The sequence below is a fragment of the Taudactylus pleione genome, unplaced genomic scaffold (assembly GCF_031769625.1).
Source record: "Taudactylus pleione unplaced genomic scaffold, aTauple2 ptg000012l, whole genome shotgun sequence".
NCBI classification, from domain to species: domain Eukaryota; kingdom Metazoa; phylum Chordata; class Amphibia; order Anura; family Myobatrachidae; genus Taudactylus; species Taudactylus pleione.
Genome location: NW_028284415.1, coordinates 1,079,416 through 1,367,773, shown reverse-complemented (window position 1 = coordinate 1,367,773; position 288,358 = coordinate 1,079,416). Strand labels below are relative to the sequence as shown.

At 44.5% G+C, this 288,358-nt stretch overlaps 2 protein-coding genes across 9 annotated transcripts; one reads left to right on the top strand and one right to left on the bottom strand.

Moving 5' to 3' along the window:
* The first annotated feature begins 10,645 nt into the window (after positions 1 to 10,645).
* On the top strand, positions 10,646 to 69,868 carry CACNG1 (calcium voltage-gated channel auxiliary subunit gamma 1). Its single transcript, XM_088468542.1, has 4 exons — positions 10,646 to 10,996; positions 64,144 to 64,218; positions 66,280 to 66,417; positions 68,667 to 69,868. Exons 1-4 carry the CDS (start codon positions 10,756 to 10,758, stop codon positions 68,891 to 68,893), a joined length of 681 nt encoding a protein of 226 aa, XP_088324668.1. The 5' UTR covers positions 10,646 to 10,755; the 3' UTR covers positions 68,894 to 69,868.
* Positions 69,869 to 103,006: 33,138 nt separating this feature from the next.
* On the bottom strand, positions 103,007 to 276,914 carry HELZ (helicase with zinc finger). Of its 8 annotated transcripts, none has more exons than XM_088468535.1 (34): positions 276,739 to 276,914; positions 273,729 to 273,853; positions 270,157 to 270,194; positions 269,579 to 269,718; positions 249,933 to 250,160; positions 233,117 to 233,153; positions 228,029 to 228,153; positions 226,186 to 226,242; positions 225,903 to 225,954; positions 224,752 to 224,827; positions 199,101 to 199,299; positions 197,487 to 197,594; positions 196,088 to 196,385; positions 186,421 to 186,688; positions 179,459 to 179,792; positions 177,433 to 177,563; positions 169,324 to 169,503; positions 168,843 to 168,947; positions 168,424 to 168,602; positions 163,393 to 163,511; positions 155,906 to 156,051; positions 149,636 to 149,783; positions 144,991 to 145,174; positions 143,966 to 144,194; positions 140,216 to 140,420; positions 140,064 to 140,112; positions 135,500 to 135,684; positions 124,952 to 125,156; positions 124,096 to 124,172; positions 122,728 to 123,295; positions 120,660 to 120,879; positions 119,306 to 119,819; positions 106,835 to 107,087; positions 103,007 to 105,739 (listed from the first exon to the last, which is right to left on the bottom strand). In XM_088468535.1, exons 5-34 carry the CDS (start codon positions 250,140 to 250,142, stop codon positions 105,399 to 105,401), a joined length of 5,802 nt encoding a protein of 1,933 aa, XP_088324661.1. In that variant the 5' UTR covers positions 250,143 to 250,160; positions 269,579 to 269,718; positions 270,157 to 270,194; positions 273,729 to 273,853; positions 276,739 to 276,914; the 3' UTR covers positions 103,007 to 105,398. The 8 variants fall into 8 exon arrangements, with proteins under 8 accessions (XP_088324661.1, XP_088324662.1, XP_088324663.1 ...); XM_088468536.1 differs by lacking the exon at positions 276,739 to 276,914 and adding an exon at positions 276,493 to 276,695; XM_088468537.1 differs by lacking the exon at positions 270,157 to 270,194.
* Between the last annotated feature and the right edge of the window lie 11,444 nt (positions 276,915 to 288,358).

The following is a 288,358-nucleotide window of genomic DNA, read 5'->3' as shown; positions in this document are numbered from 1 at the left end:
GCTATTTTGCGAGCACACAATTTCCGACCGCAATGATTGGTTTGTGCATGCGTATTACAACCCATACGCATGCGCAGTTGTGCGAACATCGCTCGGAGTGAACGAGCGGCCGCTTATGAGCGGCTCTGAATCAGACCCACATTTCCCTAAAATAGTGGGTTCTACCCCGATTCCATCGATCATTTGATTTAAGGATGTACTATATCCATATCACTATTAGCAATTATGTCAGTCACGATTTTTAATGTCTTTCTCTCTTCTCCTATTAACACACTTATTTAGGGGTCATTGGATATAATAGGCTTTAGACAATCAGAGATAGACTGCAAGTGATGTACTGAGGGGCCAGTCAAATTAGCTACTGGCGCTAATGCATACATTTAAATGACATAAGAGCAACTATGTGCTTCACTACATCACTATTCTACAATGTAACCCCGCTTTCTACACAGATTGATCCACTACCTGTAGATCCTACAATTATACATATATAGATTCCATTATTCCACTTAATGAAGTCTAATATCCAAAGTTAAGGTACTCCAGAATCCTGGCTGATATGAACACGCTGTTATTGCACCAGGACATGGGCCTGACTGACTGACTGACAGTCCATTCAGCCTATGGGCACTCAAGGCTTACCTATCCCTCAGGCACACCTCACCTCTGATTAACCAATCGGATATGAGGTATGCCTAGAGTGCATGGACTTAAACAAATCAGAGACACAGGCAAACTATCCATTCCGCCCAGAGGAAGACCCCATGTGGGACACACATCCCCATTGAGCAAGGAACCGGATACTGCATCCAGTGAACACCTGATCAAACAGCGCCTGACGAGCATCTAATGAGCGGCTGCTTCTGCCGAGGGACACCGAAGGAAGGGACGACGCGACTGTAACATGCCGGCGAGGGGAAGAGCGGACTCTGCCGAGTTCCTGGGAAGTGAGTCCACAGTGGAGTTAGGGAGTACGGCGTCTGGTACTTAGCACCACAACCGTTTCTCCCCCTCCATCTGCACACCCAGTTGTGGACCGACGGGACGTGCCGCAGGCTGCCTAGCAACGGCGGGTAGGCTCCGGACGCGTTCCGTAGTCACACGGGCTTGGCAATATACCTCCACACACTCAGGCAGTTCTCCGTACTACTTACCCCGGGAACACCCAAGCCACCATCGGCAATCCACTACCTATCAGCAGCCCTTTCTACAATATAAGGGCCTGATTCAGAGCTGAACGCTCTGACCAGAGCACTCGCTCTGAATCAGGGCCCTCCTACCTTTTTTTGGAGCGTCATCATGGACGCTCGCATAGCTGTGGGTTACCACCCACAGCTATAGCGAGCGTCCATGATGATGGCCAAGACCATCGCGACCATCGGGCTTGTGACAGAGACCCTGCGGTAGGGTCTCGCTGCCGCAAGCCCTGGAGTGATTTTGGCTCTATCAGAGCCAAAATCACTCCCACTGACATCACTAGTGATGTCAGTGGGGCCGGCTTGAGATGGTAGGCGTTCCCATGGGAACGCCTCCGTCTGGCAGGCACGCCCCCAGCACGCCCACCAAAGGGGGCGTGCTGTCAATCAACATCGACAGCACGCCCCCTTTGTTGTGAGACCCGGAGCGATGGAGAGCCCATCGCTCGCCGGGTCTTGTGCATGCGCACGACGGAGCTCCCTCCATCGTGCGCATGCGCAGTGGGGGAACATCGACCCGCTTGCGAGCGTACTGCCGCTCATGAGCGGGTCTGAATGACCCCCTAAGTGCGGGACGTCGCACCAACACTAACTTTTTCACGAGACTTGCCATTCTTCAGTGCGAGCTCCATGGTCTCCGGTTCTTGTTTTCACTCACATAATCAACTCTTACCATCGATTTATTGACTTTGTTTTTTTCTTGTTTTAATCTGTGGATTTTTTCTACAGTTTTTTCCTTTCCTCTTTTTCAGTAAAGTTAGCTACTGAACATTGCCATTAATACTGCATATATTTTGGACTCTGACTGCCATTGACACATTCAGTGGACGGTCACCATTTTAAGCCTATTATCACCTATTTTTGTTTAATTAAAGCTCTATATTACCATATTCAGCTTGAGTTCATCACTCTTACACACACTCACAATTAACACACACCATCTCGATAAGGGTTTTGAGCGCATTTTGATCTGTGATTATAGATTAGACGTTCGCTGATAATAAATAGGCCCTTTAATAATTTAAAGATACCTGGAGTAATCTTTAGGCACTGCTGAGGTTCACCTAAATTAGCAATTTTTTGTGATTGTGTATGCGTCTAAAGCTTTAAAAAGTTGCACGGCACACACGTCCCACACTGTCTGCGTATAGAGTTGCAGGTGCGATTGAGCCACACTGACTTTGGGAGGTATGGGTCATTCCTAGGGGGTGACTGGGAGGTGGCTACACAGACGCACAAAGATATTCCGCCTGATGAGTGTGTTATGGAAGTGTTGTAGGCGTGTAGCAGAATTGGCTGCAAACTCAGACGCTTAATTTCGTACATTGGAGGCCATACGCTGATGGAGATTGTGCACCTAGCATTGGGCTGGTGCAAATTTAGATGTGCTTCTGCAGATGCAATAATTGGGTATCCTAGCCCTTGTGCATTCAATCGCACACTTGTACCAAGGGCTTTTACTAACATTAGCATAAAGTTGCAGACACTACAGCAGCAGCATTGTCAGCCCCACAATATTTGAATCCGCCTGACTGATGGGAAGGTGAGCATCTCTCTGTTCCTAGTTAGGTAACATCAGTGAGGGGTTAGCACTTCCAGGCTTTAGACCCATCACAATTTTTTGCCCGCAAACCAGCATTTCCTATCATTGATATTCGCAGATAAGAGATTTATCATTTTACTCATGTGGGGGGTTAATAAATAGGCATCTTGTAAGAAATTAAAACTTATAGAACACATCATTCTTGAAATTAAGCAGACTTTCTACCTTTTTCTTTTTAAGATCCCTTTTTTTTCCCCGTAACACGTTTTTATTGAGACAGAAAAATAACATAAATACATGCATACATATGTCATAGCGAAAAATGTGAGCAAATAACAAACTTCAAGTGGTATGGGATAAAATGTATGTTTTCCATTCCAATCCAATATAAGTCATAAAAATGACATATCAAAAAAGAAATGATACATTAAAAATAATGGAAACATAACTGAAGGAATTCAGGATAATTAAGGAAAATTCTAGCTGACTGAAGTAATGTGTTTTTAACTGCACACAAGAACTGGGAACTGTCTCATTTTAAGATCCCTTTTATTGAATTTTAAGGCTTTAGAAAAGATAGAGGAACACAGGTTTCTGCAGCTATAGAAAAGCTGAAAATCTACATGAATTGTATTGCTTCAGTATTTTAATATGATTTTGGTATTTTGTGGTTAAAGCTTAGTCAGCCTTAAGGATAGTAACCTCATGTAGGAGGGGGTGGTGACTGATACAGGCTAGAAATGTAAACATTCTTTGATGTAAGGATGTCTTTATGTCGTATACACACTACACCAAGCATGTGAAACATGCGGCCCGAATAAGCATTTTATGCGGCCTGGCAGTGTGGGCCCAAATATATATATATAATATGCGGGCCACACCCATGCCTCGATCAGATCGGGCAGTGTTTACTTTATTTAAAACTGGCAACGCTGGTCTCTGAAGCGATCAGAGACTAAAGAAACCTCTGATCGCTTCAGAGGCCAGGGATCCCAGTGATGCAGCGTGCAAATGACGTCATGATGTCACCCACGTCTCCTGCGATGAGAGGAGCCTGAGCCTGCCACTCTGGATCTAATTAGATCTAGTCAGCGGCAGCGTCCACGCGGGGCGGTGGGAGTGATGACGGCATGGACTTGAGCAGTGCCCAGCGGCCATCATGAAGAAAGGTAAGTACTTCACAGGTGAGTGGGGCCTGTTCTATATTGGAAGGGGTCACAGCACTACTAGGGGCATTACTGGGGACACAACAAGGTGCACTACTAGGGGCATTACTGGGGGCACTGCATAAGGGGCACTACTGGGAGCACTGCATAAGGGGCATTACTAGGGGCACAACATTAGGGGCACTACTAGGGACATTACTGGGAGCACTGCATAAGGGGCACTACTGGGGGTTCTGCACAAGGGGCACTAATGGGGCACTTATTAAGGGGCAATACTGGGCACAACATAAGGGGCACTACTAGGGGCATTACTGGGGCACTGCATAAGGTGCACTACTAGGGGCATTACTGGGGGCACTGCATAAGGGGCACTACTGGGGCACTGCACAAGGGGCACTGCATAATAGGCACAACTTCAGGGGGCATTGTATAAGGGACTCTAATATAGGGGGGATTGCATAAGGGGCACTACTACAGGGGGCACTGTTTTGGTTTTTATCAATAATAAACATTTCAAAATTGCATATAAGACTTTTTTTGTTACATAGATACATAGAATTTGACGGCAGATAAGAGCCACTTGGCCCATCTAGTCTGCCCCATTTTTAAACATATTGTTACCTCAACCCTTATTGATCCTTACTTCTTCTGAAGGATATCCTTATGTCTATCCAATGCATGTTTAAATTTCTCTACTGTCTTAGCCTGTACCACCTATGATGGGAGGCTGTTCCACTTGTCCACTACCCTTTCTGTGAAGTAATTTTTCTTCAAATTTCCCCTGAACCTACCACCCTCCAGTTTCAGAACATGTCCTAGTCTTTCCTGGTACGTTTTGCGGTGTAGACCTTGCACCATTTTAGTTGCCCTTCTTAGTACAGTCTCTAATGTATTAATATCCTTCTGGAGATATGGCCTCCAGAACTGAACACAGTATTCGAGATGAGGATGTACCAATGACCTGTACAGTGGTATTATCACTTCTTTCTTTCTGCTACTGATTCCTCTCCCAATGCAACCAAGCATCTGACTTGCCTTCCTCATTGCTTTGTTACAATCTTTGCTTGCCTTTAAGTCACCTGAAATAGTGACTTCTAGATCCCTTTCCTCTTCAGTAGTTTCCAGTATAGTGCCATTAATACTATATTTAGCCTTTGGATTTTTGAGACCCAAGTGCATGATCTTGCATTTTTTGGCATTAAACTGTAGTTGCCACGTTCTTGACCATTCCTCTAGTCTACCTAGATCATCAATCATTTGTTTTACCCCTCCTGGCAGAGCCGTAACTAGACTTTTTGGTGCCCTGTGCCAGAAAGAGCATTGGCGCCCCACTAATTTTTCAAAGGGACAGAATGCACCCAAAAAGGGCTTCATGGGGAAGGGCCAGGGAAGACATAGGAGAGGCCAGGAGGCTGGGGATGAAATAAGAGGAAGCTACAAGTGAGAATGATAATAAACAGAAATTTGACAGGCCCAAATAGCGCCCCCTGACCTGCGGTGCCCTGTGCCATGGCACCGGCCCCACTACCCTAGCTACGGCCCTGCCTCCTGGAGTGTCTGCCCTGTTGCATACCTTTGTGTCATCTGCAAAAAGGAATAGTTTCCCTTCAATACCATTTACAATGTGACAAATAAAGATATTAAAAAACACTGGTCCAAGTATAGATCCCTGAGGTTCTCCACTGGTAACATTTCCCTCTTGAGACTGCACTCCGTTTACTACAACTCTCTGTTTCCTATCCTGCAGCCATGATCTTATCCATTCAACTATCTTTGTATCCAAGTACCCCTTTAAGCTATTTTAGTATCCTTGGATGTATCCCATCTGGCCCCATTGATTTATCCACTTTCAGTTTTGAGAGTTCTGTTAGGATCTTCTCCTTTGTAAATGTTCTTGTTCCTACCTCATTTTTCTGATACACCTGCAACTTAACTGTGGCCCCTTGCCCTCTCTTTCAGTAGTACATACTGAACAAAAATAATTATTAAGATGATCAGCAATTATACTGTCTCCCTCAACAAGACTCCCTCTTTCTGTCTTTAGTCTTTTTATTCCACCTTTTGTTTTTCTCCTTTCGCTTACATGCGCATGTACTGCTTGTCCCTGAAGACGGGGTATATACTCCGAAATGTCGGAGTAATGGACTTTTATATTTGCCTATAAACAAGACTGAAGAGTGCTTCCTTTCATCTACTTGCTTTATATATATATTGTGACACAGTCAGATTAGGAGGTCCCTCTCCTGGGTAGGGGACTCCTTCCTTACACACACACAGCAGCAGGGAAGCAGCACACCAGTCTGGAAGCGAGTACAAGCTGGTCGGCGCCAGTCTTTATTGTGCAAAACAGAAACAACAAAAGAAACCATAAACATAAAACCTAGCCCTGGCCGGGCTCTAACTTTACAGGTGGTTCCCTCACTACCAGAACCTGGCAGGGGCTAATGCCCTCACCAGCAAACAAGGCACAGCACAACACTCACAGTTAGGTTTTCCAGTGTCTCTGAGCAAACTCCCTATCTGCTCTCCCAGGTGAGACACCCAGCCCTAAACACACTAGGCTTATATTGGCCACTCTCAGGTGGAAAACTAACAAGCCTGTTACCAGGTTGCGAGAACCAAAACCTGGAGTGGCCGTGGGTGGAGCCCTCCCTCTCCTCTCACCCACAACCCCCAGGTCCCAAACCGGCTTTTCAAAAAGCCGAAACTCAAGCCTGGTACACTGCAGACTTTCTCCTGGGGGTTTAAAACACAAAAGACAGGAATCTGGGACAAATGTACCTGCCACAGACCACTTTACCAGTGATCCTATCACAATATATATATATATATATATATATATATTCAACATTCCTTTACAGCTTTTTAAACTGGTGTACGCACAAATTGGTGTTCCACCCCTGGTGTAGCTCCACCCACCTCTGCCACAATTTCTAATGGCAGCCCTGTGTGAGTGTGCTGGGCCAGGCACTTTGTCTACTCTAAAAGCAGCAAGACCAGGTCAGTGCTCCCATCGCCCCAAGCCCAGTGACCCCCTCTCCCCGAGCCCAGTGATCCCTCATCCCAACGACCCCCCATCCCAGTGTATATCCCTCTCCATCCCAGTGTCCTCCACCATCTCACTAACCCCCCCATCCCAGTGTCTCCCACCCTGCCAGCTCAGTGTCTGGTGGTTGAAGTTCCAGTAGGAATGGCGGTATCTCTCTGACAAATCTAAAAAGGTAAAATCTTGTGCTTTACTTATCTTGGGTTGAGCAGAAGCAATTGATAAAGCAGACACTTTTGAACTTGCTAAGGGGGGATAAGGAAGCTCCTGAAACTCTGAATAAAATGCTATGAGTAAAGATATATTTATCATCAGCTTCTAAATGTTACTGCAGCAAACACAACTTTGCAGAATGCTTCATGATAGGTTAACGTTACTTCCCGCTAGCAAATATTCTCACTAAATATCGTCTCAAATATTCTAAATGTAAATATATACAGATGTGTATCTTCTGTACATAATTGATGCCCCATCCATAGACTAACAGATTTTTTTAAATAGGAGTACGGGCAAATTTTTCCAGTTTCACTGTGCATGTGGTCTCACGTATTTGCCAAAGGCCCCAATCCTGGCTGCTACCAGCCTACTGCCAGCCGAGTTAAATCATGGAACTGCTGAATTGTGAAAAATCCTAGTTAAATTGTGGTGATAGGATATTTTCTAATGGTGCGATAATTGTCAATACAAAATATTTTCTACTACTGCATATCCATAAATAGACCCCCTGGGGTACTGTCACAATGAGACTATATTTCTGCAGTGATTATCAGTATAAATCACAGCTGAAAATCACTGCAAAATGTTTTCCTACCGATATCCATTAGGTGGAAGATGTCAAAATAGCAATTTTCCTCTAGCAACCCGCAGGCAGTTCCTAATGACTGTGATTTTACACAGCAGTTGAAACCTTACTTGAAAATGCAGCGTTATTGAAATCAATGATATCTGACAATTACTCAGGCGACGGAGCACATTCACAGATGTTAAACAGAAATTTGCAGCTGCTTTTCCAAATATCAAAACCCATTAAAATAATCCGTAAGCAGTAAATATCTTCAGCAGCAATTTAAACAGCTGCTGTCAAATCGCTGATGAAAATGATCTCAGAGATTCCCAACAATGCAGGAACACCTCATGGTAGGGGGACATGGTCAGAAGGTAGAGGGGTTGTGTCTGCGCCACAGAGGAGACATTTTCATGCCCCTGGGGGCTTGCCTGGTGCTAAAACTGCTGGACGCCTATCACCATGTCATTGCTACGACAGGACAGAGGAGCTTATTCAGACCTCGCAAGATGCGATCGCTCGCTGGCAAAAAGGGGCCGGATATTAAAATTCTACGCTCGCACTGCGTGCCGTAAGGACGCCCTCTATGTCTTAGCAAGCAACGTCACTGAGCGTTCGCTAGTGTATAAAGACGCCCCCTTTCGCCTCGCAACACACGTCCTCTTCTGCAATTGTTTGATTAATCGGTAACATCAAGAGCCATCAAGGCTGCTCACAGCCCTTGAGGTAGCCTTACCCCGCCGCAAACACTGCGATCAGTGCTGGCTAAAATACATGCAGGTGACATGTACAATTACACTACTTTGATAATTATGCACGCCCTGTTACCAACCACAAACGGCACTATCTGTCACTCAAAGTAGTGGGCAGTCTGTGTGCTACGAGAGCACGATTCCCCATCACTGAGACTGGCTTGCGCATGCGCAATGCGAATTATACGTATGCGCACTGAGCAACAATCGCCCGGCAGCGATCAATCGCTACTTAGCGAACGGATCTGAATCAGGTCCAGAGTTTTTCCAGTGTTGAAACATGTCCATATATATGTGAAATATGATTGGCCTGAAATAATAACAGACACAGGACCTTATTCAGAGGCGGTCGTTAGATGCAAGCGGTCGCACAGAATCAGGGCGGCAACTTGCATCCTGAACGGCCGCCTCCTTGTCGATCGTTAAGCTGTGGGTTACCACCCACAGCTTAACAACTGACCAGGTTGATGTATCGCGATGGTGATCACCATCGCGACCATGGGGGCTTATGACCAGACCCTAGGGTAGGGTCTGGGCACTCGTAAGCCCCAGGGAGCTTTCTGCTCTGATGGAGCAGGAAGCTCCCCACTGACATCACTGATGATGTCAGTGCGGCCGCCCACAAAACGGCAAGCGTTCCTTAAGGAATGCCTCCATTTTGGAAACCACCCCCCTGTCCCGCCTACCAAACGGGGGGCAGCTGTCGATCAGCATCGACAGCCGCCCCTTTGGTAACGAGCTCCGGAGCGAAAGAGTTTCTCTCTGCGTAGGCCAGACCATCGAGTCGGTTACGAGCGTATCGGCACTCGCGACCGACTCTGAATGAGGTCCACAGTCTAGTGAAACTAAAGTGCAATAAAGACAAACATCTTATGTAGTCCTACCTACCCCAATTTATACTATTCGGATCTGGAAAGCCTACCTTTTCTAATGAGATGAGCTTTTGTCAGCTAACCTTACAATAAATACTTTTCACGTTACGGTCATAAAAGTTTTTCTATTTCCCTCTTTAGCAGTTAAACATTTGGATTGCAAAACAAACAAAACAGTTTACACATTTTTAAATACACAGCATATTATGCATTTTATAAATAAACACCTACAGCTGATATTTGCTTTATTTCAACCAAGTAAACCTGGGCATACATTGTCAGATGAAATGACTATCATTCCAAAAGACATTTTATCTGACAAGCAGAAACCCAGCAGATTAATACTGGGACAGATGGAGCTCCAGGCTTCCACATAAAAATAGGCCCATCATCATGGTAGTATGATTTTGACCAGCTGCCTAGCTGGCCACACAGTCGACCGTAAATCAAAAGTATTAAAACGGGAAACATTGGATGGTCGGCTGTGGCAGCGCATACACTAACAGATGCGCGAGACCAATTATCGGATCAGTCGGGCATGTTGGAAGATGCTCGATAATTGCTAATCGGTCATGGCACATGCAGCAATAATCTACCCGATAATTGCATAATGTATGCCCAGTTTTAGGAACATGGAAATGACCAATTACATTAATATACACAGAGTTATAGGGAAATGAGACAATGTGCACAGGATACCATACAGTAACCATACATTTTTTTTTTAATGTTTCCAGTAAAAATACATGTCATAACAGGGGTTTTGGGTCTGAGTAATATTGTCAATATTGTGTGTATTATAACTCATGTTACCAAAGTAATACGTCAGAAAAAAATTATGAGTAAACTTTCTTAAAATGGTCAATAAAAGTTTTTCTCGGTGGCTGGCAAACCTGATTGTGAGTGTTTATCTTTCTGTAATATCCTATTAGGAAAACAGTACATGGACAATATGTTGCTTCTAGGAAAGCATGGGTCCCAATGCCTTTATAAAATCTGGAAAAGATCTGTCTTGAATACTTTTGTTCCCAATTATCTCTATTCACAAACAAACATGAACAGGATGCAACAATGTAATTATTTATGCAACAGAGCCAAACAGTTAATACTGGCAAAGAAGAAAAGAAGAACAATTCTCCAAGTGAAAGCGAGAAAGAGCACAAGGAGACATAAGAGTGACTTGTGCCTCCTTACCCCCCCCCAAAAGCAACAGGTCTATTTTGTAATATATAGTGACAGATTCCAACAGCTGTGGGACATTGGCCCACCCTGCTACTTCTCCAATCTCAGCCCAGGCTTGCTCTCCCTCACACACACTTGCCAGAGCTCAGAAGGCAACGGGACAAATTTCCAAGCATCCAGCACACGCCAAGATCCCAAGGTTCTGGCCGTCACCATGATGGAACTGAAAGCCCTTAAGATTCGGGTCACCTTCTGCATTATCTTGGTTGGGGTTTCCCTGATGCTGGCTGCCGTTATGAGTGACCATTGGGCTGTTATGACTCCTAAAGTGGACGATCACACCGAGCCCTGTGAAGTGGCACATTTTGGGCTGTGGAGATTGTGCACCAAGAAAATATTTGTGGAAGGAAATGATGTGATCAGCAAGGTGTGTGGCCCACTCAGTCTTCCTGGAGGTACGTGTTCCTTTATGTATATCTATAGATCAGGGCTTACCTACTGTGACAGCAGGTAATAGGTGTTGGACTGAGCTTTGCATTTTCCTACTGATATTCTGTAATTAGCAAAGTTAGAAAGTTCATGTGGCGCTGCAAATTGTCAGTCTCATAATAAGTAGATATTGCCATATTAAATATACAGAAATAGTTAGATCCACACTAAGGGGGTGTTTCAGCAGTACACACTAGAGCACAGGTCATCGCAGATTCCTGATAGTAGGGAATCTGTGCATGTGCCGAACCTGTACTGTGCATGAGAAGTACAGGTCTGCGATGTCACACACAGTCCGGCAGCAGACTGTTAGTGATTGACAGTCTGCTGCCATTTCTGGGGGAGGAAGTGGGCGGCAACATTTCTCAAAACGGAGCTGTGCCACCACCGTTGGGGGGGAGTGGAGAGACCAGGATGGCTGACGGAGATTTCTTGGCCTCTTTTGCTCATCTACCACCACCGACTTGTGTGACCCCATAGGTGACTTACCCGGCTGATGGACACACAAATGACCCAATTCTACATCCATGGACGCAGCTCGGATCAGTAATGCATCCTTGGCATGAGGCATCCTGCTGCATTACCATATTACATGTTAGCAGCTGCGATAGCATATCCCTCCGCAGCTGAATCACCCCCTAAATTTGCACACGCATACACACGGTTTTTTCCATATTAAATCTTCAGAAAATGCCAGATCCTCATTTATTTCACAAATACACAGAAAAAGCCAGAAACACACTATAGTCACATACACAGAACATTTCATATAAAATATACAGAAAAGGCCACATCCACACTAAATACACACACACAAAAATTCAGATTCACACTATGGGCCTGATTCAGACCCTCTCGCAAGCTGCCACTCGTTCGTTCCTGGCCGATGTTATGCAATTGCGCATGCGTATGCATCATAGCGCGCGTGCGCAAACTAGTCCGAGTGATTGGGAAGCGCTCGCTTGCCCAGCAAAGACAGCCCAGTGGAATGAGTGACAGGAGAGGAGAGGTTTGTGGGTGGTAACAGGGGCAGGCCACTGGAAACGGGGGAGTGGAGGTGCGAATGCAGGCGTGCCTGAGAATCGTAATGCCGTTTCAGAGGCGTGCATAATTAAAAAGCAGCATCATAGTACACGTCAGCTGGTTGTATTTCACACTGAAGTGCTCACAGTGCTTGTGGCAAGGTATAGTCCACCCAAGGGCGTAGAGAGCCACGCAGGGCCCCTGTAAAGAGGGGGCGTGGCCTAATTTCAGGAGGCGTGGCCACGCCCCCTTGAAAAAAAATATTTTTGCAGCGGCGCTGCGCGCCGGGGAGGGGGCGCTGCGAGCCCCTCAGCCCGGCGCAAAGCCAGTGGGGGGCGCGATCAGTGTGATCGCTCCCCTCTTCAGGCATAGGAGATTGCTGTGGCTGCTACTTAGCAGCCGCAAGCAATCTCCCGCTGCAGTCCAGCACATGCTGTGTGCTGGACTGCTGCAGAGGGAGGGAGGGAGGAAGTGAGGGGGGGGGGCGGCACCAGACCCGGGCCCCCGCCGGGCCCCTCTGGAAGCCCGGGCCCGGGTAAACTGTACCCGCTCCCCCCCCCTCTCGGCGCCCCTGAGTCCACCTCAAGCGCTGCGAGCATATCCGATGGTGCTCGATGTACCAATGTTTCATGCACTTCCAGGAGATGATGTGTGCAAGTGGGCATCTTATGAATGGCTGGTGGGCGTCTGCATACATAAAGTGATCGCACACCAAAACATAGTGGGCGTGCTAATGCCTTGCCGTGCATTCGCCTGCCTTGCTGGGCGTGTGCTGGATTTGCATCAGGGCCGGATTAAGGGCAGGGTGACAGGGGCGGTCGTCCCGGGGCCCCCACACATAGGGGGCCCCCACACACTGCCCCCGGCCACATCCCCATAATAAAAAATTTTTAAAATCTTTTAATGGTGCCGAGGGCCGCAATTAGGCCCCGCCCCTCCCGTGGTTTGGCTCTACCCCCTTTTCAAACTGACCGGGCTACCTCCTTTATCGGCTCCTCCGCTCCTGTCCTTTCTTCTCCGCCCACACACAAGGCGGCCGGGGCCCGGGATCTGCTATCTCTGCTCTGTCAGTGGACGCAGTGAGCACCATGGAGGGAGCACAAGCAGTACACTGCAGCTGGAAGGTAGGGGGGTGCCTGGGTGCTGGTAGTGTAGGAGGGGTGTCTGTGTGTTTTTAGTGTACTTCGGGGGGTGTCTGTGTTTTTAGTGTGGTAGGGCGGTGTCTGTGTGTTTTTAGTGTAGTAGGGGGTGTCTGTGTTTTTAGTGTAGGAGGGGGTGTCTGAGTGCTGGTAATGTAGGGCGGTGTCTGTGTGTGTTTAGTGTAGGAGGGGGTCTGTGTTTTTAGTGTAGGAGGGGGTGTCTGGGTGCTGGTAGTGTAGTAGGGGGTGTCTGGGTGCTGTTAGTGTAGTAGGGGGGTGTCTGTGTGTTTTTAGTGTAGGAGGGGGTGTCTGGGTGCTGGTAGTGTAGTAGGGGGTGTCTGTTTGTTTTTAATGTAGGGGGGGTGTCTGTGTACTGTTAGTGTAGTAGGGGGGTGTCTGTGTGTTTTTAGTGTAGTAGGGGGGGTGTCTGGGTGCTGGTAGTGTAGTAGGGGGTCTCTGTGTGCTGTTAGTGTAGGAGGGGGTGTCTGTGTTTTTAGTGTAGGAGGGGGTGTCTGGGTGCTGGTAGTGTAGTAGGGGGTGTCTGTGTGCTGTTACTGTAGTAGGGGGGTGTCTGCGTTTTTAGTGTAGGAGGGGGGTGTCTGGGTGCTGGTAGTGTAGTAGGGGGTGTCTGTGTGCTGTTAGTGTAGTAGGGGGGTGTCTGTGTGTTTTTAGTGTAGGAGGGGGTGTCTGGGTGCTGGTAGTGTAGTAGGGGGTGTCTGTGTGCTGTTAGTGTAGTAGGGGGTGTCTGTTTTTAGTGTAGGAGGGGGTGTCTGGGTGCTGGTAGTGTAGTAGGGGGCTGTCTGTGTTTTTAGTGTAGGAGGGGGTGTCTGGGTGCTGGTAGTGTAGGGGGGGTGTCTGTGTGCTGTTAGTGTAGTAGGGGGGTGTCTGTGTTTTTAGTGTAGGAGGGGGTGTCTGGGTGCTGGTAGTGTAGTGGGGGGTGTCAGTGTTTTTAGTGTAGTAGGGGGTGTCTGTGTGCTGTTAGTGTAGTAGGGGGGTGTCTGTGTTTTTAGTGTAGGAGGGGGTGTCTGGGTGCTGATAGTGTAGGGGGGGTGTCTGTGTGCTGTTAGTGTAGTAGGGGGGTGTCTGTGTTTTTAGTGTAGTAGGGGGTGTCTGGGTGCTGGTAGTGTAGTAGGGGGTGTCTGTGTGCTGTTACTGTAGTAGGGGGGTGTCTGTGTGTTTTTAGTGTAGGAGGGGGTGTCTGGGTGCTGGTAGTGTAGTAGGGGGTGTCTGTGTGCTGTTAGTGTAGTAGGGGTGTCTGTGTTTTTAGTGTAGGAGGGGGTGTCTGGGTGCTGGTAGTGTAGGGGGGGTGTCTGTGTGCTGTTAGTGTAGTAGGGGGGTGTCTGTGTTTTTAGTGTAGGAGGGGGTGTCTGGGTGCTGGTAGTGTAGTAGGGGGTGTCTGTGTGCTGTTAGTGTAGTAGGGGGTGTCTGTGTTTTTAGTGTAGGAGGGGGGTGTCTGTGTGCTGGTAGTGTAGTAATGACTGTATAACTCTGCATATTATTACACTGCCTTTTTAACTGTAGGATTAATATTATAGATAATGCTCACAGATAGTCCATATTAAAAAATGTTTGATGTAGTGTAAAGCTTCAGCCACCAGTTAGACAGCCAAGAGCCACTACTACATTATAACTAATGTCCAGCACACTCACCAGCAGCATCTGTACTTGCAGGTTAGTCATACTTGCCTACTGTCCAAGAACCTGCAGGAAGCTCCCGATTTTTTGGGCCCCCCGCGCCCCCAGAAGAGTAGGTACCTCTCCCGTATCCCGCCCCTTTCCAAGTGAAGTGAGCAGAATGGGGGAAATTAGGGGCAGTAGGGGGCGGAGCCATGAGAATTGCGTCATTTGGCTCAGCCTCCTATTTAAATATGTGGGATTTGCCGCATTTTTCTGAGAGTGGGCGGGAGGTGTATCATCTGGTCTTGCCGCCCATGGCAGCCTCTCCCGGGGAGGAAGTAGGCAAGTATGAACATTTTGTGCCTTAGCAGGTGATATATTCATTGAGTTATTAATTAAATAGTATTTAGCAATGGATAATCTCAAAATCTGGCATGCCTATGATATCTGACAGCCAAAATTGAGGACAAAAAGTGAACACAGGCAGGCTGTTTTTGGGGACAATTCCATGAATATCCAGGCATGTACCACAAAAACAAGTCTCTTTGGTGATCACACAAAATTCAAATATCAACTGATAAAATATCAGTGAGTTTTATTTACCCACTTGTCACAAAATCTCAGCAGCACTGAATACATTCCATGACTCAAGAGTACAAGACAAGTGGATGTTAAGGTGCCTATCCATTAGGCGACCTGAAAGTCTGAACTTCTAGCGTTCAGACCTTCAGGTCGCCGAGGTGCGGTGCCAGCACTGACCGGCGTTCACTGAACGTCATTCAGTGAAGGAGCCTGACCTCCTATCCCTGAACATGCCAAACCTGACGAGCGTCGTCAGGTTGACGGGCATGTTCAGTATACAGTCGGGGTCGGTAAGGAACCAGCGTGCAGGCGCATCGTTGGTCCTTGCCGGCTATACATTACCCAACTTTGTGAACAATGCGACCAAAACCTCTTGTTCACAAAGTCGGGTAATATATAGGCCCCTTAAGAGTAGTTATCACCATGCGCCATTTATTCCGATTTTTTAGATTGCAAAGAATCAATGGATCAACATAGCCATCATCACAATACCAGCAACACTTCTGTAAGATTACATTAAACTATTCATTTTTAAAATTATGGGGTTTTTAGTGATTCTGTGATCTCAAATTGAACTAGCATACACTAGAAAAACATTTATTGGCAATTCATTATAATATGTACCAACAAGGTATTAACTACTAATTTAGACTTTTACAAGAAGTCAACATTTTTGTAGTTAATTCCTACATTTGGATCCTTCCAGTAGATGTTGCCTAACGGAGCATCCTCAGCCTGTCTCATTATTGGCATGTCGTTTTTTACACCATCACGTCCTTTACACATCATTACCAGTACATACACGAAACAGGAAGTGACAGCAAAAATTCCAAGGGCATTCTGCAAAGGAGGCATCTCAAAATGTTCTTAAAAAGGTATTTGATCTAATGGGATGTGGTTAAAATACTGAAGGAGGGGATCCTGGCAGTCATAATGATGGCATCAAAATCCCGACACCTGTTAGAATCCCGGCACAGGCATCCCAACCGCCGGAATCCCAAAGGTAAGTAGTGGGGTTAGGAGGGTTAGGCACGAGGAGGAGGGTTAGGGTTAGGCACTAGGAGAAGGGTTAGGTTTAGGGTGTGGAAAGGGGGAGATTAGGTTTAGGCACTAGGGGGGAGTTTAGGGTTAGGCACTGGGGAGGGAGGGTTAGGGTAGGGACAGGGGGAGTTTTAGCATACCGACCAACAAAGTGACAGTTATCTTACCCTGTTTGGATGCCAGTGTCGGGATTCTGACCGCTGGGATCCCGAACTCCGGCATCCCACACCCATCCCTATCCAACAACTATTCCGTTTTTTCTCCATCCTCTACTGAGAAAGTATAAATCTCTGTTGTCTTTATTTAGTTAGAAAAAAACATAATGTAAAAAAAGAAACTATGAGTAAGATTTTATTGCAACATTAACTAAGTAACACCCACTTTATACTCATTAGCATACAAATATGTTGAAGTGGAGAAAGGGGCAATATGGTATTATAGGGTATGGAGAGCAATCAAAGATACGATAGGTCAGTATTTCTATTCCTTCTCTTTCACAGACTACAATCTTAGGGGTATATTTACTAAACTGCAGATTTTTAGAAGTGGAAAAGTTGCCCATAGCATCAGATTCTAGATATTGTCTTCTAGAAGGTGCTAGATAAAGGTTAAGTAGAATCTGATTGGTTGCTATGGGCAATATCTCCTCGTCTATAAGCCCACACTTTAGCAAATATACCAAGTTATACTCCTTCTCAATTTTCATTGGTTCAGTGACTCAAACCAAAATAGATGACAACCAAATGACATGACTTACAGTTACTGGGACAATGGCTGAAATTATTATGAGAATGATTAATGTATTGGCAACTGCACAGTGCTACTTATTTTGATTTCTATGCAGGGTGAAATTCTCAGTACCATTATTTTTTATGTATATAAACTCAACTGCCTAGCAATAAATTGTATTGAGAATTATAAATTGCACCTTATTAAAATCACTATTCACACTAGAGTTCTCATACATTCTAACTCCACTCAACTATCCAAAAGTGTTAAATTATTAAATCTCCAAGCTAGAACATTAAACTAGAAAACAAAAAAATATTTTCATATTTTTAACCCATGCAGTGCCACCACACAGCTACAAATTACACAGCAGATTACCTGCACAGGATCTATTAGTGCCGCCCACATACCAGCACAAATTATATTATTTTATACAGCTATTGGTAATCAGAAGATTACTAAAAGGTGCAAATCTGCCCTAAACCACAGCAAATACCCAGACACTTACTTTAAATGTCTAATTTGCATTAGACAGTTAAAAGCTAATTTCTGATTGGTTGCTGTGGATCTAGGGCCTGATTCACTATGGATAGCTATTGCGATCTGCTGCGATAATGTGCTAATGACTGCTATCACAAAGCCATCGCACAGCCAGCAAAGAGACGCTCGCTACTGCTATCTCACATTCATAATACTTTGCAGTCCTGCATATACATGGGGAACATCGGCCCCTTACGGTGCATACACATGCGCAGTATGCACCATCGGCCGATCTGCGTATGCTGTTGCAGTTGCGATACATGATGAATCAGGGCCTTAGTTGAGATTTGCACATTTGCGCAAAGCTAGTAAACAACCAACAGAATGTATACATAAAATATACATAAAATAGAGGGACAAAATCATGCCTCTCAATTCCACATTGTTTCAGTCGCATTAGTGTACATTCCAGATGTATGTCACAGAGTCACAGGTTTCTGACGCATTTCTCCACCCAATGACATGGCTGCTTCATTTTTACTGAATTAACTAACCCGGCACATATAATATTAGACAGTCAAGATTATATAACTACACTATCAGATGCTTGGTGTGATACACCAATGAAACTATTAGGCTAATCAATTACGGTATTCCATACTACCACAGTTGGATCTAGTTATTATATCAAATGGACTGATATTGTTTGTGACCACAGATGCATAAGTGTTATGTAGATTTACAGTATATTGAGCTTATATTATATAAGAGTAAATGTTAACTGTGGCTTCAGACTCTTAAGCTGAAAATATCCATGGAAAATGGCCGCGTTTTGCCCATGCGCAGTAGGGAAATTGCTAGGAATATGACTGCTGCGCCATTTTCCCGATGACCTGCGCATGCACAGTAGACTCTGGGCACAGACTAGTGCCCAGAGTCACAAAAAGTTTTAGCAAGAGCTAAAAAGAAGAAATTCCTTTTTTGGGGCACTTATGTATTTATAGTCTGTATGATATGTTGAATATGGAAATGTGATTTATATGAAAACCTCTATTAGTGTTAATTTAAGAAACAGAGGGGGGTTTTAATTCCAACTAAAAAAAATGGCGAGTCTGCCCTTAAATAAAAACATAATTCTTATAATTTTCTAGATAAGCAATATTTTAATAACAATACTAATGATGATTCAGCGACAAATAATAATACCTTAAATCCAGGGGTTAAAGTGGTCCGGAACTGGGCGGAACTGCATTCCATCAGGTCCAGCCTACCTTACCCAGCCAATCGCCCCGCGCCACAGGCAGGCTCCATTTGCTGGGCACCCAGCTCCTTTCCCACAGCGACAGCTGGAGTTCACTCCTGAGCTTCCGACTCCCGCAGTGGGCACTATGGGAGAGACGCGATGATAGTTCCGTGGACCGGTTGGACCGGATGGCAGCTGAAGCAGGAGTGGGACTTAAGGTAAGTATTGTGTTTGCATTTTTAATTGTATTTTTTTTTTGTGTAAGGGGCACTACTACTGGGGGCACAACCACTAGGGGCGCTACTACCGGGGGCACTATTACTGGGGGCTTTACTACTGGGGCACTACTACTAGAGGTACTAGTAATGGGGGCATTGCATAGGGGGTCTGCTTAAGGTGCACTACTACTGTGGGCACTGGATAAGGGGCACTACTGCTGTGGGCATTATGTGTAAGAGGCACTACTGCTGTGGGCAATGTATAGGGGCTACTAATGTGGGCATTGCGACGAGACCCTGTGGTAGGGTCTAGGCTGTCGCAAGGCTGAGTGGACTCCTTGCTCTAATAGAGCAGGAAGTCCACTACTGACATCACTAGTGATGTCAGTTTGCCTGCCCAACAAACGTCAGGCATTCCTAAAGGAACGCCTGCGTTTGTCCAGCCACCCCCCCCTACCCGCCCACAAAACGGGGCGAGCTATCACTCACCATCGACAGCCACCCCATCTTGTTGCGAGCCCCGTAGCGACTGAACTGCAGTCGCTCAGCGTGGCTCGCGCACGCTGGACGCAGCAAAATGCGAAAACACCGGGCCACTTGCGAGCGCACGGCACTTGCGAGCGGCTCTGAATGAGCTCATATGTGCAGTGTAATGTGAATAAGATTGTGCTACTGTGGCAAATTTGAATTGGGGATACTATTGTGTGGCCACGTCCCTTTCTTTTGAGACCACGCCACCTTTTTTACGGCATGTGCCTTTATTGAAAAAGGGAAGAGGACCTTGGAGTTCCACCATGTCTCTAGGACCACTTTAAGCACTGCTTAAATCAATACTTAAATGTATCTAATATCGAAGGATCAAGTTAATAATTTGGTAAATCACTTCCTTTACATCAGGTTATAAAAAACATTTCTCCACATCATCATTCCAAGAAATTCACATCACAACACTTACCACTGTATGTTAGTGACATCGGTAACTGAATTAATATTCACCTTCGAGTATTTTGGATATCATTCCAGAAATGTCAGTATATCATCACTAATTGGCGAAAATCCAGTTAACAAATGATCGTGAATTTAGTAATCCAAAAAAACCTTCAAATATCGATCAATGTACAGATATTAGCACTAGTTTATGTTTTTGTAAATAAATAAATGCTTCAATATCCTGCAAATATTTAGAGCATGGAGATAGGAATACTTAATCATATATCTTGATTTGTGAGCATAACATAACAGTGCATCAATGAAAATAAACATAAACAAAACAGATGCTTACTTATATATCACAGTATGTCTGCTAAAGGCATTTAGTAGTTTGTCAACATTTCATCATTGGAAACATTTAGATACACATTGCAGTGTTTACTGCTGAAGGCGCAGACAATTAAAATATCAATGAGAATGTTCAGACATGCATTGCAGTATTCTGCTGAGAGCGCAGGCATTAAGGTAGCATAAGAAAGTAAGTACAGCACTAAGGTGTCTCCTTCCCCTCTGATTTCTGGTGTCTTACCTTACATAGAGAGGACACCGGATGAGAGAGGGACTAAAACTGTGCTGACAGAAAAAAGGTTTAGTAAAGAGTCCAGTGCCAGGAGTTAGGTGGTATCTGTTGTCATTGACATTGCAGAGACCAGATTGACCGTGGGAGTGTTGCCAACACAGATGGAAGATACCTTATATGCATGTGCAGAGTGGAGGACTCCTGTTGTAGTTAGTGGCCATGCCCCAAAGTACCCGACCGGGGGTTTCACAGGACGCACGTTTCACCTCGTGGGCTTGTTCACCTGAAGCCTGACGTCAGCTCTGGGTGCCGCTGTCATATGGGAATAAGTGGCCAATCCCCGAGTAGTTAGGTTAGCATACAGGAGTCTACTCCTTCGTCAGTGTACTGCCAGCCGCTGGGGAGAGAGGAGGGGCACAGGATAGGCAATGAACATGGGCCCCCTCTTATGCAGTGGCATATATCGGCACAGTATACATACACGTGGTCATACATTTATAAGGTGTAAGATATTTGGGCAAAGTGTGTAACTTATTTTAGAGTCTCCCTGTCAGATTATGTTTTGAAAGCACACACTCCAGTTTGTGTCGCAGCTACAGTATATACTCAATACATCATCGCTTAGCTGCTCACTAGTCTCCACTAATACTTTTGAACAATGCTAGAGCAGCACACACGTCTGTGCCCACAATATGATGGCAGTAAATAACTTACAGATCCATCTAGTCTGCCTTTTATTGTGTGTATTTCATCCCCAGTTTTACATGGAAACACAGCTAGTGTTTTTACCCCAAACCAGTTAACCATTCGCTTTCATACTCCCCCAACCAAACCCATTGCATAACTACCTGGATGAGGGACACTCCAAGCCCCAATAACCATGTTACTGTATGCCACACAATATCCAAAGCGCGCACACACACACGTATACGTACAGTAGTCAAAGTGGGCCACCATCCATACTGTATATGCATACACACACACACATATCCACAGATTATCATTAACACCCATATTATGCCAGGATCTTTAATCTTATTAAGGTAAAAGTGTATTAGCCAGTACTTGGGCTAAAGATCCAGACTTTATGAAGTGCTGGTAATTACATTTACAGACATCTGGGTGTATCTGGTAAATCCATTGGTATGTGAAAGATGCTGTGAAAGGTAACTAAATATCCATTGGTACAATGATCAGACCCTGTGCTGAGGAGCTGATTTAGTGATGTACAGTAATAATCAGATCCTGTGCCAAGCAATTTATAGTTAATTTAACTAAATGATCAGATACTGTCCCAAGAACTTTAGAGTCCTGGGGAGTATATGCAACAGCCCAAGAGCGGAGGACAGTCATGAGATTTTGTCTATTTAGATGCTATATTTAAAACAGTAATTTCTTAAAGGGCAAAAACAACCTGGGTTTGCCTTTTAAAAAATTGCAAAATAAAGTGGCTGAATCACAGGAATCTTGCAGTCTATTAAATTTACGCCCTAGATATATAAGGCCAAATGTAATAGGGTGAGAGATTAGAAAATGTGAGAGATTAGCAGTAAACCCTCACACTTTTTAAACTCGGCCAATGTAATACTCAAAAAACTCTCACGATTTAAACTCTCATCCAGATGTTTTCTCATTTTGACAATAAAACTCGACCAATGTGATAGTGTGTTTACTGCTAAACTCTCACATTTTCTAAACTCTCACTATTACACCTGGCCCATAGTGTTTGATGCCCCAAGGGTGTTACAGTCTGTGGTGCAGGAAATAGACTTGGTAGAATAGCTTTAATCTAATATTATAGTGGTCATTATAGCTGGTAGTGTAGAGGTCTATTTCCTGTAAGCTCAAGTTGTGTCTTCTTGAGCATTGAAATGAAAGGAATTTCCTGGGTCTCATTTTTGGTACAGGCGTGTTCTACATGACTATTTGTGGAAAGATAAATGCTTTTCTTAAAGGCATATACAGAAGACAATTGATAAATAGTCAATCCTGTTCTAAGCACAAAGGCCAGAGGGGTTAGTTAAAACAGAAGATGTTATATACATTGTATAATGCCATGAACATACCTCTCATTGCATTTCAGCTCCATATGTGCTCTGGTATTTAGCTCTCATTAGCCCTGTAATATGACATCTTCCCCTGCATCTGTGCAATGCTATAGAGTGACTGGTAGATAAAGGTTCATCACCTCGGTCCCACGTCTTCCACCTTACATAAATATATAGGAAGAATCTGCCAGGAGTGTTTTAATAGAACAAAGCTGCCAAACTGGTTTTAATAGAACAGATGTATATGATCACTTATACTGTAGGTGTAGATGATCACTTACAGTGAAATCCATGTTCAAATAACACACATTTCACTTCATCCTTAATCTATTCCTGGGTGGGAGCATGAGAGGCTACGTAGGGTATATGACATACAGTACATACAGTATATTTTCTTTATAGTGCACATTTTAATTACATTTTTGTCAAATTGAAGACAATGAGTAACCTGATTACATTTATGCTGATAAGTATGTTTATGTTTGCTATTCCAGGGATATACATATTATTTTACTCTTCACTGTGTATTTACTAAGTGTATACTCGTAGGTCCTGCTGTTTTAATCCATTAACTGTGTAACATGCTGCTTGGTTATTAATAGAAATAATGACTGTAATAACTTGTACCTAAAAGTCTGTATGTCATAGTTATTAATCATAGATATGCACAATACATTTCATTAGGGTAATCTGGGTCACTAACATAGTATGCCACACAGTAGTGTCCCCAGTTCATATTATGGCACATACTAGTCCACTCAGTTCATATTTTGCCACACAGTTGTGCCCCCAGGATGGTGTACTTTGTATTGTACATATACAACTAACTGCACTGCTCAGTTCTTAAGTCTTCCGGGGGTGAATAAATTCAAATTAGGGCCCATAATGATGGGGACTGTGTCACTACAACTAGTGAGTCAGTATGGAATCACTCTCTGATACTGTCAACTTATCAGAATGCCAGTGGCACTGGTCATTTTGCTGACAAGCACAGAGAAGCAGGGCCAGTTTAAGACCCCATGGAGCCCCAGATAAAACAGGCAAGACACTGGTATAGGGCTCTCTGATTGGTCAATACCACTCTATATACTACGCCTATCCACACTGATCACTACACACAGAGGTCACACTGACATCACAAACCTTGTACACACTGATCGCTATACACAGGTCTTCTCGACATCACACATTTGAAAAAACTGTTGAATGTACACAGTTCATACCAATACCACACACTTGAGTTGATACTCCACTGCTCACCAGGTTTTCTCACTTGTACCACTGCTTTTATTGCAATAAGTTCCTGTGGTGCAAAAAAGAGGTAATCACTTAGTAAGACACACTGCTGTGTGATACAGCTCCCTACAGGCTACCTTTGAACACTGTAATAATTCCCTAAATGTCATCACTTCCTCCTCTAATATGAAAAAAAACATACCCACTCAGGAACTGCAGGAGTGAGCTACATTGTGGGGGGAATTTGTGTTAGACACTATTTCTATAGCATTAGCAAAGGAGGGCTTAATCAGGTCTCCACTATTACAGGCATGGGAGCTTCTATACAGGGCTTTTTAGCGGCAGTTACTTTTATGTACTTACCTGCCGGTGTTTGCAGTCACAATGTCATCGATCAGAATGTCGGCATTCACGATGTTGACAGCAGAAGGGTCGACATTGAAGTAAAAAAGGTCAAAATTTCAACATCATTAATGTTGACAACCGCAAACTGTCAACATAGGAAATGTTGACATTGTTATGATGTCGATGTTTCCTGGAGGCTTCAGGTTGGTGCTAGGGTTAGTGCTGCTGTTAGGATTTAGGGACAGAGGGTGCAGGACGCTCGCAAGCGGGTCGATAGTACCCAAATGCGCATGCGCACGACGGAGGTTGCTCCGTTGTGCGCATGCGCGAGACCCGGCGAGCGACAGGGTAGCCGTCGCTTGGGGTCTCGCACCAAAGGGGGCATGCTGTCGATGGTGAGTGACAGCACGCCCCCTTTGGTGGGCGTGCCGGGGCGTGGCTGCCCAGACGGAGGCGTTCCCATGGGAACGCCTACCGTCTGGGTCCGGCCCCACTGACATCACTAGTGATGTCAGTGGGAGTGATTTTGGCTCTGATAGAGCCAAAATCACTCCAGGGCTTGCGGAAGCGAGACCCTACCACAGGGTCTCGTCGCAAGCCCGATGGTTGCGATGGTCTTGACTATTGCGACCATCATCATGGACGCTCGCATAAGCTGTGGGTGGTAACCCACAGCTATGCGAGCGTCCAGGAGGACGCACCCAAAAAAACGACCTGATTCAGAGCAGGCGCTCGTTCAGAGCGTCCGGCTCTGAATCATGCCCAGAGTTAGAAGAAGGTACACGAATCATTTTACATGTACCCTCAGTACAATTGTAAAGATGATGGTAAAGCATTATGTTCACAGTTGTACTGCCGGCGCCCGCAGACTTGGTGTCTGCGTTCTAGAGTTCCCATACTGCTTGTCGACATTGTGATTGTTGACAAAGACAACTACTTCCCAAATAAACACATCCCCACACCCTTCATTCACTAATTTATTACTTACACATTCTTGAAACAGTTCCTTTTCGGTCCATGTGGGTGATTCAGCAATGCATGTAAGTGCAATGCTGAATGCAGATTCCTGATTATCGGAAATCTGCCCATGCACAGGATCCGTTCTGTGCATGTGCAGTATGGGTCCTACGTGATCGAACGCATACCCTGCTATGCTTCTGCCTGTTTGATAGGCAGATGCATTTATGTAGTGATGTGGGGACGTCCGATGTTCCTCTGGCGCAGTTCCCTGGCCTAGCTTGCCAGCTAGCCTGCATAAGCTGAGGCTTAATCAGCTGGCCAGCGCCATCCCCAGCAGTCCTGGGATTGCAAATGCAGCAGGGGGTGTCAGATACCTCCTGCTGCATTTGTATATTTGCAAGGACGGAATTGCAAAGCTGCTTTTGTGTGGCTTTGCAATTCCGTCCTCTTCGGAATCAGCCCCCATGTCACATCCACAGTTCTTGGCAAAACAACAACCAATGAGACTGCTCCCGCCAGGAGCCCAGTCGCAACTGAGAGGTCACTCGAGGACACTCTCATGAAGATGCATAGGGCCATGCTGATTGGTCATAGAGCTGCAGCACCTCCACAGAGATGTTTCAAATGCACTTCATGTTTCTATAGCGAAACCGGAAGTGACTTGGCCATGACAGGATATTGATGTCAAATGTGGCTAGTGCATTTGCAATTTCCCTGCTTCCTCTTATTAACCTCAAGAACTTTGAGAGGACTAAAAAATACCACTATAGGAGCTGACTTAGGATTTTTCTGTAAAGTCAACTGTGATTGTTTTATTGTATTTCTGAACTTGAGCATACATGGAAGTGAAACCAGAAGTAGAATAGGCAAAGGGTATGTATAGCCCCACCAAGAAAGACCATATACAGTCAGGTGCATAAATATTGGGACATTGACAGAATTTTCAGATTTTGGCCTCTATTCACCACCACAATGGCTTTGAAATGAAACAACCACTTTTTCATGTTATTGATAAAATCCATTTATCCTGAAGGATTTTACACTATAGCTCATTTGTTTGTTTGCCTGTCTGTCTCTTTACCTTCCTGGGTCCACTTTGGGGAGATCATACCGATGATGATTGTTTGTAGTATTCATGTAAGCACAACACCATATGGGTATCTGCTGGGTACACACTGACAGATAAATTGTCCGATCAATTGATGGACAGATATGTCTGCAGACATATCTGTCCATCAGCAAGTGTGTACGTACACACACAGCGGCAGCCACGAGGAGGGGGATGGGACACACCCCCGACACACCCACCTGCTGGGACCTGAGGGCACAAGCAGATGATGGCCATTCAGTGTGTATAAACGACCATCATCTGCAGATATATCTGTCAGGTATGTACCCACAGACTCTACCCTGTCTCAGCTAGTTGAGTTGAAGATAAATACACACAATAAGGGTGTGTCCAATAACATAGACAGCATTATACTGTACTATGTTACCGTTCTGCTCCCTTCTAATGTTGAGCTTATGATTTGAATACTCTCTGCAGGTCTATTACTTCAGTCAAAGATAACAATTTTGATTATTCATTCATTTCTATGTCCATGAAAAGCACCAAGTGATATTACCCACTTACAATTATTTAATAAGTTGATATGTTGTTCTCTGAGCTCCAGGTGGGTGAACAAGATTACTGCATAGTCTGCTAATGATATTATCAAGTGCCAGGTTGTGTTTTGCTTTGTATATACAGGATGAAGAATCTACCTATGCAAACAATGAGATGAAAAGACAGAGCCAGTTCACTTGTGCATAAAAACTAGCCCCGAGCCCCCCCGATCAGAGTCGGGAACCAAGTCCGGCTCGGGGTTTCCCGCCTGACTCGGAACTGAAATCAAGGCAAAACGTCATCAACCCGCCTTTCGGATCTCGCAGGTTTTGGATTCTATAAAAGGTCCCTGTGTTGGCGCCATTTTTCACTCCGGCTGTGGTCAGTGAAAAGGGAGGGTAGGAGCTAGGGCTGGCTGGGCTGTGTTGTGCTGCTATTGTCCATAGGGGCTGAGGGCCTGATTCAGACCCGCTCGCGAGCGATGAGCGCTCGCAAGCGGGTCGATGGTGCCCTAGTGCGCATGCGCACGACGGAGGGAGCTCTGTCGTGCGCATGCATGAGACTCGCACCAAAGGGGGCATGCTGACGATGGTGAGTGACAGCACGCCCCCTTTGGTGGGCGTGCCAGGGGTGTGGCTGCCCAGACGGAGGCGTTCCCATGGGAACGCCTACCATCTGGGTCCGGCCCCACTGACATCACTAGTGATGTCAGTGGGAGTGCTTTTGGCTCTGATAGAGCCAAAAGCACTCCTGGGCCTGCGGCAGCGAGACCCTACCGCAGGGTCTCATCGCAAGCCCATCTTTTTGGCCGCTCGCATAAGCTGTGGGTGGTCACCTACAGCTATGCGAGCAGCCGGGAGGCCGCTCCAATTTTAGGTAGGAGGGCACTGATTTCAGAGCGAGCGCTCTGGTAAGAGCGTCCGGCTCTGAATCAGGCCCTGTGTCCACTCAGTCCATAGGGGCTGACTGGGCTGTGTTGTGCTGCTGTTGTCCATAGGGGCTGGCTGGGCTGTGTTGTGCTGTTGTCATAGGGGCTGGCTGGGCTGTGTTGTGCAGTCAGTTGTCCATAGGGGCTGTGTCCACTCCAAAGTCTATAGGGGCTGGCTGGACTGTGTTGTGCAGTGTCCCATAAACAGGGGCACCGAGAGGGGGGGGGAGCGGGTACAGATTACCCGGGCCCGGGCTACCTGAGGGGCCCGGGTCCGGCGCCGCTCCCCCTCCCTCACAGCAGCCCAGCACACAGCGTGTGCTGAGCTGCAGTGGAGACTGCTCGTGGCTGCTGAGCAGCATCCACAGCAGTCTCCTATGCCTGTGGGGGGGAGCGATCACACTGATCGCGCCCCCCCTGGCATTGAGCAGGGCTGAGGGGGCACAGAGCGCCCCCCCTCCCCAGCGCGCAGCGCCGCTTCCCGACGCTGCATATCTGTTTTTTTGGCCGGGAAGGGGGCGTGGCCACACCTCCCACGATTAGGCCATGCCCCTATTACCTGGGCCCGCCGCGGCTCTCAGCGGGCCTGCCCATAAAGACTGTAGTCCTAAAATGGTGCTGTAGTGTTGTCCAGGGGGTGATCTGTCCATCAGGGGTGCTACCCCAAAGTGCACTCCAAAAATAATAAAAAAAAAAATTTCTGTGTTTGTGAATTGTGTGTGCAGTAGCCGCACGAGCATCAACAAAGTAGCACCAAGCATGCGCCTGTGTCATAAGTAAAGGGCCGGCTGGCTCGTTTGTTAAAGGGTGGTGTAACTGTTTCTGTGTTTGTGAATTGTATGCGCAGTAGCCGCACGTGCATCAACAAAGTACTGTAGCGCCAAGCGTGCGCCTGTGTCATAAGTAAAGGGCCGGCCGGCTGTAACCCCCAAAGTGCACTCCAACAAAAATAAAAAATTATTTTCTGTGTTGTGAATTGTGTGCACTGTGGTTGCACGTGCATCAACAAAAGAGCAGCGCCAAGCGTGCGCCTGTGTCATAAGTCTGTTAAAGGGTGGTGTAACCCCCCAAAGTGTGCTCCACAAAAAGTAAACAATTCTTTTTTTTCTGCGTTTGTGTGCGAAATGTATGCACTGTAGCCGCGCGTGCATCAACAAAGTAGCGCCAAGCGTGTGCCTGTGTCATAAATCTAGGGCCGGCTGGCTTGACTGTTAAAGGGTGCTGTAACCCCCAAAGTACACTCCAAACAAAATAAAAAATTATTTTCTGTGTTTGTGAATTGTGTGCACTGTGGTTGCACGTGCATCAACAAGGGAGCAGCGCCAAGCGTACGCCTGTGTCCCATAAGTAAAGGGCCGGCTGGCTCATCTCTTAAAGGGTGGTGTAACCCCCAAAGTGCACTCCAACAAAACTAAAAAATTATTCTTTTCTGTGTTTGTGTGCGCCTTAGCCGCACGTATATATCAATATAACATAAATGGAGGACCAAACTTTGTCCCCGAAAAATAAAATAGGGAAAGATCAAGAACCACTTCCTCCTAGTGCTGTTGCTGCTGCTGGGAGTTGTTCATCATCCCAGAGAGGAAGTAGGAACACCACTACTTTTACTAAACAATTGACCCGCCAACAGTCCTTAGCGAGGAGGATGAAGTACGACAGCAGTCATCCTGAAGCAAAACGTATAACTGAGGCCTTGACTGCTATGTTGGTGTTAGACGTGCATCCGGTATCCGCCATTAGTGCAGTGGGATTTAGACAATTGATGGAGGTAGTGTGTCCCCAGTTCCAAATCCCATCTAGATTCCACTTCACTAGGCAGGCGATACCGAGACTGTACAGAAACATCAGAAAAAGTGTCCTCAGTGTCCTGAAAAATGCTGTTGTACCCAATGTCCACTTAACCACGGACATGTGGACAAGTGGAACAGGGCAGACTAAGGACTATATGACTGTGACAGCCCACTGGATAGATGTATCACCTTATGCAGCAGCAACAGCAGCGTCACCAGTAACAGCATCTCAGAAACGCCAACTCGTTCCAAGGCAGGCTTACCTACGTATCACCGGTTTCAGTAAGAGGCACACCGCCGACAACCTCTTAGAGAAACTGAGGGAAATCATCACCCAGTGGCTTACCCCACTTAGACTCTCCAGGGGATTTGAGATATCTGACAACGCCACCAATATTGTGCGGGCATTACATCTGGGCAAATTCCAGCACGTCCCATGTTTTGCTCACACAATAAATTTGGTGGTGCAGAATTTTCTGAAAAACGTGGGGCGTGCAGGAGACACTTTGGGTGGCCTGAAAAATTTCTGGCCACTTTCGCCATTCAGCGACTGCATGCCAAAGACTGGAGTGCCAGCAAACACTCTTGAACCTTCCCCGCCATCACTTGAAGCAAGAGGTTGTGATGCAGTGGAACTCAACCCTCTATATGCTTCAGAGGATGGAGGAGCAGCAAAAGGCCATTCAAGCCTATACATCCACCTATGACATAGGCAAAGGAGGGGGTATGCACCTGACTCAAGCGCAGTGGGGAATGATTTCCATGTTGTGCAAGGTTCTCCAGCCCTTCGAACTTGCCACACGTGAAGTCAGTTCAAACACTGCCAGCTTGAGTCAGGTCATTCCCCTCATCAGGCTTTTGCAGAAGCAGCTGGAGAAAGTGAAGGAGGAGCTAAGACGGAGCGATTCCACTCAGCATGTGAGACTTGTGGATGAAGCCCTTCATTCACTTTGCCAGGATTCCAGGGTGGTCAATCTGTTGAAATCAGACCACTACATTTTGGCCACCGTGCTCGATCCTAGGTTTAAAGCCTACGTGGTGTCTCTCTTTCTGGCCGACACAAGCCTGCAGAGGTGCAAAGACCTGTTGGTGACACGTCAGCAGCTCCTTCTTAATTTTCTCCCGCAACTGGGGCTGCCAGGAAACAACTTAGGTATCCTAAGCAACCCGCTGACGGTGATGCAGGGCAGGCAGGACCAAGTTTGGACATCTGGTCCGGACTGAAGGACCTGGCAACAATTTCTGACATGTCTACTGTCACTTCATATGATACTGTCACCATTGACAGAATGGTGTAGGATTACATCGGTGACAGCATCCAAGTAGGCATGTCAGACAGTCCGAACCTGTACTGGCAGGAAAAAGAGGCAATTTGGAGGCCCCTGTGCAAACTGGCTCTATTTTACCTGAGTTGCCCCCCCTCCAGTGTGTACTCCGAAAGAGTGTTTAGTGCAGCCGGGAACCTTGTCAGCGAAAGGCGTAGGAGGTTGCTTCCACAATATGTGGAGAAGATGATGTTCATAAAAATTAATTATCAACTCTACCAGGGAGACCAGCCTCCAGAACGTACAGAGGGACCTGTGGTGATGGATTCCAGCGGGGACGAATTAATACTCTGTGAGGATGAGGATGTACACAACACTGAAGAGGGTGAGGAATCGGTGGATGAGGAGGATGAGGACGACATCTTGCCTCCGTAGAGCCAGTTTGTGCCGGGACAGATTAATTGCCAGCTTGTTTTGTGGGGTCCCAAACGAACCAATCATTTCAGCCACAGTCGTGTGGCAGACCCTGGAGCTGAAATGATTGGTTTGTTAAAGTGTGCATGTCCTGTTTATACAACATAAGGGTGGGTGGGAGGGCCCAAGGACAATTCCATCTTGCATCTCTTTTTTCTTTTTGCATTATGTACTGTTTGGGGCCTAGTTTTTCAAACTGCCATCCTGTCTGCCACTGCAATGTCACTCCTAGATGGACCACGTGTTTGTGCCGCCCACTGGTATCTCTTAGCATAGTCATCCAGCTACTTCGGTGCAACCTTTTGGACTAAAAACAATATTGTGAGGTGTGAGGTGTTCAGAATATACTGGAAATGAGTGGAAATTAAGGTTATTGAGGTTAATAATAGCATAGGAGAGGAAAAACCCAAAAATTCTGTGATTTTAGCTGTTTTTATGCTTTTTTTAAAAAAAATACAGATCCAAAACACAAAAGCCAGAACCCAAAACACGGAAGGGTGGTTTCGGCAAAACCAATCCAGATCCAAAACACGAAGAAAGATCCAGATCCAAAACCAAAACACGAAAAGTGACCGGTGCACACCCCTAATAAAAACATATTTTTACATATTTCCAGGTTTACAATAATGTAATTTGGAGAATTTACATTTCTAAATGTAAATATTGAGCTTTTAGTTTATGTCAACTTATTCAATTTCATACATACTAGCCAACTCTGTATTTTTAGCATGCAATTTAATGGCAAAGTCTTTTATTATCCTCTTATTGATGCAAATGTCAAACCTGTAATGGATAGAGCTGGAAGCTCAGTATACTGGTGATTGACCACCACAATTCAGCATATACATGGTATAACATTACATATATAATATCTATATGGTTATTGAAATCATTCAACAATTTAACCATTTTATTGTCCAGAGTCCATGGCAACATATCCTGGGTATTATATGTGAGAAACCAGGAAAATGTAACATGTTTTATGTAGTTCTTTCCTTAGCTGGAAATTAACTGATCCAAAAAATGGGACAATTGTATCTGAAATTGTTTACAGGAATACAAAATATATTTACTTTTTGTGGCAATCTGGTCTAACACTACATACCGCAACAAGTATATATGTCAATTGTTTTTGATCATAATCAACATGCTACAGTATGTGGGTGTCAATGGATCCAGCTAAGAGAACATTGTGCAATTGGGAGCCTGCTGCCATGAGTATTACAGGCATGGCACCGTACAGTGATGTGCAACTTAATTAAGAGAAAATCAGTTTTTATATTTTGTGGTTGTAAATATGGTGATAAATAGAAATCATACATGAATGACTGTTGACAATATTGTGGCGAGAACTTTATTTTAGTCAGTAAATCTAGAGTTTCAAGACAGCTCAAGACACAACAAAAATGGATCTGTGTCACTTAAATGAAAGGAGGAATGTGGACACAAATGTAAAACACTTCAAACTTACAAACTATTCAATAAGAAAAATAGTTATTTGTCCTGATAATACAAACGACTTGCAAAGCAATTTAGCAGCTGGTGGGGTACTAACGGATTCCTGTGCAGACTTCTAAAAGTGTGAAGAAATACAGTAGCGATTTATTTATAAAATTCAACGCCTAACTAAACTAACCTTAACTAAATTTAAAAAGAAATGTGTAATACCAGTTATTGCATCATATTTATTATTTATAACATGTAAATAATTATCTGTATATTTTTTTATAAACAGCAAAACAGTGAAAAAAATCAAGCTTTATGCCAATGCATTTGCCCACTACTGTAAGTACAGGACAGCCATCATCATAAATCCAAGGCCTGCGCCAGCCAGTCGCGTAGTGTGCCTAATGCTGGCCATACACCTGCATGACCAGCTTAAGATAAGATTCACAAACGATTCCCCGGAGCTCCCTGGCAGTCCCGGCGGCACGATTTGTTGTTTTCCATTGCACACGATCTGTCGTACGATCGATCATGTCCCTCACACGCTCATCAGGGAAAAATAGTTGAAATTACATAAATGGACGCACGATGCATTGCATGCACAAAATACACGGTATGATCTGCACACAATACGATGGATAATATGGGCTGCACATGTCAGTGGCAAACGCAGGATTTGAAGGGGTTTCCAAATAATTGGTTACAGAACCAATGACAAAAAAGTCTAACCAGAATAATACTGCAACATACACCTTTTGTGTACTTCAAGTGTTTTAATATAAATAACAATAACATTTGTTCTGCTGAGCAATAATAGACATCTGCGTGAGCGAGGCCGAAGGCAAACGCAAGGAAGAAAAGATGCATTAACTAGAGCTGCCATCAGAAATTAAAGTATGTGGCTTCACCCCCCCCTCTCCATAGACAGATGGTACCCCCAGCCCCCCATACTCAGACAGCACAGACACCATGTCCATTCCCACCCCAGCATCACCCCTACACAGACAGCACCCCCGACCCCCATACACAGATAGCACAGCCACCATGTCATTCCCACCCCAGCACCACCCCTACACAGACAGACAGCACCACCACCATAATCTGCCTTCCCCCTCCTCCTCTCCCCTGCCTGCCTCCCGAATATCATGCTGATGAATGGCTTTTACCGGCGCCTGCACGCTCACCCCATACATGCGTGAGTGAACAACTTTACCTGCGCCTGCACTGTGTAGCCGCTCGGAGGACACAGGACACTCGCCGCTTACCCCACGTGACAGAGCAGCCTGAGAGGAGCTCCCCTTACCTGCCAGCTGCGGCCAGGCTCTCACACGCCGGAGCTCTGCAGCCATGCAGTGAGTGAGTGATATACTGTACGGCGGTGGCGCGCTGCTCCGGCGGCGATGTACTAAACTAAAATATAAAAAATTGAAATAGTAAGCTGTGATAAATCGGCAGCCAGGGGGGGTTTCTAGGTACTCGGAAACCCCCCCTGCGTGCGCGAGTGCATGTGATCATACGATCCACTTTAGCAGCTGCGGGAGCGTGCATCGGATCATATCCTACTTTAAAAATGCACGATTAACACACGATCCATCGTACGGTGCGTCGAAAATCGGGTAATTGGCCTGATATCGCGTAGGTGTATGGCCAGCATAAAACACTGAGTTAGTAGCATAATGCTCATTGTCACTGAGCGTTGGTCACGGACATGGAGGGGCAGCAGATGCTCCTATAGATTTGTAATGACTAGGGCGTGTGGCACTCAACTTAGAAGACGCCACCAGGGCCCCAATAGATAAGAAGTGGTGCGGCAACCCCTAGGGGGCGGGGAGATGGGGGATATACAGCTGCCTTATATAGCAGAGAGAAATGTCCTCTAATACTACTCAGCTCTAACAGAAAAGGATCATTCAGGTTTTTCAGCCACCTATTATAGTGTCATCACAGACCTTAAGCTACCAGGACTCCCATAAAAATAATATTTTAGATGCAAAACCTCTGAAACAAGGTGTAAGGTGCCTCACCCCATGGCAATTGGAAGCCAGGCTATTTATAACGGTTAGCACACAAATAACTATACTAAACAGTTCAAATAAAACAGTACAACTTTGAAGCACGTTTGGGTATGGGCAGGTCGTAAACATTCAGCTGTCCCTACATTACATTGCTGAGGTCACTCCAATTCCCTTGCAAATTGTATATGATTGACAGCAGCAGGTGAGCAGGACTCAGCGTGCAAGAATCTGAGTGACAGGTCTGTGTTATAGCCTGCATCTTCTGAGCGTCTTACAAATAATGAGGTGTCCCCATCCAAAAGCCAAGGAGGGCCTATGATATCCCCTGCTGGCATTAAATCCCATGTTTATATGGTATAAGACAGATATAGACTCATTCCTGCAATGTTGTGTTTATAAATAATTTTCTACATGAGACTTCTAACATGTTTTACATTCATTCCAAGTCATAATTCTTCTAGCCCTACACATGGAACCATACAAGACATGATATGATCACCACAGGCTGGTGGTAAACTTCACTGATATAGTCCCTATAAAGCCTATTGTACTTTATATTCTTACCTCTTGTCCAGGAGATGCAGAGAGCAGGGAGAGGAGGGCATGACTTGATTACATGATTGCAACCATCAGGAAGGAGGGGTGATGTGTATGTACATAATTATATCTAAGACTAAAATATCCCATACCTAACACTCATAAGACTTTTTGTCTGATTCATCGGAAAAAAATAAAAAATAAAGAGCAAAAAAAAAGAAAAGTTTTCACCTTGGCAAAATTATGTTGCACTGCAGGTGGGGCAGATTTAATACATGCATAGAGATGTAGGGTATATTTACTGAAGTGCGAGTTCATAGAAGTAAAGGTGTTGTCCATAGCCAGGGCCGGATTATAGGGAGTGCGACAGGGGCGGTCGTCCTGGGGCCCCCACACACTGTCCCCGGCCCCCTGCCAGATCCCCCAGATTATCGTGTTTTTCTTTTTTTATGGAGCTGCGGCCCGCGATTAAGCCCTGCCCACTCAGCGTTTGACTCCGCCCCATTTGCTGCTGCTGCCTCTGGAACCAGTGGAACCAGAAGTAAGCAGTAATATACATACAGTATGTATCTGGGTCTATAGACTATGTGTGTATTTGTGTATATATATATATATATGTATGTATACATGTGTATATGTATATATATATATATATATATATATATATATGTATCATTTATATATATAGAAATAACCAGCACATGGTGGCATTTCTCACAAGAAAGGATGAGCCTGATTCATTCTTTCTTGCATAGAATGCTGCTGTATTCTGGAATATGTATATATACATTATATATACATATATATATATATATATTTACACTGTATATATATTTATATATATATATATATATATATGTTAGAATATATACATATACACATATATGTGTATATATATATATATATGTATATATATATGCGTGTGTGTATATATACAGTATGTATGTATGTATGTGTATTTATATATATATATATATATATACACACATACATATAAATTAAAACTTTAATTTATAGGGTCCCCCACACGTTTGTTGCCCAGGGGCCCCCGCAGACCTTAATCCGGCCCTGCCCATAGCAACCAACCAAATTCTACTTATCATTTATCTAGAAGCTTCTAGAAGAGAATACATGGTTTGTTCCAGGAGCAAATTGTTCCTTGTTTGCTACTAAACTCTGAATCGGGTACCCTTTGTGTGTAATCTATCCTGGTTGTATTTTGTACTGACGTTTCCCCAGGCTATAAAGCTGTATGTTTTTTTCTACGAAACATTAAAAGTTAATGGGTTGTTGTATTTTCATCACAGAGATAACATTGATTGCTCTAACATACAGTATGTATAGGTAATAATCGTAAAAAACTTAAAAGAACCTCAGGTTCTAGAATAAGTGAAACTGTTTTAAGATACCAAAAAAAATTATCAAATCTGAAAGTGAGTAGGAATAGGATTTGTACATTATATACTGGTTAAATTGTGTCCTATTCCCTTCAAACAACAATTTTTATCTCTAAAATTAGTTGGTTGGTGAAAATATATATTCCCTTAATTATAATTGCTCCTCAATGCAAGGCAAGTTGATAGGGAAAAAGAAATGACCTCTCTACGTGCCAATATATATTTTCACCAACCAACTAATTTTAGAGATATAAACTGTTGTTTGAAGGAATAGGGCACAATTTTATCTGTATGTAATATACAAATCCTATTCCTACTGACTTTCAGATTTAATACATTTTTATTGGTATCTTATAGTATTTTCATTTGTTCTAGAACCTGAGGTTCTTTTCTCTTTTTTAAGATTACCTATTAAAAGTTATGTTTTAATATTGTACAATCACATCATGATGGTTTTGTTACAAAGTGTGCCCCAGTAAAATATATTTTTTCTAATTTTTGCTTCTTTGCAAAACCATAGTTAAAGTTTCATTACTTAAATTCTGGGAACACCACAAACTATGGGCCATTTATGATTTGATTCCTAAAACAGCCAAAATGTTGGTTAGACAGTAATTATTTTTCTAATAAATTTTTCAATAATTTGAGTATATTCTAATACGGATACAATCTCTTTGTGCGTATAAATAAGTTGGATTGCTGACAGCGTCCCTCCCTGGCGATTCTGTTGAAATTAATAGAGGAAGGGCTTCAGCACCCACTCAACTTGCTTTAAACAGGCCAAGGAGGAAGTGGAAAATAGGGCGTAGCTTGTTGGGCCCAAAGGGAACCCTGGCAGCAAACAGAGCGCGGATGGGGAGTAAAAATATGTTCGTAATTTCATTGTATTAAACACCACCCCAAACGAATATTTTTATTTGTAGATAATGTTAATCTTTAAAGCTACAGTTCAATCATACCTGTGATATCAATGCTATACTGCACCTCTAACTGTTACTTTTATTTTTTATTGGTCTTTTAAAAGGGACATTTACCCTCAGATTCAACATGTATCCAGCAATCTAATAGAGGGAAAGAATGTCTTGTGTCATGATAGCACAAAATTGTAAAGCAACAATCTCTTCCCATTCACATTGAATGGCTAAATGTCCAAACCTATATTTATGGGTTTTTTAATGTTGTTTTATTAAGAACTGATCTATACAATTCTTTAGTGATTCTGAGGGCAAATGACATCTTCAAAGTGGGCTTGTAACCAGTAAACTAAAAGAAAAACTTTGTATTGGTTATAAAAGAGCAGTCTCAAAACAGACGTATTCACACATATGCACAGCTTTGCACAGCCAGCATCGTAGCTGGGATCCGGAGAGCCCTGTGCTGGCCCCACCACATAAGCACCTGAGAACGCTCCGAACAGCTGCACAGACTGCAGGGTGCCTGTCTGGAGCGTCTGGCACTGCAGCAGCGATACTGGCTGCTGTTCCAGGTACCCTGCTAGCCAGAAGCAAGGTCCATGGGGCAGAAAGGGTGCTTCCCGCAGAGCCCTGCGCTCTGTGCAGGGGCACCAGTTACACACCCCAAGTTACAGCCTTACACACAGCCCACATTCCATCAACACACTCTCTGAGAATGTAACCTACTTGAATATGTCCCATTACAACCCAATTACAAGCCATCAGTCACAAGTGGAGAAGTATTGGGTTTGCGTATGTCTCTGCATTGTCCATAGCACCGTACACTTGGATACAGAGCATGGAAAAATGCACTGCATAGACAGACTTACATTCAACTCAGCATTAGCTACATTGCTATCCTGTAATCAGTTACAAAAATACTCAGTTAATGACAAAATAAAATAGTATTTTTTAATGAGGCTCAGAGTTTGGACTAATGACTGCCATAGGTTTAATACACCCATGCCAGAACTGTACTAACAAGTGCACATTACCAGGTTTAAAAAGTAAGGGATAGAAGGTGCTAATAATGTTCCTGTTTAATTCCATATACTGTATGTGACCGTTACTGGAAAGTTATCTGCACCATCAGATAATAATTTAATGGTTTGTTCTGTTCTTGTGCAACTTAAACTACTTTGCATTAACTGGGCGGCACAGATGGTGTAATGGTTAGCATTACTGCCTCACAGCACTGATGTCATGGACTCGATCTCACTACAGCTCTAACTGTGTGGATATTCTCCCTGTGCTTGCGTGGGTTTCCTCCGGGTACTCTGGTTTTCTCCCAGTCCAAAAATATACTAGTAGGATAATTGGCTCCCAACAAAAAATGAACCCTAGTGTGTGAGCCTGCAGTAGGGAATATATATTGTAAGCTCCACTGGGGCAGGGACTGATGTGAATATTCTCTGTAAAGCACTTTGAAATATGAGTACGCTATATAAATCACTGGTAATAAATAAGTAATTAACTTTCCTGCTTCCTTATGTTAAATCTCTTTAAAAAATAAAAAAACAAGTTTTGCTTGCAGGATCCATTCATTCAGTTATCATCATTATCTGCCCTTTATGTAAGGAGACCGCTTGGTTTACCCTTAGTTTTAGCACAAGATTCAGTGATCATTGGGTGACCACATCACATCTCATCCATTAATACAGAGTATTTGTTGTTCTCAGTTTCTACCCTGGCTGATGCTTGAAGTAAAATAAAGTATCCGATCCATGGAGTTATTACATTACTTTTCTACTAATGTCCTAAAGTTGTTGAAGAAAAAAAAAATATTCAACATAACATTAACATTGTTTTTTTTTTTACTGTGGAGTCAGTCAGGTAATTTACAACTTTTTGTTATAATTTAACCACTAGGGGCGCTGTTCCATTGCCATCACTGCAGACAGTGGTATAGAACAACAGCCAATTCTCTTAACATACAGAAATATGCAAGAAAAGAAGGTTCTCTCTGTGGACAATCTTTGGATGAATAATTTTAGAAACAAAGAGGATACAAGTCATTGATTCAGAAGACACATTTGTGCTTTATAATAGTCTATAATACCCTCTCAAAAGAAGTAAAAAAAGCACTGGCCCACTCATGGCTCACAAGGGTTAATCTGGACAAGGTATCTTATTGGTCCAGCCAACAGCTGGTGTCCCCAATATGGAATGCCAAAGCAGCCAGGCATAGTAGGCGGGTGTAAGATGATATTCTGTTAATGGACATTGACTATTTGCAGATAACTTAATGGTATTTGAGTAAAACATGGACATTCCTCAGTGTGGCCTCTCAGCAGAGCGGAGCAGCTGAAGAGTCCCTGGCTTAGAGATTAAAGTAAAGTCCAGTGTGCAGCCCATCGAGCACATAAAGTTATAGTAAATTGTCACAGGAGGCAATGTAATAGTCACAGATCAGAAAGAACGATATGTATTGCTTCTGGAGTGAGCTTTGTTGGATGACTGCTGTACTTCGGAGGAGAGTGACAATGGTATTGAATTTTCTCAATTTGTAATTCTTAACTCTTCCAGCCTGATGGATCTTTTTCGGAGGTCCTCAGAAATCTCCTTTGATTGAGGCATGACATGTGTTGAAGACCAGACTTTGGTAGACTCGGGTTTATGTTTTTGTTTGTTTGTTGATATTAAATGGCAGGGCCACCCAAACTCACACCTGAGTGTCATCCCACTGACTGACACTCTTCACAGATCTATGGTCACATTTATATGGAAATGCCCCAAATTCTAAAGGGTTCTCAAACTTTCTAACACCACTGTATATTTGTGTATCTGTGTATATTTGTGCAATGTGTATTTGATCAAAAGGATTTATTGCTGATATTACCTTCACATCCATTTAATTCATTTAGGAATAAAGAAGTGATAAAGGAACCCTGAAAATGTCCAACTTCATAGCTGGATTACATTATATATCGTTGATATGTATTTACATAAATATCTCTCAACTTTTACTGTGTAACTGATACATCAAGAAACTGACAACTATGTATGTTAAATTAGTGTCACACACTAATTCTTAAACATAAATGTCACATCTCATAAACACACTCCCAAAAATCGCATAAATGGCATCTCACAGCCACATAAATAATCCAATAAATGTATAAATGAATAACATTTCATAAAAATGCCCTCAAATGACACCACATAACTGTGTCACATAACCACAATCCATATATCATCATATAAATGTGCCACATCTTAAAGCCACACATCAATGACATCACATGTGTTATGCTATATACAGATATAAAATAGCATCTTATATCCAATCCTTATACTGTATAAAAAAAAACGTCCTGTTGCCATGTCTACAATGGTGAAAATATCCAGGAAGAGAATTATTTTCCCCTAATGTACCTATCCCAGTTATTACTTTGTGGGACTGTGCAACCAATTAGATTTGCTTTTATTACTAGATCAAAGTCAATGTATGACTAAATAACTATTCTGCAGATGTTGGCATTTTTAAGTATGTGACAATAATATTTACATAAAACACTAATGGAGCATACACACGGTCAGATTTGTCAGATCTGTCAAATGAACGATTTTACCAAAGATTTTAATGATTTGAATGATTTTTGACTGCATTAAAATGAATGGAATCATCCAAGTCTGACTGCAAACACATCAGATGTCAGATATCGTTATCTGACCATCGGGAATGCGCATCGTTCAAATCGTTCATCTGACAGATATGTCAGATTTTCCTTCAGATATGATTGATTGAACGATTTTTTAAATCGTTATCATTCAGATCTGAAGAAAAATCTGACCATGTGTATGCTCCATAAGTAAAACATTTTTGTGTATCAAGATTACTGCAAAATACATTAATAAAATAAGTAACATATAAAGAGTAACATTTGTTATGGATGTTAGTCGATCGCAAAGGAATAGTGATAATCTCTAACCTCCTTTTTGATCAAATTAAATTTCAGAACGTGTTTCATCCAACTGTTTTCATTACAGAACCCCATACCCTCTCTGTGCATACACACATAAAGAGAGTTGCAATCTAGCAACGTCAACACATTTCTAAGTGTTGTCAGGATAATTAGGACATTGTACCTAAGGCCCTGATTATGTCAGAGTCATCTAGAACACATCAGGTAGGATTTGGCTTTAGCCACTTTGGGGATAGAACCAGCAGTAGCTGGGAGCTGCCTCTCTGCTTGCACAATAAATAAACAGACATGTTTATCCATGTATTATTAACAGTTTTATCCTTATGGCACAGCTGTAGTACAATTAGGAATAACAAAAAGAAAACCATGCATGTAAGTTTGCACTAGTGGGGCACTAATTGTGTACTGTAGTGACTTTATATTCTGCTATGTGACAGGGCTGACCACATTGCAGAAGGTTCTGTATATTTGAGCATTGGATTGGGTGCGTCTGGGGCGTGGATTTTGTTGGAAGGAGTGCAATCATTTGCTGCCTCCTATCCAGTATCCTGTAAGGTAGGCTGACTGGACGGTCACCAGAACCTGCTGGAGCTCAGCCAGGCAGGCCCAACTTCAGATATGCGCTACAGCTATAGCGTAGCATCCCCGTGCGTTTTTTCTCCCTGGCGTTACCAGGAGACTCACCAGCCGCAGAACCATACAGAGCCCATACTGGACACTGCAAATACACCACTGGTGTAATTACCGCTATCACGTCTGAAGCACTACACTACCCAGCAACACCCCAAGCTATTGACTATTTCTGCATTATTTTTTGTGTGAATCCCCTGAGTAGCGCTATACCCTGCAACTCTACAGCGCACTCTCCTAGTGACGCTTTGAATCAGCAGGCACCAAGGGGAAGTTGATCCCTATGTCAGTGAGTGACAGATTTTTGGAAAATATATATATATATATATATATATATATATATATATATAAATCCAGAGGCAGCCAGCAGTAACGTATATTATTAGAACATCGTTCAGTGGTGCATCATCTAGAAATCACAGGCAGACATATGTAATCCTCTGTTTCCAACATATTTTTGATGTTTTTAGTGGTATGACCTAGGGATATTTGTTTCTTAGGCATGCTCATTGATATACAGTACAGTGACACATTTTATACAGTTATTATTAGATATAATATAAGTTTTCTTTGAAATAATTTTTTTTATAAATAAATGTTTGTTTGGAGTCTCACTGTTTAGGATTTTTTGTAATTTTGTCAATGCCCAGCTGCAGTCTGTTGGAATTTGAGTTCGGATTGGCATAATAGTGATTTATGGGTACAGCTTTATTGGACATGATTGGTCCCCAGCAGAGCCGGATTTAGATCTCATGGGGCCCTAGGCAAGATACCGGTTTGGGGCCCCCCTACCTCAAACAATCCTGTGCACATATTACAGTTGGTGTCGCTGGATCAAGCTACACAAATCATGTTATATAGAGGCGTCATAATATATATATTTATATAAATATATACATGTGTGTATATATACACGCACACACATTATATATACTGTATATATATATATATGTGTGTGTGTGATGTGCGTATCTTGCTCCAGTGACACCTTCTCCAATATATGTAGTTAGTAGTGTTACTAGATCACCTATATATGTATATATATATATATATATATATATATATATATAAAATTCTGTTATATATATATATATATATATATATATATATATATATATATGTGTGTGTGTGTGTGTACACATATGTGCTGTATGAACGAAGTGTGTATGTATGTGTATATATAAGATGTGCGTGTATATATAATATTTATATATATATATATATAATAGGTGAGAAAGGAGGAAAGGGGGACGAACGAACAGAGGTGGACAGTAGGAAAAGGGGAGGAACAGAGGGAGACGGGAGGTAAGGGGGACATATAGAGGGAGACGAGAGGAATGGAGGACATACAGAGAGACGGGAGGAATGGGGGACATGCAGAGGGAGACGGGAGGAAAAGGGGACATACAGAGGGAGACGGGAGGAAAAGGGGACATACAGAGGGAGACGGGAGGAATGGGCAACATACAGAGGGAGACGGGAGGAAAAGGGGACATACAGAGGGAGACGAGAGAAGATGGGAAAACAAAAATGAAAATAAACACCTACACAATAGCTAGGGACTCTGCAAATAAATACATATATATTTCAAGGTGACCAATGTGTGTGTGTGTGTACAATATATATATTATATATATATACATACATACAGGTAGAGAGAGCGTTATTCTGCGGAGAGTAGGGGGCAATGCAGGCTGCGGGGAGAGAGTTTGGAGTGTGGGCTGACTTCAACGTGGGGGGTAGGGGGCAGAGGAGAACAGTAAGTTCTCCTCTGCCCCCTACCCCCGCGTTGAAGTCAGCCGTGTGACAGCAGCAGCCTCACACGGCACATCTCAGTGCTGACCGGAGGGTACACGCTGCAGTAACCTGCTGCTCTGTGCACTGGCCGAGGGGTGAGCTCATCACAAAGGCAGCAGCATGGTCGGAGGCGGAGTTACATGCTGCTGCTGCTGCCTTTGTGATGTGATCTCTCCTCGGCCAGTGCACAGAGCAGCAGGTTATCTCCTGGGCAGGAACCAGGGGGGCCCCTTAGGACCCGGCGGGCGCCTAGATTTCCCCAATGGTAAAACCGGCCCTGGTCCCCAGACTGTATTACTTGTGATTATTATGTTTATTTGTAATAGTTATGTTGACATTTCACTGTTGTGCCAAAATTCCAAAGGGGAAGCCGGCAGGGGTTTTTGTTTGCGTTCCATGCCAGAACGCGGAAATGACGTTGGTGATCGGAAGGCTAAGGACAGGAAGCCCCTTGTTACACCTGTAACATCCCTGTGTCTTATGCCACTTGTTTTTCCAGCTGATTCAATAAATCTAAGAACTGGTTAAGCTGCACCATGTGTGATCTAACCACCACCAGCACCAACATGTACCTTGGCCAAGTATATTCAACACCACATGTACCTTGGCCAATCATATTTTATCCTGGCATAGCAATCTGTCTGGAGGACTACTGTACCCAGCACATCATCTCACACTTCACACAATGCTGACAGGTTATAGGCTCAGTGCCCAGATCTCCAGCATCGTGTTAATTCTATATCTTCCAATAGGTCATGGGGTCAGAGTGTTGTCATAGATCACTCTGCTAATAGATTTAAGTGCCATAGGTTGAGTACCTACATCCTTCAATGATGTAAATCTGGTGCTGGTGATGTCACCATACTGGCTATAATTTACCACTGTACTATACACTTGGGGTTTGGCTTAATAATAGAAATCTGTACATAAAAAAAAAAGTTTGCTAGAAATGTAATATATTTTTGTCAAAAGGAAAATTTAAGAGACCCACAGTGACTATTCACCACACACACACACACACACACACACACACACTTACCTTCTTGGTGCCCTTACCACACATACATTTCAATGTGACGTTACAGTACTGTATGTCTCATTTGGGCTGCTTTTTGCAAAGCTAAAAATATTGTGAGACAAAAAACCTAAGTCAGTGGAAGAAAGCAGGGAACCAATGACATGATGTGAAAGGACAGGTCGTGTTTTCTGTTGCCTATAGTCCAGGAGTCACAGTAATGAAGCATGAAACCTGCAGGAAAAGTGTTGGGATCAGACAGCTGCTGAAAGCTGAGGGAGCTGCGAGTGTCACAGTCTGTGGTCCGGCCCTGCTTAAACCTTACAAGTGTAATAAAAATACTATTTTTATCATGTCAGTCACAGAGGGGGAAAATATTCAGGACTATGGGCCCGATTCAGCAAGGAACGCAGATGCGAATGCAATAGCAATTCCGGGGATAGTCTCACTGCGATGGTATGCTAATCGCAATGCAATCTCAGCACAGCAAAAGGACGCCCACTTTACCTTACACTCAACCGTAATGTTTAGCAGGACTGCGAAAACATCGGTACAATTGAGTACCATCGCAGCCACACACTTGTACAAGCTCTGACCTTACTCAGAAATTTGCTAACTTCCACGCGCGCCAGGTGACCTCAGGCTGCGTATATGGCATCGCAGTGGCTAATTTATGCACGCCCCTGCAACGGCATTCAAATGCACTGGCACGCCTGCGTTTGGCCGAGCACCCCCCCTCCCGTTACCACCCTCAAATGGCACTTCCTGTCAATCACTCTGCGAAGGGTCTGCGCAGCCACTGTGATCGCAGTCCCGTTCGCAATGGCTAGTTTGCACATGCCCACTGCGATGCATACGCATGCACAGTACACAACATTTGGCCGATTGCATGCGTTTTAGCAACTGCAGTCCTTGCTGAATCAGGCCCTATGTGGGCTATTAATGGTGACCCAAAATTTGCTGTCTACTAATTTTGCTTGAATTTGGAATCTATTATCATTACACAGTGCTTTCTATATCACTAAGAGGCATGAGGTTGCAAAAGCTCAATATACTGTGTTGTGAAAAAAAACTACATGAAACATGTTTTTTTTAAAACTACAATTTATTTAATACAACTTTCAGTATATTCAAATTACAGTAGATCTCCCAACTGCAAAGTGAGGGCTTCATCTGCTGAAGCGTTGTCCTTAGAGCTTGCGCAAAATACATTGGACCATGTTTAGTTTTATTTTTATACTAACATACAAGGTATATTCATTTAATAGACGTCACTATGGAAACTTTGAGAATTTGCAGCAGCATACTGTATGTAACCTGCTATCTAGCAGCTTCACTGCTATCTAAAGAAGAAAAGATTTGTTTTGATAAACGGATATATGTATTTGGAATGACATACTCTGGAAACAAATAGCAACATAATCAACAACATGTAACTTGACTGAAATTCTGTACTTATGAGTGTTATAGTTCCTAACTGCCCCTTTTAACTTTCTAACTGTACCTCTTATGGGCCTGATGTATAAACCAATAGCGGGAGAGAGCTGCCAAGAGATGAAAATGGGCAATTTCCATCAGTAGATGGTAAAAGCTGGATCCATACAAACTTTATTAAAAAAGACAAATCTATACAAACTATATTAACAAAAACCAAATACACACTAAGGGCCTGATTCAGACCTGCTCGCAAGCGCTTGAGCGATCGCGAGCGGGTCGATGGTATGCTCTGCGGAGCGAGAAATTCTCTGGCTCCGTGGCTCACTACAAAAGGGGCGGCTGTCGATGTTGATCGACAGCTCGCCCCGTTTTGTAGGCGTGGCTTCACAAATGGTGGCATTCCCAAGCAAACGCCTGCCATTTGTGGGCGGCCCCACTGACATCACCAGTGATGTCAGTGGGAGAGCTTCCGGCTCTATTAGAGCCAGAAGCTCTCTGGGGCTTGCGGCCACGAGACCCTACCACAAGGGTCTCATCGTAAACCCGATGGTCGCGATGGTCTTGACCATCGCGACCATCATCCTGGTCGCTCTCAATAGCTGTGGGTGGTCACCCACAGCTATGCGAGCGGCCAGGAGGCCGCACAAAAAAAAATGCCCAGATTCAGAGCGAGCGCTCTCTGAATCAGGGCCTAAGTTCACACACCCCGAAAAGTCGAATCCATGCTAATTTTATACTCCCAGAAAAACCGGATCCATACAAACTATATAGAAAAAGTCGGATCCACACTAAATACACACACGCCATACTTGTCAACTCTCAGAGGGACTCCCTGAAATAGTAGCAATCTCCCTGACTCCCTGAAGAGTAAAATCCAGGGGTTAAAGTGGGCTGGAACAGGGCGGAACTGCATTCCGTTAGTTCTAATTGGAGGCAGAACCCGTTCCACCTCCATCCGCCCACTTTGCCTTTCCTCAGAAACTGGCAGCTGCGGGCCCCGGCAGTCTGAAGGAGCTGTTGCTGCACAAACTACTCTGGTTGGCTAAGCCTGCCCACCCACCTTGTCCGGCTGGCCCACCTACCTTGCCTGGCCGGCCCACCCACTTTGCCCGGTCGGCCGCACATGATGTGAGTGACACTGACACATCAATTACAGGCAGCTGATTTAGTGATTGTTTGATTAATATGATGAATCTCGGTCTGGCGACGGCTGGCTTCCCGCTATGACTTCTGCTGTGTGCCGCCCACCAGCGCTACAATGGTATGATTGATTTGGCCCGCCCCGCCTCCTCAAGTCCCTCTCCTCTGGTGCCGGAATGAGACAGCGCAATGGCGTCATTGCACGTCTGTCTCTCCTGCTGCGCTGAGAGGAGCCGCCCTGAGAGGACCCAGTCCACGCGGATGCCAGCACTGTGCACAGTGAGCAGAATTAGGATTTATTTTCTTCAGAATGCATAGTACAACAATGTACCATGTACGTAATGCTTAGTACAACAATGTACCATGTACGTAATGCTTAGTACAACAATATACCATGTACGTAATGCTTAGTACAACAGTGTACCATGTACGTAATGCTTAGTACAACAGTGTACCATGTACGTAATGCTTAGTACAACAGTGTACCATGTACGTAATGCATAGTACAACAATGTACCATGTACATAATGCTTAGTACAACAGTGTACCATGTACGTAATGCTTAGTACAACAGAGTACCATGTACGTAATGCATAGTACAACAATGTACCATGTACGTAATGCTTAGTACAACAGTGTACCATGTATGTAATGCATAGTACAACAGTGTACCATGTACGTAATGCTTACTACAACAGTGTACCATGTACGTAATGCTTAGTACAACAGTGTACCATGAATGTAATACTTAGTACAACAGTGTACCATGTACAAAATGCTTAGTACAACAGTGTACCATGTACGTAATGCTTAGTACAACAGTGTACCATGTATGTAATGCTTACTACAACAGTGTACCATGTACGTAATGCTTACTACAACAGTGTACCATGAATGTAATGCTTAGTACAATAGTGTACCATGTACGTAATGCTTAGTACAACAGTGTACCATGAATGTAATGCTTAGTACAACAGTGTACCATGTACAAAATGCTTAGTACAACAGTGTACCATGTACGTAATGCTTAGTACAACAGTGTACCATGTACGTAATGCTTAGTACAACAGTGTACCATGTATGTAATGCATAGTACAACAGTGTACCATGTACAAAATGCTTAGTACAACAGTGTACCATGTACGTAATGCATAGTACAACAGTGTACCATGGTCCTGATTCAGAGGCACTCGCTCTGAATCAGGGCAGATTTTTTTTAAAAAAAAATCCGCCTCCAGGCCACTTGCATAGCTGCAAGTGTCCACCCACAGCTTGTGCGGGCGGCCTGGCGATGGTCACGATTATCGCGACCATCGGGCTTGCGACGAGACCTTTGTGGTAGGCTCTCGTCCACTGCAAGCCCCTGTGAACTTCCTGCTCTAATAGAGCAGGAAGTTCACTACTGACATCACATGTCGGAAGACGTAGGTCCTGGCGTTGGCACTCCCAGAAAATGGGGGCAACAAATGTCGGCTCCGCCCACTACACTCCCCCAAATGACCTCAGCGAGTCAATCAGGCTGTGGCTTTGGGTAACTGCGAGAGATCTTGCAGAAGACGACCAGCACATGCGCCAATCTTCTAACATTGGAGAAGTACATAAACCGTTGAATTTGCCTACTACTCTGAATCATGCCCCGTGTATTGTATGTAACTCAATACAACAGTGTATCGTGTACATAATGCTTAGTACAACAGTGTACCATGTACGTAATGCTTAGTACAACAGTGTACCATGTACGTAATGCTTAGTACAACAATGTACCATGTACGTAATGCTTAGTACAACACTATACCATGTACGTAATGCTTAGTACAACACTATACCATGTACGTAATGCTTAGTACAACAGTGTACCATGTATGTAATGCTTAGTACAACAGCGTACCATGTACCAAATGCTTAGTACAACACTATACCATGTACGTAATGCTTAGTACAACACTGTACCATGTACGTAATGCTTAGTACAACACTGTACCATGTACGTAATGCTTAGTACAACAGCGTACCATGGCCCTGATTCAGACCCACTCGCGAGCGGCTGTCCGCTCGCAAGTGGGTCGATGTTCTGCACTGAGCATGCGCACGACGGAGGGAGCTCCGTCGTGCGCATGCGCCAGACGCGACGAGCGAAGGAAAGTCCTTCGCTCGTTGTGTCTGATCAAAGGGGGCGTGCTGTCGATGTTGATTGACAGCACGCCCCCTTTGGTGGGCGTGCCAGGGGGCTTGCTTCCCTGATGGGGGCGTTCCCACGGGAACGCCTCCCGTCAGAAGCCGGCCCACTGACATCACTAGTGATGTCAGTGGGAGTGATTTTGGCTCTGATAGAGCCAAAATCACTCCGGAGCTTGCGGTTGAAAACCTCAACCGCAGGCTCCGGCTCGCAGTTTCGATGGTCGCGATGGTCAAGACCATCGCGGCCATCAAACTGCACGCTCGTATAGCCTGTGGGTGGTGACCCACAGCTATACGAGCGTCCAGGAGGACGCTCCATTTTCATGGAGGGCGGCCCTCATTCAGAGCGTGCGCTCTGCTCAGAGCGTACAGCTCTGAATGAGGGCCCATGTACGTAATGCTTAGTACAACACTATACCATGTACGTAATGCTTAGTACAACACTGTACCATGTACGTAATTCTTAGTACAACAGCGTACCATGTACGTAATGCTTAGTACAACACTATACCATGTACGTAATGCTTAGTACAACAGTGTACCATGTATGTAATGATTAGTACAACAGTGTACCATGTACGTAATGCTTAGTACAACACTATACCATGTACGTAATGCTTAGTACAACACTGTACCATGTACGTAATGCTTAGTACAACACTGTACCATGTACGTAATGCTTAGTACAACAGCGTACCATGTACGTAATGCTTAGTACAACACTATACCATGTACGTAATGCTTAGTACAACACTGTACCATAGTACATACTTGCCAAATTTTTATATCTCCTCTCCGGGAGAAGCTCAGAGAGGAGATGCAGCTGGCTATTTCAGAAGGCAGGGCAGGGCTCTTTCGTCATAAGGCTCCATGGGGAGGGGGTGAGGCTAAGATTATGCATTTTCAAGTCATTTTAGCCCCTCCCCTAAATACGGACCACGATTCCTGCTTTTATCTCACCCATTTAGCCCACGTTACTAGGAAGTGAGAAGGATGTGGAATATCCGGCCACTCTTCCAAGGGTGCAGATGACTGCCCAAAAAAATCGGAAGCCTCCCACACCATCCAAGAGTGTAGGCAAGTATGGCTTAGAACAACAGAGTACTATGGGCCTAATTCAGCAAGGATCGCAATTGCAAAGCTGCACGCAGGCTATAGATATATGATGTATGCACACAGGCAGCCTCACGCACAATTAAGGCAGATCACACCTCACCCAGAAATTGCCAAAAACTTCCTGTATGCAGCTAGAGCTCATGCTGCGTATGCCGACACTGTGGCTAATTTATGCACGCCACTGTAACGGCGTTGAAACACATTGACATGCCTGCGTTTCTCCGACCACCCCCCGTCACCATCCCCAAGCAGTACTTCCTGTCAATCACTCTGCAATGGGTCTGCATAGTCACTGTGACTGCAGTCCTGATTGCAGTGGCTAGTTAGTGCAAGCGCACTGCGATGCATGCGCAGAAGGCAACAATCGACCGGGTGTGTGCGTTTTTGCACTTGCGATCCTTGCTGAATCAGGCCCCATGTGCAGTGCATCCGGAAAGTATTCACAGCATTTCACTTTTTCTGCATTTTGTTATGTTACAGCCTTATTACAAAATGGAATAAATTCATTTTTGTCCTCAATTATACACACAATACCCGATAATGACAACATGTAAAAAGTTTTTTTGAGATTTTTGCAAAGTTATTAAAAAAAAACAACTAAGAAATCACATGTACATAAGTATTTACAGCCTTTGCCATGAAGCTCAAACTTTAGCTCAGGTGCATCCTGTTTCCACTATTCATCCTTGACATGTTCCTACAGCTTAATTGGAGTCCAACTGTGGTAAATTCAGTTGATTGGACATCATTTTGAAAGACATAGACCTGTCAATATAAGGTCCCACACTTGACAGTGCATGTCAGAGCACAAACCAAGCATTAAATCCAAGGAATTGTCTGTAGACCTCCGAGACAGGATTGTCTCGAGGCACAAATCTGTGGAAGGGTACAGAAAAGTATCTGCTGCTTTGAAGGTCCCAATGAGCACAGTGGCCTCCATCATCCATCAATGGAAGAAGTACTCTTCTTAGAGTTGGCCATCTGTATAAACTGAGCACTCGGGGGAGAAGGGCCCTAGTCAGGGAGGTGACCAAGGACCCGATGGTCACTCTGTCAGAGCTACAGCATTCCTCTGTGGAGAGAGGAAAACCTTCCAGAAGGACAACCATCTCAGCAGCAATCCACCAATCAGGACCATATATTAGAGTGGCCAGACGAAAGCCACTCTTAAGTAAAAAGCAAATGGCAGCCCACCTGGAGTTTGCCAAAATGCACCTGAAGGACTCTCAGGTCTGATGAGACAAAGATTTAACTCTTTGGCATGAATGCCAGGCATTATGTTTGGAGCAAACCAGGCACCGCTCATCACCAGGCCAATACCATCCCTACAGTGAAGCATGGTGGCGGGAGCATCATGCTGTGGGGATGTTTTTCAGTGGCAGGAACTGGGAGACTAGTCAGGATAGAGGGAAAGATGAATGCAGCAAGATGAATGAGACATCCTGGATGAAAACCTGATCCAGAGCGCTCTTGAGCTCAGACTGGGACTACGGTTTATCTTTCAGCAGGACAACGACCCTAAGCACACAGCCAAGATATCAAAGGAGTGGCTTCAGGACAACTCTGTGAATGTCCTTGAGTGGCCAAGCCAGAGCCCAGACTTGAATCGGATTGAACATCTCTGGAGAGATCTGAAAACGGCTGTGCACCAACGCTTCCCATCCAACCTGATGGAGCTTGAGAGGTGCTGCAAAGAGGAATGGGCGAAACTGCCCAAAGATAGGTGTGCCAAGCTTGTGGCATCATATTCAAAAAGACTTGAGGCTGTAATTGCTGCCAAAGGTGCATCAACAAAGTATTGAGCAAAGGTTGTGAATACTTATGTACATGTGATTTCTTAGTTATTTTTTTTTACTAAATTTGCAAAAAACTTTTTACATATTGTCATTATGGGGTATTGTGTGTAGAATTTTGAGGACAAAAATAAATGTATTCCATTTTGGAATAAGGCTGTAACATAACAAAATGTGGAAAAAGTGAAACGCTGTGAGTACTTTCCGGATGCACTGTACGTAATGCTTGGTACAATCAGTGGCGGTTCTAGGGGTGGGCTAACAGGGCTGTCGCCCGGAGCGCCGGCCCCTAGAGGGCGCTACTGAGTCCCCAGAAAGAAAAAAAAATCCCATAAGAAAAAAAAAAAAAACAGGTCCAGTCCCCCCCACGCTAGCTGCCGCAGGGAGGCTCCATTTGCCGGGCGCCCACTGATATTTGATATCAGCGGGCACCCGGCTCCCTCCCTGCTGCAGCAGCAGCCGAAAGCTGGAGCTCACTCCTGAGTTCCGGCTCCAACAGAGAGCACTATGGGAGGGACGTCATGACGTCTCTCCAATAGATCCGGGGTGGAGCCGCGGTCGGACCGGACGGTAGCGGACGCCAGAGCGGGGCCTAAGGTAAATATTGTGTTTGTATTTCAATTGTAGTTTTTCTTTTTCAGAAGGGACGCATGGGGGCATTGCTTTAAGGGGGAATGGCTATAGGGGGGCATTACTACTGGGGGCATGGCTATAGGGGGGATTACTACTACTGGAGGCATGGCTATAGGGGGGCATTACTACTGGGGGCATGGTTATAGAGAGGCATTACTACTGGGGTTATGGCTATAGGGGGGATTACTACTGGAGGCATGGCTATAGGGGGGCATTACTACTGGGGGCATGGTTATAGAGAGGCATTACTACTGGGGTTATGGCTATAGGGGGGATTAATATAGGGGCATGGCTATAGGGCATTACTACTGGGGGCACGACTATAAGGGGGCATTAATATAGGGGGCATTACTACTGGAGGCACTTCTATAGAAGGAATTACTACTGTAGGCACTACTATAGGGGCAGTACTAATGGAGGCATTACAACTGTGGGCACTACTATAAGGGGCATTACTACTTAGGGTACTACTATAGGGGGCATTACCAATGGGGCACTACTATAGAGGACTTTACCAATGGGGGCATTAACACTGTGGGCATTACCAATGGGGACATTACCACTGCAGGCACTACTAATGAGAGCACTGCATGGGGGGCACCACTACCGGGGCCATTGTGTAAGGGGCACCACTGCTGTGAGCATTCTATAAGGGGCACCACTACTGTGGGCATTGTATTAGGGGCACTACTACTGTGGGCATTGTGTATAAGGACACTAATTTGGGCATTGTGTAAAACCACTGTGTGTCATAACATGAATAAGGGACTAATGTGTGGCATAAGTTGAATTGGGGATACTGTATTATAAAGGGAATTACTGTGTGCGGCACAATGTATTGTACAGGGCATTACTGCGTGTGGCATAATGTGTTATAAAGGGCATTACAGCGTGTGGCATAAATGTGTTATAAAGGGCATTACTGTGTGTGGCATAATGTGTTATAAAGGGCATTACTGTGTGTGGCATAATGTGTTATACAGGGCATTACTGCATGTGGCATAATGGGTTATAAAGGCCATCACTGTGTGTGGCATAGTGTGTTATAAAGGGCATTACTGCATGTGGCATAATGTGTTTATAAAGGGCATTACTGTGTAAGGCGCATTACTGCACATGGCAATTATTCGCCAAGAGAGGAGAGCTTGGGGGAAGCCCAGCTCCTTCATAAGTGCTGGGCACGCCCCACAGTGTGATGAATTGGGGGTGTTCCGCAAGGACACGCACCCTTTCTGGAAGCACGTGCGCTGTCAGCGTGCGCAGAGGAACACCATCTAAAAAAGTAATTTTTTGTTGGGGGGGGTGGGGGCGTAACTGTGAACTTTCGCCCTGAGCTCCACAATGTCTAGAACCGCCCCTGGGTACAATAGTGTACTATGGGGCCGATTCAGATTCCTGATTATCGTGCATGTGCAGAACAGGACCTGCTTGATTGCACGCAGCCCCTGCTATGACTGCCTGATTGACAGGCAGAGGCATTTCCGGGGTGTAGACAGCCGGTGTTCCCGGAAACGGGGACATGTCGCTCTCGTTTTCAGGGAGTGGCAAGGCTAAGATCTGCATCCACGGACGCAGTTTCCTGGCCTCGCAAGCCAGCCAGCCTGCGTAAGGTGAGGTTTACTCAGCTGGCCATCGCTGTCCACCATTGCAACCGATGGTCACGATGGTTATCCCAGCCTGCGACCTCGGTCGCAGTGCTGGTATTGTAAAAGCAGGAGGGGGTGTCAGACAGTTGCATTTGCATATTGGCAAGAACAGAATTGCAAAGCTGCTTGTGTATGACTTTGCAATTCCTTCCTATGCTGAATCACCCCCTATGTACGTAATGCTTAGTACTTGTGTACCATGGGCCTAATTCACTACGAATCGCTATTGCGATTACACACAGAGTTCTGCTGCAAATAAATGCTAATGTTTGCAACTGCTCAGCCAACATAGAGGCGCCACTACCACACTACCTGTTTCTCACATCTGTAAGACCTTGCAATCTTGCGTATACATCGGTAACATCGAGTAACATCGGACCCTCACGCAGAATTACAGCAGGTCTGACTGCTCAGAAATTGCAACTCTCATCGCACGCAGTGAGTACACAAGCTGCGAATGACGTCACAGTGGCTAATTTATGCACGCCCAGGAAACGGCATTCAATCCTCCAACCACTCCCCCGTCACCACCCCCAAATGCTTACGTCCCGTCACTCACTCTGCAATGGCTTTGTATCTGCGTGCATTATCGCAGTGCGATTGCAATACTGGATACGCACCATCGGCCGATCTGCATACGCTGTTGCAATTGCAATCCGTGATGAATCAAGCCCCATGTACGTAATGCTTAGTACGACAGTGTACCATTACATAATGCTTAGTAGAATATTGGGGTTGGGTATGATATCCCGGCAGCTGAATAGCCGCCGGTTCAAATACAGACGCTGGAAGCCCGATCGTTCATGATCCTGACAGGGGCGGTAAGTACCCTAACCCCCCCAACCCCAAACCCTCCCTTAGTGGTGCCTAACCCTAACCTCCCTCGCCGGTGGTGCCCAACCCTAACCCCCCTTCCCGTACCCTAAACCTAACCCTAACCTAACCTTTCCCTAGTGGTGCCTAACCCTAACCCTCCCTCCGGGGGTGCCTAAACCTAACCCCCCCCATCCCCAGGGAAACTAACATACTTACCTGGGTCTGGACGTTCGGGATTCCGATCCCCTTCGGGATATCAGGCATCGGCATTATGCCAGGTGGCGGGATTCCGGTGGCGGGATATCGGTGGCCAGCATTCCATCCGCCGCCAATATAACTACATATCTAATATAATACTATAGGAAGGCTCCTTATCACTTATGTATGCTGCTAATTTAATGCAAAGAAGATGAGAAAATGTGTACAGACCCAATCACTTACATTATCTTTTGGACGATCAGCCTTGAAGGATATTTAGCAGGCTTTAGCAATATGCACTGAATGCCTTATTTCAACGCACGTGTGTACGAGCCCTACAGCTGAAGGAGATATAAATAACCATGACTGAACAGCAAGAGGATATATGCCAAAACATCACGGCTCACTACCTCTACAACTCCCCCCATAATAGTCCATTATTGTTACCAGAATAAAAGGCATGCTATGACATATTATCATAGGACAATCCATGTACAGAGCTACAGACTGGTATAAGGGACAACATACAAAGCCACAAGTAGAGGCAAAGGACGTTAATGTGCATTACATGGCATCAGATCTGCCCATGACTTGTGAAGAGACAGTCTACTGTATTATGAAATAATATACCTTAGAAGGTCATATAATAGTAACATATAACTTCACCCTAGTGTGTGTGTATATACACATACTCTTCTGATTAAAAGATTTAGGACAATCCCTTTTTCAATTTTTTATTGAAATATACTCAATATACTATGTAATGTGAAATTAAAGCCAGTGGCGTAACTACGGTTTTTGGAGCCCAGGGCAAGTTTAAGAATGGCGCCCCCCCGCCTCACACACACAAATAAACACCCCAAAAAAGTGTGCGCGCCGTAGGTGCGCGTCAAAAAAATGGGTGTGGTCACATGCCGAAGGGGCGTGGCCACATACCAAATGGGCGACATGACACACCACCCATTTCTAGTCACTCTGGGAACATTCCTTTCCATTCCATGTGCACCTTACCTATGCGGTGGTTTCTCACAATGTGGTACCTCTGAAGAGATGTATCCTCCCTGGGACGACGGCGTCTTCAGTCGGTATTCAATATTCATGTACTGTAGGTCACATCGTCTGGAAGATGCCTGTTTGTGTAAGAATATTAACAAGGTCATCCTTCCCCCTGAGTCTCCCAGCCACACAATCTCCCCCTTGTGTCGTCTCACACCATCACCCACACCATCATCGTCCCACACCATCACCTCCCTCCCTGCATCGTCTCTCAGCCACACCATCACCTCCCTCCCTGCATCATCTCTCAGCACACCATCGACTCCCCCCTGCGTCATCTCTCAGCACGCCATCACCTCCCCCTGCGTAGTCTCTCAGCAACACCACCTCCTACCCCACTACGTCATCTCTCAGCACACCATCTCCACCCCTGCGTCGTCTCACAGCCACACCATCACCTCCTCCCTCTGTCATCTCTCAGCCACACCATCCATCCCCTCCGTGTCGTCTCTCAGCACATCATCACAGATACACACACTGACAGACACACACTGACACAGATACACATACACACTGACAGACACACATTATGACACAGACACACACACACTGATACAGATACACACACAGTGACACGCACACTGACACACATACACACACACACTGATACAGATACACACACAGTGACACGCACACTGACACACATACACACACACTGACACAGATACACACGCACACTGACACACGTACACACAGATACTGACACACATACACACACTGACACAGACACACAGTGACACGCACACTGACACACATACACACACTGACAGATACACAGTGACACACACACATACACTGACACAGACACAGTGACACGCACACTGACACACATATACACAGATACTGACACACATACACACACTGACACAGACACACAGTGACACGCACACTGACACACATACACACACTGACAGATACACAGTGACACACACACATACACTGACACAGACACACAGTGACACGCACACTGACACACATATACACAGTGACACACACACACATACACTGACACAGACACACATACACACACACTGACACAGATACACACGCACACTGACACACATACACACAGATACTGACACACATACACACACTGACACAGACACACAGTGACACGCACACTGACACACATACACACACTGACAGATATACAGTGACACACACACATACACTGACACAGACACAGAGTGACACGCACACTGACACACATATACACAGATACTGACACACATACACACACTGACACAGACACACAGTGACACGCACACTGACACACATACACACACTGACAGATACACAGTGACACACACACATACACTGACACAGACACACAGTGACACGCACACTGACACACATATACACAGTGACACACACACACATACACTGACACAGACACACATACACACACACTGACATAGATACACACGCACACTGACACACATACACACAGATACTGACACACATACACACACTGACACAGACACACAGTGACACGCACACTGACACACATACACACACTGACAGATACACAGTGACACACACACATACACTGACACAGACACACAGTGACATGCACACTGACACACATATACACAGTGACACACACACACATACACTGACACAGACACACATACACACACACTGACACAGACACACACAGTGACACACACACACATACACTGACACAGACACACAGTGACACGCACACTGACACACATACACACTGACACAGACACACAGTGACACGCACACTGACACATACACTGACACAGTGACACACACACACACAGACAGGGCCGCCATCGGGGGGGACTGCTGGGACTGGAGTCCCGAGCCCGTACACTCAGACAGTGAGGAAGGGCCCGCCGTCCGCTCCGACACCTTCCCTCTGTGCCGGGCCCCTCAGTTGTCTGCCATGCTGCAACAGACACAGGCTGTCTCTCACTGCCTGGTCCCATACAAACATGCTCCGTTTGGGCAGTGTTTAGCCAATTTGAACATCTGCACATAAGCAGGGCTGTAGCGAGGAAGCTCCAGCCCAGCTTCTCTGCCCAACCACCTGCCTTCAGGTGCCGGGCGACTTACAAATATACGACTGACCACCGGCACCTGGCTGTTCCTGTTGGCCTCCTTCCTCCGGTGATGATGACAGCGCCGTACCACCTTGGGACCCCAAGAAGACAACGGGCCAGAAGTAGGCTGGCTGCTGGAGCTCAGCTGCCCAAGTAGGAATGTTGGGGTCCGGGAGGACTAAGCAGAACCCAGACCACCCATTAGCGTAGGTGCTATAAATCATTATATATATTATTTAAGGAGTGGGGTGAGAAACTAATGCAACATGTTTTATAACGGGAGGGGGTGAGGGGGAGAGAAACATTAAACCTATAAGGGGTGGGGGTGAAGTGTTGTTCGGACAGGGAAGAGGCTGTGTGTGTGTGTATATATATATATATATATATATATATATATACACTGTATACAAGATTAACCACACTGCGGTTGCCGGGCTCAATTAAGGAGTTTCCCTTCCCCTCCTCAGACACCGCCCCTCAACACACCCACCCCCATATTAGGGCTGCTTTCAGAAATTTGCCCTGGGGAGGGGGGGGTGCTGTCTATTACATCAGTCCTGGGCCCCACACTTTCTGATGACAGCCCTGCACACAGATACACACATACAGTGACACAGATACAAACACACAGTGACACACACATGCTGACACAGATAGTGACACACATACACTGACACAGTGACACACACACACATGCTGACACACTGACACACATTGACACACACACTGACACAGTGACACACACATGCTGACACACAGTGACACACATACACTGACAGTGATACACACACACACATGCTGACACACTGACACACATACACACACACTGACACAGACACAGACACACAGTGACACGCACACTGACACATACACTGACACAGTGACACACACACAGACAGAGTCGCCATCGGGGGGGACTGCTGGGACTGGAGTCCCGGACCCGTACACTCAGACAGTGAGGAATCGCCCGCCGTCCGCTCCGACACCTTCCCTCTGTACCAGGCCCCTCAGTTGTCTGCCGTGCTGCAACAGACACAGGCTGTCTCTCACTGCCTGGTCCCATACAAACATGCTCCGTTTGGGCAGTGTTTAGCCAATTTCAGCATCTGCACATAAGCAGGGCTGTAGCGAGGATGCTCCAGCCCAGCTTCTCTGCCCAACCAACTGCCTTCAGGTGCCGGGCGACTTACAAATATACGACTGACCACCGGCACCTGGCTGTTCCTGTTGGCCTCCTTCCTCCGGTGATGATGACAGCGCCGCACCACCTTGGGACCCCAAGAAGATAACGGGCCAGAAGTAGGCTGGCTGCTGGAGCTCAGCTAGGAATGTTGGGGTCCGGGAGGACTAAGCAGAACCCAGACCACCCATTAGCGTAGGTGCTATAAATCATTATATATATTATTTAAGGAGTGGGGTGAGAAACTAATGCAACATATTTTATAACGGGAGGTGGTGAGGGGGAGAGAAACATTAAACCTATAAGGGGTGGGGGTGAAGTGTTGTTCGGACAGGGAAGAGGCTGTGTGTGTGTGTGTATATATATATATATATATACACAGTGACACACACACACATGCTGACACACTGACACAGATACACACACACAGTGACACACACCTTTCACACAGAATAGATGCAGCCAGCCAAGTAAAAACAAGGCTGACATCAATTGAAAGTTACCCCTCCCCCCACTGGCAGCCCGACCCCCACCAGCAAAAAAATATTAATACTTACTTAGCTGGCTGCAGTGGCTGGTCCGGAGCAGAGACAGCGCTGGGGAAGGAGATTCCTCCTGGCCTCCGGTGTCAGCTCTGAATAGCAACACTGCCTGGGAGGGGCTGCACACTTCTGCTGCAGCTCCCCCTACAGTTCCCAGCAGCAACAGCAGGCAGTGCTCTTCACAGTAATAAAGTCGTCCGGGACCTGGTGCAATGGTGGCGGGGGGGCGGTGCGGGTACGATGTCCTGGCCGGCGGCGCCCCCCTCTGCTGGGCCTGCCACGGCGCCCAGGGCACATACCCCGCTCGCCCCACCCTAGTTACGCCACTGATTAAAGCATAAAATAAATAATTGGAAATTAAAAAATAAATCATAGAATCATTTTGTTTAATAAAATTTGATCTCAAGTTGTTAGTCATCAAAGCAGCCACCTTATGCGGATATAACTGCTGGACACACTTGTGGCGTTCTTTCTACAATGCAATTCACTTATTGTTTGGGAAGGTCCTTTCAACACTGTTACAGAAGTTTCCACAAATGTGTTGCACTTTTAGGTTGTTTTACTTTTATCCTTTCTCCAATTCATCCCAAACCAATTCCATGGGGAATAAGGGATAAATGTATTATTGGTTGGCAAGTGTCAAATGCACTAAATTTAGCAAAAGTTGACACTGGTATCAATCACAAAAATGTATTAAAGCGGGTATAGTACCATAGAGAACATCACTTTTCTCTACAGTCTCTGCGCATTTCTATTGATATTGCCGGAATTGCGGCTGCTATTTATGTAGTATGTGTACTAATCCGCGGCTGCATCAGTCTGTGCAAAGTGTTCACGAGATCTTAAGTTTGTGAGATCTTGCGCATGCGTTTCATGGTCAGCCAGAAGGCAAGATCCAGATGCAGAACATCACCATCAGCAGGAATCAATGGCAGATGGAGTTTTCTCTCCCTCACTCCAGTGGATAAGATGTTAATAGATTTGGCTGTATTGCTTCTTGCTTCACCTCAATAAGAGGTGATAAGTGTCATAATAATACATGTGCCCCCCTATGGCTGGAGACTTTGCTGGCCATTTCATAATTTGAAGCCTATTGGTCTTGTTCTTTTCCTCAAATGTACTTCTTTTTTGGTCATTATCTTGCTGTAGGGTGAACCCTTGGCATAGACTAAAGGGTATTGTATGGCGTTGCAAAACGCTGTGATAGCCATTTTGGTTCAGGGTGCAAGTTACCGACTCAGGATCCAACAAAATAGCCCCAGTCCAACATTCTTCCTCATCCATGTTTGATAGTTGGTGTCAAAGGGGTTTATTTAAAAAGCAGTGACTTATAAAAGCAGATGCTTCCTGGGGTGTTTAAGTCCAAAATTTAGCAAGGACAATGCTTTTAATACCAAAACATGGGATGTTTTGCTATTAAAAGTTTTGCTCATTAAAATAAAATGTTGTGCTTAATACCAGGAATTAATAAATAAATTTAAAGCTGCATACACACATAAAGATTTTCTGTCCAACCATCCAACTAGTTGATTGGTTGGAATGAATATCTGGTAAGGTATGAAAGTAAATAACTATCAGCAATTTGCTCCCAAATGCCAGAAAATGGACAAAAACTGTTGTTTGAACAAATTGTTTAGCTCAAACATTTACAAAACTTGTCTGACACCATTTTCATCTGTTTTCTGGCATTTAGGAGCAAATTGCTGATCATCAGTTACTCCCATCCGTTACCAGATCTTCATTCCAACCAATCAACTAGTTGGATGGTTGGACAGAAAATCTTTACGTGTGTATCCAGCTTTACACACTGAGGAACCCCCTTTCAACTACTCAACAGCATACTAAAACCATGCGTGACAAACCAAAGATTTTGATTTATCGGTCAGCAGTTCACTGGCAGTGAGTCATGGCCCAGACAACCCTCATTTTCATGGCTGCAGAAAAGCTGTAAGTTCTATTTTTAACCCCTAGCAGTTTACCTTTGTCCCTTTTCAGGCTATTCACTGGACTTGAATTACATTTGAATAAAAACTGGTCAAATGGGGAATTCTAAAACTTTTGATGAGAGAAAGAGAGTCAAGAGCTATATATAGGGACCACAACCACAATAAGCTCAATAAGCTCAGTACCTCAGTCTTTGGGGGGGTTTAAAGAAAATTTTATTGAAACACCATGAAAATAATCTGTGCAGTGAAAGGGAAAACATAGTGAATACATATACAGTATGTACTTACAATTCCATTCATGATAAAGAGTCATAAAATAACTGTTGACAGTTATACACTCATCATAGGCAAAAACCTAATGGTATAAGTTGATGACAAAAACAAAAAACTCTTATCTTGAAGCAAAAGATTAAGATGTTATAGTCCTCTACTGTTATTATTATTTGACCTCTTCACAAAAATCCACCTCTCTATAAATTACATCGTTAAAACACCATAGAAATATAGTAGGGGAGCGTGACCGCCGGACCATGGCGCCAAAACAAAATACAGGGGGGTGGGGAGAAGGACAAAAATGGAAAAAAAAACATTTGAAACACACATTTCTTTTTGAAGCAAAGTTTTGATCCAGTCCATGTTGAATACATGGAAAAACTTTTCCTGAAAGTCGCAATGTTGGGGGCGTGGCATTGATCCATGTCTGAAGTATAGCTTTGCGGGCTACGCACCTCAGTCTTTATACACATTAAGAAAACACTGTATGGATAGGAAGCTTATATAGCATTCCCCCCAACCGTTCCGCTCTGGGTGGGACAGTCCCACTTTTTGGGCACTGTCCCACCCACAGTGTCCTATGGGGGAAAGGTTGGGGGAGCACTATCTCCTGCAGTCTTGCAGAGCAGAGCAGCGGTTGAATAGATCTGGCATCTAAACAGTGCAGGGAAGTGCCTGGGGGTAGTCCAGCAGCTCGGGGAGAGCTGGGTATGCCCCCAGAGTGATGGATACAGGGGTGTGATGTGAGGCTACGGTCCTTGCCGTGAGACCACTCCCCTTTTGTGGGCACGCACCAAAGATACACAAAGACGGCCCCTCTTCCCACCTCCTATATACTGGGAGGTATTATATATTGTACAGTACAGTACTCGCCTGACGCTGATTCAATATCCAGATTATTATCTGCAAAAATACAATTTCCATTCTGCCATTTTGTTAAGCGGTCAGTTGTTTTCAGTAGTATTTAGGACCTTTGTACATCATATTGGTGTCACTATTGCTCATAATGTCAATGACTAAAAGCTCTAATACACCTTTAATAGGGATCACAGATCATAATCAGATAACATCATCGCCATCAGAAGATAAGCCTGCCCCCGCCTCGTATCACACTGACCGCTCCTCTTTCTCTTTCAGACCTTAGTTGCTCATATTTCAAACACTTCACATCAGGAGAAAATGCAGAGATCCTAGAAGTCACCACTCAGAAAGGTATAGTATATATTCTCTTGTATGATGCTTTTGTATTGTTTTATTCATTTATTTATGTTTGAATTAAAATCATTTATAATTGCAAAGCAGCATCATTTCACAGTGCAGAAAATAATTAGAACCCTATGTAATTCATGCAAAATGCAGTTTTCATGGCAGCCTGCGTGGGTTTTGGGCATGCTCAGAAAAGCACAGAAGGAACCTTTGGGGAATGTAGCTACCACACCGCTTGCTGGAAGTTCCACCACTGATAATAAAAGGATAAGCGTACTTGCCAACTTCAGTAGTCCTCTCTCCAGGAGAAGCCCAGAGAGGAGATGCAGGTGGCAGCTGATGGCGGCGGGGCCGGACTAAACACCTTATTATTAGGCCCCACCCCCTCACAGCATAATTACATGAATTATGGATCTATGAAGAGGGGGCAGAACCAAAATTACTCAATTATCAAAACAATCACATCTTATTGGTCCTGTCCCCTTTCCCACGGACCCGCAATTCCTGGCATTATTCTCCCCATAGGAAGTGGGCGGGATGCAGAAGGACCAGCCACTCTACTGGGAGCCCAGTGGACACTCTGAAAATTTGTGAGTCTCCCACCTGGAGATTCTGGAAGAGCAGGTAAGTGTCAATGGATAAGACTGCAGATGGAGAGTTTTTTATACAGGCCATGGAACGCTGACATAACTAATATTATATTTCAAAATCTCCAGGAGACAAGTTTATATTACATATATCCTCCTGCCCATATACTGCTGCAGCTGCGGACCTTTCAAGATTTCTATCATTGTATAAGACAAGGCTGTAACATTCCTGAAGAAAGAATAATATAAGACTTAGGGGCATATTATCAAAAAGTATTTGCGGCATATCTCCCGAAAACAGGTACCTGCAAATTTTAAGCCGCAGCCCCTCATGGGGACTGTGAAGCTGTCAGATATACCAAGCTCTGGAATATGAAGTACTCTAGAGTTTGGCCCCGGCAGCTAACACCTTATGCTTAGCCGCTGTAGCTTGCGGGCTACATTCTGCAATGGCTGCCACAGATGCGTGGACAGCAGACCGTGCATGCACAGAATAGCCCTGACTGCTGAAGGAGAAGTGAAATGATGGTTTTTGCGATCATTTCTCTTCTTACACATGGCAGGGATGGGCTCCTTTCGGAGTCCTTGCCCCTGCATGTGATTAATAGTACACCCAGGCAATCTATCATTTCTTATTGCCGCGAACAGCAGTAAAAAATTCTAATTATCAGATCTAAAACCTGATAACTAGTAAATATGCCTCACAGGAAAGGAAACAAAGCACACCAATACCTCTCAATCTGTTGGATGTTATTGAATCCCAGTGAGGTTAGGGGGCAGCCTGAAATTCAGGACCACTCATGCCTGGTGTTGCTGCAACATTGTTATCTGGCCCTTAGGGGAAAAAAATACTAAGCTGCAGGTATGGCAGGTTTCATGGGATCCGCCAGGGATGGAATGGAGGGTTCCTAGTCAAAAGCTCAGTGTTTACTTAAGGTCATTTTGGCCCTTTAAACTGGACCTTACCTTGAGTTTCCAAATGCTTGTCCTAAAACGTCCCTGCGGTCTTTGGCCTCCTGATTTTTCAAATATAGCCTTGGCTTCAAGGTCTAGTGCTAGTTATAATTTAGGGGGGTACCCAACAGATTTTTATTTTTACTTTTTATTTTTATATTTTGAAAGTTGTTTTTTTTTTAAAGGCAATTTCGCATTGGTTTCATAAGGAGAAGCTTGGCAAATCTGGTGGTTTCCATTCTTGTAATGTGGAAAATGTACAGTGTTTGTTCTAAAGTGTGGTTTTGACATTAGTTAATAAGCTGGATGTTAAAATTGCCCCAGGAAATTAAGAAATCCCAGCAGTTTTGCAAACCCACTGCTAAATTTATCCCTTAGTCACAGTGTTTTGATTCTTTCCATCCTGGTGCAGAGACTCTGCTTTTCATTTATAGCGCTCTAGGCTGCCATGAGTATTTTAATTACTGCCCCCTTGTGGCCAGGCAATGAGAATGTCCTGCTCACAATTTATGTTTTGTATGAACAGAGTACAGCATTTCAGCAGCTGCGATTGCCATAATTGGGGTTGGCTTCATGACAATGGGAACGGTGTGTACTCTGCTTTCCTTCAAGCAAAAACTGGACTATCTCTTGAAACCAGCTGGACTCTTCTATGTGTTTGCAGGTAAATTATAAATTATCTACTATTTATTCTGAGAAAAAAATGCTTTAATAAGCTACAAAACTGCAATGGGTTAAATATACTATATCTGTTACAGATTGACACGTACCGTTCCCTCATCCTGCCTATTAGCATGTATCCCAGCAGAGAGACTGTAGGGAGTGTAGCGAGTTATCCTGGCTGAACAGAGTGCCAGGAGGCAGAGTCGGCCCGGCCCATCATGCATCAGTCCTTGTGGCATTTGCCAGAAGTGCCAGATGGCCAGTCCTGCCCTGTATACCAGTGTGTTTGAAATACTTCAACCTATATAAAGCTTACATCTTTCAGTAACAACAGCAATTTTCTTTTTTGGAATGCTGGACAAGTAATAACCTTCCATAAATAGACATCTGCCCAGGCTGTAAAACTGCCCCCTTGCCTGTGCAATTTTCCCTGCAATGTATTTAGCATGTGTGAGGCTCTTCAGTTTTGACTAGAGTAGCCTCCACCAACAGCTAAATTGGAAAAACGACTGAGGGCATCAGACACAGGTGTGTAGTAATGTCTACACATTGAAAATAATTTACTATTAAATTTTTTTTATGCGGGTAAAAAGGGACATCTGTTAAGATACCAAATAAAAAAGTTCCCCGGTCTTCAAAAAAGGGCAGTGTTTCCTTTCCTATACCATTTGCCAGTCCCTTGTGCACAAGTAGCCACTAGATGTTCCCAGCAAAGTGACTGCAACAATCTTCTAATGTTGGAGAAAGGTAATCTAAACACCACCAATTGAATAGTAAAAAAGGTGTAAAATTCTAGATACGAACAATGTATAAGGCAGATTAATCTGCTTTGGCACCAGGTGCTCTCAATTATAACTTTTCCATAGATCAGAGCAGAATAGACCAGTGTCATCCACTGCATTTGGAAGCTACTGTAGATAAGGGTTGTATGGTGAGTATTAAGATCATGTTTACCACACTCTGTATGGAAACAATACCTCAACATTCCTATCTAATCCTAAAGGCATCAGGGTAGGATACAAAACCATCAGCTCAGGGAACAATTTTACATGATCAGTCCTAAAATATTATGTCCCCAACGGAATGGGATTGAAATTCCGACAGCGTGAGCCCGACAGCAGGTATTCCTGACAGCGGCAGGTAAGTGATCTAACCCTCCCCTCTGCCCCCCTAACCCTCCCTTAGGGGTGCCTACCCCTAAACTCCCAGGGTGGTGCCTAACCCTAACCGCCCCCTACCACTCCCTAAACCTAACCCTCCCGGGGGGTGCCTGACCCTCCCCCTAGGGGTGCCTAACCCTAACCTCCCCCCCCAAAAAAAACCTAACACTAACCCCGCTAACTGCCCTAAACCTGACCCTCCCCCCCACGTCTAACAGGATGGGCACCCCGGACTTACCTCGTTCGGGCACACGTCGTCATGTATTCTGGCATCGGGATTATGATAAGCGTTGGTATTTCGACACCTATCACAAATCCTTTGCCGGCATTCTGCAGTCGAAATTGTGACCCGCGGTCACATTACTACATCCCGCCCCAACATCCCTCACGTTCCAACAGAAATTAATATATTATTATTATTTATATTGGCATCGCATAACATGATGAAACTAGGCCAACCTGTAACAACTTAATCAAATTATAAACATTTCAGATTACGGAATCTGTTTTAATCTTTTCATTTGGTGTTTAGTTACCTAACCTCTAGAGATCTGCATAATTTTCATCAACCCCGATAGATTGTTGTATTCTATGGATTATAAGTCACTGCATGTACAGATCTGCAGAATATTGCTGTGCTCCATCTTCTCCTGACATATGTGTAATAATATGTTCTGCAGATTATTTACTACTGACCTCTACAGATCTTTTCTGCAGTATTTACCTCCTGACAGATACATAGTGATATAGTCTGCAGATCACTATATTACTGACCTCTCTGGAAAAACAGAGAACATTGCTCTGATCCTTGTGCCCTCCAGACAGATACAAATGGACATAGCCTGCAGATTATATTACTGACCCCTCTGGAGATCAATAGAACATTGCTCAGATCCTTCTTTACCCGGACAGGTACAATTTGATATATTCTGATGGATACTGACATCTCTGCATAGGTCTGTTTGTTCCATTTGCTCCCTGGCACACACAGATTGATATACTCTCCAGACTATTTGTAAAATGACTTGTCTAGAGATACGTGGAACAAGGACCCCTATCTAACCAATGACATGTGGCTTGTATGTTTCAGGACTGTGTATGATAATCTCTGCTGAGGTCATTAGACAGTCTGTGCACCGGATGATTGACAGCAAGGAGACCGTCTGGATCGAGTACTATTACTCCTGGTCCTTTGCCTGTGCATGCTCAGCTTTCGTCCTGCTCTTTATCTGCGGAATTGCTCTGGTGCTCATCTCCTTACCACGAATGCCCAGGAATCCATGGGAGTCTTGTATGGATGCAGATGATGAAATCTAAGAGGCCGTAGATGGAATTCCTGCTAAAACAATGAAGGAATATGAAGGGGAGGGGTTAAGATGGGTTTGGAGGAAAGAGAATGTTCTTTTTACAAGACCACCAAAGACTGCTGCTTCTCAGATTTCTCATATATGCTCTTGTTCAGGATTTTATCTCTATAGCCTGCTCATTTGGATGAAGAAGCTTTCTTACTGTAAATAGATAATGGGAGGGTTATATAGTCGATTATTTAATACATTTCAGGTGTGAGTGCAGCATTCAGTGTGTAACCTGCACAATTGATTCTCACACTCTGAATTCTCAGCAACTGAGTATTCGCCAGTCTCGCCTCCCCTCACAATGCAGAGTTTCAGTATATTGCAAACTGACACAGTTACAGCGCTGTATTTAAATTATTATTTTACTACCTTTAAATATATTCAACATCCCGAAGCCAAGGCCTCTAGTGAAAAATTCCTCTAAGAGAAATATTTCTCCTAGACAATCTGAGAAAGATTCCTAAAATGGACCCACCACCTACATAGTAAACCAATATTTGAACAGGCATCTTATAAATAAACATTGGTTACATTTACATTATATATATTTATTATAAGACTGCATAGTTCCCTGCATATTTATGGGTTACATGCCTGCATAAAGGCTCAGTGACAGGAGCCATCTTCCTTCCCGTATTGAAATGTCCATGAGTGTGGCCCAACTGTGCCCTGGCATACATGCTTCCTATGCTACTGACAAGGCTTGTATGGCAGCATGGATCTGCAAGAAGTCTTAAGCTAACACTATCATTTTACTATGAAGGATCCTGATAGTCATCATTAGGTCACCCAAGGTCTATTTCAAATCTCTTGTGACTTTATAGAAATAAACACTAATACAGTTTAATTTGCAGACGGCTACATGTTCAGAAGCCAACAAAATGCTGTCATACTGTAGTTCATAAATATAATGAATAAAGTGATTGACAATTCTCTAGCCATGCTGTTATATTTGTGTCATGGAGAGCTGGATTAAGATACCATGGGGCCCTATGGAACATAATGGTTTAGACCCCCTAACCCCCTCGATTTGTCTGAGCTCCCCCCAAAAAAACATAAAAATGGGTTAGGGTAATCTGAGCCCTTCAGCACATACTGTGCTCTAATGGGAACCTAGATTGCCTAATGAACATATTTTCCTACTCTCCCAGGCCATTCAGGAAATTTCCGAACTCTGGAAGAGTAGACCAACCTCCCGAATCCCCAGTGAAGTGGGTGGGTTGGATTCACAGTGAATCCCCCACATCCCAACCCATTAGGAGGGCAATGCATAGTGGGGGGTGGAGTAGTTATAATGTAATTTTCGGTGTTATAAACCCCCCCTTCTCCCGTGCATGATACCACAAGGCATTACCCCTGGGAACTCCCAGGGAGAGGATTACAAAATTATCAAGTACACTTTAAATATGTGGCATATAGTCTAGTTATATAAAAATGTCAGGTGTATTTTAACCTTTGTCGCTGATCTGTAATAACTTGACCAATGCAGCCATTAAATCCATCAATAGTCCCTATGCTGTCACAGCAGTTATCGGCTATCTGAAACCGTGAAAGTGGCACAATATAAAAAGATAACATGTTTATGAGACAGGAGTATTGCAGACACATATTCCAGGCATAAAGTGATATCATTATTTTTTTATGAACAAACGGTTTAGTGTGAGAATTTAGCAGTGATTTGTAATATTGTAGGTTCGGTGGCATCTGTAAATGATTGCATCTTTGTATAAGCACAAATGTCTTTAATCTTAAATATAAGAATAAAGAAAAAGTTAATTGTTATTTGAGAGTGGGAGTAGTGTGGGAATATCCATATAACCATTAAGTGGTGTATAAAATGCACACCTGACACCTGCTTTCTGAAAGCTAATGCCATCATTATATGCCATTAGCTATCAGGGCCAAGCTATGTAGATGGCATTCACTTTTAACACATTGCAGGGACGGGCTTATTCTGGAGCCTTTGAATGTGATTTTTCCCGGTGAACATTCATTTCTTATTTCCGTGAATAGCTGTGATAAGAAATTATAATTCATTATTGGGTCTAGAACCTGATAAGTAATAAATATGCCTGTCAGTCTGGTAGACACTTCACAATTGATTCAAGGAATTGTGCTGCTGTCTCGATTGCTAGTATGTTTGTCACAATTACTTGTTCATGCTGCAGTATGTGTTTTTAGGGAAGGCAAGTGGCTCTGTGGCACTATTAACACACCAATCATGACATGTCCTAGCACCCCTCATAAGGTAGCTATGCCCCTGTACCAATTTCAAAAAGTGGAATTTTGGTCTGGCAGGGCATGCTGGGATGTGTAGAGATCCACCTGTTGTCTTAATTTGCAGCAATAATCCAGGGGTGATTAGCTCTTGTCACTTACATATACATAGGAATGCAGGGTGGAGACAGGCCTGGACTTGTGGGATGGCTAAAATAAGACGACCAAGAACAGTGTGTTGCAAGAAGTAAGGATCTCAGGACATGCACGTTGCTCCTTTTCGGAAGAGGAACGCCATCTGTAAATACTTTTTTTAGGGGGGGGGGCACAACTGGTAACTTCCGCCCTGAGCTGCGCAATATCTAGAACAGGCCCTGTTCTCACTCCTTGCATTTTGGAAAAGGCCATATTTGTATACTGAGGTATTCAATCTGTAGTGCTCTGTACTCAGGGCCTGATTCGGAGATGGACGCAATGCTGCTGTCTATGCAGTTGAGCGATTATCGGTAATCTGCGCATGCATCAAGTTTTATTTTCATTGTCGCTCACAGTGAGGATTTATTCACAAAGTGATTGACAGGCAGGGGCCGTTTCATGGTGGCAATGTGGGGGGATGGCGGCTTAAACGCTGGCATGTTGCGACCGTTTTCAGGGCCCAGCCTGCGATTACAATCCCATAAGCAGTAAAAATGGCTTAGGGGTCTCAGAACTGCACAACCATCGGCCTAGCTTCCACCTTTGAATCAGGCGCATAAATTCATCACTAGCTCCTAATCAGTTGTTGTCTGCATTCTCATAAACATTGCTAACACCACAAAGTGGCTGCAAATACTGGGCCTGATTCAGACCCGCTTGCGAGCGCACAGCGCTCGCAAGCGGGTCAATGGTCCCCCACTGCGCAAGCGCACGCCGGAGCTACGTGTCTCGCATCAAAGCGGGGCAGCTGTTGATTGTGATTGACAGCTTGCCCCGTTTTGGAGGCAGGCAGGGGGGTGGCTGGCCAAACGGAGGCGTTCCCGAAGGAACACCTGCCGTTTGGGGGCGGCCGCACTGACATCACGAGTGATGTCAGTGGGTGAGCTTCCAGCTCTATTAGAGCCGAAAGCTCACTGGGGCTTGCGGGAACGAGCAGGGGCTGGCTGGCAACTTTTAGCCTGGGGGGCAAATGCATGCAGGTGGCCCTGGCAGAGGAGTAGCATGTAGCCAGGGTGCCCAAGGAACGTGCGTGCTACGGCACCCCCCCCTCAAGTGTTCCAGGGAGGAGACGGGTCCATATGAGATTAATGTAAAGTAAAAATAAAGATTACAGGCAGCCCCCTGACGTGGTGCCCATATGCAGTGCCCCCCTGTGCCCCAGGAGAGGACCCCCTTATGCAGGCCTCCAGTAGTGATCCCCCTATGCAGTGCCCCTTATACAGTGCCCCCAGTACTGGTCCTCCCTGTGCAGTGCCCCTTGTGCCCCCAGTAGTAAGCCCATTATATAGTGCCCCCAAAAGTGGTACCCCCTATGCAGTGCCCCTTATATAGTGACCCCAGTAGCAGTCCACCCCCCATGCAGTGCCCCCAATAGTGGTAACCCTTATGCAGTGCCCCTTAAATAGTGGCCCCAGTTGCAGTCTCCCCCTTATGCAGTACCCCCTGTATTGCCCTTTATATAGAGCCCCCAGCAGTGGTCCCTCAATTCAGTGCCCCCAGTGGTAGTCCCCTCCCCCCGATGTAGTGCCCCTAGTAGTAGTCCCTTCCCCTTGTAGTGCCACTAGTAGTAGTCCCCCCCTTTGTAGTGCCCCCAGTAGTAGTAGTCCCCAGTAGTAGTAGTCCCTCCCCTTGTAGTGCCCCCAGTAGTAGTAGTCCCCCCCTTGTAGTGCCCCCAGTAGTAGTCCCCCCCTTGTAGTGTCCCCAGTAGCAGTAAGTCCCCAGTAGTAGTAGTCCTCCCCTTGTAGTGCCCCCAGTAGTAGTAGTCCCCCCCTTGTAGTGCCCCCAGTAGTAGTAGTCCCCAGTAGTAGTAGTCCCCCCTTGTAGTGCCCCCAGTAGTAGTAGTCCCACCCTTGTAGTGCCCCCAGTAGTAGTAGTCCCCCCCATGTAGTGCCCCCAGCAGTAGTAGTAGTCCCACCCTTGTAGTGCCCCCAGTAGTAGTAGTCCCCCCTTGTAGTGCCCCCAGTAGTAGTAGTCCCACCATTGTAGTGCCCCCAGTAGTAGTAGTCACCTCCTTGTAGTGCCCCCAGTAGTAGTAGTAGTCCCAATCTTGTAGCCTTGTAGTGCCCCCAGTAGTAGTAGTCCCCCCCTGTAGTGCCCCCCTCCCCCAGTAGACACATGTAATAAAAAAAAAACACTTACCTGAATCCCCACTCCCGCCACTGCCATCTGCTCCTCCGTCTTTCCTCCTGGGCCACTCTGCATTATGGGAGAGACGTCTTGACATCATGACTCCTCCCCCATTACCCACTGCGGGAGCCGGAAGATGGAGCGGCTCCTGCAGTGGGCGCAGCAGCAGCTAATGAGAGCCTGTCAGACTCTCATTGGCTGCTGATCAAAACAAACACAAAGCTGCCGGAGCCAGCAGCTGTGTGTTATTCAGTGTAGCGCTGACCGAACTCCGTCCGGTCAGTGCTACACACGCGGTGCAGCCTGTGTCACAGAGACACAGTCTGTCCGTGGCCCGAGGGGCACATGGCACCCTGCCCCCAGTCCCAGCCCGCCACTGGGAATGAGACCCTACCACAAGGGTCTCATCGCAAGCCACGATGGTCGCGATGGTCGTGACCATCGCAACCATCACCTGGCCGCTCACTAAAGTCGTGAGTGGTCACCCCCAGCTTAGCGAGCGGACAGGAGGCCGTCTTTAAAAAAAAACAGGGACGCCCTGATTCAGAGCGAGCACTCTCAAAGAGCGTCAGGGCTCTGAATCAGGCCCACTGTTTGTTGACTCATTCTAAATATAAAGCCCCACTCACCCTCTTTCATGTGTAAATTGTGTACTCTCCAGGCTTATTTAGAGCTCTTTATGGGGAGCTGGCACATCACACTGAAGGCTGGATCACCGACCTGCAAAGTAGGTGGGAATACAAATTATGTCTTCTGGCTCCACCTTTGTCTTCTTTTCGTGCCTTCACCTGGAATGTACAAAAGGCAGATAAGTATTGTGTAATTATGAGTTAGGGATGGCCATCCACTGTTCTACCATCAATGGTGCCATCATTATATCGAAGACATGAAAATAATCTGTTTTAAACTTTTGATGGGCATCCCTGCTATCAGTCACAGGAAGGTGGCAGTCTAATCTCAAAAAGGGGGTGGCAGCTAAGTGAAGGCGGGGCTATGCTCTGCAGGGTTGGCAAAAAGTGGCAGAGCCGCAGCCCGTTCCTGTTGGAGTCCTGCTCCTGCCGGATTTGGGATTCAGCCGGAGCTCCAGACATCTCTGTCAGTACTCAGGAGTCAGTTTAGCGCTGATGTCACTGCCGAGCCGGCCACATCTACAGATGCACATGATGGAGTGCAGACTACAGAGGTGCACGAGGACTCGGTGGCTACTGCAGCAGATGCACAGTCTCTCCAGAGACCAAGTTTATAAGCTCATTTATCAACAAGTTTTATCATATGCAACCAGTTTTAAAACTAAGGACCTGATTCAGACCCACTCGCAAGTGGCCGCTCGCTCGTTCGCAGCCGATATTTCCAATCTGTGCATGCGTATACATCCCAATGCGCGTGTGTGAACCACTGCGAGTGGTCTGGTAGGGCTCGCTTGCCCAACATAGACAACCCACCTGAATGAGTGACAGGAGAAGCCGTTTGTGGGTGGTAACAGGGTCCTACTAACGGAGGAGTGGAGGTGCGAACGCAGGTGTGCCTGAGTGTTGCAGCGCCGTTTCAGAGCCATGCATAATTAAAAGGCAGTGTCAAAGTTCACGTCACTTGGTGGAATTTCACATTGAAGTGCTCGCATTGCTTCGGGCAGGGCATAGTCAACCTTAAGTGCTCGATGTACCAATGTTTTTAGCCACTTCCAGGAGATGACATACGCAAGTGGGCGTTTTAAGAATGGATGGTGGGCGTCTACATACACAAAGTGATTGCACGCCAAGACATAGTGAGCGTGCTTATGTCTTGCATTGTGATCGCTTGCTTTGCTGGGTGTGTGCCAGATTTGCATAAGCTGGAAGCGAGCGATCGCATCTTGCGATTGGGTCTGAATCAGGTCCTAATTTAGTAAGCTAAATGGTGCTCCAGCCAATCAGCTCCCAACTGTCATTTTTCAAGCAGATAAAAGCTAGGAACTGATTGGCTGGAGCACCATTATCATACGCAACGAGTTTTAAAACTTGCTGCTTATGATAAAACTCATTGATAAATGGGCCTCTCAGAGAGGCAAGTAACATTAGGGAGGGGACTCTGGGCTGGCACACAAGGGGAGGGGGGGCAGGACTCCGGGATGGCACCCAAGGGGACGATGACTCTGGGATGGCACCAAATGGGGGGGGACTGTGGAATGGCACCCAATGGTGGGCTCTGGGGTGGCACCCAAGGGAGGGGCTCTAGACTGGCACCCAAGGGAAGGGCTCTAGACTGGCACCCAAAGGAGTGGACTCTCTGGGATGGCATGTAAGGGGAAGGATGCTCTGGGATGGCACTTAAGGAGGAGGATGCTCTGGGATGGCATGTGAGGAGGATGCTCTGGGATGGAAGGTGAGGAAGATGCTCTGGGATGGAAGGTGAGGAAGATACTCTGAGATGGAAGGTGAGGCAGATGTTCTGGGATGGCACCTAAGGGGGGGGGACTCTGGGCTGGCACCTAAGAGGGGGGGACTCTGGGCTGGCACCTAAGAGGGGGGGGGACTCTGAGCTGGCACCTAAGAGGGGGGGGACTCTGGGCTGGCACCTAAGAGGGGGGGGACTCTGGGCTGGCACCTAAGAGGGGCTGCATTGCACATATGGGGGGCTCTGGGCTGGCATATAAGAACGTGAGCTGGCATATGAGAAAATAAGGGGGCTCTAAGCTGGTATATAAGGACACGAGGAGGGCTCTGAGGTGGCATATAAGGACATAAGAGGGGGTCTGAGGTATATACAGGGGCCTGACTAAGGGGGGTCTGTGGCTGCAATAACTGATGCCTGGCTTTTACCAAAGAAAATTTCTCTTTGATCCAATGCTGAACATAGAAACATAGAATATTATGGCAGATAAGAACCACTTGACCGTAAGTGATGTGACAAGTCGAACATACATTATGCAATTATCAGCCCGATACGCTGATTATCGGTGGATTGGGATGATAATTGCACAGTGTATGGCAGAGACCAATCAGCGATGATTAGAAAGTCAGACATGAAAATCTTGCAACATGCCCCACTGATACGATCAATGGTCGGCCGCATCTGGCACTGTATGCACTGTTGCGGTCAATCATCCAACATTTACCCTTTTCCTACCCAGGCGAGGAACCCAGATACGTGTGGGCATACACTGCAAAACATCTCACAGAGGGGGCGGGATGCCTGTCTGGAGGGGGCAGAGCTGTCTGGAGGGGGCGGGCGTCCTCTTACAATAGGAAAAAAACTGTCAGCGCTGAACCAGGGGAGAGAATCAGTGGTTTGACAGCCCTTATAACAAGGAGTGAAGACCAAGTAACCGATGGAATGGAAAAAGGTGTCCGGTCCAAGCTGCAGTGTGTAGAAGCAGCTGGTGCATACAAGCTACAGAGACGCTGCCCATTCTTGTGACTGGAAAAGAAGTGTGTGATTGCGTGAGTGTTGTGGCTGGAGAATGGGTGGCTGGAGAAGGGGTGTGTGATTGGCTGGAGAAGGGGTGTGTGATTGCGTGAGTTTCTATGAGTGTGACGTGTGTGTTTGTGTGTGTATGATATGTATGTGTGCGTATGAGCATGACATGAGAGCAGCCTGGCAGCCCTGGCTGTTAGAATGCCAGGGCAGACCCGACTTATGACTGAATGGGGTCGACCTGGGAATTTCCCGGGTCTCAGGTGTAGTGTGAAAGGGGGTCTGAGCAGGGAAATTCCAGGGATGTATGTCTAAAAGTGGTATGACAGAGCTAGGACTAGGTGGGCGATGGGCTAATCAAAAAAGGTGGTTGGGTAGGGGGGCGTTGTGCAGGGGGCAGTACTAATCACAACTGGCTGGGAGAACAAAAATATTGCCGTGTTTTTTAGCCATCGATGGCAAAACTAGGCGGTGTAGATCACCCTTAGGAAACAAGCTGCTGCAAAATAGGTGGTCCTGGGTAAGTGAATAATTAATTATTTATCAGCAAAAATAGCAGTCTTTTTCCATTATCATAGAATTGTCCATGTAAGGCGACGGCTTTTGAAAACCAACATCTGGTGGGCAAAAAATTGCAGGGTTGCATTGGGGAACACTGTTTCCATCACACGTCTGCATGCAAGTAGCAGGTTCGAGTCTGTAACAGGGGAACAATGTTCCTCATTCACATTAATGTTCTACTGATGTAAATAAAAGGTGGTGGGCACTCACATATAGCACTATCACAATATAAATAAAATGTTCTACTGATGTGTTTACTCACTTTATTATTCTGTGGTTATGTGGTGGCAAGATTGCAGCATAATGCCCATTTGATACTGCCCTAATATATCATAACGACACCTCCCAGTCTGCAATCTGATAATAACCATTATATATGAGCCATTTATCACTTTCACAAGTATGAACAGAAACCTTTAACTTGTTTCATGCTGTGTCCCTCATCAGTTATTCATGGTACAATCTTTGTTAAATTCACGGGACTTTGGGAGAGAACATGTATCTACTAAGAAATGACATAGGGACAAATTTGTGACGAGCTGTCTAGACAGTAACACATTTATGGATTGTAAAGATTTGTCACTCTGTTTAACTGCATTCCAAGATCTTACTAAGGACAGTTTTGCAGATTATACTGTGTCTAAGAAAATACTGTATTTTGTAAGCTCATCATTACTTAGTACTGTCACATCTAGAGTGCAAGCTCTTGGGGACAAGAACATTTTCAAATGGTTTGTTTGAAATAAATAAATGATGCTTCTGTGTATCCCTCTGTACAATACTATAACATTAATAATGATAGATTACTACACTGGCTGCGAGAGAAATTACTTTTGGTACGATTTATAAATGTAGTGGAAATATATATATATATTATAGTACACTTTGGTTATAATGGGGTCCATTCATCATGTTAATTAAGTATCCAACTTCCTGCATGTAGCAGTGGTGTATACATATTCAATTGAATTCAATATTGCTCCGGTGTGGAGACAGCTGATCCGAAAATCAACTGTCTCCACGATCTCTTTCACTGCTTCTTCTGTAGCAGTGAAAAATAGCAGTGCCAAGTCTGACCCGGGAGCGATAGTACGTCTGTGTATACTGCGCTTCACGCAGGCACACAAAGTGCCGGCGTCGGGTGGAAGGAGCAAGCCAGAACTCCTTCCCAGGGCTGTAATAAGGGGTGTGTGAGTGGAGCGGGCACACAGAGCACAGCGCTCTGTGGGCAGCACTGCCGCTCACCCACAGCTCCTGCATCTGGCTAGCAGGGTGCCTGTATCAAAACCCTGCTGCCAGAAACTCTGCAGCAGTGCCGTCTGGAGCATCCTTAGGACGCAATGCTGCCCTTACAGCAACCTCAGGATGCTCCTGGCATTGCTGTAACCACTCGCTCCTAGTACCAGGTCTAGCCCACGCCCCCTCCCCGTGACAATATGCGGAGGTCGTGTGGTCTGCACTGGCGCGCTAGCTACGGCACTGCAGCTTCCCATATGGAAAGAGTGGGGCTGCGGGAGCAAACACCATCTGAAGATGGCGAATGTTCCCGCAGTCAAGTTCAGAAAATGTTATATTTTTGGAGCTTGATGAATTTAGGTCCTCATACTAGTGTATTGCGACAGCGGGACAGATCGGGACTAAAAGTTAAGCAGGAGATACCGGAGATGAATAGCCCCGATCCTTAATTTCTTCAAAAGTTGGTGGACCCCAACCACTCATATATCACACAATTGCAATTAAATACATCCAATTTCTACTTCAGTACCCCATGGCAGCCCTTACACTGGGCTAACTCCTTTCTAACTTGAGAGCGTATTATAAAAAAAAAACCACCCCTTTTATGTAGGGCCTGAATAATTACAGATAGCAACCGCAACACAATACGCAGATCGGCCGATGGCGTGTACTGTGCATGCGCATGCATCACAGTGCGCGAGTTAGCATTGCAATTGCTCTGCGATCACGTACGCAGAAAGAAATCGATCGTAGATTGAGTGACGGGATGTCAGCGTTTGGGGGTGGTGATGGGGGAGTGGCTAGAGAAATGCAGGTGTGCCAGTCCGTTTCAACGCCTTTACAGGGGCAAGCATAAATTAGCCACTGTGACGGCATTTGCAGCTTGTGTACTTACTGCGTGCAATGACATTAGCAATTTCTGAGTAAGGTCAGGGCTGATCAAGGATGGATATCCCCGTGTTTGGGAACCTCTGCCTTAGTGCCCAACCCTAACCTTCCTCCCTGATGACTAACGCTAACCACCCCCCTAGTGCCTAAAACTAACCCTGGCCTACCCTTAACCCTCCCCCTAGTGCCCTAAACCGAACCGTCTCCTCTGGCAGCCTAACACTAACTTTAAAATTGTTGAAAAAACAGGCGTCAATCATTTTCGTGTTGGCCATTGTTGTGTCAACCAATTGAACATTTTGAACTTTTTCACATGTCAAGCTTTTGTCCTTGTTGACCTATTGCATCTCGACCATCTGGTGTTGACCTATTGACTGTTGACCTTGTGTCTGGATACCATAACTGGAAATAGCTCATCTAAACTGAAAGCTTGGTGCTCTGTGAATGCACATAGGAAGCGCCAGGAATGCACATAAGAAGCACCAGGAAGTCTGTAAAAGAGTCAAGAGTGCTAAGCAGTCTACATCACTACAGATTTCTATGCAAGCATGGAAGGAACATCGTCTGGAAGATGGTACTAGTTTCTTCAGTGCCATGGCGGTACCTACTGTATGTATTTTGTAACTCCTGCAATTCCCACACGAGGGAGCGAAATCATATTCCAAAACATTTTCAGTTATATTAAACATGTGACAAGATGTAATAGGTTTTGTTTGTTTGCGATTTTCTATTCGCCACTGAAATCATGGAGATTCCTGTGACTTTGCCATTAATGTTGCCGTTTGTAATAACCAGCGATTTCAAGGATTACCGAGCAAATCGCATTCAACTTTCTGCAATTTTCACTGGTTACAAGCCCGTGAAAAATGCTCCAATCCACTGTCGACTTCTTGAACAGAAGCAGAAGCGCTTGGGGTGTGGGGCGGCCTGTGTTGCGTGTCGCCCCCGTTTTGTGGGAGTGCTGAGGCCAGGGCCTCCCAACCGCCAGAACTAGGTCAGGGTGCTGTAAACTTCAGCTGCTGCAGCTGGGCCAGATACAAATGCAGCAGGTGGTGTCTTTAGGAAACAGAAAGTTGCGATTGTTCCGATGGTGATCCCAGGTTGCGACCTTGGTCTCAGCAATTGGATCATGCAGATGCAGCAAGGATGTGTCTGTGTCCTAAAGATACCTCCTGCTGCATATGCATCTGAGATGGACAGGATTGCACAGCCGCTTGTGTGGTGCTTTGCAATTCCGTCCATCTATGAATCAGGCCCTGCATGAGCAGGAGTATGTATACCTTAGCTGAGAGTTTAGTATGATAGAGGGAAGGTATCAGCAGTGTGCTTTTTTTGGACAGCAGCTGAGAGTTGGTGAAAGTGATTTTTGAAAGTGTTGTTTAGGTTTTAAAACTAGTCTTTTTATTTTCAAATTCACAGTGTATTATATGTGTGTGAGAGGTTTGTGTTTTTTGTTTCTTGTCTGTTTTAATTGATTTGTGTGAATATGGGTGTAAGGAGGAAGAGTAGAAAGACATTCCTGCCCAGAGAGAAGAGCTATGGGAAGGTGAGCGTGCCCGGTCAGTGCAGATGTAACTATACCCAGGTCAGTGCAGATGTAACTATACCCAGGTCAGTGGAGAATTGCAAAAAAAAAAGTTACTGTACATGAAAATGAGACTGAAAGATAAAATGGGAGATGAAAGCAGGCATGCAGCACGGACAGGAGGTGGCCCACCATTACTTCTGGATTATACCTCCTATGAGGAAGAGCTGAAACAAGTAATGTCCCCTGAGATTGCCGAAGGCCTGAACATCAATGACACAGACATACCGCTAGCACCAGCACTGTTTGGTAAGTACAGATATGAAAATTGTATTCAAACACTTGGTGCTCTATTTATCAACATTATTTTTACTAAAATAATGTGAAAAAGGGTGTTTTCACACCCTTTTCACATTATTTTAGTATCAGCTATAGTTATTACAGGGCAATTGGAGTAGAATTCGTAAAATTCTACTCCAACCCCTAAGTATCACTTATTTTTAGTAAAGCAGATCGCATTTCCCATAATTGTAATGGGAAATGTGATCTGACCATAGCTACTAAAAATAAATGTGAAAAAAATATCGGGGGAAGCCCTGTGATAATAACGCTGAGCAGAGCGCACGCTCTGAATGAGGGCCGCCCTCCATAAAAATGGAGTGTCCTCCTGAACGCTCGTATAGCTGTGGGTCACCACCCACAGCCTATACGAGCGTGCAGTTTGATGGCCGCGATGGTCGTGACCATCGCGACCATCGAAACTGCGAGCCGGAGCCTGCGGTTGAGGTTTTCAACCGCAAGCTCCGGAGTGATTTTGGCTCTATCAGAGCCAAAATCACTCCCACTGACATCACTAGTGATGTCAGGGAGACACGCCCCCGGCACGCCCACCAAAGGGGGCGTGCTGTCAATCAACATCGACAGCACGCCCCCTTTGATCAGACACAACGAGCGAAGGACTTTCCTTCGCTCGTCGCATCTGGCGCATGCGCACGACGGAGCTCCCTCCGTCGTGCGCATGCTCAGTGCAGACCATCGACCCACTTGCGAGCGGACAGCCGCTTGCGAGTGGGTCTGAATCAGGGCCATTGTCTTTACAAGTAGAACTGCAAGTCCCAGCAAGCCTGCCCCGCATGCTGGTACTTGGAGAACCACAAGTACCAGCATGCAGGGCATTAAGGGCCCACTAGTACCTGTAAAAAAATGTTTAAAAAAAACAGAGGACACACACCGTGACAGTATAAGTTTATTAAACATACATACACACACACACATGTACACATAGTCACCTATGTAACCCTGTAGCATCGGTCCACTTGTCCGGTAAAGTATCCATAGGGGACCTGTGAAAAAAAACATACTCACCATCTCCTATGCGAGGTTCTGTCCTCTTCGTTCCAAAGTAGGCATCCACGGACTTGGCAAAAAAAAAAACGAAAATGCGATCCACGAACTTAGTACCGTTCTATAGAACGGTACTTCCCGAATGAGAGCTTAGCGGCGGGGTATCACCATGGAAACCCCGCTGCTAAGCGTACATTGGCTGAGAGAGGCCATCTCCCGTCTCTCTCAGCCAATGAACGGCTCCCTCCATTGTAGTCAATGGTGGGAGCCGCAAGGTTATTAAAGTTTACCCTGCGGTTCCCACCATTGACTACAATGGAGGGAGCCGTTCATTGGCTGAGAGACGGGAGATGACCTCTCTCACCCAATGAACGCTTAGCAGCGGGGTTTCCAAGGTGATACCCCGCCGCTAAGCTCTCTTTCGGGAAGTACCGTTCTATAGAACGGTACTAAGTTCGTGGATCGCATTTTCATTTTTTTTTTTTGCCAAGTCCGTGGATGCCTACTTTGGAACGAAGAGGACAGAACCTCGCATAGGAGATGGTGAGTATGTTTTTTTTCACAGGTCCCCTATGGATACTTTACCGGACAAGTGGACCGATGCTACAGGTTACATAGGTGAGTGTGTGTGTGTGTGTGTGTGTGTGTGTGTGTGTGTTTAATAAACTTATACTGTCACGGTGTGTGTGTCCTGTGTTTTTTTAAACATTTTTTTTACAGGTGAACTACAGGTACTAGTGGGCCCTTAATGCCCTGCATGCTGGTACTTGTGGTTCTCCAAGTACCAGCATGCGGGGCAGGCTAGCTGGGACTTGCAGTTCTACTTGTAAAGACAATGTTTGATATTCTTTATTTACACCACATCACACAATCAACCCGCCACCCACCGCCACCAGGGGTGGCGGGGATAGCCCCGGGCTATCAGCCTGGGCCTGGGGTGCCCTGGAGAGGGTGACCCCTTTATTGGGGGGGTCCCCAGCTCTCCAGGGATCCCCGGCCTGGGCTGACTAGCGGTCAGGGCTGATGCTGCGGCTGGGGGGCCCGGTGAAAGGGCTCCCCTGGCTGTGGCATCAGCCCCCCGCTTGACAAAGTCCAGTGCTGGTTCTGGAACATACAGGGGAACCCTACTAATTTTTTTCCTCTGTATTTCCAGAACCAGGACCGGATCAGAGCCCAGAGCTGGTTGCACAGAATACGGGGGACCCCTACGTCGTCCGTCCCCCGTATTTTGGCAACCAGCGCTGGTTCTGACTAGCCCGGTGCTGGTTTTGCTTAAGTACAGGGGACCCCTACGTCGTTTGTCCCCTGTATTTAAGCACACCCAGCACTGGGTTACTAATGCCCGGGGCTGGTTGCTCTTTTTTGGGGGGGTGCACGCCATTTTTTTCTTTTTTTACACAGGTTTTTTTTTTTTTTACCACAGCAGCACAGACGGGTCTCACGGACCTGTCATTGCCCTGTGCCAATCACACAGATGCATGTAGCACGGATCTCCCGGGTTCGTACTACATGCAAATGGGCACCATAACGCTGATTGGCTTCCTGTCTGCCACTGCAGTGCCACTCCTAGATGGGCCACGTGTTTGTGCCGCCCACTTGTGTCGCTTAGCATAGTCATCCAGCTACCTTGGTGCAACCTTTTGGCCTAAAAAACAATATTGTGAGGTGTGAGGTGTTCAGAATAGAGTGGAAATGAGTGGAAATTAATGTCATTGGGGTTATTAATAGCGTAGGAACAAAAAAAGGCCCATTTTATGTGATTTTAGGGGAGGGGGTTTTAAGATAAAATCCAGATCCAAAACACAAAACCCAGAACCCAAAACACGGAAGGGTGGTCTTGGCAAAACCAATCCAGATCCAAAACATGAAGAAAGATCCAGATCCAAAACACGAAAAGTGGCTGGTGCACACCCCTAGTCTAAACCCAATCAAGTTCTTCAATTCATCAACATGGATCTCAAAACGATCAAGTTATTCAATTCATCAGTATCAATCTCAAACCGATCCATCTCCCAATCCAGCATCATCAGTCCCAATCTGATTCTGCCCATCTCTTCAGTATTGTATATCCTGCTGCTCAATAAAGGCATTTACTTTTCTGTCCTCGCCTTCGGGCCTATCATCCTCTACAGTTCATATTACTCCTCTTCAGCATCCCACGCTTGTTCTGACCAACTCCTAACCTCAGGCGTGACAGTTTGTACTGGCCCTATGGAGAATCAGGCACAAGCTGCTGGGTTTACCCAGGAATTTGTTGCTCACCTAAAACACCAAGAGGTGGCACAGGGTCGGGTGGTTCAGTTTCTCCAAGAACTGACTAACCGGCTGGATAACATCCAGTCCACTCTTAGAGGCTCAGGACTCAGGAGCTGCCGCTTCATCCATTCCAATTTCTCCGGTTTCCATTTCCTCAACAGCACCTCGGCTGCATATTCCTACTCCTGCAAAATTTGATGGGAACCCCAAAAATTGCAGGGGTTCCCTAAATCAATGTGAAATACAGTTTGAGCTCCAACCCAGCAATTTTTCTACAGACCGTACCCATGTGGCATAAATCATCTCCCTATTATTTGGATCCGCCTTAGACTGGGCCTCTCCCTTATGGGAATGATCGGATCCCATCCTAACATCTTACAAGGAATTCTTCATGGCATTATGCAAAATCTTCGATGAGCCTAGGAGAGTGTCATCTGCATCTTCAGACCTTCTATGTCTGCGCCAGGGTTCAAATTCTGTAGGCCAGTATCTTGTGCAGTTTCAAATACTGGAATCAGAACTTGGAATGATAGAGTTGGATAGAACTTGGAATGCAGCCTTCTGGAATGGCTTATCCGACAAAATTAAAGATGTTCTTGTTACTCATGATCTCCCGGACAAGTTAGAGGATTTGATCTCCCTAAGCACCAAGGTGGACTTACGTTTTAAAGAAAAAGCTATCATGGCCGGCTTCAAGTCAAGCAGCAACCTGTGCGAGAACTTTTGGAATGCCCCCCCCCCCCCCACCCCATCACTGAGCGCTCTGTGTGTATATTATATATACTGTATATAGAAAGAGAGAGAGAGTGAGAAAGAAAAAGGAGCGCCTAATAGTGTAGTTATCCAAGTTCAATGGAGACAAACTCAAATTGTGCCAAAATATATGCATACCAGATAGACTTTTGGTGTAAAGCAGTGAAATGCTGTAGTATTCCAAGTGGTAGTCTCAAAGGTTGCCGTGGGTGTGCTATGACTCAGAACAATTCTTGTGAATTAAATACGAAAAAAATAGAAATAAATTGACAATTGATACAGTTTCAAACAAATTCAACACCATCTGGGTGGTAGTTGACCAGTTCACCAATTTCGCTAACTTTATACCCCTCACCGGTCTTCCATCAGCTCTCAAGTTGGCTCAATTATTCATACAAGAAATCTTCAGACTCCATTTCAGACCTCAGGAAATCATCTCTGACCGGGGACTGTAGTTTGTTGCCAAGTTTTGGAGTTCCCTGTGTTCTTCACTTCAAGTCAAGCTCAATTTCTCCACTGCCTACCACCCCCAGTCTAATGGCCAGATGGAAAGAGTTATCCAAGATCTGGAGTCATTTCTTTGTTTATACGTATTCTCCTCTCAGGACAACTGGGCTGAACTGCTTCATTGGGTGGAATGTTGTCACAACAATCAGTACCATTCTTCATCTGGTTCCACACCTTTTATGCCACTTATGGCCTTCACCCTCGAGTTCCTGAGTTTCAGCCTCTTCCTGCCTCACAGGTTTCAGCTGTTCACTGCACCTTGCAGCACTTTTTCAAAATTTGGAAAAAGATACGCTCCACCCTGGTGAATGCTTCTGAGCGGTACAAGAAGTTCGCTGACAGAAAGAGGAGAGCAGTCCCCAAGCAAGAAGATCAAGTTTGGCTCTCTACACGAAACTTGCGGTTAAGAGTTACATCCATGAAATTTGCACCCACTACATTGGGCCATTCGCCATTGAGCGTGTTATCAAACCCATTTCATTCAAATGTAAGCTACCTCCATTCCTGAGGATTTCAAATTCCTTCCTTATTTCTTTGTTAAATTCACTCATACTCAACCGGTGTCATTACGCACTTCCAAAGGAACCCAAAGTCCAGACTCATGGTGTAGTCGAATATGAAGTTGCAAAGATTCTGGATCTAGAATCCGCTATGGATGTCTCCAATACTTGATTGACTGGAAGGGCTATGGTACAGAAGAACGTTCCTGGACTTTTGCCTCCATGCCAAGTTTCTATGTAAGCCTAAGAGGTTCCTGGGGCCACCTGTGAAGGGGGGGTACCGTCACACTCCGGCACTTAAAAAACACTTTCTTACCTCTCTAGTGTCTATCCAGGCTGGCACAGAGATCTGCTCATGCTGCACATGGCTCCCGGCTGGTGCTGAGGTTTGTCTGTGCTGCTCCTGCCCCGTCCGCACAGTGGGCCTGATTCAGCAAGGATCGCTATTCTGCTTATACGCATGCAACACAGTTGCTAATATCGGCAGTGATATGTAAATGTTTGCACTCGCATTGCGATCACAGCCTGGCATAAGGATACCCACTTTCCCTTAATCACATCCGTATACTTGGGCAACATAGCTAAACAAATTGTAACATCGGACCCATTCGCACAGTTAAGGCAGCTCAGACCTCACTCAGGCATTGCTTACTTCTGTGCACGCTATGAGACCTCAAGCTGCATATGGTATTGCTGTGGATAATTTATGCACGCCCCTGCAACGGCGCTGAAACTAATTGGCATGCCTGCATTTGCCCGAAGCCCCCCCCCTTCACTGCCCACAAATGGCACTTCCTGTCAATCACTCTGCCATTGCATTTCAATAGAGTTGCAGGGGTGTGCATAAATTATCCACAGCGATACCAATGGCTAGCTTGCGCTCGCGCACTGCAATGCATACACATGCGCAGAATGTAACAATCAGCCGATTACGTGCGTATAAGCAACTGCGTTCCTTGCTGAATCAGGCCCAGTGTCCTGTCACTGAGCATGGAGATGGCTCTAGGCAGCCCCTTGCTCACAGCGTGTCTTCCCAGCATGATGGCACACAAGCTGCACGCCAGAGTTTGCTCCTACACCAAAGTAGACTAGTGCCCAGAGTCTACTGATGCTGCATTCACCGGCGGACAGCCTTCAGTTTGCTGGGGAGAGAGCAGGGGGCCGGTACGGGGAATGCACACGGGCCCCCTCCTCTCTTAATACGCCCCTGCGCAGGCACCATATTCCTGAAGACCTGCACATGCACAATAAACTCTGTCACAATGCCAAAGTCTACTGCCAGAGAGATGAGGGCCCCCTCTCCTTTCCTTATTCACCCTGCTCCACGAGCTTGTACTTCACAGACTGTAGCAGAGGGGCCAGGCCCATACACACAGTAAAATCACTTGACGTGACAGCATTGATAAATCTAATAATCTACTATATGACATGGTCCAGGGAAGAAGTGTATGGAGAAAATAAGAATCAGTAAACAATGACATGCAATCTGACACAAGAAAACACTACAAATGTATGACAATAGATCACCAATGGGTAATTGTTCACTTTAGTAGTTAAATAGACTCCTTTATCCTACTACTGCAGCACCTCTTTAGCTAGGACTATAGAAAATCCAGTTTCTCAATTACTTTAATACATTATATTCTAAACACACAATAATGTTCTCAAAAACCACTGCACTTTCCCACCAGTGGGGGAAAGTTGGGGAAACACTCTGTCATATGCTGCTCTGCTGCGTAAACATTGGTACCATCAATGCACATCAGGCAGTTACGCAGCATTTACAACAGGTCTGACCAAGCAGCAGACACTGCAAGTCTCTCATGCTGCATATGCAATCGCAGTGATTAATTTATGCATGCCCATGAAACGGCATTTAAATGTACAGACATGCCTGCATTTTTCTGACAACCAAACTCAAATGCTGGCAGCCTGTCACTCACTTTGCGATGGAGTGCTTTGTGCATCCGTAATCGAAATGTGATCGATATGCACACACAATGCGATTTATACACATATGCGATGGCAAACAATCGCTCGTTGTGCATCCGTAATCATATTTGCATTCACTACTGAATTAAGCCCATTTTGTTAGGGTTGGGTACAGGATGCTGGCACTCGGGAACCCGATGATCAGAATCACGATGCTGGCATCCCGACAGGGTTAGTATACTGACACTTGTTGGTCGGTATGCTAACTAGAGATGTGAGCCGACCCCCGTGTTTTGGTTTTGTATCTGGATCTCCCCTGGTTTAGGATCTGGATTGGTTTTGCCAATACTTCACCTCCGTGTTTGTGTGTTGGTTTTGGATCTGGATTTTTTTCTTAAAAAAAACAAAAAAACTGCTAAAATCACATAAAATGGGCCTTTTTTGTTCCTACAGTATTTAATAACCTCAATAACATTTATTTCCACTCATTTCCAGTCAATTTTGACCACTTCATACCTCACAATATTGATTTTGTCATCTAGTTAAAGGGCCAAAAGGTTTTGAGCCAGCTAGTTGGCTCAAAACTGATTGATATAATTATTAATAGAGTTGAGGACTGTGTAAAGATGATGGTTGGGATACCCTTGAGGATTGAAGAATTGATAGTTGATAGTTGGTGCAGCCCCTGGCTGTAAAATTGATAATAAATTAATTAAAAAAACAATTAATTGCTGCAACCTCTAGCTGAATAATTAATAATGAAAAGAAATTCATTGGTGCAGCCCGTGGCTGTAAAATTGATAATAAATTAATTTAAAAAACAATTCATTGGTGCAGCCCCGGGTTGAATAATTAATAATTTAATTAAAGAAGTACAAAAAAATTAATTGGGTGCAGCTCCTGGCTGAATAACTAATAAAAATAAATTCATTGAATTGATAATAAATTAATTAAAAAACAATTCATTGGTGCAGCCCTGGGCTGAATAATAACAATTTAATTTAAAAAGTAAAAAACAATTAATTGGGTGCAGCCCCTGGCTGAATAATTAATAAAAAGAAATTCATTGGTTTAGCCCATGGCCGTAAAATTGATAATAAATTAATTAAAAAACAAATCATTGGTTCCTAAACCAACCATAACATTAATTTAAAATGTCAGGAAGCAATGCCACAACCAGCAGATAATGGAAAGGAAAAAGATGCAAGATGGAATAGTCCTTGGGCCCTCCCACCCACCCTTATGTTGTATACCAAACAGGACATTCACAGTTTAACAAACCAATCATTTCAGCGACAAGGACTGCCAATTGTGGCTGAAATGATTGGTTTGTTTGGACCCCCAAAAAAGCTGCCAATGTGATATGGACATGGAAATGAAAATGATCCCATACACAAACTGGCTTTACATTACTAGTTGTCGTCGTCCTCGTCATCCCCTTCAGTGTGTACATCCTCTTCTTCACACAATATTAATTCATCCCCGGTGGAATCCACCATAGGCGCCTCTGTAATTTTTTTATGTAATTGTTGGTAGCGGTCTTCTTCGTGGAATTTGTAATTCAATTTAATGAACATCATCTTTTCCACATTTTGAAGAAGTAACCTCCTATGCTGATCACTGACAAGGTTGCCAGCTGCACTGAAAACTCTTTTGGAGTACACACTGGAGGGTGGGCAACTTAAGTAATGCAAAGCCAGTTTGTGTATGGGCCTCCAAATTGCCTCTTTTTCCTGCCAGTACTGAAAGGGACTGTCTAACATGCCTATTAGGATGTTATCCCTGAAATAGTCCTCCACCATTCTGTGAATGGAGACCATATCACACATAGTCACAGTAGAAGACATGTCACTAGTAGGCAGTTTTCTCAGGCCCGACCAGATGTAATTTTTTGGTGAACGATCTGCATGACCAGCATGCATTCTGTAAGGAAAATTTAGTTTTTTTTCTGGCAGCTGCAGAAACTGAAGAAGGAGATGATAGTGTTTCACGTGCGGCTGCAGCTGACAATTTTTTTTATCAACATCTCTTTGCACAGTTTTAGATTTTGGTATGTTGAAAAAAAAACTCACAAGGTAGGACTTAAACCTAGAATCCAGAATGGTCGCCAAAATATATATTTCAGATTTCAATAGATTGACGACTCTTCGATCCTGGTGAAGTGAATCAAGGGCTTGATCCACCAGTTCGACAAACTTTGCGCAATCGCTCCATTTCACCTCCTCCTTCAGTTTCTAAAGCTGTCTTTGCAAAAGTCTGATGAGGGGAATGACCTGACTCAAGCTGTCTGAACTAACTTCACATGTGTCAAGTTCAAAGGGTTTGAGAACCTTGCACAACACGGAAATTATTCTCCAATGCGCTTGAGTAAGGTGCATTCCCCCTCCACAGCTTATGTCATAGTCCATTGTATAGGCCTAGATGGCCTTTTGCTGGTCCTCCATCTGCTGAAGCATATAGAGGGTAGAATTCCACCGAGTTACTACCTCTTGCTTCAGCTGATGGAAGGGCAAATTTAACAGTACCTGCTGGTCATGCAATCTTCGAATAGTACAGATATTTTGCGGGCCACCGACAGCATCTCCTGCACGACCATGTCAGTTTTTAAAACGTTGCACCACCAAATGAATTGTGTGAGCAAAACATGGGATGTGCTGGAATTCACCCAGATGTAATGCTCTCACAATATTGGTGGCATTGTCCGAAATCACAAATCCCGAGGAGAGTCCAAGTGGGGTAAGCCATTTAGCAATGATTTCCCTGAGGTTTTCTAAGAGGTTCTCAGCAGTATGCCTCTTAGTGAAACCAGTTATACAAAGAGTAGCCTGCCTCTGTATCAGCTGTCTTTTGGTAGATGTTGCTGCTGCTATTGCTGTTGTAGGCAATTCACCTACCCAGTGGGCTGTCACTGTTATGTAATCCTTAGTTTGCCCTGTCCCACTTGTCCACATATCAGTGGTCAAGTGGACAGTGGGTACAACGGCATTTCTGAATACATTAATAAGTTTTTTTTTAATGTCCCTGTACAGATTTGGAATTGTTGTTCTAGCGAAGTGGAATCTAGAAGGGATCTGGTAGCGAGGCCACATGACCTCAATTAACTGTTGAAACCCCACTGCGGTAACGGCGGATACTGAACGCACATCTAATACCAGCATAGCTGTTATGGCATCAGTAATCCGCTGTGTAACTGTGATTGCTGTCATACTTGTTTGCCCTTGCAAACAATTGTTTGACAGTTAATTGTTTTTTGGAGGATACACTACAAGTAGTCTTCCTCCTGGTCCCCTTCTGGGATGAAGATCCACTCACAGCAACAGCAACAGGCGTAGTCATCAAGGATCCTTCTGAGGAATCATGGATAGGAGAGGAGTCAATCATGCTTCCAATACCAACATTGGATGCAGCAGGACTACTCCCGATGATGAATGAGGATGTTGATGATGCAGGTGTTGGTGTTGGAGATCGAAGGCACTTGGAGTGAGCAGGTGATACAGGACTTGTTACTTTTTGAGTTTTGGAACTTGGCGCCAAACACTTTGATATTTGATGAATGTGCTCCAAGTGATGTAAAAAGAAAGATGTTCCTAGGTGGTTTAGGTCCCTCCCTCTACTCACTCCTGCATATCAATGGTCACATATGGCTTGATAACTGTTGTCCGGATCGTAGTGGAAATAATTCCACACGTGAGAAGTAGATTTTTTTTGTCTTTTGCCCCGACATGACCACAATGGGCTTTGGCTTTTTCAATCCATGGGCAACAGCTGTTGCCTTACTTACACAAAGGACATCCTCACCATCAACATCCTCATCATCCTTAGCACCTTCAACTACCAAAATATCCTCCTCCTCCATGTGCAATTCCACAGAAGCATCCTCAATGACTACGTCTGCAAGATGTTGACTGCCCTTCCCCACATTTACAGAGGGCACACAAATGTTGGAACTTGGAGGATCCTCCAGTACACTAGTATTTAGGTCTGGCTCACACATGGCAACCGCGGACACACTTGCGCTCTCCTCGGGGATTTGTGATTTCGATTTCTCAGGGCACACAGTTGGTTTTTCCGAAGGGCTATCAGAATCAGCAGTCTTCCTAAAGAAAGGCCAAGGCCTTATCCTTTCCTTGCCACTTTGTGTAGTGAAGGGCATATTGCCAATTTTATGTTTATCTAAAGGCAAATTTCCTTTCAATTTTTTTTTCTTAACTTCAGTACAAGTAGCTTTACCATATCGATTGCGTGACTTAAGCCCTGGGGCATGGGCCTTCATAGAGGACGAGGAAGTTGACGGCCTTGCACTGCTGGCGGCAGATACAACATGTGGTTCTTGGCCTTGCTCTCCTGTCATGTAACAGTCCTCCATATTTTCTGCGGTCTTGAAGCAGTGTCACAAGCACCAATAGTGTAGCCAAGGTGCGGTTACAAAATTCACACACGTGCAGTCATGCACACACACAAAAATAATAGACAAAAAAAGACAATTTATTTTTATTTTTTTTTATGCTCCAGAACTTGGGCCCAGAGCACCAATTGATCATGACTGGAGTCAGGCAGCACTAGGTTGCAACTTGTGTTGCTGGCTGGATCTTGTTCTTGTGCGGTTAAGCCTAACACACACACAGAAAAATATTACACTAAAAAATTTTTTTTTGGAGCCCAGTACTTGGGCCCTGATGGACACAGCACCAGCCAAGATGGACACAGCAGACAGCAGAGCACCAGTCCATAATGGATCAGCACTGCAGCAGCCCAGGACACAGCAGAGCACCAGCCCAGAATGGATCAGCACCAGCCCGGATTGGATCAGCAGTGCACCAGCCTAGGACACAGGACACAGCACCACCCTCCCTGTTCAGTCTCCACAGCCGGAGTGAAATGGCATCCGCCGCATGGTCCCTATATACTACATTGATCATAGAGACATAAGCTCGCAAACCGCAATATTACCGACTCTATGGTTTTGCCTCAGTTTCGAGATCCGAGTCAGGCGGAAACTCTGAGCCTGCTTGGCTCCGACTCGGATCTGCAAAATTTGGGTGGGCTCGGTTCTCTGAGAACCGAACCCGCTCATCTCTCATGCTAACCCTCCCTTTCTGGTGCATGACCCTAACCCTCCCCCTCCCAGCACCCTAAATCTAACCCTTCCCCCTTGGTGTCTAACCCTAACCCTCCCCCTAGTGCCTAACCCTAAACCCACCCCACAACTTACCTTTGATATTGGGATTGTGACTGGCGTTGGGATTCTGGTGCCAGTTGTTGAAGTACTCTCTTGTTAGGTGGTTACTGTCCTATTACAGGCATGTACTTGAATTCACATTAGGTAAAGTCAGTAGATTTAGGGGTATATTTACAAAAGTGATAATTTTTAGAAATGTAGATATTGCCCATAACAACCAATCAGATTGTAGCTTATTTCTTCTAGAAGGTGCTAGTTAAAAGTTAAGTAAAATCAGATTGGTTGCTATGAGCAACATTTCCATTTCTAAAAACGCTCTCTTTAGTAAATATACCACTTAGCATCTAATGCTGATCCTTCTAGATTCCAGATAAACCATATCTTCAACTTGCAATGGTAAGGCACAGTGAATACAGCTCACCTTTTGCAGCACACTTATCTTCAGCACTCACAATAGTATTTGTAGTTCAGTCCCAAATGCACTTTTAGTCAGCTCTTGTATTAATCTTACTCTCAAAATGGCTTCCTACACTATCTCTTTGTAAGCTAACAGACTTAAGCTGGGTACACACCTGGCCGACCTATCTAATGATGGGTAAGTGCATACACACTTACCAATCATCAGCCCAATGTGTGTGACCAGCAGAGTCATTTCAATATGCCCACCCACTTGTGACATCATATTTAATGGCTGCTGCTGTGGACATACAGATGTGTCCTTATACATCTAGCCTCAATACGCCACGCAGCGCGACTTGCCTGGCGTGAGTTGCCAGGTCCCATGTGAATCTGCTCGCACCAGGCATCTTTTTTTAGCTGAAAATGTGTCTAAGTTGCAATGCGATGCGACTAGAATGCGCCAGTCTGTATATGAACCACCGGTTAATGAATGCGCCGTAAGGGTTTTCTAAACAGTTTGCAATGTGCATAGCAAATAATCGCTCAACTACGCAAACATCAGCATTGTGTGCAGTTACCGTGCACCCTTGAATCAGGCCCACAGCCTCCATGTATCCTGCTGTGGCTCCCAGCGCAGTCATACTGAATCTCCAGTTCTCTCACATACACACTGCTGGCATTTCTGCTGTAGTACCAGGCACTCTGTCAGATGGCATTGAGTGGCCCTGGCACTCTGCTCCATCACAGTGTTGTCGTTTGCCCAGGCTTTGCTCTCAGAACTGCGGCACCTCACCCCGCTATCTCACCGGCTCAACTACCCTTTACAGACAGGAATGTCCCTAAAACCTGGCTTTTACAAACAATACAAGTATCAAAACATTTACTAGAATGATGGATCAAACAGTGCATGATTCTATTCAGAAACAAAAGAAAACAAGAAACAACCTTTCACTGAGTGAATTAAAGGAAAACATGTAGGTTAGAATCAGACCAGCGGACAATGATGAAATAATGAGACAGCTCTCTCATTCATAAACCTGTAAAGTACTTGATGGGGATCTGGTTCTATCCTCTAAGAATAAATTGGATTAAACACTTGGATTAGCATATTCTAATGGTTGGCTGAATCTGATTATAAATTCATGTGTACTGAATTTCCAATATGTTTTATACTATACACTTTGCCAAAGGTTCATAAAAACCTAGAAAATCCCCCGGGCCCGACAAATCATATCAGCCCAGGGATCTCTTTTCCAAAATGTGTATAAATTCTTATATACCTACTTACAATCATGTTTAAAATATATACACAGTTATATTCAGGATACCGAAGACTTCAATTGAGACAATAATGACCTTATATCTTAAGACACACCTATCAGTAACAATGAATGTGTCCTCACTATATAGTTATTCAACACAATTCAGGTATTGATGCTGCCAAAAAAGTCCCTGTTACACCACCTTAAAAGTAAACCACCTACTGAATTTTTTATTGAGTTATTAGATTCCCTGCTAGACATGGTTAAAACAAACATAGAATCTCTTAATAGATTTACTATTGAACATGTTTGTTCACAAATGAACATTTTAGATGTGACCGTATACACCACAGATTTGAGATATAGGTATCGGCTATATAGAAAACTCACAGACCGCAAAACACTACTGGACTATAATAGTTATCATCCAAAACCAGTTAAGGAAAGTCTTCCAGTGTCACAATAAATCAGAGTAATGAAGAACAGATGTATCCATTATGGAAACCCAAGTTGTTGAGATGCAAAACAAATTCCTTAAGAGGGGATATCACCCCAAGATTATTCATCAGTCTATGCAGAGCTCGTCACCTCCACCACCTATGATACTGATTATGTCATCTATACCTTGACATGCCCATGTTCCTTATACCCCTTTCATACCCCTTTTACACCAGACCTAAAATCCGGGTTATTGCAGGGTTAACCTGGGCAGCTCCCTGGTGTAAAAAGGGAGAGAGTTGGATCGCCGGGTCGAGTGACCCGGCAATCCAACCCAGGTAAAGAGCAGGTTTTAACACGGGCGTAGCCCGTGAAACCCTGCTGTGAGAACAGCGCACTCCGGGTCACGATGACCTGGAGTGCGCTGCAAGCCGGCCGATTGGTCCGGTTTCAGTGGCGCTTGGAGATGACGTAATCTCCAAGCGTCCACTTTCACGCCGGGAAAGCCGGGTCTATGCAGACCCGACCCCGGTGTGAGCTGCGCCGACTCGGGAATATCCCGAGTCGGCGCCGGCTAAATTCCAGGTCTGATCCGGATAGGAACTCTGTTCCAACGCCGGGTCAGACCCGGAATTTTGGCTGAAAAGGGGTATCAGATTACAAATGCCAGGTCCGACCTGGGATTTTGATCCCAGCTCAGACCCCATTCACACTGCACCTTTGACCCGGATCATTTCCACGTTGTCCCAGTTCAAACTGAACCTGGGTCAGCCCTGCAAAATCTATGGATCTCATAAAAAATGGCCCTTTTCAGGCTCACAAAGATGAGGTCACAAAGGCAACAAAAGGGAGGGGTGGAGACTGCTTGCAGCATTACAGCAATCATGGCTGATGGATTACCATGGTGTATCCCAGAGTTACTGAGTGTTTATGCTTTACTGCTGTTTGATGCAGCAAGTGAGAGCATGATGCACCTTGTGAAACTGTGCAGAATAGTGTACTTATTTCATGAGGAGGAGGAGGGCGCAATTTTTGGCTGAGGGCTTGGACTTGGCACCAATATTTGCGCAGGAGAGCCTTCATATCATCCAGCATCACAACCATCCTGAAACTGAACATGATGACTGACCAAACAATTTGGACCATAGACCGAAGGTTCGCCAAGCTGCTGTCTGTTCCTGTGCTCTGCCTGATGACATCATGTCAGAGCATCACAGAAAGCTCCAATCAGCTGTGTTTTCTGAGTCCCGGTTGGATAACCCGGGTCGGACCTATTCACACTGGGTCCAACCATGGTCACTTACCCAGGTTGAAATGCCGGGTTGTTTGTCCCGGTTTATTTTTTTAAGGACCCATTACCATTGAGCCACAACCCAGGTTATTTTTATAATCTGAAAGGGGTGTTAGTCTATGTGGGAAAAACAATCAGATCCTTACGTGATCATGAATCACCGATCTTCAATTCGTACTGCTGTGAGAACAAACCTGTCACACATCATTTTATAGAGAAACAACATCAATTGGCATCATTACGATGAATGGCCATTGCTAGAGTGACGAAAGAGCGAGATTCCTTCAGCAAAGAGAAGCTACCTGGATTAACTAGATATAGTTTGGCCTAAGGATCTTTCATCTAGAGGTACACCCAGTACTACTTTGTGGTGGTTGCAGATCTGTGATATATAATGCCAGTGCCCATATTAGTAATTTAACTCTATTTTGCATAAATATATTATGTGATGTTGTGTAAATGATTCTAAAGTACTTCTATACCCGTCATATATTTAGTGTGTGGGATAATAATTTGTGGGGATTAGCTATAATCTCCAGTGATGGCATGTTTTATTGTCAGAAATTCAATGCATATACTCCATTAAAGATAAAATATACTATTATGTTTGATACAACTATTACATCTATACCTGTATATGTTTGCATTGCTTGTGTCTTTAACAAATGGGTCGCTGCACAAATAGGATCTGACCTGGTTTGATATTAGCTATATTACCTTCACTGAGCCCTTTTGCTACAGCATCGGACCTACAGTACTAAAGTACGTACACACTAGAAGATTTTTTTTAATGATTTGCCCGATTCCGATGCATCGGAATGACAAATCATTCAAATTGTCAAGTGTGTACGCACAATACGCGCATGGTCCGTCGCATCTTCAGGTCGCCCCTATATGCAGCTCAATCTGACCATCTCGTTAACTACTTACAGCAAATCATTCAGTGTGTACACTCTACCGAACGACCAGGCGATGTGTTTAACATAATATATTTAACGATGAAACGACTGAACGATGCAGGATATATAGCTTGGTAGATTGCACAGGTGTGTATGCACGTTATCATTTGTCTGGGAGTTCAAGACAATTTGGACGACTATTGCATCGTTTGCAAGTCATCTAGTTTGTACGCACCTTTAGTGTTTACATTGACTTACACTCTGATTCACTGCTTTGCAACTTGTGATATGTTCCCATTGCGATACCAGCCTGATTGGCTGCTCTGCCCCCATGATCCTATGCCATGGGGCCCAGCATGCATTGTGCTGCTGCGAACTTTCGGGAGTGTGCGTTCCAACACGACATGATGGCTCACAGGAGTTTTAAGGTAGATATTAATGCTCTACACATGCATATTTGACTGTTATTTGGAGGCTGATACTTTTAAAACTTCATGTTTGGTAATGTATCCAATTTGTTGGGATTCATTGTTTGGGGAGAAGATATGTGGGTATAAGTGTTCATGGCAGAGGTTCCCAAACTCAGTCCTCAAGGAACCCGAACAGTCCAGGTATTTAAGGATATCACAGGTGACAATTAGTGCCTCAATTTAATTTAACCGCCTGAGCTCATCCATGGTGATTTCTAAAACCTGAACTGTTGGGGTGCCTTGAGGACTGCATATGGGGAGGGGGTGTGTGTGTATGTATATATATATTACACTTAAAGAAAAGTCTCTCAATGCCGCCAATTTCAGAACAATGCAAATGGGGACAGATGCAACACAAAGAGGGCACCGTGAGCAAGTATAAGCTGCTTTGTTCATTTGAGTGCCGGATTCATGTTTGAAAAAAAAATATATATATATATATATATATATATATATATATACACACACACACATATACATAGATATATAATATAAATGTGTGTGTACATAGATATATATATGTATCTTTAGAAGTGCAGTTCCACTTTTCAATCCTTCCTTGGGTATCACTGTAATGTGAGTGTCAAGGCGCACATTCACTAGGCAATATTAACGATAACATCGTTCAATCGCTCATTAATCATGCACTATAATGCCGGCCTCTTGCTGGTAGTTTCCAACATCATCGCCTGAACATGCTGGTCAATCTGCCGATAACGACAGATTGACCATGTTCAGGGATGAGGGAGGGTGCCTACACTGACCGGCATATCGTTCAGTGTAGGCATTGCATGGGGAAGAGAAACGACTGTACGATTACAATGTTGTAATCATACTACCGTTCTACTATCTGCTAGTGGATGTGCTCCTTTATGGCACAAGGAGGATTGAGATTCGGGTCAGGAACCCTCGGGCTAAGCTGTATATACTGGTGTGTTAGTAAAGTTGGATGGCCTTATGATACTATTCTTCATGCGGACCACTGGGGGTGGCAGAGGGAGACTGATGTCACAAAAAGGTATCCAAACCCAATATACTAGAGTAGGCAGAGGGACAGACTCTGAGTCTGAATAGTCTTGCAGGATAGCCAATAAGTGGAAGATTAGGCTAGTGCAGGTTTTCAGGACTTGCCTATTAGCTGGAGTATTTAGGCAAATTCAGGTGTTCAGGATTTGCCTACTAGCTGGAGTATTAAGGCAAGTGCAGGTTGCACGAATATACCGGATCAGAATGCTGTGAAGTACAACTGGAGCAGGCTGCAGGAATATACTGGAACAGAAAGCTAGAGGCATAAAGTAAGTAATTCACTGCTATTGTATAGAATGAAGTTTGGCAGGTCATGTTGGCACCAGTTAGGCAGTTTGCCACATAAAGTGAACCTAGGATATACCAACTTCAATGAGAATTTTTTTTGAAGCCTCAGTTAACCATGGAATGTCTTAATGATTCTCTCCACCCCTCGATGCATATCTTCAGTAGCACAATCTATTTTTTGTGTTTGGGTATAACATGAGGAACATTAATAACACCTGTTCAGTAAGGCACACTACGTCCACTAAATTCTTCTCATCTCAATGTGCAAGTATTGGTCTTTAGTAAGTTCTGCCATCTTCACGTTTAATCTAGTAAACATTTGCGCAGAAATAGGAACACAATGCCACAGAACATATTTTGCACAGAAGGCTGGCATTTTTCCAACTTTGTACAATCCTTTTAATAACTCAGACACAGAATATAGTTGAGGTATGCTGATCCAATCCCTTGGTACTGTGTTCTCTAGATAGAGAAAAAAAACCCAGTTCATTAGGGTAACATGACCAGCGTTATAAGCAAGTTTATTTACAGGGACCTTTCTGCAAGCCATTCTCACACTTTTCAATGGCTCCTCTACTCTTATCTTCAGCAGTGTCTTGTTATGCTACCAATTTATTAAAGCTAATGGTCCGAGGCAGGGATGTCCGTTATCCCCTCTAATATTTGCTCTGGCGATGGAACCACTGGCAGTGACACTTTCTACAAAAACTTTGAAATGCTGTGTTAGGGTCAGATAGCTGCAGTGGAAATTATGATACTACCCAATACCTTTTTGCAATTATGCACAATATATATTGAAAAAATAAGTTGGTTAAATCTGTTTGATTTAAAAAAAAAAAAAAACTAGTCGGAACAACAGTTTTAGTTCATTTTCTATGGCTGATTGTTATTTGCTCCCATACATTACCGGATTTTCATGCCAACCAACCAACTAGTTGGATGAAAGTTGGTCTGGTGTATGGCCAGCTTTAGATTGTATGTAACACTAGATAAAATCTAGGGTAGTGTATCTAAGTTTTTCTGGAGAAATTGTGCCAAGGTTGGAGAGATGGGCACACCTTTTGGGGTTGTCAGAGAATTCAAAACCTCTGGGTTAAATTTTGTGTGATAAAAAAAGAAATCCCTTTAACGCTCACCCTTGAAATTACTCTTTTGCATCATGACTGTCAAGCATAAGTATTTACAGCTGCCCATATTATAACAACCAGGTGCTGGGCTTCCTCCAAGCTCCCCTCATGGAGAAAAGATGCCGTACACATAAGCATCTATTCACCAGGGGGAGATCTGTAACCGCAACTTTTCCCAACCGCAGGCACTGCGGCCCGCGTTGGGGAAGGCACAGGGTAGGCTGTTTTAACTGGGCTTCACTAAAAGAGGAGGGCACATTTTGCCCCTTTAAAATCAGGCAGGCCACGGCACCCCACTAAAACACCCTAGCAGGAACACTATGTTAGGATGAAGAAGATGGGCCCATGCTTTATAAGTTTACAATTTAGACATGTTTTCAAAATTGGAAAATCACCATTAGCTTCATTAGGGACCAGGACAGTGACCAGGCAGCAACTGGCTATGCTAAACACATACAGGATAGTGTCTAGAAATGGAGCGCCATACATTATGTAGGCAGCTGCAAAAACGTGTGTATAAAAGACCAGTGGAGGCCTGAGATTACGAGTATTTATTTGGTGGTATGTTCTTTGAGGAACAGTTCACCCTGAACTAGTTTAGTTTTTATTAGACAAAAAAAAACTGAAGAAAGAACTTCGGTGCTAAAAAAAATAAAATAGTATAGACTAATAATAATGGTAATTAAAAATGACTGACTTGATTTTTGTATCAACACAGCTGCGGCAACTTTATGAGCTCAAATAAACAAACACGTGTAGGAAGTTAGCGCAGCTTCTTACTCATGTTTATTACATTTTTATTAAGAGTGGAATTGACCAGTCATCTTAATAGAACTTTTCATCACTTCACATTCAGTACACTTTTCTAGTAATGGATAGGACAGAGGTGCATAAATTCAAAAATGTAGTGAATATACTCCTTAGAGACTTTGGTACATGTTGACATCAAGAAGGTTCTTCGAATTTGTCACCTGCACATTCATGCTTTAAATTGCCTGTTTCTACCACAGCGCCTAGTAGATTGAAAGCTAGTGACCGTGGGGGCCACTGAAATCATTGTCATGTTCATGGGATCAGTTAGAGATGTGTGCTTTGTGAACATGGTGCATTTTTATTCTGAAGTAGCCAGTAGTATATGGATGGACTGAGGTCATAAAGGAATGCAATACTACTCATATTGGCTCTGGTAGTTAAACAATGTGGTATTTTTGGCCCAATGTGTGCCAAGAATCATTCCCCACACCATTACACTACCACAGGATTCATGTTTATGCCAAATTCTCATCCAACTTGATGTTGTAGCAGAAATAGATTCTTGTCAGACCAGGTAATGTTTTCCAATCTTCAAATGTCCACTTTCGGTAAATCTGCTGCTAGTTTCCTGCACTTAGCTGACAGGCGTGGAACCTGGTGTGGTCTTATGCTGCCGTAGGCCATCCTTTTGAAAATTCAGTGTGCTTTAAATTAAGAGATGCTCATCCACATATCATTATTTAGTTTTAATTAATAAAGTGGCCAGTGAGTATATGATTCAGAATAGGGACTCTCAATGTTCAGGGTTAACACCATCACATTTACACAATGTGAATTGGCAAATGGTTTATCATATGAAAATTATTTCAAATAAGACTTAAGCAGTTTATTTAAAAAGGAAAAAGCTTTAATTACTTTTTACTGGCTGACAGCAGTATACTGGATGGGATATTTTGCATTTTGAACCTGTTCAGAGGAGAAAATTAATTAATTTGCGGTATAAAGGTGCAGATAAGTCATTGGCTTATAAATAGTGCCCAGGTCACTCTTATTCTTACATGGAATTGGAGGTCAGAGACCTTGCAAACAGCAGAAGAACAACTTAAGATGGAAGAGTTATGTAATATGCAATTTTTAAGGGTCTCTACAGAGAATCAAAACAGGCCTTACTATAATTTCACACACAGGATAGCCACTCTCAACTGTGTTAAAATGATTGCAGTTTACAAAGACAAAGCACTGGCCATTCAACAGCACTATAAAATACAAAACTTAGGAATTTCAGACTAAATAAGGTAGCTCATTAGATTTTTGTGGCTCCCGGGATCCATGAAAACACCTAGGAACTCTTAACTGTTTAATAAGCAGCATTAGGGCATTTAAAACATTATTATTAGATCATCTCCTTTACAGCAGAAACTTTGGACAGTTGTAGATCATCATCGACTGACACACCCAGACAATAAAGACAGTGTATAGCTGTTCAAATAAAACAGCAAAATGATTGCGTTTTCTTGAATAATGTCACATTTTAATGTAAACATCAAATAATGTACCAAAATGTGTACTGGGAAAAAAAAACTTGGAAGCAGCACAATAGTTTCTTGATTTTTTTTTTGTGGATTTTTTTTTTTGTCTTTTCTTTCCAAGATCACTGAAGGGGAGGATAAGTTAAAGCCAGATTACAAACATTTATGCATGCATAGTGAAAAGAAACAAGATTTCTTTACCAAAATCACACAATTGTTTCCTTGTAAAATAGTTATTAAATCTACTGAGCACCAACATACCTAAAAATGTATTCTCGGCTTTCATCACCTGGTTACAAAAGTCTATCAAATAAACATTACAAACAAGCTGTTTAACACTGCTTGTCAGAAAATAAAATGCAGAACGGATTTTCTTTTTTTATTTTAAAGTATATCATTTTATTTTTTAATATATATATATATATTTTTTTTTTTCACTTTTTTTCTTGTTTTCGCACATTTAAAAATGTGGACACATTATTCTGTATTTAAAGCAGTGTTGTACGCTTATGTATTGCCTCGCAGAGGTATCCGTAGAGTGTAACAAACCAAGCTAAACTATATAGAAAAGAAAAAACAAACACAAGTCTAAAAAAAAAAAAAATTATTTAAAAAAAAAAAAATTATATATATGTACTTTGCACATCCAATTGTCTACAGGCAAAGTACATGCCACTACACAAAAAAAAAAAAAAAGAAAGAAAAGATAACTTTTCTGAAACGGTTATTGGTCTTCCCTCCTATTTATGATTTTATGATTAACAGATCAAATGCTTACCAATAAAAAAAATTCAATGCATCTTTCCTTAAAAGTTTGTACCATTATGTGAGTAATTTGTAAAAATAAAACGCTTTAAAAATTTACAAATACCATTATAAGCACACAAGGCTGCTTTTATTTGAATCTCTTCCTGATTTAGGGACTAAATACAGCCAGTTATTATACGTAGTATATTTGTATGAGTGCGTCACACAAGATGGATTTCATGCAGCCTCAAGATATGCTGATATCTCATTATCAGCAAACATTAGGTATATGAGGACTGCAGTGTATCCACTTATTGCAACAACCTGTTATGCATGATCCATTCTCAATTTATAATAAGGTACACTTGAATCCTTGCTCTATCAGCTGCTTCTTAGGTCCATAACAAAAGAAAGAGATTGAAACTAAAAAAAATGATAAATGTTCTCTACAAAAATTATTTAAAAGGCAGCATCTCCTCATAGAAGAAAAAAAAGCTGTTAAAACTGAAAAAGTAAAAGCTGCTGCAGTTATTTAAAAAGAAAAAAGATTAAAAAAGGAAAAAATAAAAAGAAATAGTTAAATCAGTTATAACATACATTTTTACATTAACTGGCTATTTCTGGTACAGAAACCCAGTATTTGATGCCAATATCAATTGAATAAATGACTACTTACAATTTTTTTCCTTTTTAAATACAACTTTGACAAAATTTTTATATTTTTTTCTCTTATTTTTGTTTTGCTAGTTTTTTTATTTTACTTTATTTTTTTAAGATATATTTATATATATATAGCCGAAGCTGCTAATTGTAATGCAACATTTATGACACATAAAAAAAATGATACATAAAATTGTCATAAGCCTGCCACACATTAAAATTTGCACAAAAAAAAATATATAAAAAAAAAAGTTTTTTCCTCTTATTTTTTTTCCACCATGTAACAAATTGCAGATGTAGCAGTAAAGCTATATGTGTGGATGTATATTTTGCATTTTATAAATATACAGACACACTTTTTATTAATGTGTGTATGTATCAATGTGTATGCGTCCACATATAGACTCCTGGGGAGGAGAAGAGGGGGTGGGGTGTGGGGGGGAGGGGAAGAGACATGAAGCACCAAAAGATAAACTAAATAAATAACACAGCCAATAGCATCAGCCTTTATTCTATGGCCATGTGTAAATATCAGCGTCAGTATTTTCAACGGCATCAAAAGGGAGCGAATGGCTTCAATGTGACTATTTTTGGTAACCACTGGGGACCAGATGTAAGTAAGCTTTGATTGATGCTTAACAATTTAATATCAATTAAAAAAAAATAGACTGATCATAGAGATAATTGAAAAATATTTTTTCTGGAGAGTAGTTCTGACAGACTAGTACAGGCTGCATTTGGCTATGGGCAGTAAAATATGTATGCACAATACTTGTAGACACATACACAAAGGCACAAGAACACACTTTATGCACGCACATACAAGAAAAACAAAATAGCTTAAAAAGTACAGGTGAGGCTATTGTTTACTCATTAACCAAAGCTAAAACAGGGTCTTTCTACAAAATGACAGAAAAGAAAAGAAATTGTATAAAAACAAAACACAAAAGGCAGAGAAGGGGGATCTACTTAAAATAGGAATAGAAGCCGTTGTTACCTGATGAACTCCCTAAACTAAGTTCCTGAAATAAAGACAAAGGGTCGCTATTTTTTTTTGTCTGTTCTGGCGGTGGTTTGGGTTTGGGAGGGGCACGCAGGGCACTTGCGTAAGACATGGTGGGCTTGTTGGAGCCTGCATTCTGCTGGACAGCTGCAGCTCCATTGGGCTCTACAATCTGTTTGTTGGACATGAGAGGGGGGAACTGGCCGAGGTGCTGCAGAACGTTGTAGTTGAATGAGTTTGACATCTGCATGTTCTCTGATTTCAGATGGTCATCTGGAGCTTTTGACATTTTCTGTGGAGCAACTGGACAAAAACATGAAATATTTTTAATACATTGGCCTTAAAAACAGCAGTAAATGACAGCATGTGATGGGACAGAATAATCCTAAAGTGGTGGAAGAGGAAGAATATGGAACAAAGAATTTTTTTTATGCAACTCCGCAGTAAGTTGATTTGTAGTCAAGTGCACAGAACAAACAATGGGTGGTTGGGATAATTATCTGTGCACGATAAATCTCAAAGACCCCCTCCCAAATCATATTTATAAAGGCCTAAAAAAAAAAAAATGTGTTTCTGTATTTGGATTTGTGGGGACACTAAAAACAGTTTGTAAAGTTATCAGTCTTGTGCATTTCATTTAGTTTCTAGCCAACAAATGTCTAAAGATGGAGCTGATAATGATGTAAAAGGTATCCTCTACACTCCAAAGTAAACCAGACTTACTAGTAAGCATATCAGGTTACAATTATTCTTAGAGTGGGTAATAGGGAATAATTATTCTTTTCCAATACCTCAGGGTCTTCAAATTTTAATTAAAATAATAAAAATTAAAAAAAAAAATACACATACTATTACCAGATACTATCATTTTAATCAAAGCAGCTCTGCTAAAAATTATTTTGCTTATTGAAATCATTATGCCAAGAAAGAGAATTTACTGAATTACTAAAATGGAAAAGAATTAGAACATAAAATTTTTTGGTGAAACCCCAGAAACGTACAATTACTGCATTATACCAGATCTGTTGGGAATAAGTGGCTTTGTTTATCATTATATGTAACCATGGACACTGTGGCCTACATAAAATGTTACCATGGTTACAGATGTTATGAACAAGGCTCTCACTGCTCTTTAGCCACAATTTGACCCAATAATGTCACTGGAGGACTGGTAGGCTGATTTCACATGAAAATTGGTACAGTCCACAAAGTGGTTGCCTCTACTGTGTGCATCACTGCTCTTTAGCCATAATGTGTCCCAACAATATCACTGGAGAACTGGTAGGCTGAAGTCTCATGAAAATTGGTACAGTCCACTGTGTGCGGAAGAAAGATGCAATTCTTTACCAAGCAAAAGGTGCACACATACAGTTAGATATGACATCCATCCATTATTACCTAACATGTCCCTGGGCGTTCCCGATGGATTGGCTCCGTTGCACGGAATGTTCTGATACGGGACTGATGATGCAGCATTGACCCAGAGCTCTGGAGATGAATAGTTGTATGACGGTGGCTTAGTGGGGTCTTGAATATCTTTACACTGAGCAAGGTTTTCTTGACAAGCGGCTAATTCTTCAGAACCTGCATGTGCCGAGCTGGCAGAGATTCTTCTTTGGTACAGCGGCCTCCCGGGTCCTCTAGGTTCATACTGGAAAACAAGTAGAAGAAAAACACTTCATGGAGAGACATTATATACCTTGCATATTATTCAGCCTCACCTCTTTTATTTAGCAGTAGTGTGGCATTTATCACCTATAGCGTTAACATATTCACCATTACTTGAGTAGAAGAAAAACACTTCAGGGATGGACATTATATACCTTGCATATTATTCAGCCTCACCTCTTTTATTTAGCAGTATTGTGGCATTTATCACCTGTAGCATTAACATATTCACCATTACTTGGTCCTTCCAGAGAATCACATAGGCTATATAGTCACATACACCAACTTTCCTATTTTGTTCTCCATTTGCTATGCTACAATGACGATGTGAAATACACCAAAATTGCAAAAAACTTAGCCATCAAATTCCTTTTGAGTCAGTAACCTCACAATGAGTTTATATGCCTAGTAATATGAGGGCTGCCATATGACACTCATAACTTTAGGGGACATATGTTTGACATGTGAATGAACACAAAAAAAAAGTTACAATTAGGAAATGTATATGTATGGAATTAGAATACAATTATTTTTTCTTCCCAAAATAGAAAGCATTCAAAATAAATAATTTAAGATCATAACTATGCTACTGTGTGTGATATTGCATATCTTTCCTACCCGATTTTCTAATCATGATTTCTTTCAGCAATAGTATGGGGCCTAACTAAATGTGTGCGTCATACAGCAAAATGGGCAGGTGGTTAGGTTGATCATGGACAGAATAGAACATAGACACTAGTGCAAATAAGTGTGATCGGTGATCAAACCACTTGTACCCTCCTGAACCAATCTAGTGCCAAGATGGAGTCTTGAAGGGCCTCAAGTTGCTTAGTTTAGTCTGATTAGGAATAGATAAGTAATATGAAAATAACAATACTATGTGTTTATGAGATTAGTCATATAGGAGGAGATGTATAAAACATTATTAAGAGTGGAGAAATGTGTAATAGGTGAATGGTTGTTATGGGCAAGTTCTTCACTCTTTAAAATTTTTGATCAACCTCCCCTACAGTATAGAGGCTTGACAATCCTTTTGGATAACACCTTTTAAAGGAGTAGAGGTCTAACTTTCCCACGATAGTTAAATAACAGCCAAGTAAGTTCTAAAAATTGGCAGTCCAATAGGAACCACAGTAACTCTCTCATTAAAACGTAATGACTTATTTATATTTAAAAAAATAAATAAATAAAAAAAAACACATACTAATACTATACTTCATGGATCCTTAAATAAATAATATCAACAAACACTTGAAGTGCGTGAAATCACTTACAGTGGAACAAGAACTTAACCGATTTGTAAGTCAGATGTCCGTGCTGATTGGGCAGACACCTGCACTATCTATTCAAGTGTGATTTACTTGTTAATAATATAAACTATAGGACCAAATAGGACTACAGCACTATAACCCAATCGAAGATCACTGAGAAGTAGGGTGATGTACAAGACAAAGAGACTGGTTTTGAAGAGGACAAAGTACAGCAGGCAGGAACTGCAGATCGGAATAGAGTTTCCAATCTAAGAGCAAGTAATTCCTGTTTGCCATGCCAATGTATCTCTTCCTTTTTACAATGCTTGAATGTAACTTTATAATATTATTATAGATCATCTTTGTAGATTAAATAAAACATACTTCTGGAATAATGATGAAACAAGAATGCCATCTACAAGGGCAATAATTAAGTTTTTTCTTGGGATAGCCAGACCCTACGTTTTGAAGGGGGTTATCCAAAAGGATAGATAGGACTTTATATCAACATTCATTCATATTATTAGCATTATGTAGTCCTAAATAAACTATACTAATGGTATTTCTCCTGCGTTCATTATGCGAAAGGATTATTTTCTAATAGTGTCCATGCACATGTCATGCAGATATTAGACCAAAAGCTACTTTAGTCTGATTTTACTTTTGGAATATTGTGAAGAATGAGTATAGTGTACTTCACACAAGGCTTCATTTGTCCAAGAAGGTCATAGTTCTCATTTTGGTACTTTTTTCTCAATCTAGGTAAGCGTGATGGACATTCTCGCTTTGCCTTTTTTCCTAGAGAGATCTTATTATACTCAATACCCAGAAGACTAGCAGCAACACAGACTCTATCTCTATAATATCACAGGAAAAATAATGGCACCATTCAGTATGTTCCCTTTGAAGTTGCAATTATATAACTGCAATAGCTCAGATGGCATCAAGTGAAAATTAAATGCCAATTAGCCTCTATGAACATGTAAAACGAGCTAGATTATAATGATTTATCAAACAGTAAATGAATCATCATTCATGTAAAAAGCTTGATGCTGAGGAGTTCCTTGTTCTTCAGAAATAATACACTTTGTTGATGAAGTGAATATTTCAGCATGTTCCCCCTTGGCAATGACAGCTCCTCTCTGCATACTTTCACACATGAGAGATGCTTGATGTCAGCCGCCAACTGGCTTATGTAAGCAGCGAGGGCATGTTTGCACCTGGGTTTTTAGGGGAGATAGAAGTACATTATCAAACAAACATATAGAGAACTGAAGGGAAAACACATTTAAGTTAAATCCCTTATATCATAGGTCCAAATAATGTCTTCTGTTCAACTATGCAATGTTTCCAAACTGCACTTGTTGTATACACAGTGGAGGCAGCGATTTTATGGACTGGAACAAGTGTCATGAAAATGTAACCTCTTCATACACTGAGACACATTATTGAGGAATAAGATATGTTGTGCCCCATGCCATAGAACTGTAAAGGGGCATATCCATTTGCAGACATAGAAACGACTGCATGATTACGACATAATAATCGTGCAGTCTTTTCGGTCTGGTGCTGTGCCTACACTGAACGTTCAGTTGTTCAGTGTAGGCACATCAATCATCCCCTAACATGCTTAACCCAACGTTGTCGTCAGGTTGATCAGCATGTTCGGGCGATGATTGATGTCGGAAATGACCAGCGGGAGCATGCATCGCTGGTCGTTACCAACATTACTGTGCGCGATTTGTGCCCGATTACTGAGCCATTGCGCGATTACGATGTTGTAATCGTGCAATCGATCAGTAATGTCGCGTTGTGGATACGCGGTATTAAGCTGTATTTTGAACAATGTGCATAGGTGACGGGTACATTCTAAACTCACAATTCAATTGTTATGGTGCATACTCATGGTCAGATTTTCCTTCACATCTGTACAATAACGATTTTAAAAATCGTTCATATCGGAAGGAAAATCTGACATATCTGACATGTTTGTCAGATGAACGTTACCGTTTTTTAGATAACGTTATCTGACATCTGATGTGTTTGCAGTCAGATTTCATTCATTTTAATACAGGCAAAAAATCGTTAGTAGTTCATGAAATCGTTGGTAAAATCGTTTGTAGTTCATCATTTATCTAACAGATCTGACCATGTGTATGCACACTTAGAGATGGCAGTTAGATGCCGCCATTTGGACTGTTTTCCTGGCCACCAACATCACAGATTTTCCTTCACAGCCTAGAGAGGTGCACAGGAAAATGTGCAATGTAACTGTACCATAACTCTTGGCAATTACGCAACTCACCGAGTATTAAATCTCCAGAAGTCTGACAATAACATGAAGAAAGAGACCGCAATTGGTCTCTGAACAGAAGCCAAGTGTATACTTAACATCTGCCTGCTGTATGGTGATTATCTGTATGGTGATCATCACCAGTCCTGTCCTGAGTGAACACGCTAAAGGTATTCAAAATATTTTCCTAGTTCTTGTTATTGAGCACAAACGTGTAACTAGCTTCATACATATTATGTATGTCTTCATTAGTAGTCATCAGATAAAATGAGCCTGCTACATGTTGACTCTGTTGTTAAGCAGTTCCTTTAAGTGACCAGATTGCACAATTTTTACTAAACATTTAAATACATCTTCCTGTTTACTTATACTAGATTAAAATTGCTTTACTATCTTAAAGAGAAAAAAAAAACTAAACTTTTAGTGGGGTGTCATGACATATATATCCTCCTGTATCGTAAATAAAAGGGGGTGCCACCCCCAATTAGATCTGAATAGTGAGCCAGGTCACATTAAATTGTGCTGCTAATTAGCCCACAGCACTGAACTCCATAGCACTGTATTGTACAAATATAGAACGAGCTCCCCGGCTTTGGTTTATGAGGGAAACCACGTAATTTGCGATATATGGGTTACATATGCAATTAGGGAAAACTCCACTTAAGGTTGAGCTGAACATTAAATGCAATTTCTTCATAAAATTATGTAGAAGCAAACTACTAGCATACAGTAGTGCTCAAAAGACTTTTAGTAAATAGTTTTCTATAAATTTGTTTATTGTTCCTTACTGGGATTTATTTTATAAACAGTACAAAACAATAAAAATTTGGTAACAATATTGGCCACTGCACACTCTGGGCCTGATTCAGACCCGGTCGCAAGCGCTGAGCGCTTGCAACCGGGTCGATGGTGGCCCACAGCGCATGCACACGACAGAGCCGGCTCCGTCGTGCGCATGCGTGAGACCCGGCTCGCGACGGGCAATCAGTCGCTCGGGGTCTCGCACCAAAGGGGGCGAGCTGTCGATGTTGAGTGACAGCTCGCCCCCTTTGGTGGGCGGGCCAGGGGGATGGCTGCCCAAATGGAGGCGTTCCCATGAGAACGCCTGCCATTTGGGGGCGGCTCAGTGGAGAGATTCCGGCTCTGTTAGAGCCGAAATCTCTCTAGGGCTTGCGGCCATGAGACCCTACCACAAGGAACTCGTCGCAAGCCTGATGGTCGTGATGGTCTTGACCATCGCGACCATCATCATGGCCGCTCGCAATAGCTGTGAGCGGTCACCCACAGCTATGCGAGCTGCCAAGAGGCCGATCCAAAAAAAAAAAAAAAAAAAAAGCCCGGCTCTGAATCAGGCCCTCTGTGTGTATGATAATAAAGTAAATACAATCCTGAGGCTCATAAAAGTGTACAAAACATTTCATTAAATTCATTGCCTGCAAGAAACTTACAACACAATGGGATATTTCAAGACAACAGCACCAGTACTTTGGTGCAAAACTGTTTGCTGAAACTGCGGCCTGGCATCGCCGGGACATAAGTACAAGATTGAGGTAATGTTCCCGAGGAAGATTTGTCCATTTCCTTTTTTAAGCATGGAAAACAGTACCCTAAGTTTGACTGTGTACACGTGCTCAATGGGATTTAGGTCAGGACTTTGAACTGACCACTTCAATACATTGATTTTCATTTTGTTGCTAGCAGTCGTGCATTATTTAGAAAGGGTGTTTGGGATCATTGTCATGTAGAAAGATCTATATGCGTGGAATGTTCTTTTTCGCAAACTGTAGCATTTGTTATCTAGTACCGAGTGCACACTGGCCGATATTGAGGACAATTGAATGATGACGATATCATCCACAATATCATCCAGTGTGTATGCAAGATATCGTTAACGATGCCCACTCCAGCAGATCGTTAACGATATCTTTCATCGCCTGAACATGCAGGCCAACCTGCAGTGACGTCACTAAATATCGTTAACGATATCGTTCAGTGTTTAGGCTCAATGCCGTTAAGATTTCTCCCCAAACAAACCGGTCTGTTACAAACTACAGAGTGTAGAGCACAAATAACCTTAAACCATAACATGTCTCCCATGTTTCACAGTTGGTAACTGATACATTCAAGAGTATGTGATTTTTAGGCCGACTGACATACTTTATACCAGACCTGCACTTGTTGCACCATAAAACCTTAGACCAATCAGCACCCGTTCAGGTGAGGTGATCCTTGGCAACCGCAACCTTTGCTCTCCTATTCTTGGCACTGATGAAGGGCCACTGGCTTGGACAGCAATCTACAGTAGTGAGCAATGAGCCCTCAGTCGACGCTTTAAAGTTGAAACAAGGACATTTACTTTATAGTACTGATGTAGATCTTGGGCCATTTGCTTTGCAGACTTGTTGGGATGAACTACCAACTTATTTCTAAACATTCTGTATATCCTGGTTGTGGCTTTGCTGGGGAGTGCCTTGCCGATGCTTACTGTGGACATAGCCTCGGACCCCCTGGAGACTATTCTAAACATTGACTATTGGATGTGAGATGCTAAAATCATGTGCAATGCTTAGAGCATGCATGCAGACTATTCTCTTTTGCTTTTCCGCAACAAACCTATCGAAGAATGCCGCAATACTGTCTGTGATTGCTAAACAATTGTCAATAGAGACGTAACTTACAACACCTAGTAGTCAAACGACAATCTGTCCATTGCCCCATGGTGTTTTTATTGACAAAAATCGTTCTTACCAGTATCACATGAAGTCCCTGTGCTGAGGTGAAACGTGTGTGTCTCCAATATGCTTTGGTTTATTTGTCTGCCTGAGTTTACACACAACTGTTACTAACTCTGAGCCCAACAATGTGTCAAAATACTTTTGAGCTGTACTGACGACTAATATAAAACAACCGCCATTATCACATAATTAAACTTTGCAATAGGAAGTCTACTTAATTAATTTGTCTCCTTACAAGCACCTATTGACCAACCACTTATCCAGAGCCAGTTTCTCTACCTTTGACATTGCAAGAGTTGGAGCTCTATCAATCAAAATTGAAGATCATTTTGATTTACAGAGATCTCATCTCTTGGAGTGCAGAGGTATAGTAAGATAAGTTAGAACAAGCATAAGTGCCAGATTCAATTAGCCATGGTAATAAACTGCGGGCTAATGTAGTGGCCGGAGCCATTCAATTGTAGCCCATGGCAGCTCGCAGGCTGCACTTAATGCAGATTTCTGTTTGAGCATGACGGAGGCCGTAACAGAAATCCACGGTAAGTGCCCTTATCGCGGGTGCCACAAACAAATTAACCAATAGCCCAGGGTATTATCCCAGAATCTATGGGCTAAAGTGCATTAGCCATAGATTTACTGCGCAAGGAAAATGGCATCTAATTGAATTGCTCTGGGCATAAAAAATTCTGGAGGACACTAGCACTTATTACTGTGGCTAATTGAATCCGGTCCTAAAAGTCCTTTATTGTATATAACCTAGTAAAAAATAAAAATGTAAAACTAACATTTCATTGAGGGAAAAAAACATCCTATTTACACTGAAGTGCCAAATATCATGGGATAAATTACTAATATTGTGTAGGACCCCCTCTAGCCCTGCGAAGTGCAGTAACTCGACATGGCATTGATTGCCCAAGTGGACGGAAGACCTCAGTAGATATGTTAACCCATGCGGTCTGGATAGCTTCCCACAGCTCCCTATTCGTAGGTGAAAGATCTTGGGTGCGAAATGACCTCTCCAACATGTCCCATAAATGCTCGATAAGGCAAACGTGCTGGCCACACCATTCATCGGAACTCTCCAGATTGTTCCTCAAACCAATTCTGGACAACTTGGGACAGTTGACACGTTGCATTAACCTGCTGGAATATTCGATTGTTGTGGGGCTACAAAAAGTCCATTAAGGGCTGCAAATGGTCAAATAGCAATGCAACGTAGCGGTTATCGGTCAATGACGTGTTCAGGCAGACCAGCTGACTCAAGCCATGCCACCTGAACACACCCTTATACCATTATGGAACCACCCCCAGCCTGCACGGTGCCTTGTGGACAACTGCAATTCGTGGCCTTATGGGTTCTGTGCCACACCAGAACCCTACCATCAGCCCGAAACAACTGGAACCATGACTCGTCGTACCATGCTACATGTTGCCAGTCCTCCAGGGACTAATTAGCTACATCAAGAGTCCAGATGAGGCACTGTCACTGGTGTCGAAGTGTTAACAGGGGCACTCTGGTGGGTCTTCTGCTCCCATATCCCATGGAAGCTAAAAAACGCTGCAGTGACCTGTTGGACGTGCGTCTGGTAACGACTGCAATGAATGTGGATGTGATTTAAGCCAGAGTCGCTTGTCTGTTACCACAGATGCCGCTGATCATGATCATTGAGCCCCCATGATTGACCACTGCACGGTAACGGTTCTTGGTAATGCCTAACATGAGATATTCCCAATACACACGCGACACTGTAGATTGAAGAATGTTGAATGTCCGCACAACTTCGAAAATGGAATGTCCCATCTGTCAGGGACTCACTATCAAGTCCCGTTCAAACTCTGATGATTCATGTTGCCTTGCCATGAGCAACCTAGACCCTGATCAAACTAGCCACGAGATGTCAGACTGAAACTGATGCAGGTCTGGTCATTCTTAAGACACTACAGTACGGTGACACCACCTACCATTAACGTTACATACCATCTCATTACTTTTGGCACTTCAGTGCATGAGTAAGGGTTGTAGATAAAACATGGAGGATTTCTGGGTAGATATGACTTTAAATAAGAGAAATAAAATCAAATACACTACCTGTCAAAAGTTTTAGAACTCTCCCATCCTTCTGTTTTTAAAATGTAAGCAACTAAAGTCCAGTGAAAAACTTGAAATGGTACAAAACTAAGAACTTACAGCTGTTCTGCAGCAATAAAACAGTGCCAGTGGACTACTGAAGACTGGAAAGTGGTCTTATGGATCAATGAATCGAAATGTAAAATCCTTGGCGCATCATACAGTGTTTTTGCACACGGTCAAGTAGCAAAAGGAGGATCTTCTTGCTGGGTTTATTTACTACTTGTAAAAGTCAAATTTTGCAGTGTCATGCAATAACTTCTGGTCTACGGCCTTGTTAGTTCAATGATTCATACTACAGGGAGATAATGGCCTGATTCATAGATGTACGCTGTGCCGATATATTAGCAGTTCAGCAATTATCTGTAAACTGCACATACATCTAAGTCGCAGTGCGCATGCGTCAAGGTACATAACCGTAGTCTCGCAGAGACTTTTGGCTCGCAGTGTGATTGATAGTCAGGGAGCATTTGTGGGAGGTACTACAAAGAATGCAGGCGTACCACAACATTTTTCAGGGCATATCACAGAGTGCATCTGCGATTGCGTAAACAGTGAGTAGCCATAGGGTTACTCAGAACTGTGATAATGGAATGATTTACAACCGATGCTGTGTCTTTGTACGCAGAAGCTTGGATTTGTAAAGCCGCAGGTGGACATCTCAAAACAATACTCAGCATCTGCAACATTTGCATATTTCCGCACATCCACTGCATACACATATGCAGCAGTAGTGGCATTAGCGTACAACTCTGATTCAGGCTCAATGACCCAAGATATAGCTCTAGGCTATGCCAGAACTACCTTTGAGGAAAATAAAGACGGTAGGCTTCAAATCAAGGAATGACCAGTGCAGTCTCCAGACTTAAACGCCATCGAGCTGGTTTGGGATGAAATAGACAGAAGGGTGAAAGCAAAAGTGCAACACATTTGTGGTAACTTCTGCAACAAAATAGGATTACCATTGTAGAAAGAAAGCTACAAGTGTCTCTGGTGGATATATCTGCAAAAAAGTGGCTTCTTTGAGGAGTTCAATGCTTTCATTTCAGAATACGTTTAAACCACTAAACTGCGTACATTTAAATAAAACAGAAAAAATGGGGATGTTCTAAAACTTTAACTGTAGTGTATGTAGTACTGAAACAATTGCTAATCCTAGAGAATAAATAACCTGCCTTCACAAAGCACTGCTATGCAATTTCACTTATGCAGGAGCCATACAGTTCCCAAAGTGTGAAGTGCTCGATATCATGTCACAATTATGTTACACTTGCTTCAGCAATTTAGATTCTGTAACTAAGAAATTCTGTTGCTTTTTTATAGGCTCATAGATTAAGCCTTAAAATGACACAACAGGATGCAGTGTGAGGAGAACGAGTTTTGGTGACGCTCAGTCATACACATATCCTTTATAGTGTGTATGAAGAGTACCCCCAGCTAGCAGACCCAAATCTTCAACTTCCATTAACGTCTGCATGACACTAAGTCGCACTTTGATCTCCACTTTCAAAGAGAGATTAGTTAAGAGTCTGCCCACACAATTTCTCCAGTCAAGGCAAATGTATCGGCCAATATCCAATCATTTAATGAATCTGCATAATCCAGTAGAGGACAGGCTTCATTAGCCATGTTCCGTATTACAGGCATGGCCTTTAAGAAAAGGGTTAGAGGCAGCACAGCACGACAGGCACTGTCTCTTTCATTTAATATTAAAACTGCGATGACGCATGGGAGGAAGGGAAGCTTGTATTTATATTTTATCTGCAGAGCTGGAAAATACTGTCTCACATTCATCATGTAAGTAGCTTATACCTATAAGTCCACAAGGTGATTAGAACCACTATATAAGCATTTATAAAATTCCCCAAAGACAGATGTTTGTAACAGGTCAGTCCTTACTAGAATAACTGTAGGCTAATTATATATTTAATAAATCAGCCCTTACTGAGACCGCTATACAGATGTGTTATCATACATTGCGGTTTCAGTCACACTAAACAGCCGCTCTTGGCACACCAGGCCCCGGGCGACTTATTTGCATAAATAAAACTAGAAGTGACAAAACTACTTTGCAAAATGACATTGATTTGATGTGCAACATTTGTACATCTGTGTGTATATGTGTATACGAAGATGCATCGACTGTGGCTTTTTCTCACGCCAAATTCTGCTGTGCTTCATCTGTGACTTACCGCATGTTAAATCTAATTACTGTGCGGTTAAAGTCGCAGCCCAGCATCTCTAATACACTATGGGCCTTATTCAGCAGTGCATGTAAGTGAATCTGCACAGGTGCCGGACCCGTACTGTGCATGTGCAGTACCGGTCCTGCGTGATCACACGCAGGGCAAAAAGCTGCCATTTGTGGATGGGGAGGAGGCTGAGACTGCTTCAGTTTCCCAAAATGGAGGCATGTCGCCACCGTTTGGGGGAAGGAAAGAGGCCAGGTTTTCCGTCGGCTGACGGAGATTTCCTGGCCCCTTTGTTGTATCTGCGGCGACCGGCTTGCGTGACCCCAGGATTGCCCCCCCACCTTACCTCAATCCACACTCCCTTTACGCTTTTACGTGGACTGTCACTTTTCCTGTGCTCAGATTGCCTCTTCCCAACCCCACATCCATTCTGCTCCCCTCTTTTGGAACTCTCCCATCTGACCATACTGTCTTACCAGTCTGCATTGTTTCAAACATGCCTTTAAAACACACCTATTTATTCAAACTTTCCTCACCCTCTCATAAGCAGGGTCTTCCGCCCTTCACTCTAATTGCACAATACCTGTCTGCAGTACGAAGTCATTCACAGTTAGCGACCATGATCCTTTTTGTCCACCCATCCCAAGACTCTGGACCATGGAGCGATACTATTGTAACGGTAACTCATTTAGTTGTCTAAATATTTCACGGATTGATTTTTTTTTGCCTTTGTACGGTCTAACTTTTTAAATGGTTTGTGTTTCATTGTCATTTTTCTATGTACGGAACTACGGACACTTGATGGTGCCATATAAACAATAATTATAATACTAGGACCACTGTGTACTGATAACACATCTATAACTTCGTCCTTACTGGGAATATTGTATATGAATAGTAAAGTGTTAAATAGTCAATTCCTACTAGGACCACTGTGGTTTTTAACATGTTCATAGATAAGTCCTTACTAGGACACTTTTGTATTTGCATCCGGGTAACTTTACCTCAAATGTTCCTCGAACTCACTAAGTATATTTAACAGAATCTGTCCTGTATGTGCTATCCAGTGAAAGTGCTTAACTTAATTTTACATCACTGGGGAAGACCATCACAGCAAAGATTTATATATCCGTTTCTGCAGTTAGTATGTACTGTATAGCCCAAGTTATGCTCAGCTAAATGAATGTTAGTTGTGAAGCCAAGCTTTGGTGTCACTTTAGTTAGAGATTATTGGTCCCTGTGGAGAAAACAGAATAACTGAAAGCAGTGTTCTCTATTTTCCTGTAGTCAATGCCCATACACCTTTTACTAGTTTGGTGTGCAATCCTGCAACTTTAAGAAAATTGCTTTAGGTTTCTGTTTTCCTGTTCTGTGCACTGAAAATAAACAAATCAGTATACGTGAGGATACCTGTGGATCAGTTTTGTTTTTGTGAGAGATTTAGACCATTATTTTCCCCAACATGGTTACTATTCACAAAAAATACCTACAATTATATACCACATATTTTGATTTGTCAATTGCAATACTTCCTGTGTCCCTAATAAAGAAACGGTCTATAATAAAATAATTACATTTACAATGCTCCAATCAGGCACTTTACCTCTTCTAGATTGTGGAGTGATGATGTGGATACTGCACGTGGGGCGGGCGGGTGAAATGCTTCCTGACCAGCTGACTGTTGATGGTTCTGTACATGGATAAATGGGTTCTGTGGTGGTCTGTGCTGTATAGGGGGCATGCCATAATGAAACCCCATTCCCATTAAAGGATTTTGTTGAATGTTGGCGTATGCCCAGGATCCGTCGTGCTGCAGGTATTTCATTGGTGGAGGGGGTGTCATGTGTTCTGATGGCATTGTATAGGGGCTGCTGTACACATTTGCCATGTGCTGTGGGAAAGCGGGGTTTTGCGTGATGTCCATATCTCGGCTGTTTTCTGAGAAGTTTGGATAGTGACCACTGTGGTTGGAGGAAGGGGAAGCAAGTGCTGGTGGGCTTCTGGGTTGTACTTGTCTGTACTGCAATAGCCTAGACTGAGGAGGAGGCATCTCCGTGATGTCTCTGTTATCGCCGCTGTGGTCGTGCTGGGAAAGTTCCCGTAGAAAATCTTGGAACCTGAAGAGACAGAGGATGAGAGATGAAGACTGAGGGTTTTCACAAATGTTGCTCTAAAATACAAATCTGCATTAAGCTACAGCAACCAATCCACAATTAGATTCAGTCTTCGGCAAATATCAGATTGGTTGCGGTGTTCGTGTATATTGGCATCTGCGGGTAAAAATATGAAAATCCGATAAAAAGAACACAGGCAAAAACACCACAAAGAAAAAGACAAAACAAATAATACTAATCACAGGCAAAGTCCAAAGTAAAGGATACATCAGTGGCAATATAGCTAATTCAATTCATATTAAGAAATTATTTAGGGTACCCCTAGCCTCTTTACGGTGTTCCTTTACTCTTTTTGCAGAGGCTATCTAGCGTTCTCGAGCTACAGTTTTTGTCTATTTGATAATCCCCCTATTACCACTCTAGAGGTGGGACATAGAGCCAACTAAGGTAGCTTATCACCACCATGGTAGCATCACACAAAAAAAGCCAGAAATCATGCAAAAAGACATTACATACCCACCACTTTACATATCTATTTATAGCCTGCAAAGAGAGCATAAAGGTGCATCTAGCTGGCATATACTGTAAGTTACCTTTTGTCACATTGTTCTTAGTCAATTATGTTACGGTACAAAGTAAACAATATCAGGACTTCAAATATAATCATAATGAAGAGAAGGCAAATTAAGAATATAATATTCAGAATAGCATAGCAGATTTGCAAAGGAGAAAATCAGCCTAAAGAGTGCGATTTATTTTGTTTTGGCTTGCTACCCACATACCAGATCTTGCAGCTGGTTTAGACCAAGCTGATATAATATGTCCAGACGACTCTACAATTACCTGTTATAAGTTGTCTCAGCTTCCTCTTCTCCACTACTGGGGATCTTCCAGTTAGGGCGCATCAGCTGCTGCTGGGCCAGACCCATTGCCTGCATGTGGGGGTGGTGTGGGTATGGTATGTTGGCTTGGCTCAGAAAGGCATTATGTTCGTTCCATTGCTGTATCCTAGTCTGCTGCTGTTGCCTCAGTGTCTCCAAAGCTACATTGCCGTGCATGCGATCTGGAAACAGAGAGATGAGCTCAGATGTGCATATTTTCTATACACTACAATACTGGAAACATGGTGTGAACGGCGCCGACTCGGGAATATCCTGGGTCGGCGCCGGCTAAATTCTGGGTCTGATCCGGATTGGAACCCTGTTCCAACTCCGGGTCAGACCCGGACTTTAGGTGTAAAAGTGGTATAAGCTGAATATAATTTTGATCAATGATGACATAAAAAGTGGATTTTTTTTTCTAAATGTAAATATCTTTAAAAACATATTGAAATATTTCCATGAAAAAAAAGTATGTTTAAGTGGTGTCTAGAATTCCCTCAATGTCCATAAGTCCTCATTTTAACATTCTCCTCAGAACCCCAGTGGCATTACCCCTTTCCCCTCCAGCAGTGACAATAAACTTCCCATGACAAATTCTCCAGAACCCCCACAGTGGCAAAAAGACCCTTTGTGTTATTAACTCCCCTCCCAGAATTTCATCAGTACCAAAGCTAATCTCTGCACTTGGAGCACAGGAATTAATTACTAGTGCTCAGAGGGAAACCTGCATTTCATTTGACTAATGGTGCGTACACACGGTACGGTCAGCGATAACTATATCGCCGACTGATCGTCTTTCACTTTCCTGGTGTGCTGGATGATAGTTATGGTTTATCCAGCACACCAACGACAACGGCCCAGCGACCCGCGATCGTCCCTATGTAACCCGGTCGATATCAACCAGGTTGGCCTGCATGCATAGGCGATGGTCGATATCGTTATCGACCATACGTGCCCGCGCATCGCTGGTCGTTGGGCACCAATAAATGGACGATCTGAACGATAACGATATTGTCAATATCGTTATCGTTCATTTTTATCGTACAGTTAAGAGTGCTTGCACTCCACAATGCAGTTTGCATGGTATTCTGGGGCACAACCAATCAGCACCTAGCTGTCATTTTACAGGCTGTGTCTAAAAATTACAACAGTTGGTTGATACTTTCTCGCTCTGCAAGGTCTGATACATCTCCCTCTCAATGAGCCATTTGCAGGTTCACTCGGTCTGTGCATGTGTAAGTACACTCCCTGGGTGTACTTTCATGTGCATGGCTTTAGCTGGGTACACACCTAACAGATATACCTGCAGATGATGGTTGTTCTTACACACTGAACAATCATCACCGGTCATCTGGCCACGGGACCTGCCGCGACCCCCTCCCCGCTGCCTCCGCAGCAAGTGTACAGGCGGGTGGCTGATCGCCTGTACACACAGCAGATATATCTGCCATCAGCTTTGCAGCACAGCCGACGCGATAGGTCTGTGAACATATAGCTCGTACACACTGGCCAATGGGAACACCATATATTGGCCGATCAATTGATCGGCCAATATATCTGCCAGTGTACCCAGCTTTAGTCTGTGAGAAAAGTATATGGGCCCAGGAAGATCAACCAGGTAGCTTTGGAGGTGAGATGCTCTCCCATCTCAGTGATTACTATTAAACTTTATTTATAGGGCACCACAAGTGGTCCACAGTGCCGTACAAAAGGCAAAACAATGAGACAGTGCACGGTAAAACAGTACAGTTCAATATAGTAAACAAGTAACAAATCTAAACACAGCCACTGATGCAAGGAGTGCAATAAAAATATCAGAGGAGTACAGGAGCAGAGAGCCCATGTAGGTGGTGTAGAGTGTAGCTGGTGTGCAAGAGAAATACTGTAGGTAATGAGAACAGGAGGGAGGGCCCTGCTCATGGAGCTTATAGTCTAAAGGGAAGGGGGAGACAAAAGGAAGACATATAGATTAACTTTCTCAAACTTAATGCGTAATTAAAAAACAAATTAACATGTGCTGTTCTACTAACCTAAAGCCTCTCCGGCACCCATTGCTTGAGGCCCATCCTCAATGTAGTTGTTGATGTGTGAAGACATAAGGGGATTATGATGGGTGGCAGACCGTAGTGGGTTACTAACGTCTTGTAGCATGGGAGGTGGGGGATGTGGCTGCTCAGGGATCATACCATCTACACTGGGAGATGGGGGCCGGTGTGGAATAGGGTTATTGAAGAAGGACTGGTTAGGGCTTGGTTGGAAGGCGGGAGAGAGCTGGGAGGTTTGGGGTGGTGCCTGCTGAATTAAATGGTTATGTTGTGGGGGAGGTGGAGGAGGTAACTGGTTCTGCAGTTCAGATAGATGGTTCTGTTGCTGGGACAGAAGATTTTGTTGTTGCTGTAGAGTGTACGGAGGCCGCTGTAACGGAGATACATGTTGGAAATTTCGGTTTGGCATGGGGTACTGAGGGTGTGGGGGGGTCAGGTGGATGTTCATCGGTCTCTGATTCGGATTATCTTTACGATGAAATTTAGGATTGGGGAAACCAAGGTTAGCTCGAGACTCAGGACTTCTTGTTTGTGCATTTGGGTCCAAGTCAACCTAACAATGGAAAAAAAAAATGGAAATATAAAAAACAAAAAACACGTTCTTACCAGATGAGTAACTATGACCTCCACCTATTCAAAAATCAAACTTGTTCCTTGAAATCTCCCAATTGTTCTACTGCAACTATTAGGCTTCAGCAAACATAGCTGTTTATTCTCCACACAACTTATCTCACACCCGTTACACCTGTCCATAATGTGTGGTCTCTAGAGGTACTTTATGGCATTTGGTATGGGAGTGTTCCTTGGTGGGTGCATTTTGGAGTAAAGTTACCCAGGTTATAGCCAGTAGGGGTGTCTTCATTTCTCTATTAACGCCCAGTGCAGAGGTTCCCAAAAGCAGTCCTCAAGACTACCCAAAAGTTCAGGTTTTAGAGATATCCATGGTTGAGCACAGGTGACTTAATTAGTACCTCAGTCAATTTAATTTAACCACCAGTGCTCTACCATGGATATCTCTAAAACCTGAACTGTTGGGGAGCCTTGTTATATGCTATGGTCTATGTGAGGGACAGATTCATAAACTCATTGTCTACTCGCAACTGTATGTAAATATTTATTAAATATATTGTTCTTTTTTTGTTATTGTAAAACTTAATAAAAATGTACTCAATTTAAAGAAAAAAAAATCACTTGTTACATTTTGTTTTTCTTTTTAAGACAGACAATAGAGGAACCCATATGTTTAAACTGAACAGTCTTCATTTTAATAGACCACATACAAACATCTAATGGAAACTTCGAAGTTATGATTTCAGAGCAGAAATTAGAGCAATAAAACAGTGAGTACAATACCGGTTTACAGTCCAGTGGTTTCTTTTCTGGAGTTCGCAGCTTATTCATGTCAGCTGACTGATTGTTCTCACTTTTACCTGGAACATTGCAGAGAAAAAAAAAGGAGATTAATAGGTAATGTACCCTTTTAATATCATGCTGCAGACAATATTGAAGTTTTATATTTCACAGCAACCATATGTTACGTTTCATCAGCATAGTGCATATTTACCACCCACAAAAAGTATGGTCAATTTATTATAATATGATTCAATATATTCATGGCAGTGTCCAACCTGTTTTAAACATTGTTGGAATATCAATTATCCCTGAAAAATAACCTGTAAAAACGTTCTGCAGGACACTCCCTCAATATATTACATTTTGCGGATGATGTATCGCGTGGGTGATCCTCATGTGTATTAGCGTGAATTTTCCATCTCAGGGGATATGCGTGAGAAATAGCACAGTCATCTTTCATTATTACAGTTTCCCCACTCAATACTGCCAGTTGAAAAACACAGTACAAAACTGGTTCTGCAGCAAAGGTGGCATTGTGAAGGCACTGGCATATCATGTGAACACATTTTAAGGCACTTTTGTACAAAGAATATTTTGGTAAACATTATTAAGCGGAGCTGGGTTACAATGTAATATACTTGGTGGTAAGTGAGAGGCGCATTAAGAGGTGCTGACTTACAATGGAAACATCAATACTAAACCAATTGTACTATAGAGCTCATAGGGGAGTAAATACACCATTTATGTATCAATCTGAAGAATTCATACAATACCCATTATGATAAAACTGATGTTATACTGACACAAGGGTATGGAGAAATCTCTGATCCTAAACTAATAATTTTTCAACACTAACCATTGCGGCTCAGTTCATGTTGATCCTTGTCTGTGTGCTGAATTTGTTGCCCAACATTTACTGGCGAGTGGTGTCCAAGCCCGAAAGGGATGGGAGATCCCCGCCCATGGCCCTGGAGAAGGTTCATGTTATAGGCCATTGCTGGATGGGTCATAAGCCGAGGGTCAACGGAAAACCTACCCTGGTAGTTGGGCGGCCACGGCACCTAGAACCAGAAAGTTGTGATGCATGGTAATGCTACTCTACATAAAAACTAAATACATTAAAATGAGCTTGTGTCACCTTTATAGCATCAGCGCACCAAGCAAAGGAGCACACAACACCCAACTGCCATGTGCCAGGTCTCTGCAACTGCCAATGACCTAACTGGCAACACGGCACCATGTACTGGCAACTTTTCATGCTATACAACATCACTAGCAATACAAATAACCTATAAAGTCATTTAAATTATGTAACTCAGAGAGACTATATACAACCAGCGACATATATGATTTTCTTTCAAACAATACACTTATTTTCATCCTTTCATGCACATCTTTCTATCCTATTGAATGTTGAATTCATTTTAAATAATATTTCGCCAGTTGTGATAACCCTTATGTGTCAATATTTTAATTGAATTTGAATAAAGATCATTATGTTTTAATAAAAGACAGATTAACATTAACTGACAGTATAGTGCACGGCAATAATAGCTCTACTTTTTTCTTCTTTTCTTGTAACCTAATATATATATAGAGCTTGTAGTAGCACATCAGTGATAAGGACAAATAAAAATAAAGCAAATCCGATTGGATATCACGTTCTTAATTTGCTGTGTCAGTGTTGTACATTATAATATAAATTATAAACATTATAAAACTAGTGCGGGATCACAAACCCTTTTTTGTGTAACCCAGAGAGAAACAGAAGGAACTTGTACAGGTTCAAAACATGAAAGTATTAAGGCAGCGGAGATACTGGTTAATATAGTTATAGAAGCAGTTTTATAATATTGTTATAAACATTGTTATTGTCTATGGTATTACATGTTCTTACAATTTAAATTGTATAAAATACTGATGGAGTTACACAATCTAAATCCACATAGTTCGTATACAATTACAAAACATGTCATGAAATCCAGCACAGATAATTTTACTTCCCTTTTTATTGTTATTCCTTATAAGAGTACGGGTAAAAAGAACAAAATATTGTTACATTTAATTGAAAATGAGACACTGTGCACACAAATGAAAGTAATGTGTAAAGATTAATTTACATTATTCAGAGTTCTGATCTAATTTTCTGCTTGGAGCTCTGTCGGGATGTAAATAATGCAATTGTCTAGCCTTCCAAATTTAGAGTAAACTTCAGCAACATATCCGGTATTAAGTCACAAACGAATGCACTTATGGGAACAATTCAATCCTCAGTGATAAGGGGCTGCGCACATCAATTGCTCCAGCATCGCACATTTTCCAGAGCAGTCTGAGGTGTCAGGAGTTTCTACTGTTCCTCCAGCAATTTGCTGCCCTCAGAGCTAATTACACTGCTGTCTACTGTATGAATGAAACTGTAACAACTTTGATAAGAGAGTATACACAAGTGAAAAGGCAGACTAGGTGGGACACTAATTTTATTACTACCTAGGGACATGACGGAGCTAGTATTACTGCATTTTGAAGGTTGCATGACTAGATCCCTGGGACTGAATAAGTGGAGTTTGCACTTGTTTTACTATAAAAAAAAAAAAAAAAGTGTCTAAGATGATGATAGATTGGAGAAAAGAAAGACAACACATACTATAAATACCAAGTTGTCTGTATAGCTTGATTAGACAGACCAATTGATGAGCATAAACATGAGCAAAATGTTTCAAAATCAAAAGTCCAACGCTATCCACATTTGTGCCGAATGCTGCTTCTTTTTTTTTTTATTAACCTACATAAAGTCATAATAAAAGTAAACATTTTGGGAAGGTTACATATTTTATTTTTGTAAATATCTTACATTCACGGGAACTTCCGTTTCCGGCGGCAATGCGGAGAGAGTCACTTGACTCTGCAGACTCAGCAATAATAGCTGCCACGATCGCTTAGTGATCTCCACACAACTCAAACCCCGTTCTAAGGAGAAATTGTTATCTTTCTATGCCACTCAAGTGCCAGCGTTCTCACCAGGTGAGGTGTCCAGTGAATTTATTATGGCCACCGCACCTGCACCATAAACAGGAGCCACGGCAAATCCCTCACAGGACCCTCCAGTCACAGTGTCTCTCCCCACTTTCTAGCTGACCAACCCGTTACCTATGAGGCTGTGGTACAGGCAAAGAGACCATGGCCCCTTTACTGAAAGACAAGGCAGCAACACTCACACAAGCAGTGACTGACATTAAACAGCAACTGCTGCAGCTCTCTCATAGGGTGACTGCATCATAGCACAGCTTGGGTGACACCTTCTAGGATGTATCCACCCTAAAGCAATCAACTTTGTATCTTCAGATGTCCCATCAACAGCTCTGGTCCAAAATGGACGACCCAGAAAATAGATCAAGACGCAGCTATAATGGCACCCTGCAGCCAGGATCGTTGCTGCAGTGCTGCTAGGGGCCTTTGGAAGTTCCAGACATGCACACTATATCCTGTACAGCCACCCGGAGTGTCCTCAAGTTGCTCTGGGCATTGCTGTACTTCCCGGCCCTGGAGGCTGCACCTCCTGAGCAGGATGCCATGACATCATCCAGTCAGGGAGAGTCACCGGCACAGGGCGTAGTGTCAGCTAGTATTGACAGCTTCAAGGAAACACTGAGTTGAAAATGGAATGACTCCCAGTTCTTTGTGTTCCAGGAATACTCCATTAACGTAACCAGAGCCCATAAGTAGTTTTCCCATATATGCTCTTCTTATAGCCAGCAAGGCTCTGTAACTTCGATGGTTTCACTCCTAAAGAATTAACCAATACAGCAGATGCCTCAGCTTATCTCTAGGAGGAGGAACAAGTCAGCAATTTCACCGCTAGTTTCCCCTCTACCGCCAGCAATCCCTGTTGAATGTTTCCAATTTGTTTATCTTCTGTCCTAGTATCCTGGATTTATCCATACAGTAATATGTGAGGTCACTCCTTTATTGCTAGGGGTTTTCTGAGTACATTTTCTGCATCTTTTGTAATGTTCACTGATTATTGTTATACTGTACCTGTCTGACACTTCACTCTGCGCTATACAGATCCCACTTATTTTATTTTTATTACTTGATGTTATATTCAGCGGAAGCCAAGACCATGGAGAAAAGAATGGCCACTTCCCCCAGGTAAACACTGGCCTCGCAAATGAGGTCCACCTTCGACAGCAATTCAGATTGGTGGGTACCTGTGCGAAGGCCTTCCTGAAGAGAATCCGCCCAATGCCCTAGAGCTTTGGCCACTCAAGCAGGGGCGAGAGATAGACAAAGAACTGCACCTGCGTTGGAAAAGATGGATTTCAGAAAATGTTCAATTTTCCCATCTGTAGAATCCTTAAAAGAAGCTGTATTCAGGACAGGCAGGGTAGTGGACCTTACCAAAAAATGTAAGTGTTGACCAGAGATGACGATTCCCACTTGGTCCTGAGAGAGGGTAAAAGTTCAAAATGCGCTTAGATCCCTGGAAATGCTTGTTAGGGTGTGTTCAAGCCACTGCCAGGAGATCATCCAATTAGGAGGAAGGAAATAGTACCGCTTCCTTTTTATTCAGTGTAAAAAGGGGCACCTCCACCGTAGACGTGGTGTCAGAATCATTAACTAATAGAGCAGACATGACCAAGGCATCTACATCCACCTGGCACTGAGTCCTCTGGAACAGACTGTTTCCACACCCGATGTCACAGACACATCCCCCTCTGGGCACTCGAAGTCCCCTGACTTGGAGTCTGAGGGGTGTTGAATAGATGATTGACGCATAGATGGTTAATCCAACCTTTGTTGTAACGAGGTAGACAGCTGCACTAGGCCGTGGGCCGACAGACAAACTCTGATCCCATGTCAGTTCAGGTAGGGCTGTTGTAAGCAAAGGAACAGTGGGCCGAGAGGCCTGCAGCTGGGTGGCGAACTGTAACAGAGCCACAGCCAAAGTGCTCCCAAGCTGCAAAGCAAGTTTCACACAAAAGGCATCGTGCTCCTGGTTCGGAGCTACAATAGACACATAACAGTTCTGACAAGACACTGCAGCGCCTCCATCCCAGGGGGCTTTCGCTGCCTAACCTCTGCAAGACATTATGTGTACCAGAAAGTACCCATACACACTTTGGTATAACAACAAAAGTGGGTACATTGGAGAAAAAGGCACTGAATGTTGAAAGGACCACTTAAGAGAATAAGTGGTACCGTACCTAACAGTATATAGCTGATAAATAGTAAAACACAATTAATTGGCACCTTAAAAGCAAATGTGTCCCCAATTTAACCAAGCACTAAAAGAGAGATTAACAGAGGTTAGTTATTAATTTAACTAACCACTAACAGATGTTAAGTAGTGAGAAATCAGTTTAAGAATCGTCACAGTGTAATAGAGAAAACAGTACTATCTAAATCCAGGCACACAGATAAAACATTCAATAACCCAATAACGCAAATAATGGGCAATAACTGCTCAACAATCAAACCCCAACAGGTGAGAAAGGAGCCTGATACCATAACCTGACACCCAGTTGTGAGGTATAGGGGAGGCAGGAGCATCTCTCTCTCTGTGCAAGGCAGGCAATGTGAAAATGGCCACCCAGCGTCTGAAGAGGGAAGGAGAGAGTAGGAGGAGCAGCCCTGTGGTGGGTATCCTAGGGCAGGGGGAGGCACCAAGGGATGGGGTAGGAGCTAACGGGACAAGCTGGTATTCCCGTCTGGCCAAACACAGGAAATGGCTTAGATTAGAAAGAGTGCCTCACGTTTAGCCCGCTTCCCTGGTGGTGTGGAGGCGACCGGGAACCCACTGCTAGTCGTCTCCCTGACCAGCAGCGATCAACCGCTAAGATGCAGCTCTCTGTATGCCGCCTTACACATCCCTGGCATTCCAGCTGCAGCTGGGCTCAGGTCTGTGTGAGCAGGTACCGGTCGGGGTCACTGACCCAGTCGCCAGTGCTCAGGCCACTGGAACAGGAGTGATGGAACAGCAGCAGGGATGTCAAGGACACTGACCCACTGCCAGCTCAATCTACGTAAAATAAAAGTAAACTAAGTAGAGGCTGCAGTAGCAGCCCCTAAAATCGTGCCCACTCCTTAGGCACCAAACTAAAACTGGCTGTCTGGATAAGGGGTCGGTGTATAGGGGAGAGGGAGCCTGTGCTGCTGGATAAAAAAGATTAACTACTTGGTGCCCAGGCTTCCCACTCTATAACCAATATTCCCAGTGTCCCTCATCTCTGTAAAAGAAAGAAGTTTAAAGTCAGAACTCGTCAGCATTTTTATTAAGGAAAGAGGTCAAGAATTGAAAAATAGCTTATTTACAGCAAAATTATAAAAGAAAAGTATTTATTACTTACACCTTTAATATTCTAGCAAAGACAAGATGGTGTCTTCACTCAGAGCACATTACCGTAGCAAATGTTGGTTGTGTTTGCTTTAGGCTGTACAGTCATTACGAGTCAGTGGCAGTTCAAATAATATTTAATCAGTCTTGTAACGCAATGTGCATGAAATTATTCAAAGCACATTCACAGCAGTGCATGTCTCTCAGTCTCCAGACGTGAAAAGAAATGAATTCAACAAATGTCGCTGTAGAGAAATAGTGGACTTAATAGAATAGACTATGCAGTATATGGTTACACTGGACAGAGCAGCCAGAGACACTACACTAGTGCAAAGACCAGCCAAGGCAGAACATCCCACCAATTTCACCAACCAAACTGACTGCTGCTTACCCATTAAATACAAACACACACAGAGAAATGCCAAGACCTGCTGATATCCCCGTTGGCCAGCTGTTGCTAGGCGCTGGCAATTTTTATGCTAAAATGCTATCGGCTATAGTGATAAATAAAATATGCATGATCGAGTGTGAGTCCAGTTTTAGACTGCACAGGTTAAGATCAAGTCTATGGAGGCTAAAGCTGGGTACATCCTATAAGTATATCATACGATATATCGTTCCGACAGGGACTGGAAAGTTATATTGTGCTGATCATATAGTGTCCCCGCCCGTTTGTGCATGCACGGCAGTCGTTCATTGCATCGTCCCATCTGCTGTGCTGCACAGAAAATGGGATGATGCAATGATGATCGCTGTACTGCTACATGCAGCATGTAAAGATATATCGCTCAATCACACACCGGATTGAGTAGTGTGTATGACGTGTGCGATATATCATTACATTGTGTCGTTCAATCGCTGGGTACACACATCGTATAGTGTGTGCCCAGCCTCAATATTAAAATATTTATTTTCTATTTATTACCAGTCTCTAGTTACATGTCCACATCAAAACATCCCTATGCCATACCATTACTCTCCATTTCTGCAAAGATCTAACCTAGTGGTTCTCAAACCACACTGCTAATTTTGCAAATGTGGTTTATGTAAAACACCCAAGACCAGTGCTGACTAATTGGTTGGAAAGAGTGCCACCAAGACAGAGGATTGTTAGACTTTCTGCTCTGTTAATATATGGTAAGGAAAGGAGAAGCGTATCACTTAACTTCCACCTCCACTGTGCTACAGTGCTGTCTGACCATGCACTTGTTGGTAAGGAGCAGAGGCTGTGTTCTGGCAGTAAGGGAGAGACTGACATAACCCCATCCAATGAGGAGGTTTCTAGTTCCTTAGACATACGCAATACATACATACATACATACAGGTCAGTGACAGGGGACAAGGGCTATATAATAAGGAAAGTATTAATTATTATCGTTTGCTTTCATAGTGCCACCATATTAAACAACTCTCACCAGAGAGTACTGAAACACACACACTCACTAGGGTCCTTTCTGTCAGAAGTAAACTAACTTATGTATTTAGACTATGGGAGAAAACTGGAGGAAACCCACAGAAAAACAGGGAGAACATACACTCTACCTCCACAGATCAAGCCCTTTCATAGTTGAACCCATGGACCCAGCAATACCAACCACTGTGCCAACAAACTAAAAATAGTAGAAAGAGCAAGGAAATACACTTAAAACAAAAAAAAAAAAACAAAGTGGATGTGTCATTCAGTGGTGCAGAGGAAGCATGTGATTGTGAGCCTCCATACTTACCGTATATACTCGAGTATAAACAGAGTTTTTCAACACATTTTTTGTGCTGAAAAAGCACCCCCTCGGCTTATACTCGAGTCATGTCCGCATGGTACGCAGCTGAGTAGCGTACCATGCGGGCCGCGGTGCAGACTGTGTCTCTGTGACACAGCTGCACCGCGTGTGTAGCGCTGACCAGACGGAGTTCGGTCAGCACTACACACTGCCAAACACACAGCCGCCGGAGCCGGCAGCTGTGTGTTTGTTGTAATCAGCAGCTGATGAGAGTCTGTCAGACTCTCATCGGCTGCTGCCGCTCCCACTGCGGGAGCCATCTTCTGGCTCCTGCAGTGGGTAATGGGAGAGACGTCATGACGACGTCTCTCCCATAATGCAAAGAGCAGCCGGAGGAGCTGATAGCAGCGGTGGGACCAGGAGCGGGGTTTCAGGTAAGTGTTTTTTTTTTTTAATTATTATTACGTCTCTCTCTACTGGGGGGGGCTACTACTGGGGGCACTACCAGGGGGGGATTACTACAGGGGGCACTACCAGGGGGGGATTACTACTGGGGGCACTACCAGGGGGGGATTACTACTGGGGGCACTACCATGGGGGTGGATTACTACTGGGGGCACTACCAGTGGGAGATATTACTACTGGGGGCACTACCATAGGGAATTACTTCTGAGGGAATTACAGCTGGGGGCACTACCAGCTGCTGCATTTCCCACCCTAGACTTATACTCGAGTCAACAAGTTTTCCCAGTTTTTTGTGGTAAAATTAGGTAATTCAGCTTATATTCGGGTCGACTTATACTCGAGTATATACGGTAATCATATTGAACTCTTGATGGCAATGATTGCCCCCTCCCTTACCCAGAGCTCTACTGATGATGCCTTTCCAAAGCAGCATCAGCAATAAAGAAAAAAATAATAATTAAAGGTGAAGTTGTGTAACGTCTTTAAACATGGAATTGTTATTGTTTTGTGATATACACTATAATGATTTGTATTTATATTTTTTTTTATCATTGTCATCATGAATTACAAAGCAAACACTCAAAAAAAGCAGTAAGCTTCAACTAAAATACACTCTGCAGGAATAGAAGTACACAAAAGTTGGTTAAGTTCCAGAAGGAAACAATGTTCCTCACACCTAGCAAAATGTGTCTTCCGAACACAGTAGTGCTAGTTTGTAAGCTTGTATGTGCAGTGCCCTCTCCCCCTTTGTCTTCTCTGCATAATTATACTTATACTTCTGTATCTATGCATTTACATGCATAATTATGCTAACTGCACACTGTAATTATGTATCTATGCATTTACATATTGTCCGTATCAGTCTTTATGTATAATTCTTGTTGTCAGTTTTATCCCCTTGTGGCTTCTTATAAATAAAAGATAATAATTAAAGCTTACAAGCCTGCAGTATTTGTCTGATATAAGCAATCTGCACAGCTCTTAGCTTGAAGAATCATGGCTTTAAAATTCACGCTGTTAAAACTTGCTACTTTAGTGATATAAAAAAAAAAAAAGGGCTTTGGTCTGGCTGAGGAGAGAAATGCTGTTGCTGGTCAATGGAGAGCTAGACCAGATCAATGAAAGGATATTCCCACCACTATTACATGACCCATCTAGCAATCGTTTGTTTGGACGCAGGACTACCACAATTGTAGGCATCATAACAAGAATTCTTGCAAAAATGGCTTCAAGGTCCTATGGACAGCCAAGAAATGAAGACATACCTCTGCTTGTTGCCTAGTGGTGGAAATAAAAAGCTGTGATTTAAATGGAACTGAGAAAACACCTTGGGCTGTATTGATGGTTTTTCCTTAAGATAAGACTGCTCTTAGTACAAAATTAACAATGGGGATTTGCAGGACAGGTGTCACAGGATGTGGAAATAAGTAATAGAAAACATTTTCCATGTGAAAACTCAGTTATGTTTAACCAAGGAGCCATTGTCCTCCTAAATCCTCAAACTTAACTGAGAATAAAAGCCTAAAGGGCAGGAGATGGACTACTAGAAAAAGATTTAACATAGTACAAAAAATACTCTATTCAGTTTCCCCCTATTGGGGAAAGTGGTTGGACACTGGGAAACACCCTGGAAGCCAAAACACGAAACCTGTAGAAACTGGTGAACATAAAGGACAGACGACCACGTGATAGCACACTCAGTTGAGGCCCATGGTGCTCCACCTAAGAGGCACAAACGGATAAGGTAGTATGTGCCTTGAAACTGTGAGGAACAGACTGACCAGCTCCACTGTGAGCAAGACGAATGGTAGAGGAATTCACCTAGTAATGGACTGTATGAAGTTCAACCAACCACTTTTCTTAGCATCAGAGAACTAAGGTATCCTGTGTCTTTCAGACATTGCTTCTTTTCTAAACATAATTCCGCAAAGTCCTCACCACATCCAATGAAGAGAACCTTTTTCTGTATACCGATGACAGTCCACAGCTGGAATAATATGGTTATTAATGTCAAAATGGGACAGCACTTTTGGCTGAAAAGAAGTATAGCCTGGTCTTTATGGAAAAACGAGACTTACAAGGACTAAGCATTCATCTCTGAAATTCTTCAGTTGAAGTAGGCAAAAAAAGAAAACAATCCTCCACAGGGAGAATGTCGTAAGGTATTCATCAACATATTAAGGTCACACAAAGCTGTAAGAGGCACAAATGAAGGATGTACATACAAGTATACCCTGTACTTCTGTTTAGGCCAGTTTTCTCTGTAAGAAAATTGTAATAGCTGAAACCTGAACTTTCAGGGAAATTTAAACCCCCTGTTAACATACTTCTAATAGCAGAACTTGGCACACCTAATGGACAAAGTAATAAAACCCTGCCTCTAAAACCATGAATGAATGGTAATCACAGACTAAAACCGGTTTCCTGGCTTTAAGCACATAAGTGTCATGGCTTCAATAGACACACCATTAATACCAGTTGCTGTAAACTCAGATGTAGAAAGGGCCTTGGTTAAACAGATTATGCCTTGGCAGAATCCACCAAGATGGAAGTGTCTGGTGGGCACTCAAATAACAAACATAAAAAAAACAATATGGATTGACGATCATGTCACTAAGTCATGACGTCATCAATTAATTCAAATTAAACCATTGAAACATCGCTAGAAAACCTGTATAGTTATCCACCTCCTTTATCTCCAAGTGCCTCTGTGAACCATGGCACTGCAGCTCCAATGGATTCATAAATATTTATGGTATTTTTTCTTTTAGATAAAGGCAACTAACTCTGAACAAATGTGCAGACCCTTTGGTATACCTCCAGAGAAAACAAACTTGTTGTGTAGATCCAGAGTAATAGAACATTGAATAGAAATAGTAATACTCACAGGTAAAGGCACGGACATGACCATATTGCCCCCATAGACGGCTGGTACATACAGGATACTGGTACCGGTGTGAGGATCTATTCTCTGCACAGGACTGGGAGATTTGCCCATATTTGCGTGTGGTCCCATGGGAGGAGTATATGCTCTGATAGGATTGCCAATCAGTACAGACGGGTTGGGCTGAACTAAAGTAAACAAGAGGAGCAGTGAGAAGCAAAACAGAAACATATGTTGTGTTACACTACGGAGTAGTTCCACATACTAGTGTTCCCACTAGGCTGTTTTAGAAATGGTTGTTTTAAAAAGGGCAAAATGCGCCCTTCCCTTTTAGCGGCGTCCTGCTAAAACAGCCTGTCCTGTACCTTCCCCTCCCATTGGCCGCAGTGTCCCGCTGGTGAGAAAAATTGCGGTGACCAATCTGCACTGGGTGAATAGATGCCGTGCACAGGCGCACAGCATATTTTCACCATGAGGGGAGAGCTTGGGGGAAGCCCAGCATCTCAGTAAATGCTGGGCACGCCCCAAGTGTGACGAATTGTGGGCGTGTCACAAGGTCACGCCCCTCCCCGGTCAGCTATGCCCCCTTTTCAGGATTGCGCACAGCCAGTCCCTGTCCACATCCTCAGTGCCCTGCCCGCGGTCTAGCGGGAACACTACATACTACAGCCTCTCTGTCCCTTTCTGGAGGCCCGTTTAAATCCATGGGGAGTTCTGGATTTCCCAGCGCTTGGAGATGATGTCATCAACCATGTTCCAAATACCGGGTCAGACCTGGAACTTCAGTGTAAAAGGGGTATAAGTATTTGACTATCTTCAGTCCTCTATTGAAACCCTCCCCACCTTCCCTTTTGCAAATTGAGATCCTGCTTCTTTTCGTTACTATATAAAAATTTACAAACATCGTAACGACTTGTTAGGCCTGCAATATACATCTACTATTTTCAGTTTTTGAATATTTCTGTTTGTACTAGTTCCTGTGTTTACTTTTACTGCTGGTCTATTCACTTATGTCTGAAGTTGCATCACAGAATAAATGAAGTCTTTAAAAGCATACACTACCTGGGTTTTCAATTACCATATATACTCGAGTATAAGCCGAGTTTTTCAGCACATTTTTTGAGCTGAAAAAGCACCCCCTCGGTCAAGTCATGCCCGCATGGTACGCAGCTGAGTAGCATACCATGCGGGCCGCGGTGCAGACTGTGTCTCTGTGACACAGCTACACCGCGTGTGTATCGCTGACCGGACGGAGTTCGGTCAGCACTAGACACTGCCAAACACACAGCCGCTGGAGCCGGCAGCTGTGTGTTTGTTGTAATCAGCAGCCGATGAGAGTGTGTCAGACTCTCATCGGCTGCTGCTGCTCCCACTGCGGGAGCCATCTTCCGGCTCCCGCAGTGGGTAATGGGAGAGATGTCGTCATGACAACGTCTCTCCCATAATGCAAAGCGGCCGGAGGAGCCAGTAGCAGCGTCGGGACCAGGAGCGGGGTTGCAGGTAAGTGATTTTTTTTATTTTATTTTACATCTCTCTCTACTGGGGGGGATTACTACTGGGGGCAGTACCAGGGGAGGGATTACTACTGGGTGCACTACCAGGGGGGGATAATGCTACTGAGGGCACTACCAGGGGGGCATAATGCTACTGAGGGCACTACCAGGGGGGGGTATTACTACTGGGGGCACTACCAGAGGGGTATTACTACTGGGGGGGGGGATTACTACTGGGGGCAGTACCAGGGGGGGGATTACTACTGGGGGCAGTACCAGGGGGGGATTACTACAGGGGGCAGTACCAGGGGGGGGATTACTACAGGGGGCAGTACCAGGGGGGGGATTACTACTGGGGGCAGTACCAGGGGGGGGATTACTACTGGGGGCAGTACCAGGGGGGGATTACTACAGGGGGCAGTACCAGGGGGGGGATTACTACTGGGGGCAGTACCAGGGGGGGGATTACTACTGGGGGCAGTACCAGGGGGGGATTACTACAGGGGGCAGTACCAGGGGGGGGATTACTACAGGGGGCAGTACCAGGGGGGGGATTACTACTGGGGGCAGTACCAGGGGGGGGATTACTACTGGGGGCAGTACCAGGGGAGGGATTACTACTGGGTGCACTACCAGGGGAGGGATTACTACTGGGTGCACTACCAGGGGAGGGATTACTACTGGGTGCACTACCAGGGGGGGATAATGCTACTGAGGGCACTACCAGGGGGGGTATTACTACTGGGGGCACTACCAGAGGGGTATTACTACTGTGGGGGGGGTTACTACTGGGGGCAGTACCAGGGGGGGATTACTACTGGGGGCAGTACCAGGGGGGGGATTACTACTGGGGGCAGTACCAGGGGGGGGGATTACTACTGGGGGCAGTACCAGGGGGGGGGGGGGGGATTACTACTGGGGGCAGTACCAGGGGGGGGGGGGGATTACTACTGGGGGCACTACCAGGGGAGGGATTACTACTGGGTGCACTACCAGGGGAGGGATTACTACTGGGTGCACTACCAGGGGGGGATTAATACTGGGGGCACTACCAGGGGGGGATAATGCTACTGAGGCACTACCAGGGGGGGGATAATGCTACTGAGGCACTACCAGGGGGGGGGTATTACTACTGGGGGCACTACCAGAGGGGTATTACTACTGGGGGGGGGGGGATTACTACTGGGGGCAGTACCAGGGGAGGGATTACTACTGGGGGCACTACCAGGGGAGCGATTACTGCTGGGGGCACTACCTGGGGAGGGATAATGCTACTGAGGGTACTACCAGGGGAGGGGGGGTATTACTACTGGGGGCACTACCAGAGGGGTATTACTACGGGGGGGGGGGGGATTACTACTGGGGGCAGTACCAGGGGGGATTACTACTGGGGGCACTACCACGGGGGGAGTATTACTACTGGGGGCACTACCAGGGGGGGTATTACTACTGGGGGCACTACCAAAGGGGGAATATTACTACTGGGGGCAGTACCAGGGGAGGGATTACTACCAGTAGTTGCTGCATTTGCCACCCTAGGTTTATACTCGAGTCAATAAGTTTTCCCAGTTTTTTGTGGTAAAATTAGGTACCTTGGCTTATATTCGGGTCGACTTATACTCGAGTATATACGGTATGTGATCTGCGTTTCTGCTAAAGTTCAAAAATTCCATATAACACCCAAGAATTCCTTGAACATTTTTCCCCATTTGTAATCCTCTGACAACCTCATCAGCATTTCCAATTGTATAGTGCAATGTATAATGCTGGCATTACATAAGTAACTTAATAATAATTAGGTGATTTAAAACACTAATTGATTAGCCGCATTCTCTTTCTACTTCCAAATAAGGATCTCTAATTTCAATTATTAACAAATTCTGACCCAGATTACCATCCAATGTTTTATCTCCCATACCCTTAAAAACCTCTTGGAAGGCTTCCCTACACTCGCATAAGCAGCTACCTATCCTTTCAAAACATGCTGGTCCCCCTTCAGTCATGCTCTTGTTTTCAACACTCCAAAGGGACATCCCTGATTAAAGTGATCAATTATTTGGACACTACTAAGTCTAAAAGGACATTACTTGCTTCTAAGTCTCTTTTACTTTTCTGCTGCATGTAACACCATTAACCACTCATTTCTTATACAAACACTGCATTCAGGACGCTGTCCTACATTACATCTCATCCTACTTTCAAACTGATCATTCAATGTTTGTTTCCATCTCTGCCCCACATCATCTATCAGAAGGCTTTGTAATGCATTCCTTGAAAGCTTACCTCCTCAAGTCAGCTTACCAAATGAACAAACCACCTTCTTCAAGTTATTCTACCCGATTAAACCACTTCTCACACATCCTCCTGGCCCACAAATTAACATTGCTGTTCTATTGGATCAAATATTCCACTAAAAGGTTTTTACCTTTTGCAATGTAACTGGACCTGCATGCAAAATGTGGCACTTGTACTCATGTACACAAATCTGATTTTTCTGTAGAATGTAAACTTGTGAGCAGGGTACTCTTAAAAGTTTATTTTTAAGTTTTATTACTGTGTTTGTTCCCAGTAACAAAGTACTGCTGAAAATATATAGAAATGATGCCTCATGTAATTGCTCACTATAAATATAGGTATACATTGTAAACATATCTATATAGGTGTCAGTGAAACTACAGGCAATGCCATACTACATTGAAAATAACAGTCTGTGCAAACACACGCACACATCAATACAATACATGCTTGTAACCTCTATTGTTAAATTACCACTCTCAGTTTCCTAAACTGCAGTCACTTCCCCACTGGAATGACTTGGTTGCTACCATTTAAGTGTGGGCAGTGAGCAAATATGCATCAACTGCTTTAATATATTTCAATAAGTGCCCATGCCTCTTTCCCTTCACATCCTTGCTACACACAGCTCTCTCTAGACCATCTCTGCCTGCATTCTCTCCCACACTTAACTAAAGTCAGTAAAATTAAAAATTTCTCATACAAATCACAACAGTGGGAACTATGAACCCTAAGGAAACAACAATGATCCAAAATACATATAAGTGCAACTGACTTACCCATTCCATCGCCTTGAAAGTGCTCGTTCTGATTGTGATGACCTTTTCCCTGAAAAACAAGCATTAACTGGTGAAGTGGCAAAGCTTCTCAGGGCCCATTTAGGGGTTACTAGATAACATTTGATCACAAGATAGTATGGAGGATTCATTACCTTTGGAGGGGACTGCTGCTGTTTGGAGGCATTTGCAGAATGCTGATGCCTGAGCGCCCTTGGAATGAATTCTGGTGCCAGGGGGTTCAGCACATAGGTTTTCTTTAACTCTAAGGCCTCTAACTGGGATTTGATCTGCTCAAATGTGATGCCGTGTAGACTTCTATTTTCATGGCAAATAGTTATGAACTGCTCCCAAAACTTCCTGCAGAGACACACCATGGATTCAGGAGAGTGCCCAAACAGTGAGACATGTACAAAGGTGCCAAAATTTCTGCATTAATAGGAGTTGAAAAAAAAAAAAAATCACACCACATACATACAGACATGTCCTTCCTCATCTACATTCTAAGCTCTATTTATTAACATTATTTTGACTAAAATAAAGTGAAAAGGGGTGTTTTCACACCCTTTTCACTTTATTTCAGTATCACCTATAGTTATTACAGGGCAATTGGAGTAGAATTCATAAAATTCTACTCCAGCCCCTAAGTATCACTTATTTTTAGTAAAGCAGATCGCATTTCCCATAACTGTAATGGGAAATGTGATCCGACCAGAGTTACTAAAAATAAAATGTGAAAAAATATCGGGGAAAGTCCTGTGATAATAACGCCACCTGGAGGTGGCGTTATCCAGGGTCTACCCCGGTTACCAGCCTCCTACTCTGCTCTAATGGGGAGAGCAGAGCTGGGAGTCGGTCCCAGTAATCAGCTGTGTGGTCTAAACAGACGGTCGGCGCATGCGCGGGCACTTAATCACGGTATTTTTTGCGAAAATACCGTGATAAGGCTCCGAAGGGGATTTGCAGGGACAGAGCTTTATCGCAAGCTCTGTCCCTGTAAGGGATTTGTAGTAAATCCCTGTGATATTGCCTGAATTCGCAATGCGAATTCACTCGGTAATATCACACTACAATCTGCATTCAATATGCGGATTGTAATAAATAGAGCCCTCTGTGTGTTATAAGTCGCTTTACAAGGGGCGTGCGAGAGCCGCCGACTCCAGCGAGACTCTGCCGCTCCTTGCGACTTTCGCAGCAAATATCAGTTTCGTAAAGCGACGCGAACACCACGCAGCCTTGCTGATTAATAGGATATACAGCATGTGTGTGTTTTGTGTGCGACCAAGTCTGTAAAATCATCACAATGGAAAACAGCCGCTGACACTAACGTAGCGTTTCATATGCAGATACAGCTGCAGTCGCACACAGAACATATACATGCCGCATATAATTTTAATAGGCAAAGTCTGCTTGTGCGGCAAACGAAAGATGACCGAAAAGACACCTGGCATAAGTAAACTTGCACGGGACTAGGCGTGACAAGAAGGGCTATTTAACGCGATGACAGCAACGACGACGGAGGACAGATCTGTAGGTGCCCAGTACATTTAATTCAGTCTTAAAGAAAAGATTTCCAGAGCAAATTGTATTAGGACAAGTTAATTCATGGAGCACTATATTAAATGTGCAAGGTATTGGGATGAGGTATTAATGCATGTGAAGCCATGAGAAAAGCCCTGGGTACTAGAAACTAGGGCGTAAAGGTTTCTGAGCACAAAATATAATGTGAGCTATGGTAAGAACTTACCTTTGTTAACTCTTTTTCTTCGAAGTCAATAGGGTCCACAGGGAGACCTTGGGGTGTAGGTGATGGGAACCAATCTGGGCACCACGCAGTTTAAGTTTTCAGCTCCCAGGATGCCATGGTCCACTCTCCCTATACCCCTCCCCCGAGCCAGAAGAACCTCAACTGGTAAAAAGCCAAAGGCCGGAGTAGAATAAGAGAGAAGGAAGACTGGAACTCTCAAGAATCTCACGCTCACAGAGACGGAAACCGTTGACCAGTATGATAGCCCATACGAAACCAGGTGCGTCAGGGCGGGTGATCTGTGAACCCTATGGACTTCGAAGACAGAGTCCCAAAGCAGTCGTTTTAAGGGCGGGGACGCTCAGAGGAGAATCCAGCGCACAAAGGAAGCATCCTGAGAGGCGAAGGTATCAAGTGTATAGAACAGTAGAAAGGTCTGGATAGAAGACCACGTGGCCGCCTTACAAAGCTGAACAGCCAAGGCACCCATGAGGGACCCACAGACCGAGTAGAATGAGCCTTAATAGAAGCCGGAACACAACTATGAACCCTAAGGAAACAACAATGATCCAAAATACATACAGTACATACACAGTGACAGATATTGGCTTTCTATCCTGCACACTTCTTCCTGCAGTTGTCAGAACTGCTGCTTGTAATACAAGGTTTGCAAAGTCTCTTGAAACATAATGAGTTTTCAGTGACACCCGGAAAGTGTCATCAAACACAGAAGATTATACGTGCAAACACAACAGTTAACGAGTTGGTGCGAAGCAGGAACTGCAGGCTATCCGTCTAATCATGCAGTCCTGTGCTTTTACAGTACTTTGAAGCCAAAAGTCTTTATCAGCAAATGATTTGTTTACATATCCCGAATCAGCCACATATTTCCTATTAAACTAGACCATTTGTTGGCTCCAATTAGCTTCCACTGGGAAATAAAGATCTATCTAATGCTGGGTACACACAGAACGATATCTATGAATGATAACGATATCGTTCATCTAAATATCGTTCATACCTATGCAGTGAACCACCAACGATGCGTGTTACCGCATGAACGATAACGATATCTATGATCGTTCGTACATGCAGGCTAATCTGGATGATATCGTCAACTTTGCCTGTTCAGAGATGTGGCAGGATGACTACACTGAAAGATATCTTTCAAAGATCTCTTTTGGTGCGTACACACGGTCAGATATTCTGGTCGATATAAACAATAACGATATAGTTTATCGTTCGATCGTTGTATCGACCTGAATTTTAGCCCCTTTCAATGACCAAATGATGGTCGATGCGCGGGCACGAATGGTTGATATTGATATCGACCATCGCCCGTACATGCAGGCCAACCTGGTCGATATCGACCAGGTTAGCCTGGTTACTATAGGCACCCTCGATCGTTGATCGAGGGTCGTTATAGTAGTTGGGGAATGGTGAATGTGCTGGATGTAAAGGTGCCTATCCACTAGACAATTAAAATGAGCGATTGAACGATAACGATATCAATATCGTTCGATAATCGTTTGAAAATAGTTTGCAGATTGTTTAAAAAATTGGTCTTTTAGACATCTATCATCGTGCAAACATGCTGGTCAACCTGACGATAACGTCAGGTTCAGCATATTTGCAGAGGATTGATGATTGATGAACGACTGCTCGTTCAGTGTAGGCACATCACAGACTGACAAACGACTGCACGATTACGACATTGTCTTTTGCCTGTCTTCTAGTGAATAGGCAGCTTTAGATCATGATCATCCAGCACATGCTGGTCGATCAGACAACGATATCTGACCATTGTCTGATCGACCCGTGTGTACGGGCCATTTGAAAGAGATCTTTGAAAGATATCTTTCAAGTCGTTGGTGGTACAGATCGTTCCGTGTATACCCCGCATAAAAGAAAACTTTGCAGTTTTCCCTAACTAATACAAAGCATGCTTTCAAACTATTTTATCTGGACAAAACATACATAAAGATATTTTCAAAACTTCAAAAGCGAGCACTAATTTTTATTAAGCTGTACCCAGCATTAATTCTTGTTCAGTAACTGCTCTGCACTGAAACGGTCTAATTTACAAATATATACACCAGTTCAATCTCGTGTCTTACACCAAGGCAAAGACAAACCATTAATAATAGAGATACTGTACCTGCATCTTCCGATAGAGCACAAGGCAATGGGGTCTCCAACCACAGCCACCAGGGACTGGGCCCGAGTAATGGCTGTGTTCAGAAGTTTATAATTGGACAGGAATCCATAGTCCAAATCTTCGGTGGAATCTTCCAGGAGCTGCTCCTTGCGTTTGATTGGGGTCTGTTTGTGTTTGCATGTGTGCCGGGTCCGGACTGTGCTGAGGAACAGGACTCTGAACTGTTTCCCTAGAGCCAGGAAACAAGGGACATGTGAACGTTTCCTCTAGCATGGTTTCAGCCATTTCTACATTTCACTCAAAGATTTAATCTATTTGCATCCTTGGACATCTGTAAACCATCTTTCCATTACAACATTTCTTCTATCCTGTACTAGGTAATCTGAAGAAAGCAACATAATATATCCTCTATCCGGGTTCCAGTCATATGTATGTTAATCCAAAAACATTTCAAACCCATCTCTAGACATTTGTAGGATACCTCACGTAAGAAAAATAGACTTCAGTGGCAAGTTACTTTATCCTGCCTTTTATTTTTTTTAGAGAATGTTGTTCTGTTAAAGAATAATAAAGAATACATGCATCTCCCAGGGGTTGGGTACAGGATGCCGGTGCTCGGGATCCCAGCGGTCAGAATCCCGACAGTGGCATCCCGACAGGGTTAGGAAACTGCCACTTGTCGGTCAGTATCCTAACCCTTCCCCTCTCCGTACCCCTAACCCTTCCTTCCTGGTGCCTAAGCCTAACCTCCCCCCCAGTACCTAAGCCTAACCTCCTCCTCCCTGCACCCTAAACTTAACCTTCACCTCTTAGTGCCTAACCCTAACCCTCCCCCTAACACAAGTACTTACCGTTGGGATGCCGGCCCCGGGATTCTGGCGCCGGCTTCTAAGCACCAGGATCCCGTCAGGATTTTGACCGGATCCCATCTCCCAGTTGGATGAAAAGAGGAAATAAATCGCTCTACATACTAATTTCTGATGCTTTTCATAACTCTTATGACATATATAAGTAGTGACACTTACCCTGGACATTCAGCACTCTTTCCACACTAACTTCTGACAGGCGTTTCTTGCGTAGCTCAGCTCGGATCCGGAACACCTGATCTGCATAGGGGGTTACCACACCAATGCTACCATCATCTAGCTTGCCCCACGCCACTGGCCATTTCCTCCTCAACTCCTCAACACGCTCTACCACTTCAAACACCTTTGGGAGGCAAGAGGAAGGATGGGCAGTGTATAAAGTTCTAACCAAGCATATTTTCTATGTAAAAGTTGTACTTTAAATACACCAGGATGAAATAATGGCGAGCTGCCATTGAAGTGTTATCACTTAACAAGGAGGTTTTAATCTAAACACCACAATTACGGTGCTATTTGGCAGCAACATGAAAGGGAGAGCACCGTAATTACATTTATTTCTTGGTTAACCCCTGTGCCTTATAACTGTGTCTAGAGCCAGCAAAATGACAGGTATCTAATTTAGACCATGATTAATCTTCTACTTTAATACAGAGGAACAATTCATCCTCTGAAAAAACACAGTAACAATTTATTTTTAATTGCACGCTGTTTATCAATGTCATTACTAAAAGAAGCACAATTATTCTGGGGGTAAATAATAACTTCTTCTATATGGAAATGCAACTTGAATAAAGTAGATAATTAAAAAAGCAAATGAGTCTGCTGCTGGTTTCCCGTACCAGGCTTCAGTGTCTTACATGCAGCGGTGGACTTCTCCGATGAGCTGCTAGTTTCGAATATATACTAATTGTGGGTCTTGAGAAAGGTCCATGTGGAACCAAAACATTGACCACCCTATGATGTAAGCATTAAACTACCTTATTGTGATTACTACTGTGGCGAGTGCCCCTCTTTCTTTGAAAACAAAATAAAAATTATATATATATATATATATATATAAAAATCCATTGGTAACTTTTCAGTCAAAAAGAGGGCACTCACCATAATATAGTGAAAAAAGGTACAACTTTTAATATAGTTACTTCATCTCAGTAAAGCAATACGGTCATCATAATCATCGACGTTTCGACCCATCCGGGTCTTTATCAAGACGAGTTGCCGTGCGTCATCCGTTCAGCACGCTAACAAAGAGCATACTAAACAGACCACCCAGGCTCCCTTAAATCGCATCATCAATATACATTAGCACCTTAATCAACCTATCACTACCCACTGATGTCACATACACTGGTGTATCTACCTGCGCCCGATCATCCCTGCTGTGCATCTGGCCAAGGGGAGGGGACTCCCACCAAGCAAACAGGTCCGTATTGGTTCAATAGCTATGCATCAACAACCAGTGACCATGCGTGTCACCAACCCGGAAGTACAGTGGTAAGCATAGCACACGCCATCTACAGACGGGGTGTGTAACAGGGGAATAGACGCACTTAGTCCCAGCACCTCAGGCCATCTGGTCACACCCAGGATCACCATGAGTAGTACCCCACAGCAAGACTCCCCGTGATCCATAGCTCTCACTACCCCATGCGTGTCAGTTCACCGGAAGCCAGTAGCCAGGTAACCAGTGCGTCTATTCCCGTTACACACCGCGTCAGTAGATGGCGTGTGCTATGCTTACCGCTGTACTTCCGGGTTGGTGACACGCATGGTCGCTGGTTGTTGATGCATAGCTATTGAAAAAATACGGACCTGTTTGCTTGGTGGGAGTCCCCTCCCCTTGGTCAGATGCACAGCAGGGATGATCGGGCGCAGGTAGATACACCTGTGTATGTGACATCAGTGGGTAGTGATAGGTTGATTAAGGGGCTAATGTATATTGATGATGCGATTTAAGGGAGCTTGGGTGGTCTGTTTAGTATGCTCTTGGTTAGCGTGCTGAACGGATGACGCACGGCAACTCGTCTTGATAAAGACCCGGATGGGTCGAAACGTCGATGATTATGATGACCGTATTGCTTTACTGAGATGAAGTAACTATATTAAAAGTTATACCTTTTTTCACTATATTATGGTGAGTGCCCTCTTTTTGACTGAAAAGTCACCAATGGATTTATCTATGGAGCATGCTCAGTGTTCTCTTTAGTGGTGCACCCCATGGACTTTGCTGAAGTGGATGTGAGTGCAGTATTTACTAAGAGAGAGAGAGAGAGAGAGAGAGAGAGAGAGAGAGAGAGAGAGAGATAGATAGATAGATAGATAGATATAGATAATCTATCTATCAGCTTAAGACCTCCAGTGCCGCCGATTACACTGTACAACAAATTAATACTTTTAATTTGTATCCTTTCTAAAAATAGTCATACATTACTAATTTTCGGTCACGAAAAACTAAAATGATTTCAGAATGTTTTTACTAGCTCTATTTTTTGAGCTACACTGCTTGCACTATACTGTATGTACACTTCTAATATAGTCATAGTGAAAAGTTATTTTAAAATAATCTGATATTTTCTTGATAGAAAATAAATAACAGTTGTTTAAATTCAATCACAAATAAGAACGCAAAACGAAACAAACATACAGCATACTAAACAAACATACAGCATACGAAAGTACTATCTAATATAGTGGCCTATTCATGGGGGTGCTTTCTCTTTGCTTGTAGCTTGTACTCCTCTTCTGGGGCATCTCTTGTCACTATACAACAGTAACGATTCACCTACCCTGATATCTTTGTTCCATTGCTGAAATGTCTTGGTGGAATCGCTCACTATGCTTGTCACTCAGTGCACCACAGTTATCTTGTGTGGGTAATCCAGTGAATCACATATATTTGAATAGGGGAGGGGCCAAATAACTGATTCATTTAATTGGGTCATTAGGCCCCGTCCCCTTCTGCGTGGAACGCAGATTGCTGGTAAGATTTTCTCCATTCTGCCCACTTCACTAGGAATACCCCTACATCGTAATAAATGGGCTATATCTCGGAACTCAGAGCTAACAGTTTTAAATGTCATATTCATTCTTTGCATGCTGAAATCAATTAGAAGTAACTATTTTCACATCGGAAAAACATTTTCATTGTTGTGCAGTATTACCGGGACTAATATATATGTATATGCATATAAGTATATATTAGGGATGTGCAGGCTCGGTTCTACTCGGTTCCGTTCGGATTTTTTTACCGAATCTTATTGGGTTTCAGCTGTCACGAGTTTTGGATAGCCAATAAGATTCGGTAAAAAAAACGAACGGAACCGAGCCTGCACATCCCTAGTATATATATAGTCCTGGCAATCGGCAGTACTGGAGGTCTTAATCAGATAGATAGATATATATATATATATATATATATATATATACACACACACACACACTCTGGGGCAGTCACTGGAATGCCCTATGCACTCTGGGATGCTCATGATACTTTTTGGTGGGCACTACGATGCACTATATAATGAAATGTTGCTAGTGCTAATTGGTCTGCTAACCACATCCACGTTTGTGTTGGGCCTTACCTACAGCTGATTTGGTCCTACCTACATGGGGACACATTCCGAAGCATTTTCCAGGACAACTTTAAATTCCCACAATCAGCAGACACACTTACTAAACACCCCAGTTGGATAAAAGAAGGTTCTCACAATTATCAGTCCATAAAATCTGAGAGAACTTAAGCACCAATATAAAAGGTTTCACATTTTGTATATAGTAAAAGCTACCCAGAGGCTTTTTATCATCTGTGAATTTAATGAAGTAGTCAATTAATATAAATTGATAAAATGACCTTACAATATTACACGTATAAGGTTGTGTGAAATATTTTACCTTCTTTGCCACCTGAGCCTGGGCGTAAAGCAGTAAAAGGGCTGGATACTGATAAAATGTGCTACATCATGTTTATAATGATTAAAGATAAATCAGAGTCACACATACATATGTAAGCACAGATGAATGTGTAAAAATCCATGCACCACACACAAGAAATTTTGCATCAATAAAGATTGCAAGTTGATCATGTGTTTCTAGTCTTTGGTTGGGTACACACTTGCGCGATATCGGCACAATTTGGGCAAATCTGGCATATTGTGCAGTGTGCAAGTCCGATGGAGCGTGCTGTACGGCCAATCACACAATATCGCATGCGAGACTGTACATAGTAAGGAAGCACGAAACAGTGATCGTTCCGTCGTTAAATCTTAATTGTGTACCAGCAATCTCCTTTGGAGTGGGGCAAAGGGAAATCGCCCCCACCATCGGCATGATTGCCGGACGTACAAGTGTGTAGTCAACCTTAGGCTTTCATTACCGTCAGATATTGGTGTAGTACATTATGTTAACAACAACTTTGACGACAAAGTTTTTGACGGCACAACAAGCCCAACACCACAATCTTGACCCCAGTAAAATGCTAAGCAAAGCATTTCAACGCTATCGACAGTATAACCGTAAACATGCTGAAAGCATAATGTTTGCAGTTACACTGCCAACAGCGTTAAAATGCTTTAATTAGCATTTTTCAGGTGTCATTGTGCCGACAAGTACATTGTCGTCAATGTTTCTTTTGACATTATTACTGCATACTGTCAGATATTTTGTCTATCACTTGAACTTTTAAAAACAAATGTCTTGTTCTTTTATATCACAATCAAGAGCATACACAATGTCCACTTTTTGCAATGCAGCCCATTTCAATCCTGACTGCTAAGTTTTATTCTGTTTGCAAAAAAACAAGCTATACCTCAGCATTGTTGTAGAAAGCTGTGCTGTTCTTCTCCTGAACATCCTCTCCCCGTGCAGTGAAAAACGTCAGAGGGTAAAAGTCCTTGTGAGCCGGCTGTTTGCCGCTGGCCATTAGCTTCCCCTCGTAAAACAGCTCAGAAGTGTAACTGTGATAGTGAAAGGTAGAAAAACAAGAAAAAACGAAAAACAGTCAAATCAGTCTTTCAGAAGGGAGCATTTTTTTAACCTACTGAAAATGATTTTCGCCTGTGCTTGTAGGGAGATTCAGACTTTGGGTAAGCTTCATCCACTAGGGGGCAAGGGCTTTCAACTCCAATACTCAATTACTCCAAACAGATCATATTTTCAGGGTTTCTTTAATAATAAACAAGCAACTTCATCTATTTGACTTGGTCAGTAATTAACTTGTTTCCACAGACAGAAATCCTGAAAACATAACCTGTTGGGAGGGGAAGTAGTCAGGATACCGGCAGTGACCATACCGATGGCCACAATACTGGCAGCAGAATCCAGACGGACAAAATACCGACAAATCCAGATGGTGAGTAATAGGGTTAAGCAGTAGGGGGGACCGTTCGGGCTAGGCTGCCAAAGAGGACAATTCGGGCTAGGCTGCGGGAGGGGTGGGTTCGGGATAGAAAACTCACCAAATTAGTCAGTACCAACAGCAGAATCCCTACAGTCAAAATCCTGTGACCGTTGGGATGGTCATCGCTGTGATATCGTAGCCAACCCATTGAGAGTACTTGCGGACAAAACCCCTGCTCTAGGGGGTAGGATACTGGAAGCAAACCAAGTTCCTCCACTCCCTATAATTCCCCAGTCCATTCCCTCTGCTGTCAGTTTACGAGTAGCAGAGAAATGTGTGGTAACAGAAAAAAAACCCATAAAGAAGCAGCTACTTACTGGGCTGGATTTGCATGACCAGAAGCATCAGAGAAAATTATTTCTCTCATCTTGTAGTCACAGATATGAAATGTCCCAAGGCCATTCATAAACAGGAGGGATACAATGTCTTTGGTATAGGTCTGGCTGAGGCTACAGTACAATATTTACATTTTAAATTTTGTCCGGTTCTCCTAAGGCTCCTTAAAGCATGACCCAAGAAAAGTGAATTAACTGAGCTATTAGAACTGAGGACAACAGTTTTCCTTCTGTGGACTAAACTCTAGATCCATATAGAGACATTGAAAGGTTGTGCCAAAGCTTTATTTATAGCGCCATACATATCTTTTGGATCCTTGAAATGTACCCCAGTAAACAGTTGATCACATTCACAGTGTGAAGCACCTCCTTGCGACTCTAATGATAAGAGAACAACGGTTGCACATCTACTTCCAGGCCTTCAACAGTAAGTTAAGTTGTCACCAAAGGACAAAGCGCACTGCAACATTTGAAGTGCAGAGATCTACACCATACAAGAGCTGAGAGCTAGAAGCTTCGCCAGGCCACCCTGCAAGCAGATGATTACCTGACCTCTGTTTAAAAATCTTGGTCCTTGTAACTGGTTTTTAAAGCACTAGGGTAGATGTAGGAAGATGACGTTTTTTCATATACAATACATTATTTATGATACAGATGTGTCCTTCTACATCGATCCTAAATATGCCACATAGTGCGACATGCCTGATGTGAGTGCAATGCAATGCGATGCGACTAGGACGCACCAGGAGACTCTGCTAGTTAATTTGATATGAGACACTTGTATATATCTGTTTGCGACTGAGTCTGTATACTTAAATCAGCACCGTCTACTGGTGCATCCTTGTCACGACACCTTTTCGGCAATAAAAAACACGAAAAAGCCGCCCGGCACTAGCAGAGTCGAAATGGCCCTGCCGCGCCTAGAGGGGCTATTTGGCTCGACTGCAGCAAAGATGTGCGAGCATATATCTGTAGGTTCATAAAAACTTTTTCACCTAGTGGATCAAGGCCTGAAGAACCTGTCTGCAAATGGCAGACTTGTCAGGACCTGGGGAAGGAAAACAGTACCATAAAATCCTGGAATAACCGAGGGTGGAGATACAACTCACCAGGCATTATAACTCCAAGCCAACCACTCAATTTTCCAGGAATGGGATGTACAGAACCAGAATGCTAAGAACAAACAGTTCCGTACACTACTATATAATCCAATAACTTTCCTGCATATCCTGAGGGGCTGTGATGGTTTAAGTAGCGCTTGGTAACAATTGTCTGTTTGGACCCTGACAAGCCCTGAAAAAAAATATTCCAGGAGCTCAGTGACAAAATTATAGAGCTCAAAATATTCATGGTCAGGATGCTCTCTTAGTGGAATTGTGTCTGGAATTAAATGGTGTAAATGCACCACTCTCACCCATGTACTCTGGTGTGTTTTTATCACCTGCCAGCCTGCAACTGAGAAATGATTGCTCATCGTCAAGTGATACACCTCCAGGCAGTCAAATTCACTAGGTTGGGTATGAAATCCCTGCAGTCGGGATGCCTGCTGACAAAATGCCGACAGCTGCATCCCGATGCTGGGTCGGGTAAGTATGTTAACCCTCCCCAACCAGCACCCTAACCATCCCCGTTAGGGCCTAAACCTAACCCTCCCCCCTTGGTGCCTACACCTAACCCTCCCCCCGTGGTGCCTACACCTAACCCTCCCCCCGTGGTGCCTACACCTACCCCCACCCCCTCAGTGATGCCTAACCCTAACCTCCGCCCCCCTTCCCAAAGGTTGCAACCTAATATCTGATCATTTTGGCGTCAAGTGATCTGAGAGAGAAAAACCATGTCCAGGTTGAATGGAAGGATTCCTGGGGAGCCCTATTTTTCAGTCATTTACAATTAAGATAAGATAATCAATATGTGACCAAAAATACAGTACAAACTTTGCTGAGAAAATGTTTTTGTCCCAAGACTCCATCAACTCCCAGTCCTGAGATATTTGCATTTAAGCAAACATCTACAAACATGAAAACCATTGTCTACCATGATTTAAAAGATTGCTGCCATTTCTCAAAAGAAATTAGTGGTTTAGAAGTATTGGCCTATAGGTATAACTGACAAAAAAGGACTTAAAAAAAAAATGGTTAAGCAATTAAATATTTCAAAATTTGACCACTTGAGATGGAGTGACCTACTGTGGTGATAAAAGCAAGGGGAACCAAAAGCTGAAGGGGACACGATGTTTCTCTTTCTCACTTTTCGGCAGCAGAGAATACACTGCCGCAGAGTACCACATACCAGAACTCAGCTGCCTCCCAATATGTACAGCACAAAGCCATGTGCCCACCTCTTATACAGGACACAGCAATAAAGGTTAAAATGAAAAAGCTTTTCCTCACGTTTAGTGCCTGACAGCGTGGACATTACTCACCAGTCTGTGTCCCCCCCTTACTACAGAAGGAGGAAAGACACATATATCTTTAAAAAAATAACTTTTTGGCAGTCACAATTTAACAGCTTTATTAGATACAACAATGTAGCTCATGAAAAAAACATGCAAACATTACAGAGCGCTCTGTATTGAATAAAACAGACCCACTCACAATTAATTATGAGATAACCCTTAAGTACCCAGTTTGCAAAATATTAGACTTGCATTATCCAGAATGCAGGCAATGGTTTGTTTGTTCAGGGGAGGAGTAGCCCTTGTTATAAAATATTAGGTGTACTAGCTCATTCCATAGACAATTCTTATTAAAAAAAACAATAGGATGGAATTCCAATATCACATTTACCACATCGGTATAGCTAATAGATTTCGGTCTACTCCCAGCAACACTGGGGTTAACTCTGCCAGTACAAATTAAATGGTTTTTGCAGCTTCTAGCAAGCAGTTATGCTCCAAGATTTATTGCTGTCATACATACTTTATTCCTCCTTGATTTATAGGAAGCTTAAGTATATTCTTATGTGACAGAATTTATGAAGAGACGATCCACAAGACAAGACAAGGGGTTTAAGAGAAGTAGCACCACCCTACACAAAGTGACTACACATTTGCTGTCCCACTTCATCAGAGTGTGGTTAAGATCACTGCACAGATACAATTTATGTTTTTTTAGACCAGCTAAATGGATAGAGGGGCAGGGACTGGGGGAGGGTTAACCTGTTCACTGCCAGATGGAACACAGAAGGATTACAGAGAAGACAGGACACAATAGTAGAGAACAGTGAGGAAAGATTATGGCATGACATACATTTGATGATGAGGGGCTATTCAGGATAACTGTTCCAATACAAGGCTGCCCCTTGTGGACAAATGATCATGTAAAATAACAGTAATGTCATATTCTCAACATCAGAACAAGTAAATTATTTGTAAACTGTGCAAATTGCTTGTTAAAGAGGTTATTTCTTTAAAATATAGATTTTTTTTTCTATTTTTTGAGTGGATGGGAGATATACAGATGTGACCATATACATCTTATCTCTGTGAGCTACAAGTCGAGTCAAACAAAGCGTGAGGGCTGTGCGACTCAGTAGCACTGAGAATCTTTTGTGTGTGACTTTTTCCCTTCAATTGCGTCTAATTCACAAAGTGATGCGAATAGGATGCACCAGCATTATTATTATTATTTATTACCAGTTATTTATATAGCGCACGCATATTCCGTAGCGCTTACGCTTTAAGAGAATATTTGTCCATTCACATCAGTCCCTGCCCCAGTGGAGCTTACAATCTATATTCCCTACCACATGCTCACATACACACCACACTAGGATTAATTTGTGTTGGGACCCAATTAACCTACCAGTATATTTTTGGAGTGTAGGAGGAAACAGGAGCACCCGGAGAAAACCCACAAACTCCACACAGTTAGGCCGTAGTGGGATTCGAACCCCCAACCTCAGTGCTGTGTGGCAGTAATGCTAACCATTACACCGTCTGTGCTGCCCAGAATATATATATATATTCTGTGTGTGACTGCGGGGGATATCTGCATGCAAAATTTTGCAGGCAGATACAGCCGCAGTCACACACAGAATATATATATATATTTATTTCTCCAGGACTACTTCCTGCTCACCTTCTCCGTGGCAGGAGTAGTATGGGAAAACAAAGTACTGATTGGATGTTTCGGACCAGTCCTGCTAGGACTAGGCCTAGCAGAACTACATTCTATATTATATGATAGGTTTTATTCTCATGAATATTTGTTCAGAAAACAAAATGTCAGATTTCACTTGGAGAAAATAGTGTCTTCCTTTTAAAATGTCCACACAAGCAGATATATAAGCAAATAGGCACGTTTTACTAGTTGAATAGGCCCATTAAAACCAAGTGCCCAAGAAAAAAAATACTCAAAAATATTCCCTCATTTGTGCTTGCATGTAAGTCATGCTCCCGTCCACTGATTTCTCATCATTGCTTCCAACATATTTTGAACATTTGAAGCGTTACAGAGTACTGGATACATCATACTACACACCACAATATTAGAGGTTTTTTAATGAAGAAACAAAATGAAAATAAACTGTGTGCAGCAATTCATAAACCCCCCCTTGTGTAGTGAACATATAAACAAATACAGAGAAATAGGCATTAATAGGAACAGTAGTTCAGTTTTATAAGTCGTTACATTCCAGATCTCTAACCCTTTCCTCAATAGGGGATTACAATACAGACTTTACTTTAGAAGACTACAATGACAAGTTGTCATTTTCTACTGCTGCTGATTTGTGACCTAGATTTGTTGGACTCTTGTAGAGAAAATCAGGCTTGCTTAGAGGTGACAGGACGAAAGCTGATGCTATTGGGCCCACAATGCTCTACAAAGATGTGTTACAGGCAATATACAATAATTGTGAACTTACAATGCACAGCTGTTAATGTCATCATCTAAATTCCTCCTCTCTGCAGATAATTCACAAACAAAAATGACACCTTGTACATTAGCACGTTATGGTTATACAACTCAGCGACACCACTATCAGCAAGAAAAGACCTTGTTGCAGTCACAGCAATATCGAACACAAAGATAACTTTGCAGGGGTAACAGCAAGTTACCCGAGGCATCTCAGTGACACTGCGGAACAGCTACTAAAGTCAAGGTGTGAACGGAAAATGTGATAAGGGAGAGGAAGAGATAATGCAGTAAAGAAGAATACCTGCATGAGCGTTGTAGTGATGGGTGGTTATACACTCACACATGGTGCGATGTTCTGTATTATAGGTGATCTCAAATTAATCTATTGATCACTTACGGGGAATGCTTTTGTCTATGTTAGCTAGACAGACCTAGAACGCAGCTTGTTCTATTTGTACTGTGCATTCATTGGTGGTGACACTTACTTGATGATGGCCTCATGTGAGCGGTAGTTTTCACATAACAGGATCCTACATGGGAAATCCACAGGGTAATGTTCATACAGGCGGTCCAATAAAGAAACATGGAGGTTTCGCTCTCTGGCAAACTCGCTGTAGACAAATGGACTGAGCTGTAACAGAGATCATGTTTTCAGTTGAAGGGCCATGTTATAAAAAAAATATAATGTTGCAATAAGAAAAGCCTACTTATCAATATCACTCAAATGCAAATTCCCAGTTTATACAGAATTTCTGGTGTTAATATGTCTTAAGTCGCATTACACTATTATATAAACAAATATTGCAATGCAAGGGGTGTAAATAGACTCTGACCATGCATTTGAACTCCACCCAACATGTTTTTATACAGGAGCATCTGCCTAGCTGGATTTACACCATAGATAGAGATAGAGATATATATATATATATATATATCTCTTTACCTTTAAGGAAAATCCTTGAAGAAAGATGTAATACATCAACTGAAACCTTGGAGATACAGTACTATTGTTGGTCTGTCTCTTCTAAAATCCATGGAGTGCTGCCTTATATGGGACTATTGTACTCAGAGTGTAGGTGCACCCAGGTCATTGCTATCACTATATGGAGTGCTGGTCTAAAGTTTACACACACACAAACACACACAGCGATGTAGTCAGTTTGGCAGTGGACGGGATGCCGGCAGTCAATATACCGATGTCAGAAGCCCGATCAGGGACTAAAGATAGGTATCGAAAACCTGACGCCTATCTAAATCCCGATGCCGGAATCTCGACAGACGCCATCCAGATCAGTTGATCGACCAATATATCTGCTGCCCGTCTGCCAGTGTGTACCAGCAATATGTCGGTGAACATAGTCGTTCACCGACATATCGCATTGGCTGTGTTGCACAGCCGATGGACTATGTCTGCAGACATATCTATCCATCGGCAAGTGTGTACGGGCGGTTAGGTTTCAGCACCACACAGCAGGGTTAGGCACCACTGGGGGGTTTAGAGTTAGGCACCTAGGGGGGGACGGTTAGGTTTAGGCACAGTCAGTTAGGGTGCGGGTGGGGAGGGTGCAAGAATGGAGGGTTAGGGGGAGAAGGGGGGAGAGTTAGTATACATACCTAACCCCACTATATATATGTATACATACATACATACATATATATATATATATATATATATATATATATACACACACACACACATACAAAAGTTTGGGGTCACCCAGACAATTTCATGTTTTACGTGAAAACTGACTTATTTATCATATGAGTTGCAAGCTGAATAGAACATATAGTCAAGACATTGGCAAGGTTAGAATGATTTTAATTTGAAATAATAATTTCGTCCTTCAAACTTTGCTTTCGTCAATGCTCCTTTTGCAGCAATTACAGCATTGCAGACCTTTGGCATTCTAGCTGTTAATTTGTTCAGGTAATCTGAAGAAATTTCACCCCGCGCTTCCTGAAGCACCTCCCACAAGTTGGTTTGGCTTGAAAGGCACTTCTTGCGTACCATACGGTCAAGCTGCTCCCACAACAGCTCAATGGGGTTGAGATCTGGTGACTGCGCCTGGCCACTCCATTACAGACAGAATACCAGCTGCCTGCTTTTTCCCTAAATAGTACTCAAATAATTTGGAGGTGTGCTTTGGGACATTGGACCTCATTCAGAAGCGGTCGTTGGATGCAAGCGGTCGCTCTGAATGAGGGTGGCCGCTTGTATCTTGTAGTGCCGCCTCTTGGTCAATCGCTAAGCTGTGTGTTACCACCCACAGCTCTAGTGACCGACCAGGGTGGGTCTCGGCACTTGCAAGCCCCAGGGAGCTTCCTGCTCTGATAGAGCAGGAAGCTCCCCACTGACATCATTGCTGATGTCAGTGGCCCCCAAACGGCAAGCGTTCTGTCGGGAACGCCTCCATTTGGCCGGCCACGCCCCCTGCCCGCCTCCCAAATGGGGCGAGCTATCACTCACCATCGGCAGCTCGCCCCCCTTTGGTGCGAGACCCCTAGCGCACGTCGCTAGCCGGGTCTCGCGCATGCGCACGTCGGAGACGGCTTTGACGTGCACATGCCCAGTGGGGAAACATTGACCCGGTTGCGAGCGCTCGAGGCTTGCGACCGGGTCTGAATGACCCCCATTGTCCTGTTGGAAGAGGAAATTGGCTTCAATCAAGCGCTGTCCACAGGGTATGGCATGGCGTTGAATAAGGAAGGCTATCACTCCATTTTGCTAAATCCCTTTTACCTTGTACAAATCTCCCACTGTAGCAGCACCAAAGCAGCCCCAGACCATCACATTACCTCCACCATGCTTGACAAATGGCATTCTCTTCCAGCATCTTTTCACTTGTTCTGCATCTCACAAATGTTCTTCCGTGTGATACAAACAACTCAAACTTCGATTCGCCTGTCCAGAACACTTTTTTCCAATCTTCCTCTATCCAATGTTTGTGTTCTTTTGCCCAGATTAATATTTTCCTTTTATTGACCAGTCTCAGATATGGCTTTTTCTTGGCCACTCTGCCTAGAAGGCCAGCATCCCGGAGTCGCCTCTTCACTGTAGACGTTGACACTGGCGTTTTGTGGGTACCATTTAATTAAACTGCCAGTTGAGGACTTGTGAGGCGTCTATTTCTCAAACTGGAGACTCTAATGTACTTGTCTTCTTGCACAGTTGTGCATCGGGGCCTCTCACTTCTTTCTGCTCTGGTTAGAGCCTGTTTGTGCAGTTCTCTGAAGGGAGTAGTACAAACCGTTGTTGGCAATGTTCAGTTTCTTGGCAAGTTCTCGCATGTAATAGCCTTCATTTCTAAGAACAAGAATAGACTGTCGAGTTTCACATGAAAGTTCTAGTTTTCTGCCCATTTGGAAAGTAATCGAACCCACAAATGTGATGCTCCAGATACTCAACTAGCTCAAAGGAAGGCCAGTTTTATAGCTTCTCTAATGAGCAAACCCGTTTTCAGCTGTGCTAACATAATTGCACAAGGGTTTTCTAATGCGCTTAGCAAACACAATGTACCATTAGAACACTGGAGTGATGGTTGCTGGAAATGGGCCTCTATATTATATATGTAGATATTCCTTTAAAAACCAGATGTTTGCAGCTAGTATAGTCATTTACCACATTAACAATGTATAGAGTGTATTTCGGATTAATTTAATGTTATCTTCATTGAAAAAAACACTGCTTTTCTTTCAAAAATAGGGAAATTTCTAAGTGACCCCAAACTTTTGGTACATCTTGAGAAAAGTTTGTTGGATAAACTGAAACGTTGATATCATATGCCACGATCTTCGCCAATTTTTTTATGCACCGTGAGTGCCTCACCTCTGGAGGATGTGAGTAATGATCTGTGGGGGCACCAGGTTAAGGTATTTGTCGATCAGTGAGTGCCGGACTGTTGAATTCTAGATATATATCTCACATATTTTATATTTATATATATATATATATATATATATATATATATATATATATATATATATATATATATATATATATATATATATATATATATATATATATGGGGTGTGCACCGGCCACTTTTCGTGTTTTGTGTTTTGGATCTGGATCTTTCTTCGTGTTTTGGATCTGGATTGGTTTTGCCAAAACCACCCTTCCGTGTTTTGGGTTCTGGGTTTTGTGTTTTGGATCTGTATTTTTTTGAAAAAAAGCATAAAAACAGCTAAAATCACAGAATTTGTAGGTTTTTCTGCTCCTATGCTATTATTAACCTCAATAACCTTAATTTCCACTCATTTCCAGTCTATTCTGAATACCTCACACCTCACAATAGTGTTTTTATGTCCAAAAGGTTGCACCGAGGTAGCTGGATGACTATGCTAAGCGACACGAGTGGGCGGCACAAACACGTGACCCATCTAGGCGTGAAACTGCAGTGGCAGACAGGATGGCATTGAAAAACTAGGCCCCAAACTGTACATAATGCAAAGAAAAAAAAGAGGTGCAAGATGGAATTGTCCTTGGGCCCTCCCACCCACCCTTATGTTGTATAAACAGGACATGCACACTTTAACAAACCAATCATTTCAGCGCCAGGGTCTGCCACACAACTGTGGCTGAAATGATTGGTTCGTTTGGGCCCCCACAAAACAAGCTGGCAATTAATCTGTCCCTGCACAAACTGGCTCTACGGAGGCAAGAAGTCGTCCTCATCCTCCTCATCCACAGATTCCTCACCCTCTTCAGTGTTATGTACATCCTCATCCTCACAGAGTATTAATTCGTCCCTGCTGGAACCACAGGTCCCTCTGTACGTTCTGGAGGCTGGTCTCCCTGGAAGAGTTGATCATTCATTTTATGAACATCATCTTCTCCACATTTTGTGGAAGCAACCTCCTACGCCTTTCGCTAACAAGGTTCCCGGCTGCACTAAACACTCTTTCGGAGTACACACTGGAGGGGGGGCAACTCAGGTAAAATAGAGCCAGTTTGTACAGGGACCTCCAAATTGCTTCTTTTTCCTGCCAGTACAGGTACGGACTGTCTGACATGCCTACTTGGATGCTGTCACCGATGTAATCCTTTAACAGACAGACGCACGCTTGTCGCTGCTGCTTTGAGGATGCAAGTGCGGCTACATCGCACACAAGTCACAAACACATAAAAAAAATAGTTTTTTATTTTTTGGAGCACTTTGAGAGTTACACCACCCTTTAACAGACAGACGCACGCTTGTCGCTGCTGCTTTAAGGATGCAGGTGCGGCTACAGCCCACACATTTCACAAAGACCGAAAAAAAAAGAACAATATTTTTATTGTTTGTGTAGCACACTTTGAGGGTGTCACCACCCCCCTTTAACAGACAGACGCACGCTTGTCGCAGCTGCTTTAAGGATGCAGGTGCGGCTACAAGCCCACACAATTCACAAAGACAGAAAAAAGAACAATATTTTTATTGTTTGTGTAGCACACTTTGAGGGTGTCACCACCCTTTAACAGACAGACGCACGCTTGTCGCAGCTGCTGTAAGGATGCAGGTGCGGCTACAGCCCACACAATTCACAAAGACAGAAAAAAGAACAATATTTTTATTGTTTGTGTAGCACACTTTGAGGGTGTCACCACCCTTTAACAGACAGACGCACGCTTGTCGCTGCTGCTTTGAGGATGCAGGTGGAATCTAGACGGGATTTGGAACCGAGGACACACTACCTCCATCAATTGTCTAAATCCCACTGCACTAATGTCGGATACCGGACGCACGTCTAACACCAACATAGCAGTCAAGGCCTCAGTTATACGTTTTGCTTCAGGATGACTGCTGTCGTACTTCATCCTCATCGCTAGGGACTGTTGGAGGGTCAATTGTTTAGTAAAAGTAGTGATGTTCCTACTTCCTCTCTGGGATGATGAACAACTCCCAGCAGCAGCAACAGCACTAGTAGGAAGTGGTTCTTGATCTTTCCCTATTTTATTTTTATCAGAGAAAGTTTGGTCCTCCATTTATGTTATATTGATATATATACGTGCGGCTAAAGCGCACAAACACAGAAAATATTTTTTTATTTTTGCTGGAGAGTAGTGCACTTTGTGGGTTACACCACCCTTTAAGAAATGAGCCAGCCGGCTCTTTACTTATGGGACACAGGCGCACGCTCGGCGCTGCTCCTTTGTTGATGCACGTGCAGCCACAGTGCACACAAGTCACAAACACAGAAAATATATATTTTTTGGGTTTGGAGTGTACTTTGGGGGTTACAGAACCCTTTAACGGTCAAGCCAGCCGGCCCTTTACTTATGACACAGGCGCACGCTTGGCACTACTTTGTTGATGCACGTGCGGCTACTGTGCACACAATTCACAAACACAGAAAATAATTTTTTTTTTGGTTTGGACTGGAGTGTACTTTCGGGGGTTACAGCACCCTTTAACGGTCAAGCCAGCCGGCCCTTTACTTATGACACAGGCGCACACTTGGCACTACTTTGTTGATGCACGTGCGGCTACTGCGCACACAATTCACAAACACAGAAAATAATTTTTTTTCGGTTTGGACTGGAGTGTACTTTGGGGGTTACAGCACCCTTTAACGGTCAAGCCAGCCGGCCCTTTACTTATGACACAGGCGCACGCTTGGCACTACTTTGTTGATGCACGTGCGGCTACTGCGCACACAATTCACAAACACAGAAAATAATTTTTTTTTTGGTTTGGACTGGAGTGTACTTTGGGGGTTACAGCACCCTTTAACGGTCAAGCCAGCTGGCCCTTTACTTATGACACAGGCGCACACTTGGCACTACTTTGTTGATGCACGTGCGGCTACTGCGCACACAATTCACAAACACAGAAAATAATTTTTTTTCGGTTTGGACTGGAGTGTACTTTGGGGGTTACAGCACCCTTTAACGGTCAAGCCAGCTGGCCCTTTACTTATGACACAGGCGCACGCTTGGCACTACTTTGTTGATGCACATGCGGCTACTGCGCACACAATTCACAAACACAGAAAATAATTTTTTTTTTGGTTTGGACTGGAGTGTACTTTGGGGGTTACAGCACCCTTTAACGGTCAAGCCAGCTGGCCCTTTACTTATGACACAGGCGCACGCTTGGCACTACTTTGTTGATGCACGTGCGGCTACTGCGCACACAATTCACAAACACAGAAAATATATTATTTTTTTAGCACTTGGAGGGAGCACCCCTGATGGACAGAGCACCCCCTGGACAACACTACAGCACCTCTTTAGGACTGGGACACTGCACAGGACTTTGGAGTGGACACAGCCCCTATGGAGAACTGACTGCACAACACAGTCCAGCCAGCCCCTATGGACTTTGAAGTAGTGGACACAGCCCCTATTAACAACAGCAGCACAGCACAACACAGCCAGCCCCTATGGACTTTGAAGTAGTGGACAACAGCAGCACTACACTACACTACACAGCCCTAACTCCCACCCTCCCTCTTCACTGTCCACAGCCGAGTGAGAAAATGGCGCCGACGTGGGTACCTTATATAAGATCCAAAACCCGCGAGACTCGGAAGGCGGGATGATGACGTTTTGCCTCGATTTCAGATCCGAGTCAGGCGGGAAAAGTCGAGCCTGATTCGGATCGGACTCGGATCGGGGGGGGTTCGGATTTCAGAAATCCGAACCCGCTCACCCCTAATATATATACATACATATATACATACACATACACACAAACATACATACACATACATACACACATCTCAATAGAAAGTCCATTGGCTGAAGCATTAGCATAAAGACGCAGTAGGTGCAACGCTACTGCAACTGCATTCACCTCTTAATCACCCCCATTATGCTTTGTGTCTGAGCCCAATGTCTGATTAGGTACAGAACTTACAATTATGCGATTGTGATATTAAGTGTAGACAAAATGACTGATAGGTTGGATAGTGTATATATACACAGGAGTGCTGGTTTTGAATCAGGACACTACATCTGGTACATGCCAGAGTGCCAGATACTCCATACCTGCATATGGTCTCCAGCTAATACAATCCGTGTGTTTTTATTGGCCAGAGCAAGAGGCATGATGGTTTCACACTCCATGGCTTGTGCCGCTTCATCCAACAGGATGTGTGTAAAAAAACCTGGAACACAAACACACAATGTATATAACTTGAATTTGTCATATAAATTATATTGTAAATCTGTATCCATCTAATTGAAGACCAGCCCAATCTCAATTCACTATGCACTGCAGTACAAACATCTAAAAAATTAAGGAGTCATAGGTGCCTTTTTATTATAGGTGGATAATCCAGTATCCAACCCCCCGCGAGTTGAAGTGGTGTCCAAAGTTATTCAGTATTACTCCAGTGCGGGGACTGCTGTGCTAAAAAAACAGCTGCAAAACCTTAAATCCTTAACGCTGCTACTGGGCTCAAGGAGCCAATACCATCTGACAATAGTGTTGGTTCCCACAGACAAACTCTGAAAACTTAAATTTTTTGGAGTTTGATGAATATTAGGCGCTAATATTGAATGGACTTGTTACAAATACACGTGTAACTGGCCCATAAGGGATCATGAATAGGTCCCATTATCAGCTTCTGCACTGATGAACACTCTGCATCACTGAGAAGACTAATCTGATTCCGCCGAACCCTTATAAGTGATGTGGAGCAGCAGATAAAATAGTGGAATATTAATTTGTCCTTTATTTTTAATGCATCCACCTCTACCTGCCCAATGAGTGCAGCATATAGAGGGATGGGAGAAGTGGCACCCCATGTAAATTTGTAAGCACTGTGTCGATGGTTTCTAGCAGCAACCAACCTTTCCCTAGAATACAAAATAAAGTGTGATAAAGTGTGCAATGCTGCTATTAAAGCCAGTCCATATGAGGTGGAGGCAACATTCATCTCCCGTTGTATACACTGGTTTTAATGTTATGCTGATCGTGTATATTAAAGTTCAATGGGAATAGCACGCTTCCAAATGCATCGGTGATCGGTGTATTCATATAATATAAAGTCCTATTTTGGAAATACCATAATTTGCAATTTAGTTCACATCAATGAATTCAAATCACCTCAGTTTATGCTTACCAGCTTATGATGGTAAAACACGTTCACAAACCTTTACACAATTTGAAAATTTAGCATTAAGCAATACATTCCAAAGGAGTAATATCAATCTACCAACTTTTCAATAATTAGGACTCTAAAGGGGCATACACGCTAGACGATTTTTATGAACGATAACTATATCGTTATTGTTCACATCATCCAGTGTGTATGCACTGAACAACCAATGATGCACGCTCCCGCATGTCGTTAACGATATCCCCAGTTGGCATGCTGATGAATGCAAAGCAGGCCGCATAGATTTCCACTGAGGCTTCTGTACGGTCAGATATACTAAGCACCAGAATGCGAAGCCGCAGGGGACCCGAAGCAGAAAGATGGCGTAAGCCATGATTTTGCTTCCAGTTCTTACCGGGACAAGCTATTATGGAGCCATTTTCCCAGCAAGGGAGTAATGCAAAAATCCGGTGAATATTTAAATTTTTACTTTGCAAAAATTAGGTGAAAATTATTTATCACATCCACATAAAAAATACAGATTGTGCTAAATCTGGCCTAAAATCTCATCCACTGACCGGTGTAAATTGGGATAAATTTCTACAGTAAATCACTGATGAAGATTCATGAAAAAAAATTCTGTCACACCATTAAATAGCTCAGTTCAATATCAATGATCAATCAAAAGGATATATTTTTAATACTGGACACCAGAGCAATTAAACAAAGTGTCGAAGCTGGAAAATTGGCTGAGACAATATCAGTTTAAAATTGAATCGCGGCGACGCCATCTTGCGACTGGCCGCAAGACGCCATCTTGGAAATGAGATCGCAAGATGCCATTTTGCGAATGGCCGCCCAAGCGCCATTTTAGGTAAACTCACATTTAAGTACATATGGCGATATTACTATTAGCACCATGTGATTGCATCTTTCATAATTTCTCATATACACAGTAATACACACAATTGCGCTGTTAACTAGTCGCATATTAGCGAATGCATAAATTCCTATATGAAAACACTGTTTAGTAGCTAAATGCGCACGCACCAAGTTAACTAGCGTCTTAATATCAAACCCCGCATACTCACACATTACATATTCACACATAAGGTTTAATAAGCTTTAAAAGTATAAGATTTAAGTTAGTTCAGTTAGTATAAATGCTGTGAAATAAAGATATTTGATAACTAGGGTTTTATACATGCTAAGAAAGCAGTGTTTGGCTTTATACTGATGCGTACTCTTTCAACAGAATTCCGGTACTATCGGTGTGGAGATCGCATCATGCATTCTCAACTTATGGACCGCAGAGACTTCAAGCAACAAAATGTATAACTGTTAGGATTTTGCATGGGGGCTGGAGGGCAGAGATGCCCAGTTGTTAGAGGCTGGGTGAGTCTATTTGAACCAGCCTGTTAAACTCTCTGTAACAGATGCTTCCTCCCTGGGAACCAATGACATCAGCAACAAACTTCTCTATTGTCCGGTCTATTCTGGGGGGGTATAAATATGTGTGCTCAAACACTGGGATTTTAGTCTTCGTGCTGAATGCTGATAGACGAGGGGTTTCTTGCTGATGCCTAACATCTGGTCTGGAAGCGCTGCGTATGTATACTGTACTTGGGTCTGTATAATTCCTTTGCGCCGAATTGTGTCTGGATCAATAGCGTGTAACTGACTGTACTTTTACTTGAATAATACTTGTGCTTTGGAACCACAGATTCCAGGTCTTAAGTCTTTATTTACTGTATGACTGCGTACGCAAATTAGCGTCATCTTTAGAAGGTATAGGCAGGATATTAGAAGGTATAGGCAGGGATATTAGAAGGTATAGGAAGGAGTGTATAGAGGTTCTGATCCAGTATCGTTAAAAGCATACGCTCTTATTTCAAATATTTGCTTCAGAGAGGCCAATATAGAACGAAATCAAATCAAATATAGTGGACTTGTTCCAAAATTCAAACAATTAGGAAAATGGTTTTTCCATTTATAAAATTTTAAATCAAATTATCGAAGACAAAAGGTGTCTACTAGAGATGCTTTTATCCAGAAATAAAAAAAAAATAATCTCAATATGTAAGGCCACTAGACTCCTAATCGCCTCATTCTGCCACACTATCAGTTTCAAAGAAAAAATATTTATTTGATGGAACAGAAGAGAGAGATTTACCAAGGTCTCTATAAAACAATTCTAAAAAATTAGCGACCATGGGAAAACAAAAAAAAAAATCATAAGAATAATCTCTAACTTGTTTTAGTGTATTTATACATATTTTTCACATACATTATTTTCCATCTATCATTTCAAAGTTTGAATTTCAGATTTATATTAGGTGAATATATATGCTCAACTAGGAAATAACTGACTAAATTATGTTTTCAAATACATTTTTAAAATGAAAATAAAGGAAATTGGTGAGAGAACATTAAAAGTATTCCTTCTTTCCCATACTAGCACCCAAGAAGTTATTTTCCATACCACCACCGCACAAATCTAGTGTTCACTCAGGGGCACTCTACCGTGCACTGAAGGCATGACCACGAGAAAATGGGTGTCTCTTTAAGACGCTCCCTCCTTTCATCACTCTTGGGGGCGTGGCCCAGCACTTACAGACAAACAGGGCTGCCGCCAAGCTCTCCCTTCTCTGTGAACAGATGCTGTGTGCACGGCAATTCATCGGCGATGATCATTGCACTGCAATATTTGCGGCCCGCGTGTGGGGACAGCACATGGGAGGTTGTTTTACGGGGTGCCGCCAAAAGGGCAGGGAGCATTATGTCCTTTCGAAATTTGCCAGGGCATGGCGCCCTGCTGAAACAGCCTAGCCGGAATTCTTACATTTATTATGACGTCTAGGGACGGGAACATTTATTTTCCATTCTAGCTTCAATAGACTAATATGGAAACTTATTTAAAAGAGAAGAGTCACTTCATTCAAATGATTTGACCCCTTAGTAGTTATTATGTTATTATGTAATAAACCTGTACTGTAGAAATACTAGTATATCAGGCAAATTGGGGAGGGAACCTTACATGTACAATCTACCCCATCTTGGCACCTACACTCTAGGAAGAGCACCACCTTTCTTTCAAACACTGTACCCTCAGACAATTTCACCCTATGCAAGAGAAAGTGGTAAGCTGTTCTAGTGCACAGATCTCACATATCATGGCATCAATTAACACACCTCATTTTATACAGTAGGTTTTCCATATTTCAAAATGATAGTGTGTGCTTTATTGGGCTACCCATGTTATTACTACAAATTCTATGTTTTTCATTCAAAAATGTATGAAACAAAGCAACAAAAAAAAAAAGTACAGAGATATACAAGTCGACTATCAAATGATATACAAGTCAACTATCAAATTAATCAGTGTGTCTTAATTTGCATACACACTAGGTGATAAGGAAAGACAGTATGATTACGACATCACAATTGTATAGTTGTTCCTGATCCCCTGTAGTGGCTACACTGAACGATCAGTCGCTCAGTGTAGGCACCTTCCATCATTCCTGAACAGGGCCAATCTGACGTTATCGGCAGATTGGCCTGCATGTTCAGGCGATGATAGATGTCGGAAAAGACCAGCGGGAGCGCGCATCGCTGGTCGTTTCACATTATAGTGCACAAATATAATATACGATTACTGAGCGATTGCACGATTACGATGTCGGAATCGTGCAATCGCTCAGTAAAATCAGCAAGTGTGTACGCACCTTTAGTCGCATCATATTGTATGCTCTTTGTATGGTGCTGCAGGCACTTTGTGACGACTTATAAGTGACAATTATGATAATAATAATAAATAAGTTTACAACTCCAAATGACATTCAGTGGGCTGGAAAATCACACTTGACTTATCCCTTTACTCTCATTCTGCTCTGATTACACCAATGTATACTTGACATAACCTTCGCCTCTACTGGAGTGATCCTGCATGTAGTGCAACAGATACCGGTTAACTCACCAGGGTCGAGATCCAGCTGACAAAGATACTGTGAGGTGCTGAGAGTCACTACCACCACCCGGTGTCGTAGAATGTCTTCTTTCTGGGGCATTTGAAAGGTGGAATGTGTGCTAGAGATCAGACAGTACTGGTGTACAAGTGGGTGCACAGTCTTCACCCAACGATTTCTAAAATATACCCTGGAAATCAGCAGAAAACATTATAATGACCTTAGGTCATTAATTCATTTATTTCACTAGTATCACTGCCACATATTTCTTAAATATGGTTACAGATAAGTAATAGAAAGGTGTGGCACTGCACCATTCATTAAGTGGTAATGTTTTGCATGGCCTAGCATGGACTCAAATGACAGATGTAACATTTCTGGTGCAGTGCTATGTAGATGCATTGTGCAGCAATTACATTTACTTAAGTACCTGAGTGGCCTGGCCTGTGGATTCCCTGTTTCAACATACGGATGTAAATAATCCTTGATATATAGGTCAGCAGCACTGTTAGAATGGGTACAAATTAGAACCCTACTGAAAAAGATTAAGAAAATATTAGAATAATAGTAGTAACCTTGTGAAAATGGTTGTCTGTTTATAGATCATATGCGGTTTTACACACAACTCTTCCTGCTAGAAGGCAGCAGTCTAAGATCCATCGGACTCCCCATTCTTTCACTTTACAACTACACCTTTCCCAGTATATCACCCTTCCTGGCACTTTATGTTATCCATTCCTAGAAAACGACTTTTCCAATCAGTTCATCATTTTAGCCAGCTACCATTCCAGCACTGCTCTGTCTAGCCAATACATGGTCAGTCTTAGCCTGAAATACTGTTGCTGTATGCCAAATCTTTTAGTGCACAATATATTTCAGTTGAGTGCATGCTTATCTCCTTGGAGGTTTACCTGGTATCTTGCTGTTTAAGGATATGCTTCACAGCTTGAGCCAGGGTAAATGTCTTGCCAGTTCCATAGGGACCAATGATTAAAACAGGGGGCAATTGAATGGAGAGGGGTGTAGTGATAGCCAAGATGGCTTCCTTTTGCTTTGCATTCAGCCGTGGATCTAAAAGTTCATCCCACTGTCTGCAGGAAAAACAGTCAACAAGGAAATATCCAGATATCATTAACATAGAAGGAGAGCAAGTTTTAAGAGACATACCAAAAGAGTGAAAACAATATAAGGTTAGGATACCTGAGATATATCATTTCTACATTAATTATAGGTCATAACATTTTATAGAATAACTGGACCAGTAAGTGGCACTGAGCCAGCAATAAACTTTACATTACACATCAATACAACAAAAAAGTACATTAAAGCATATGTGAATTTTTGGACAATCTAAACTTAACACAATTATAGCCCTATTGAAGAGAGCTGAATAAATCCCTTCTATTTAGATCTACTGAAGAAGAATATTTATTACACTGTTAGTTGCAGTGCTGCAAAGCTCAAGGCAATGAGAACAGTCCTGAGAGAAAAGGACATAATATACTACATTGGCGATACACAAAAGGGGGGGCCAACATCCAAAACTTGACATTTTCCTCAAATGGAACAAGCATACTTGAAAATAGTAGAGATGAGGGGGTTCAGATCTCAGAGATCCGAACCCACCCAAATTTAGGGGATACGGGGCGAAGCGCGGATCTCCCTACCTGTCCCGGATCCCTCACCCGAGGCAAAACCTTGCGAACCCGCTGTCGAGTCGCAAGGTTTTGTTTTGAGCGGGCTTAACGCTGATTGGCTGAGAAAGCTGTCTGTCACGGCTCTCAGCCAATCAGCGTTAAGCCTATTGAAAACAGCACAAAGGAGAAAAAGATGATGGCGCCCGCCATCCCCCGCCGCCTGACACCGCTAGCACACCCACTGGCAGCATCCCCCGCTGCCAAAACTCCTGCACTGCTGCCTAACATACTGAGGACACAGTCAGCGACCCCCACACTGCCGACACTCCCACACTGAGGACACCACCAGCACCCCTGCACTGCCGACACTGTCAGAACACATGCACTGAGGACACCGCTGGCACCCCCGCTCTGCTGACACCCTGCATTGAGACCACCCCTGCACTGCCGACACAGTCAGCAAACCTGCAATGAGGACACCGCTGGCACCCCCGCTCTGCCGATACCCTTCACTGAGAACACTGCCAGCACCGCAGCACTGCCATTCCATGTACTGAGGACACCGCCAGCAACCTCTGCACTGCCGACACAGCCAGCAAACCTGCACTAAAGACACCTCTGGCACCCCCACACTGCTGACACAGCCATCAAACCTGCACTAAAGACACCGCTGGCACCCCCGCACTGCCAGCAAACCTGCAATAACACGCCGCTGGCACCCCCGCACTACCGACATCACCGGTACCCTTCACTGAGGACACTGCTAGCACCGCAGCACTGCCATTCCATGTTCTGAGGACACAGTCAGCAACGCCGCTCTGCCGACACTGCTGTCACAGTAAGTGCACTATTGGTGTAGCCAACCCACACTGTATAACACACTGTATCAGTGTTGGAAATTAGAAGCTGAACTGCCACATGTTAGTGCCGCCCACTGTGTCACTTAGCTTAGTCAGCCAGCTAGCTGGATGCAACCTTTTGGCCTTAACTAGATGAAGCAAATAATATTGTGAGGTGTTCAAAATTGATTGGAAATTACTGGAAATAAACGTTATTGAGGTTAATTATACTGTAGGAACTTAAACAGGCCCATTTTATGTGATTTTAGTGGTTTTTATGATTTTTTAAGAAAAAATCCAGATCCAAAACACAAAAACATAACACGGAGGTGAGGTTTTGGCAAAACTAATCCAGATCCAGAATCAGGGGGGATCCAGATCCAAAACACGAGGGTCGGCGCACATCTCTAGAAAATAGGGTATATTTTCATTGTAAAATAGTCTAAATAAGATTAAAACATAACTCCATGAGATATAATTACTAAAGTGCGGGTTTTTGGAAGTGGAGATGTTGCCCACAGCAACCAGATTCTAAATTAACATTTATCTAGTACTTTCTAGAATATAATAGCTAGAATGTGATTGGTTGCTATGGCCAACATCTCCAGTTCTAAAAACAAACACTTTAGTAAATATACCTCCATGTGATCGGTATTTCAAGATGACAAGTTCATAAATAGAAGTCATTAAAACACTTGTATAGCCTCACCGTTCAAGGACATCTCTAAGGGGACAGGACTATGCAACATAGAAAGTTTTAAAGGTAATGGAAATGCTTTTCCATCAAATTACTTTTTCTATACAAGTGGAATTTCTAAGTGAACTAAAATTTTTATGAAAGCTAAATGAATACATATTTAATCAAATTTATATTGTGCTAGTTTTTCTGGTTCACTCCTCTTTATCAATAAGTAAAAACCTACTAAATAAATATTCGGCAATTTATATCTTAATAGAAATTCAACAGAACAATTTAAGTTATGCCATTTTATAAAACACGGCATTTTCAAGCGAAATATTCAGAGCAATATTTTTAGCACCATTGTATTATCTGCCTCCTGTTTCCTTTCTATGTAATTGCACAATTTATTGCGAAATTAGTGTCAAAATAACACTTTCACACAATTGTCCTGACTGCAGAGAGTGTGGATGATGTGAAGCTCAGTGTCCTTTGTCTGCGCTGGAACATGACTCACAGCAGAAGAGAGCTATCAACAGTCATTGTTATGTTAGAGGATTTATCCTGCCAAAGATGTTTCAGACAGAAATAAAAAGTCAATCAAGGATCTTTAAACCAAACTGCTGTTCCCCGCTTTCCCATCCAAGACTATTTCTGGGACCATTTATGTGACCAAATGTCAAACTAGCTATTTTATCAATTTGGAGACAGAAGATTATACATGACAATTGCGCAGGACTGAAAGGCAAAATCTATCAAGATACATGTATGGAACCATCCAAGTTATATCTAAACTCTTTGCACCATGGGCCTGATTCAGACCCACTCGCGAGCGGCTGTCCGCTCGCAAGTGGGTCGATGTTATGCACTGAGCATGCGCACGACGGAGGGAGCGCCGTCGTGCGCATGCGCCAGACGCGACGAGCGAAGGAAAGTCCTTCGTTCGTTGTGTCCGATCAAAGGGGGCGTGCTGTCAATGTTGATTGACAGCACGCCCCCTTTGGTGGGCGTGCCGGGGGCGTGCCTCCCTGACGGGGGCGTTCCCACGGGAACGCCTCCCGTCAGAAGCCGGCCCACTGACATCACTAGTGATGTCAGTGGGAGTGATTTTGGCTCTGATAGAGCCAAAATCACTCCGGAGCTTGCGGTTGAAAACCTCAACCGCAGGCTCCGGCTCGCAATTTCGATGGTCGCGATGGTCTCGACCATCGCGGCCATCACAAAGCACGCTCGTATAGCCTGTGGGTGGTGACCCACAGCTATACGAGCGTCCAGGAGGACGCTCCATGAAAATGGAGCCCGGCCCTCATTCAGAGCGTGCGCTCTGCTCAGAGCGTGCGCTCTGCTCAGAGCGTATGGCTCTGAATGAGGGCCCATGTCCTTCAATCTTTGCCACAAACACCTCATATTGCAAAACTTCAACTTGCTAAAAACAGGATTTTGGTACTTACCGTTACGACAGACAACACTGCAACAGAAATGAAGCAAAACAATTAACTCGTAAGAAGCACTGGGTGGGCGTCCAGTGTTCCCTGTGTATTATCTGAGAAATGGATTTAACGGTAAGTACCAAAATCCTGTTGTTTTCTCCTTCATCCACTAGGAGACACTGGAGCTTCTGACAGTGGGGACGTCCCACAGCTTCCCACCTGGGTGGGGGGGGGGAGAGAGTGCTGAACAACCTGTAACACTTTGAGACCAAAACTCTAAGAAGAAGCCGCAAAAGTGTCAAACCTGTTGAAAACGCGCAAAACGTATTTAGCTGAGACCACGTAGCCGCTTTACAAAGCTGGGAAGCCGAAGTGCACCTCTACGTGCCGCCCAAGAAGTACCCACTGAGCACGTAGAATGTGCGGAGATGGATACAGGCGGAGATCGAGCAGAAGCAACATATGCCTGCCAAATGGTCAGACGAAGCCACCTGGCCAAAGTCTGTTTTGAAGCAGGCCAGCCATGCCGATTTTGCGTCGTAATGAACGAACAGAACCTCCGATTTGCCTAGTCTCTCAGTACGGGCCACATGGGCTCGAAGCGCCCGTACTACATCCAGGGAGTGCGAACCTCCAGAAGAATCCAACAAGGCCAGCTCCACAATCGGCTGCTTTATGTGAAAAGCCGAGACCACCTCAGGCAAAAAAGAATGTTGCTGAGTACGCAGTTTCGCTCGATCTTCATGAAAAATTAAGGGGAACGACAGGACAAAGCTCCAAGTTCCAACACTCGCCTAGCCGAAGCTAGGGCCAACAAAAAGACCACCTTCCAAGTTAAATATTTCAAACCCACGTCCTCCAAAGGCTCAAATGATGCCGACTAAAGGAAGGATAAGTCAAGGTGCAGGTCCCATGGAGCCTTGGTTGGCACAAAAGGGGGCTGTACCCTAAGCACCCCTTGAAAAAAAAGGTCTGAACCTCTGGAATCAGAGCTAGATGACGCTGAAAAAAAATTTAAAGAGCAGTAATCTGCACTCAGAGATCCTAAACGAACACCCGAATCAAGCCCTTTTTGAAAAAAAGAGAAAAAGATCTGGCAAAAGACGAAGTGAAAGATCCATGTCCTTCACACCAGGAGAAATATTCCTTCCAAATACGATGATAATGAGCTGATGTTACTGGTTTCCTAGCTCAGAGCATAGTAGGAATGACCGCCCTTGGAATGTCATATCTTCTTAGGATGGCGGTCTCAACAGTCACGCCGTCAAACGATGCAGACGTAAATCGGGGTACACAAATGTACCCTGCTGCAGAAGGTCTGACCGAAGCGGGAGAGGTCAAGGTTCGTCTGCCAGAAGAAGCAGGAGACCGGAGTACCAAGCTCGTCGAGGCCAATCAGGAGGCACTACGATGACTCGCGTTTGATCTGCTTGAGAACACGAGGAAGGAGTGGAAAAGGTGGAACAGGTACACAAAGCTGTACAGCCAAGGAATTAGCAAGGCATGCGCTCCCACCGCTGCTGGATCCCTGGTCCTGGAGCAGTAAAGTGGTAGCTGTCGATTTGTCCGGGAGGCCATGAGGTCTATCTGTGATCTCCCCAATGGTGAACTAGTTGAAGAAAGACCTCGGTATGGAGGGACCCATTCCCCGGGGTAGAGATCCTGATGACTGAGGTAGTCCGCTTTCCAGTTGTCGACTCCCAGAATGAAGATTGCGGAAATGGCCTCGACGTCTTTCTGCCCCACAGAAGAATGTTGCTGCCCTCTCTCATTGCTAGACAACTGCCGGGTTCCCCCTTCCCTATTTATGTATGCCACCGCGATGACGTTGTGGGATTGTAACCGAACAGGAATTCCCTGCAGAAGAGAAGCAGCCTGCAATAGTGCCATGTACACTGCCCGTAGTTCGAGAACGTTGATCGGTAAGAGGGATTCCTGCCACGACCAGCACCCCTGGAAGTGGTTGTCCAAGACCACAGTTCCTCATCTGTGAAGGCTGGCGTCCATAGTGACCAGGGTCTAATTCTAAACTCTGAAGCATCGACCAGATGGTCCGTTTCAAAATGGTTAAAAAGGGCTAGAGACAGCCCCGTGTGCACCAGGCTCTTCTCGAGCAGCAGCCCCAATGTAAGTTACAGAACCCTAGCACCACAGACTACGCCCCTCCCACCCACCAGGCCCACCAAACCGTCCAGACTCTACTCAGGTCAGCCACCCAGGAGAAGTGCCCCACTGTTGTAGGTGACGTCCAGACCACGGTGTGGGAAAAGAAAAAGTTAGAATCAGCATGCCTCTCCCAGGTGGTGAGCACAATGGTATGCTGCATTAATACATGGTTCAGAAAATGGGGTACTCCATATATGTATGTATCACAAAGGTTTACTAATGTTAGGTTAGTGTACCCCATGTTCTGAACTTTTACCTGGTCCTAAATAATGTGGAAAAAGATATATTGAAGTTAGCACTAACTTCTTATACATGCTGCTGGTTTTTTTAAGACGATTTTAGAATCAATGTATATTAGTGGCGGGAGACTGGTAGTCTTTATACTTATGTGGTGTTAACTGGTCCTAAATAAGACACAATAGAGTAACACATTTTACAACAAAACATAAAGCAGATACAAAGTGAACCTGTCACCACATTGTACACTGGCTTTTTAATTGCTATGGGCACATCAATTATCGGGACAAGGTCCCGATAATTCTATTTTCTTAGCGCCGTTTATTGCAGCAAACATTTATTAAGTATTGCGGGTATGTATGTATTCACATCCAAGGTCAGGGGCTTCGATAGGAGACAGTCTCCACAAAGTGTAAAGTGATTGCAAATGTGGATCACTTCACTTCTGGGTTCAGGACCCAGCCACAATACTGCGCATGCACGGTGATCAGACTGTACATTTGCGAGCAAACATTGTGTATAGGACCACAATGTATAATGCCATGTGATGATTGCATTAACTTCTGGGGCTAAGCTTCAGAAGTAAGTTCAGCATTGTGGCTGCTTTCGCAATTGAAAACTGGGGGCCGCAGCAAATATCTCTAATGGGATGCGGTCAATATCCCAACCGCGAAGATTGCCTTACATATGATCCACAGACCTCGCCATGTGTCATCAAACCTCCCCATATACCCCTAAAATGCCCCCCACGCTTCTTAAATGCATGTTTAACGTCTCCAAAATTCAACATGTAATATGACTTAGCTGTGCACAAAACCCATAATGAGCAAGCCGTTACGTACTAAGGGGAATATTTATAAGAAAAAAAAATAATTAGCGGGATATCCCCAACAACCACAAATATTAAATCATCATGGGACACAGAAACAGAGAAGTGCGATCACTGAGGCGATATAAGCTTGTCTAACATTTTTAACATGACTAAGGTGTGTCTATGCCAGAGGTGGGCAATAAGCGGGCCTCCAGCTGTAGTTTAACTACACATCTCAGCATGCCTTGCAACAGCTTTAGCATGTTCAATAAGCAAAACTTTGGCAGGGCATGCTGGGATGTGTAGTTCTACAACAGCTGGGGGGCCGCATATTGCCCTCCCTTAGTCTATGCATTTAAATGAATAGCTGTTTAAATAGATATGAGCTAATAAAGACTACTATTAACAAGATCCTTCTTATTGCAGTGAGATGCAAGCCCATGTTGTGTTCCTGTGGCCAACAGATTAAAACAGACACTTTAATCAATGCCCTTGTATGCCCTGCATTCTGGCCTATAACATGCAGTGAGAAAGGATTCAGCCAGAGTAACCAGCAAAGAGCGTTACAGCAGCTACACAAGGATGTACAGGCGGCTCTAGACAATGGTAAAGGACCCTGATGGTGGCTGTGATACCCAATAATGCACAACTGACACAACGGTGATGGTGTGCTCACTTTCAGAAGGTGTTTGGTTAAAGCATTGCGGATTAGAGTAAGCACATTCATTGCAAGATAGATGAATACAAAATAGAATTATTTCTATATACACATTCTGCTCTTTTGCTAGCAATAACTGGTGCAGTGTAAATGGGATCTCAGAGCTGCTGTGATCACAACCCTAGTTCGCTCACCTGTCTATGCAGGCTCTCCAAATCCTCTTAGAGCAAGAGCAGGAGTGTTATGTGAAGTGCAAAAATTTAATTTGTTTAGATTGTAATAGTATGCAATATCTGTGCTCTAACAAATAGCACAGCATTATGTAAAGTGTGGTTGCGATTTAATATGATAAATACACAGTAGAATCCTAAATAGTTATCAGCTAAAAGAAGCATAACCAGCAAAGTTATAGTGTTATTTTGTCAACTATACAGACAGCTGTCTAAACATATTAGGAGATTCTAGTCCATCTACAAAATACAAAAGTGTAATAGTGTTTGCTTGCCTAAAATCAAGTCGTACAAACACTGCAAGCACTGGAAATGTGGAATTAACAGACATACCTATTTGGGCTCCATGGTATAGGGGGTGTCAGGCTCAGATCCGGAAAGAGAATACCATTATCTCTTATCCGGTCCAAGGCATAGTGCATTTCACACAAAGGCAGTCTGTTCAGCTGGAATTGGAGTTCAACCTGATGAAAGAAAAACATAAAATCAGGAGCCCAGCAACCAACTTACCAACCCAACGTAGGAGACTGTGTGACACTGGAGATATACTGGTGTTCATGGACTATACACCCTGGAGTCACAGGCCTACAGGACTATAGATGCAATGAAGAGACGCTGCCCTACAGGGTCTATACACAGTAGAAAGTTGCTGGCCTTCAGGGACTATATTCAGTGGAGAGACACTGGCCTTATGGGACTATGCACACTGGAGAGACAATTGTCTATAGCAGTGGTGGGCAATAAGTGGTCCTCCAGCTGTTGAACTACAAATCCCAGCATGCATTGCAACATTTTTAGCATGGCCAAATAGAAAACTGTGGCAAGGCATGCTGGGATGTGTAGTTTTACAACATCTGTGGGGGCTGCTTATTGCCCACCCTTAGTCTATAGGGACTATACACACTGCAGAGACACTGGCCTACAAGAACCTCACACACTAGTTAGATGATGGCCCAAAGACACTATATAGTCTGGAGAGCTGCTGGCGTTCAGGGAATGTACACACTGGTACGTTGCTGGTGTTCAGGGAATAAACACACTGGAGAGATGCTGGCGATAAAGGGACTAGACACACTGCAGAGACTAGCCAACAGTAACACTGATGTTCAGAAAATTATATACCAACTGGAGAGATGCCAGATTTCAGGGACTATAAACAGTGGAAAGTTACTGGCCTTCAGGGACTATACACACTTGAGAGATGCAAGTGTATACACTAGCGAGACGCTGGCCTTCAGGGACTATACACACTATACGATTGCTAACCGTCAGGGAGTATAACACAGTTGCTGGCCTTAAGGGACTATACACACTGAAGAGCCGCTGGCCTACAGGGATTAAATACATTGAAGAGACACTAACCTTCAGGGATTATATACATTGAAGAGACGCTAGCCTTCAGGGACTAAATAACACTGGAGAGATGCTGGCCTACTGATACTATATACACTAAAAAGAGTTGCTAGCCTTCAGGGACTAATCACACTAGATAAATGCTGGCCTACAGGGACTTCACACACTAGTTAGGTGATGGCCCAAAAATACTATATACAGTAGAGAGTTGCTGGCGTTCAGGGAATGTACACACTAGAAATTTGCTGGTGTTCAGGGAATATACACACTGGAGAGATGCTGGCCTTCAGGGACTATACACACTGGAGAGATGCTGGCCTACAGGGACTATACACACTATACGATTGCAAACCTTCAGGGACCATAACACAGTTGCTGGCTTTAAGGGACTATACACACTGTAGAGTAGCTGGCCAACAGGGATTGTCTACTCTGAAGAGACGCTGGCCTCCAGGGACTATGTACACTGGAGAGAAGATAGCCTTCAGGGACTGTGCACACTGGTGAGCCTCTGGCCAACAGGGATTATATACACTGAAGAGATGCTAACCTTCAGGGATTATATACACTGCAGAGATACTGGCCTACAGGGACTATATAAACTGAAGAGACGCTGACCGACAGATACTATATAGTTGCTGGTGTTCATGGACTATACACTGAAGAAACGCTGGCCTTTAGGGACTGTACACACTAGAGAGATGCTGATGTTCAGGGACAGTACACAAAATATTTATTCACTATTCTGTACACACAATTTTAGCGACTTCCTGTGAACTGCATGTTCAAGCACAAAAATACAAACTTCAAGTTCTGAGTGAACCGTTTTGTAGGTCTGACTGTTTTCTGTGTAACAAATTCTTTTCAATGGCTGATTCCAACCAGGCTATGAAAAGTTAAGACATTGCAAACTTGTAAAGGATTAAATTGTTAAGGGTTATACACTATTTTGCCATTTGAACATTTTGGTTACTCATACATTAAAATAGCACACTGCAGCACTCACCTGCATCTCCCGGTCGGCTCGAAGCCGCAGCTCTTCACAGCAATCCCTGCATATTCTTAGGAAGATGTAGTCCTTTGTTTTCTCCTCAATAACAGCCTCAAACACTTTCTCTTTGCTTCCCTGACTCTGCACAGACTTCTCCTTCGAGACCGGTAATAAATATACCGCGTTGACTTTGGTCATCACTAACCTACCGGCCAAAGTGTCTTCAGAAAGTGTCTCTGTGAGCTTAAAACGACCAAATAGCTGTCCATTCTGGGCATACTTTGCCCCTCCGGAAACTCCAGTCAGCATGAAACTTGCCACCAGCTGCAACTGAACTTTGATGTTGAACCTGAGATATGAAGATGAAGGTGTTAGAAGAAAAACCTTAAAGGGGATATGTATTTATTGCCTGCTGTCAAAATTTATTTTTTATTTTTTTTATTTTATACTGTAGCACAGAGGTTTCCAAACACAGTATTCAAGGCTTCCCAACAGTTCAGGCTCAGGGGCCGTATAAGGCCTTCGGAATCATTTGGTCTGGCCCTCTGAGCTTTTATCTGCTAGCCTCATCTGGCTAGCAGGGTGCCTAGAATGGCACCCTGCAGCCAGAATCTATGCAGCAGTGCCGCCTGGAGCGTCCTTAGGATGCTTCAGACGGTCACAGTGCTGCCCTTACAGCTCCCCGGAGCATCCTCAGGATGTTCCTGGCATTGCTGTAATCACCGGCGATTATGGCCCTGCCCCGTGTGACGGCACACGGAGGGGGCGTGGTCTGCACCAGACCCGCGAATGTTATATGTATCAAAATGGCCCTCTGCAGAAAAAAGGCTCCCCACCTCTGTTTTAGAGCTATCCATGGTTGAACACTGGTGGTTAAATCAAACTGACTGAGGTACTAATTATGTCACCTGTGATCAACAATGGATCTCTCTAAATCCTGAACTGTTGGGGAGCCTTGAGGACCATGTTTGGGAACCTTTGCTATAGCAGTTGGCACATCTCTCAGTGATTATTTCAGTGATCATATAACTGGAAATACCAATTTGTTTTCGTTCATTACAGAGACTGGCTGTTTGGCATGTGGCTGCAGTACAGAAGATACGAGATACTTACAGCAATAAGAATTAAAGCCCAGGTGAACCTGCTGCACAGGTATGGAAGGCAGGCACACATGGATTAAACAGTAATAAATCAACAGAACTGTATGAATAAGTGCTTTTATTTTTGTACATTAGTGGGAAAAAAATATATATCTGAAGAACAAGGGGAGGGTAATGGGGAGATACTTCGCTCCATCTGCAACCAGTGGTCCCACAGGGAAAAAGATATGAATGAGGTGCAGCTCGATGTATTGTCCTTGTGGCCGTATTGAAGACTCTGAGGACTAGCGTTTATTTTGAAGCTTTCCCTTTGTAGGGACTTGTGGATCTGCTTGTTAGGATTACATGGGCTTTATTTTCCAAAGGTTTCATGTATTTAATATTTTAAGGTATTTCTAGATTCAATAATGTGTTTTATCCTTACTGAAAACTGTGACAATATTAATAAACTTGTGCTTGTTAAAGCAATATTTCTCAGATTCCGTGACAAGTCCAGGAAAACACCACAACTAAACCTTTCAATCCATACAAATCAAGATAGTCTTATATGTCTATTTTAATTAAATAATTGTGTATTAATACAGCCTGCTATTTAATATGTGCACTAAAACACCATCTGTTGTGGGCAGCAGAATCTATATGTACAGTGCCTAGGGAAATACTAGATTATACAAGCTCAAGATAAAGATTGTTTTGTGTGCTCTCAAGAGATCGAATATCAACGTTGCCCTCTAGTGGCAGAATCTTATTTTGTGTGAATAAAGATGTATTTATTATAGTTTATGTATAAAAAGGTGCAAAAAACATGAACCATTTCCTGACGACTGGAGCTGGGAAAGAGTGGCCTAAGTCCTAATGAATGAATGCTGAAGGAAGTTAAAAACTGGATGCGAAAGTGAAGGAGATGTCTCCCAGGCAGTGGACACAAGGAATTGGAGACCAGAGTAAAATAAATTATGAGCTTTAGCTAATGTTGAGTCACTCATGAGCAGATAGAGAAATAGATGGACATATGAGAGAAAGGAGAAGGGGGGGGGATAGGGAATGGTTGATTTGCGGTCATCAGCATAGAAACTGTACTGGAGACTAAAGAGCTGATTAGTTAAAAAAAAATTAAAGATTTGTAAAAAGAGAAGAGCAGAGGGAAGAGGACAGAGCCTTGTAAGAACCCAATAAGTAAAGGAAGAGGAGAATGGAGGTAGAATGGAGCAGCAGTTGGACAGGTAACCGGTGAACCAGAAAAGAAGTGTGTCACGAAGCCCAATGGAATGAAGTGCAGGTGAGAGGGTAGTCCTGAGTGTCAAAAATAACAGAGAAGTCCAGGAAGATTAGCAAAGATAAGTGACACTTGGCATGGAGAATATCATTGGTGACTTTAGAATGGACAGTTGCTGAGGAGTGAAGTGGATGAAGCCAGATTAAATTGGGAGGAGGGAGCAAGAGAAGAGTAGGCTTGTGGGTTAGTTACAGACAAGCCACTGGAGTAATGTGGAAGAGATTTGTATGAGAGAAACGAAACAGCAGTTAGAGAGGAATAGTTGAGAGTTTTTTTTGAGAATTGGTTAGAGTAGAGCATATCTAAGGAATTATCTGAAATTGCTAATGGAGAGGGAAAAGTTAAAAAAGGTAAGACGCAGGCAGGCACAACAAACGTTTTGGGGACAGCCCTTTCTCGTTTTACAATGACTGTCACCGTGTGCAAAGCGAGGTAATTCAAAAAGAGTTTGCAAAGTTTTGTATGGAAGTTTTCTGGCATGCATAAAGGCCTGAACTCAATCACATTAAACACCTATTGGATGAATTAGAACAAGCGCTGCGAGCTAGGTCTTCTCAACCACCATCAGTGCCCAAACCAACTAATGCTTTTGTGGATAAATAGATGCAAAGTCCCATAGCCATGTTCTAAAATTTAGTGGGAACTTTACCAAAAAAGGTGGAAGCTGTTAGAGAAGCAGAGGACAGGCACCTGAATATTAATACACATGGTTTTGAAATTAAATAATTAACAAGTATATATGGGTCGCACATTCTGTGTCCAAATACTTTTGGCCATGTGAGGTTGGAGCGAGAAGCAATATATGGAGCTGGGTGTAGAATGCTGGGGGGAAATAGCCTCTTGCATAGCCCTTGGGGCTGGTTCAAATAACCACGTATACGAATTAAAACAAAAATAAAAAATTTCATAATAAAACAAGTATGTGAAATTGTTCTCCTGTAATGTTATCTCAAAGAGCAGAATCTTCATGCATTGGTATCAAGTTTAGATCATATACAATGTATCACAGAGAGTAACAATTGCATCACATTGTAATGCCTCATACACACTAGATGATGTGTGTATGCGGTGATATCGTACTCGGCGAGCCCGGCGATGCTCAACAGCGACGGATGGCGGGGAGTTATTCAGCAGCATGGCATCGCTCACGAAAACCCCAGATTGGGCTGCATGTACAGCCGACTGGGGTTATCGTAAACGACCAGCGGGAGCGCTCATCGCAGCTCGTTTTTCGCATATACACTGGCTGATATTTGGAATGATATGTTCCAAAGTGTGTACGCAGCTTAATACTAAACTTGGTTTTATGTAAATAGAGAATAACCTACAGTGGTTATTTCTATATACCCTTATAGCGAATAGACTATGTGCCGGATTCAAGTATCTGCGAAAAGTGGCATTTGGAGAAAAGTTTTCTCCGATTTGCACTTTTCGTCTGTTTTCAGTGTATCTCCGTATTCAACTCCCTGGAGTTTTCGCCTACGCGAAAGGCAGAAGAAAACAAGTGCAAAATCCAGATTTCTTCTTCAGGATCCATAGGGATCCACAGATACACCATGGGGATATTATGGTTGGAGACCAGGCAACAAACAGTTAATGCTTCAGCTCCCAGGATGCCTCATGTCCTCCTCCATATATATACCCCGCCCTTAGCCATAGGACTTCAGTTGTTTGTTTGGTGGTGCAGGATCAAGATGCACCTTTGTAACGGGACTGCTCTGGCAGTCCTAAGCTTTTATTTTATGTTTAATTTTATTCCTTATGTTTGAGTCAGCAGTACTCAGCGTCTGTATTAAGACGCATGTACTGTGACTCCATCTGCCTCCGCCGGGCCGCAACACCAATAACTGGGCTAGTGATTTTGGTGGGTCGCGGCTGAGCTTGCTAGCATCAACTGGACTCGCTTACGGGGAATCATGAGCGTCAGTCCTTGCTTCTGGTGTCAGAGACTCACCAGAAGCCACTGCAGTCAAGGCCCGGGATTGTCCGCGTCCTCACTACACCACCAGGGCCTTATTGTCCGACGCCGGGGATCGGCAGCAGACGCTTCTGCTGCCGTGAGGCCAGAGTACCCGGCTGGTTAACGCAGTTAGGGTAGGTAGGCACTCCCCCTGCAGCTCCTCCCCCGATCCCAGACACAGTCCCTACGAAGAGTTTTGCGCGTCTGAGTTGCTCCGCTTACCCTCCATGTGTATATGAGATGCTCACGGTCCACGCTCAGTGCGCCCTTTAGCTGTTGGTCTCAGGAGGGTTTGGGTGAGTCTCCCTGTATATCTCTCCCTTGGTTAAGGTATATAGTGCTCTATATCCTACCATTCCTTTGTGTCTGTGTAATTGAATTAGAGTCGATTGTAATTTTATTACATATGCATTGTATGTGACAGTTTGCTAGCTGCTGTATTGACACTGTCTTTTATTTCTGTCTATCAATCACAACTATCACTATTTTTTCTCTCCATCCTCTTGGGGTGGAGGTCTTTCTCTGAGTACTTCACATTCGTTAAGATTTTGTGAAGGCTGTCACATAACACTGCAAGTATTGCCTTTATTTTAAACATGTCAAAAGATAAAAGGTATATAGGATGGGGAACCCTCTGTGCTGGTTTCATGTAAATCATGTATGGTTTATTTGTCCCTTCAGGACATTAAGGATGGTTTATGTGTTGTCTGTTATAAATAGCCACCTAACCAGTCCTAATGAAAAAAAGGACAATTTAAAAAAAAAAAAAAAAAAATTAACAATTCACCCCAAAAAAAGACAAGTTCATATTTGGGGCGAAAATGAAAAAAGTGTTGGAAACTGGAAAAGAAAAACAAAGTGGGGGGCCTGGTACTTTGGGGGGCTATATGGTTGGGACAGGTGTTTTGGGGATTGCATGAGGCTGCAGCAGGTGTATTTTTGAGGATTTTTTAAATCTTCATTTTAGAGACATCAAAATATACTAGTACCCATTTTCAGGTACTTATTTTACAGAAAAAGGATTGCTTTCTATATTTCCACACATATGCAAATATGCATATAACAGCCACTTGCAACAAAATAAGTTCACTAAATACCTTTACTAGGGCTACTTTTACTATTCTATATTGATTCCCATGGTCAATAATGCTTTTCATGGGGGTACAGACTGATTTACCTAAAAAGAGGACCTTTTCGCTAGTTTCGCTTTGTAAAACATTCGCCTATCCGTGTTTTCGTGTGTTTTGGAATTGAATAAGGCGATTAGCAGGGACGCGCATGGAGAAAACATCGCGGCAACACAGGCGAAAGAGGCTAATTCAATCCGCTATTCGCAGCTAACTGAATTCGGCCCTATGTGTCCAAAGGAATCTAACATTTAGGAGTGTGAGTAAAGAAAAGTGACCTACTGGCATTCTTTCTAATCTGTCTAGTGCAGTTTGGCACAGAGTTTAGTTAGATGGTGTAAGTATATTTATAAAGACAGAACATATGTGGCTCTGTCCCTACAATAAATGAGGATTTGACTTGGAAAAACTGGAAAGAGCCGAGAAGATATACAGTATGTCACAATACTATGTTTCTCTACAGCGTCTGGCAGAATTCTCTCATGTCAGGGCATTGATGTGCAGCATATCTATAACTATAAGTTTTCTGTGCTGTTAAGTAATAAAAAATATTATTGGGGGATAATGTAAAGAATTGATTAGCTAGTGAAATTGGAAATTCTGGGCAGTTCAGCACCAACAAGTCATACCTGGACATGTCCAAGCATCCACTGACATGTCCACCTGTAAAAGTTGCTAAACAGCATATCCATTACTGTACCTTCCATCTTAATCTAGAATATACAGAGTGATGTAGCATCTCATTCTCTGTCACAACAAGGCCCAGATTTATCAACAAACTATGACACTTGGGCCTTGGTTTATCAACAAGTGATATTCTTGTTATCACTTGTTACGAATCTTAAATTGTGCTCCAACCAATCAGCTCCTGTCATGTGTTTGAAAAATGACAGGAGCTGATTGGCTGCAGCACCTTTTAGGATTAGTAACAAGTAATAAGAATATCACTTGTAGATAAATCAAGGCCCAAGTGTCATAGCTGTTCACGATTTAGTATCATATGCTTGGACAGCAGGAGTATTGTTGCAGCCCAAACTCTACTACCATGCTCAGGAACATGTAAAGACACATGCATGCTTAATTTCCATCATCATATTCCTTGCCATGGCAAGTGTTATTACAGCACAATTTCTACAATCATGACCCTGTAAGGCTATATTTCCTAAACTGTGGGTTTTTAGAAGTGGAGATGTTACCCATAACAACCAATCAGATTATACATATCATTTATCTAGCACCTTCTAGAAGAGAACAGCTAGAATCTGAATGGTTGCTATGGGAAACAACTCCACTTCTAACAGCCCGCACTTTAATAAATATACCCCTAAGTTTCAAAGCCATACCCCAAGGCACACAGAGTGACATTGAAGCGCATGGTCCACCTTCATGACCTGGAATACACTAAACAACATAGCAGCTTAATCTCTACTAATATAACACAGAGCACACCAAGTGTAGCAACTTACAGTACAGAAGAACTGTAATCTGTGAGTAGAAGAGAGGATAACACTTACTTGCTGACTTCCTTATACTGTGCAATCTCTTCAATATATAGCAGATCGTGCAATCTTGACTGATAGTTAACCTTGGTCAGTGATTTGTCCAGGACAGACTGTGTAAACAGCTGGTCAGCAGAGAGGGGGATTTGGTATCGACTGAGGAGACTCCTCTCTAATTCAGTAGTTTCATTAGGCTCAAATTCTACAATCGTTTTTGACATGGAGTCCCAGCGTTTTGCCGTCGTTAGCAACTGCTGACGGGCGTGCATCAAGTATTCAAGATCTGTGCAGAAAGGAAACCATGTATAAGATTATCACCTACTACTTCATCACAGTCTCAGAGGCAAATTCAACTACATGTGTGCATTTCGGGCCACTGCTGTAGGCTGATTCTGCTTTTACCTCCAATAGGCTGCTAGCAGAAATAGGCTTTCAGAAGCAATGAGTGAAGCCCCCAGAAGCTGCCTGCAATTTTATATTTTCGGCAATGTTTTCACGTTTCACAACATGATCAGAAAACCTCCAAACTGTCCTGCTGGAAACCAGAGCGTGCCAAGACTTATGGGGGGAGATTCAATTTTGCGCAATGTTGGGTAAAGATGTGTGGATGTATAGCGATAGCTGATCATCAATGATTTTCCTGCGCATCTCTATGGGATGCTAGGTAAAATCAGTGAAGTCAATGATCGAATTGTGCCGTTGTGGAACACGCAGAACTGAATTGCCCTTAAAGTTCTGAACCATCTGGAGGGGATGTAGTTTAAATCCCGCTGTCGGGATGCCGGCGCTGGAATCCCGACACCAGTCAGAACCCCACTGCCGGCATCCCGACAGTAAGTAGTGGGGTTAGCTCTTGGGGGAGGGTTAGGGTTAGGCACTAAGGGGAGGCGGGAAGATAGGTTTAGGCTGTGAGGGGGAGGGCTAGGGTTAGGATACTTACAGACAGGTGTCTGTATACTAACCTTGTCGGAATGCCGGCGCCAGAATTCTGACTGCCAGGATCCTGAGCGCCGCATTCCTGTACCAACCCATTTGGAGAGCCTCAGATTGCTAATGGTGTATATGCCATATCAAGCTAAGATCATCTCGAACTAACACCGCCTCAGTACCCATTGCTGCACTACAAAGACAATATCATACCGTATATACTGGTGAAATGTTTTAAGACTTTATACATCTACCTGTACTTGTTCATACAGTGCTAGAGATCGCTTGTAGTCTGCAAACTATGTGACAAAAAGAAGGTGGTAATGAGTCATTTTATCTGGTCTGTCTCATCTAAACTGGACTCTCTCTCCTATTCTGTCTCACTTTGGAACTTGCAATAACTCAGCACTTGTTTTTTTATTCTTCTTAATCCAAATACACAAGTGCATAAAAATGATGTGGCGTTCGTGCTTTAATAAAAAAATATATAGATATATGAGCATTTAGACATTTCATATCTACTTTTTGAGGCATAATAATCATTATCATAATGCTAAAAATAAATACATGACAGATCTTTGTCTTCAAAATAATAGTAAAGAAAACAGCAATCTCTCAACTGTCCCAAGGTAACTTCAGGAAAAAGCACTACTATAAAATGGCATATAGTTTACACCACGCTGTCCCTAAATTATTAATGTTCTAGTATCTCTTTTGTATAGATTGAATTTCAATGCAATTGAGCTGATAAATTAACATAAAAAATAGATTAATGATTTTTTTATACCTGCATTCAATCTTTTTTGCTGAATCCATTAAGAACACTGGACCATTATAGAGCCTTCAATAGGACTTTGGCAGTTTAAATTACTACGAAGCTGTTCGTGCTCCTCCCGCTCCTATATCCCCCATCCTGTTCTCTAACAAACCCACAGAACTTCAAACCCTCCTGACTATGGAAATGGACAGTCTTCCGTGTGACAAACCTGATGTTCACTGATACCAGTCGTTCACAAGGAGCAGTTTGTGATGCCTTTAACACGAAATTCAAGTCACAAAAGGACAGAATGAATGAATCAACAAAAGGCGTGCACGCATGGGGTGTGCCCTTCAACCCATCTAGTGGCCCCAACCCCTCTGCACTGTGTGGAAGGCTGACTGCAACTTGGATAATATCCCGCTCCCAGTACTGGAAGACAGGATATACACACCTTGTTGCTCCCTCTGCACAGCTGCACCCACCTGCAGGTGCAGTGTTAGCGCAGGAGCAGCATGTCCCTACCTGGCCCACATCCGAAGCATGAGGAGGTAAAGTACAGGGACTGGCATTTTATCAACCCACTGCAGTTAGCAGACAACCCATCAAGATTGCTCCAGGTAATGGCCGCAACAGTAACGGTAAATTAAAAAAATACAAATACAAGCTGCAGAAAGGAAATATATGGGTATATATACACATATACTGGCAGTAATCTACCAATCAAACATTCTAGCATGGAATATTGGATCAATTCTGGTCAAGACTGTTCGGAACGGCTGGTGTTTTTGGATTATCAAATAACTTAACCATTTTAGTGAACATCAAACCTACAGAATGCTGCCATACACAGCGATTTGTGTGGCCAATTTCAGAAACAACATACATAAGATTAGATCTAATTTATAAAAAGTTGCAGAATTACTGAACATCTATGCCAGGTTCCAAAGTAAAAAGTTCTCCACAGCATACTTTGAACAGAAGTCAATAGAAAGGTGAAGCGTCACAATCTCATCCCATCATTTAGTTCGGTCTGATTAACTCGTCAGCCAGGAATGGGAAAAAGAATAATGAAACTCACTGAACTTCATCATCACCCTGAGGCGTCCATAAGAACAGAACTGAAATTATCCATAACTATGAACCTACTGTAACAACTTCGTGTGTTCAGCTGGCAGAATGCAGGGGACAGGAGGCATGAGCTACATGCTTAACACGCTAAACAATTAATTTCACCACAGTAATGTCCAGGGGCTGGAACGCAGCAAAAATCTCTGTATATTACTGTAAAGCTTTATTTATTTCTATGAATGATGACAGCAAAATTGCGAGTAACTACATGCTAATAAGCCCCAATTTACAGGAGATTGCCATTTACAAAGCAGCCCTTTAGGTCAATGTTTTACTCCACACCGTTTTCATAAAATGACGCAGACAAAGAATACCACCAAAATACAGCTCAAATCTCTGCTATTACTTCATAGCATGTATGAAGCATTTTGGGCTGAGCAGGGATTCTTATTTTGAGTTCTATGAAGATTTTGTTATGTCAGAGGTATAAGCTGCATGTTCATGCTGATGGTCATCTACCTTTATGTGATTAGGAGAGACTTTCAGCCACGCTCTGATGGGGCGAGACTTTTATATGATTGTTGTTTGGCAATGAGAGACACCTATTTCCACAATTTGCATTTCAGACACCTTAAAAATGAGAGATATGGTAAGAACTTACCTTTGTTATCTCTCTTTCTTCGAAGTCCATAGGGTTGACCTTGGGGTATATAGCTGGATCTGGATCCACGGGCACCACGCAGTTAAAGCTTTAGCTCCCAGGATGCACTGGGTCCATCCTCCTCTATACCCCACCCCCGAGCCACAGGCACCTCAGTTGGTAAGTAGCCAAGGCCGGAGGAGGAAAAACAGAGAGAAGGAAGACAAACACACAAGAACCATACTCACAGAAAGGGAGACGGAAAACCGGTGACCAGCAACACAGCCCATATGAAACCAGGTGCGTCAGGGCGGGCGCCCTGTGGACCTTGAAGAAAGAGAGATAACAAAGGTAACTTCTTACCATATCTAATTTTCTTCTTCAGGATCCATAGGGTTGACCTTGGGGATTTCCCAAAGCAGTCCAATTAAGGGCGGGGATGCTCCTGTGTTGAAAGGAGAATCTGGCGCCCAAAAGGAAGCATCCTGAGAGGCAAAGGTGTCAAAAGCATAGAACCTCAGAAAGATCTGGATGGAAGACCACGTGGCCGCCTTACACAGCTGAACAGCCGAGGCGCCACGGCTAGCTGCCCACGAGGGCACCACAGATCGAGTAGAATGAGCCTCAATAGAGGCTGGAACAGGCAAGCCCTCCTGTGTATAGGCCTCAAAAATAGCCAAACAAAGCAATCTAGCCAAAGTTTGTTTGTTGGCAGGCCAACCCCTCTTGCGAAATTTAAAGAGGACAAATAAGGAATCCGACTTCCGAATGGAACTAGTCCGGTCTGCATACATTTCGAGAGCCCAGACCACATCCAAGGAGGCCTCACCAGCCGAGAGGTCAGGTGACTGAAAGGCAGGCACAACAATTTCCTGATTAATGTGGAATTTAGAAACCACCTTAGGAAGAAAACCCGGACGAGTGCGAAGCACCGGCCTGTCCTGGGGAAATATCAGAAAGGGAGGACAACTGGAAAGCGCACCCAATTCTGACACCCTCCTGGCCGAAGCAATCACCAGGAGAAAAATAGTCTTAACAGTCAACCACTTGAGTTAAACCGACTCTAGTGGTTCGAATGGAAGACCCTGGAGGGAAGCACAACCGCCAAATCCCAAGGAGCCACTGGGGGAACAAAGGGAGGCTGAATCCTGAGAACACCCTGGAAAAAGGTGTGGACATCTGGTAGTGGAGCTATCCATCGCTGGAACCACACAGAGAGTGCAGACAAATGAACTTTCAAAAGAAGCTAGGCATAAGTCTAGGTCCAAACCAGACTGAAGGAACGACAATCCTAGAAACACGAAAAACTTCAGGATCGTAGTTTTTCACACCACTGAAAATAAGTATGCCACACTCTGTGGTAAATCCTGGCAGAGGCAGGTTTGCGGGCCTGCAGCATCGTGCTGACGACAGAGCTAGAAAAACCCCAGGACCTTAAGACGGATGTCTCAAGAGCCACACCGTCAAAGACAGACGACCCAGTTCCAAGTAAAGGCAGGGATCCTGAGACAACAGGTCCGGAGGTTGAGACAGAAGGAAGGGAGCATCGATGGAGAGACTCCGAAGATCTAAGTACCAAGGACGTCTGGGCCAAGCCAGAGCCGCCAGCAGAAGCGTGCAGCCATCCTGTTTGAATTTCCGAAGAACCCGAGGAAGCAGGGTTATCGGAGGTAATAGATACGCCAACTGGAAGGTCCATCTCACCCACAGAGCATCCACCAGGTTTGCGTCGTCATCTCTTGTTCTGGACCCGTACACTGGCAAATTGCGATTGTGATGGGATGCCATGAGGACCATCTCCAGCAGTCCCCACTTGTCCACGAGTAGTTGAAACACCTCTTGGTGAAGCGACCATTCCCCGTGATGCACGTCGTGACAGCTGAGTAAGTCCGCCTCCCAATTGAGGACTCCTGGAATGAACACTGCTGATATGGCTGGAAGGTGGCACTCCGCCCAAGACAGGTTGCGTGACACCTCTGTCATTGCTGCTCGACTGCGAGTGCCCCCTTGATGGTTAATATACGCCACCGTGGCGGCGTTGTCAGACTGAACCTGCACGGCCTTTACTTGAAGTGCGTAACCTGACAACTGGAAGGCCTTGTACACGGCCCGAAGTTCCAGAATGTTAATCGGGAGAATTGCTTCTTCTGCTGTCTAACGGCCCTGAAGTGAAAGTGGACCTGTCACATCACCCCAACCCTGGAGACTAACATCTGTTGTGAGAAGAACCCAGTCTGGGATCCAAAAGGAGCGACCCCTGGTGAGATGAGATGTCTGAAGCCACCAAGCCAAAGACAGGGGCACCTCTAGAGACAACACCAGCATCTGAGTCCTGATCCGTTGTGGTAACCCGTTCCATTTGGATAGAATCAGCACCTGCAGGGGCCTGGAATGGAACTGGGCATACTCCACCATGTTGAATGCTGACACCATGGACCCTAGAACCCTCATTGCTGAGTGAACAGATACCCGGCAACTCTTCAGGCAACTGCGCACCCGCAGTTGTAGGGAGGAAATCTTTTCTGGGGTCAGAAAGATCCTTTGCTGATGAGAATCCAGAATGGCTCCCAAATGAACAATCCTTTGTGATGGAACCAGGGAGGACTTTTTCCAATTAATCAGCCACCCGTACGCTTGCAGACAAGCAATCATCAGGTGTAGATGTTGTAGAAGTACCTCCAGGGAGCTTGCCAACAATAGGAGGTCGTCGAGAAGCCGTATACCCTGGCTCTGTAGATGGGCAGCCATGGCAAAATGGCAGAGCCTGAAACTGGAAGTGGTGTTCTCGTATAGCAAACCGCAGATACCGCTGGTGTGAAGGCACTATAGGAACATGGAGGTAGGCGTCCTGGATGTCCAGGGAGACCATGAATCCCCAGGCTCCATAGCCAGAATGATGGAACGCAAAGTTTCCATCATGAATTTGGGCACTCTGAGGAACTTGTTCAGCGACTTCAGATTGAGGATAGGCTAATGAGACCCATTGGGCTTCTGAACCAGAAACAGAGTAGTAACCCGTCCTGCGTTGAGAAAGTGGAACGGGAACAATGACTCCTGCTTTCAGCAAGGAGTCTATGGCTCCTTGAATCTGCAAGGCCTTGGTCTCGTCCAGAGGACGACTCGTGCAGAAGAACTGGTGGGGAGGTCTGTGACAAAAGGAGAGGGCATATCCGTGAGACCACCACTCGTAGCCAAGCATCCGTGGTGGTGTTGCACCAGCACTGGGAAAATTGAAGAAGTCTGCCTCCCACTCTGGGATCCCCCAGAGGGAGGCCCGTCCCAACAGGCAGAAGGTTTATCCTCCGGCTTGGAAGTAGGGCGTCTAGCACTCCAAGCCTTCTTATTTGGTTTAGGGGCGGCCTTGGTTGCCGACTGCCTCGGGGAGGACCGACCCTTGGACTTCCCTTGAGAACAAAAGGACCGAAAAGCAGAGGTCCTAGTCTTAGAAGGTGCAGCTGCCGATGGTAGAAAAGCTTATTTAGATTTTGCCAGGATATCTACAATTTTGTCCAGGTCTGGGCCAAACAATATCTCCCCATTGAAGGGAGAGCAGACACAGCTGCGGCCGAGACTCTGGAAGTCAGAAGACTGGCATCCAAAGCCGCTCTCTGAACCTCAGGAGCTTCGTCAGGAAAGGTATCTTCCAGCACATTGGTCCAGCTCTCAATGACTTTAGCCACCCAGGAGATAGCCATGTATGGATGGGCCACAGCCAGAGAGAAAATAGATTTGTTTCAAACAAGTCTCCACTTTCCTGTCCGTGGGGTCCTTTAGGGATGAAATGGAAGGTATAGGCAAGGTAGCTCTCTTGATTAAGCGAGTAACATGAGAATCCACCACATGCAGAATTTCCCACTTTTTGCAATGACCTGCAGGAAATGGATAACTAGAGCCTAAATGTTTCTGCGGCTGGAACCTCTTTCTAGGCGACTGTCAGGCCTCCACCATAAGATCAGTCCGCTGGTCAGAGAGAGGGAAAACTGCTGAAGTCGCTTTTGCCTGCTTGAAATTCAGGTATTTTTATTCAGGGGCCAGTGCGTCATCCTCTATATCAAGAATGGATCGCACCTCCCTTACCATTGCTGGCACATTAATAGAAGATTTAGCTTCTACTTCCCGGTCAGGGGAATCCGAGCCAGGGTCCTCAGGCAATTCCCCATCACCCGAGGACGCATCCGAGTCTGACAGTTGCGTAGATTGGGATGACATAACAGAGCATTTAGACGCCTTCTGAGGCTTGTCACTCCGTAGCATAGTTTCAAAGGCTGAAGATGAAACCGCCAAACTCTGGACTGAACTAAAGAACACATCCACCCAAGGTGGATGACACGCCTGAGGGAGTCCCTGAAAGGGAGTGACAGACTGCTGAGTCACCGGAGGAGACTGTATATATCGGTAACCTCGTATATGGACTAACAGTTTGTGGCCCAGGGGAAGACTGCAATAATTGCGGTATACCCTGCGACGGTAGTATGGCTGGTTGGGGTACCCCATATGAGGGAGAAAAGCTGGAACCGTGAGGCGATCCGTGATGAAGGCCAGCACCTGAGAAAACACCGCCCAAGGAGGGTCCTGTCCCATAGTTGGGGGGTTGTAGGGACCAGGTAACTGATGGCACCTCACATACAGCCCATCCTGTGATAAATCCTCCTTATTGACCCCTGCGACGCAGCGCCTGCAGGAGAACAGAGTGGGAGCCCCGGAGATCTCAACTTCCTCATCAAACATGGCTATATATATATATTTTTTTTAATTAAATCTACTGGGAAGTCCAGTGGCTCACTCCTGGCGAACCCACAAGCATGCAACACACAGGTCCACAGGTATGGCTATCTGAGCTCCAGTATGTTGAATTGGAAAGTGGTGGATAACATTGTTGCAGTGGAACGATCACGACAGTACAATTATTTGCAAACTATTAGCTCCGGTATTTGAGAAAAGAAATCCATGCGGTTATAATAATTCCATGCGGAATAAAAAGAGCAATGTCTGAGTTTTGAAAAAGGTACAATCAGAAGTCTTTAATGCCAAGGTAGTTGATAGAAGGATACCAGCCATTTGAAATCAGTGTATATTACCTGATACATATTAATGTTAGCCTGCAGTCAGAGTGCACTTTGTATTAAGTGTGTATCTGATGAATAAATATTGTTACACCCATGGTTATACAATGTTTATTTGATCAACTGCCCATAATGCAGCCATTTGGTTTTTGCACTGCAGTCTCATTCTAACAGCTGCTGGGGTTGGCTATTCAGCACCTTTGGGGATTTACGTTAACATGGCAAGAATTTTTCGCAATCATTTTTCATGAGGTTCCTATTTACACAAGTTGAACGTATGTTGGGGAGAAAGAGAAGTATGGTATGGGATCAATATGACCCCCAGATCTGATCTATGAAAATGGCGAATGCATGAGTACACTTTCCTTTACATTGCACTTCACCCAAAACTAATTTGCAGTTTTGTGTAGAGTTAATCTCTTGTGCTTCCAAAGCAGGGAAGAAATCTCTACCTCTTACACCAATGAGCCCCAAACAAGGCTGTCAGTAGTTGGAATTATGGCACAGCAATTGCATGCATCATGATCCTAAATTTAAAATTGGTAACTACTGCATTGGCATTGTCGGTTTCAGTGGGTATAAACACTGGTGGTACTGAATTAGGCTAGTAATAGCATGAGGTAGAAACCTGCAGATTGCCATTGAAACAGAAGGCAATCTGTTGCCAATACTGGAAGCCTAGAAGTCTACTCTTAATCAGTCTGAAACTATGTGGAAAAGGAAAATGTAATCTGTCCAGCTACAAAAAATTATAATATTACATTGAAAAGTATGCCTACCCAGCAACATATACATACAGATGTGTCCTCACATATATAGCCTTAATACATCAAGCAGCCAGACTTGCCTGGTGCGAGTAAGCCGTCAGGTCCCGTACAACTCTGCTAGTGTCAGGGCGTCTTATTTTGCCGAAAAGCTGCGGCCAGTACATTGTAGCACTTCGTATACAGATTCAGAAACTCAGTCAGTCACACACATATATAAAAGTGTTGCATATCAAATAAATCAGCAGAGTTTGCTGGTGCTACCTAGTTGCATCACATTGCAACTTAGATGCATACAATAAAGACGGTGCTAGCAGTTTCTCACAAGACCTGGCGTGCCGAGAGGGGCTTTTTTCGCGACTGTAGCAAAGATGTGTAAGGAAGCATCTGTAGTCCACTATATGCCACTATTAGGTGACTGCACTCCTGTCGAAAATTATCAGCTTTACATTTATTGTACCTTCAGTTGAAGCAGCGTCCACCATGATTCTCTGCATAAGCACAGGCTCCACTCCAAAGTCAAACACTACAGTCTGGCGGAACGTCCCAAATATTTCAGTGGTAAACGTGATGACTACTGAGTACAAGCAATGGTCAATGCCGTTCTGAGTCATGTTCTCGCCGACCCACTCCTGACAACTCTCCGGCACTTCCTGGGAAACTTGAGTGTTGCCATCTCCAGCAGATATTGCCACGATACTGAAATGAGGTCTGTGTGCATCATACAACAATGCAACACGTTGAAGTGTTCTTGCAGGCTGCAACACATACAATAAATGGCTTATTGAATACACTCCTTTCTAAAGAACGGTAAGTTCCCCAACAGGGACCCCCACCATATGAAGTACTTAACAGAGCCTTGGCATTTGTATAAAGTAAGGACCTCTGCAAACAACCTTCAATGCACCTATTTTTGCTCATTTGCTAATGTTTTCTATTCTATTTTCCCTGCTACGAAGGAAGCTAAACAGAACTAAATGCAGAGGTCCCCCAGCTATGGTATTTTTCACATTTCATTTTCTTAAACTATGTATTTACAACTGACAAACATAAAATACTTATCAATGTCAAAAAAAAAGAAAACTACACAAGGAGCATTCTAAGTGAGAGGGAAGAGACACATTCAGCAGACATTCTAACAGTGTAAAATGAGAGGTGGCTGCTGGCACTGAGGCTGATGGAGAGGGGACGCGCGTTACTTTGTGTAGTGCAGGACTGACTAACCTGTGGCTCTCCAGCTGTTGTGAGTCTACAAGTCTCAGCATACCCTCCCATTTATCACCAAGTAAAGCCTGCTGGGACTTGCAGTTTCACACAGCTGGAGAGCCATAGTTTGGACAGGCATGGTGTAGTTAATCCTGCATGAAATCACCCTACAAATGCTCAGACAATAAGTGCCGACATGTGTCTATGCAGGCTTGTGCAATTCTGCCACTAACTCCTGCATGTGCGGAGGATGTGTACAGCTCGCCATAACTGTGGAAATGCACCATTTTTCCACCCTTTAGGCTCACTTTGCCAACATAACTACATCAGCCTCCTGTATGCATATGAGGGGGAAGAGACAGACAACAAGTGAAAAGGTCATTATAACTGATCCTTTCTGTAATTAACAGACAATGTAACGGCGATGTACAGGTCAAGGTGGTTTTATGGATCACTTTCCACATTTCAGTCAATGAAAAATATAGGTCTGTGTTTCTGGAGAAAAGAGTTTGCCTGCGCTTGTTAAACATTTGATGGTTCTGCATGACACAAAAGTGAATTTATTGTTCATTTTCCATCAATAGTTGCTTATGCTTCCTCTGTTAAAGCAATGCTTTAAATGAGCGCTCGGTAACAGTACCACATCACCTTACCTTACACGAGAGGAGAAATGTCCATGTCTGCTGAGATTTTTTGGTGGAAACGATCACTGAAAGATCAGGACTGTACTCCACACGTATACCTTCCACACATTCACTGAGCTAGGAGAGGCAGAAAAAGAAAAACTTTTAATAAATTGCTCCTTAAAAATAATTCAACACATTGATATCCCGTGTAAAAAAAACAAAAAAAACAAACAAAAAAGAAAACTTTGTGACCATCTAAAATCAGATTCACACTGTACTGAGTGAACCAAACAATGTGATTGGCAATTAGATACAAATCCAATAATCTTCTGTTATTGTTAACAATAAAATAAAGCCAAGGTAGCAATCTTGACTTGTACTATTGACTCACATTCCCAAGGTAGATTACAGTTTTGCATACGGTCACCTGAAGCTTCATAACAAACTGTTACTTACTCATAAAACTACCACCTTCCGCATCCATACAGTTTTACTCCTCATTAATTGGATAATTATTTTCAGTATGTGGCAGTTCTATTCAAACAACTGTGTACTTTAAAATGGAAACTTCTGGCCAAAACGGAATATTTATAGCCACTAGGCATACCAGGCTGAAGACCGCAACAACAGATTTCTCTGGAACTACCCTCATAAGCCAAGTACTATGCGCTGCTGTAGAGACCACCAGCAAAACGTAATAAATACTACATTACCAATATCAGTCACTGTGGCTTATAACTTGTTTTCCGCTTCCATACACATCATACATAACACACCAGTTTTTTGGTTATTCTAACCATCCTGAAAAGTAGCACATTTCCCTCAGTACACATACTACATTTAGTACTGCCTATTGTGTATTTTAATGTGTTAAATAGTGGATTGTCCTATTTTCACAGGACTATCAGAACTACTCTAAACACTAGATTAGCCTTCTGGACAACAAATTAAAATGTGTTATCTACAGGAGGTGTCCACATACATCTACCCTCCGTGCGCTACAAGTCGCATTACACAACGCGTAAGCGCAGTGTGACTCGGTAGCGCAGAGCGTCTTTTTCATGCAACTTTTTCCCTTAAAATGCATCGTATTTGCAAAGCGATGCAAATAGGATGCACACGCAGTTTATGCTGAATAAAATGATATGCGGCATGTCTATATTCTGAGCGCGACTGCCGATGTATCTGCATGTGAAATGCTACGTTACAGTGTCAGCAGCTGTGACATTATACCGTAGCATTTCGTATGCAGATACAGCCACAGTATTATTCAGCATAAGCTGCTGGTGTGTCCTATTCGCATTACTTTGCAAATAACAAGCGTGACACATGGCGCAACTAGACGGGATGTTTAGTGAGCAATGAGGCTAGATGTACGTGGGCACATCTGTACATGAGAACACATTCTTCACATGAGGCACTGTGACTTCTGCCGTTTTCAGGTAATGTGTTTTCTGAAATTCAATCTGGAATGTGGTGGATAAATGTCCTCTGAGTTTGTGAAACTAATTTTCCATCCTATAAACCTGAGTGCAAAATTAATAGTCTGTTGAAAGTGTTTAAACGGAGAGGAGAATCTACAGGGTATGTAGCATCGTCTGCACAGTACAACATTGCTGTCATGCATGTCTTATAACATACCACTTTCTCCGGTGATAAAGAATTCATCCATTTTTCAATCAGTGATTCCATGTAGCTGCCTGAACACTGTGTATTTTCTTTCTGTTGCTTGAGACGGATGAGGCGCGAGGCATATCGCTTCTGCCACTCCTCCAGCTCCTCCTGTGAGTGCGCGGATGTGCACTGCGCTCCGTAACGACAAATTCCCTGTTCCAAGAACCTAAAAGCAAGTGGTATAATCTCCTTAAATTTCAATCAGATTAAAAAAGAAGCAGGGTTGTCATTGGTAAAACAAGGTTTTTATGTGTACATTAAAACCATTTCTTTGAATCCACTGGGCACCATGAAGGTATAGAGGCTAAGCCAGGAGTATGGACACGTTACAAAATATGACACAAAGACTGAACTCTAAAAAAAATATGTTTTCGCATTCATTTAATTGGAGGACACTGGAACCATGGGGATGTCTCAAAGTTAGTTTTACAGTAAGGTATGGTCTGAGATTGCTGTGCACAAAGCTCTCTATCCCCAACTTACAACCTTGGACTTGTAAACATTAAACCTAATAAAACTAGTAAACATATGGGCACAGGATCAGGTAACTACGCAAAACAGGTTAAGGCCCCTGCTGAACAGCTATTTAATCAAATGTGCCATTACAGGAACAGGTTTCTCTGCACCAATGTAAGTCTGCTGAAATATTTCTAGGTTCTAGCAATCAACCTAGCAATAGTCTGTTTTGACACAAGTAAATCTTTCCTGTGTAGTTCATAAAGGACCAAAAGGTCATCTGTTTTGTGAAATCTAGAGCACTGACATCATCCACCAAGAGAAGGGATCCTTTATCTTCCACACAACAACAGTTTAAAGTCATACTGACAATATCCCGATTTAACATCTGACACTACACATGCTGAAGAGAGGGTTTGTCTGAAGAACATTACAGTCTTCATGAAAAATGATATATTGAGATCTGCAAGACAGGGCCCCTAGTTCCAGACTCTCTTCTCGCTATAGAACTAGATTAAATAAAGCATCTAAGAAATGTCTACTTCACACTTGGTTCAATAGGAGGATGTTGTATGATTGTCGATACCAAGATTAGTGTCCCAGGAGAAATAAAAGGAATAAATGGAGGTTGTACATGCATCATTCCCTGCAAGATTTGTACTTCCAGCATAGTGCCAGCTTATTCTGTAAAAACGACCAACATGGCCAGGATCTGAATTTTTAAAGCCTTTAACCAATTGCACCTGCAAAAAAATAAGTAAATAGACTAACTGAAGACGTAGGAAATCTTTCTTCCCACCCCAGGATATATGTACCTTCCACATCCCATCATCTTTTATTCATTTGCTAAAACGGTCTTTTAAGCCGGGTACACACTAGCCGATACATATCGGGCACATCGGACAGTGTGTACCCGCTATGTCGCTGTTAAGGGGGGTCTGCGAGCAAGCTCGCAGGAACCTTTCTGCACATTGGGTTACCGTACATCTCTGAATCAGGCCCAAAGTGCACTAAGCAGGATACTGCAGGTTTTCAGTATCCTCACTATGGAGAAGATAATGGGTCTGCAGTCGGCGTAAAATCTGGAAGTTCTTGTTGGTTTGGTTCACGCCTCACAAAATAAACCCATACAGCTGAAAATATGAAACAAAATAAATAAGACAGTTTCCTATTCCCCTACAATAATTACTAGTCTGGAATAGAAGGCTTTTTTCCATCCATGTCCAAGGAATCAAAGATCTGAATCATTTACCTTCATCCTGATAGGAAAACTCTGTATCTGATACCTGCCAGGATAGAAACCCTGCACATGGAAATAGCAACATCTTTGCTGCAGAGTTGGTAAGCCAAACCTTAGTAAAATAGGGAAGTTGGAATCAAAGGTTTGGCTTACTGACTACACAGCCCTGATAACTACCTTAGGACCTGCTGTTATCTAAATGGGCTCTTCAATAAGACTGGACTAATGACTTAACCCAGTTTGTTTCTACCAGATCATCTGGCACTACCTATCAGCTGGCACTCAGTCTCAGACGCATAGGTTGCCCATCCCAGAATTTCTGCTAGATAAGTTTGCGTGACAATTTAAAATGGTAAAAAATAAAAAACTTATGTCTCCCTACCAGAATTCGCTCTGAAGCTACTCACTTTATCGGCTATGACAGAAAAAAAGGAGAAAAGGGAATAAATGTAGCACACAAAAAAAGAAAGTGAGACTTCAAGAAAGACTAAGGCCAGGTACAGATTTGCACAATATCGAGCGATTTGTCGTTTCCAGGCAAATTGGAATGACAAAACAAGAGATATGGTAAGAACTTACCTTTGTTATCTCTGTTTCTACGAAGTCCATAGGGTCCACAGGGTTGACCTTGGGGTTATAGCTGGAACAGGATCCACCACACAGTTAAGCTTTTAGCTCCCAGGATGCACTTGGGTCCTCCTCTATACCCCACCCCCGAGCCACAGGCACCTCAGTTGGTAAGCAGCCTAGGCTGGAGGAGAATATGGAACAGAGAGAAGGAAGACTGGAACACACAAGAAACCATACTCACAGCAATAGGAGACGGAAAACCGGTGACCAGCCACACAGCCCATTTGAAGCCAGGTGCGTCAGGGCGGGCGCCCTGTGGACCCTATGGACTTCGTAGAAACAGAGATAACAAAGGTAAGTTCTTACCATATCTCTTGTTTTCTACTTCAGGGTCCATAGGGGGTCCACAGGGTTGACCTTGGGGATGTCCCAAAGCAGTTCAACTAAGGGCGGGGACGCTCCTGTGCTGAAAGGAGCACCCGGCGCCCAAAGGAAGCATCCTGAGAGGCGAAGGTGTCAAACGCATAGAACCTCAAAAACGTTTGAATAGAAGACCAAGTGGCCGCCTTACACAGCTGAACAGCAGAAGCGCCACGTCTAGCAGCCCAAGAGGGACCCACAGAACGAGTGGAATGAGCCTTAACAGAGGCTGGCACAGGTAAACCCTCTTGTGCATAAGCCTCACAAATAACGGAACGAAGCCAACGGGCTAACGTTTGTTTGTTGGCAGGCCAACCCCTCTTGTGAAAACCAAAGAGGATAAACAAGGAATCAGACTTCCTAACCGAAGCCGTCCGGTCTACATAAATTCTAAGCGCCCGGACCACATCTAAGGAAGTCTCACCAGCTGAAAGACCAGGGGACTGAAAAGCTGGCACAACAAGTTCCTGATTAATGTGGAACTTCGAGACCACTTTGGGCAAAAACTCAGGACGAGTGCGGAGCACCGCTCTGTCCTGGTGAAAAATCAGGAAAGGAGGGCGACAGGAAAGCGCCCCCAATTCAGACACCCTCCTGGCCGAAGCAATTGCCAGGAGAAAAACCGTCTTAAATGTCAGCCACTTGAGCTCCACCGCCTCAAGAGGCTCAAACGGAGGACCCTGCAGGACCCGTAGCACCACCGCCAAGTCCCAAGGAGCCACAGGAGGCACAAAGGGAGGCTGGATCCTGAGAACACCCTGGAAAAAGGTGTGAACGTCTGGTAGTATTGCAATCCGCCGTTGAAACCACACGGACAAGGCGGACACATGAACCTTCAGAGATGCAAGGCGTAAGCCGAGATCCAATCCTGACTGAAGAAATTCCAAGATCCTAGAAACTCGGAACACCTGAGAGTCATAATGTCTGGACTCACACCACTGAAAGTAAGTGTGCCACACTCTGTGATAAATCCGTGCTGAAGCAGGCTTGCGTGCCCGGAGCATGGTACCAATAACCGAACTGGAGAAGCCCCGAGACCTCAAGACGGCTGTCTCAAGAGCCACGCCGTCAAAGACAGCCGACCCAGATCCGGGTAAAGGCAGGGCCCCTGAGACAACAGGTCCCGACGCTGAGGAAGAAGGTACGGAGCGTCGATGGAGAGGCTCCTGAGATCGGAGTACCAAGGACGTCTGGGCCACGCCGGAGCTACCAGCACGAGCATGCCGCCGTCCTGCTTGAATTTCCGCAGAACCCGAGGAAGCAGGGATAGCGGAGGAAACAGATACGCCAGGTGAAACGTCCATTTCACCAACAGCGCGTCCACCAGACTTGCGCCTGCGTCTCTTGTCCTTGACCCGTAAACGGGCAACTTGTGATTGTGACGGGAGGCCATCAAGTCCAGCTCCGGCAGTCCCCACCTGTCCACGAGTAGCTGAAACACCTCTGGGTGAAGCGACCATTCCCCGGGATGCACGTCGTGACGGCTGAGGAAGTCCGCCTCCCAATTGAGGACTCCGGGGATGAAGACCACCGAGATCGCCGGAATGTGACCCTCCGCCCAAGTCAGGATACGAGACACCTCCGACATCGCTGCCTGACTGCGAGTTCCGCCTTGGTGGTTGATATACGCCACCGTGGTGGCGTTGTCGGACTGCACCTGTACCGCCCTTCCGTGAAGAGCGGGGCCGGACGACTGCAGGGCCCTGTATACTGCCCGCAGTTCCAGGATGTTGATGGGGAGAAGTGCTTCTTCCGCTGACCAACGACCCTGAAGCGACAAAGAGCCGGTCACTGCCCCCCAACCCCGGAGACTGGCATCCGTCGTGAGCAGGACCCAGTCCGGGATCCAAAATGGGCGCCCCTCGACCAGATGAGCTGTCTGAAGCCACCAAGCCAAAGATTGCCGAACGTCCGGAGACAACACCAGCACCTGAGAGCGGATCCGGTGAGGTAACCCGTTCCATTCTGATAGAATCAGCCCCTGCAGGGGCCGGGAATGAAACTGGGCAAATTCCACCATGTCGAATGTCGACACCATGGACCCCAGAACTCTCATAGCCGAATGGACCGACAGGCGGCAACGGCTCAGGCAACTGTGTATCCGCAGCTGTAGGGAGGCGACCTTCTCTGGAGTCAGGAAGATCCTTTGCTGACGCGAATCCAGCAGGGCTCCCAAATGAACCATCCGCTGAGATGGAATCAGGGAGGACTTTTTCCAATTTATCAACCACCCGTGTGCTTGCAGGCAAGCGATCGTCAGGTGGAGATGTTGAAGCAGTACCTCCGGGGAGCTCGCCAGCAACAGGAGGTCGTCCAGATACGGCAGCAGCCGTACATTCTGGTTCCGAAGATGTGCGGCCATGACCGCCATAATCTTCGTGAACACCCTCGGTGCCGTGGAGAGACCAAAGGGTAGCGCCCGGAACTGATAGTGGTGTTGAAGGATAGCGAACCTCAGATACCGCTGGTGTGAAGATGCTATCGGAACATGGAGGTAGGCGTCCTGGATGTCCAGGGACACCATGTAATCCCCCGGTTCCATCGCCAGAATGATGGAACGTAACGTTTCCATCCTGAACTTGGGAACTCTGAGGAATCTGTTCAGAGACTTCAAGTTGAGGATAGGGCGATGAGAACCATTGGGTTTCTGCACCAGAAACAGAGACGAATAATACCCCGTCCCTCGTTGTGATAGAGGAACGGGAACAATGACCCCTGCTTTCAGCAAGGACTCTATAGCCTCCTGAACCTGTAACGCCTTGGTCTTGTCCTGAGAAGGACTTGTGCAGAAAAACTGGTGGGGTGGTCTGTGCCGAAAAGACAGGGCGTACCCCTGGGAGACCACTTCTCGAACCCAGGCATCCGTGGTGGTATTGTGCCAGCACTGGGCAAATAGAAGAAGTCGGCCTCCCACTCTGAGGTCCCCCAGAGGGAGGCCCGTCCCATCAGGCCGCAGGTTTATCTTCCTGCTTGGAAGAAGGGCGCCGAGCACTCCAGGCTTGCTTCTTGGGTTTAGAGGCAGTCTTACTCGCAGACTGTCTCGGGAAGGACTGACCTTTCGCCTTACCCTGAACCCGAAAGGAACGAAAAGCTGAACTCCGAACCTTAGCAGGCAGTGCCGCCGAAGGGAGGAAGGCCGACTTGGATTTAGCTAGGGTGTCCACTATTTTGTCCAAGTCCGGACCAAATATTAATTCACCATTGAAAGGTAAGGCCTCCAGACCCTTCTTTGAATCAGAGTCCGCTCTCCAGGACCGCAACCACAAGGATCGGCGGCCAGACACCGCTGCAGCCGATACCCGCGAGGTCAGCAGACTAGCATCTAAAGAAGCTTCACCAATGTAAGAAGCAGCGTCCCTCATTTGTCCCAACAACGCCCGCTGGACATCCGGAGCGTCGTCTGGGAAGGTATCTTCCAATGCATTGGCCCACCCCTCAATGGCCTTGGCCACCCAGGAGATGGCCATGGACGGTCAGGCCACCGCCCCGGAGAGGGAGTAAATAGACTTTAAGCAAGTCTCAACTTTCCTGTCCGTGGGATCCTTCAGCGAGGATAGAGACGGTAATGGTAAGGTGGCGCCCCGAGTTAAACGGGTGACATGGGAATCCACCGCCGGTGGAGTTTCCCATTTTTTACAATGTGCCTCAGGGAAGGGGTAATTAGAAGCCAACCGCTTCTGAGGAAGGAATCTCTTACTGGGCGCCTGCCAAGCTACCGCCATATGATCCGTCAACTGATCCGACAGGGGAAACACCGCAGAAGCCACCTTAGTTTTTTTGAAACTAGGAAACTTCGACTTAGGAACCGGTGCCTCATCCTCTATAAGAAGAACAGCTCGCACCGCCCTAACTAGTGCTCGCACATTAATGGACGACTTGGTATCCATTTCCTGGACCGAGGCGTCCGAGTCAGTGTCATCAGGGACCTCCCCATCATCTGAGGAACCCTCTGAGTCCGATACCTGAGCAGCCCGTGTCATGAGTGGGCGTTTAGAAATCCTAGAAGGCATGTCAGTCTGCAACATTGACTGAAAAGCCGAGGAAGCGGCCGCCAAATTTTGCAAGGAGTTGGAGAGCACATCCACCCATGGTGGAGGCGTCGCCATAGGGGCCTGAAAAGGTACCACAGGCTGCTGCGGCACAGGGGAAGCCTGTATATACATAGGCAACCCCGCATAGGGACCTACTGATTGAGACCCAGGAGGACTCCGCAATAACTGCAGGACACCTGGGGAATGGGGGATGGTCGGCTGGGGCACCGCCCTAGTAGGGAGAGCAGTCGGGACCGACAGACGGTCCGCAATAGACACCAGCACTTGAGAAAACATCGCCCACGGTGGTTCCTGCGCCAGAGAAGGTCTGGATGGGCCAGGAGCCACCTGGCATCGACTACACAGGCCATCCTGTGACAAATCCTCCCTATCTACTCCTGCAGAACAGCGTCCGCAGGAGGCCAACACCGGAGCCACTGAGTGCTCAACCTCCTCGTCTGACATGACAGAATGTATTATATATCTGGCACCAGGGTAGAAGTAAAACGCACTCACCGGTGTGCTGAACAACAGCCCACAATATGGCACTGAGTAGCACACAACTGTATGTGACGGACCTCACAAATACGTGATCTATATAAGTGAGGTCAGTAGAAACGCCCCTCCCCCACACACCTGTAGGGCTTGTAGGAGAAGTAAAGGGATAGGTATAAGCTGACAGTAAGTGGAAAATAAGCACAGACAGGCAGCACTAGCAAAAGTCACATACCATGCAGGAAGATATACTCACTGCACCTTTCCACTACAATCAACCTGCCCAGATTCAGTGTCTGGGAGGGCTATAGTGCTGTGTACGCTGTCCTTAATCAGGGGAGAGGTACACAGGGGGACCGGTCCGCGTGCTCCCTGAGATCTGCGCTGCCACTGGGAAAATGGCCACTGGACACCTCAGAGGAGGAGTGGCCGAGTAGATGCAGCTCAGCGACGCCAGACTGCGTGCTGAAAGGCGCGCTGAGCTGAGGGGAGGAGCCGCTGAACAGGGAAGGCTTCCTCCCCTGGCTGGCCATAACCCCAGGGATGCTGGCTTCCCGCTTGCCCCTTTATCCCTGGTGGTCTAGTGGTCCCACGGGTTATGGGGGGGGCCCGCCGCCACTGCCAGCAGCCTCCGGTCTGTCCCCCGGACCGGAGGCTAAAGGACTGCATTTAAGACATTCCGCGCGCCGCCGCTAGCCAGCGACGCGCGGCTTACCTGAATCCCCGGCGACTCCGGCAGCAGTCCTGGGAGGTAGACAGAGTCCGGCTAGTACGGACTCTGCCCTCCCGCCGCGATCCCCAGATCAGTACTGGCGTCGCGGCGCCAGTCGGGGATCAGAGCGGCAGCGTGGGCGTCTGTACAGACAGCCCTTCGCTGCCATCTGTAGTAAAAAGAGATTAAAAATAAATAAAATCTAACTTAAAATAAAAAGCTTCTGGGGGCTGCTCCTGCAGCCCCCCTGCGCGGTGACCGACTCCGGCCGGGCACCAGCTTACACTGAGGTGCCTGTGGCTCGGGGGCGGGGTATAGAGGAGGACCCAAGTGCATCCTGGGAGCTAAAAGCTTAACTGTGTGGTGCCCATGGATCCTGTTCCAGCTATAACCCCAAGGTCAACCCTGTGGACCCCCTATGGACCCTGAAGTAGAAATAGGGAATATCGCACAGTGAGTATGCCTGATTGAGCGATTCCAAGGGTCGCATACGATATCGTGTGATTGGCCGTGCTGCACGTGTGAACTGACAATTTTCCATGGTCAGGGTAATCGTGCTGACCATCTGCAAGATTGCCGGTCGTTCTAGTGTATACAATAAGAGCAGGATAGCAACCCACGTAAAATTACAAATCTCCATAATTTCTCTGCAACTAGAGATAGTGAAGAGAAACAGCAGAAGTTCTTGCTGTAACAGGCAGACTTTCCTCTGTCCCCGACCTCCTAGACCCAGCACTAACTTGGCTACCATTTAAGAAAATAGCACTCCATATATCAAGTACAGTCTTTTGAGTTAAGCGTGCCATACCATCACCTAATCCGCTTCCTGAAACTGGATGTGCTGAACAAGCCCTGCTTGCCGTTGTCTGGCAACAATATAAGACTTTCCCATAGTGTCATCCTGATGATGGCAACAGTAATGGACCACGGCCACTACCTGAGGCAGTACTGACCAGTTTTTCCTCCAGAAGGCCACTTCCATAGAGAACAGAAGACTGTACCTGCTTTACCTGCTCATAGACAGATACAATAGTCTACTGTGTGACAGTTTGTGTCAGATTTCTTAAAGATGGACTCAAATAAAACAGCCCATTATCAGCACCTACAAGCAGTTCATCAATTGGTACAAAAAGCTTTGCAAACGGCCAGGAGGGTCCACTTTGAAATAATTAAAAATCAGCTATAATGCTGAAAACATAAAAATAAAAACTGAAGAGCCAGTTCCTGGGACTTGCTAGGTGATAAAAGGAGAATTGAGTCCATAGGGTCCACAGGGAGACAGTGGAGTGTAGGTGGGACCTGGAGGACCGGACACGAACAGCAAAGCTTTTCAATCCCAGGATGCTCCAGTCCTTCCCCTTATACCACCACCCACAGTCTGAGGGCACTTCAGTTTTGTTAACAAGCCCAAGGCAGGAGCAGGATAGGAGGGAAGGAAGATTGGTACACGGAGGAATCACACTCTCACACAGAGAAGGAAACAAGTGACCAGGAGAAGAAAACCCTGCTCTGTGTACCCTATGGACTTCGAAGAAAGAGTTAACCAAGGTAAGTTTTACCATAACTCTCCTTTTCTTCTTCAGGGTCCATAGGGCTCCACTGGGAGACATTAGGGATGTCCAAAAGCAGTTGTTCAAGGGCGGGAACGCACCTGAGCGGATAGGAAAACCCTAAACCCAAAGGAAGCATCCTGAGAGGCAAATGTATCAAAGGCATAAAACCTAAGAAAGGAGTGGACAGAAGACCAGGTGGCCGCCTTGCATAGCTGTTCAGCTGAGACGCCACGCCGGGCTGCCCACGAGGGACGCAAAGCGCGAGTAGAATGAGCAGAGACTGTAGTCAGCACAGGAAGGCCCGTCTGCGTGTAAGCCTGTGAGATAGTCATGCGAATCCATCTGGCCAGAGTCTGTAGGTTAGCTGGCCATCCCGTCTTGTGGAATCCATATAGGACAAAGAGGGAGTCCGATTTCCGGACGGAAGCAATAGGGTCCACACAGATCTTTACAGCATGGACCACATCCAAGTAGGCCTCACCTGCAGAGAGGTCTGGTGGATTAAAGGCCGGAACCACATTTTGTCATTCAGGTGGAAGCTAGAAACCACTTTGGGAAAGAAGCCTGGGCGTGTTCGAAGAACAGCCCTGTCCTGATGAAATATCAAAAAGGGAGAGCGACATGAAAGCCCACCTAAATCAGATACCCTACGGGCAGATGCTATAGCCAGAATAAACAGTCTTCGCAATGAGCCATTTGACATCCACTGAATCCAAGGGTTCGAACGGAGGTTCCTGAAGTGCTTGGAGCACCACTGACAAATCCCATGGAGCCACACCCTGCATGAAGGTGTGAACATCCGGTATAGGAGCAATTCTGCACTGAAACCAGATAGACAAAGCAGAGACCTGCACTTTCAGAGATGCAAGGCAGAGGCCTAAATCCAATCCAGCATGAAGAAAGGCAAGAATTCTAGAAACCTTAAACACCTGAGGGTCATAGTTTGCAAACCATTGGAAATATGTATGCCGAATTCTGTGGTAAATCCTGGCTTACGCTGGTTTACGTGCTTTTAGCATGGTCTGGACCACAGAGCTGGAAAAACCTTTAGCAGTTAGGAGGGGTGTCTCAAGAGCCAAGACAGACTGGCTAGGTCTGGATGTAGACATGGACCATGAGACAACAGGTCTACTCGTAGAGGAAGCTGGAGAGGAATGTCTATGGAGAGCCTTTGAAGATCGGAGTACCAATGACGTCTGGACCAGGCCTGAGCTATTAACATGACTGTGCCTCCCCCCTGTCTGAACTTTTGAAGCACTTGAGGAAGCAGGGATATTGGAGGGAAGAGATGCGCTAAATGGAAGTTCCATTTCACCAACAATGCATTTGCGAAGGTCATGTCAAGGTCCTTTGTTCTGGCTCCATAAATTGGAAGTTTGTTGTTGTGTCTGGAGGCCATGAGATCCACCTCCGGAAGACCTTATTTGTCTACTAGAAGCTGAAAGACTTCTGGATGTAGAGACCATTTTCCTGCATGCACGTTGTTGAGGAAATCTGCCTCCCAATTGAGAATCCCCAGGACAAACACTGTGGAGATGGCTGGGAGATTACATTCGACCCAAGTGTGAATGCGGGACACTTCTGTCATTGCTAAACTGATTTCGAGTGCCCCCTTGGTGAATGAGGTAGGCCATAGCCATGGCATTGTCGTACTGTACTTGTACTGGCCTGTTTTTCAGAACATTCTGAGCCAGAGTGAGAGCTCTGTAGATAGTTTGAAGTTCCAGGATGTTGATTAGCAACACTGCCTTGACTGGAGACCATCGGCCCTGGAAGGAGTGCTGGCCGGTTACTGCGCCCCACCCTCGGAAGCTTGCGTCTGTGGTGAGGAGAGCCCAGTCCGGTATCCAAAAGAACTCCCTGGTTCAAATGGGAAGTCTGTAGCCACCAGGCTAGGGACAGGCGAACCTCTGGGGGTAGGCTCATCGCCTGGGATTTGAGCAGATGGGGTAGCCCGTTCCACCTGGAGAGGATCAGGTGTTGGAGGGGTCTGGACTGAAAATGGGCGAACTCCACCATTTCGAAGGTGGACGCCCATTGATCCCAAAGCCCGCATTGCAGAGTGAATCGACACACTGCGATTGTGAAGCAGTCAAGCAGTGAAGCAGTCTGCGTAGTCTGTGAAAACTTGTCCACCGTTAGGAAGATTCTCTGAACTCAAGAGTCCAGGAGGGCTCCCAAATGTACCATCCTTTGAGAGGGTGTCAGGGAAGGCTTTTTCCAGTTGATCAGCCAACTGTGCATTTGCAGAAAGGCAATTGTTAACTGCAGATGGTCATGAAGAGTCTCTGGGGAGCTTGCCAACAACAAGAGCTCATCTAAGTACGGGAGCAGTCAGATCCCTTGACGACGAAGAGAGGCCGGCATAACTGCCATGATATTGGTAAAGATCCGAGGGGCCACTGAGAGGCCAAGCGGCAGAGCTTGGAATTGGTAATGTAGCAAACCGAAGATATTGTTGATGAGAAGGCACTATAGGTACATGTAGGTAAACGCCCTGAATGTCTAGAGATACCATAAAATCTCCAGGCTCCATAGCTAGAATAATAAAACAGAGGGTTTCCATACGAAACCTGGGCACCCCGACAAACTTGTTCAGAGATCTGAGGTTGAGGATAGGCCGATGAGACCCATTGGGCTTCTGAACTAAGAAAAGGGTAGAATAATAGCCCTTGCCCCGTAGTGAGAAGGGGGCCCGAATTATTACTCCTGAATTCAGTAAGGACTGAATGACTTTTTGGAGCTGCAGGGCCTTGGTTGACGCCGATGGAGGTCCTGTGCAAAAGAACTGTTGGGGGGGTTGCCTCAGGAAGGAGAGGGCGAATCCGTGGGCGACCACTTCTCTTACCCAGGCATCTGACGTGGTTTGATGTCAAACTTGGGCGAATTGAAGAAGTCAGCCTCCCACCCTGGGAGAGGCTCGCCCCGTCAGGCTGCAGGCTAGTTCTCAGACTTGGCAGGTGGACGTCTAGTAGCCCAGGCTTGTTTGGCCCTAGGCTTGGAGGCCTTGGCTGATATCTGTTGCCATGGAAAGGACTGACCCTTGGCTTTGCCTCGATGGCGAAAAGACCAAAAGGATGATATTTGTATTATATGCAGAGGGCAGGAACACCGTCTTGTTAGTCACCAAAGTAGTCACAATGCTATCCAATTCTGGACCAAATAGGATGTCTCCTGCATAAGGCAGAGACTCTAGAGCCAGTTTTGATTCAGAATCTGCTTTCCAGGAACGTAGCCAAAGAATACGGTGGGCCACTACCAAAGTGGCAGATATCCTGGAGGCCAGGATTATCCATAGCTGCTTCACCTAAGTAGGAGCCTGCATCGCTAATGTGAGATATGTAGGACAGCTGTTCCCTAAAAGCATCAGGGGGAAAAGTCTCTTCTAGGGCCTCTGCCCAACAATGGCTTTTGCCACCCAGGCCGTAGCCCTAGCAGTAATAGCTCCTGTAAGAGTATATAGATTTACAACAAGCATCTATACTTCTATCTGAGGTCTCCTTCAAGGAGGTTGCAGTATGAATGGGCAAGGAGGCATTCTTAACGAGACGTGTAACAGGAGAATCCACCATTGGGGTAACTTCGCATTTAGTACAATCAGTAGCTGGAAGCGGGTAAAAGGAACTGAACCGTTTTGGAATTTAAAACCTTTTATTGGGCATATTCCAAGCTTCACTCATGTGATCAGATAGCTGGTCAGAGTGAGGAAACTCTGGTAAAACAACCTTTTGTCGCTTAAAAAGGGGATTTTTGTCTTACCTGTAAAATCTTTTTTTCTGAGTCCATGGGAGATACTGGGACTGTGGGTGTAGGGTAAGATGCAGGTGCCTGTGCACCAAGGAGTTAACTTCTTTTGCCACAGCAGCACATGATTCTCCTCCCCTACACCCCGCCTGAAGCCAGTTATTCTTAAAATCTCCAAGGAACAGGAACGGAGAAGTCAACATACACACAGAATCAGGCACACCACCTGTCTAGGAACCAGATGCCGGAAGCACAAAACCTCCAGCCAGCCAGGTGCGAGAGGGTGGACTCCCAATGTCCCCCATGGACTCTTGGTAAAACAAAAATCCCCTCTTTTCATTCATCCAGTGAGGGACACTGGGACTGTGGGACATCCCAAAGCTGTCCATTTAAGGTAGAGAACGTTCCGGTGCTGCGCTAAGAACCCGACGCCCAAAAGCCGCATCAGCAGAGGCAAAGGTGTCAAAGCTGTAAAATTTTATGAAAGTGTTGGCAGAGGACCAAGTGGCAGCCCTACAAAGCTGCTCAGCAGAGGCACCACGAAGAGCCACCCATGAAGCCCCCGCAGATCTAGTGGAATGAGCCTTCACCGAAGGCGGAACCGGCTTCTTTTCCAAAAGATAGGCAAATGGTAAGGCACAACCAACGAGCCAGAGTTTGTTTTGAAGCTGGCCAGCAACACTTGTTGAAGTCATAATGAAGAAAGAGTCTGATTCCAAAGATCTTTGGTCCGATCAACATAAGTGCGAAGAACCCGGACAACGTCCATCGTCGAGTCAGAACAACCTGATGTTGAAAAGGAAAGGGACAACTATCTCCTGGTTGATATGGAAGCTTGATAATACCTTTGGCAGATAGTCTAGACGTGTGCGGAGAACTGCCCCGTCAGAATGGAACACCAGGAAAGGTGCACAGTGAGACAATGCAATAAAGTTTGAAACCCTGCGGGCTGACGCAATAGCCAGAAGAAAAATTGTTTCCACGTCAGCAAAAGCAGATCAATAGAATCCAATGGTTCAAAGGGGGTTGTTTGTAGAACTCTTAAAACCAAAGAAAGATCCCATGGAGTTACCGGGGGAACAAAAGGTTGCTGAATGTGGAGGGACCCCTTGTAGAAAAGTCTGAACAGCTGGCAGACAAGCTATTCTGCACTGATATAATACAGAGAGCAGACACCTGAACCTTCAAGGAAGCAAGTTGAAGGCCCAGATCCAAACCTGTCGGCAAGAAAGACAATAGTCTAGAAAGACGAAACACCAGAGGATCCCGACCGCGGGCAGACACCACCCAAAGTATGTCCGCCATACACAATAGTAGATCCTCACTGAAGGAGGTTTGCGAGCACGGAGCATGGTCCGGATATCAGAATCTGAAAAACCCTTGGTTTTTAGGATCGAGGTTTCAATAGCCACCCCATGAAAGCCAGCCGGGCCGAGGTCAGGATGAAGACACAGTCCCTGAGAGAAAAGATCCAGCCAGAGAGGGAGGCGCCACGGGGGCACGATGTATAAACTTAGAAGGTCTGCCTACCAGGTTCTCTGTGGCCAATCTGGAGCTATGAGAATGGCGGAGACGCCCTCTTGCTTTAATTTGCGAAGCACCCGTGGTAAGTGCTATCGGAGGAAAGAAGTATACAAGTGGAAATGTCCACTGTACCGCTAGTGCTTCCAACAAGAAAGCTCCCGGATCCCTGGATCGGCATCCATAGCGTGGAAGCTTGCTGTTGTGCCGGGAAGCCATGAAGTCTATGTCTGGATGACCCCAGCGATGGAAGGTAGCGTTCCGCCCAACGAAGGATGAGACTGACTTCTTTCATTGCTCCTCGACTCTTGGTACCGCCTTGATGGTTTATGTAGGTGACCGCCTTTGTCTGACTGCACCTTCACAGCTTTGTGTTGAAGGAAGGGTTTCGCTTGACAAAGTGTGCGGTATACCGCTCAAAGCTCCAAAATATAAGATTGCTAGGTTGGTCTCCTAAACTGTCCACCTGCCCTGAAAAGAATGACTGCCGGTGACAGGTCCCCAGCCACAAAGGCTTGCGTCTGTGGTTAGAAGGACCCAATCCTGGATCAGAAATGGACGACAGAAGAGAAGGACGGACCTTTCTGGACAGAACTAAAGTCTGGGATTTGAGAAGCCAGTGGGATCGGTTCTACCGCTGCAGGATTTCCCATTGAAGTGGACAGGAATGGAACTGTGCATACTCCACCATATCGAAGGTTGAGAACAGTTTGCCCAGAACCCGCATGCAAAAATGTATCGAGGCTTTTCGTTGTTGAAGAAAAAGTCTGATTTGGGACTGAAGGGACGTCAGTTTGTCCCTGGGTAGTGAACTCTGGAGTCCAGGAGAGCACACAGAAGGATCATTTCCTGAGACGGAGTCAGGCTGGACTTCCGCCAATTGATCAGCCAGCCGTGTGACTGCAATAAGTCCATGGTGAGTTGGAGGGGTTCCTGAAGAATGTCCGGAGACATGGCTAGCAGGACAAGGTCGTCTAGGTATGGTAGGATGCGGACTCCTCGTTGGCGAAGGGCGGCCGCCATCACAGCCATGACTTTCGTGAACACTCGATAGTCCAAAAGGCAAAGCCCGAAATTGGAAGTGGTCCCTCAGAATGGCGAACCAGAGAAAACTCTGATGATCCTCCCGGATGGGTACATGTAAGTATGTGTCCTGAATGTTCAAGGAGGTCATGTAATCACCTTGCTCCATGGCCTGCATAATAGAGCAAAGTAACTCCATTCTGAACCTGGGAACCCTGAGACACATGTTGAGTGTTCTCAGGTTGAGGATAGGCCTGCAGGAGCAGTCTGGTTTTGGGAGAAGGTACAGATCTGAATAGAAACCCGTCCCCCTCTGGTGAAGAGGGACTGGAACTATCTAATTGGCAGCCAAGAGAGTCTTGATGGGAGCCCTAAGGGCGGTCACCTTCCCAACGTCGATGGGAAACCCGGTTGAAGGGAATTGAACTGGAGGGTGTTCCTGAAAAGTCAAAGAATAACCCTGAGACATGATGTTCCTTACCCAGGTGTCAAAGGTTGTTTCCAGCCAGGCATCGGCGAACTGTAGGAGACTGCCGCCCACACTGGAAATTTCCAGTTGGGGACCAGCCTCATCATGCAGCAGGCTTATCGGTTGGTTTAGGGGCCTGACGGCGGCCTGACGAAGCCGGATGGCCTCTGGCCTTGAGGATCCCTGAGCTCTGGAAGAAGGTTGACCTATTGCCTTTCCCTGTGGGCGAAAGGATCAAAATGAGCATCCTTTGGACCTTGGAACTGCGGAAGAAAGACAAGCAGTCTTGGATGCCGCTACTGTGGCCACAATTTTATGCAGTTCCGGGCCAAAGAGAACCTCACGGAGAACGGGAGAGCCTCTAAAGCCTTTTTGGACTCGCTGTCTCCTCTCCAAGAATGAAGCCATAGTACGCGTCTAGCTGCCATGGAGGAAGCAGACACCTTTGAAGATAGAAGATTCCTGAATCAATGGCGGCCTCGCCAAAATAGGATCCAGCCTCCCTGATGTTAGCCACTAAGGAGAGGAGGTCTGATTGACGAGTTCCAGATCGGAGACCTACCTCCAGGGAATCTACCCAGCGAACGGGGACTGTGGCAACCCACGCTGAGGCAAAAGCTGGGCGTAAAGCTGCCCCAGAATTCATGAAAATTTAAGGAAATGTTCCAATTTCCTGTCTGTTGGGTCCTTCAGAGAGGACACATTGTAGATGGGAAGTATGGTTGACATCACCAACCTAGTAATATGGGCATCCACTGGGGGAGGCGATTCCCATTTCTTCCGCTCTTCAGGCGGGAAGGGATAAAAAGATGAAATTTGTTTGAAGATGGGCACTTCCGAAGTCGGAGAATCATCCGAATCCTTAATGAGTAAGGCGGACCTAACTGCTCTGACCAAAGCATCGTCAACTTGAGCGATGTGCTCGTCATGAGCTGAGACAGAATCCATGTCCGATGTCTGCGATAACTCGCTCTCTTCCGAGAAGTGGTCAGACTGGGAATCATAACCTGAAGGGAGAGGCATAGAACTCTCTCTTTGTGGTGCCCTCCGTCTAGCCGGAGGCTCCAGCATGTGTTGCAGGGATCTGGAGACCTGCACCAAACCCTGGACCGATTGGGACTAACCCTAAACCCACACTGGTTCCGAGAGGATTGGCTGCTGGTCCCCCAAGGACTGGGTGAGACGATGGTAGCAGGGGTCGACCGGAAGATACAGTTGAAGGCAGAGCCGTTCGGGAAGCTGCCAACTGAGTCGACAACTCCCTCATGGTAAGTGACAAAGAGGCTGCCCACGCAGGCTCTTGTGGGGTCACCACCTCCGAGACAGACCCGTCCAGTGCCTCCGCAGAACAGTCACAAACCCCAGTGTGATCCTGAGCCAAGAATGAATAATTTTCATTGCAGGATTTGCAGGTGTAGTCCTCTCCCGGGAAGCTTTTGCGGAAGTTTCCTTTGAAGACAGTCTCTGTAAATGAAAACACAAAGTATACTACTAAATGATGCATGTGTGTGTGGGGGGGCAAGAGCACTGAACTGATAGACCACAAATAAAGGAATAAGTGGTCTAGTGGAAAAAACTACTGTAGGCCCCAAATACAGTATAGTGACTACAAATAAGAAGGCACAGTGAAAAAACAACAAATGGCATACTGACTATCCAGACAGACAGCAATGTGTACTCTAAATTAACAATAGAAGTTTGACCTAAGCTATTAATGGTAAATGTAACCTAACATTGCTGCTATTAGGTATCTAACAGACACACAAACATACAGTTCAAGAGCACAATGATAGTAAAATAGGCACAATAGTCCCAGCTACCAATAGGTGAGGAAGGGGATAAGTACAAAACCTGGCACCACAAAAGAGTGAGGTATAGGGGGGGCATGAGGAAATCTCTCCATGCAGGCAGGCTGCTCTGTGCTGCAAGATGGCTGCTCAGCGTGGAGCAGGAGGAGAGCAGAGCCTTTGGCAGTGAGCCCAGAAGCAGGAACGCGCCAAAGGATGGGGGTGGAGAGAATAGGGGAAGGCTCCACTCCCTGCTGGCCAACCCCTGGGACCTGCCACATAATATAGCCCACATTGCAGTAATGTCCTTGGTGGTCTAGCGGTAGCACAGAAACAACTGCACCTGCTGACCAGTACCGCTGGCAGCTGCCCCCCCCCCCCCCCTCTCTCCCCGGAATTGTTGTATGTTTTTTGAGGTCTGGTGAAATTAACAACATAACGCTAAGACCTTTTTTTATCATATACAGATTAAGAAATAAAATTACTGTTTTATAAAGAAATTAGTCTATATCCACAACTATTTTTGGTCTGGGTAGAAGGACCCATTGTAATATACCGACGGACATCGGGATGAGAAAATGAAGGTCCAAGGCGTATAATATATCCCATTCAAGGTGCCTACACTGCATATTGTGTAAAATCTTGGATTGGGTAAATTGATCTGTACCATGGAGGCTTGTTATATTTATTTCCCCATTTACAACACTACGCATGGGAGGAATTGAAGACCTCACCTTTTGCAACCACGGTGAAATTTGGGTCCAACGTCTACAACTCACTTCTAAAGAGTGAGTGTATATCAACCTTTCACGATTCATAAAACATTGTTATGGTTTTGCACTATATATTTTCTTTTTCATATATTTTTTGGAGAAAAATACACCCCCCCCCCCCCCCAAAAAAAGACTCATTAGATCACAGGAAGCACCGGAACCACTTCACAAAACAATTAGCATTTGTGAAAAGGCAACCCTGGGTGGGTCCTGAGGGAGAGACATAGGGGCTGATGGACCTGGGACTGTGTAACAATTAATACAGAGACCATCCTGAATGAGGTCCTCTGTGGCTAAGCCCGCAGATAGACCAACTGATATCTTGTAAGCAGGACTTACAAGATATCAGAGTAGGAGGAGCAGCATCAGGCTGCTTATTATTCTTTCTTCTGCCAGACATAGTCACAAGAATAATAGAATAAACAGCATGATACAGTGCAATGAACACCTTGCAGTATGTGTAATAACAAGAGATATGGTAAGAACTTACCTTTGTTATCTCTGTTTCTACAAGGTCCACAGGGTGACCGTGGGGTATAGCTGGATCCTGGATCCTCGGGCACCACGGAGCTAAAGCTTTTAGCTGCTCCCAGGATGCACTTGGGTCCATCCTCCTCTATACCCCGCCCCGTGCCACAGGCACCTCAGTTGGTAAGCAGCCAAGGCCGGAGGAGGAGACGAAACAGAGAGAAGGAAGACTGGAACACACAAGAACCATACTCACAGAAATGGGAGACGGAAAACCGGTGACCAATCACAGAGCCCATATGAAGCCAGGTGCGTCAGGGCGGGTGCCCTGTGGACCCTATGGACTTCGTAGAAACAGAGATAACAAAAGTTCTTACCATATCTCTTGTTTTCTACTTCAGGGTCCATAGGGGTCCACAGGGTGACCTTGGGGATGTCCCAAAGCAGTCCAACTAAGGGCGGGGACGCTTCTGTGCTGATAGGAGAACACGGCGCCCAAAGGATGCATCCTGAGAGGCAAAGGTGTCAAACGCATAGAACCTCAAAAAGGTTTGAATGGAAGACCAGGTGGCCGCCTTACAGAGCTGAACAGCAGAGGCGCCACGGCTAGCAGCCCAAGAAGCCCACAGACCGAGTGGAATGAGCCTTAACAGAGGCTGGAACAGGTAAACCCTCCTGCATATAAGCCTCAATAATAACAGAACGAAGCCAACGGGCTAGAGTCTGTTTGTTGGCAGGCCAACACCCCTCTTGTGAAAACCAAAGAGGATAAACAAAGAATCAGACTTCCTCACAGAACTAGTCCGGTCCACATAAACCTGGAGTGCACGGACAACGTCTAAGGAAGCCTCCCCAGTCGAAAGATCAGGAGACTGAAAGGCTGGTACAACAATTTCCTGATTAACGTGGAACCTGGAAACCACCTTAGGCAGGAAATCAGGACGAGTGCGAAGCACCGCTCTGTCCTGATGAAAAACCAGAAAAGGGGGACGACAGGAAAGCGCCCCCAAATCCGAAACCCACCTGGCAGAAGCAATTGCCAAGAGGAAAACCGTCTTAAAAGTTAGCCACTTGAGCTTCACTGACTCCAAGGGCTCAAAAGGAGGACCCTGTAAGGCCCGAAGAACCACCGCCAAATCCCAGGGGGCCACAGGTGGCACAAAGGGAGGCTGGATTCTTAAAACACCCTGGAAAAAGGTGTGAACGTCCAGCATAGCAGCAATCCTGCGTTGGAACCACACCGACAGAGCAGACACGTGCACCTTCAGTGAGGAAAGACGTAATCCTAAGTCCAAACCCGACTGAAGGAAAGCCAGAACACACGAAACCTGGAACACCTGGGGATCATATTTTCTGGCCTCGCACCACTGAAAGTAAGTGTGCCACACTCTGTGGTAGATCCTCGCGGAAGCAGGCTTGTGCGCCCTCAGCATGGTGGTAATAACGGAGCTAGAAAAGCCCCGAGACCTCAGGACGGCTGCCTCAAGAGCCACGCCATCAAAGATAGTCGACCCAGATCCGGGTGAAGACAGGGCCCCTGAGACAACAGGTCCCGCCGTTGAGTTAGGAGGTACAGAGCGTCGATGGACAGGCTCCGCAGATCGGAGTACCACGGCCTTCTGGGCCACCAGGATCAGTGTACCTCCGTCCTGCTTGAACCCGAAGCAGCAGAGATATCGGAGGGAACAAGTAAGCCAGGTGAAACAGCCATTTCACCAACAGCACGTCTATCAGACTTGCGCCTGAGTCCCTTGTCCTTGACCCGTACACGGGCAGCTTGTGATTGTGACAGGACGCCATCAGGTCCAGCTCTGGAAGCCCCCACATGTCCACGAGCAGTTGGAATACCTCTGGATGAAGCGACCATTCCCCGGGATGCACGTCGTAATGGCTGAGGAAGTCTGCCTCCCAATTGAGGACTCCCGGGATGAAGACTGCCGAGAGCTGGAAGATAGCGCTCTGCCCAAGCCAGGACGCGGGACACCTCCGACATCGCAGCTCGACTGAGAGTCCCTCCCTGGTGATTGATGTACGCCACCATGGTGGCGTTGTCTGACAGCACCTGAATGGCCCTTCCATGAAGAGCGGTGCCGGACGACTGCAGGGCCCTGTACACTTCCCGCAGTTCCAGGATGTTGATGGGAAGAATCGCTTCCTCTGCCGACCAACGACCCTGAAGTGACAAGGAGCCCGTCACCGCCCCCCAACCCCGGAGACTGGCATCTGTCATGAGCAGAACCCATTCCGGGATCCAAAAGGGGCGCCCCTCGAGGAGATGAGCAGTCTGTAGCCACCAGGCCAGGGACAGACGCACCTCCGAGGACAACACCAGCATCTGAGAGCGGATCCTGTGTGGCAATCCGTTCCATTCCGAAAGAATCAGCCTCTGCAGGGGCCTGGAATGGAACTGGGCAAACTCCACCATGTCGAATGCCGACACCATGGACCCCAAAACTCTCATCGCTGAGTGCACCGACACTCTGCCACTGCTCAGACAACTGTGAATCCGCAGCTGTAAGGAGGAGACCTTCTCTGGAGTCAGAAAAATCCGTTGCTGATGAGAGTCCAGCAGGGCCCCCAAATGAACCATCCGCTGTGATGGGATGAGAGAGGACTTCTTCCAGTTGATCAACCACCCGTGCGCCTGTAGACAAGTGACTGACAGGTGGAGATGCTGGATCAGTACTTCCGGGGAGCTTGCCAGCAAGAGGAGGTCATCTAGATACGGTAGCAACCGTATCCCCTGGCTCCGAAGGTGAGCCGCCATGACCGCCATCACCTTGGTAAATACCCTTGGTGCCGTGGAGAGGCCAAAGGGTAGAGCCCTGAATTGGTAGTGGTTGTGGAGAATAGCAAACCGCAGAAACCGTTGGTGCGATGTTGCTATAGGCACATGGAGGTAGGCATCCTGTATATCCAGGGAGACCATATAGACCCCCGGTTCCATCGCCAGAATGATGGAACGCAAAGTTTCCATCCTGAATTTGGGAACCCTGAGAAACCTGTTCAGGGGCTTCAAATTGAGGATGGGGCGATGAGAGCACCAGAAACAGCGTAGAGTAATACCCCATCCCACGTTGAAATTGTGGTACGGGTATAATGACCCCCGCCGTCAGCAAGGCCTCTATGGCCTCCTGAACCTGCAAGGCCTTGGTTTTTTTGTTGAGAAGGACGCAAAAAAACTGGCGAGGCGGCCTGTGCCAAAAAGACAGGGCGTACCCCTGGGAGACCACTTCTCGCACCCAGGCATCCATGGTGGTATTGTGCCAGCACTGGGCGAAATGAAGAAGTCGGCCCCCCACTCTGGGGTCCCCCAGAGGGAGGCCCGTCCCATCATGCAGAAGGCTTATCTTCTTGCTTGGAAGAAGGGCGCCTAGCACTCCAGGCTTGCTTCTTTGGCTTTGAGGCGGTCTTGGGTGCGGACTGCCTCGGGAAGGACTGACCCTTTGCCTTGCCCTGAACCCGAAAGGAGCGAAAGGCCGAGCTCCGGACCTTAGCAGGTGTCGAAGCTGAAGGGAGGAAGGCTGACTTGGATTTTGCCAGGGTATATACTATTTTGTCCAGGTCCGGACCAAATACTAACTATCCATTAAAAGGTAAGGCCTCCAAGCCTTTCTTTGAATCAGCGTCTGCTCTCCAAGACCTCAACCACAAGGATCTGCGAGCAGACACTGCTGCCGCCGAAACCCTAGAGATCAGCAGGCTAGCATCCAAAGATGCTTCTCCAATGTAGGAAGCGGCATCTCTCATCTGTCCTAACAACGCCCTCTGGACATCCGGAGCTTCATCTGTAAACGTATCCTCCAAGGCGTTGGCCCAACCCTCAATGGCCTTGGCCACCCAGGAGATGGCCATGGAAGGCCGGGCTACAGCCCCTGAGAGAGAGCAAATAGACTTTAGACAAGTCTCCACCTTCCTGTCCGTAGGATCCTCCAGCGAGGATATAAACGGCATTGGCAAAGTAGCACTCCTGATGAGGCGTGTTACATGGGAATCGACCGCAGACGGAGTCTCCCATTTCTTACAATGCGCCTCCGGAAACGGATAATTGGACGCCAACCGCTTCTGTGGCAAGAATCGCTTACTGGGCGTCTGCCAGGTCACCGCCACGTGATCCGTCAACTGATCAGACAAGGGGAACGCTGCAGAAGTAACCTTAGCTTTTTTAAAACTAGGATACCTCGACTTGGGAGCGGGTGCCTCATCCTCAATCAGAAGAATGGCCCGCACCAACCTAACCAGAGCCCGCACATTGATGGAAGACTTAGTGTCTACCTCCTGGACTGAGGTATCTGAGTCATCCTGCACCTCACCATCATCCGAGGACCCCTCAGAGCCCGAAAAATGCGCAGCCCTGCGCCATAACTGTGCGTTTAGACGTCCTGGAGGGCACGTCACTGCGCAACATCGACTGAAAAGCCGAAAATGCTGCCGCCAAATCTTGGACAGTGTGGGAAAGCGCATCCACCCAGGGTGGAGGAGCTGCCACAGGAGCCTGAAACGGCACCACAGCCTGCTGCGCCACAGGGGTGGACTGTATATACATTGGCAACCCCGCATAGGGACCCAGGCTGAGACCCCGGGGGAGTCTGCAATAATTGTGGGACACCCGGGGAATGGGAGGCTGGGGCAACGCCCTGGTCGGGACGGCAGTCGGGACCGACAGACGGTCCGCGATGGACACCAGCACCTGGGAAAACATTGCCCATGGTGGCTCCTGTGCACCATCCGCACAGGCCGTCCTGTGACAAATCCTCCCTATCCACTCCTGCAGAACAGCGCCTGCGGGAGAACAATACCGGAGCCACGGAGTGCTCAATCTCCTCCTCAGACATGACAGACTATATAATTAAATATACAGTTATGACATAGGAAGAAAACGTGCGCACTCACCAGTGTGCTGGACAACAGCCCACAATATGGCCCTGTGTAGCACACAACTGTATGTGACGGACCTCACAAATACATGATCTATATAAGTGAGGTCAGTAGAAACACCCTTCCCCCGCACAACTGTAGGGCTTGTAGGAGAAGGAAAGGGATAGGTATAGGCTGACAGTAAGTAGAAATTAGCACAGAGGCAGCACTAGCAAAAGTCACATACAATGCAGGAAGATATACTTACTGCACCTTTCCACTACAATCAACCTGCCCAGATTCAGTGTCTGGGAGGGCTATAGTGCTGTGTACACTGTCCTTTTGCAGGGGAGAGGTACACAGGGGGACCGGTCCACGTGCTCCCTGAGTATCTGGGCTGCCACTGGAGAAAATGGCTGCTGGAGACCTCAGAGGAGGAGTGGCCGAGTATCTGCAGCTCAGCGACGCCAGACTACTCTAGCTGAAAGGCGCGCTGAGCTGAGGGGAGGAGCTGCTAGACAGGGAAGGCTTCCTCCCCTGGCTAGCATATTAACCCCCCGGGTTGCCAGACATCTTGCTTGCCGCGTTATTCACCCTGGTGGTCTAGCGGGGTATGCCTCCAAAGGAGGGGGAGCCCGCCGCCACCGCCCCCGGTCTGTCCCCTAGACCGGGGGCATGGGACTGCGTTTAAAAGGAACCCGCGCACGGCCGCTAATCAGCGGTGCGCGGCTTACCTTGATCTCCCCGGCGTCTCCGGCAGCAGTCCCGGGGGAAAACCAGAGTCCGGCTAGTACAGACTATGGCTTCCCCCGCCGCGATCCCCAGTTCAGTACTGGCGTCGCGGCGCCAGCAGGGAGAAGGATGGGCGTCTGTACAGACAGTCCATCGCTGCCGCTCTGGAGAAAAAAACTGTAGTTAAAAATAAAAAGCTTTAGGGGGCTGCTCCCCCCCCCCCGCAGGGTGACCCGACTCCGGCCGGGCACCAGCTTAAACTGAGGTGCCTGTGGCTCGGGGGCGGGGTATAGAGGAGGATGGACCCAAGTGCATCCTAAGAGCAGCTAAGAGCTTTAACTCAGTGGTGCCCGAGGATCCAGGATCCAGCTATACCCCAAGGTCACCCTGTGGACCCTGAAGTAGAAATGGCACAACGTAGTGTGCAACCGCGCTATATATGGCACAGTGTAGTGCGCAACCGCACTATATAGTATGTGATAGTCCGGAAGACAGTCTGGTGCTGCTCGCTCGTTTGGTAAAAAATAAAAAGGAAATTAAATCATAAAATTAAAGCTTGGGCTGTGGGCGGGGTATAGGGGGAGTGTACGGAGCATCCTGGTATTGAAAAGCTTTGCTGTTGGTGTCCGGTCATCCAGGTCCCACCTACACCCCAATGTCCCCCTGTGGAGCCCTATGGACCCTGAAGAAGAAATATAAATGTATGTGACAAAGGCAGAATTCCAGCATTACACCTCTGGGGAGACAAGTCATATATCTCAACATACCTTTTACACAGTGTATACTCCTCGCTGCTAGTAACACCCCGTGGTGGGGGACGAAAGTGCCATCCATCCTGAGTACCTGGGGAAGCAAAATGACATAATACACCATTACAACATAGGTTGTAACTTATATCACGGATAGAAGAGCTCCAAGATTAAAATCCTTGGAGTTTAATTAATTTACAGTCAAGTCTTTGTTACTTATTTGAACACAGCTGCTGGCTACTAAATAAATAATCAGCACAAAGGTTCCCCGAATGAGCCAGGGGGCTAATACAAGAAATAGATCAGAGACAACAGATAAAGCATATTAATAAAGTATGAAAACAACTTTACAGTGAATACAAAACACGTCACTGAGGGTTATTGCTGGTCATGGCTAGCCTATTCCTCCATATTGGTGGATTCAACATAATCATAAAACAATTTTTCAATTAACTGCAATAATTACAAATCATTCATTTTTTTTTCATCTCAATCACACATGTCCACAGCAGTTACATGTAAAAGAAATGTCCAGTAGGAATTTGGCTGCACACACACATTGTCCCAAGGAGGCACCATCAAAAAAAAGGCATGTACTCCACAAACACTTGTTCAGCACAAATCCAACAGATGCAGACAGCATAGCCTTCTGCACATAAACGTCCAGCTTCTTCACACAAGTGCTCCCAACACATGCTCTGCCAAACAAGTGTGTGCAGTAACAATCCAATGGATCATTCTTCACAACAGTATACAGCACTATGTTCTTCCCCAGCCCCTTATCTAAAAGGCATTACATTTATCAACTTATACTTTCCGCTATCACACAATCACAAGACACTACAAAAAAATCAATTTCTACATCATCCAATCGTAGAAAAAAAAAAAAAAACGCTCTGACCAAAGACTGTGCAACGAACACTCTCAGGTGTCTTAAAAGTCCTGGCCACAAATGTTACCTATGGTTTAATAAACAAGATGTAAGTGCATAATCCTCTAATAGGTTAAAAAAAAATACTAAAATGGCATCAATATCACTAAATATCACAGATAAGGTAACAACCCAATAAAGGGATGAGAAATTGGACCTTGCCGTGTATAGGTGACATTAGTCAGTACACGAAACACCAAACTAATACATTAATAGAGCAAAAACAAAAACTTCATACCGTCATCCAACTCCTCCACATGGTAACCAGAGCGGATTGTGTTTCCGACACTCTACAAATAGAGACATTTCATTACGGCACAAGAGGAAACCATTTTCACGAGCATCAGCAACTATAATATTCCTTAGAGTACAGAAAATAGTTCTGAGAATTAAGAAATCATTTAATGAACAGACACATGAATTGAAAAGGCTGCTTATTAAAAAAATAAAGGGTGGGGGAGGGGGGAATGTCCATATTGTTCCTAAAATAAAGTAGATGTGAGACAGTTATTTCAATTTACCTCAATTTCAGAAAGCAGAATCTTTAATCGCGACAGATCCTTGGTTACCATTCCATTCTAAGAACAGAAAGAAAATTAAAGTATAACACAATATTGACATTGTTACATTACCTGACAAACATTAGCATGTAGTATACTTCTCCATAAATAAATCAAACTCTGTACTATCCTTATAGTTTCACTCACCCAGAAATCCTATCTGAAAAAAAATAAATGCTTAATTTATATGGGTACTTGCCCTTTTTTTATATAGCTATCCTTTATACTCAATAATGGGTATTATATGATAGCAGTACTGCTCTATGACATCTAAAACATACATTTCCTAAAGGGGGTGAATTATCCTACCTATACATAATACACACTCATGAATAATGATATATGACCTGTTTACTGAAAAGCTCAACCAGTAGAGAAAGATACTACATAGGGCAGTATGGAGATAATCACCAAGTACAGCAAAAGACACTATAGACCAGGGGTATTCAACATGCAGAACTCCAACTGATGTTTAACTATATATCCCAGCATGCCCTGCCACAGGTGTAGCATACTAAAATATCAAAACTGTGGCAGGGCATACTGAGATGTATAGTTACACAGCAGCTGGAGGGCCTTATGATGATTACCTCTGCTAAAGAAAGAGGGCAGCACAAGAGCATCCCTTTAGAGTAAGTTAGACTATAGATAGAAAGAAGATAGTATGATTATTAGAGTAGGACACACGATAGAGGATAGTATGAGATAACGTACCAGTAGAGAAAGAGACAACAGAGTATGAGATATAACGTCTCAGTAAAGTGATACTATAGATAGAATATATTATGAGAACCTCCCTGTAGAGGACACACAATATAGAAGATAATGGGGCCTATTCATTAAACCTAAAAATTCTCTAGAGATAATTAGGTTTAGAACTCGCATGGAGTTCTACCTAATTATAGGTGGAATTCATCATTCCACCTCTCCATAAGTATCTATTCCGAAAACCTGTCATTTTTGCGATGACAGCTTTTCGGGAAATAGATACTTTTCCCTGCCTACATTACCTTATCGCATCTGGAAACAGTGCTGCGCATGCGCTGTTACATCTGTAAAACCAGCGCATGTGCAGCACTGCCTACAGATGCGTTAAGTTTGTGTACCCCCCCGACCCAACCCCCTCCACTCACCTCCCCCCCCCCGACTTACCTGTCTTCGCAGCAGCCTCCGGCTCCATCCTGCTGGTCTGTCATGTGGTTTCCCGGCAGACCACATGACAGATTAGAAGAAAAAAAAAAAACTTTTTTTTTTTCTAAACTTTCTTGTGCTCTGCTAGGAAGCACACATGTCCGACCAGCCTCCGGAGCCTGAGGACGGGACTCGTCGGGGGACCTGCACACGTGGATACAGGTAAGTCGATTCTGCTATTCGCCACCTCACAGTGGCGAATAGTAACTGCATCACATTCTGAAAATTCATAATTTTCGGAATTTGATGAATACCACAATTTCCACATCCCCATACTAATGTATGGGGAGTGTGGAAATTAACGCAGGGGAACTTAGCAAGGAGATATCCGCCTTGCAGATCTGGACTGTGCTAAGTCTGTTCATGAATACCAAAATAACGTTATTTAAGGAAAATTTCCTTAAAAACGTTATTTTAGTGTTGATGAATAGGCCCCCATATGAGATAACTTTCCAAATAGAGGATGAGATATGATAGACAGAGGACAGCATTAGAAAAAAAAAAAAAAAACCTTCCAGTAGAGAGAGCAACACTTTACTCTTGGTAGTATTTCACTCATGTTATTGCAGCACATGGTTGCTTATAGAGAAGTTTGTGGAGGAAGTCTGCTTACCAGTGGTTCCCCGATAAGAGTTTTGGATAATACACTAGACACAATTTGAAGCTTTCCTTCAAGGTGCAAATAGCAAAGTACAGCATGAACAGAGGAGTCCAACTGCGTCCGTCCCGGCCCCAGAACTATAGAAAGAAAATAATTTAGTTGAAATGTCTATATTCCAATAGCCTCTCAAACATCAACTGAAAAAAAAAAAAAAATATATGAGATATGGTAAGAACTTACCTTTGTTATCTCTATTTCTACGAAGTCCATAGGGTTCCACAGGATACCTTGGGGTATAGGTGATGACGTCAGGCATCGGGCACCATAGAGTTAAGTTTCAGCCTCCCAGGATGCACTAGGGTCCCCCTCCTATACCCCGCCCCCAAGCCAAGGCATCTCAGTTACGTACCAAGCCATAGGCCGGAGGAGGAGAAGGAAGAGAGAAAAAAGATCTGGACACACACAAGAATCACATTCTCACCAAAGGTAAACGGAAAAACCGGTGACCAGAGTAAAGCCCATCTGCAGCACAGGTGCGACAGGGCGGGAGTCCTGTGGAACCCTATGGACTTCATAGAAATAGAGATAACAAAGGTAAATTCTTACCATATCTCATATTTTCTACTTCAGGGTCCATAGGGTATCCACAGGATACCTTGGGGATGTCCCAAAGCAGTATCCTTTAAGGGTGGGGACGCTCCTGTGCCGAAAGGAGAATCCGCCGCCCGAAGGAAGCATCCTGAGAGGCAAAGGTGTCAAATGCCTAATACCTCACAAAAGGTATGGACAGAAGACCACGTGGCCGCCTTGCAGATCTGGACTGCAGAAGCACCACGTCGAGCTGCCCACGAAGGACCCACAGACCTAGTGGAATGAGCCCTCACAGAATGTGGAACCGGCAGGCCTTCATGAAGATAAGCTTCTGAAATCTCCATACGGATCCAAGCTGCCAAAGTTTGCTTTGAAGCAGGCCAACCCTTTTTACGGAAGACATAGAGGACAAACAAGGCGTCCGACTTCCTAAATGAAGAAGTGCGGTCAACATAAGTCCTTAAGGCCCGCACAACATCCAAAGTGGCCTCACCCACTGAAAGGCCAGGTGAGTTAAAAGCCGGCACAACGATTTCTTCGTTAATATGAAACCGGGAAACAACTTTGGGAAGAAATTCAGGACGAGTGCGCAGCACTGCCCTGTTCGGATGAAAAATCAAGAAAGTGGGTCTACAAGAGAGAGCCCCTAAATCAGAAACACGTCTGGCCGAAGCTATGGCCAGAAGGAAAACATTCTTAGCGGTTAGCCATTTAAGATCCACTGAGCCCAGTGGTTCAAACGGCGGTCCCTGGAGAGCCCTCAGGACCACAGCCAAGTCCCAAGGCGCCACAGGTGGAACAAAAGGCGGCTGAATTCGCAGAACACCTTGCATAAAGGTGCGCACATCAGGGATTGTAGCAATCCTACGATGGAACCAGACGGACAGGGAAGAAACCTGCACCTTCAAAGAAGCAAGGCGAAGCCCATGGTCCAGTCCCGCTTGTAGGAAGGCTAGCACTCTAGACAGACGAAATTCCCTAGGTGCATAACCTCTCGGTCGACACCACTGGAAGAACGTATGCCACACACTATGGTATATTCTCGCGGAAGACGGTTTCCGAGCTCTTAGCATGGTTCGCACTACAGAGCTGGAAAACCCCCTGGACCTTAACATGGCCATCTCAACAGCCACGCCGTCAAAGACAGCAGAGTCAGGTCCGGGTGAAGACAAGGACCCTGTGACAGAAGGTCCGGTCGTAGCGGCAACCGCAGAGGACGGTCCACGGACAGACCCTGAAGGTCTGAGAACCAGTGCCGTCTGGGCCATGCGGGAGCTATCAACAGAAGCGTCCCTCCTTCCTGTTTGAATTTCCGGATTACCCGCGGAAGAAGGGAAAACGGAGGAAACAGATAAGCGAACCGGAACGTCCACCGGACAGACAGAGCATCCACCAGAGATGCCTTTTCATCTCTTGTGCGAGACCCGTACACCGGCAACTTGTTGTTGTGGCGGGACGCCATGAGGTCGATCTCTGGAAGACCCCACCTGTCCACCAGCAGTTGAAAAACGTCCGGGTGCAGGGGCCATTCCCCCGGATGAACGTCCTGGCGACTGAGAAAGTCCGCCTCCCAGTTTAGCACTCCCGGGATGAAGACTGCTGATATGGCCGGGAGATTGCGCTCCGCCCATACCAGGATTCGGGACACCTCTACGAGAGCCGCCGACTTCGGGTTCCTCCCTGCCGATTTATGTAGGCCACGGTGGTAGCGTTGTCCGACTGGACCTGCACTGTGTGACCTTGGAGAACCCGATGTGCCTGCTGGAGAGCATTGAACACCGCGCGGAGCGCCAAAATGTTTATTGGAAGCTCTGTTTCTGCCTGAGTCCACCTGCCCTGGAACAAGTGTGGACCAGAGACTGCTCCCCAGCACCGAAGACTGGCGTCCGTTGTCAACAGGACCCAATTCGCCACCCAGAACGGACGACCCTTGTTGAGATGGGTCGTCTGCAACCACCAGGCTAGGGACAGGCGAACCTCCGGAGTGAGCACCATCGTCTGGGATTTTAGAGTCTGAGGCAGTCCATTACATTTGGACAGGATCAGGTGCTGCAGAGGTCTGGAGTGGAACTGGGCATATTCCACCATGTCGAATACCGACACCATGGAGCCCAGTAACCTCATCACCGAGTGCAGAGACACCTGGCAGCTCTGCAGACAACTGCGCACCCTCAACTGCAAGGCAGAGATCTTTTTGCCCCATCACAAAGATCCTTTGCTGTGCGGAGTCCAATAAGGCTCCGAGGTGCAGAATCCGCTGAGACGGGATCAGGGTGGACTTCTGCCAGTTTATTAACCAGCCGTGCCGTTGCAGTAGCGCAATGGTCAGGTCCAAGTGGCGTAGAAGGAGCTCTAGAGATCCTGCCACCAAGAGAAGGTCGTCCAAGTACGGTAACATGCGTACTCCCTGCAGCTGCAGGGAAGCCGCCATGACCGCCATCACCTTGGTGAAAACACGTGGTGCTGTCGCCAGGCCAAAAGGTAACGCCCGGAACTGAAAGTGGTCATTGCGGTTTGCAAACCTGAGGAACTGTTGATGACGTAAAAGAATAGGGACATGCAGGTAAGCGTCCTGTATGTCCAACGACACCATGTAGTCCCCAGGTTCCAGCGTCAGAATGATGGACCGTAGGGTCTCCATCCGAAACTTCGGCACCCGCAAAGACTTGTTGAGAGCTTTGAGGTTGAGTATCGGACGATACGACCCATTGGGTTTCTGCACCAAAAAGAGATTGGAATAGAAACCCTGGCCCTTCTGGGAGAATGGAACAGGCACTATAACTCCAGCCTGGAGCATAGTGTGTAAGACCTTCCGCAGTTCCAAGGCTTTGTTCCGGTCTGATGGCAGACCCGTGGTGAAGAATCGAGACGGGGGTCTGTGCCGGAAGGAGAGGGCGTACCCGTGAGAAACCACCTCGAGAACCCAAGTGTCTGTGGTGGTGGCTGACCAACACCGGGCGAACTTGAGCAGGCGGCCTCCCAGTTTGGGATCCCCCAAAGGGAGGCCCGGACCGTCAGGCCGCAGGCTTGTCATCTGGCTTAGGGGCCGGACGTCTGGTACTCCAGGCCTGCTTCCGGGGCTTGGCCGATTTTTTGGGGCCAGCCTGTCGGGGAAAGGCTTTAGGCCTACCCTGGGCCCTACAAGGCCGACTTACCTGAACTGGAAGGAACTGCAGCAGACGGGAGACATGCCGATTTGGCTGCCGCCAGCGTGGCTACAATTTTGTCCAGGTCCGGACCAAATAGAACTTCTCCATTAAAAGGCAATGCTTCCAAGCCCTTTTCGGAATCAGCGTCCGCCTTCCAAGATCGCAACCATAAGGTGCGTCGAGCAGCTACAGCTGCCGAAGAAATCCGAGACGCCAGGGTACTGATATCCAAGGCCGCTTCGTTGATATAAGTGGCCGAATCCCGGAGATTGCCGATCAACTCAGTCTATTCAGCCGAACAGTCGGAATCGAAGGATGCCTCCAAAGTGTCAGCCAACGCTCCATAGCTCTGGCAACCGAACAAATGGCCATAGCCGACCTAGCTGCCCCCGCCGCAACGGAATAAACGGACTTTAGGCAGATCTCCACCTTGCGGTCCGTAGCATCCTTTAGGGAAGACATGGATGGCATGGGTAATGTGGCACTACGGACTAGGCGTGTCACATGAGAATCCACCTGTGGAGGGGATTCCCACTTAGAAAAATAATTATCTGCGAACGGATTAGCCACCGCCAAACGCCTCTGCGGCTGGTACAGTTTGCCAGGCTGTTTCCACGCCTCCTCTAAATAGTCCACCAATTGACCCGAAAGAGGAAACACTGTGGCGTCACCCTTAATATCCTTAAAAAAGGCATATTTAGATTTGGACACCGGAGGATCTTCGTCCTCAATCACCAAAGCTGTGCGGACTGCCCGAATAAGTCCAGGAATATACACCTTGGACCTAGCGTCCGCCTCCTTAGTACGGAGAGGTTCCTGGTCCGAAAGATCCAGAATCTCCCCATCATCAGACGTCACGTCCTCATCCTCATAAGGAGCAGACAAAGACGCCACCGGCCGAAACTGAGATGCCTTGGCTCGGGGGCGGGGTATAGGAGGGGGACCCTAGTGCATCCTGGGAGGCTGAAAACTTAACTCTATGGTGCCCGATGCCTGATGTCATCACCTATACCCCAAGGTATCCTGTGGATACTCTATGGACCCTGAAGTAGAAAATACTTTTTAAGACCTCATTCTTTATTATCTACCTTGTGACTTTCTAAATATTAGTATCATGGATCAAAGAGGAAAAGCCACTTCTCGACTGCAAGCTATGTAGCACTCAAGGTATGTTCCTCTACAGTTACCAATGTGTTTGCGCTTTATGTCCTATGTTGGATAATGATGGACGGTATCTCACAAGTTGGAAAAAAAACTATTGACAAACCTGGTAAAGCCAGTCTAAACAGCAACAGGTGTTCTCTCATTACTAGATGCATATCAGTATGTTTGCAGTGAACGAGACATGTGCATGACTTACCAAGTTTGCAGTCTTCATCTGCTTGGTCATAATTTTTCTACAACAAGAAGAAGCATACATTAGATATTTTATTTATTAACAGTTTCTTATATAGCGCAGCATATTCTGTTGTGCTTTACAATTGTAAACATTAATAGAACAAAACTGGGTAATAACAGACAGATATATAGGTAGGAAGGCCTTACTCGCAAGCTTACAATCTATAGATCATTAGTAGAGGCACTTCTGAGATGGAAATGATGTACAATCTTCTATGTGTTTTTGTGGGGAGCACAAGCAATTTACTAATACATTAATAAAGGTTATATTTTAGCTGAATCATACAAATCAATAAGAGTGCCCCATATAGTCTGCTTTCTATCCTTTTTGTACGAATTTTGTGTATTCTGACTCATGGGGAGCACCACCAACATTGTGATTTAATACAGGTTTTCTGTATATGGAATACTTTGAGTTGTTTTTTGTATAACAAATATTTATGTGCCAATTATAGGCTCATCTGTGTAGACCAATACATATTTTTTCTAGTGCGGATTCAATACCTTGTTGTTGTGTGATATAACCTCCATTTGGTCGATATTGCATTGATCCACAATTATGGCCAGTGGTCTCTTTGGGGTTTGGAATGTTTTGGTGACAATATCAACAGTCATTATTTAGACATCATAATGTGAACTTGCAAAATATCCACTAAAGACATATCGACAATGCATACACCCAATTTTAAGCCTGATCCTAAAACTTCTATTGATGTCAACATTAGGACATTCAACTTTATGGTGTCAACAAAACACAGAAAATGACTACACACATCTTTTTGGATAACTCTTGTCAATTTTAAAAATGGAGATGGAGCAAAAATGCCCATTCCTCCTTGCTAAAATGCTGTAACTAGATCAAGTCAATTTAGGAACAGTGATGCACTGCAAGTCTTGATACAAATTTTTGATTTGAACTCTGATTGAGCCACTTAACATGTACAGTCTTCATTATAAAGACATTTCAGAGTTACTCTTGCAGTGAGCTTAGGGTAGCAAGTTCTTCTCCAGTATTTTTCTGTGTTGTGCTCCATTCACCCTGATAAATATATTCCGATTGCCAGTCCATGCTGTTGAAAAGGATCCTTATGCCCTATTACTACCACAATCACATTTCACGGTGGATACGGTATTGTGTGCAGTGTTTCATTTGCATCATAGGTACATGAGAACACCGCATAAGTGTTTAACTCTTCTACAGCAAAAGCTGGTTGGATTATTCAGACGCCACCTTATGTACCAGCCTGGCATACCCACTATCTCTTAACAGGTGCAAAATCACCTCTCCTTGATGAATGGAAAATCACCCATCATGATAAATGCAAAATGTACTTTTATTGCGGAACATAGGCCTGATTCAGAGACGTATGTTAATGTAATCGCAGTTGCAATTTTGCACGGACAGCAGCTGCAAAAATATGCTAATAGTTCCAATGCTTACCCCAGCATAGGGGCGCCCACTGCTGCCATCTCATATCCATCCGATGACACGCACCAGTGTAAACATCTGTAATATCGATACAGATCGGGCAGCCAAGCACGAAGTCTGACCTGACTCAAACACAGCATCTCTCCTAACACATGCTGCGATGGAGATTTCAGTGGCCAATCTGTGTGCGCACATGAAACGGTGTATAAAAACAGTCAGACATGCCTACGTTTGCCTAGTCACCTCCCATTACTTCCGCCAAATGCTGACTACCTGTCACTGGCTTTGCGATTGAATCCTCTGTGCGGGCGTAGTCGTAAAACAATCGCTGCTCGTGTGCAGTGTGGCTTACACACATGCGTAATGGCAAATAAATCGCTCGATCTGCGTAAATATCTGCTTTGTGAAAATCTCTGAATCAGGCCCTGTGTCCACTAATCCAATCTTGGGTCCTTCTCTCCTCTGCTAGCAGGTAGTGACTAGATTAAGTCATTCCACTTTGGCAGGTACACAGAGAGGTATAGCTAACAGTATTACAGAAACATCCAGATATCCATGAGTTATCTGGAAGCCCAATAGGAACAGTACACCAGAGTCCCCTTTTACAGTAAATGCATATACAGTAATTAAATCAATATAACATATGGCTTTTTATTCTCATCAGGCAAGATCTTCTCCTGTCCGCTCTAAATTATAGTTGTCGTTTCTCCAAACTCTTTTTGGGCAAGGACACAGTATGATATTTTGTCAGTCAAGATTTCACCCTTAGAACCAATCCTGATACATTTACATAAATTTTGAAGCCATTAAATTTTTTTATGAAAATTCCGAATTATGGTAGACTTGCCTCTGTTAACTTTGGCCCTCATTCAGAGCCGGTCGTTCGTTCTAAAACAAGGGGTGACTATTCAAATTAACCGTTCGCTAATTGCGGTCTGTTCACGCCTCTAAGTCTGAACGAGCGAGCAAAACTTGCGGTTGTAATTTTGAAAAATACGCCCTCTTGCCGCTTGCACCATACGTCATGTCCGCTATTTATTAGATTAATCGAGTACATCGAACAGCATATGAACTGCTCGCTATACTTGTGGCTGGTTTTTTCAACCGCTATTTTGCGAGCAGTTCTGAGTAAAAAAAAAACAAGTGACGTGGTCAATGACGCTGCTGTATTAATTATGCACTCCCTTAAAACGCCCGTTTTGACCTTTAAGCACGCCTGCGTTCGAATTCCACACCCCGTTTTCAAGCACCTTCCCCTGTTACCACCCACATACACCTCCTTCTGTCACTCAAAATAGCAGGCATTCGCTATATAGCGAACAAAAACGATTTTTGGCCGCACTGACTGGTTCGCGCATGCGTATTGAAATCTGTACGCATGCGCAGATGTGCGAACATCGGTCAGAACGAACGAGCGGCCGCTTACGAGCGGCTCTGAATCAGGGCCTTTATTTCTTTGAAGTCCATAGGATCCACAGGGATACCATGGGGAATGTGTGGTTGGAGTGACCCAGGCACCAAACAGTTAAAGCTTTAAGCTCCCAGGATGCCCCAGTCCTCCTCCATGTATACCCCGCCCCCAGCCAGACAGGTTTGTAAAACAAGCCCAAGGCAGGAGCAGGAGATAGGAGAAGGAAGAACAATGTACACAAGAAACACTCTCACAAATGATGAGGGAATAGAGGAAAATACCCATTGAAGCCAGGTGCGTCACGGTGGGCGCCCTGTGGATTCAATTCGAAGAAAAAGAGTTAACAAAGGTAAGCAGTGTTCTCCTCAGAAATTTTTTCCAGCCAGGTGACATCCAAAAGTAGCCGGGTGGGGGCCTTCGCAATTATGCATGCGCCGGGAAAAGGGGTCTCCCAGACCAATCCAGCCCGACATGTCTCAGGCTGCTCCCCCACTCTCTCGCAGTCAAAAGTGCCCATTATGCAGTGCCCCCTGTATTTGTGTCATTTATACAGTGCCCCCTGTAGTTTTCCCCTTTATGCATTTCCCCTTGTAGTTTAGCTTTGCCCTTATGCAGTGCCCGCAGACTGGTCCCTTACGTAGTGCCCCCAAGCTTAAATAGTGCCCCCAGGATTAAAGTGTCCCTTATGCAGTGCCCCCAGGTTGGCCCCATTATGCATTCCCCCCAGGATTAAAGTGTCCCATATGCAGTGCCCCCAGGTTTAAAGTGTCCCTTCTGCATTGCCCCCAGGATTAAAGTGTCCCATATGCTGTGCCCCCAGGTTTAAAGTGTCCCATATGCAGTGCCCCCAGGTTTAAAGTGTCCCATATGCAGTGCCCCCAGGCTGGCCCCTTTATGCAGTGCCCCCAGGCTGGCCCCTTTATGCAGTGCCCCCAGGCTGGCCCCTTTATGCAGTGCCCCCCCCCCCATGTTTAAAGTGCCCCTTTATGCAGTGCCCCCAGGCTGGCCCTTTTATGCAGTGCCCCCAGGTTTAAAGTGTCCCTTATGCTGTGCCCCCATGTTTAAAGTGCCCCTTTATGCAGTGCCCCTAGGTTTAAAGTGCCCCTTTATGCAGTGCCCCCAGGTTTAAAGTGCCCCTTTATGCAGTGCCCCCAGGCTGGCCCCTCTATGCAGTGCCCCCAGACTGGTCCTGGTCCTAGACCCAGCACTTACCTTTACTAGCTGGCCGCTCGCCCACTCTCCTGCTCGCCGCTGCCTCGCGCTGACTAGATCTAACTAGATCCAGCAAGCGCGCAGGGCAGGCTCCTCACGTCGCAGGTGATGTCATGATGTCACCCGCGCAGTGCATCACTGGGAACGCTGGCCTCTGAAGTGATCGGAGACTTCTTTAGCCTCCGGTCACTTCAGAGGCCAGCGTTCCACAGTGGGGGGGGGGGGCAGCGGGGAGTGCCGGGCGGCAGGCTGTTTCTGCCAGGCGATGCATCCGCAGAAAACAGCCTGGGGAGAACACTAGTAAGTCTACCATAATTCTTAATTTCTTCTTCAGGGTCCATATGGGAACCACAGGGACACCATGGGGATGTCCCATAGCAGTTCCCCCTAAGAGTGGGGACGCTCCTGAGCAGAAGGGAGAATCAGACACCCAAAGGAAGCATCCTGAGAGGCAAAAGGTATCAAAGGTGTAGAACCTGAGAAAGGTGTGGAGACTACATGGCCACCTTGCACAATTTTTCAGCAGATGTGCCACGTCAAACCGCCCACGAGGGTCCTGCAGACAGAGTAGAATGTGCTGTAACCCTGTTTGGAACAGGAAGATCAGCTTGCGTGTAGGCCTGAGAAATTGTCATGCGGAGCCAACAAGCCAGAGTCTGTTTGTTAGCTGGCCAGCCTCGCTTATGAAAGCCATGTAACACAAAAAGAGAATCCATGTAGATCCGAAGAACACGAACCACATCCAGAGAGGCTTCACCTGCAGAGAGGTCCGTGGACTGGAATGCCAGAACCACAATCTGTTCATTTAAATGGAACTGGAATACCACTTTAGGAAGGTAACCCAGCCCGGGTACGGAGGACAGCTCTGTCCGGATGAAAAATCAAGAAGAGGGAGCGACAGGAGAGCGCTGCCAAATCAGATACCCTGCGGGCAGATTTGATAGTGAGGATAAAGAGCGTCTTCGCTGTCAGCCACTTGAGGTCTACTGAGTCCAGAGGTTCAAACTGAGAATGCTGTAGAACCCAGAAAAATGAAGGACAAATTCCATGGGGCCACCGGAGAGACAAAATGAGGTTGAAGACGGAGAACACTTTGAAAGAATGTTCTAACATCAGACAGGGGAGCGATCCTTCGCTGGAACCAGACTGATAGTGCAGAAACCTGAACTCTAAGGGAGGCCAGGCGGAGGCCAAGGTCTAACCTAGCCTGGAGAAAGGCAAGCACCCGGGAGACCCTAAAAACTGCAGGGTAGTAGCCTCTGGGGGAGCATCATTGAAAGTAAGAGTGCTAAACTCTGTAATAGATGTGGGATGAGGAAGGCTTAAGTTCCCTGAGCATCGTCTGGACGACAGAGCGAGAGAAAGCCTTGGCTCTTAAGCAAAATGACTCAAGAGCCATGCCATCAAAGAGAGATGAGGTAGGTCCAGGTGAGGCAAGGGCCCTGCACCATAGAGGAAGTGGAAAAGGAGTGTCTATGGAGAGACTCCATAGGTTGGTGAACCAATGGCGCCTGGGCCAGGCTGGGGCTATTAGTATCACCATGCCGTCTTCCTGTTTGAACTTTCGGAGAATCCTCGGAAGAAGGGACATTGGAGGAAAGAGGAATGCGAGATTGAAGTCCCACCTCAATGCCAGAGCGTCCAGGAAGGCGGCTGAGGGGTCTCTGGTCTTGGAACCTGGGGACCTTGTGGTTTTGAGGCCACGAGATCTACGTCTGGAAGGCCCCATTTGACCACTAGAAGTTGAAAGACATCCGGGTGGAGAGCCCACTCTCCGATGTGTCCGCTTCCCAGTTAAGGACTCCAGGAATGAACACTGCAGAGATTGCCGGGAGATGACATTGCGCCCCAAGTGAGTGCTCTGTACACTGCTCGAAGCTCCAGAATGTTTATGGGCAGGCGACTTTCCTGAGTTTTCCACCATCCTTGAAAAGTATGATGACCAATTACCGCGCCCCATCCGTGAAGGCTGGCATCTGTAGTGAGAATTCACAATTTGGAATCCAGAAGGGGCGACACATGTCCATATGAGAAGTCTGTAGCCACCATGAGAGGGAAAGCTAAACTTCATGAGACGGGAGGATAGCCTGGGGCCGGATCAGATTATACTGCCCATTCCACCGGGAGAGAATCAGTTGTTGAAGGGGCCTGGAGTGGAACTGGGCATATTCCACCATATCGAAGGTGGATACCATGGACCCCAGGACCTGCATCGCTGAGTGAATGGATACCCTCCAACTGTGAAGCAAGTTGCACACATGCATTAGCAGTGTCAAAATCTTGCCTGCTGGCAGAAAGATCCTCTATATTCGAGAATCCAGGAGTGTCCCCAGATGTACCATCTGCTGTGTCGGAGATAGGGAGGACTTTTTCCAATTGATGAGCCAGCCTTGTGTTTGCAGGCAGTCCACGGTCAGCTGGAGATGGCGTTGTAACACAACCGGTGATTGTACCAAGATTAAGAGGTCGTTTAAGTATGGTAGGATTCTGACTCTGACGCCTGAGGTGGGCCGCCATAACTGCCATTATTTTGGTAAAGACCCGAGGGGCTGTTGACAGACCAAAGGGCAGCGTCCTGAAACTGGTAATGTTGTTTCATGACAGCAAACCGTAGGAACCTTTAGTGGGATGGAGTAATAGGTACATGCAGGTATGCATCCTGAATGTCCAGAGAAACCATGAAATCCCCAGGCTCCAATGCCAGGACAATAGATCGTAGAGTTTCCATGTGGAACTTGGGCACTCAGATAAATTTGTTGAGGGCTTTGGGATTCAGAATAGGCCGATGAGACCCATTCGGTTTCTGAATCAAAAAGAGTGGAATAAAAACCTGTTCTTCAATGAACCGTTATTATTACACCTGAACTCAGCTGGGAGTGAATGGCTTCCTGGAGAGCCAGGGCCTTGACGTGGTCTGATGGGGGACCTGTACAAAAAAATTGCTGGGGAATACACCTCAGGAAGGTGAGGGCGTACCCCTGAGAGACCACTTCTCTGATCCTGGCGTCTGTTATTTGACGCCAAGAGTCAGAAAATTGAAGAAGTCGGCCACCCACCCTGGGATCCCCCAGGAGGAGGCCCATCCCATCAGTTTGTCAAACTTGGAAGCTGGACGTCTGGCCGACCAAGACTGCGTGGATCGCGGCTTTGTGGTCTTGTGAGAACTAGACTGCCTGGGAAAGGACTGTCCTCTTGCCTTACCCTGGGGGCAAAAGGACCGAGTAGAGGAAAGCCTAGGCTTAGGGCCAGCTGCTGATGGCAGAAAAGCAGATTTTGAGGCTGCCACGGTAGCCACAATTCTGTCCAACTCTGCGCCGAACAGCCTGTCTCCAGAAAAGGGTAAGGATTTGCGTGCCTTCTTGGATCCCGTGTACACCTTCCAGGACCAAAGCCAATGGACCCGGCGGGTGACTACCGAGGTCACAGATGCCTTAGAGGCAAGGAGTCCAGTATGCAACGCAGCTTCTCCCAAATAAGAGGCCGCTTCCTGAATATGGGAGATGTAGGACAGTTGTTCCCTGGTAGCGTCTGATGGCAGGCTCTCTTCCAGTGCCTCTGCCCAACCTTCGATAGCCTTAGCCACCCAGGCCGCAACCTAGTGATAGCACCAGAAAGCGAGTAGACTGACTTGAGAAGTGTCTAGTTTTCTATCCATGGCATCCTTACTGTAGACAGCAAGGGGATAGTAGAGCTTTTGACTAGGCGTGCCACATGCAAATCAACAGTGGGAAGTACTTTCCAATTAGTACGCTCCCTAGTTGTGAGAGGGTTAAGAGACGCTAGTCTTTTTGGGACCTGGAACCGTTTGCCAGGAGTACCCCAAGCTTCTCCCATGAGCTCAGGGAGCTGTTCTGATTGAGGGAATTCAGCCTTAACCACCTTTTGACGTTTAAACATTAAGGTTTTAGGCTTAGGGGCTGGTTCATCATCCTCTATATTCAGGATTGATTTATATACCCTCACTAAGGAAGGGACATCCACTGTTGAATGACTGTGCTCCTCACCCGAGTGCGATTCGGAGAGAGAGAACCTCGTGCATCATCTGCCTCCTCAGATAATCTATTCTATTATTTTACTATTTCGCATTAACAGTGTATAAAGTTTAGAAATTGTGTTTTAAAATCATCCACTAATGGAGGAGTACTCTCATGTACCTAGTTAATTTATCAAGCTTGTTATGAGTGATTATTCACTTATTTGTTTGGGAGATATATTTATCTCCTAATTAAGTTAGTATGGGGTTAATTATTAATCCTATTTGATTTTTTGTATCCGGAAATATTCTATTATTTTACAATTTCGCTACATATGGAACTTATGTTAAGTTGAATCTAATCAAAGTTATGTTTTATTATAATTAATTACATTTAAAAGAAAACAAATTATGTATGTTAATAATGGATAAGTGCACCAAGGAAGGAAACCCCTTTTCTTTTTCTCTTTTTGTCTAAACCAATTATAATTAGGGGTATTGGATTCGTTTGAGGAAAATAAATAACTACCTCTGTAATATTACAAAATATCTCCTTAACATCACTTGTACAATTCTAGGATTAAAGGTGCATACACACGATTTTTTTAACGATTATCGATAACGATATCGTATACCGTTCAATAGTTGATAAAATCATTCACTTTCTGAGTTAAAACGATGAACGATTATCGTTCATGCGCGTTCACGTTTGAAGTTCAGTCACACTGACCAACTGAACGATTTTCATTATGGGAATATGCAAAAATCGTTTGTAGCTCAAAAAAATCGTTCATTACACTTTAAAAAATCTGACAGATAATCTGACAGAAAATTGTTCATAAAATCGTTGGTAACAAAATCGTGTGTGTATGCAGCTGAAGTGAGTGACTGGTGCAGGAAGATATCTATACTCTCCTTCCTCAGATAATGCATCAGAATACGAAAGCTGGGTGGACAGAGGATGATACAGTCCTCTTATGTGCTTTGGTGGCTAACGGTCTGTATGCCTGTAACCTTTGCTAATAGGCGGCAGACGTTTGAGCCATATTCTGAACTGAGTGGGTATAAACATCCATCCAAGGAGGATGCATAGGGGGCACTGACATAGTAGGCTGTAATAGCTGTGGATACCCCATGGTGGGAGGCAGCATGGGGGCTGATAAGCAGTCCACTAGCTGCGTCATAACCTGGGATAAGGAGGACACCCAAGGTATCTCCTGGACAGGGGCTGGTACTATGGACTGTGGAGGTGGTACATAAATAGCACACAGACCATCCTGCACAAAATTCTGAGGGGACAAACCCGCTGAACAGGATCTGCAAGTAACCAGCACAGGGGCCGCAGGCTCCTGTTTACCCTTAGAAGACATAGTAATAACCAGCATCACACAATCAGTGTATGGCTAGTAATGCAGAGTGACACCCTTCACAAATACAAGTAAATGTGAAGTAATAATGAAACCCTACACACCTGCTAATTGAGGGTTAAACAAGAGCAGCAGGGATAGATATAACTGACAGTCAAAGTTTTAAGACAGCATATCACAACAGCAGAGCTAGCACAAGTCACTTACAAAGCATATAAATATACTTATAATGGCCACTGAATCAACTACTCAAGCCTCAAAGGGCTGGTAGAATTTGTGCGCTGTATAACCTGGGACCACAGAGAGGTATACAGAGAGACTGGCCCTGAATCTCCTGAGACCTGCAGCTTCAGAAAAGCCCTGATTAATGGCTGCTGAGCGCCTCCTTATAGGGAGGAGGGTGAGGGGATGAGCAGCTCAGAGACAGGAAACCTCGTGAGAGATAGCGCTCTGGGCTGGAGGAGGGGCTGCCAGGGGACAGCCTACCTCCCCGTTGCTGCATCAACCGCTGGGTGCCGCTGGCCTCTACATGGTCCCAGACGCCAGCTTTTAACTACCCCGGTGGTCAAGTGGGGGAGCGGAAGAACCAGTCACCCCTCTGCAGCGTCCTCCAGCAGGTCTCCACTGCCGGAAGTAAGGACTGCACAACAAGTGAGTCGCCTTAACTGTTCTTCTCTGTCTGTACGGCTGCAGGCCTGGGTCCCAAGTGGAGTGGCTAGCAGAGCCCCGCTGGCACCCGCCTCAATACCAGACCACTCACCGGTGTTGTGGCGCCAGTGGAGATAGGTGGAGCAGCCGCACAGGCGCCCATTATTACGCCTTGCTGCTTGCTCAGATAAACAAAAAAATAAACTTAAAAATCATACAAATAAAGCTTGGGACTCCCTAAGCAGTCCCCCTGTCTAAAGGTGCGACCTGTCCTGCCGACACCAATAAAAAACTATATATGGAGGAGGATCGGGACATCCTGGGAGCTAAAGCTTTAACCGTTTGGTGCCGGGATCACTCCAACCACACACACCCCATTGTATCCCTGTGGATCCCCTATGGACCCTGAAGAATAAACTGTATTTATACAAACAACTTATTTTCTTATCACTCTTAACAGATCTAAGTTTACTTTGCTACTTTAAGTATCATGAAATATGGAATGTGCAAATAAAGTAATAAATCTATCATATTTGAAATTATTAAATTGAAGCTGCCCATCCACTAGACTATTTTGAAAGGCGATTGCACGATAACGACGTTATCGTGCAATCGCTTGCAAAACGTCAGCAAATCGGCCACTTTAAAGTCGGAAACGACAACCGATGCGCGCACCCGCTGGTCGTTTCCGACATCAATCATCGGGCAAACATGCTGGTCAACCTGACGGTAACGTCAGTTTCAGCATGTTGCCAGATGATTGATGAGCCTGCACTAGTTCATTGTAGGCTTATCACAGACATAGAAATGACAGCACGATTACAATGTCGTAATCGTGCTGTCATTTCTATGGTCGGCTAGTGGATGGGCAGCATGAGTCTATTAAGAGAGAAAAACAAATGATGAGTTTTAGGTGCAATCAAATTTTGTTACAATTGGAGGTACAAATCAGTCAAGAAACAATTAACATTGAAAAACAGAGTTATTATGTAAGTAATAAAAGTGTGTGACATTTTCAATTGTAAAATATGAAATTGTTGCCAAATCTCCAAAATTCTGATAAAATTTGTGACCTTAATCACCATCAGCAGCGGCGTCAGAGGCTGCTTCGTAGAAAGGTCTTGTCCTGTGTTACAGGAGTCATATGTCAGGCAGAATTTCATACTGCATTCCTGGACCCAACATCTGAAGTGTATTCTATATTCTGCAACATCTGAAACTACTTTACCAAGGTTGGGTACGGGATGCCGGTGGTAAGAAACCCGACACTGCTTACTGACAGGGTTAGGATACCGACACCTGTCGGTAAGGATCTTAATCATACCGCTAACACTCTCCGCAGCATAAACCTAACCTACCCTCCCAGCCTAAACTTAACCCTCCTCCCCTAGTGCTTAACCCTGAACCCTTTCCCTAACCCCTCTACTTACAGTCGGGATGCTGGCGCTGGGATTCTGACTGGTGTCGGGATTCCAGAGCAGACATCCCAAGCACCGGGATTTTAACTACATCCCCCAGGATTAAGCCACAGTGTGTTGTTTGTTTTATAGGAACATTAAATATGTTACCAATGTAGACATTATGGTTTGTTTTTTTTTACGTTTTTTAAGATTCTTTGCAGTGGTTTGGTTTATGTTGTTTGTTTTTTTTAAATACGCTTTCAAAACAAGACCACCACTGCAGCTAACCTAATTTTACTAAAGTTTAAGCAGCAGTATATTATTCTTTAGTCTTATTTCCTTCCTGCTTCTTTTTAAAGACTATAATATAAGAATGCTTTACATGTTTGATCTTTTGTTTTACTCTTCTTTAGGATATGTGCAAAAGTTCAACCTTATTAAGTCATGAGCCCATGGGATGCATACACTATTGCTATAAGTTGTTATTTATGCCTTTATCTCCCATGTTGCTTTCATAGTACAATAAGTATCAGTTTAAATGTTTCTGTAAAAATCTGGTTTAGCTGGTAACACAGAGGTAAGGATTCCTGCTTCCCGCACATTTGACACTATCTCCAAGTACTACAAGACAAGTGCAGAATGCAGACATCTATAGAGTCTAAGTAAGGAGGCTTATGGTGCATACCCGGTCAGAATTGTTGTCAGATATGAACTATAACGCTTTTAAAAATCGTTCAATCGTTCATATCTGAAAGAAAATCTGTCATGTGGGCCTGCAACGATGAACGATGTCAGATAACGATATGTGGGCAGCACAGACGGTGCAATGGTTAGTGTTAGTGTTACTGCCTCACAGCACTGAGGTCATGGGTTCGATTCCCACCACGGCCCTAACTGTGTGGAGTTTGTATATTCTCCTTGTGCTTGCGTGGGTTTCTTACGGGTACTCCGGTTTCCTCCCACACTACAAAAATATACTGGTAGGTTAATTGGCTCCTAACAAAATTATCCCTAGTGTTTATGTGTGTGAGCATGTGGTAGGGAATATAGATTGTAAGCTCCACTGCGGCTGGGACTGATGTGAATGGCCAAATATTCTCTGTAAAAGCACTGCGGAATATGTCTGCGCTATATAAATAACTGGTAATAATAATAAATAATATCTGACATATTTTATTATGAATTTCATTCATTTTAATACTATTAGAAACCATTCAATCATTCAAATCGTTGGCAAAATCGTTGAATCGTTCATCTGACAGATTTGACAGTGTATATGCACCATAACTCAGATTTTTGCTGGCTAAGTAGAATGATGGTCTCCCAGCCAATATGCATTTTTAGTTACTGACAATGTTGAACGAGATGAACATATTGCTATTGAGCTTGGTTCATTTTTTCACTTATTTTATGGGTGTCACCTGGGCTTCAATGAGAATGTTTTATATACAGTTGGTTGCAATACTATACAATGCTAGTTGACAACAATAACAAGATAACACTCTGTGATACTGATGTTACAGAAGCAACAGGACGACTTCTGGAACAAGATGAACATCGAAAGGAGCTATATGCATATTTATCATTAGAATCCACCTTGGTGGAAATACTGTGTCTTTGAGAATCTTCCCAAGCTGACCAAACACAGACGGGAATATTGGTATGCCATAGGAGTATTTCAAAGAAATTAAATGAACAGTAACATTTCTCTAATATCCTTATCAAATGATTTGGCAGCCTTAAGGAATGGTACATACCCAATCAATATATTAAACAAAAGGTGGTATTGTTAAGCATTGATCAACATGCACAGTGAAAACAAATGAATACGATCTCCCTTATAAAATGAGAAACAGGAAAAGAAGCTGCATCTAGAACTTGATATCTGGTAAAGATAAGAATAGCTGAGCATGCTGCTATTTTGCACAGATAAGAAAAAGAGGGGGATTTAACCCCCTATTGTTCCTCAGCACACTGAATAGTACTTGCAACAATATATGAAGACTATATGGTCATAGAAATTCAGAGATATTAGTTGCATGCATTTGCAAATACATGGAAAGCTGCTAGGCCTCGTCACAGCTTCTCTGTCACTAGCAGTCCCTAACGTTAGGAGGTTCACGTCCGGGGTGCAGTGCACCCCGAAAAACGTCCAGCCCAGGACCCCCCCAGGGCATCACACGAAAAATGGAAAAAGAGTGACAGTGCAGTGTAAAGTATAGATGTGTAAGACTAATTAATGAGTGTTGGAAAAAGGGGTTAAAATATATGTGAAATATTACATGAAAAAAATACAAACATAATATGTGATGTAAAAAGCAACTATGCATGCAACTAATATCTCTGAATTTCTATAGTCTTCATATATTGTTGCAAGTACTATTCAGTGTGCTGAGGAACAATAGGGGGTTAAATCCGCCTCCTTTTTCTACTTTGTATGACCCCTCCCTTTCATGCACCTGATTAGTGCTGCTAGATTGATTGAGCAGCTGCCATTTTTTGTTTTATTTTGCACAGATAATCTGCAGAGACCTGACCCAGGAATTGGGCATCACCCTTATAGATTGTGCCTTTAGAATTTTGTCACCTCATGTCCGTTCCTCCTGTAAGCCTGCGCAGTGAATCCATCTTGCAAGAGTATCTTTATAATGAGGATGACCTTGACCAGGCCCCACATAAAAGAACAAGTTAGCTGGCTGCAGCTAGATAGACAGAAGTCTGATTCTTTATCAAGTCTGATTCTTTATGAAAAGAGAAAAGCTACCTAAGGTCGCAAAGTAGGATTTGTGCTCACCACCATTATAACACTCAAATATGATTCCTTAACACCGTAGGGTATGAAATTCTCCCACTCTATGAGCAGGTGTGACTGCTGACAAAACCACCACCTACAAAGTGAACAATATGAGGTACACATCTTGCAGAAGTTGGAGCATCCAAGAAAGATTAAGATTAGAAAGATCAACAAGGTCTACTGCTAGGTACACACTGGCTCATATATTGGCCATTCAATTGAATGGCCGATATATCGTGGGTGCGTTGGCCAGTGTGTACAGACGATACGTCTGAACGAGGTCCTTCACAGACATATCGCGTCGGCTGTGCAGCACAGTCGATGGCCGATATATCTGCAGATATATCTGCTCATTGTGCTGTAAGTATGGGTGGGCAGCTAACTGCCCGTACACTTGCTGCAGAGAATGCGGGGAGGGGGTGCAATGCGATCTCCGGGCAGTGGGACCCGTGGTCAGAAGGCAGATGATGGTTGTTCAGTCGATCTGCATATATATCTTTTAGGTGTTTACCCACCTGAACTCTTTACTGCTTCAAAAAAATAAATAATTAAAAGAAGTTTGCAATATTCCAATTTGGTGCCTAGAAAAACAAAGCTCAAACAGCTGCACGTTCAGGGTAATCAAAGATAGATCACGGTCCAATCCATATTGAATAAGAAAGAATCCATGGAATGGTAGCAGAAGAAGGGACAACTAGATTAGTTTTACACATATTAATAAAACTCTTCCAAATCCTAGAGTAAATATAGAAAAAATTTTGTTTCTGCATTAAGAACCACCTCACATTGTCAGAGACACACTTACATTTTAGCAAGGTACGTTTAACTTCCACGACATCAAAGACAGAACATCAGGGTTATATAAAGAATTGGTGACCAGTGCAAATGATCAGAATAAACTGGCAGGGGACAAGGCTGGTCCAAAAGAAACCACTGCAAACTACGAATTATGAGGTCAAAATGGAAAACCTGCTATACTATATTCACCAAGGTACGAGCAATGAGAGGAAAAGGAAGAAATACATAACTGAAAACTCCTAAGCAGTCACAGAGAATCTATTCAAAGATGTTGAAATCAAGACTATTTGAGAAAATTCAGATTTCGGCACTAGTAACTGAAACCTGTTTCAGTATGGCCCATTCTAAGGTATGGATTTCTATTGAGATAATTGGTTAAGTGGTTGTTTTGCCTGCCATGTGAAGCGCAGAAAGGGAGTCACATTTTGTTTTGCCCATGACATGACTATTGACATGGTCGACAACATGGTGCCGGCTTCTTGGGACCACTAGCTGATTTATAAAGGAAATACTTTTAGGGTGTTGGAAAAGATCCTGAACCGCCTGCCATACTGCCCTAATTTCCAGAATTTTTGCATTCAGTCATCTTTCTCACTGAGGACACATTCCCTACACCACTTCACTAAGTAAATGAAAAGCACAACCTAAGAGACTGGAAGCTCTGGTGAGCACAATCCATTCAAGTTCTGAGGGGTTCAATCCATGATCCTTCAACTTTGGATCCTGTCACCATCTGAGGGATTTCTTTGTGAACTTTTAAGTCTGATGTTGTGATCGAAAGAAGTTGAACTAGGATTTCACTGAGTTAATAAATCCAGGTGAAGGTCTCGCACATGCGAAGAATGCAGATAATAGATGAGAACATTCATAGGACATTACTGAATTCAGTTGTTGAGACTGAAGCTGGTACACTAAATGTTGATGAATTTATTGTCAAAGACACAGTCCCTCATGCTGTGTCTATTCCTACTCCCACAAAATGTGCAGCTTTTAAGAAAGCACAATATGACTTATTGCTGTATTGATGATCCACCTGTGTTTCTTTAGGAACACCATCCTGAGCTGTCCTGCCTCAGGAGACATGCTGCGATTTTCCTGTTACATGAATGACATCCAGATAAGACCTTACTGCAATTTCCAGTTTCAATTTGAGTTTTTCACTGGATGTTCCCACTCTATTTTTAGACCTCCATAAAGAACCTGTCAAGTCTTCCACTTGAGTAGATTGGATTGCACAGAGATTTTAAATTTTTTTATGATAGTCTTGTACTGTTCCAAAGATTTGTACCTCTTTATATCTCTGGCTTGCTTTAGAAAATGTAAAGGCCATTAACAAATTTACTTTTCAGTGAACGTATTTGACCTGTAGAAACGCTTCCAAAATATCGTCTTTTTGTGGGATTTTTTATTTTTGTAATTTAGGAAAGGTTATGGAAAAATCAAGTTGACTTGACATGGTATTCAAAATCATAACTCAATCTAGATACAATTTTTAATCTGCAGGAACAAGATGTGATGTGGCCAACTACTTTTTCAAGACAATGTATGACAATCACACACATAATAAGCTTGATACTTGTACCAATATATTATTCTATGTATTGTTCTACAACAAACAACTTTTAATACAACATTCAATTAGTGAAATTCACCAATAGACAGTCATCCACAGCCAGTGTTAAGTGTCAAACAGCCGCCAATGTTTCTACCTTACTATAAAAAGTGAAAGCCTTGGTCTCCACTCACCAGCTGTAAAAAAGAGGCTATTCGGTAGAGCAGGCTCTCTATCTTGATGCGGTTGATGTGCGTGGAGTTGGCCTTGGAGGGGTGTGTGCTCTTGTAGTGGATGAGGGAAAGGAGACATTCCGTACAATGTGTCACCGCTGATTCGTAGTCCAGTCTTCTGAATGAGTCACATGCTTGTTCACAGGGATATGCCAGTCTTCTGTCTGCCATGACTCAGCGACAGAAATCCTACAAACAGTAACCGACAAAACATACATATATAAACATACATATATATTATATGCTGGAGAAGTTGTTTACTGTAATCCCCAACATCCAATTACTGGTTGATTGCACCTATACCAGCTATCAGGGATGGATCCTGTCAAGAGGCTGCTCTAGTGGGCTGTATTTAATACTCATGATATTTGAACCAGTCTTATGTCTTGTGGCTCTCCAGTTTATATCAGCCAGAGCATGCTGGTGCTTGTAGCCATAGTTCCTCAGGCACAAGTTTTAAAAATCTCTGGTTAATTTATATCACAGAAAAACACGCGCATTTACATGATCATGTTATTGTACTAAATATGCCAATTTAAATGCGTGCAAGAAGATGGCGTTATATATGCAGGGGAAATATTTTCGTGTACAATGAAATATGTAGCATAGGGGCTAAAGAGTGTATGGTTTATATCTGCAAATGCAACAATGAGATCCTATTGTGAATGAGGGAATATGAATAAGAAAAGGAAAAGGGGTGAAAACAAGCAGTGATTCAGCTTGTGACCACAATGCTTCTCAGAGATTGCGGTAAGCTGTAACTTTTGCTTCATTTAAGCACAATTTATGAGTGACGCCTAATGAGTAGGCATAACACAGCAAAATAGACATATCACAGAAGAAACATATACGAGATATTTGAAAGTTGCAAAGAAAGACTGAACGTAAGTAGGGAGTAATTCCAAGGTAACAGTAGACCATAAAACGTTGAAAACCACCTCAAAATACTATCAGTACATACACTTCTAAACTGTCACATCTGCTCATATGGAACAAGGGAGATACGATAACTGCACATTTATTTGCTGAAATAGGTTTCAGTCTAATATCTCTTCCACATTTTAATGTGTTATATTCTTTAAAATGACCTTCCAGCATTCTCCTTTGCCCCTTCAAATTTATTTTTCACTGCTCAGGTTATATTTGTATTCTATAACAGTTTCACAGAGGTTTCATTACAAAGAGAGTTTATGAAACAAACACAATGTACTTTTTATTGCAAAACAGCAGATTTGTCAAATTAAAAACTGCAGTCTGTCCCCATTTCTCACATGTTCGTGTGCATTAGGGGTATGTGTAAGAAACAATTTAGCTGAAATTCGTCAGTGCGTAAGCACACAACGGTGGTCTAATTGGTTCTGATGGCTCTGCAGGACTAAGAAGAACTCTTTCACAAACATGCAACCTTCTTAAACAGCTGTCTTGTCTATAGCAGGGGACCTTCTGCACATTGCCAACTCCAAGAGCATACAGCACTTACATTAAATTATTAGATTATAAACGCATGTATCCTTTGGAGTTATACATTGAGCGCATCCATAACTGCAAACTCTACACAAGTGATAAGCCACCTGACTGTAGGAGCTGCATGGACTGCCTTCTGACCTTTATAAGAGCCACACATTGGGCATGATTCAGATGTGCAAGCAATGCCAATATTTTTAGTTATTGTGCATGCATGTAAGCTGTACTGTGCACGCGCAGTGACTGAATTGCTAATACCCTCACACAGGATTCAGTTGTAAAGTGAGTGACAGGTAATCAGCATTTGAGGGGGGTGGTAAGAAAAACGCTGGCGTGTCGGACCATTTAAACACTTATTTGGGTGCCCATAAATTAGTCACTGCATCCTTTCTCGCAGCAGTAGAGCCGTCTGCGTGCCTGGAGACCCCCTATGTCTGTGACAGCTGAGACTTACTCAGAAGGCTGATGGCCTCCTGATAGGCGTTCGATGTTTCCAGTTTTGTGAGTGAGCAGCGGACGTGAGATGCACTGAGATGCCAGTTATCACGACTAAACACCCAGGTTAAGTCGCGAGATCCGACATTCTCCAATTTAGGTCCGTATCGAATTAGAGACGATAAGCCGCGATCTGTGAAAAGTTTTTGTCCGATGCGCAGTTTCCGAAGTATTGCCCTATTCAATTCCAGGCAAAAACTGGCGAAAACGTTTCTCCATCAAAAGGCAGGAGAAAAGAAGTGCAAGATCCGTATTTTGGGGTACAAATGTTGGGACTTGGTTCTGAACCGTTTGGACACCCCCCCCCCTAATTACTAGTTAGGCAAAAAAAAAAAAATTATTTTAATCTTAAAAAATACATGTCATTTTTGGGGCGAAAGTAAAAAAAAAAAAAAAAAGTGTTGGAAAATGGGGCTAAAGTACTGGGACAGGTATTTTAGGGTGTGTATGGATGGGGCAGGTGTTTTTAGGATTAAAGGTGTATTTACAAAAAAAAAAAAAAAAAAAATCTGCACTTTATAGCACCAAAATATACTAGTACCCATATTAATGTACCCCCAATTTAACTACAGCAATTATTTTTCCCCGAAAAAAAGCTTTCAATAAATTTTCCACTTATGCAAATATGCATATAATAGCCAATTTAAGTACCCCAATTACTTTTATTAGGGTTATTTATACACTTCTATAATGATTCCCCGGGTGAGTTAGGCTATATCGGCGGAACAGACTGATTTCCCCCCCAAAAAAAAACTGACCTTTTCGCCAGTTCCGCTCTTCACTGCATTCGCCAATATGGAGTTTCGCCTGTTTTACAACGGAATAGGGTGAAAAGCGGGTGCGCACATTGAGTAAGCAGGCAAAAACTTCGCCTCAAAACAGGGGAATGAGGCCCTTAGTTCTTGAAGCTGATGTGTTGGACGCAGTAATAATGGGTAAGAGCAATGATCTCAGCGACTTTGACGAGGGGTCAAGACAAAAAATGTAAGGTTATCTGCACAGGAATAAAAATTACATTAATATATTCCTCTTGATTATTTAGTTCATATTTATCATATTGTGTTGGGAGGCGCACTTAAGAATGAATAAAAAAAAAAAAAAAAAAAACACAAAGCTCAAGTATTCTTACATTGGGCTCTCAGATTTCATAATAATTAGCGTTCCCACTAGGCTGTTTTAGCGACGCACCCTGCCGATTTCAAAAGCAATATATTAAAATATTAAGGTGAAAATATACAGTACATAAATTGAAAATAGACCTAAATAAACCGAGACATAGCAATAATGACACAATTTGATGTGGTTCAATTAGCAGCGGTAAATTACAGCACGCTAACTGATCTCCCGTGGGATTTTTCTTCAGGACCTCAGCAGGCGCCGACACCTTCCAGCCCCCCCACCCTGATAATTAGCCTGCTTCCAGGATGCCCCTGCAAAAAAAATACACAGGTCTGAACTTTTCTGTGAACTTCTCACGGATTCTTTGGGTTTTCACCCGTAAAAAGCTAATTCATCGGGGCAGGGTGGAGGAGGGAGGGGCTTTCATTGAATTGCCTGAAGTTAAAAAAAAAACAGAGAAAAGTCTAATTTTTCGTCCATGAAAAATTATTGGGGCTAATTGAATAACGCTTAATTCTAGACCCCATTATTTTCAATTTTAAATAAGATTCTTATCCACTGTATCACCTCAAGTTTGGAATTAATTGGACTTTGAACACTTATCCTGGACCTGGTCTCTGCATAACCACTTGCCTGGCATGGTCGCATCAGATGCGAGCACACCAAGCTGGGCTTTCCCTGACATGGTTCTGATGCGACCTGTCAGAAACGCCCATTGGGCGGATGCTGGCATATAATTTTCCAGTACCCGTCCATCTGAAGGGGAATCTTCCGATCCCTCTACACCTCCAGATGTGCAGATCACTGATCGGCAGCCCGGTGGCACCCCCACCCCCACCCCACCAGCAAATCCAGCCTGCCCCCTCACTGTAAACAGCGCCTGCAGAGACAAGCAGCCGCTGGGTAGAAGAACTTACAGTGGCGCTTCTCCACATCTAGCCTCCCCCCTACACTAAAGCAGCCGTTGGAGATAGAAGGAGCAGCTCTGCAGCCGCTGGGATAAGGGTTATGTACTGTAACAGGGGACCAGCTGTGGGGGGGTGCCGCTGGGCTTGGTGGTAACTGCAGCAGTGATTGGCACACACTGCCATGGGTTCACAGGGGCAGGGAGAAACGTAAATGCAGGCTGCCCCCCCAGTCACAATAGGAATGGCCATCAGTGGGTTAACCGTCGATGGTTACCATCAGTGTTTAACATTGATGTGTGTAACCATCAGCCTGAAAACATCGATGGTCAGCCCTACTCTATTAGTCAGTGGGCAGTGGTTATTTTTATGGTATAATGTATTTAAAAAAAAAATAAAGTAAATCAATCATACAAAAAAATTACAATTTCTGAGCAGTGTTTTGAAAAATATTAGCAAGTTAAGTGGTGAAGGACGTCATCTAAACCACTGCTAATACTTACGCTGGTTCATCGACAGTCTGTGCTCAGCCATGTTGGACTCACTGATTCATTAATTGGATATTACTATTGCCAAGTTTGCCGTGCTGTGATTAACCATTTTCTGCAGAATAAAACATCATTCGGTGTTCATTTATTACCAGTGTCAGAGTGAGCTACGTACCCTGTATCCTCACACACTAGATAAAGTGACTGATGAGGGTCCCTTTAGTTAACTCAATAATATGAATAATAGAAACCTCTGTAGCAAATAGTAATATAAAGAATGAAGTTCGAATGTTGTGAGTTTTATTCAAATTAAAATTGATCTGACAAGGGCCAAATTGTGATGGCTAGACAACTGGGTCACAGCATCTCTAAAACGGCAGGTCTTATGGGGTATTCCTGGTATGCAATGGTTAGTTTCTACCTAAAGTGTTTCTTGTAAGGGTCATGGGCTCCAAAGGCTCATTGATACGCGAAAGAGCGATGGCTAGCCCGTCTGGTCCTATGCCCACAAGACCTGCTGTTTTGGAGATGCTCTGACCTCAGTCATCTAGCCGTCACAATTTGGCCCTTGTTAGTCAGTCTGTCACTCAGATCCTTACATTTGCCTATTTTTTCCTGCTTCCAACATATCAACTTCAAAACAGAATAATCACTTGATGCCTAATATAGCCTGTTGGTTGCTATGGGCAACAACTCCGCACTTTTTTATAAATACCCCTTAAAGTGAGGAAAATTAGGAGCCAGTGAAAACAGGATTTTGGTACTTACCGTTAAATCTGTTTCTCCGATTCCACAGGGGACACTGGAGTCAAAACTGTGGGGTATAGACGGGTGCAGAGTGGAGCCGACACTAAGAATTTATAAGTGTGACTAGCTCCTCCCCCTCTATGCCCCTCACCTCTTCAGTTAGAGAAAATAGCAGAGAGGAGACGGAGAGGAAGAACCTCCAGAGAAGGAGGAAAAAAATTAGAACAAGCAGAAAGAAATTAAGAACAGTAACAAACTGCAAGAACACAGCAGTCATACCACAACAAAAACAGAATAGCAGCGCAGGGAGGGCGTCCAGTGTCCACTGTGGAATCAAAGAGACAGATTTAATGGTAAGTACCAAAATCCCGTTTTCTCCTTCTTCCACAGGGGACACTGGAGCCAAGACTGTGGGGATGTCCCAAAGCCACTCAGATGGGAGGGAGAGCGCTGCGACACCTGCAAAACTGAATGGCCAAACTGAGCATCAGGAGCAGCAAAAGTGTAGAACCGGTAGAGCCGAACAAACGTACGAGTCCCCTACCAAGTGGCCGCTCGGCAAAGCTGAGAAACAGAAACTCCTCAGGCAGCCACCCAAGATGGCCCAACCGAAAGCGTAGAATGCGCTGAAATGGAAGCTGGAGACTGCGACACTGCTAAATAAGCCTGACGGCGCATCCAACGAGCCAGAACCTGTGTAGAAGCAGGCCACCCCCGTTTAGCCGCTTCATACAGAACAAACAAGGAATCGGACTAGCGCAATGTAGCCATCCGGTCTACATAGATACGTAAGGCCTGCACCACATCGAAGGAACGAGAGGACGGAAGGTCCTCTTTCAAAACTGGGACCATAATAGGTTGGTTCATATGAAAAGAAGAAACCACCTTAGGCAAGAAGGTAGGGCGGGTACGCAGGACTGCCCGATCCGCATGAAAAATCAGATAGGGAGAGCGGCATGACAGCGCTCCAAGCTCCGACTCTTCTTGCTGATGCCAAGGCCAGCAACAGAACCATCTTCCAAGAAAGATATTTTAAATCAGTCTCCAAAAGGTTCAAATACGGAAGACTGAAGGAATGAAAGAACTAAGTAAAGATCCCAAGGGGCCGACGGAGGAACAAAGGGCGGTTGAATGCGAAGGACTCCCTGTAAAAAAGTCTGAACCTCGAGAACCAACGCCAATTTCCGTTTCCGAAAACAGAGAGAAACGAAACCTGAACCTTCAAATGATCCCAATCGAAGGCCTGCATCCAGACCTGACTGAAGGAAATCCAAAAGACGGCCCAAAGGAAAAGAAGAGGTATGAAACCCCCGTCTTTCGCACCATGCTACATAGGCCTTCTAAATCCGGTAATAATCGGCCGAGGTCACAGGTTTCCTAGCCCGGATCATGGTAGGAATAAACGCACGTGGAATACCCTTCCGCTTCAAGATCACGGTTTCAACAGACACGCCAGCAAACGCAGTCCGTGTAAGGTGGGGGTAGAGGAAAAAACCTTGTTGCAGGTGGTCTGGACGAAGAGGCAGCGGCCAAAGATCTGCTGCGAGAAGCATGTTTAGGTCGGAGAACCAGGCTCTGCGGGTCAGGTCGGAGCTACCAGAATGGCCCTGACCTTCTACCTCTTGATGTGCTTGAGCACTCGAGGTAGAAGGGGAAAAGGTGGAAACGGATAAACAAACTGGAAAGGCCACGAAGCTGTCAGCACGTTCACTGCCACCGAATCCCGGGAGCAATAAAGAGGGAACTGATGGTTTGGTCTGGACGCTATGAGATCGATCTGGGCCTGCCCCATCGCTGACTCAGATCCTGGAAAACCTGAGGATAAAGGACCCATTCCCCTGGATGAAGATCCTGGTGACTTAGGTAATCCGCTTCCCAGTTTTCGAGACCTGAAATGAAGACAGCTGACAGCGCCGCATCGTGCTTTTCTACCCAACGGTGGATGCGGGATACTTCCCTCATGGCTCCCCTGCTTCGAGTTCCTGCTTGTCGATGTACGCCACCGCGGTCGAGTTGTCTGACTGGACTCGAATGGCCAGCCCCCTGCAGGAGAGGAAAGGAGTCTTGAGTTCCAGAACATTTATCGGAAGGAGGGCCTCCTGAGCCGACCAACTTCCCTGGTAATGATGATCCAGAACCACTGCTCCCCAGCCTCTGAGACTGGCGTCCGTTGTTAGAATCACTCAGTCCCACAGACCAAAATGCTTCCCGGACCGGAGGTTTTACTGTAGCCACCAAAGAAGGAAAATTCTCTTTTCTGGAGAAAGCCGCACTAACGGTGCATGTGGACATGAGATCCCAACCACTGGAACAAGAGATCCAGTTGGAAGGTCCGAGAGTGAAAATGACCAAACTCTAAGGCCTCGAAAGCCGCTACCATCTTGCCAAGAAGTCTGATACAAAGATGCACGGAGACTCTTAAAGGTTGAAGGACGAGTCTGACCAATTCCTTGATTGCCGCTGCTTTGTCTTCCGGAATAAACACCTTCTGAAGAGGGGTGTTCAGAATCATTATCATCAAGGAATAAGACACACTGTGTAGGGACCAACAGCGACTTTGGAAAGTTGATAATCTAGCCGTGCTGAAGCAGAAGGTGATAAGTGGTAGATACATCCAAAAGAAGCCGTTCTGGTGACAGAGCCTTGAGCAGAAGATCGCCGAGATACAGGATTATAGTGACCCCCTGAAGACGAAGAAGAGCCATCATGGTGGCCATGACCTTCGTGAATACCCTGGGGGCTGAAGACAGTCCGAATGGAAGAGCCCGAAACTGATATTGTGTATCTTGAATGGCAAATCTGAGAAACACTTGATGTGGTTCCCAGATGGGAATGGGTAAGTAAGCATCTTTGATATCCAAAGATACCATGTACTCCCTTGGTTCCAGGCTTGCTATCGTCGAGCGCATAGATTCCATCTTGAATCTGAAGAACGTCAAGTGAGGATTTAATGACTTTAGGTCGAACCGAGCCGTCCGGCTTCGGACCATGAAAAGATTTGAATAGAAGCCGTGATTCCTCTGGTGTCTTGGAACAGGAACCATCACCTCTGACTCTAGGAGCCTGCTGTAATACCCTTCTCTTCATTTCCGAGGTCGGAAGTCCAGTCGTGAAGAAACAACGAGGAGGATGGATCGAGAAATCTATACGGTAACCTTGTGAAACTAGATTTCGAACTCAGGAGTCGGAACAAGTTTGAAGCTACATTTCCTTGAACAGAGAGAGATAAGCTCCCAACATGGGAAGCCCCGGGTGGGCTGGTAACCCATCATGCCACTGGCTTGTAGGCAGGTTTAGTGTCCTGATGGCGAGGGGGGGCAGCTGCACCTCCTCTACCTCTTGTTCCTCGTGAAGTCGCAGAGAAGCCTCTTGCAGAATAAGACCTTCATGGTAACAGGGTCAATAAGAAAGGGGACGGTAGGAAGATGGATTTGCCTCCTGTGGCCTGCTAGATCCACTTATCCAACTCGGGTCCAAAAACAATATCCCCTGTAAAAGGTAAAGCCTCCACCGCCCTCTTAGATTTGACATCAGCTTGCCAGGAGCCAAGCGAGAGAGCTCTGCGAGCCGCTATTGCTGAAGCTTAAATCCGGGAACCAAGTAAGCCTACATCCCTGGAAGCCTCACCAAGATATATGGCTGATTCTCTAATATGCTCCACTAAAGTAAGGAGTTCCGATCTTGACGTTCCGGTACGCAAACCTCTAGCTAACTCTTCAGCCCATTGTTCAATAGCCTTATTGACCCAAGATCCTACCAAGGCCGGACGAAGGAGAGCCCCCCTCTACGATATATATTGATTTTAAAGTTGTTGCCAACTTGCGGTCAAAAAGATCCTGAGACACCTTCAAAAATTCCATCCTGCTGTGGTATTTCTTCAAGAGATGCATTGGAAGATAAATGATCCCAATATGTTAAAAGATACTTGGGTTGGAGAATACAGGTGCGTCTTTTGTTACAAAATCCCGTGGTGCATTGATTCTGTTTAGCAAAAATTTATATTATGAGATTAAGGATGAATGGTTAGATCCTGAAGGGAGATTTTTGTTTCTAAAAGTAGTTATTGAACATGAAACGTTCACTTTGGCTTGTATTTATGCCCCTACCGGCCCAAATGGCGTTTTCTTTTCTGATATTTTTGCAAGGGTTAGGCACCCCCCCGGGGACTTAGGTTTAGGCAGCGGGGAAGGGGGGGTTAGGTTTAGGCACAGGGGGGGGGGGGGGAGGTTAGGGTTAGGCACAGGGGGGGCAGGTTAGGGTTAGGCACCCCTAAGGAGGGTTAGGGCTAGGGGGGGTTAGGTTAGGTTAGTAAATACTTACCTTTAGGACGATCGGGATTTCCTCCATTGTCGGGCAGCCGCTGTCAGGAATTGAATATCACACCCGGCAAAAATACGTTTATCGTATCAGAAGAACAGGTTCTTTAGGTGGGGTAATTGCCCGGGGAAATTATTGGCCAATCTGGTAAAATCCTCAGCAATGGCTAAACATATTTCTTCCATCAAAACTGCTCAAGGCACGATTTCTACCAATCCAGAACACATTAGTGAGTCATTTTTAGACTTCTTTGAGTCCTTATATACTGCACCCCCTGATTATCCTATACAAAGTCTAGATTTTCTGAAAAAAGCAGGTGTTCCCTCCCTCACTATGGAGGACAGGTATACACTTATTTCTCCAATTACTGAAATGGAGATCACTAATGTTATTAAATCTTTACCTAATTAGAAAACACCAGGGCAGGATGGTCTCTCTGCTGCCTACTATAAACTTCTTTCCCCGCAGGTGCAACCATATCTTTCTAAATTACACAATTCAATTCTCACTGGTAATACTGCTCCTTATGGTTTTAACACTGCTAGAGTGATCATGCTCCCCAAACCAAACATCCTACTCTTGTTTCCTCATATAGACCGATCTCCCTATTAAAACAAGATTTCAAGATTTTCACAAAATTTATGGCATCTCGCCTTCAGTTGATTTTGCCTAAATTGTTACACCCGTCACAGACAGGCTTTCTTAAAAATAAGCACTCAGTACACAATGTCCGCACATTGTTAGCGGCTATGCACACAGCACATAGCTCACAGGAGAAAGAAAATATTGTTATTAGCTGTGACACCGACAAAGCGTACGACAGAGTTTCTTGGACTCACCTGACCAGAATTCTTCAATTTCAGGAGTTTGGCCCGGAATTCATACCTGTTTTTCATACTCTGTATCAAACACAGTTAGCATTTTTAACTATTAATGCTCATAATACTCATTATTTTACTTTATCTCGAGGCACGAGACAGGGGTGTCCCCTCTCCCCACTTTTATTTAATTTGGCACTGGACCCCCTCTTTAGACATTTTCTTAAAGAAACTAGATGGCAAGGTATTAAATTAGCTCACCTAGAAATCACATTTTCAGCATTTGCAGACGATGTGCTGCTTTATTTTAGGAATCCACGTGTAGCAAACCCAATTTTGTTGACTCTGTTAGAAACTTTTGAATTAATTTCGGGGTTTACAATTAATTATCTGAAAACGGAAGCCCTAGCCTTCTATTCAGCAGCAAAATTGGGTTGTGGTACTTCATTCTCATTTCAATTAGCTACTAATGATTGCTTTACCTATTTAGGAATAAGAATCCCTAATCATCCTTCAAAATTATACACAGTAAATTACTCTCCTCTACTCGCTAAAGTGTATTCAGATTTCGTCAGATGGGTTCACCTCCCCTGAACTTACACTGGGCGTTGTTATTTATACAAAATGATCTGCTTTCCACCGTTTTTATATATTTTGCAAATGCTTCCTATATTACCACCCAAAAACATATTCCTGCAATTTAATAAAGCCTTAAGTAAATTCATCTGGGCAGGTAAACGCCCCAGTCTCTCCCTATTCAAATTACAACAATCACGGGAACTGGGAGATCTCAATGTACCTTGTCTCCGCTCTTATGCATTAGCAGCCAACTATAGAATTGCTTTAGACTGGATTGGAGGGCTTAAGTGTCTATGCATCAAGGACATTGGAACATTCTTACCAAATTGGGATTTAGTCTCTTTTGCACACACCGCCACAGTCCATTCCAGAGACAGTTAAACTAATGTATTGTTATCAACCACCGTATGGTGTGGCGGTTTTTCTAGATATTCCTCTATTTTAATGTCATTATGGGGTAACCTTCATTTCACCCCGCACAAATTTTATCCAATATTTCATACATAGTATAATGGGGGTCTCCATTATATCTATCAATTTCTCCAACTAGAAACCTTAACTATTCTTACTTTCTCAGCTAAAAGAGAAATATCCATTACCAGTTATTCCTTTATTTAATTTTTTACAAGCTAGCAGCTATCAAACAGGGTAGCTGCTGTCAACCCTCACTAATGAAGATAGAGATTGCAGGATGGATAACAGGGTACGACGCGAGTCTGGAAACCCCTTTTCTACTTCTTTCATTTACGGGTACTCCCGTTTGTTAACCAATTTTAGTGTTCCCTCTAGCTCCGGCGGGAGGCAGGGCGCCGGAGCTAGAGAGGGCATGCCCGTGCGCACGCCGAAGGCGCGCGCGCGACCGAGAGGGGGGCGTGGTCATCGGAAAAGGGGGCGTGTCTATAAGACGCGTCCCCTTTTCGTCACTCTTGGGGGCGTGCCCGGCACTTACGGACACGCCAGGCAGCCCCCAAGCCCTGCAGACAGGGAGAATAGATGCCGGGCGCATGCGCCCGGCGTCTATTCTCCGGCGGTGACAGGGTCACCGCATGTTTCTCCACCCGCGGGACACTGCGTCCCGCGGGTGAGAACGGCTTCCGCAGGCTGTGAGGGCAGGGCGCTTTTTGCCCTCCTCCTGGAGGGCAGGGTGCTTTTTGCCCTCCAGAAGGAGGGCAGGGCGCCGCGCCCCGCTAAAACAGCCTAGCGGGAACGCTAAATTTGGACTTTGGTAACGTGAGACTACTTAAATGGAGGGTGGACTTCCCTGATCTCACGGTGAAAATTATATTGGAAGCCAACATACGACTAAACAGTTAGTTTCTATTTCTTAAGATTGATTCTCGATAGGTCTTATTTTACGCCCAAATTAAATTTTCTTATTGGGGATGCTCCTAATTCTAATTGCTACAAATGTGGATCGCCTGAGGCGGACATTGTACACTGTTTGTGGTCCTGCCCAAAAGTACAGACTATTTGGGGGTCACTCCAAACTTATATTATCACTGATTTAAAGATTGAGTTCACCATTAACAAGACATGGGCTTTCTGGGGTATTTATACTAACGCGTCCTCCCATAAATTATCCAAGGGTAATCGTATGTTACTTGTTAAATTATTTGCGGCTACAAAGAAAACTATACTCTCTCAGTGGATAACTCCTGATCCTGTCCCTATATCTTTGTTGTATCCTCGAATCTCATTCCTATTCCAAATGGACTGGACTGATAGCACATTGTTGAAGGAGAAACACACTAAAGTTTTTTGACTTATGGCTTCCATATATTCTTACTTTATCGACCACAGTCAGAGAAGCACTGAGGAAGTGCTTTTGTCTCATTTCATGGTACAATATGGAAGTACTGACTTCTGGAATTCCATTTTAAAGAGTTGTGAGATACTTACCTTGTTCTTTTCTTTTGATAAATCTTTCAATTGTTAACATGGGTGCCCTGGGATATCATTTATTGCTTCTGGGTATTATTCTGTATTTGATATGTAATTTAAGAAATGGATATATTTTGTAATAGCAATGGTTATATATAATGGTTGTACATTGAACAATGTTAATTTTATGTTGTATACCTGTCAAAATTATTGAAAAAAAAAAAAAAAAAACAGTGTCTGAGCACGACATGCACGATATGCATGGGCGCCCAAACAATTGAATATCGCATCCTGATCTCCGGTCACTTTAGACAGGAGATAGGATGCGCTAAAACAATTGAATCGCCCCCAATGTGCGGTTGGTAGATGAAATTGACCAGACGGCATTTTCAGACATGTCTAAAGTTCATGCGTACCGAACTCCTACATGCCATATATGAACTGATGGATTCTATCCACTGTTAGTTTGTTATGAGCTTTCATTAAACCTAAAGCTAAAGAATTGGTAACTACTCTTCAATTGATAGGATCTGCGCCACAAAGTCCTATTACATTTGCACTCGCGAAGACCACTGATCATTTATTTAGGACAATACCTACAGGAAAGTTCTGCTTGCTGGCTGAATAAGGTCTTAATACATAAATATTATAAATAGATGACAGAAGTAACTAAAGTCACATAAGAACCAACAAAGTTAGAGAATATTTGATGCCAAAACAATAACCAGTTGCCATTACACCAAGACATCTAGGAAAACACTGAGGATTTTGATAATGGATAGCAATTGACCAGCTTAGGTTTCCAACAAATTCAAAAGTCTGGGGTATATATGTGAGGTAAATGTGAGTTGCTTAAAGCAGATCATACCACCTGTGTCTCAGTGGTTGAAGAACTAAAAGTCTCAGCATACCATGTCATCTACTGAATATTCTCCATTGATAGTCTCTATTTGAAACATTTCTATACATTGTTACAAATTATTTGATGAAAATATGCTAGACTATCATGCATGTTTAATATATGACCCCTTTGTAATAGCCATTCAAATAATATTTAGAAATATTTAAAAAATATAGGTAAGGTTATAAACTTTCCACAATGTAGTATAGTATTAAAATGATTATATATCAGATCATCATAAAGAGCTTCCAGTGTTATGATAAAGATCAGACCAAGTTTGGTACAGCGTGCATGCTGGAAAATATTAAAGACTAATAGAGAACGCCCCAGTTTAAAAGGTCGAGATGGTTTATGATTTGTACATTAATATAGGATAACAACAAAGATTACTCAATTAATTAGGTGCCCCCCCACCCCCAAAGATAAAATTACAAAGAATAAAAATGTTACCAGAATTAAGATTGTGTCCTATGCATCTGTGACAAGTGAAAGGTTACAAAACAGCTACAATAAATACACAGGCAGAGTTCTCCAGCTACCTGCTGCTGGGTTTTCCTGTTACGGAGATATGAATACATGACTCATGTTATGGTGATTGGTTTGGTAATCACTAGAATGTAAGTGGCACATTGCTCACATTAGGACAAAAGTTACAGTCACCCAACGTAGCAGGTCAAATGAAGTGGCTCAGCATATTATATACTGAGCAGTCCACAGGCTTTAACTCCAACATAGGGACAACCCACAACTGATATATAACAAAGCCTTCAGGTAAATTCTGTACCCTATACTTATACAGGTCAGTGACCAATACACTCTTTATTACACATACCCATCAGAGTCTAGTATACTAAACACAATGCACTTATATATTTATGTAAAATAATATAGTAAATATTGAAGTACATTTCTCCTCTACTATACACAATACATATCAGTGACCCATATAATATAATAAAATATATATATATATCTTCTGTCTTCTCCTCGGCGGTGGCCATTTTTGGATGGCCGATTTCAGCAGAGCCCATGCGGATGGAGTCGTCCGCATGGAATTTGCAGTCCCCAAGTCACCATGCGCTACAAGACTGCGCGGGGTGTGCAGGGGTTGAGTCAGTCCTTCACCCCCCGCATTCTGGCACCCGATGCACGTGCACCTCTAGCCCCCCCCCTAGTTGTGGCCCTGTCCATGGTTATCTCTAAAACCTGAACTGTTGGGGAGCCTTGAGTACCGTGTTTGGGAACCTCTGGAGCAGTGTATTTTTCCTGTACAATACAAAATGCATCACAATAACACATATAGGGCCCGATTCCAAGTCTCTGATGTTTAATGATCTGTGCGTGTGCAGATCAGTAGTGTTCCCTCTAGCTCCGGCGGGAGGCAGGGCGCCGGAGCTAGAGAGGGCAATCTTGTGCGCGCGCGTCCGAAAAGGGGGCGTGGTTATGAAAAGGGGCGTGTCTATAAGACACGTCCCCTTTTCGTCATACTTGGGGGCGTGCCCGGCGCTTACGGACATGCCGGGCAGCCCCCAAGCGCTGCAGAAAGGGAGAATAGATGCCGGGCGCATGCACCCGGCGTCTATTCTCCGGCGGTGACCGGATCACCGCATGTTTGTCCACCCGCGGGACACTGCGTCCCGCGGATGAGAACGGCTCCCGCAGGCTGTTAGGGCAGGGTGCTTTTTGCCCTCCAGAAGGAGGGCAGTGCGCCGCGCCCCGCTAAAACAGCCTAGCGGGAACACTAGATCAGGTCATGTGATGTTAGTCGCAGTGCCCCAACTGCAGCAGCATGACTGACATGCTGCTGAAATTTGGGGGCGGCGATGGGTGACGTAAAAAAAAAAAAAAAAAAAAAAACAGGGCATCATATTATCCCATTTTCTGAACGCAGGGTTACACAGATGTCTGATGTTCACGCAGATAATTCTATGGATAAGAGTAGCTGACAGTGGATGTCTTTTTACTTAAGATGCCTCCTGCGGCTTTCGCATTATTTTGCACGTCGCAGCGGTGGAAGATAAATTAGAGTTCATCTCTAAATCAGGCCTATATACTGTATTATTCTATAGACACTTTAGAATCATTCTCCTGTACTATACACAATACACCTGTTCATATTATACCACACCATAGGGCCTACATTCATATTATGCCACACCATAGGGCCCAAGTTCATATTATGCCACACAGTAGGAACCAAATTCATTTTACGCCACAGACTACAGCTTTCCACCCCAAAAAGAAACTGAAGAGAGCAGTACCCCAACCAGGACAATAACATGTGGAGGGTGTGTAGAAAAATAAGCAGCTGGGTGCAGACAACACAGTGAAGGCAGGCAGCCAGACTCTCAGTTTATTAGATGACCAGGCTGAGGATCCAGCAAGCACTGTGTAAAGCTTGCAACATCTGTTGCAGCAGACAAACATTATTACCGTGCTCCATGTCAGTTTATGATGTACCTCCTTTGATTGAATGTGGGTGGGTGGGTGGGTGGGCATGCACTCCTCTTTCCTCAATTGACAGGCATTCACCATTACACCACCCACCTCCCCTCCAAGCTGTAATCACCTCGGGAGAGTGTTTTTATTTTTTTTTATTAGTAATTAACCTGGCTAGCTGTTATAAAACCTAGTTGCCAGGACTAAAATCTTGGTCGTATTGGCGACTGGGATTCATCAAGCCCTGGTTTATATAAGATGCTATGGCATCCATTCCTTCTGCACAACCACACCTGTGCCACCTCATGTATTAAGCTGGTCTCTAATCTTGCATGTGCAAAGGACCTTCTACAATTACACCATATGGATCATGAGAAAGATCTGAGCTAACAGATGAAAACCCAAGGCCAGTGTAAGAATCTGTTACCTCCCTCTGCTCTGTTGTACAGGACATAACAGCCTTTTTTATAACACTGATTCTTCTGAGCAGCAATATTATTTTTCATAGTGTTTCACACAAAAACCCTCCCTCCACAGAGTTAGTTAATGCTGGATTAGTGCACACTATTTGGATGGGAGCGTTCTGTGTACAGATATGAGCGAAGTGTTTGCCTGCACAATCAGGTATTTCACTCCAAGCTGGCACAGACAATTGCTGCATGCCAACCGATGCAGATATTACACAACATGAAAGGAGTGTTTGAGCTGCGCTCCAGGTTATGTTGTGGTATACGAGGACTGAGCTCCCTAAAGCTGCGTACACACTATAAAACGTGCAATCTTGGTACTTTCGACCAATCTGCATGACCATCATATAGGGCACGATTCTATTCAATGCGATGTAAATAGCTCCGGGAGATAGCTCCCGGAGCTATTCAATTCATCGCGATGTTAGGTCGGGGAAGGTTCATTCTCGCGCCTTAAACAGAGTTTATAGGTGCGATAACGGGCATTCCCCGACCTAACTTCCCGGCGCGAGGCTGTTTTCCAGGCACGAAGGGCAGAAAACAGCCTCGCGCCGGGACTTTTGTCGGATTTCTTCTCTCATCCCCGGAGGGATGAGAGAAGCAATCATTAGTCGGACTTGGCAGCGCGGTGTATTGAATAGCTTCGGGAGCTCACTCCTGGAGCTATTTACATCGCGTTGAATAAAATCGTGCCCATAGTGTGTACCCCCAATCTGTCATTTTCACCCACCGCTCATTGCATTGTCCCATTGGAGGTTCTGCACTTCCAATGGAACGATTCCACAGGAGACATGGAGTTGTTATATGAGGTATGTGTAGTATACAGTGTCGTCGTATAACAGATCGTGTATTGCGTATGGTGATGCGATATATCATTACATCGAATCGCCACGCCATCAATCAGGTGTGTGCCCAGCTTTTGATCTTCCCAAAACTACATCATCAATAGATAGGTAGGAATATGGGATGCTAGGGCACTATAAGTATGCTTAAAGTTGTGTTATAAGATATAATGGAGTTTTTGTATATTCTCAACTGTCTAAAAATAAACTAAATGATGTGTTCTAAAATCAGGAGACAAATATTTTCAAAATTACATTTTAGTCATTAATAAATTGTCTCTTGATTCTTTTATGTTTGCACAAATCTTCTACACGATCTGTTGAGCATGCATGATTATATAGGATACCTTCACTTTATAGGTACTTACCTTAGGATCACATATTCATACAGATATTACATAGCAGAGAATGAAACATAGACCATTTCATTACTCTGACCTAGTAGCAGTATCCACTAACCAGGGTACAAACATCACTCACACACACCATAAATCATTCAAGGTCCCACATACTGCGAAAACTGTGCCCTGCAAAGTAAACTTCCCATAACCCCTTTCCACACTTACTTTCAGAATTCAGGATACCAGTAGGGAGCACTGATTGCAAGCAACAAGACACTGGCTGCTATTCCTCAAGTGAACTCGAGAAGCCAACTGATATTCTAGCAGCTTCAGTTCACTAAAGGAAAAGCATCAATAAATGACAGTTCATTTGTTTATTGCAGAGATAAGTACATTCAGCGGTTCTAAAATATTACCACAATAAATACCTTCAAATAATGTCATTGTGGAGCAAAAGACTACTGGTACATAAGTTTCATAAACTAAGTTGATATATGCATTGATCAAAGCCGCCTTTTTGAGACGGACCAGTATTTTGTATTTGCAGCCAGCTGCGCTATTGTGCATAGACACGCATGCTGGATAACTTATGAAAAGTCAAAGCATCAGTGCTACAGTACTTTTTCTAAACTCAAACAAAACAAAACGAAAAAAACAAAAAACAGCCATTAACAGAATAGTGGCCAACAGGTGTCATAAACAACACGGCTCTTACCAACAATGGTGACCCTTCAAATGTAATGAGGATTGAAAAAAAAAAGTTGAGGGAGTGGAAACCGCTCCATTATTAATGAAATAATGAAAATTCAGTGCTTCATGCTCACCTGTCATGGCTATATAGTGATGTAAACATCCACCTCCAGCTGCTACACCCCTAGTAGAGCAAAGAATCTAATATGGAATAACAATATTCTTTCCTATAACTGCTACATTGTAGGAATGTCCAAAAGTGTCATAGATGGCTCACGAAAACTATGCAGGATAAATATGTAGTGTTGATGCAAGACATAGCACACCAGACACCTTGGAGCAATTTGCTTCATCACCAGTATTTGTATAGTCTGATCACAAGAAAGATGCCAGAGAATGATCAAGTAAAAATATACCTCATAATTTCAGACATGTGATCAGCAGATAACAGCTATCCATCCTCAGCAAGACCCAGATAAGGATAATAAATATAAACTTCCAGGCTGCGCCGGACACTCCTCCGTAATCCCTAACTTCCTGCCAGGTGCAAGGGGAGGGGGTTTATCAAAGTGAAATATTTATTTATTTAGATGGAGGGGAGCAACTCAGTTCATTACTGCAGTCTCAAAAGCTGCCATCAGAAATTGTGGGGCCCAGGACAAATAAAAAAGCAGGGCTACCAACCTACCTTTTTCTCCCCACGGAGACCCGCCCCACCCGACCCTCGCTTTTCACATGGTACGAAGTAAGGTAATAAAGCAAAATCAGACTAAAACCCCTTGAGGCATCTAGACTAGATAATGGTATGGGGCAGTCAACAACTCCATCCCTGCAAAAAATACCTGTTGTAGGCAAACATATAGCTAGTGTCACTAGAAAAGCTATTTTTTTGCAGGTGAGGGGGGCCAATCTGTAGCTTTTTATATGTCTGAATCAGTTGCGGAAGACCACTTCAGAGTCCAGCCTACTAGAATTACAGGATAAACCCTTCATACCTTACCGTTTTAAACTTAAATTCCCGCTTGGCTTAGCCTCATTTATATCACACTAGCTGAAGTACCAGTGTTGTCTAGTTTAATTCTTCAAATTAAGTTAGGCATCCCAGACCAATTACCCCTCTGTGAAGTTTTCATCCAAATAGATCCAGTGGAAGGCCCAGAACAGGTTCCCCAGGTCAAAGTTCTGCCCAGCATACACCAACGGCAGGTCTGGCTCGCATCGGTTTCATCCCAATCAGTACTTCTGTCCCAATATCTTATTATTTGAGATTTTGAGAAGAGGAACAAAAATTATCATAGTTTATAGCCTTAGACTAGTTTTAGAAACATTGTTGCTAGAGAAAAGAATACAAAAATATATTTTTCTGCTTTTTTTCTCTTATGCAGGAGGACTTGCATAAGACAGTAAATGAAACTAATTTAAAGAGATGGGGCAGCCAAAGTAAATACCATTACACTATATACTACTGGCCCAACACATATGCATACAGTGGCTCATTTTAAACTTCAACTGACTATTTTGAGGAAACCTCCAGGACATTTTCTCTATAAAAAGAAAATACAAAACATGCAAAGCAGCAAAAGCTCTAAATAAAATACTTCTTCACTACGGGCCAGGCATAGACAAATTCCGGAAACTCCAACAGATGCTGAAAAACCTCTTACCACAGCAAAGGATGATGGGAATACATACCAGAGACACAGTCATAATAATCTTTGGAGGAATATTTTCTAAGTCAAAAACAAAACGTATATAGAACATTCAAAAATATTGGAAACATGAACTTCACTGTCCAGGGATTTTTTTTTTTTTTTTTTATATATATATATATAGTTTCTTGGCTTGTTAAGGCGTCTACAGTCTGTATCAATTTCAAGAACCTTATCAACAAATGATACACATATAAAACACTATATAGCAAATACTCTGGAATGAGATAAAGATAACCACATAATGACACGACACAAGAGTAAAAAAATGTCATTCAAACCCAAAACCGCCCAGACATGTCCCTGAGCAAATGTTAAGTGACCTCATCTGCTCCATTTTGAAAACATTCCCAGATTTTCTGATGCCACAGCCTAGCTGTCTGAACTTACATGGCCCCAAGTGCCCCAAAGAACACATTGTGATTTAAAAGACACCTAAAGGTGTTTCATAACTCATCATTTTAATGTACTGATGTGTATGTCATCTTGCAAGGTTTACTAAGAAATTTGTAAATATTGCAAAAGGCCACGTATACAACATAATATTCAAAACGTCAAAAATAAATTTCACTTTGACTGTACAAACACTTTAGTTTCACTTTACTTTTCTGTATGGGCTTATATCTGGTGTTACACCTGTTTATTAGATACAGGGTTTTCTGCTGCAAAAAAAAAAAAAAAAAAAACAGAAAATAATTCTATGTGGTGGAATTCAAATCTGTGCACATTGCCATCTAATATTGCACTCAAACTAGGGTGAATCAGCCAGTGAATGAACACTACCAGTGAATGAACATTTTCAAGTTTAAATTATTAAAATAAGCATTAATTTTCTTAGATAATCATAACAAGTTTATCATTTTACACTTGAAGCCTTCTGGTGTTAGATGGAGTCTAGTTGGAACTTGAAGTCCTATGACTAGGTTGCAAATGGATTTCGGTTTTTGATTTGAACGAGTCTGAGCTGCTCTGTTCTCAAAATACTAAGGTAATGTATTGCCTAATTTGTACTAAACACTTTACAAAATAATAATGTATAGTGTTTATACAGCAGGGCTCAACAATTTTTAAAAAAAATCTAGGAGCCAAGGCGAAAGTGTAGGAGGCAGACCAAGCCCCCCCCCCCCAAAAAAAAAATGACAGGATTAAAAGTGTGATATGCAGCTGTTACACAGCACTTGGGGTAGTGGTTACCTCCTTGGTTTTGCTGGGAGCCCCCGGCAGGGTCACTGTTGCAGCTCCCTCCTCTCTGCAGTGTCCACCTTCCCTGCCTCCTTCGTGCACAGAGCTCAGCACTGTTGAAGGAGCGCCAGTTGCTAGATGGACCCGGCACCACCGACAATACACCTGCCCGTATACAGGTGCCATGGAGAAGACTATTAGCAGGTGTGACGCTGCGCGGTGATTGGCTTGCTAGACCCCACACGATGATTGGCTGGGGGTGGTGCCGCGCGGTGATTGGTCGGGGAGACGCCACCGCAATGCCAGCGGGTCCTACAGGTAACAGGAACCGATTAAAACTGCGATCACTGGGCTGGCGCACACTACACGAAATGCCTTCTGCAATAATCTCCGCTGGGCTGATAGATCTGCTTCATCCCTCCCTGTAAAATCTGGTCGCCAGGCACCAAAATCTGGTCGCCATGGCGACCTGGCCCCCGGGATTTGTCAAGCCCTGTTATAGGGGATGTAGTTATGAGACCGACGGCCGTGGTCTCAATCCCGACATCAGAATCCTGGCAAGGGATTTAAGATAGGCATCGACTATCTTAATCCCGATGCCAAACGCCAGCCCGAACGAAGGCAAGTCCGGGGCGCCCTTAGTGTTAGCCGCAAGGGGGGGTTAGCATTAGGGAGTTTAGCAAGGTTAGAGTTAGTTTTTGTTTGTTTGGTTTTTTTTTGGGGGGGGGGGGGAAGAGATTGGAATTAGGCACCCCTAGGGGGGAGGGCTAGGCACCCCAAGGAAGAGATTAGGGTTAGGCACCCCCCTGGGAGGGTTAGGTTTAGGGAGCGGCAGTAGAGGAGTTAGGGTTGGCACCCCTGGGGAGAGGTCAGGGTTAGGCACCACTAAGGGAGTGTTAGGGTACTTACCTGCCCCAGTCGGGATCTTCATCCTGTCAGGCATCTGCTGTCGGGATTTGAACTGGCGGCTAAACAATCCCATTCCATTTATAAATCAATGCATATGGGGAAAGACTTTTAAAGTGTTAGAATTTGATACCCTGAGGTGAAAAACTACATGGATAGCCTTGGATGAGGTAAGAGGGTGGTATTCATTTACTGAATACCATAATCAGTTTTTTTTACTAAATGAACAAATTGTTAATTAAGTGGGTTTTACAAATTATATTGTTGTTTATTCCTTAAAATCAAGGTTAATTTAGGTAAACTTATACCAATGGAAAAAACATAACTAAATGACAGGAGAATTAAATTGTTTTTTGCGCAACCTTGAGTTTTTGCCCGTCCGTCATAGCTGTTCAATTGTTTCTGCCGATGGGCTCAATTGCATGATTTCTGCTAGCACCCTCCTGAGGTAGCGAGCAACACTCGACAAAAAGTCCCTCGTTTGGGCAAGCAAAGCAGGACTTTAGACGGGTTAGTTGCTTTACATGGCAAAACCTGGTCTATTTGGGCATGACATGAGTGGAAAACTGAAAAAATTGAATATCACCATCACAGTTTAGACGGGTGATAGGGTGTGCAAAAACTATTTCATTAGCCCCTGAGAATTCAGGCAAGAATTCTAATGAAGAGAATGTAGCTGGAGGCCAACACATGGTCAAAAAGTTACATTTGAACAACTATGTTACGAATATGAGGAAGAGTTATCCAGGAATAGTGAAAGATAAAACGCATAACTAAGGTGAAGCCTGTCGTGTCTGACTTCTTGGAAATGGCCTGAGAAAGAGGACCGAATATGATACGACAGTAACATGGAGAAGGAAAATATAATTGCTCCAAGTATAACTGGTTCAAGAGGATATGGAATATGCAGTGTCCCAGAAATACTTAAAAATAGGCAAAAAAGATACTTGATAGCTATTATTAATCTACTAGTAGCATCTTGTACTTTGATTTAACATAGCACTGAAGTAAGTTGACCTGTTGCCTTTTTCTGAAACTAAATTACACTGTTCATTCACTGGTCTTGCATGTTCATTTGCTGGCTTTGTGTATTCAATCACTGGTAATTTCTGCATCATTCCTGATTTTTGGTTGTAAATTTCTAACTATTACTACAATCTTTAAACCACAATTTCTGCAAAAAGTAGATACAGTAATGATGATGGAATAGATCTCAAAATTTAAATTATGTTGCATCTGCTACATACACCATCTTAAACAAGATTTCCTTAACTGTTCATTTACCGTACACTAATTTTCTCTCGCAATTTTTTTATGGGGTGCAAGGAAAAACTAGCCAAGATACTGGGATCGAAGTGTCTTCAACCAACTGTTCCAGAGGCACTTCACAGCTGCACTGAACAGAATTCCCCACAAAGTGTCCTAAATTCTATTCTATTATCTGTTGATACGAATATAGCCACTTACAACTAGTGTGTGACTGGAGACATGATTTTGCTTCCATTTCATTGGTGCTGGATTTCAGCCGTGGTTCTTCTATCTGCCAGTCGAAAAAGATACATGTACACCCAGTGGTCGTGTAACGTTTTTTTCTGCAGAGAAAAAGTACTTCTTCACAATTTTAAAGATTATTTGTATCCAAAGTGAGTGAAAATGATAGATATAAAACACACATAATAGGATACACACATGCACGCAATGCACCCCTTTATACAGTAGCAATTACGTTCAGAAAACGTGCTTGAGTCTAGTCACTCCAAAGTGATATTAGCATGGAGCAATGTCAGTACTAAGTAATATAAGGCACATTTTCTAGTAGGAAAACCACCAGTGGACAAAGCACCTGTATGGCATATAGCACCATCATTAAAAGTTAGGAACCCCCATGAATCAGACAACAGACAACTCACTCCTGAATTGTTACCTCATGCCTAAGATATTACTATTTTTCTCATATAAAATAGTATATAAATGTTCCATTCCATGGGGTGCAATAAAACAATTGAATCGCCCCTTATGACTGATAGTACATTTTTACCAATGATATCTTATGAATTTGTATTGCAATTATTTCAACATTCACAATTCATGGTCGTCAAATAAAGTTTCATTCAAAAAGGCCAAGTTGGCAATATCATACAGCTGGTGTTGGACTAGTTATACTCAATCTCACTTTTACCATCTACACTGACGTCTTCCGCCTGGCCCTCTTACATCTCTCCATATGCACAGGGGCAGCTCCGGGCATGGGAGGCTAAGGTTGTAGTCTTCTCCGATTCGCTCAGCCCAAGCTACAGCTCCTTCATGCATACCAGGCCGCTGGCCAGTTTCTCATCAGCTAGCATTAGGTGCAGCAGGTGACAGCAACACGGGAGCCGCAGAGCAACTGGTTATAATGCACCAGGTGGCAGAGTTCCAGGGGCAGCAGCCAAGTGTCCCACGCTACCCCATCCCACTGGGTGATGTTATAGCAACAGGAAGTCTGGACACCGCTTTGACTCAAGGGTAAAATATACGCTTGAGACCTTGTTTCAGAAAGTGCCTGTAGGGTTAAAGGCGTCTACGACATCTATACAGGAGTTAATGCGATCTCTGGTAGCACCCCTGAGCATCAAATGCTTTGGAGATGATCAGTATGCCAGCAAACTCCATAGACTTTAAGGATGTGAATTGACAGTAGCAATATACTGATTTTTAATCACATATACATTGCTGCTTCCAAAGTGGAGGATTGAAACAAGCTTTATTCAAACTGTCAAGTGAACCTTAAAAGCCAAATTATTATGATAAAAAGTATAATAAAGATGCTGGGCTGTGACTTAAAGCATACAGGAATCAGTTATAAGTGCAAATGAAGCACAAAGAGTTTAGCGGAACAAAAAGCCACAACTGCAAAATCGTAGCACTTCGTATATAGTTTCAGACTCATTCACACACAGACGTACAAATGTCGAACATCAAATTGATCAGTGTAATCTATCAGAATGGTTTTGTCTCTTCCAGATGTTTTATTTAAGCGAATTAAGACACATTTTGAGCAAGAATGGCTCTCGGTATGGCGAGTCGCCCGGGACCTTACATGCTGAGACGGGCTGTTTGGCACGACTGAAGCCACAGTGTACGAGGACACATTTTTATGAAAAATGGGGCACAGCCACCAGAAAAGTAAAAGTAGAAAATGTAGTACTGTGGGGCGACATTAATAAAGGAACATTTACAGTCTGGACTTTCTTTCAGATTAATTTAAAAATATGGCCAGAAAAGAGATGTAGTTTTTACAGAAGCTCAGTACCAACACATCTACTAAAATAAAATAATAAATCAACCACATTAAAGAGTAATAATTACTATACATGAACATCACCAGTCGGCACCCGATGTAATACAGGTGCTGGAGGGTTTCCCAGCTGGATTTTAAACAATGTAAAGCAGGAATTCAGGTCAATGTTAATCTAATGATGTACTACTTTAATACTGCCCCACTTTATGGACATGCTCCTTACTAAGTACAATAAAAAAAAACATAACACAATAAGTGTGTGGGCTATACAGCATGTCTGACCAATATGGAATTCACAATTACAGCCAAAGTCACATACATACACAGGCATCACCAAATCGAAAAAAAAAAAGTTAAATACCATGTGCACCTTAATTTACACACAGCATGAATATATCCTACATCACTGGCTGCAGGGGAAAAAAATCCATATAAACACCCAACTGTCTTATAACACATAATTTTTTTTAAATTCATAGCCATCCCTCACCCCAGCCCCCCCTCCCCCCCCCCATGTAAATTCACTGCACTCACTAAAATAGATTACCTGGGGGGACATCAGAATTACAAGTTTTAAATATACAGCCACCCAAAATAGCCCCTATGTAATACACAGCACCTCAGAGATGCATTTTTAAATTCAACAATTAGAACAGAAAAAAAAAAAATCTCAGCCCCCCTTACCTATAGTCTAACTACAGCACCCCTACAATAGGTTACCTGTATGCAGGCATATTACCCAACTCACCCAAGAACTACACTGTACTTCTAGACAAAATGCATCTGATCATGCCCTAGCAGGGATCGCATACAGCTGTCCCTCTATACTCCAGCACACCCGGCTCTCTATCACAGACCCCACAACGTGCACCCCACTATAAGTACCCAAACTCCACTCCGTGCAGTGCCCCCATCTCCCCCACCCGTCACCAGGCACAGCCAATATCCTACCTCTGCAGACAGGCCTGTACTGTGCTCCGGCGCCGGGAGCTCTCCTAGACCAGCAGGCCGGGATGTAAACAGACGGCCGAGCCGTGTAGACTAGGCCTCTCCCCTCCCTCCCATGGAGCTCGTTAGGCCGCTGCTTGCAAACATTGCCGGGTAAAGCCCGGTCAGCAGAGACGGGTGTGCCCGGGACGGGAAGGACGGTGGAGGGGACACGGCGGCAGCAGAGGGGGGGTGGGAGTCAGGACTTACCTGTCATTACTTTCTACGCCATCTTGGATCGACTTGTCAGGGGCCGCAATGCATGGCGGGAAAGGGCTGAGAGTTCCTGTGTGGAGAAAGATCCTTCACAGATAGGGTGGGGGGTAGAGAATAGAGCAGATCTCTCATAGATAGAGGGAATAAGAGGAGATCATTCACACACTGACGGTGTAGGCTGCATTGAGCAGATCTCTCACAAATGTAGTGGGGGTGGGGTGAGAGGTGATGTTTCACAGACAGGGTCAGGGAGAGAGAGGAGATTCCTCAATTACAATTGGCATAGACAGGAGAGGAGATCCCTCACCCCCCATAGGACAGAGAGGAAATCTCTTACATAAGGCAGAGAGACCAGAAGATCCCTCACTGACGAAGGGCAGATAAGCGATCCCTTACTGACATGTTACAGAGAAGTGAGAAGATCATTCACTGACATGTTACAGAGAAGTGAGAAAATCCTTCACTGACATGGGGCAGTGAGGAGATCCCTTAATGACAAGCTGCATAGAGAAGGGGAGTTCCCTCACTGACATGGGGCAAATAAGAGATCCCTCACTGGAATGTGGTAGATTCATCATTGACATGGGTAGGGAGCTGAGAAGTTCCTTCACTGATATGGGGTAAACCAGAGATACCTCAAAAATCCGGCACAGGGGAGGGGAGATCCCTCACTAATATGGGAGGGAGAGACTGACATGATGCAGAGAGGAGATCCCTCACTGACATGGGATTGACAGAAGAGTCCTCAATTAAATCCTGCATGGGAGGGAGAGAGGAGATCCCTCACTGACATGATGCAGAAAGGAGATCGTTCACTGACATGGGGCAGAGAGAAGATCCCACACTCATGTAAAGCAGGATATCCCATACTCACATAATGCAGATAGGTGAGAAGATCCCTCACTGACATGGAGCAGAATGGTGATCCCGCATTGGCAGAGTGGTGATTCCTCACTGACATAGGGTAGAGATGAGATTCCTCACTGACATTGGACAGTGATTAGATGAGATAATTAAATGACATGGGATAGAGGGGTGAGATCTCTTACAAGAGGATATATTTTATAGATGGAGGAAAAAGAGATTGGATCTCTTAACAGACAGGATAGAAGATGTCTCAGAAGATGTCTCACAGATATTGATGTAAAAAGGAGATCTCTTAGACAGGGTAGATAGGTGTTCTCTCAGACAGTGAAACATATATTTCAGATTGGGGGTTACATTTCTCACAGATGGGGATATACAGAGTTCTCATAGATAGGGAGGAATGGTAATCTCTTATAGACAGATCACTCCCAGATAGGGAGAGATCTGTCATAGATATGGTGGAGACAGATCTGTCTCCACAGACAGAGTGGAGTAAGGAAGACTGTGACAGACAGGGGAGACAGAATAGATCCTTCAAAGACAGTGAGATTATCACAGACGGAGAGAAAGGTGTGATCATTCACAGACTCAGAAAAGAGATCGCTAACAGCGTGGGGAGAGAGAGGAGCTCTCACAGACATGGGGAAAACAGAGGAGATCTCTCACAAAGTGGGGATCTCTCACATGCAGGGGAGAAAGAGAAGATCTCTACCTGCCAGTTCCAGTTGACATTTAGGTCATATGTTGATCAGGGTTATTGGTAATCTAAAAAAGGGGTGGCCAAACTCCTACAATAGACTTCTAAAGCTGGGTACACACTATATGATGTATCGTACAATATATCGTTCCGACACGAATCGTAATAATACATTGTATAAATCGTTTAGTGTGTATGCCTGATTCATCGTATTGCCCCATCTGCCAACAGTAAAGCATCCTGAGACCATTCATGTGAGGGGTTGCTTCTCAGCCAAGGGAGTGTGGAACACAGAATGGTACCAAAACATCCTCCAAGAGCAACTTCTCCCAACCATCCAAGAAGTTTGGTGATGAACAATGCCTTTTCCAGAATGATGGAGCACCTTGCCATAAGGCAAATGTGATAACTAAGTGGCTCGGGGAACAAGAAATCAAAATTTTGGGTCCATGGCCAGGACACTCCCCAGACCTTAATCCCATTGAGAACTTGTGGTCAATCCTCAAGAGGCGGGAGGACAAACAAAAACCCACAAATTCTGACAAACTCCAAGCATTGATTAAGCAAGGATGGGCGGCCATCAGTCAGTATGTGGCCCAGAAGTTGATTGACAGCATGCCAGGGCGAATTGTAGAGGTCTTGAAAAAGAAGGGTCAACACTGCAAATATTGACTCTTTGCATAAACTTAATGTAATTGTCAATAAAAGCCTTTGACACTTATGAAATGCTTGTAATTTTACTTCAGTATACCATAGTAACATCTGACAAAAAGGCCTAAAAACACTGAGGCAGCAAACTTTATGAAAACCAATACTTGTGTCATTCTCAAAACTTTTGGCCATGGCTGTACATTCAGCATGTAACGCTATCATCACACCATCATAACGGACCATTAGATCCCCTAGATGGTGCACAGGGTATTATATTATATTTCTAACTGACACATTTTAAAAGTTCCACAGGTGGTGCAGTCATTACTAACAAACTTATTAAAAGATCCACATGTGGTTTGAAAAACAGGACTGTAGGACTCCATGAGGACTGAGCTTGGCTACCCCTAATCTAAAGCCCAGTCAGCCATTTAAACCAGTTGTAATATGGCCAAATTGTCTGTCGTGGGAAGTAGACTAAATTAATTTGCTTTAGTGGGTAAGGGACTAAAGAAGACAACTTTTCAAAATGATTTTGGATGTTTAAATTACATCCACCCAACCCCCCTCCCCTTCCCCTCATACACACCCACTCCCCATATGAGTCAATAATAAAAAGGGAGAGACATGGATAGTGCTACCCCTATAAGTAGCAAAAATATTCAGGTACTTAAGCAGGTACCACTAATTGGGGGTAAAAATGTAAAGCACTGGGGCAAGTTGAGAATATGGCCCTCATTCAGAGTCGATCGCTAGATACAAGCAGTCGCTCTGAATGAGGGCAGCCGCTTGTGGTGTGAAGTGCGGCCTCCTGGTCGCTAGCTAAGCTGTGGGTTACCACCCACAGCTCTAGCGAGCGACCAGGTTGATGGACCATCGGAGCTTGCGACGAGACCCTAAGGTTGGGTCTCAGCAAGCCCCAGGGAGCTTCCTGCTCTGATCGAGCAGGAAGCTCCCCACTGACATCATTGCTGATATCAGTGGGGCCGCCCCCAAACGGCAAGCGTTCCGTCGGGAACGTCTCCGTTTGGCCGGCCGCCCCCCCTGCCCGCCTCCCAAACGGTGCGAGCTGTCAATCACCATCAACAGCTCGCCCCCTTTGGTGCAAGACCCGTAGCGACGGAGCGCCCGTCGCTAGCCGGGTCTCGCGCATGCGCACGTCGGAGTCGGCTCCGACGTGCGCATGCCCAGTGGGCAAACATCGACCCGAGTGCGAGCGCTCAGCACTTGCGACCAGGTCTGAATAAGGCCCTATGTCTTTAAAATTGGGTTGAATAATTGTAAGAGGTCTTTCAAAAACTTGCGATAGACAATTCTCAGAAACTTGAGGAAATAAAGATGGTCCATATCCCACAGGAATGGGGGAAAGCATAGGAATATTTCTCAGAGATAACATATATTTGACACTAATAAATTTGAGTCTTATCTTTTATAACCAAAAATGTGTAAGAGGAGATCTCGTAAAGACATTGAAGGGGTGAGATGTATTAGAAGAATTGTTGGTTGAACATATTAAAGCCAGAAATGATAAAGAAGTGGATTATGAGGTTCTGGTTTTGTTGTGGGCCCGGGGTGGTGACAGGAGCAGACACAGAAGCAGATTTAAAACAAAACGTGGAACTTTGAATGAGTGGTTTGGCTGACATAACAATGGGAGAAAATAAAGTCCAGGGATGGCACTAAAGTGCAAATGGGAACTGAGGTGAAGCAATGAGTAAAAGTCTAGGTTGTGGCAGATAGGAGCAGTCCAGTGATCCAGGCCTTGTGAAGCTGCAATGAATTGCAGGTTGAAGTGACTTGCAGGTAGAAGAGGTGAATTGCAGGCTGAGGTGAATTGTCTAGAGCAGTGATTCCCAACCTCGGTCCTCAAGGCACACTAACAGTCCTGGTTTTAGTGATATCCATGCTTAAGCACAGATGGTTAAATAACAATAACTAAGGTACTAATTAAGTCACCTGTTCTCAACTATGGCTATCCTTAAAACCTGGACTGTTAGTGTGCCTTGAGGAACGTGGTTGGGAACCCCTGGTCTAGAGGAAATGTGAGAGGAGGCAGGGTACAGCTGACACAAGTACTCAGGCAAGGGGAAGGTAATGGAGGATGCAGGGTATTCCAGCAGGATTGGAGCAGGCAGGCAGCGTATCACAGGAAAACAAGTGGTGAGCACAGGGAACTCTCTCTCAGCTAAGCTGAGAAACACGTTGCACTGGCAATGAAGTGCGGCTCTGAACCTCCCTAAATACCAAGTGCTGTGTCATGACTGGCCAGAGAGAGCATGTGACAAACCAGGATTGGGCGATTAGGTCAAATGACCGGAAGCAAGATGGCGGCTCCCATGCCGGAGTGGAACGGAAGCACCTCCAGGCCTCACCAGCCCAAAGTGACAACATGCCCACACAGAACCACGCACAGCCAATGCCCCTCGCCAAAAGCCACCGCCAGACGCCCCCCGCCATAGTGACCTCACAGGTAATACCCGTCGACCACCGTGCCAAGAAACTCTGGTCGTGACAGTACCCCAGGACACTCACCAGGCTTTTCCGGATGAGCAGCATGGAACCTCCTGACCAGGGCGGGGGCATGGATGTCTCGGGCATCGGTCCAACAGCATTCTTCCGGGCCGTAGCCTTTCCAATCCAGAAGATATTGTGATCGTCCTCTGCGGATATGGGAATCCAGGACCTGGGAGACCTCGTACTCTACGCCTCTCTCAGTCTGGATACGAGGGGGAACAGGAAGGACCTTGCGAAATTACTTCAGGATTAGGGGTTTTAGGAGGGAAATATGGAATGAGTTGGGAATTTTCAGGTAAGCAGTCAACTGAAGGTGATAAGCCACAGGGTTAATTACTTGCTTAATGGAGAAGGGGCCGATGAAACGGGGAGCAAACTTCATTGAAGGCACTCTTAAGGCGTAGGTTTCGGGTGGACAACCAGACCTGGTCCCCAACTTGCATGCATGGCACCTTCCTACGTCTCCTATCCATCTGAAGTTTGTAGCGAGAGGACGCCTTCTCCAAATCACTACGCACTTGGGTCCATATGGATACAAATCTCCATACAGTATCCTCCACAGCAGGCACATCAAAGACAGATAGACTTTGAAATTCAGGAATCCAAGGGAGAAGACCGTAGACAATTTGGAACAGAGTTTGGTTGGTAGCAGAATGATAGGAGGCATTGTGTGCAAATTCTGCCCATGGCAGTAGTTCAGACCAATTGTCTTGGGATGAAGACATGAAGATCCTTAGGAAGGTCTCAAGGTCTTGGTTAACCCTCTCCGTGGATCCATTGCTTTGGGGGTGGTAGGCCGTGGAGAAGTTTAACTTCACTTGCAGAACGGAACATAGAGATCTCCAGAATTTTGCCACAAATTGCACACCACGATCAGAAACTATTTAAGTAGGAAGGCCATGGAGACAAAATAGGTAGTTTCTTTAAAGGGACATAATGGACCATCTTGGAAAATCGATCCACTACAACCCAGATGGTGGTGTAGCCCTGAGAGCTCGGCAAATCCGTTACGAAGTCCATGGATAGATGCGTCCATGGACGTGATGGAATAGGTAGGGGCATCAATTCACCAGCTGGGGCTTGACGCGAAGATTTATGCTGAGCACACGAGGGGCATGAAAAAATGAATTCCAACACATCAGCCTTCATGGACGGGCACCAGTAACTTCTTTTTAAAAGTTCCAGAGTTTTCTGAGTAACTGAGTGACCTGCAAAGTGAGAGGACTGAGCCCAGGTGAGGAGCTGCTTCCTTAACTCTGGGGCCACAAAGGTCTTCCCAGTAGGGGTCTGTATTTGTACAATGGCAAACACTCTTGATTCCAACATAGGAGCAGTACGTAGGGTCTCCGAATTGTCGTTACAGAGGAGAGATCTAGATAGGGCATCTGCCTTTTGATTGAGAGCTCCAGATCAGAAGGTCAGGGTGAACTGGAAACGAGCAAAAAATATCACCGACCGGGCCAGACGAGGACTCACACACTGAATATTCTTGAGGAAGAGGAGGTTCCGATGGTCAGTGAAGACAGTGAAGGGAAATATAGCCCCTTCCAGTAGATATCTCCACTCCTTCAGCGCCAACTTCACTGCCAAGAGTTCTTGTTCACCTACAGCATAATTTCTTTCGGCAGGAGAGAATTTCTTGGAGAAGAACACACAAGGATGAACTCAGTTATCTTCATAATGTTGGGATAGGACTGCTCCCACTGCCTCTGATGAGGCATCAACCTCTAATAAAAAAAGGTCTGTCCAGGTCTGGTTGTCTTAGGACTGGGGCTGTGACCATAGAGCAGGATTAGCGCCTTTACGTGTCAGAGCTGTTTTGGGAGCCATCAGTGATGAAAATCCCTTGATGAAACGTCTATAGTAGTTGGCAAATCCGAGTAGTCTCTGGATGGCTTTCAAGGTTTGAGGTCGGGAGCAATCCAGGATCGCCTGCACTTTTAAGGGATCCATTTCTAGGCTGGAGCCGGAAATGACATAACCAAGAAATGGCACACTGGGTACACTAAAGACACATTTCTCCAGTTTGCAATAGTCTTCCTCAGACAAGACAGCACTTCCTTGATATGTTTATGATGTTCCTCTGGAGAAGACAAAAAAATCAATACTGTATATCGTCCAGATAGACAACAACTGAAATGTATAATAAGTCCCGGAAAATTTTGTTAACAAAGCCCTGAAAGCCAGCAGGGGCATTGCACAGGCCAAAAGGCATTACAAGGTATTCAAAATGGCCATCTCTGGTATTAAAAGCGGTTTTCCACTCGTCACCTAAGCGAATACGAATAAGATTGTAGGCCCCTCTCAGATCTAACTTGGAAAATATGATGGACCCTTTGACTCTGTCGAATAATTCTGTGATTAGTGGAAGCGGATATCGATTCTTGACCGTTATATCGTTCAGGCCTCGGTAGTCTATACAAGGTCGTAAGCCACCGTCCTTCTTGGCAACGAAAAATAACCCATCTCCAGCAACAGAGGTGGAGGGGTGAATAAATCCTTTCTCCAAATTCTCCTGGATGTATTCAGACATCGCTTTGGTCTCAGGCAAGGACAGAGGATAGGTGTGACCACGAGGTGGCATCTTGTCAGGTAATAGATCAATTGGGCAATCCCATTCTCTATGAGGAAGTAAGATGTTTGCTTGTTGTTCAGAAAAGACGTCAGTAAACATTTGATACTCCTTGGGAATTGCTGGAGATACTAATGAGACTGTTTTCCTCACAGGTCGTATCTTGGGAAGACAAGATTTCTGACAGTCAACTCCCCATGAAAGGATTTGCATCGAGCACCAGTCGATCCTGGGATTGTGCTGGCGTAACCAGGGTAGCCATAAAATGATTTCTTGGGAGGCCTCTGGTATCACTAAGAATTTTAGAGACTCAGAATGGAGTGCCCCAATACGAACCAGTACTGGTTGAGTTTCCTTGGTGACAACTCCGTTAGCCAGAGGACGTCAGGGAAATCGCGTGGTCAAGGGATGAACAAGGAATCTGTAGCTTGTTAACTAAGCTGGAGGTCATAAAATTTCCGGCTGCTCCAGAATCTAGGTAGAGCAGGTTTTGACTTGAGATCTATGGCTAAGATCAATAAGAAATCTTTAGAATTTGGGGACGGGCTCATAACTTCAAACTTGATGTCCTCAGGGTCAGTTAGGAGCTGGCGTTTCCCGATTTTCGGGAACAGGAGGCCACCAGGTGACTCGATTCTCCACAGTATAGGCAGAGGATTTTCAATATTCTTCTCTGCCGTTCTTCTTTGGAGAGATGGGTATGATTCACCTGCATTGTCTCTTCATCTGTAGAAGGAGGGGTTGGACGGGTAGTAGAGGGAGGAGTAGATGACCTTTGCCAGTCAGTTCTGTGCTTTTCAGCCTGACGTTCTCTGATGCGTAGGTCAATCTTATTACAGAGGGAAATCATATCGTTTAGGTTAACAGGTAGGTCACGGTGACCAAATCATCCTTTAGTCGATCAGAAAGCCCATGCCAAAAAGCTGAGGTGAGGGCTTCGTCATTCCACTTTAGTTCCGATGCCAAAATCTGAAACTGTACGGCACATTGACTGACAGGACGGGTTCCTTGTTTCAGTGTCATAATACTAGATGAGGCTGATACAGTTCGTCCAGGCTCATCAAAAATCCTTCTAAATTATGTCACAAAGTCAGTGTAGTTATCCAGCAGAGAATCTGAATGCTCCCAGAGTGGGGAAGCCCAATCCAAGGCTGAGCCGGACAACAGGGACACGATGTATGCCACTTTAGTTCTTGCAGTGGGAAAATTATCAGGCTGTAAGGTGAAATGTATATCGCACTGATTCAGGAACCCGTGACAGAGTTTAGGGTTGCCGTCAAATTTGCTTGGCATAGGCAGGTGTAAGCAAGGGGATGCCCTGCTTCCTGTATTACCCGGCATAGAAGCGGGTGTAGTTGCTGTTATCCCAGAAGTGGATAAGGAGGTTTGCAGATAATCCTGTCGTTTAGACATTTCTTGCAAAAACTGAGCTATTTGGTGTTGCATGGTTTCCAGGTTTTCCAGAGGGCCAGCAATGCACTGAAATATATCTACTCCAGACTCCTGTTCTGTGGCCGGATCCATGGGGCCAGTGCAAACTGTGAGGTTCTGGTTTTTTTGTGGGCCCGGGGTAGTACAGGAGCAGACACAGAAGCAGATTTAAAACAAAACGTGGAACTTTGAATGAGTGGTTTGGCTGACATAACAATGGGAGAAAATAAAGTCCAGGGATGGCACTAAAGTGCAAACGGGAACTGAGGTGAAGCAATGAGTAAAAGTCCAGGTAGTGGCAGATAGGAGCAGTCCAGTGATCCGGGTCTTGTGAAGCTGTAATGAATTGCCGGTTGAAGTGATTTGCAGGTAGAAGAGGTGAATTGCAGACTGATGTGAATGCAGGCTGAGGTGAATGCAGGCTGATGTGAACAGGGCCGAAACTAGGATTTTTGTCACCAGGGGCAAGACAGTAATTTGGCGCCCCCCCTGGTAATTCCCCCTGCAGCAGTGCCCCTATAGTAATGTCCCCTGAGGTAATGCCCCTGTAGTAGTGCCCATATGATAATGCCCTATAGCAATGCCCCTGTAGTAGTGCCCATATTCTAATGCCCCCATAGTAATGCCCATATGTTAATACCCCCATAGTAATGCCCCTGTAGAGCCCATGCTCCCATATTAATGCCCTTGTGGTAATACCCATGCCCCCATAATAATGCCTCTGTGGTAATGCCTCTGTATTGCCCATGCCCCAATAGTAATGCCCCTGTAGTGCCCATGCCCCCATAGTAAAGCCACTGTGGTAATTCCCATGCGCCCATAATAATGCCCCTGTAGTGCTCATGCCCCATTAGTAATGCCCCTTATTGTCCATGCCCCCATAATAATGCCCCTGTGGTAATGCCCATGCCCACATAGTAATGTCCCTGTGGTAATGCCCATGCCCCCATAATAATGCCCCTGTGGTAATGCCCATGCCCCCATAGTAATGCCCCTCTGATAATGCCCATGCCCCCATAATAATGCCCCTGTAGTGCAGCTTATTAAAAAGAAAATACTTACCTTGAACCCTGCTCCTGCATCCAGCGTCGCGTCCGGTCCGCCGACTGTGGAGAGCCGGAAGCTGGAGTTCGGGAGAGAACTCCAGCCTCCGGCTACACCGCGTTGCTGCAGAGAAGGAGCCGGGCGCCCGCTGGTAATAAATATTACCAGCGGACGTCCGGCTTGGAGCCTCTCTGCAGAGCTGGGCTGGAGGTCACTGGCACCGGGTACAGCGGCGCACCCGGTGCACGTGCACCTCCAGCCCCCCCCTAGTTGCGGCCCTGATGTGAATTGTCCAAAGGAAATGTGAGTGGAGGCAGGGTACAGCTGACACAGGTACTCAGGCAAGGGGAAGGTAATGGAGGATGCAGGGTATTCCAGCGGGATTGGAGCAGGCAGGCAGCGTATCACAGGAAAACAGGTGGTGAGCACAGGGAACTCTCTCTCAGCTAAGCTGAGAAACACGTTACACTGGCAATGAAGTGAGGCTCTGAACCTCCCTAAATACCAAGTGCTGTGCCATGACTGGCCAGAGAGAGCATGTGACAAACCAGGATTGGGCGATTAGGTCAAATGATCGGAGGCAAGATGGCGGCGCCCATGCCGGAGTGGAACAGTAGCACCACCAGGCCTCACCAGCCCAAAGTGACAACATGCCCGCACAGAACCACGCACAGCCAATGCCCCTCGCCAAACACCAGCGTCACCGCCAGACGCCCCCCGCCATAGTGACCTCACAGGTAATACCCGTCGACCACCATGCCGAGAAACTCTGGTCGTGACATGGATAGAGCTTGCAGACATAGGGGCAGGATGGATCTTCCCCAGGCAATAACTGTTTAATGGCCTGATTCATTGAGGGATGCGATGCTGATGTTTGTACAGTTTAGCGATTTATTGCTAATGCATAAGCGCAAAAAAGCTAAGAAACCCTTACTGCACACACGCTAACCAGGATGTGCGATGGCGTACGCAATTGTGTACAACAGCGTCTACAATCCATGAACATTTCTGAGTAGAGACTGGGAGATGAGCTAAAGGCAGTGTCATGGGAGTGTCAAGGATATCTCATCAATCGCGGCTGCGTTCCCACAGACACAGAGGCCATGTTTGGAAGTACTTAGGATGAATAGCTGCCTGAGTAACCCCTAGGCTACCACAAGTACAGATGGGGAAGTGTTTACAACCACCGTCGCAGAAGCAGAGTCCACAGAGCCTGAAGGTGGGCATTTCAGGGCTTTTTCTCTTTGTTGCACCCTGGTGCAAAAAGAGGTAGGCTGAGATTAGTATTTGTATTTTTCCCCAACCGCTGTTGAGATAGGGAAAAGACTAGCGCCTAGCGTTTACTGCTGCGGTGATGCGGCCGGCCGCTGGGGAGAAAGGAGGATGCCCCCCATGGGGAATGCACACAGGCCCTCTCCTCTCTTAAGATGCCTCTGTGCTGTACCCACACAAATAATATTTTTTTAGAATTATTTGTATATTCAGAATATACCATTTGTCAACTGTAACCAAAGTGTCCAAAAAAGTGTTTTTCTTCAAAACTTCAAGAATATTAAGTAATGGCAAATGTATTGTATTTCACTTTTGTTTATAAACACCAAACATAAATACTTTGTGGTTTTTGCTTCTGCATTCCAAAATTGCAAAAAGCAGGATTCTTCACAAAATAATTATTTTCACTTGAAAATGATATTGATATTTTTTTTCTAACTTTTGCTGTCTTGTAAATATTTTTAAGTGATGTGCCTATCACTTTTTTTTTCTTCTCAAAAACTTTTTTATTGACAGGTATATATCGCAAGACAGTTATTACACAACCGAAATAAAGTAACATGACA

What these genes read in the sequence shown, in the direction of transcription:
- CACNG1 (XM_088468542.1), top strand. Translation starts at nt 10,756, where the DNA reads ATGATGGAACTGAAAGCCCTTAAGATTCGGGTCACCTTCTGCATTATC. An exon ending in CCCACTCAGTCTTCCTGGAG is followed by an intron (nt 10,997 to 64,143) that starts GTACGTGTTCCT and finishes TTTCTCTTTCAG; the next exon opens with ACCTTAGTTGCTCATATTTC. An exon ending in AGAAGTCACCACTCAGAAAG is followed by an intron (nt 64,219 to 66,279) that starts GTATAGTATATA and finishes TTGTATGAACAG; the next exon opens with AGTACAGCATTTCAGCAGCT.
- HELZ (XM_088468535.1), bottom strand. Translation starts at nt 250,142, where the DNA reads ATGGCAGACAGAAGACTGGCATATCCCTGTGAACAAGCATGTGACTCA. An exon ending in TGTGGAGGAGTTGGATGACG is followed by an intron (nt 224,828 to 225,902) that starts GTATGAAGTTTT and finishes TTGCTTCCCCAG; the next exon opens with GTACTCAGGATGGATGGCAC. An exon ending in AACCACTGGACTGTAAACCG is followed by an intron (nt 123,296 to 124,095) that starts GTATTGTACTCA and finishes TTCCATTGTTAG; the next exon opens with GTTGACTTGGACCCAAATGC.